This window comes from Thamnophis elegans, chromosome 3 (assembly GCF_009769535.1).
Source record: "Thamnophis elegans isolate rThaEle1 chromosome 3, rThaEle1.pri, whole genome shotgun sequence".
Classification (NCBI taxonomy): domain Eukaryota; kingdom Metazoa; phylum Chordata; class Lepidosauria; order Squamata; family Colubridae; genus Thamnophis; species Thamnophis elegans.
Genome location: NC_045543.1, coordinates 113,356,081 through 113,625,990, shown reverse-complemented (window position 1 = coordinate 113,625,990; position 269,910 = coordinate 113,356,081). Strand labels below are relative to the sequence as shown.

The 269,910-nt window shown below is 39.3% G+C and overlaps 5 protein-coding genes across 7 annotated transcripts; 2 read left to right on the top strand and 3 right to left on the bottom strand.

Annotated features, from left to right (window-relative positions):
- Positions 1 to 26,370: 26,370 nt before the first annotated feature.
- On the bottom strand, positions 26,371 to 171,894 carry ARHGEF28 (Rho guanine nucleotide exchange factor 28). Of its 2 annotated transcripts, XM_032212613.1 has the most exons (36): positions 171,811 to 171,894; positions 159,429 to 159,472; positions 139,298 to 139,439; positions 137,364 to 137,657; positions 119,008 to 119,191; positions 117,215 to 117,395; positions 112,624 to 112,696; positions 102,346 to 102,398; positions 101,083 to 101,143; positions 77,896 to 78,026; positions 75,919 to 76,145; positions 75,169 to 75,364; positions 74,825 to 74,936; positions 70,424 to 70,463; positions 69,993 to 70,116; positions 68,761 to 68,893; positions 66,179 to 66,234; positions 63,879 to 63,930; positions 61,437 to 61,584; positions 61,228 to 61,349; positions 60,331 to 60,471; positions 58,775 to 59,025; positions 57,754 to 57,876; positions 56,129 to 56,246; positions 54,753 to 55,007; positions 53,139 to 53,215; positions 51,625 to 51,803; positions 50,499 to 50,587; positions 49,876 to 50,058; positions 47,833 to 47,961; positions 46,813 to 46,901; positions 46,502 to 46,540; positions 46,353 to 46,400; positions 44,400 to 44,876; positions 42,843 to 43,137; positions 26,371 to 27,804 (listed from the first exon to the last, which is right to left on the bottom strand). In XM_032212613.1, the coding sequence occupies exons 1-36, from the start codon at positions 171,815 to 171,817 to the stop codon at positions 27,638 to 27,640; spliced, it is 5,040 nt and encodes a 1,679-aa protein (XP_032068504.1). In that variant the 5' UTR covers positions 171,818 to 171,894; the 3' UTR covers positions 26,371 to 27,637. The 2 variants fall into 2 exon arrangements, with proteins under 2 accessions (XP_032068504.1, XP_032068503.1); XM_032212612.1 differs by lacking the exons at positions 101,083 to 101,143; positions 102,346 to 102,398; positions 112,624 to 112,696; ... (4 more) ...; positions 159,429 to 159,472; positions 171,811 to 171,894 and adding an exon at positions 88,155 to 88,466.
- A 10,797-nt stretch (positions 171,895 to 182,691) lies between these two features.
- On the bottom strand, positions 182,692 to 198,111 carry UTP15 (UTP15 small subunit processome component). The gene is given in 15 exon segments (XM_032214404.1): positions 182,692 to 182,722; positions 183,014 to 183,015; positions 183,266 to 183,324; positions 184,100 to 184,232; positions 186,623 to 186,724; positions 187,661 to 187,807; positions 188,870 to 188,954; positions 191,929 to 192,064; positions 192,626 to 192,712; positions 192,715 to 192,750; positions 194,044 to 194,222; positions 195,202 to 195,386; positions 195,981 to 196,073; positions 196,667 to 196,840; positions 197,887 to 198,111. Coding segments are annotated over 11 exon segments (1,269 nt in total). The 5' UTR covers positions 196,757 to 196,840; positions 197,887 to 198,111; the 3' UTR covers positions 182,692 to 182,722; positions 183,014 to 183,015; positions 183,266 to 183,324; positions 184,100 to 184,103.
- A 2,041-nt stretch (positions 198,112 to 200,152) lies between these two features.
- ANKRA2 (ankyrin repeat family A member 2) lies at positions 200,153 to 210,162 on the top strand. Of its 2 annotated transcripts, XM_032213256.1 has the most exons (8): positions 200,153 to 200,523; positions 201,791 to 201,949; positions 203,414 to 203,479; positions 204,402 to 204,499; positions 206,691 to 206,816; positions 207,832 to 207,898; positions 208,121 to 208,202; positions 209,033 to 210,162. In XM_032213256.1, exons 1-7 carry the CDS (start codon positions 200,235 to 200,237, stop codon positions 208,198 to 208,200), a joined length of 885 nt encoding a protein of 294 aa, XP_032069147.1. In that variant the 5' UTR covers positions 200,153 to 200,234; the 3' UTR covers positions 208,201 to 208,202; positions 209,033 to 210,162. The 2 variants fall into 2 exon arrangements, with proteins under 2 accessions (XP_032069147.1, XP_032069148.1); XM_032213257.1 differs by having other exon boundaries at positions 208,121 to 210,162.
- Positions 210,163 to 212,942: 2,780 nt separating this feature from the next.
- Positions 212,943 to 219,371, bottom strand: BTF3 (basic transcription factor 3). The gene is given in 8 exon segments (XM_032213258.1): positions 212,943 to 213,219; positions 214,101 to 214,157; positions 215,442 to 215,504; positions 215,507 to 215,566; positions 215,569 to 215,641; positions 215,790 to 215,903; positions 218,780 to 218,848; positions 219,241 to 219,371. Coding segments are annotated over 7 exon segments (483 nt in total). The 5' UTR covers positions 219,241 to 219,371; the 3' UTR covers positions 212,943 to 213,172.
- Positions 219,372 to 233,046: 13,675 nt separating this feature from the next.
- FOXD1 (forkhead box D1) lies at positions 233,047 to 234,309 on the top strand. Its single transcript, XM_032213870.1, has 2 exons — positions 233,047 to 233,214; positions 233,320 to 234,309. The coding sequence occupies exons 1-2, from the start codon at positions 233,047 to 233,049 to the stop codon at positions 234,307 to 234,309; spliced, it is 1,158 nt and encodes a 385-aa protein (XP_032069761.1).
- The last annotated feature ends 35,601 nt before the right edge of the window (positions 234,310 to 269,910 follow it).

The following is a 269,910-nucleotide window of genomic DNA, read 5'->3' as shown; positions in this document are numbered from 1 at the left end:
ACACACATATATATATATATACACTCTGTAGCTCAAATGGTTAACTCCCTGCCTGGGAGGCAATAGAGCACAGGTTCGATTCCCAAACTTGGGTATGGCTAGCTGATGAGAGCTAAATAGCTTGAAATAGATCTATACTAGTCTCCCTTTATTTATTTATCAGCATAAATATAACACACATATATATATATATATATATATATATATATATATATATATATATATATATATATATATATATATATATATATATATATATATATAACATATATACATAAAATATATGCAAATCCCAATGTTTTGCATTTAATAATCCTCCAGGAGACATATAGCAGGATATATTTCCTGAGCCGGTGTAACTTCTATCTTTGCAGAGGCAAAAATAATTTACATTTATATTGGGGAGAATGCTATAAATTTAATATGTACTGAGCCTACGTTTAAAGATGCAAACAAAATAAACTGGGATTTCTTCCTTAGAAGTGACAGCAGCTACAAATATTTTCACATCCCTTCTTCTTTATTTCAACATTGATGAAACAAACTGTCACCATTAATGAAAGAAGAAAATAGGAGAATACAAAACTATGCTTGATCTGTAGAGAGTCTCTAGCAATTCTAATATAACAATGAAGTGTTTGCTGTATTCATTTTCCAAGAACCATTATCAAGAGCTACCATTTTTGCATTGTTTTCAAAACAACAATAATAATCAGCAGTGCTCTTAGAATGAGCCAATAAACACATATTGTTTGAATGCTGAAGCCATTGTCAATATCCATTTACCAGTTTACCTAGACAAATTCTCTTTTAGTTTATCACTGCAGATTCCAAGAGACGAGAAATGAAAGAGAAAAGTTTGGAGGTTTTGGAAATTGTTTCTATATTCAGTAGTATAAAAAAGTTAATATAAAAGTTCATTGGGACTTTTTCCATTCACCCACAATTGTCACACAGGGGAATTATAAACCATTTTTGGTTCAGTTAGTTGTCTCTTCTGTTTTACTAAGTTACAACAATAATAATAATAATAATAATAATAATAATAATAATTATTATGAAACTCTATGGAAAGTCAGAAATAGAAATCCAATCATTGACAAATACAGTCCAAGTATTCAGCACCGATATTTCAATGCAGTTTGGCATGGAAAAATGCGCCACTGTATCCATAAAAAGGGGCAAAATCACTGCATCTGAGGGAATTGAAATGCCCAATGGCCAACTAATTAAATGCAAAGAAAATGAAGCCTACAAATACTTAGGCATTCTGCAGTTGGATAACATCAAGCATGGAGAAGTAAAAACTATTGTCAGACGAGAGTACACCAACAGAGTTAGGAAAATTTTGAAATCTAAATTGAATGGTGGAAATACAATCAAGGCCATAAATACCTGGGCAATACCAGTTATAAGATACACAGCTGGCATAGTTAACTGGACACAAGCTGATTTGGACCTTTTGGACCGAAAAACCAGGAAACTAATGACAATGCACTACAGTTTACACCCACGTGGTGATACTGATAGACTATATCTGCCCCGAAAATCAGGTGGCAGAGGATTATTACAAGTGAAGCAAACAGTTGAAGAAGAAAAACATGCACTGGCTGATTATTTAAAAGACACTCAAGAACATCTATTAATCGAAGTAAAGAACAAAAATCTACTGAAGGCCCAACAGACAAAACAAGAATACAGAAAAGATGTGATAAAATCAAGAATGGAGAGTTGGCAGAACAAAGCACTGCATAGTCAATTTCTGGAAAAAATAAAAGATAAAGTGGACAGTGAACAAACTTGGTTATGGTTAAAAACAGGTACATTAAAGAAAGAAACAGAGTCACTAATCCTGGCTGCGCAAGAACAAGCTATCCGCACAAATGCCATTAAGGCCAAAATCGAAAAATCCTCTGATGATGCCAAATGCAGACTTTGCAAAGAAGCTGATGAAACTGTTGATCACATACTCAGCTGCTGTAAAAAAATCGCGCAGACTGATTATAAATTGCGGCACAATTCAGTAGCACAAATGATCCATTGGAATTTGTGCAAAAATTATAATATTAAAACAGCAACAAACTGGTGGGAACATCAGCCTGAAAAAGTCACCGAAAATCAGATGGTCAAGATCTTGTGGGATTTCCGTATACAAACCGACAAAATACTGGCGCATAATACACCAGACATCACACTGGTTGAGAAAAATAAGGTCACAATCATAGACATCGCAATACCAGGTGATAGCAGGGTCGCCGAGAAGGAACATGAAAAAATCGCAAGATACCAGGACTTAAAAATCGAAATTCAACGACTATGGCACAAACCAGCAGTGGTAATCCCAGTGGTAATTGGCACACTGGGTGCTATTCCAAAAGCACTGGAATTACATTTAAAACAGTTAAAAATTGACAAAATCACCATCAGTCAAATGCAAAAAGCCGCACTGCTTGGATCTGCACGCATATTACGAAAATACGTTACGACGTCCTAGGCCCCTGGGTGGGGCCCGACTAGTAACCAATGCCAAATCCGGCGAAACAACTGGCCGCTGTGATACAATTGTATAATAATAATAATAATAATAATAATAATAATAATAATAATAATAATAATAATAATAATAATGGAGCATTTTCTGCTTAATGAGGAAAGGCAACGTTTACCATCACTAAAAACTGTGCCTAAGAAAATTTTGGCCCCTATCATGAAAATGGTTAATGCAGTGTTTTCAACAATTGAACCGGGATCCATCTTGGAAACAAACCAGTTAATGTACAGCGCAGCTGTAATAGTCACTAATGAACTAGGCATTAAAATTAAAGTACCTAGTCACACAACAGAAAAAGCATCAAAGCCAAAGTGGAAAATCCGTCTAGAACAAAAAATCAAAAAATTAAGGGCAGATGCTAGTAACTTAAAGAACATGCATGAGCAACGGCTTAAAAACAACAAAATCATAGATCGGCTAATCAGAAGATATAGATTGGATACAAGAAACATCAATGAAGCTGTAGAGATTGTAAAACAGCAGATAACAGCAACAGCTAGAAAAATTGAAAGATATGAGGCACGAATCATCCAATATAAACAAAATCAGCAATTTCGATCAGACCAACGGCGTTTTTATCAAAGTCTTAATGTGAATGGTGACACCAAAAGTGAAAAAACCAGAAAAGCAGGCCACAGTTGAATTCTGGAAAGAATTGTGGGAAAATGCAAAGGACTACAACAAGGAAGCAAAGTGGATACATGACTTTGAGAAAAGCATTGGCAACAAACAAATGCAAGTATTAGAAATAACAACTGAGATGATCAAAAATCGAGTTAAAAAGGTAAAGAATTGGACATCACCTGGAAAGGACCAATTACATGGTTTCTGGCTCAAATATCTGACCAGTTTACATGCAATATTAGCCAGGCAACTGAATGAAATTTTACAAAAGGGCCAAATTGATGAATGGTTGACAACTGGAAAAACATACTTGATTCAGAAAGATCCAACTAAAGGAACAACACCTGAAAACTATAGACCAATAACATGCTTACCAACAACCTTCAAATTACTCACAGGCATTATTGCAGATAACATGATGGATTATTTGGAAACAAACAACATCTTGCCAGTAGAGCAAAAAGGCAACAAAAGAAGGAGCAGGGGCACAAAAGATCAGCTTCTAATTGATAAAATGATATTAGAAAATTGTAAGAACAGAAAAACGAACTTGAATATGGTCTGGATTGATTACAAAAAGGCATTTGACTCACTGCCACATAGTTGTATCATAAAATGCTTAGAAACAACTGGCATTAGCAAAAATATTACATCCTTTACTGAAAAGGAAATGAAACAATGGAGAACTGAGTTGGCAGTAGGGAATGAGAGCTACGGAATGGTTAATATCAAGCGAGGAATTTTCCAGGGTGATTCACTTTCACCTCTTCTCTTCATCATCGCAATGATCCCACTATCAGTAATCTTAAAAAAAATGAAATTAGGCTACCAAACAGCCAAAAAAGCTGAAAAAATTTCGCATTTACTATATATGGATGATTTGAAACTCTATGGCAAGTCAGAAATAGAAATCCAATCATTGACAAATACAGTCCGAGTATTCAGCACCGATATTTCAATGCAGTTTGGCATGGAAAAATGCGCCACTGTATCCATAAAAAGGGGCAAAATCACTGCATCTGAGGGAATTGAAATGCCCAATGGCCAACTAATTAAATGCAAAGAAAATGAAGCCTACAAATACTTAGGCATTCTGCAGTTGGATAACATCAAGCATGGAGAAGTAAAAACTATTGTCAGGCGAGAGTACACCAACAGAGTTAGGAAAATTTTGAAATCTAAATTGAATGGTGGAAATACAATCAAGGCCATAAATACCTGGGCAATACCAGTTATAAGATACACAGCTGGCATAGTTAACTGGACACAAGCTGATTTGGACCTTTTGGACCGAAAAACCAGGAAACTAATGACAATGCACTACAGTTTACATCCACGTGGTGATACTGATAGACTATATCTGCCCCGAAAATCAGGTGGCAGAGGATTATTACAAGTGAAGCAAACAGTTGAAGAAGAAAAACATGCACTGACTGATTATTTAAAAGAAAGTCAAGAACATCTATTAATCGAAGTAAAGAACAAAAATCTACTGAAGGCCCAACAGACAAAACAAGAATACAGAAAAGATGTGATAAAATCAAGAATGGAGAGTTGGCAGAACAAAGCACTGCATGGTCAATTTCTGGAAAAAATAAAAGATAAAGTGGACAGTGAACAAACTTGGTTATGGTTAACAACAGGTACATTAAAGAAAGAAACAGAGTCACTACTCCTGGCTGCGCAAGAACAAGCTATCCGCACAAATGCCATTAAGGCCAAAATCGAAAAATCCTCTGATGATGCCAAATGCAGACTTTGCAAAGAAGCTGATGAAACTGTTGATCACATACTCAGCTGCTGTAAAAAAATCGCGCAGACTGATTATAAATTGCGGCACAATTCAGTAGCAAAATGATCCATTGGAATTTGTGCAAAAATTATAATATTAAAACAGCAACAAACTGGTGGGAACATCAGCCTGAAAAAGTCACCGAAAATCAGATGGTCAAGATCTTGTGGGATTTCCGTATACAAACCGACAAAATACTGGCGCATAATACACCAGACATCACACTGGTTGAGAAAAATAAGGTCACAATCATAGACATCGCAATACCAGGTGATAGCAGGGTCGCCGAGAAGGAACATGAAAAAATCACAAGATACCAGGACTTAAAAATCGAAATTCAACGACTATGGCACAAACCAGCAGTGGTAATTCCAGTGGTAATTGGCACACTGGGTGCTATTCCAAAAGCACTGGAATTACATTTAAAACAGTTAAAAATTGACAAAATCACCATCAGTCAAATGCAAAAAGCCGCACTGCTTGGATCTGCACGCATATTACGAAAATACGTTATGACGTCCTAGGCCCCTGGGTGGAGCCCGACTAGTAACCAATGCCAAATCCGGCGAAACAACTGGCCGCTGTGATACAATTGTACAACAACAACAACAATAATAATAATAATAATAATAATAATAATAATAATAATAATAATAATAATAATCAAATGCCATCAAGGCCAAAATCGAAAAATCCTCTGATGATGCCAAATGCAGACTTTGCAAAGAAGCTGATGAAACTGTTGATCACATACTCAGCTGCTGTAAAAAAATCGCGCAGACTGATTATAAATTGTGGCACAATTCAGTAGCACAAATGATCCATTGGAATTTGTGCAAAAATTATAATATTAAAACAGCAACAAACTGGTGGGAACATCAGCCTGAAAAAGTCACCGAAAATCAGATGGTCAAGATCTAGTGGGATTTCCGTATACAAACCGACAAAATACTGGTGCATAATACACCAGACATCACACTGGTTGAGAAAAATAAGGTCACAATCATAGACATCGCAATACCAGGTGATAGCAGGGTCGCCGAGAAGGAACATGAAAAAATCGCAAGATACCAGGACTTAAAAATCGAAATTCAACGACTATGGCACAAACCAGCAGTGATAATTCCAGTGGTAATTGGCACACTGGGTGCTATACCAAAAGCACTGGAATTACATTTAAAACAGTTAAAAATTGACAAAATCACCATCAGTCAAATGCAAAAAGCCGCACTGCTTGGATCTGCACGCATATTACGAAAATACGTTACGACGTCCTAGGCCCCTGGGTGGGGCCCGACTAGTAACCAATGCCAAATCTGGCGAAATAACTGGCCGCTGTGATACAATTGTAGAATAATAATAATAATAGTAACCAATGCCAAATCCGGCGAAACAACTGGCCGCTGTGATACAATTGTATAATAATAATAATAATAATAATAATAATAATAATAATAATAATAATAATAACAACAACAACAACAACAACCCTAAGAAAATTTTGGCCCCTATTGTGAAAATGGTTAAGGCAGTGCTTTCAACAATCAAACCAGGATCCATCTTGGAAACGAATCAGTTAATGTACAGTGCAGCTGTAACTAAAGAACTAGGCATTAAAATCAAAACACCTAGTCACACAATGGAAAAAGCATCAAAGCCAAAGTGGAAAATCCAATTAGAACAAAAAGTCAAAAAATTAAGGGCAGATGCTAGCAACTTAAAGAACATGCATGAGCAACGACTTAAAAACAGCAAAATCATAGATCAGCTAATCAGAAGATATAGATTGGATACAAGAAACATCAATGAAGCTGTAGAGATTGTAAAACAGCAGATAACAGCAACAGCTACAAAAATTGAATGATATGAGGCATGAATCATCCAATATAAACAAAATCAGCAATTTTGATCAGACCAACATCGTTTTTATCAAAGTCTTAATGTGAATGGTGACACCAAAAGTGAAAAACCAGAAAAACAGGCCACAGTTGAATTCTGGAAAGAACTGTGGAAAAATGCAAAGGACTACAATAAGGAAGCAAAGTGGATACATGACTTCGAGAAAAGCATTGGCAACAAACAAATGCAAGTATTAGAAATAACAACTGAGATAGTAAAAAATCGAGTAAAAAAAGTAAAGAATTGGACATCACCTGGAAAGGACCAATTACATAGTTAACTGGACACAAGCTGATTTGGACATTTTGGACGGAAAAACCAGGAAACTAATGACAATGCACTGCAGTTTATATCCACATGGTGATACTGATAGATTGTACCTGCCCCTAAAATCAGGTGGCAGAGGATTATTACAAGTGAAGCAAATAGTTGAAGAAGAAAAACATGCACTGGCTGATTATTTAAAAGAAAGTCAAGAACATCTATTAATCAGATGGTCAAGATCTTGTGGGATTTCCGTATACAAACAGACAAAATACTGGCGCATAATACACCAGACATCACACTGGTTGAGAAAAATAAGGTTACAATCATAGACATCGCAATACCAGGTGATAGCAGGGTCGACGAGAAGGAACATGAAAAAATTGCGAAATACCAGGATTTAAAAATCGAAATTCAACGATTATGGCACAAACCAGCAGTGGTAATTCCAGTGGTAATTGGCACACTGGGTGCTATTCCAAAAGCACTGGAATTACATTTAAAACAGTTAAAAATTGACAAAATCACCATTAGTCAAATGCAAAAAGCCGCACTGCTTGGATCTGCACGCATATTAAGAAAATACGTTACGACGTCCTAGGCCCCTGGGTGGGGCCCGACTAGTAACCAATGCCAAATCCGGCGAAACAACTGGCCGCTGTGATACAATTGTATAATAATAATAATAATAATAACAACAACAACAACAGCAGCAGCAGCAGCAGCAGCAGCAGCAGCAGCAGCAACAACAACAAAAACTCCGCCGTTGCTGGTCCTAAGCCCGGATGAGAAAGGAGGAGGGTTGAGGTCAGGTTGGCAACCTGGCTCCATAAAAACCCGCCAACCCATACAACATGGTGAAAGAAATGAATAAAAATCCTACACTGCATCGGTTTTCACGCAGATTAAAAAGGGCTGGGGTGGATGTTGAGGTCCCTGGGCATCCATCGACAAGTGGACTACAAGTGGACCAGCCAACAAAATGACAAAAATATAGAGCAGATGAAAATTGTGCCATAATGGCCTGTTATTACAACTCAGAGCAAGAAAAAAGAGGTTATTTAAAGTGAATGTATGAATTATGGAAACAACAATATCCAGATTCAAATGTTAGTGAACAACGACTAGCAGATCAAAGGCGATTTATTATTCGGAATAAAGTGTTTAATGAAGTTGAACTTGAGGAAATTCAGACAAATTGCAAAACTAAAAAAACAACATCACAAGTGGAAATAACTGATATTCAAGACACAACTAAAGACATTGTAGTAGAACTCCCAGAAGAAGCTGTTGAGGAGGAAATAACAATACTACCACCAGAACCAGTTATCATTGAACCAACTAATGAACTAACTCAACAACAAAAAGAATTGAACGACAAGATCATGGAACATTTTCTGTCTAATGAGGAAAGGCAACGTTTACCATCATTAAAAACTGTGCCCAATAAAATTTTGGCCCCTATCATGAAAATGGTTAATGCAGTTCTTTCAACAATTGAATCGGGACACAAGCTGATTTGGACATTTTGGACCGAAAAACCAGGAACTAATGACAATGCACTACAGTTTACATCCACGTGGTGACACTGATAGACTATACCTGCCCCGAAAATCGGGGGCAGAGCACTGCGCCGGCGCGATGCTTCGCTGAGCAGCAGGAGCATCATGGAGGTAAGAGTACATGTGTGTGCTGTGCGCATGCATGTGGGGGACGCCTGGCCCCGTTGCACCAGGATCCGGAACCCACCACTATGTTAAACCCATGTTCAAAAGAGACCAAATAACTGGCTGGTGCAGTGAATGTTATGTGATAAAGCAGTAGAAAGAATGCTATCTCTCCTTCTCATTCTTGCTTAATCATGCAGCCTCTCATCAACACCTCATCAACAGTTGCCCAAACCAATCCAAGCTGGAGATCAGTTATGATCTGATAGGTACAGGGAGAGAACCCTATTGGAAATAACAACCCTCTTCTACTGCCCAAAGCAGAAGAGGCCTAGAAGACAGGAACCAGAGATCAGAGCAGATGAAGGTATCATGACCACATCGGATCCCGGTCCAGAGAAGGAGGGGGAGTTTGAACTGGGGCCATCCAGGGGATGGCATATCTCCCCTGGTATATTTGGAGAGGTCAGGGGCTGAGGACAATGCTGTCCCTGACCCCTCAGGCATTGGGTGAGGTGGTTGACTGAATGGGGAGCTGCCTATCCTTACAAACACGGGAGAGGATCAGGTGGAGACAGACAGTGGTGTTGAGAAGCAGCAGATCCCCTCTGATGAGGAATAGCTACCTCCCCCAGTCAATCCAAGGGTACAGAAAGTAGAGTGGAGGCAAGCTCAAAGGAGGTCTGCAAGGCTGCTCATGAGAAGGTCACCCCGCCCCTCCTTACAAGGAACAACTGGCTTGGGTTGACTTAAGCAGAGGCCGCAGGAGAGTGTCTTTCTCAGAAACAATTGTTTTACTTTGGCATGCACTTCCCTGGCATTGGAAAAACTCTGCTCTGAATCGTGTTTCTGCCTGTGGACTTCAAACCTTGCTTGTGGACTCTTGCCCTTGCCTTGTGGGCCTTGAATCTTGTATATAACTTACGGATCTTGCCTTGTGGACTTGCATCTTGTTTTTGGAATTCCTCTCTGGATTTATAATTTGGGTCTCATGATTCTTGGTTTTTGTTTGTGGGACTGTGGGTGGCTGCCTTCAGGGAAATTGGGGGTGCAGCATTACCTGCCATTATAGGGTCATTTGTTGGTGAGTTAATGGAACAATAAAGGGCTCTAGTGAAGGCTGCCTCTGCCTAAGCCATTCGCTGGCTGGGGAATTCTGGGAGTTGAAGTCCGGACATCTTCAAGTTGCCAAGGTTGAAAAACACTGGCCTAAGCGACCTGGGTCATAAAAGAGGATCACTATACCACCTTAAGGGGAAAACAGAAATCCTCAGACTGCCCTACTGACCAAATGGTTGATATAGCTGAAATGAATGTTTTGATTGAGTTAGACACCAGAATTACTTATGCAAAATGTTCATCTAACACCGGTGAATAAAACTAAAAGTTTATACATTGCAAGCCCTGTGAAGTAGTTAAGGGGAAAACAGTACATTAACACTGGTACAGTTCAGAATGACTTCAGGCTGTTTTAGACATGGACTATGGATCAGATGAAGGACAAATCATGGGAACATACCAGTAACAGAGGTTGCTGGGATATGTTAGTGATGTAGTTATCACATGAAAATGAGAAAAGGAACCAAGTGTGACAGAGCTCATCAAAATGTGACGCATTCCCATTTTTATTACAGACCCAGCGGTAATATTAAAGCTCCAGCTACTTCAAGCGAGTACAAACATAGGACAAAGAAGACAATTTCACTTTCAATTGACTCAAAAGCCTGATTGGGAACTCATTTTAAAAAAAAAATTAAGCAATTCAGATGTTTGAAAGTAGATGAAAAATATAAGGTTGTACAATTGTAAGACAATTGTAATACAATTTCCTATTACAGACACACATTTCCATATACATATACTAATTACAAGCAGCAAGCTAAAATAGAATAGCATCATTTGCAACATTGGTTAAGATCTTAATTCAAGTTCCATATTGTTGCCATAGGAACGATTCTTTTTTATAGACTTTGCTGAACCTCTGCTGGTTTTAGTATGAAACTATTATGCTCCATATTCATCCAAATTATAGTTATTATTGAAATATTTCTACATCATTTCCATAATACCAGAGTTTAGCCATAGTAAAACCAACTCCTTCAGAGGGATGAATTTATTATAGATATTGTATCATTATCATGTAGAACAATACTCATACCACAGAATATAACAACAGAAGTTTCTTTTAAATGCCCTTTTTCTTTACAATTAGCTTAACTTTCCTGATAAAATAAATATATCTGTGGAATGCAGCAATAACAACCATTTTAATTACCAATGTAAGTCTGAGATATAAAAAATATTTCATACATTTGTAAGAATTAAAACTTTTCTTACTCATAGTTATTGATTATAATTTGTGTCACTTTGTATCAACTTCATTGTATTGGTCTGTTAGAAATTCCTGCAAGATAGATTTTTCACATCTATGAATTCAACTAGAGAGGAAATTGAAAAAGTAATGTACAAACCATGTCAAATCAAATTTATTTAGCCACATTCAATGACCGGCAAAAGAAAAAGAAAAACTCAAAAACATATGACAGAGTGCAGCTAAAATCAGCATAAGTGTTGTAAAAGCTTTAGATTTAAAACCAGAGCAGAGAAAAGTTAAATACAATTTTAAAAAATGGAATAAAATAAAGTTACCATAGCAAAGACATTTAATATCATTTTTCCAAGATTAGAACATCTTTTGTTGCCTTATGTGAATTGCAGCAGAAAGAAACTTAGCAAATTGATGATAGGTTCCAATCAGCAAGAAAATGGATCATTTCTCCTTCATACAAAACGTAGGTTTTGTTAAACGGCGGTAAAATTATGATTGCACACATACTAGTGTACAAAGGAAATGGAAATATCCATGTGAAAGGGTTCCATTCTGTGCCTCCCTCCTGTACAATTGAGGGTGAACGAGCCTACATGGACCTGAGCAAACAAGCTGAATAAATCATTTACCAGCATAAAAAAATTGTGTTGATCTATAACATAATAAAATTTGATTTGGTTTGGTTTGGATTGGTTGGTGGATTTGATTTGATTGTAAAAGGTTTCTGGTTTGAAACCTGCCAGTGAGAGCACCCAAATCCATTTGCTGGGTGATATCAAAGCCTTTGACAGATTCCGAGTTTAGCCACCTCAGATCCTAAGCAGAAAATAATACGTAAAAAGAATGCAATAGCTATCATCCTAAAAGCCTGCCTCTCCCCCCCCCCTCTCTCTCTATACATACATACATACATACATACATACATACATACATACATACATACGTACATTTGTTTTCTGAGGTTTTCGCGGGTGTTAGTATGTAGGTCTTTGGTTATTTGGGTTTTCTCCCATGTAAAATTGCGACGAAGTCTCATTCGTCATCTTCAGGCTTCGTGCTTCCAGGAGCAATGTGAGATCTCGTCTGTTTCTTCCTTTTAACTGCCAGTGGGGTTTTGAGCTGATTGGGTGGGAGCTTGGCTGTGTATGTATGTATTTATTTAGTGTCACAACCCCTGGTATGCCCAAATATGCTTCCTTTCTCTGTCTATCGGCTCGTCACAAGAGACCATCACGACAGAAACCCAATATTTTTACTGTTGCCTTTGTTACATTTGTGTTGTATTTGTGCTGATAAATAAATAAAGGGAGACTAGTATAGATCTATTTCAAGCTATTTAGCTCTCATCAGCTAGCCATACCCTTACTGGGATTCAAACCTGGGCTGTATTACATATTAGGCTGTATTACATATGTGTCTTAGTGGTTAACACATCTGCCTAATATGTAATACAGCCCAAGTTCGAATCCCAGTAAGGGCATGGCTAGCTGATGAGAGCTAAATAGCTTGAAATAGATCTATTCTAGTCTCCCTTTATTTATTTATAAGCACAAATACAACACACACACACACACACACACACACATATATATATATATATATATTAGATTTTTTACAACCCCTGGTAAGCCCCAATTATGGGAGGAAGCTAACTGCTTCCATCATCTGTCCTTCGGCTCGTCACAAGAGTCCATCACGACAGAAACCCAATATTTTTACTGTTGCCTTTGTTATATTTGTGTTTTTTTATTTGTGCTCTCCCTTTATTTATTTATCAGCACAAATAAACACACACACACACACACACACACACACACACACACACACACACACACACACACACATATATATATATATATATATATATATATATATATATATATATATATATAAGCACTGGAAAGAAAATATTTGTCAAGTACTAATCAAGTAACAGAAATTAGTCAAGTAAGTCATTAACAATACTATTTAGAGTTATGTCACAGAAATAATCCAAAACAAGGTTTAATCTTTCTTCATTATGAGCGAAGCATTGTCTGCAATCATTGCCTAATCTAAAACCATGGCTAGATATGGGCACTTTCCCAGAGACAGGTGACTCCCTTTATGCAAATGATGGAACTTAGTGGTTGATGTCTCGCCAATCTATGTAATATGTTTATAGTCTTTCAGAAATATATCCTTCCTAACTAATGGGGTCAGGAACAGATTTCTATGAGAAACAAAGGTCTCAAAATGCATCTGGGTGGTATAGTTTCCCTGGTAAGCTAGAAGTGTACTATCTGACTGTTTAAAGACCATTTAAGCTTTGCATGGCATGTCAAAAACCACATTCAAAAGTGGCCAGGGTTTAAAGCATGAATTATTGCTTTGGTAATTACTTAGGCACCCATGTATCCTCTAGCACTCTCAAACATTATTAAAGGCTCAAAGTTTAGACTAAATCCCCGTGGCACACTTCGGAAACCATTAAAGATAATCTGCAGATCTATGGTGCCACCAACTTCTGTTCACTAAAACTTTCATCCTCACAAATATTAAGTATTTATTCAGCCTCACTTAGATGCCTGTTTCTTTTGTATCAGTTGTGTCATGGGCGATAGGGCAAAGAAAAGGTTTGCCAATTCAGACTTCTAGGGGAAAAAGTCAGACTTGCTTAGAGGCACTAAATCAATCTTTGTTTAGCAGTAATTCCACATCAGAAGTTGTATTCATGCATACTTTTTAAGTTAAAAGTAACGGTTCCCCTCGTACATATGTGTTAGTCATTCCTGACTCTAGGGGGTGGTGCTCATCTCTGTTTCAAAGCCGAAGAGCCAGTGCTGCCCAAAGACGTCTCCATGGTCATGTTGCCGGCATGACTAAATGCCAAAGATGCACATAACCTTCCCACCAAAGGTGGTTCCTATTTTTTCTACTTGCATTTTTACATGCTTTTGAACTGCTAGGTTGGCAGAAACTGGGACAAGTAACGGGATCTCACTCCATTATGCGGTGCTAAGGATTCGAACTGCCGAATTGCCGACCTTTCTGATTGACAAGCTCAGAGTCACAGCCACTGAGCCACCTGTAAGTTATAATCAGCTAATTTAATGCTAACTTAATATAATGAAGCCAGTGTACACTCCTGTAAAATTAACACCCCTAAATGTTTATTTCTGATCTTCTAATAAGCTACAGTACAACAGCAACAGACGGGTTCAAAGAGATAACTAATATGAAAATGGTGGAATTTAGTAAGAGAAAGAACTTTTATCTCTTTAAAAATTATTAAACAAGTAAAATTGTTCCCTGAAGTTGAAAAGAATGTTCTTCTCTTCTTTAATAATACAAAATTGCTATATGAAAGGTAAGTAGAAATTAATCTGAACTATGGGGTATTTTTTTCCTTGCAAAACAATATTGACTTAATGTATTATAAAACTTTAGGGTAAAGCTTTGAAGATTAAATTAGTCACATGCTGTTAATGTGTTGGGTTTGATTATTGGGACACTTCTGTCTTTATTGAAATTTTATTTTTCATTGCTTTTATACTCTAGCTTAAGTTGTTTTTTAAAAAATGGAGTACTAAGTGCAAATTCTTTGCATGCTTCCTCAGACTGAATTAGCAATAGCACAATTCAGCGGCAAAATATATTTTTCTGTCTACTGGTATGGGAGGTTTTTCTCTCCTTTCCTCCCTCCCTTCCTTCCCAACATTGTTAGATGCATTAATGAAAACTGATCTCCCATGAGACTTATATAGAAATGTGGCAAACTATAATTGTCTTCACAGTTTTTGTAAAAGAATCCCCAGAAGTAAAAATAGTACATTCTCTTATTTGATCGGGAAATGAGATCCATTGTAAACATAAGAGTAGGAGTGGGACAGAATGGCTCTACAGTTAGTTATTCCTTAGGATCACAAATTATTTTTGAATTCTGAGATAAGGTTATTAGTTCATAAAATGCATACCACAGATATCATAAAACATCAGTTTAGCACAAGGCAAGCTGATAATTGCTCCCCCATCATCTCTTCAACCTTCATAGGATGCTCCCTAGTCCCTATCATTTATTTTTCTTTTGTTTTCTGAGAAGTTGAATGCATTCAAAATAATCCCTCAGCTGCAGTCCCTTATCATTTTCATTTTATAAGAATTCATTATTTGCCGAATATATCACAGGTCTGCGACTAAAAAGCTGTTTGATTATTTTCATCTAATTTCCATGTATTTTGGTGTGCTGAAAACAAATAAAATATTGAAAAAACTCCTAGATGTCATGATTTGCCACAACATGCAAAATTGTCTTCAAATTTATAAATTCTTTTTTTAATTTTTGGTATTTTTTTATATTATATTATGGGTTTTTAACCAAATTTAAAGTCCAAATTACTATTAATTAATTCACGTAAGTGCATTTAAGATATAAAATGCAAAAAAAAAACCTTAAAGGGTTTCTCTGAGTTATGTAAAAAAAAATAGCACTATAAATCTGATGGTCAGCAATATAAACATAAGCTAAGCAAGTTTTAAGTCTGTGCTTCTAATGGTAGAAGCGGTTAATCTTTCCTGAAGAATCCAGTGGGAGGGAGACACAGGGCAGATAGCAGCATCTCTGGTCAGTGCAGGGGGTGTGGCCAGCACTGTGATGTCTCGTGTACAGACACAAAGCTGCTCTCTCCTGCATGCCACACTTGTGCACGAATCATCACCAGTTCTTGGTTCTAGGCTGTTCACACTTTTTCATCAAAATTCATGTTAGCTCATCATTCTTCAACCGTTATGTTATGGCTCCGCGAAAGTGCATTAACTCGCCAGACAGTTTCTGTCTCATCTGTGGTGAATATACAGTGTTGAAGCAACAGCAGAATACTACAGACTTTGTGAAAAAAGTATACTTTGCATACTTTGGACTAAAAATGGGAGATCAAGATAAAGTTTGGGTGCCTCATAAAGTGTGCAAACAGTGTGTTGAGGACCTCTGAAACTGGTTGAAGGGTAAGAAAAAAATCTTTCCGTTATAGGATTCCTATGGTATGGCGAGAACAAAAGAACCATAGTGATGACTGTTACTTTTGTTCATGCGATATGAAAGGGTTTAATACCAAATGGAAGCTATTCCATTTCATACTCCAATCTTCACTCAGCAATTTGTCCCATCCCCCATGGCACAGATATACCAGTACCCAAGCCCCCTGCTACCTTGGAAGAGATACCTAGCTCCGATGAAGGTGAAGTCATACCTGAACCAGATGACGAATCAAGTTCGGACTTTGAAGATGATACAAGACCAAAATTGTTTTCTCAGGAGGAGATGAAAGATTTTGTAAGAGACTTGAATCTTCCCAAAGATGCTGCTGAGTTACTTGGATCAAGGCTGAAAAGCAGGAATTTATTGTTGCCAGGAATGTCATCTTCATGGTTCAGACATCATGAAAAGGAGTTCGTTCCTTACTTCACCCAGAAAGACAAGTTGGTTTATTGCATCGATGTCGAAGGTCTGATGGGTCAATTTAAAATCCAATATGATTCAGAACAATGGCATCTTTTTATAGATTTTTCAAAAAGAAGTCTCAAAGCAGTTTTACTCCACAATGGTTTTTACGCTTCCATACCTGCAGGTCATTCCGTACACTTGAAGGAAACCTACGAGAACTTGGAATTGGTTCTTCGTAAACTTAAATATAAATACCATGGTTGGCAAGTGTGTGGGGACTTGAAGGTCTTGTGCATGCTGCTCAGGCAACAAGCTGGGTATACCAAATACCCTTGTTTTCTGTGTCTATGGGACAATCGAGACCAACAAAATCACTGGACCAAGAAGAGTTGGCAGCTGAAGGTGCTAACAGTCGGTGAAAAAAATGTCCTCCAAAAAACTTTGGTACCTTCCCATAAAGTTCTTCTACCACCTCTCCACATAAAATTGGGATTGATGAAGCAATTCGTAAAATCACTTCCAAGAGATGGAGATGCTTCAAATACTTGGTCACGAAGTTTCCATGCCTGTCGGAGGCAAAAATGGAAGCAAGGTGTGTTCATTGGACCAGACATTAGAAGGCTTATAGTTGATCAAGAGTTTGTCAATACCATGACGGATCCTCAAAAAGAAGGGTGGATTGAATTTAAAGAAGTCAAACAGAAATTTTTAGGCAATAACAAAGATCCTCACTACAAAAAGATTGTCGGAAGAATGCTGAAAGCATTTAAAGCTTTAGGTTGCCTGATGAGTTTGAAAGTGCATTTCCTCCAGTACCACCTTGACTACTTTCCTGAAAATTTGGGAGCTCTGAGTGAGGAACAAGGTGAACAATTCCACCAAGACATTAAAGAGATGGAAAGGAGATACCAGGGAAAATGGAGCCTTACAATGATGGCAGACTACTGTTGGATGCTTTAGACATTCCAGATGCTACTCACAAGTGTAAATGAACCAAGAGGAGCCTCACAAGGAAGAAGAATCGAGTTTAGTGTGTGTAGGTGAGCTCATTTCGGTTTAAAAAAGGATTTTCATGAAAATATTGTAATAAAACTTTAATTTTATGTCTATTTCCATTTATTTTGAGGTATTGCCTTATTTAACATAGTTACCTAAATTGTCAGGAAACGTGATGTCCTATGACAAAATGGAGGTCATTTTCGGATTAAAAACATAAAGAGTATGTGAAATAACCAAAACAGCTCTCAGAAAAAATTTTTTGCAGACCTGTGAATTGTTTGCAAAGCTTGCCATTTATTTATGGAAAGGAAAGAAGGAAAGGAGAGGAGACAGTAAAGGAAAGGAAAGGAAAGGAAAGGAAAAGGAAAGAGTATCCAAAGATGTTGATGGTACACTGAATCCTACATTGGCCTCATTTAGAATCTAGACTTTTCCACTCTTACCCCTTCAGCGTGCCTTTGAAGGGAAACCAGGTTATTGTTGGTGCTAAGGTGACATTGTTCACATTTCTGATTGCCAGGCAACCCCCTGCCCTTTGGTCCCCCAGTTCCCTCCCACCAACCTCCACCAACAATGTGTTTTCTTTCTTTCAATTGCCGCACTGGAATAAACCATGAAAGGACTTGATGCTCTTATCTGATAGCTCTAATGGATATTTTTTTTTATTGCAAAATTATCACTTCTGAGAATGTAATAAAAATCACAATGGAAGAGGATTTGCTGGAATCTTATGACGATGACACTGCGAAGCACTTTTTTATATATATCATGCCTTGCGAATATGTTGAAATACAAATCCCATAATTCCCTGATCAAAATCTGACTAAGAAATTCTAATACTTCTAGATTGAGACATCTGGAACATACCAGAGTGAGGGATGTTGTTATTGTTAATTCAGATGGGACTAAGAAATCATCACGCTTCCTTCCCAGTAAGGAGACATCAACACCACATATCACTTCCCTTCTCCCTTGGGTCCATTCACAGACTTCAGTCTAGACCACATATGGTGCCAGAAGCTGAAAGGAGAGGCAAGCCAGAAGCATTGCCAGAAGATGACTCCACCTCCATAACTCCTTCAAGCCATACCATGTACTAAAGAATTAAAAGAGGAGTAGAGAAGTGGGTTATTTCTATTTTCCAAAGAGAAACTGAAGTATAATCTTCTCTTCCCATCTTTGAAGTGAAAATTGCAGAGAAATAAGACATGTTTTTACCTTTCTTTTGATCACATTCTTTTGTTGCTGGGGCAAATAACAACCCTGTCTTTTTGTTTACTATCTTAGGCCTCCTTGTAGGGTTTAATAAAATAGGTCTGTGTAATAGGCCTGTTAGACTGTTAGTAATAACATTCCATATTCAAATGTTCTTCCTCAGACAGGCTGAGTGTTTTGTTTTGATTTTTTAAAAATATGTAGAATAATGAATCCAGTGTTTTAAACTGACAGTTTTGATTGTTTATGTAAGTTTTAGATTATGTGAATTGGTCCAAATCAGTTCCAGTCATCATATTTGGGATCTGGATATTTTAATAATGTTGAGAGTTGTAGGATCATATATTTTAGCTACTTGTTTTTTTATTTCATTTCATTTTCTTTTGTTTTTCTGACTTCTAATTCTTTAAGAATCAGATAAAGGAATCATTGAAAAATGTAAATAAGAAGAACTATAATGGAGGTTTTGAAATTGTTAGTTCCATATTGCTATTCCTGTGGCCCTGAATAACAGGATATTCAGAACTTTACTTTTTACAATATACTTTTTAAAGATTACTTCCTATCTCAATTTGGAAGGAATTTTCAGTGACCAGGTGGGGAAACATTGAAGGATGTTATTTGGATATCTGTAGGTAGGAAAACAGATGTATAGGAAACAAAAACAACTGTTCCCATAATTTCAGGCCAAAACATACTTTGAACTAGAGGAACATGATAGGGGGGGAAATGCCACTGTCAAAATAACAATGTTTATAATCTAGACTTAAAAGAACTTGATACAACTTGTGAAACAATTTAGCCCAGTGCACGATTAAGGGCATAGAAATGAAAAAAACGTAATAGTTCTGCCTGTGTTCCTTCCTACACACACACACACACACACACACACACACACACACAGAGGGAAGAAGGGAGGGGGAGGGAGGGGAGGAGAGAGAGAGAGAGAGAGAGAGAGAGAGAGAGAGAGAGAGAGAGAGAGAGAGAGAGAGAGAGAGAGTGTTTAGTAAGCAATTCCCTTCACCAAAAATCCAGAACTGGTCCAATTAAGTGCAGCCACAAGCAGAAATGCTAGTCCACAGAGCAATGACCAATGAGTCCACAGGGCACTTGAAAGTTTTCCAATCAAAATAAACCCACTAGGTAAATTTAAATCCACAATACAAGAGGATTCACGAGACAAGAAAAGTCCGGAATTCACAAGGCACAATCCAGTATCTTAACATTTGACACGTGTGTGTGTGTGTGTGTGTGTGTGTGTGTGTGTGCGCGCACCCCCCACACACACACACAGTTTGTCAACTTTGGCAGTTTTAATTCCCAGGCTAGGAAATTCTAGAAATTGAGGTCCAAAAGTTGCCAAAGTTGAGAAGTATTAAAAATAATAATAAATCAAAAATGTATCTTCTCCCTTATGCTTTAGTTTCTAAGATGATTGCAAGTTGCTTAAGACATATTCAGCTCCTTAATCATCTCTCCTGGAGTGTGTCTACGCTGACTGGCAGTAGCTTTTCTATAACTCTGAAATTGTATTCTCTTTCATTGTGTTGAAATTGCTTTGCATTTGCTTTGCCATTTAACCAACAATTCTTTCTAAATAATATAAGCGGTTGACATTTGCGTTTGCTTATAGTAGACATTATCTGATCTGCATGCCTGCCTTTGTTTTTTTCCTAGTCCTGGCAAAGTTTTCACAAATGCCTTACAAAGTTGGAGAGGAGAATTTCCTAAATTTCAGCCTGATAGATTACCTTGTTAATTTTTAAACCTATTTACAGCATGGCTTAAGTCTCTGGAATTTTCTACTCCAAGATGTCTTGTGATAATTATGAAAGCATTTTACATTGGCACAAGGCCATAAGTTTGTTTTCTGGAAGACAAAATCTGGAAGGTTCCACTCCATATTAACCGGGTTTCATTGGTTTTTCTGAATCATCTCCAAAGTATGTAGCAGGCAAGTGCCTCTAACCAACCCAACAGTTGAATTTCATGAGGTGCCTAAAAATTATATATAATGATTGTAGATATGGCAATAAAGTTTCAGTTTTTCATTATCTATGATGAGGATGGTAATACTTGTACTTTAAAAGAAGTTTTTTTTAAAAAAAATCACTTTCCAACTCAGGGTAGCATCATTGATTCTTGACATATATAATCTAAAAAGGTTCAAAGTTACTTAGGTTGTGTCTAACATTGATCTATCCCATTCTAATATTCTTCAAGATTTATAATATCTGATGTTGCTTATATCAATCAAGCAGTAATCCTAATCAGAGTGCAAGCATATGCACAACAACCACTAGTCATGTAGACTTCTTTCTTGTCCTGAAATCAAAAGAAAATCATAACTGCCACTGTGATGAATACTCATAGCACACTCTGCCCAGGTGGAAGATAGTAGAACAGCCCTTAATCTGGATGAAAAGAATTGATAGATTTAGACTGTCCTGTATGTTAGCCTCAAGAATCTTACATTACGTGGCTGTAGGGAGGGAAACCAAAGCTAAAACAAAGGCTGCTTATCTGGATCTAAAATCCCTTTGGAAGCTGGCACCAGAGTTGCTAGGATAACTTCCTTTTCAAACTCAACTCTGTGCTCCTTTATATCAGTATTTCTCCATTTACCTGTTCCTGAAGTATTGGGATGCTACTTGGTGAATTAGATCAGTGTTTTTCAACCTTTTTTGTGCAAAGGCACACTTTTTTCATGAAAAAAATCACGAGGCACACCACCATTAGAAAATGTTAAAAAAAATTAACTCTGTGCCTATATTGACTATATATAAAGTAATTTTCCCACGGCACACCTTACACTATGTCACGGCACACTAGTGTGCCGCAGCACAGTGGTTGAAAAACACTGAATTAGATGACCCTGCTATACTGGGAAATCTCCAGTTTAAAGAAACTGAATAGGACAATGTCACTGAAGTGTCATAAATACCGATAGTAGCTGCGATATGTATATGCTCTGCAAGTGGTTTGCTTTCATGAGCACTTAAGAAGTCAACCTTCACCTATGTAGACTGTGCTGGGGTGTCCAGGAGAAAAGTAGTGATAAAAAAAAGTCAAGATAATGGCTGCAATCAAGCAAAGTCACAATCTTGATTTTTTGACATATATAACCCAGATATTCCTGAGATTACGTTGGAATTTTCTTCTATAGCAGTTCTTGAGTGTTGAAAGGAATTAAGTCTCTAATACTGAGCTAATGAATTCTTAATGTTTCTAAAAGCTCATGTTTAATTCAAATAAACATTAAAAATGTCTAAATGATGGATACTTATAGAATGCAGACTGCTTAAAAGACCACCTAGATTCAGCACATTGCTTTACATTTTAAATCTTTCTTTTCCCTATAAGTACAGAGGCAAGCTATAAACTGATGAAATTTACTTTTATTGTGAATATGGGTAAACAAAATAGACAATACTTAATGTTAAAGGTCTGAAGATCACTGAATGTATTGTAAATAAAGATGTGCCATAATTTCTCTTTCACGGGCACAGTGCAATGCAGGAAATATGTTTGTAGGCAATCGTTCTTTTCCAAGAAAGTATGTGGTATACTTTGTAGTATACACTGAGTGAGTACTAATAGTGAATGGACTCCAATATATTGGGTTGGTTGTGCACATTTTACCTTTACCTGCAAGTTACTGCTGTTTCCACTATATTTCATTGTTGCCTGGGCAGCAATATGAAATTCTGTCTGACCATTATCCATTTTAATATACTTCAAAATATTTTTACCCAATTTGCAATAAAATGGCTCCATTTTATCTTCTTCCCCTCTGTTGAACTTGACTAAGCATAGCCCTTGAATTTACAGAGAGCAAATTCAGCTAATCACTGCTCAAATCTAGAACACCAATAGCTAGCTCTGAGAAATCAGCCTATCTGCAAATTTTGTCTACCCTAAACCCATTAGTCAATAAGTTTACTCCCCCCCCCACTCCATTTTAGTTCTGCGTGAATCAACTAACAGCCCCTCCCTTTCCCTTTGCAGCAAGCCTTCAATTCACTATGGTGCTATTTGAGCCTGCACTGTGAAATGTCCTGTTTCAGTAAATTATGAAAATTCAGCAAGCTAACTAAGCCACATCCAAGGGTATATTTCCAGATCTCGACTGTGTCAAATGGATCTAAGATATGGGACACCTGGGAGGCCACTTTCCAGTGAGAAAAACAACTCCTGCAGATACAGAATTAACATTTCATCCATAGCTAAAACAAGGAGAGGGGGACACAAAACATGTAGTTTTCACCAAGTGGCAAGGAAGCATAGTTTTTAGGAGTTTGCAACATACAGTATTGCTACAGGTTTTCTGTTTAAATTAAGTTTAAGTTAAGTGATCAATAAACACATATAGAAGTGGCGGGGTAGCATTCATAGCAACAGAGAGTCCTCTGAAGGAATTATTGAATGGTAGGAGTGAGAAAAAGGAAAACACTAACTAACACTACTGACTGTATCCTAAAGCAGCCTACACAGATCCTCTTTGCTCACAAGAATTATAACTGAGAATCTCACCACTGTAGTAACTGTAAATGGAACCATCTGCAGTTAGTTGATTTATGGCAGATTTTGGCTATTATTGAAAAAGCTAAATGAGGTCTGACCTATCTTTGGATGGACTCATAAACAAGCAATCCCACTATGAAATCGTGCAATTGTTGACTGGACAGTGGAAGGAAGGAAGGAAGGAAGGAAGGAAGGAAGGAAGGAAGGAAGGAAGGAAGGAAGGAAGGAAGGAAGGAGGGAAGGAAGGAGGGAAGGAAGGAAGATCCAGAAGACGTTTTAGGATATCATTTTGTGATTATCATCAATAAAAGTACATTGATGTGTTCATGTGATCATTAGGAATTATATTCAACTCAGCTGGGATTTTTCAATGTCATATTGGGAATTCCATACATACAGTCAGCTGTGTATGTGCATATACATGAGCCGAGGTGGCGCAGTGGTTAAATGCAGCACTGCAGGCTACTTCAGCTGACTGCAGTTCTGCAGTTCGGCTGTTCAAATCTCACCGGCTCAAGGTTGACTCAGCCTTCCATCCTTCCGAGGTGGGTAAAATGAGGACCCAGATTGTTGTTGGGGGCAATATGCTGACTCTGTAAACCGCTTAGAGAGGGCTGAAATCCCTATGAAGCGGTATATAAGTCTAACTGCTATTGCTATTGCTATATACATACACAGAAACACACATTTGGAGATTGAAACTAGAATTTAGAATTTAGAATTTATTAGAATTTGTAGGCCGCCCTTTTCCCTGAGGGGACTCAGGGCGGCTCACACAAAAACTGGGAAGGGGAAATACAGACATTAGGACAAACAAGTAATAAAATAGCAAGCAACATACATTCATCATTCGGGAGGGGTAACTATCCTATCCCCAGGCCTGACGGGCGAGCCAGTTCTTCAAGGCTATGCGGAAGGCTTGGACGGTGGAGAGGGTACGAATCTCCACGGGGAGCTCGTTCCAAAGGGTCGGGGCTACTGCTGAGAAGGCCCTCCTCCTTGTAGTTGCCAGCCGACATTGGCTGGCCGATGGAATACGGAGGAGGCCTAATCTATGGGATCTTATCGGTCGCAGGGATGTAATTGGCAGAAGGCGGTCTCTCAAGTATCCAGATCCACTGCCATGTAGGGCTTTATGGGTGATTAATAGCACCTTGAAGCGCATCCGGAGATCAACAGGTAGCCAGCGCAGCTCGTGGAGGATAGGTGTAATGCGGGTGAATCGGGGTGCACCCGCGATCACTCGCGCGGCTGCATTCTGCACTAGCTGAAGTCGCCGGATGCTCCTCAAGGGCAGCCCCATGTAGAGCACATTGCAGTATTCCAGCCTAGAGCTCACAAGGGCCCGAGTGACTGTTGTGAGAGCCTCCCGATTCAGGTAGGGTCGCAACTGGCGCACCAGGCGAACCTGGGCGAATGCCCCCCTGGTCACAGCCGTCAAGTGGTGGTCAAATGACAGCTGTGGATCCAGGAGGACTCCCAAGTTGCGAACCCTCTCTGAGGGGTATAAAATTTGACCCCCCAGCCTGAGTGGTGGAATAGCAGCCAAATCTTTGGGAGGGAAACACAACAGCCACTCGGTCTTTTCTGGGTTGAGCACAAGCTTGTTAACCCTCATCCAGTCCATAACGGCCTCAAGGCCCCGGCTCATCACGTCTACCGCTTCATTGAGTTGGCACGGGGCGGACAGATACAATTGAGTATCGTCCGCATATTGATGGTATCTAATCCCGTGCCTGCGGATGATCTCTCCCAGCGGTTTCATGTAGATGTTGAATAGTAGGGGGGATAAGACCGAGCCCTGAGGCACCCCATAATTTAGGGGCCTAGGGGACGATCTCTGCCCCCCCACTAACACCGACTGTGACCTGTCCGAGAGGTAGGAGGAGAACCACCGTAGCACGGTGCCTCCCACTCCCACCTCCCGCAGTCGTCGCAGAAGGATACCATGGTCGATGGTATCGAAAGCCGCTGAGAGGTCAAGGAGGACCAGGATGGAGGAACGTCCTTCATCTCTGGCTCTCCAGAGATCATCCATCAATGCGACCAAAGCGGTTTCTGTGCTGTAACCGGGCCTGAAGCCTGACTGGAAGGGGTCTAGGTAGTTTGCTTCCTCCAAGGACCGTTGGAGCTGGAAGGCCACCACCTTCTCAACAACCTTCCCCAGAAAGGGAAGGTTGGAGACTGGATGATAGCTATTAAGAACAGCTGGATCCAAGGATGGTTTCTTCAGGAGGGGTCTCACCACCGCCGCTTTCAGTGTGGCGGGGAAGTTCCCCTCCCGAAGGGAGGCGGTTACAACCGCCTGGATCCAGCCTCGTGTCACCTCACTGCAGTTAGTAACCAGCCATGAGGGACACGGATCCAGGACGCAGGTGGAGGTACTTACAGCTCTCATGGCCTTGTCCACATCCCCGGGGGTAATGTCCTGAAACTCAACCCAGGGCTGTTCTACTTGGTCCCCTTGCGCCTCGGCTGGAACTGCAGGGGTGGAGTCCAAGTCCGACCGAAACCGAGCAATTTTGTCCGCTAAGAATTGGGCATATTCTTCAGCTCTGCCCTGCAAGGGTTCCCCCGCCTCCCTTTTGTTCAATAGGGAGCGGGTTATCCTAAACAGGGCGGCTGGACGGGACTCAGCGGATGCTACCAGGGTGGCTATGTGCGATCTTTTTGCTGCCCTAAGTGCCCTGGTGTATTCCCTGGTGCAGGTGGTTACCATTGCCCGGTTCGATTCGGACTTATCGGACCTCCAACGGTGCTCTAGGCATCTCCTCCGGCGCTTCATCTCCCGGAGTTCCTCGGTAAACCAAGGGGGTCTCCGGGATCCGCCGCCTCGGAGGAGCCGCAGTGGCGCAATCCGGTCGAGGGCCTCCGACGCTGCCGAGTGCCACGCAGCAGCCAGAGTCTCCACCGGACTGTGGGCGAAAGTGTCAGGAATAACCCCAAGCTCTGTCTGGAACCTTGACGGTTCCATAAGACGCCTGGGGCGGAACCACCTGGTCGGTTCCTCCTCCCTACAGTGGGGGTTTGGCCTCCGGAAGTCGAGCCTCCATTCAAAAAAGTATACAATCCATTTTCAAAATGTACAGAAAAGATCCTTATTTATTATAGTGCACCAAAGCTCTACATTCTGAAAGATACATACTTATTCACAGTCCATGCATGTAAAAATAATCAGTGGATCCTGGTTTATTGTTTAAATAGGAAAAATCCAGCATTTTGCTCTTATTCCACTTCCTAGTCTTCTATCAGAAATGTCATGCATTTTGCTACTTTTGATATGAAAGGCCACTCTGAATAGGTAAGGACAAATTCTAAGGCAATATATAAAACTGATCCCTGGAAAGCAAAAGATGTTGTACATGGTTGATGAAAATGACAAAAATATCTACTAAGGAATGATACAGTAAACAAATGTAGCTTGTAGTGACAAATACATGGCCATTAATTATTTACTAAAACTCTTCGCTGTTAAGATATAATATTAGGACCACATTAGACTATAGATCAAAAGGTTCATAACTGAACAAGATAAAAATAACTATAATGTGGCAGAGGTCCTATTGTGGTATTCAATTGAAAAGATATTGTGATTCAAAAGACGTCTTATTTCAAGAGCATAGGTGGGATTCCCCACCTATGGCATGTGACCTGAATTAAACTAGGTTATCAGCACAAAGTTTTCTAGGCTTTCAGGAAACAATCATGTCTATGTACATGTTATGAAACTAATATGAAACACATGCTATGATCATATAACTTGGAAAGTAACTGAGAACAATGCCTTCTTCAATCTGATGCTTGTTGATTACATGAACTGAAGTTCAATGAATCTGAAGGGAAGCAACCTGAGGTAATGATTGGACTGATGCTCATAAAAGTCGGTAGTAAATCCATCATGGTACATTCAGAAAGTACAACAGCAACAGACCAAGGTTCTGATTTCTGTTTTTCCATTACATCATTTGTTATCACTTGGTGCTTTTTTTTTTGTAATTGAAGTTGCATTCTTAAATTTTAGCTGCTCAAATTATAGTGTACATAATCTAAAGCAAACAAATCTTTCCACTTAACCTAGACCAATGTTGATAATCTTACTTCAGACATACAAATACATATGTATATATACATATATACACCAGGAGTAGTTTTAGATCTCATCAATGTTTCAAATGTCACAATTTAAATATTACAGGTACATTTTAAAAAATAACTTAATTTGTATCCTATGGATAGGGAAAATTTGTATTTTGAAATAAATAATATACTGGCAAAGCAATTTGAATACAGAATAACTACAATTAGAAAAGCTACCTCAAAGTGCTACTGTATTAATATTACAAATGAGGAATTAGAGATAAACAATCTTTTCTTCCATGCCACCATTTCCTGAATCTTGTCCCATGTCACAAGGCAAATTATGAAGCAGAACATCTGAAGGGTGAAGTAACTGAAAGTTGCCATGAGTTGAATCAAAATCTTGTAATCTTGGGTACTGGCTCTGCAATGCATTCATATCTAGAATATAAAAGCATAGGTGGGTTAAAATTATTTCTTGGCTTGTACTATGCACATAGCACTGGTAAAGATAATATTCAAGGATTTTCTTAATGGCTATTTTGTGGGACAGCTCAAGATATTTTACTGTTGTGGTCTGCCTGTGGTCTGCAGAGCTGGCAGCAGAGTCGGACAGTGAGGAGGTTGTGGAGAAACATGGGCCAATCCTGGAGCCTGGGGAAGGTTGGGACGAGGGCTCTGCGTCAGAGGCAGAGAAGGGGCCAAGGTCATCTGGTAGTGATGTGCTGCCTCTGGAGCCTGACATCAATGAGGCAGAAGAACAGTGTGAGCCTGTTCCAGTGTGCACATGTGCAGAGCTGCCAGAAGACAAGAACAGTTAAGACAAAAGGGGCAACTTGGGAGTAAGGCTTGGAGATGATTGGCCCCTCCCATAAGACATAAAAGAGGAGCAGATGGATGTGAGCCTTTGCAGGAAGCAATTTGTTCATTCTGGTTGGTTCATGAAGCTCTGTTTGACTCTGTGCTCCATTTGGCCTTGCAAAACTAATTGTCAATTAGGTCTCTGGCAGCATTTCAAGGGAGATAAAGATGGGTGCTTATCAGTATTACCTTGAAAGACTGTGGCAGACATCTGTCGGACTCTTCACAGACTGTTTGTGAATCATTAGGGGCTGTGAATGACCATAATTCACAGCCGTTTAAATAAAAGAGGGTTTTGGGGACTAAGCGTGTGATTTATGCTTTATCAGGAAGCTTAGGTCAGAATATTCACTACCTAAAACAAGGCAACCAAATACAACCATCACCAACCAAGTCACAGTGCGAAGTATCCAATGTTAATATATTTTGGCATGTGAAAATATCTTACATATGTCTATTTCCCACTTTGGGAATAATTATACAATAACAAATCAAATCACTAGCAGTTTTAGACTTGTGTATTTATTTTCCTAGGGCAACTGTCTCTTGAATTGATTTCCTTGTAACAAATTTGCAGAAACATATAGTGTGACCATTTCATATTTTTCTCACAGTAAGATGAATAGAAAATAGTAACATTAATTAAATACTAAATAAACTTTTTTAAAAATAAAAAAAAATAATCCAGCAAGTGCCCAGGTGAGTGAAATGCAAGAGCTGACTTGCAACAGAAACTCTTGTGCTGCTTATTGCTTAATTTGTTTTACATGTGCCTTTAGCAAGAATTTACCCAGACTGGCTCCATTTTAAATAGAACACTGAAAACTCTGTCCATGGCCTGAATGTGCTGCAATTATTAAACTTCTCGAAGTATCTGTTATGACTGCAGGTGTTTCTCACAATCCTGATTCATGGGGTTCCATTTATTCTTAGAATGGGAACAACCTACATTTCTATTTATTAACATGTGCAGGGAGTAATCTGGAAACATTTCTGGAAGACAAAGAGACTACAAATGCCAATTTCTGGATCCAATCCAATCAGACCCTACTATTCACCCACTGAAGATGAGAATCTCCTTAAAAGCCAATTAACAGGGGAAAAAACTACAAATATTGTAAAATTTGGAGGGGGAAACCATTCACCTCCCATCACCTTCCCATTGCCATCCTTAAAGTTCATCAAGCTGAGAGCAAGTGCTTGTATACAAAGAAGTGTCTTCCCAAGGACTGAATGCCTTCATTACAAGCACAGCATGATTGTATTTATGTTCAAAAACAAGCACAGCATGATTGTGTTTATGTTCAAAACTAACTTTTTGAAACGAGGGCAAATTTCAGCCCCATTTAAATGCTTTGGATTCAAACAAACACACACAAAACAAGAGAAACGTTTTCTTAACACTTTCTCTGTCACTGTAAGCTATTTAGGTGACTATTAAATTCAAGGGGATTTGTTAAAAAAAACCTCTGAAATTAAGCAGGCTTTCAAATATTCAATACTACATATTACAAATGGAAGTATTATTCTTCAATCAATATTCAATATTCTTCAATATTATTCTACTATCAGTGTAAATCAGCACATATATTGCAGCCTTATGTAGCCTGGGTCCCCAACAACTATGAGATTCATCTCCCACAATCTTCAGAGAATATGGCTATTCAGTGGAGGTCCCTACCTCAGGGCTGACTGATAAATTACGCTTTCTAAATATTTTTGGGTGAATCTGATAAGATTCCATGGAAGAAGATCTTCCGGGGATGAAATGGCAGACTGAAGACCGCTCCATGAAAAGTGGAGCTGATGACTGCGGGGCAATGAACATCTGGCAAGAAGACCAGTTCCTCAATAATTCCTTTCTGGACAAGGAGAGGACTTGAGAGCACCACAAGTGCTCCAAACAGTTACTTATGAGGAGACCTTAAGGTAGCAGTCTCTGCCAGGTTTAAAGATCTGGGAAATAAGGGAATAACCATTTTGAGCAGTTGGTACCTTTCTAAGGACACTAGCCTCAGTCTAACAACTGCTTTTAGTACAAACAGTTCAAAATTTATGGAGCAATTACATGACTAAGCATAAGCAACTTTTTACAATGGCCAAGCAGAAAAGATGCTAAGTTTCTAAATGCTGCCTATGCAGCATAAACCTGAAGGGTAATAATTTTTAGTAAAGGCTGAATTTGCATTTAGAGCACCATCTTCAAATGCCTAAGAACTTTTTCAGATATATGTCTGATCCACAGAGATGTCACTTTATAGCACTTTATTGCTAGCCACTAAACGTATCTTCACTTCTGGTTACAAAATCTTCTTGAGAACAAGCCAGCAGCATCAGAAAAGCCTCTTAAATGCAATGTCATCTTTAGGTCCCAATACAAGAAGTCTGAGAAATATGAATGCCTCAATACAATTTATATTGTACTCAAGAGAATTTAGAAACCATAATTTATATTTTTCAAAGTATATTTGAATATGTTATACTGTATATTCAAAGTATTCAAAATATTTACTTTATAAAAAATACATCACTGCCTTTTAAAGCACAGTAACATCCAACAAGATTATGTTTTCGGAGAAATTTAAAATGAATTGTTAATATAATGTATTTACCTTCTATGCAACTCAATGGGGTATATACACATCAGAAAAACTGATCCAATAAAACATGTACTGTATCTTTTCCAGGGTTGCCATGACAGCACTATTTGAATAATGGATGATTTAAAGGCAGTTCCGGCACTGTTTCAATTTTTTATGCTCCTAGATTGTTTTAAAGATATAGATTTCAATATCAGGGTCATCAACCACTGACCCTACAAGAAAAGATTAAGAGAACTAGGAATGTACAGTCTTGCAGTGTGGAGTGAGGGAAGCGGTTAAGCAAGCATCTTACAAAGAAAGCAATGACACATTCTCATTCTATATGTCAGAATATGGAATAATGGAAGTTTAGGAATACAGATTCTAATGGAAGAGTCATTAAGTGTGGTACCACTGAGCAATGATTAGTATCAGTCTTTCTGATAAGAGCAAGACGCAGAAGGAATAACTTGTATAAGAAAGTTCCAGAAATGAGAAAGAATTTAGAAGAAAGTAGAAGGAAATGATGAGGAAAAAGCTTTAGTTTAATCAAGAAAGAACCGGCCTTGGCTGCTATTTAAGTAAGTAGGCACAATTTCATAGTCTCCCTTACAAAAAGCATGATTATTTCCTACGTGTGACACCATAATTCTGAAAGTAGAACAGGGAATCCTGCTGTTGCATGTTTTCAAAGTTCATCTTGAAAGTGGCCCAGTTCTGAGACAAATCCAGATGGCACAACTGATTGCTAAAATACCACAGTGGAAGTAAATCCATTGCACTTTTTACATGTCATGAGAAATGTCATACCATTCTATTATAACTTGAGAATGAAGACAGAGGCTCTTTATTCAGTAACACTGTAACCAATTTTAATGTAGCAGTAACTTGAGTGAAAGTAACAGTAACTTGCAACAAAGTAACTCTAGTAGACCGGGCTGTGTGCGCGGCTAAATGAATGTAACAAGAAGGCAACAAAGTAACTCTAGTAGACCGGGCTGTGTGCGCGGCTAAATGAATGTAACAAGAAGTAGACCGGGTAGTCTGTGGAGAAGAGGCAGCGAAGCAGTTCCGAGTAGACCGGGTTGTTCGGCTGCTCTGGTAGACCGGGGTGGTGGTTGGAGAGAGTCTGCCCTTTTATATTCCAGCAGACTCGCGCTTGACAGCTCGGCAACTGACAGGCGCGTCTGATTGGCTAAGACGCACCTGGCTGCTGCCGAGCTGTCATTCGTAACAGCGAGGACTAACTTTTACTATACAACACATTCAATGTACAAAAATAGCTATTTTGAGAGGTTTGTACCTGAACTAAAACATGGATGTTGAAAGTTTTGGTTTGTGTAGTTGGTTTCTTTTTCTAGACATGGACTGACATGTGGATGGCTCTACAAAAATGTGGAGTACTGAGTGCAAGGGCTTGAGGAGAAACGGTAATAAGGGATTTTCTTACTAATGGCATGTGCAGACATCGGTACCTGGAAGCTTGTTCTTTATTATGGAGACCACTGCTCTAATGAATAGGCACACATATCAGTACATTGAAGTTGACTGATAAGATTAGGTAAGGAAAGACCAGGAACAGTCAGCTGATGGGATTTCTTGCTGGGTCATCATTACAGATGGAAGGCAGAGAGCAGAGCGGAAAACACCTTTCCACCAGTATTGGAGAGAAAACAGAGGGTACTTTATACCACCTTTGCCCTCTAAGCTCAGTAAAAACACTCTAGGACCCCTCTAGATCAGTGTTTCTCAACAATGTAAAGTTTAAAATGTGTAGACTTCATCTCCCAGAATTCTCTACAGTGGCTTTATGGGAATTAAAATGGCCACAGTTGAGAAACACAGCTCTAGATGTTGTTTTGTTTAAGACAATATAATCAATACAATGCTTCACCAAAACATATTTTCATTATGTGTAGATCTCCTGTTGTATAGCATCGTAAGTCCTCACACTTACGAATGACGGCTCGGCAGCAGCCAGGCGCGTCTTAGCCAATCAGACGCGCCTGCCAGTTGCCGGGCTGTCATTCGCGAGACAGCCAAATATAAAAGGCAGCACAACTCCGGAGGCTATCCGATCTACCACATAACTACGGAAGCTATCCGGTCTACTGTTAGTTACTGTTGCAATACGTTTTTGTTACAATAAACGGTTACTGTTCCCTCAGACGCCTCTGTTTCTTCGTACAGCAGATCTAACACTCCAATTTCCAGGAACCGGAAATCAGCTCTTCAGTTACAGCCACAATCAAAATTTCATATGCTAACAGCTATGCGTTGTGGGAAAAATTCAAACGCTAACATGAAACCACTTCTGTAATTATCTTCTCTAACAGCCGACAACGATACTGCCATTATGCCCCAAAGGCAAACATCTTTTGGAAAAATGATAGCCAAAAGCCACAGATAAAATCAGAAAGTATGTATGTTTACATCTATTTTTTGATATTGATTCAAGAAAAATTATGCCATATTTATAAATAAATAGAAAGTGTTTATGATCAATGTCTCCAAAATCTGAAGGTATCAAACCCAAATCTTTTTTTTAAAGTGAAAAAATGCTAAAGAATAAAAGGCATATCATTTTATAGTTGTAGTTACAATTCTATGCAGTAATCTAACACAATTATTATTCAAGTATATAAATATTTCTAATACATTCTAATAAATTCTAACTATCATTGTCTATCTATAATATATATGTAAATGTTTAAAAATTAAAAATAATATTAAGACCACAAAAGAACAGAACTTTCTGTAAATATATTTATATTCTGCAAATAAATTTATATTCACTAAATGTGATCCATAGTATGAAACTGCAGATCAACCAGTTATAGTTTTGAATGAAAAACTTTGTGATAGTCTTTTTTTTAAAAAAGTAAACAGTTTTAGACTCCAATGTTCAAATGTATAGCAGGGAATAATTCAACTAAATTGATATTGTTCTGAATATGTATCTTCAGGATAGGCTTTAATTCATCATCTTAAATAAACTATTGGTATACAAATCAACTTTTGTATTCTTCTGACATCTTATGAAATAGTTTTGAAATTTAAAGATTTTTAATTTTTTAATTTGCTATAGCACATCTTATAGGGACACATTGTGTTACAATGCAGAAAGTTCTTTAGGTTTCATTTAGCTCAACAGTGCACCCAACAGGTAAACAAAAATATCTATGGAGCTGCAACACTTTTTATTATGTTGAATTTTAATAATGTAACTTAACAAATTGTAAAACTCTATAAAATTATCCTTGCCATGTTATGTTCCTAATTTAGCTATTGGTTACCAATGTAATACTAATGCAATTGGTTAGTAATATAACATTGAGTAGTACTGCATAGAAAAGTGTCGTCATTATTATGACATTTGTTTTATAATTTAAGCAGATTTTCCATAAGCCTATTTGTATTAGTCAAAGGCATCACAAAGCTGTGTTATTCAAAATACAGTACTTTTATTCTGAAGATATTGAGACCCAAGAAAATACAAACTATAGGTAGTCCTCAACTTATAACAGTTCATTTAGTGACTGTTCAAAGTTACAACGGCACTGAAAAAAGTGACATATGACCATTGTTCATACATGACCTTTGCAGCATCCCCATAGTCATGTGATCAAAGTTCATATGCTTGGCAACTGAATCATATTTATGATGGTTGCTGCGTCCTGGGGTCATGTGATCACCTTTTGCAATCTTCTGACAAACTAAATCAATGGGAAAGCTTAACAAGTGTATTACTAACTTAATAATTGATTCACTTAACAACCGTAGCAAGAAAGGTTGTAACATGGGGCAAAACTCACTGAACAAATGTATCACTTAGCAACAGAAATTTTGGGCTCAATTGTGTCATAAGAAGAAGACTACCTGTATAATCAACATAATCTGCACTATAATCTTCTTCAAACCAAGTGAAGCAACTTAGGACTTTATATTAAAAATATGAAAGCAGGGAAAATTCATTTTATGGCTCAAGTTTTTGTGGCTGAACGTTTTCCATTAAAGCGCAAACTATCATTTCAGCTATCAACAGAATTTGTAAGGTAAAATGCAGTGTAGAATTAGACTGGAGGTCCAGAGCGATGTTTCTCAACCTCAGCAATTTTAACATATGTGGACTTCAATTCCCAAAGTTCCTCAGCCAGTATGAATTCCAGGAGTTAAAGTCCACACATCTTAAAGATGTTCAGTTTGATAAATTCTGGTCTAAGGAAACCAAAACCTGAGCCTTGGAGTCAGGTGAAAATAATATATATCCAAAATGTTACTGTACTATGGGAAACCAAGAGAGAGCTAGTTTACTTTGTTTCAATCTATTATGTAGAAATAAAGTTCATTTATTTCTAACAAAATCTAAATCCACTCCATCTCTACCACATATACAAGGATTACTATAGATCCGTGATGGCGAACATATGGCACACATGTCACAGTGGCACACAGAGCCCTCTCTGTGGGCAAACGAGCCGTCACCCTAGCTCACCTCCATTGCGCATGCACTTCCTGCCAGACAACTGGTTTTTGGGTCTCTGCCACGCATGCGTGGGGGAGGGGCACATGCGGGAAATGCATGTGCCCGCATGTGGGTGATGCATGCATGCACGGGTGTGGGGCGCATGTGGTGGAGTAACACATGCATTGGGCTGGCTTGCCGCCGGCTTGCTTTGCGCAAGCTTTGTGTATGTTCACTCGCTTTGTCTGCAGTTAATTATAAATTGTTCTGCACATGCGCAGAACATGAAAAACATATAGAAAAAACACCAGGGAACCAATTTGGGGGCATGGCCAGCCTGGGTTGCTGCCGGTTCTGCGACCCAGGCCAAAATACCCCTAGTGGTTCAGCTGAACTGGGCCAAACTGGTAGCAACCCACCTCTGATGCACCTGCATGGGGCAGGGCACATGTGGGGGATCGTGTGCATGCAAAGGGTGGGGGAGTGGGAGGGTCACATGCCTGGGGGAATACACACATTGCACTATGGATGCACACATGTGCACGCACTTTCGGCATACAACAACAAAAAGGTTAGCCATCACTGGTATAGACCTATTACATTTACAGATTATTTAATGCAAAATAATCTGCATTATACTTATTTGTATGCTTTTAAAGAGTTAAAAGAATTGTATTCATATTTCTATGTTTCTAAATCTATGTTTGGCAAAATCAAAATGGTACCACAGCTGAAAATATGGCAATGCTTATTTGTTTTTAATCTTCATAATGAAACAGAGAAAAGAGTTTTGGAAATCATTACAATATCACATTGTATAAAGCTATGATGTTGATTCAAAACATATATGTTGTGATACTCTCCTGAAATGCTGCAGGAGATTTCTATTATTTGGTTTCTTCAAAATTTGGGATGGAGGAGAAACACATACTCTTCATTGTACTACAAGTTCCGATCTCTCTTTTCCTTGCCTCATTTGGCCTTCGGATCCAAGGATGTGGATTCATGGCATATGTGCAGCAAATGGTTGGACCAGGAAAATAGTTTTGCATCCCCCTAGTTTCTATTTCTGCAGGAAGGTGTGGTTTATGAAATTAGTCTGTTTCAAATGTTGCCGTTTTTCCCTTGGACCTGATCACTAGTCAACCGAACCCTCACAGTCAGTACCTGGTACGGGCAAGAGATGAGGGCCTTGTCCTGGATTGCTCCTATGTGGCCTCTCATAGTGTGTGCCCCTTGGTTCTTCTATGAACTAAGAGAAATCAAATGCCAGAAGAGACATCTGGAATATCTATTACAGATATCCCTTGGTCAGATCAATATGAAGTGCAGTTTTTAGGGCAATGCATTTCATTCCTCTTCAGTATTAATCCTCTACTTATTCTTTTCCCATCTACTTAGTTGTTTGTAATCTGGCCATTCTCTCAAGCCTTGTGGTAGGGAGTCTGTTGTTTTATTAACAAATGTTTATTTGTGCTGTTGGCTGGATTTGCCATCTTGTCTTTGTTTTTGCCAACTTTGGCCTTTTAAATTCCTTTTTTTTTTTTAATATTGTGAACGGCCCAGAGTCAGTTGTTGGGAATCAGGTGTCACATACATTTATAATTATTACTACATTATTCTGGAATTTGGCAGCATCTAAACTGAATAAATTAGGATCTCCATAAGAATACATGGCTTTATTCCACCATTTACTACTTACCTTTCCATCTTTTGGTGCTTGCACGCTCACTTCTATTGTTCTCTCAAATTCATACTATTAAAGCTGCCTTTTCTTTCAGCTTTTGAAGTTTTGCAGTATAATTATGCACATACACATGATCCATTCAGTATTCTTCTAACCATGAACATACCTTTTATTGGCTTGCTTCTTTCCCAATTCATTAAACACAGCTGGGCTCTAAATAAGGAATAATGAAAAGGGAACCTAGAGCTTTTAAATGTATCTCTGTGAATTTACCAAGAGAGGGAAGAAACTGCCAAGAGAATATTCTGGCAATCACCCTTGATCAGTGTTTTATCTTTTTGTGAGCCGTTCAGAAAACACCTTTTTAAAAAAACATTTGAACTGTGCTTAATTTTGCAGCCACTAGCCCAGTTAATTAAGTGCTCTCATCTTCTGAAATGGGGCAATTGAAAAAAAATATTTCTCAGTGGAGGAAAATCCAATCCACTACAGAACAGTTGTTTCTTTTAAAAAAAAAAGGAACTTTGCAATCTTGCCAATTGCTTTTCCATGAATCTGGGCAGAAGACAAAGTGTTAGAATATTTAGTAGATTGTTGGAAGCAATAAGCTGACATTGAAAACCACCCAGAATGTGTTTAAAGCACTATAGAGCAATATATAAGTCTAAGTGCTATTGCTATTAAAAATAGGGAGAAAAAGTAATTTATACTTCAGCTCTGAACCAGAATGGGGAGGGGGGGGGCTAGAAATATTGGTAATAAAAACATAAATAATACAATAAAGCTAGCTTTTGTACTTTTCAAACTGTTCAAAGTACATTTTTTTTCTTTGCTTATTTACTCATTTAAAATTTGTTTTCAAAAGTTTAATATAATAGGGTGATTCTGCAGCTTAATATTAATCTTTCTTCTGTGGTGCGATACAGATTATTATTATTATTATCAATTATGTTGCATACTATTTTCAACATACAATAAAACATTGGAAACACAAAGCATCGTAATTTATATTATGTATATAAATTCTACTGCAGAATTATATCATGCACTTTATTTCTATGCAAACATACTTAACCATTTCTTTACAATTTCATTTTATATAAATACTTAGTTTTAGTATTGCTTTGTTATACAACTCTTCCAAATATACATTGACATAGTCAAGAGTAACCAAGTGGACTCTTATCACAGATGTTGTCCATTGGTGATATGGTATGCTTTAGTGTTGATTTTCTCAATTTTGGCCCCTTTAAGATGCCTGGACTTCAACTCCCAGAATTCCTTAGCCAGCATTAAGTCAACACATGTTCGTGCCACCAAGTTTGAGAAACACCACTTTAGTGAATCACTTCATTTTAATACAACTATAGAAAAAATAATCAATTAATGATTATGTTTTGTTCAGAGACAAAATATACTTCAGGCTGTCATTCTATTGCTGCACAGAAAATATAATGGATTCAATGCATATTGTTTATTTATTTATCATCATCATTTATTCCATGATGAAAAATAAAGCAGGTAGCAGCTAGTTTTCTGTTTTCCCCATATACTTTCATAAAATTCTTAACTCAGTCAGGTCTTAGAGCAGTGTTAGCAAACCTTTTCGGCACTGAGTGCTGAAACAGGAGTGCGCATCAGAGGTGGGTTGTTACCTGTTCGCACAAACCAGTAGTAGAAATTGCAACTGGGTCGCCAAACTGGTAGGGATGGCAGGCTTGCCATGCCCCCAAATTGATTTCCCGGTCACGGTGCCATTTTTTTGACATTTTTTATGTTCTGCGCATGTGCAGACCTATTTACAGGCAACTGTGCACATGCATGGAACATGTGTCAGGCACGCATGAAAATTGCACATGCACCAAACCAGCAGTAATGCCGGCAGAAATCCACCTCTGGTGCGCACACATGGGAACGCCAGAAACCAGAAGAGCAGTTCCCCAGTGCTCATGCACGTGCTGAGAAGCTCCATTTCTGGTTTCCAGCATGTGCATGCCCACCAGTCACGTGGTCTTCTGGTTTTTGATGCACATGCACATATAAAGATCAGCTGGCCAGTGTGCGCATGTGCACCAGGGATCTGTTCTTCTGGTTTCCGGCACTCCCATGCACGCAAACACTAGCTACAGAACGTGCTCAAGAGCTACAGTGACCAAAAAGAAATATAAAAGTTTCTCCTGTGCCAACTTCTAGTTGAAGTCTTTCAACTGTTGCCCATTTCTGAAATAAAGTTTTGTGGTGCCACCAATTTCCTCCTATCCTATTCTGAAGTTGAACACATTTCAATATGAGCACATTCAAGCATTTTTATGAATCATGTAAGGGATTCTTTGTCAATTATTTTTTGAATTATCTATAACCAAAAGTATTCCCAGTCCAAAGTGTGGAAGATGGGAATTTTAGGATTTCGGTTTGATTTCAAGTGCTAGATTTTTCTCTATTCATAATTGCTTGCTAACATGAATAAAAACTTCTGTTACCTCACCACTTACTTGGGTGCATGTATAAGAAAAAGGAAAAAGTGAGAGACTACTACTCAGACATTCAAATTTAGGATCCTATTAAAAATATTCCTAGGAGACTAAATTTAGCTCTGCATTCATGAACTTATTTATTTATAAAAGACGAATGTGCCATTTATAATAAATAGCGATTATACTTATTGTACTTTAAGAGCTATTCCTTTAACAATTTAAAAATATCAGTTTCCACTTTGCTTAACTATACATAACCTATACAATTTCCTGTAACTGTCTTTATTAAATATCCAGGCACCCTATTGAACATTTAACTGGACTTGATTGAATAGAACGTTTTAAACCCAGTGATGTAAACTTTAATTTCCTTCCTATTCTAATTAATCAAACAATTGGATATTACATAAAATAAGGCAATGATTAGCTTAGCATGAATATAATGTCTTTCAATCATTTTCTTCCTGCTATTAAGTTAAGTGACTGGCCGGTTGTTACAAAGCCTTTAATATCTAGTATTGAGTTTTGCCATTTGTGGGAACTTGCCTCAAGGCCATTTGTAAAGCATATGCACTGGACCTAACAATTACCAATTATGCGAAAAGCAACCTTTAGATTCTCAATTAAACACCTTGTAGTCCAAATCTATATATGCATATAAATGAGCAAATAAACTTCCCCCACCTGTAAATATTTTCATTTTCTTATAGGTTTTTCTGGACTAATATATCTGGGGAAGACAGAATATTTATGAGATGAGGAGGAGCCAAAGTCGCGATGATACGGACATGTGGTCTTGATGCTCTGAGACCGCAGCCGATACTTTTGCCGCTGGGTGGTCCAATTAAAATTTAAAATTAATTTAAATTGGAGAACAGAAGAATCAAGTGGCAGAATTAAATTTGGAATGGTTTTGGACAGTAGTTATCTTACTTTTAAAATGCTATTTTCATGGATGGAGTTTATGCAAGCTTTTTAAAAATGAATGGATTAAGTTTTCTTCTTCTATTTTTTCTTTTATTATTCTCTGTAACCTATGGTCTAAAATTTTCCTCTTTCATGGGTGTTCTTCTAAGCCATTTAAAAATTGGACTCTTTTTTGCAACTTGAAATACAAAAAAGATACAAAAAGAAATAAGGAAATTTGCAGCAATAACACTGCTACTCGGAGGCTGGAAGGTTTGTGTATTGGAAATGGAACACTTTTTTTTCCTTCACTGATTGTTTTGGCTTGGCGCTACAAGGTCTCACTGCTTGGTTATAGAGAGTGATAAGAAGGGAAGCATACAGATGTCCCTTTGAAGTATATCTTTAACCAGAGAAAAGTGAAAACAAAACATCTTTGTGAATCTATGCTTAATTTTATTAACCTTCCAAGCTAGAGCAGCTGTGTTTGTTAGCTGGATAGAATGGCACAATTTCAAAAGCAAAGAGAAACCATAAACTTGCAAAAGACGTTTTCAGAAATACAGAAATTATCAAATACATATGAGAAGATAGAGAAGAAGTGAAGACTTAGAACATATAACAGCAAAATATGATGAAGTTGAGGATGCTTATTAAATGGAAAACGTGGTGGTTAAAACCCCAAAAATCGAAGTGGAAAATGAATATAAAGAGATTAAATTTGCTGATATTTATGGTGATTGTTTGTCCCTGAAAATGGAAAGAGTGGAATACTGAAAGAGGAATTAAAGGGAGGGGAAATTTATCCCAGAGGGCAAGATACAGAAGAAGGAAAAAACGTCCATACAAAGTTGATCAAGGAGATGATTAGAGGACTGGCACCACAAATGGCAGAAAAATATATGAGACTGTTTTGCTATTGGAAAGATACAGGTTGATAGATGGGAGAATATAATTTAAAACTAGTTAAACTTAGTGAAATTTATTGACAATAGATATAGTTTAAATAAATAATTGATAATGTTACTAATGTATACAATGTATAGTATTATGATGAGTATAATTGGATATGAATATTGAATGGTACCCATGTAAGGAAGATTGGAAATCCCTTTGGATTATATATAAAGGTTAATTTAAAAAAAGAACCAAGTTAGATATAGTTAAAGTTTTGATTATTAGGGGGGAAATGTTATGATACAGGATATAGTCAAATAAAGGAGGGATAAGAATAACAACGTATATATAGATATGAGTATAAGGAACTGGATGTAAATTTTAAACAATGATTTGGAAAGGAGGATTAGAAAACTTTGTTATTAAATATTATGGATGTTTAGCTAGAATAGGACATAAGGATTTAGTGTTAGTGGAAGATTTTAGAAACAGTAATTGAAAGGACAGTATGTGGTTATGTATTAAATTTTGGTATATTTTATGATGAAGGATGCTCAAACAATTATAGTCAAATGAAAATGGAGATATGATGATGGTGACACGTATTAATATTTGAGTTAAAATGCTTGAGTTAATATGAATTATGTTTGTTGACTGTGGAAGAGATGCATGAAAGTCTTTTTGTAACCAACTGATACACTTTCTACAGCATGTAAAGAAGGATGTTGTGTTTGTTTTGAATAAAAAATAAAAAAATATTAAGAAAAGAATATTTATGAGACTACACAATAGAACATATTCTGTACGCTGTAAAATCTGAAAAGCATTACACATTTTAAATTTATCTAATCTCATTATTTTATTTTGCTTGCTGAATCGTTTGATACTGTGTATACATATGACACGTTTAGATTTGATGTCCTTATAAACATCAGATCTAAATAAAAGTCTGTAAGATATCTTAAATTATTTTAATCTGTTTTGATAATACATTCACTGTAACTTTTGAGAAACTAATCAGGAATCCAGTGGAATATATAATTACTAGCTGGATACCCGTGCTTCGCGATGAAACTATGTGATCGGGCTATGCAGGAGAAATTCAGTTCACAATCCATTGGTGGTTACATGTGCAACTTTGCATTTGATTTCAGAATTTATCATCTTGAACCAAGTTGCCAAAGTTGTTTTGTGACTGGAAAGCTATAGCAAACACAGATTTGCAATATCTCATTTACACTATACATGCAAAAATATCTAAGGCCACCCCCTCACAGCCTATGGTTTGCTACTATATATACACAGCTAAGATACGTAGTATGGGTTTACAAGAACCCTACTAAGGGAAATTGGGTGAGCAGATATTCCAAACCTTAAAAATAGGTTACTTTCATATTTGCTTCTCTTTTGTCTCTGGATTTGGTTGGATGGGGGGAGATGCATCAAAATTTCATATCTTAAAAAATGTGGTATTTTTCATATCTTCCCCTATCTTAATAGCAGAAAATTCAAAGATTTATTTCAATAAATAAGAATACTTAGAAGAAAACAGATGTTACTTTTTCACTATGTTATTTACTAGACATATGTATTGAAGCACAACTTACGATTGTTACAAGCATCGGATTGATTTGCGTTGGAAGAAGGATGATGCCGGGATCCTGTTGATTTTGACAGATCAGCAGTGAATGTTTGCTGACAAGAAATATCCATGTTGAAGTTGGCCTGATTTTCAGTTCTCCTTGGTAACTCTGAATCTGTTAAATTTACACTATTCCCACAGTCTTGGCATGCTAGAGAATTTGATCTGTTGAGGTGGTTTAATGACATCTGTACTAGGGTTTCTTTTATGATGGCTGAATTCTCACCACAAAAACTGTCCAAATGAAGAGGTCCCATTATCTGTACATAAGAATACAAAAGGAAGTCTAAGCAGGCCAAATTTTTATCATTTCCTGCCACCATAAATCTCCGTTCTATATCTTGAAGTAATTAACCAGCTTTGAACAAAAAAGAAAAAAAAAGAAAGCTTCATTTTATTCATCTGTTGCCAAGATGAGAATCAAGATCAGGGTAGCAAGTTCATGCAAGGCACAATTTGTGGAAAAAATAATAATTTAACACTTAAACAACTTCACCTGATGGAGGGAGTGAGAGAGGGAGGGAGGGAAAGAAGGAAGGGGAGACGGTATGTTTTAGAATAGTTCTTTTTTTCTTTCCTCTTAAAAAAGTATGTGCTATAATTTTCTCCAAGTAAGCACTAGATTAGACTGTTGCTACATTTTTATGTTTTGTCTGCTGTTTAAAAAGAAGCTAATTTTGAGATTATCCTGTTTCTCACATTATGTAAGTAGAATTATCACCTGTAAATGAAAAAGCATGATACTTAAATTATAGTCCATCAACTACAAAAACTCTTAAACAACAAATTTTGCTATCTTCATTCCACTGGATGACACTTCCTGTGGATAGAGAAATCCTAATAATCATAAGTGGCATGTCTCACTTCCCACTGCATATTATAGAGAAGACCCCAAAGGCACATTCAGGGGTGAGGATTTCATGCATTTCTCTATTGTATGAGTACTGTACTCTAACTATAATACCCTTGTTTTCCCTCTGTGATGCTCCACTGCCAACAGCTTCCTTCCCACCTTTTCAATTCCAAGAACATCCTGATTACCCTGACTTGCCCATCAGAATGATACAATGGCTTTTCAGTGGTAATGCCTGGAGTTTGGTAATTCTAGTAAACAGTAGTATGACTACTGGAAGCTTAAAGAAATCAGCATAAGCGATTACGGTCATTGCAAGTTATTAATCTCCCTGTCAATCTTTATCTCTTCTTTGTCTGAGTTACATAAATAAGATAGTGCAGTGTTTCTCAACCTTGGCAACTTGAAGATGTCTGGACTTCAACTCCCAGAATTCCCCAGCCAGCATTCGCTGGCTGGGGAATTCTGGGAGTTGAAGTCCAGACATCTTCAAGTAGCCAAGGTTGAGAAACACTGAGATAGTGACTCAGATCTTATCTCGGCCATAAACTCAGTGGGTTCTTTACTCGTTCTTGGTCTCATGTGTTAGCTCATCAAACTGGGCTATCTCAGGTGGGGCTTGAGGAAGATCCATCACCAAGTTCAATAAGGTTTGGAAATGCTGCATACCTCGTTGTTTCCCGATGAGATGATTGCTGGCAGATTGCTTGGATGGTTGTGTTTCCAGTGGTGTAGAAGGCTTTGCTGCAACCTGACAGTTTCCCGTTCCTTCTCCACCATCCTCTGACTCTCTTGGAGTCTCTCGAGGTTCTGTTGGTAATCTTGAAACTGGCCATCGAGCTCTTCACGGTTTTTGCAAAGCAACTCTTCTTGGCTACAGCACTCTTTCTCCTTCTCCAGCAACTGGCTATCTCTTGTCTCGTGCGCCTGTTGCTGCTGCTCACACTCACGGTGCCATCGTTGCTGCTCTTGCTGAAATTGCTGCTTGAGTTTAGGAATATTTGCGAATTCTTCTTTTAAGTTTCTCTGTTTTTCTTGTTCGGGAAAGAAAGTGCTCCGTGGGCTGTGGCTCAAGCTGGATCTTTCATGTTCCTGCAGAAGCAGCTTATTGATCTCAATGTGAGTGTCCTGGATAGTCAAGGCTGCCTTTTCATCAAAACAAAATGGAGTAACAATTTCTACCAGTTGTTCTATTCATTTTATAAAATGCCAACATTTAATGCATAATAGCCTTAAAAAGAAAATCCCACGTGCAAGTCTAAGACGATGTTTGTTGTTTTATTCATATAACACACTGTTTCCATTTTCAGATAATAACATGTGTTCATTTTCTGCACTAATCCTATGATTAACGTTGTAGTTTTTGGCTCACTATACCTTACAATTTACAAATTCTGGCTTTGGAAATAAATATATTCTTAACCAAGATAGGAAGTGCTTTGAACAGAGATCTCAAATATGACTTGATGCCTGAGACTCAAACTTCCAACAACAGCTTTGAAAAATCCTGGAAGTTTGTTCATTATCCCACCATTTTAGCCAGCAAAGATGATCTATAATTTTATCTTTTATCTTTTATCATTCTTTCTGTCCACATGAGATAGAATTTAAGTATGCTTAATTTTATAACTCTGAATTACATTTTATAGAATGGTTTGACAGCAAAAAGCACTCCTTAGTGGCACTGATGATGTTACCTAGTTAGGGTAAGGAAACTTCTGCAAGAAAAGAAGCAGAAAGCACCAAGGACACCTCCTTTCAACCCTGCACTACAAATATTCTCATTTATTGGTTTTCTCTCTAATTACATATTTTTATTTTCATATGGGCAATAAATACATGAATGATGTTGAATATCTATTCAGAATGTTCTCTGAACATTTTTCAAGGAAAACCACTAACTTCAGGCTTGTGCTCAGGGCTGAGCTTCAAAAATTTCAGCAACAGGTTCTCTGCCCGGTTGCTGAGTGGTTGTGGTCTAGTCAGCCTCCTACATCACCGGGGGGGTGTTTTCATCCTCCCCAGCCTCCGGAGGCTTTCCTCGATCCCCTGGGAGTGCGAAAACTGCCTCCCCTAGGCTCCGGAGGCCGGAAACGGAACTTCCAGGAGGCCCCGTTTTTCCCCCTCGCTGAGCCACCGCGTGGGCCCTGCACTTATCTTGTATCCAAAATGGGCTGCACGGAGATTCCTGCAGGGGGGGGCCAGCCAGGGGTGGGATTTGGAGGTTCTCCGAACTGGCCATAACATTAACTACGGTTCTCCCGAATCTAGGCGAACCTGTAGCAGCCCAACCCTGTTTGTGCTAGAGACAATTCAGGGGCCTATCACCTCAGTCAGGTTCAACCAATCAAGTACTTTAGGAGAAAACGAATGCTACATTGGCATTTAAATTATATTAATCCCCCCCTCAAATGTGATTCAAAGACAACAGAAAAAGACAAACTCATAACTAATCCACTAGTTTCCAACTCTTTGTAATTAATGAACACTTTTTTTCAAAGAATAGGATAATGTTCAGGTAAGATTTTTGTCAAGAGACTGCTAAACTGTTAAACAAGAAAACAAGAAAAGCTGTGAGCTGTTTGAATGTACAATTTTTAAAATTCACTAAGCAATAATCACCTGAATGCTGTATAAGAGCCGTGTTAAATTCTGGATAGTCTGCACAACCTAAGGAAGAAAGGAAACACTGAGGATGAGATAGGAATTAAAAACAGAATAAACTTAAGAGTAGGGAATATTAATAGATCGCTGTAAGAGAACCATCTTACCTCAGTTTGTGCAGAAGCAGAAAAGCTGGCATTTTCTTCCTACAAACATATAATTGCATTAGATTATTTGTGGAACTGTACTGCCATCTTCTGGTCTGTTTAGGAAATTATCTAAAACATTTGCTATTTACAAAAATAGTGTAAGTTCATGCACAAATATTTTATTAAGCAGCTATTTAATGGCAGCTTTGAGGGGGGGAAAGGCATAAAGACTAGATAAAGTGAAAGTACAGACAAAAAAGGAGTATAGGAAAAGGGCTAAATTCAATGCCTAGATTATGCCATTCAAGGCGCATATGAAAGTACAGTACCTGGTCTAGAATATCCATTTCTGCTACATTATTTTCATCGTGCAGGTCAGAGTTACAAGTTTCATTCTCTACCTTGTGTAGTTCTGTACCTAGAGATTAACGCCAAGAGGAAAAATATGACTTAGAATTTAAAAATTAAATGTATCTCTCTAATTATGGTGGATTTAACATATTATTTCTAGCATTCCACTCACTTAGCTTTCTTTGTTTTATTTTCCCTTTGCTTACTTAGATTTCTTCCTCTCTCTTGTTCTTTTTTTCTTGTTCTTTTTCAACCCTTTCTTTCCTGAGATTTTCTCCATGTCTAAGGGATACTGCTATTCAGTTTTTCATAGATTTCTTTGTATCATTAAGAATGTTTAATAAAATGTTGAGTTTAATCACTAATAATTATATATGCAGTTGGTATTGGTGCAACTCCTTTCTAACAGAACTTTTATTTTAACTGGTACCGGAGAACCATCAATCATCATTGTAGATATGTGGAAGGTCTAAGTTTTGAAGACCTACTTCACTTTGTTTTCAAAAATTTTAAAGTTAGTGCTTCAATTCTAATGTTAAAAATCAAAAAGTATACCTTTGTTCTACTTTTTTCCCAATGGAGTATTGCTATAATACAGAAATGCAAGGGCCCTTTTGCAACAGAAAAATAAATGCAATATCACACTATCAATACAGAAAATATGTGTAAGACTTCAAGGCCAGATTAATTTTTTTCAAGTAATCTCCAAGCATACGAATAAACATGGCATACAAGTCATTCAATCATTGTTACAGATTAATAGTTCTCAATAGTTTTTGCAATAATAAGCATTGAATTGACTAAATCCATTCACAGTTTACAGGACTTCATATTAGCACATACCTGATTGAAACATTTAAACATTGTCAGGAAGCAAGTACCAGTGACATATCTAATTCTACTAGGAAGCATTAGACTTTTTATATTTTTGTATTTTGAAACAATCATGGTAAATATATCTAAGCAGTGGGTGATTAAAAATATTAGCTCTTACTAACAATCAGTGAAAGGTTCACAGACTTCAGTTTCACTAAGATTTGTCAAACATGAGTCACCAACACTCTCTTCTTTTGAGTGGTTTGCGTCTTTCGTTTTCAATAATGCTACTGTTGCATGAAGGTTTTCAGCTGCAACAAAAGCAAACATTTAGGTGTTTATTGTGTCTATAAGGTAAACAGTAATTCTTATATCATTTATAAGAAAGGAGGAGAAGGAAAGAGAAGGAGATTTTTGTGGTCATGATCAGCCCATAAGAATTAGTGATTTCTATATCATTCATATATATATACGACTGATAGTGATTAACCAATTAGATATAATAGATTACATATGACACATCAAAATGTAGCTACACTTAATAGTGTATTTTAGTCTTGCAAGCTTTCGGACTCATGCTGGAGGGCATCCTCAGGGAGCTTTTCTCGCTCCAGAATGTGGACATTCAGCTGTTCTATGCATATGTGATACCTGGCTGTGATTTTTAGTTGTTAACTGGGGTGTTGATGGCTGGCTAGTAAGTCATGATTGTTGTTTCCTTGTGCTGCCATGCCCTTGGCTTCTAAGTTTCTAGTAAGCTAGTGGTAAATCAGCACTCGTGTTGACTGACGAGGGGCCCATTTCCCAGGCTTCAATCATTTCCCTGGCTATTTTTGTCCCTACTTGGCCAACAATCTTAGTAGCTGCAAAATTGAATATATGTCCTTGTTCATTGCAATGTGAGGCTACCAATGAGTTTGGGTCTCTTCGTCGAACCGCTCACTTGTGTTCTCTCAATCTGATGCTTAGTTTCCTCTCCATAGTCACAGGGCAATCCATGCAGGGAATCCGGTAAATTACATGAGAGGTTTCTCCCACTTTCAAGCTGTCTTTGCAATGCATGATTTATAGGGGATACAAAATCTATTAAAAATGTCTGACGTGGATGGTAGGAATCTTCCTTCGTGACAGTGGATGATTGGACCACGTGATGGACATGTGGGTGCTGGGACAGGGTTTTGAACTTTCAACTAGGTGGGGAAAACCTGGAAGCTTTCAGATTCGGATTTTCCCAGATGTGCAAACATGGCTTATTTAATAAATTTGAATCTTGAGGAATCTCTAGCCTCAGATTCTTATTTTATGGAGGATACTATTTGGAACCCTGAGAACCTTCCACATTGGCAGGCCTCCTGTGCAATAACTGGAAGGCAAAGTGTACGTTGCAGTAGGAACAGCAAGATACTTTCTGAGAAAGAAAGTTAACTTTAGCCACCTCATATAAGGAAAACGTATACAAGATGTTCTATAGATTCAGACAGTGAGGTGGTTGGGGAGGAACATGGGCCAGTCGTGGAGTCTGGGGAAGGCTCTGATGTGGGCTCTGTGTCAGAGGCAGAGAGGGGGCCAGAGCTATATAATAGTTATCAGTTGCCTTCAGAGGCAGTCATCAGTGAGGCAGATGAACAGCTGGAGCCTATTCCCAGTGTGTAGATGCTCAGAGTAGCTAGACAAAGAGAACAGGTAAAGAACAGGGGTTGACTTGGGAGTAAGGCCACAGATGGACAATGAATGGCCTCTTCCTAGAGGAAATAAAAGAGGAGCAAAAGGGGAGTGGAGTTTGCAGGAGACAATTAGTTCGCTTAATTGGTTCGTGAATTCCCAAGACTCCTTGCCAGGTTTTGCAGATATTGGCCTGTCAGGACTCCAAGCCAGATAAAGTCTGTAACTGTAAATCCTCCCTTGAAAGACTTTGCTGAATGAGCAGAATTCACAGTCAATTAATAAAAGGGTTTTTTGTTGGGACAAGGAGTTTGCTTCATGCTCTCAGGAAGCTTCGGTCAAAACAACAGATTTCTCAGTGACTTTGGAAGTCCACACTCAAAAAGTTAGTGAAGTTAGAAGTACCTTGGAGCTATTATGATCACCTGTAGGAGAATTCTGAGTGCCTGCTTTCAAACTTTTTAAACCTGAAATTAATTAAAATATTAAGAGGTGTGACAAGGAGCAGAGGGGGAGGAGATGTCCTTGGGGAAATAATACTTTATATGTAGACAGAGACTTGCCTTCTTTGAGAGCTGCCGCCAGAAGGGAGGCCACTTGAGGAGTTTCTCCAGAGTCGGGTTTAATAAGTAGATGCGGTTCTGCATGAACTTCTTCAAAACCACTCATATTTCCAAGCTTTGCATAGATATTAAGCTTCTCTTCTAAGTAGTTACAGATCTGCTGATCTTGATTATTCAAGAGTACTGTACCCAAAAAAAAGCATGCACTATTAAGATTAAAAGGTATGGCGATTGTAATTATTACTTATTTATGCTGGAACCATAATTATACACATTATTATTATCATTTAAAAATTTGGTATTTATGCTAGAACCATAATTATACACATTATTATTATCATTTAAAAATTTGGTATTTATGCTAGAACCATAATTATACACATTATTATTATCATTTAAAAATTTGGTATTTCTATTGTGAATTGCATGCAATCCCATCCCTGGTGAAGCAACCACATACACATGATAGTTACTTCACAATGAGGAAACAGGGTAGGAAATCCTAATGCACAGACATGCTTATATAATGTATAATGGAGGAAGGGACATCCTTTCTTAAGACTATTTCCACTCTAATGGATGAATGTATTGGCTTTAAAGTGCCAGAAAACATTACAATATACCTTGACATTTTTGAATTTTGGCTGCTCTGGCTTCAGTTATTTTTCGGTCCTCATCAGAATCGCCTATTTTGCCTTCTTCTTCCGGACAACTTCAGTGATGCCATATAAGCAAAACAGATTAAAGCAATCTTATTTTTTTTTCATTATATACAGGAATCCTTTTGGAAAAGTCAGCATCACTCATACTAATTTAATAGGGTTAATTTAAAAGGGTTGTTGCAGAGAAATTTATAATTTGATGCGGTTGGCAGATATATTTTCTTTCCACATTTTGTCCACTGAGTAAGAAATATTGAAGAGAAATAAAGATTGCATTTAAGCAGTTGTCTACTATCTACTTTAAAAATCAGGCTGGACATGACATCATAAATGACATGCTTACCAATGACATTAAACTGCAACAAAGATGGTGTCTTACTATTCCTGTCCTAACTAGCAGAACAGTTTCTTTGGAAGTCAGATCCCAAGTCATACTGCCATTTAACTATCCCAAACAGCCTGACCTGGAAAGACACATGACTTCTTTTTATAACAGACACTGCTGAGAGCAAGAAGCAATACAAGTGCTGTGGCCCACCAGTGGCTAGCAGAGCTGTCAGCAGATTCAGACAGTGAGGAAGTTGGGGAGGAACATTGGACAGTCCTGGAGTTTGGGGAAGGTTCTGACGAGTGCTCCGCGTCTGAGACAGAGATCGGGCCAGGGCCATCTGACAATTATCAGCTGCCTTCAGAGTCAGACATCAGTGAGGCAGACGAACAGCTGGAGCCTGTTCCTAGTGTACACATGCAGTTGCCAGACAAAGGGAAAAGCTAAGGAACAAGGGTAAACTTCGGAGTAAGGCCTCCCATAGGTAATAAAAGAGGGTCAAAGGGGGAGGGCTATTTGCAGGAGACAATTAGTTCATTCTTGCCAAGCATTGTGACGTCTGAAAAATATCAGCCTGGCCACTCTCCAAGTCTGATAAAGGTTGGTAATTGTGAACTATTTTGAAAGACTACGGGCTGGAGAGGAATTCAGTATAAATAAAATAAAAGGGGTTTATCGGGACGAGGACTTGGCTTCGTGCTGCTGGGGAAGCCTAGGTCAGAACAGTTAGCAAGCGGCAACCAATGTTCCAGTATGTACCTTTCTACTGCTTCTTGAATTTGCCTCATCCATTGACTGCGTTCCTCTTTGGAACTAGTATGAATTTCATACATCTCAGGTCCTGTGGAGGATGCACTGATCAAGAACATCCCTCTCTCTTCATTGGCTACCTCTCTGACAATAAGTTTCTGTAGAGCTATAACAGCAGGCTTCTGGTCCTATAGGGGGAAAAAATGCAAATCAGAGTATATTCTGAGTAAAAGGATCTGACTGACCATCTAAATCAGGAGTCTCCAACCTTGGCAACTTGTGGACTTCAACTCCCAGAATTCCTCAGCCAGCTTTGCTTGAAGTCCACAAGTCTTAAAGTTGCCAAGGCTGGAGACCCCTGATCATTTCAATGTAACACTATGTCAGCTATTTCTGGAAACATTATTTTGTTTTTGTACCTTTTTTTGTGAACAAAGCTAAATTATGTGAGAAAGAGCACGTTTGTCCTTTCACTACAACATCATTCAAAATATATACAAAGCATTATCCTTCATGTTAGGATAAATCAGGCCTGATCTGGATGTATCAATACAGTTACAAATTTATTAGTCTTTTTTGCAAATATTGCTGTTGAAAAGCTTGTTATGTGCATTGTAACAAAACAGGTCTGTATGACTCTGAACAGCCTGCAATAGTCCTCACTAAATAACACAGAAATTAAAACAGGACAATGAAAATGCTTGACACTGTTGAATTTCATTCATTATCTAAGTTAATGGCTTAATCGGAATTTCAGTAAATGTCTTGTAGTTTATAAAAAGCCCACCTAGTTCAGGTTATTGAATTTTAACATCTGCGTTGCTCTTTTTGTTTCCACTTCAATAATTAGTTTATTGGGAACTTTCTTTTGTTCTTCTACACACTTTCTAAGATGCATTGGGTCTAAATATTCCTCAATCTGTCCTGCATTTAATATCCATTCATTATATTATCTGGAATAATGTTTAACATGTATGGGTTTGTTACCTTCTACACACAGCAATATATAAGCTGCAATTTGAGCAAAGTTACAGGTTAACCTCAACTTATGACTAGTCACCTATCAATTGTTCAAAGTCACAAAAGATCTCCCCAAAAGCTTCTTATGACCTGGTTTCAAAGTTATGGTCATGAAGCACTGTGTGGTCATATGAACAAAATTCAGGAGCTTGGCAATCTGCCCACACATACAACCAACCTCAGGAATGCTACAGCGCCCCTCACCACTTAGTAAAGAGTGTAATTATATTTTGCCTAACCTGCTATGAAATCAGTAGTATGAATCATTAAGGGAATCTCCAAATTCATTTATCATTTTAGAGATTTGATAAAACATGCTACTAAATATCTATTTTCTTTCAATGACTTGAACAGAAATTTATCCAAATTTACACAGACTCAAGATTGCCAACTAAAATGCTTAATTTTGATTGAATAAATCCCCAACATTTATTATTCTTTTTATAAAAGACACAATTTCCCAGTTAAGACCATTTAAAGTGTTTTTAAACATGCATACTTACAACAGCTGCAAATACATATTTCTGATCTTTTTCTTGTAAAAACAACATCACATCATTTAGAAGCAGAGCTAAAATATCTTTAAAAAGAAAAGAAAATCACTGTTATAGACCAATCATTTATATCATATGAAACAAATCGGATGAAAATAATTTCAATTCTTTAAAAACATTCACATCACAGTACAATATTCATAGATTCACCAGGTGCACTGATTAGGATGGAACATCCTATGAAAACACGTAATAAATTGATGAGGAGGGCACACTTCCCTTTGAGGCTTCAGCTCTGGAGCTCAGTGGTTTGTATTCAATGAAGTGACATGCACAGATTTATCGCCAGCATTATTTTGAAAGAATACCAACTAATGAGCCATGGTGGCACAGTGGTTAGAGTGCAGTACTGCAGGCTACTTCTGCTGATCACCGGCTGCCAGCAATTTGGCAGTTCAAATCTCACCAGGCTCAAGGTTGACTCAGCCTTCCATTCTTCCAAGGAGGGTAAAATGAGGAACCAAATTGTTGGGGATGATATGCTGACTCTGTAAATTACTTAGAGAGGGCTGTAAAGCACTATGAAGCAGTATATAAGTCTAAGTGCTATTGCTAATATAGCTATTAATATATTTCTTCACTTTAAGAATTTTTGGTTTACGTATTATATTTTAACACAGGTAATCCTCATTTAATAGAGGTAATTCTCATTTTGTAAGAATTTGCAGATACAATAATGAAAAACTTTATACCGTTCATGGTTGATCGATGATTACTAATTATCGTAATTACAAGCTACATAGGCTGGTAAAGCAAAGGAAAGCTGAAGTAAAATCATATGTTGATGTGGGTCTGCTTAGCGACCACTTCCCTTAATGACTAACTTAGCAGTCCCAATTATGGTTGCTAAATGAGGATTATTTGTACTAGAGTCAGGGTAATACAATCAGTTCATCTAGTTGCTTCAGTCTTCATTTCACTTGCTTCAGTCTGCCTATCTGTTAAAATTTGTACTTGGACCCTTTTCCAGGTGTCAATATTCAAGGTGTGCACTAAGTGGTGATGGGATAAATTTTCAGAAGGGGACACTTCCCTCTGCAACAGGCTCATCAGGGAGAGCTGCCTGTAATCTTTTTAAGTGATTTTGATCACATAATCTGAGCATAAGATTGCTATTTCAGAGTCAACATATGTACGTGATTTTATTATTTTCTTAATTTTGTGCTTCTTTTTTTCTTACTACGGTGTACTGGTTAGGCTAATGAAATAAATTTACCTTGATGATATAATTTTACACCTAACATTTGAACAGGTGTAATGTGATTTTGTACTATATTGGAAAACAGATTGCTAGTGTTGGATAGGTTACAATCAGATCAACTGATTTCTTACTTTTATGACAGGAAATAAAGGATTCAGACAAGCTTAACTCTGGGGAAAATTAGTGAGAGAAAATGCCAAGGTTATAAACGTAATCAACATATTACTATCCTAGCTATACTCTAAGACATTTTTCATACCTTTAGCAACTTAACACATTTGTAACAAAAACTAACTTTCTTTAGAAAAATACAGAAGATGATGCACCACTGAACATATACAAGGAATTGGAATTTCAATAACCTTTGAAGCGTCCTGTAGCTGTCTTCCAATAAACTAAGCCTTCGTACAAAAGCGTCCTCTCTTTCTTGATCAAATCTTGTTTCCTGAAAACATGTCCATTTTTCAGTTTGGTATATGTTTTGTTCTCAACTTTACTGAGAATCTCCAGTAACTTCTGTTTCTTTTCATATTCACTGACTTGCAAATCAACTGCTACGATCATATCCTTGATAAGGTTAAGGGCTCTACACAAATCTTGGTGTTCTTCTGTTCCTTCTGTATAAAAACAAAAAGGCGCATCTTGTTAGCAAACCCTTCCCCCTTAAATTATTTAGGGTGGATTTTCATAGAAAGAAAGAGCCGGAATATTATTTTCAAATCTGTTTTGTGGATGGTTTATGACTCACAGAATTCTAAAATCAACATTTTGCTGCTTAAAAAGCAGAAACCTGAAAATTCATTCATTGTTTAGAACAGAGGGGTCAAATTGGAGGTCCATGGGCCAGATGTGTCACATGCAGGCCACGGCCACCCCAGCTCCTCGAATGGTAAAAAGGTCATGAAACGTCGTGACGGCAACATAACGCAGCAAGTTTGACACCTGTGGTTTAGAAGAACCATCCATGGTGTTGCCACCTTAATCTCCCAGTATGACCACGTGGAAGTAATGCTAGATTTGCTGCATTGTTCTGATAGGACCATGAGCTCAGAATCCTGGGATCAAAATCAGACTTGCTTCCACTTCTTTTTCTTCCACCATCTCCTCCTCTACTTACACCTTTGTTTACTGGACTTGGGAGTTCCAAAGGCACATCATTGGACCACTGATTAGCTACAACATCCTTTCCCAACCTGAATGTGGACTTCAATTCCTTCCTAGAATCTTTATCATATTTCAGGTAATTTTTTTCAAGATTAAGAGTCTACTCTTGGAGCCCTGACATTTTACTGATGGATTGATGGCAGACTTCCACCTTCCCTTCCTTGTTCTCTAATCTCTACCTGTCCATCTTTTTGTTACCATATTGGTGTATTCTTGTTACGTTCCACTTCATTGTTTATTTTATTATTATTTTACTTCTGTTTACACTCTTTTCATTTCTTCTTTTTTTACTTTTGTAAACTGCCCAGAGAAAGCCCACAGCGAGATAGGAGGGAAATACATTTAACAAATAAATAAATAACGAATATAGGAAACAGATCCCCTGTTCATTTATAGCAAAAAAAAAAAGTTATTTGCAAAATAAGCAAAATCCAAAAATATAAAGAATATTACAAATTTGTAAAAGGAAATATTTTTATAGGAAATTTTAAAAATAATGTTGATGCTTTCGATGTTACTTAGCTAAGCACATCATAAGATTTATTCATAAAGCAGGTAGATAATTATTGCTTACCTTTGGTATACTGTAATATTCTTTCTACCAAAACTGGGTACTTTGTGATTCTTTGAGTGACTAGCAAAATGCATTCTGGGATTCCTCGACGCCGGGCCAAAAGATTACTGTTCCGCAGCTTTAAGAAGAGATTTCACTTTTAATATACAGCCTTCAAGTTTGCTAGATCTTCTAAAATGTCACTTAGATTTTAAAGTCTCTCTGCTTGGGTGAAGGAAGAGAATCTTTTATGTCTTTTATTTCTTGCTTGAATCCATCTGATATTAAGCTATTATTCACTTCATATTGCCATGTTATAAGGCTGATGCAGGAAAAAGACTAAGGAATTTTATAATAATTTTGAATACGTTATCTATAGTGCCAAAGGAAATGGCCTAGAATGGTTAAAAAAAGAGTAAAGATGGCTCTAATAGCAAGACTATCAAAACCAATCTCTTTTGTATGTTTATCAATGCTGCATACCAACACAAAGGATAGGGCTTCAACTGCTGTGATTGACACTTTGACTTTTTTGCATCTCCTCATAGAAGTTGCTAGTCCTGCATTCTAAAGAATCATTCCTTAGAATAACGGAGTCGGAAGAGACTTTGAAGGTCTTCTAGTCCAACCTCCTGCTTAGGCAGAAAACCCTACACCACTTCAGACAAATGGCTATCCAACATCTTCTTAAAGACTTCCAGTGTTGGGGCATTCACAACGTCTGGGGCAAGTTGTTCCACTGATTAATTGTTCTAACTGTCAGGAAATTCTCCTTAGTTCTAAGTTGCTTCCCTCCTTGATTAGTTTCCACCCATTGCTTCTTGTCCTACCCAAAAAAGCCTATAGGTGGTCTAAACAATCAGAGGAAATAATAAAAGAAATAAAATACTAACAAAGTTATATGTATATACATTTTTTTAAAAGTTTTATTTCTACTGTGGATTCCTCCCATTGGAATGGGATAGGTAATTTATTATCTTATTTGTAACTAGGTACAAATAAGCCAATAGCAAATAATCCAATGCATGTAATTATTATTTTTTAATTATTCAAATAATAAAAGACACTAAAGATGGTTCATTTTGTTTTTTTAATAATGATAAGCCCTGTTTTGGAATGAAAATAATTGTGTCTATAATTACTTTAATAAAAATAGAAGACAACTTCTATAAAAGAGCTATGCGTTTATTTATTTGTTCATTTTATTCTATTAATTCCTCTGCCTTAAAACATTCAATGCCTTTTTTTTTTATATTGGCTGAAGTTTAATGAATTTTATCCACAACAAAATAAAATATAGAACAGGAATGGATGCAGAACATAGAATTGGATTTTCCCTTTCCTTAAAAACTCACTCCCCACTTTGAAAATCTTAACAAAAAGTAAGAAAACTGTTTTGTATAAATGGAAGCCTCTTATGTGACACAGGATATATATCCATTGGCTGCAGTTCTTAGAAATTCTGAAAGTCAGCATTATCTGCCATACTGCACTAAAATAGAGCCACCTTGTGGTATACTTAGGAAAAACTATTTTTGAACTATTTATTAGAATTCTAAGCTAATGTGCTGTACCATCTCTCACATTAACAGTTCTCGTAAAGTAAATAAACTTTTGTCCAACTGAGATAGATATTATCAACTTACTTTGATGAAGTTCTGGAATTTTTTGTTTTGCTGCAATTCTTTAAAAAGGCTAACTGCTTCTTTCTGGTGACTGCAAAACTCCCCGTAGGTTGCCTTCATTTTTCTTGCATTCTCTTCAGAAAACTGAAAAATAGAAGTGACTCAATAGAGTACTGGTAGAACTAGCACGATGATTCATGCTGGATATGTAGCAAATTAGTTTTCCCACTCAACAAATAGATTTGTTTCCCTTCACCATCAATCTATTTGAAGCACTGGAAAAGCATTTTGGAACTGGGAGATCTCACACAATTGCTTGAGAAAGGAGAGCATTCTCTAGGTGATCTCAAACACCTTGAAAATGTTGGTGAAGGAAGGTTAAGGCCTTCCTCTTTCAGGATTATCATCTGTTTAGGGGAGATGTGGTTGGATCCGGATCATAACAAATGGATATATACATAACCATTTGGCTTATTAAAGCAACTGTGGCCGCAATTTCCATCACTAAGCAATTCAATCATAAAGTGTAATATCACGGGATCACATCTCTTAGCAAGGGCAATCCTTACAGTTCCAGTTGTTGTCCTAAGTCCAGGACTGTCATTAAATAGGAAAATATGAGAGTCCCAGTCAAACAGGTTCTAGGTGTGGGTGAGTATTGATACAGACAGACACGGGGGTGGGGGTGCTTCAGGCTGGAGCTCTGGAGTGCACAAGAGTACATGGATGCTGCAGGAGTGTCACAAGCAGGCATTCTGGACAATGGGCATGTGCATGAGTGCTGAGAGGGAGAGGGTGCTGTGGACAGGCACTCCAGAGTGTAGTATGGGAGCAATTTCTGACTTCCTGCCCACTTCCCTTTGACTTTGCTTGTGGAATGTCAGCAGGAAATGTTGATCATGTGACCATGCTGGACATCAAGTGCCTGCCTCATGATCACATGACTACTGATCCACCACAATGGTGAGAACAGTGAAGACTGGACATAAAACCCTCTTATTCAGCCATTATTTAACTTTATTGAAAGTATTCAGTGCTCTACCTGCTGCACAAGGACATCTCCAATTTTGCTGATAACAAAATTTCTGTCACTTCCCTCCTGACTTGAGAGCTGTCGCCTTTCCTTCATCCTACAGAAGAACTGCTGGTGAAGTTCCAGCAGCTCATCTAAACAAGGGAATATTTTGTCCACTGTGCTGTGGTCCAGTTGTAGTTCTTCTTTCATCCCTTTTCTGAATATTTTGGACATGATGAACAAAGTATGGATGTGGTGCACTTCTGTCTGCATTAGTTCTACATTAAAAAAAACATAAAATTAAATAAGCCATGGTAAATATATTTTACAGTAGATTCTCTTCTACGTTTATTTTTATATATTGAAGATCCATTTTGAAATGAGGGATGCTATTGGGACATTAGGGAACACCGAAGGTCTGCAGAAATATAAATGCATCTTTAGCAAGAAAACAAATTGAAAAGAGGAGATGGGGATTAAAGCCCACAGAATCTAAGAATACACTCAAAACCATGACAAACTGTTTGGAACAAAATAAGATGGAAAGAAAGAACAGAATGCAGCACTGGGGGGAAAGAGTCATGGCTGTAATCCTAAATAAAAGTGCTCTGCACTGTATCATTATTCAGCATGCCCTACCATTCTATCCAAAGACTCTATTAGATGAGAGCCAGTTTGGTCTAGTGGTTAAGGCACTTTGATGTTTGATTAATTTGATTGCCTTTGATGTAGTGATTAAAGCACTAGGCTAGAAAAATCTGTGAGTTCTAGTCCTGCTGCCTTTGTCATGAAAGCCATTTAAATAACTTTGGTTCAGTCACTCTCTCTCAGCCCAACCACCTCAGATTTTGTTTTGGAGAAAATAAGAATAGCAAGGATTAAATATGTTCACTGCTTTGAGTTATTTATAAGAAATGATAACAGTGGGCTAAAAACATCTTTATTTTTTTTTAAAAAAGATCCATTAAGAGTATTAAATAACAGTTTACCAGATTACTGCACAACTGAGATAGTATTGACTACAAATGGAGTATAGCTTCTCTCACTTTCTCAGAATGTTACAAATACAAAAAATAAAATATAAGTTCTGAAACCAGTGTGCATTTTTTAAATTTTTATTTCACTACTGATTCCAGCATATATTTTAGATTACAATTCCTATTATCAAATCCTGCTGGTAGAACACAACACATATAAAGGTAAAGGTAAAGTTTCCCCTCGCACATATGTGCTAGTTGTTCCCAACTCTCGGGGGCGGTGCTCATCTCAGTTTCAAAGCTGAAGAGCCAGCGCTGTCCAAAGGCGTCTCTGTGGTCATGTGGCCAGCATGACTAAACGCACGGAACGCTGCTACCTTCTCACCAAAGATGGTCCCTATTTTTCTACTTGCATTTTTTACGTGCTTTTGAACTGCTAGGTTGGCAGAAGCTGTGACAAGTAACAGGAGCTCACTCCATTACGCAACACTAGGGATTTGAATTGACATTTACACATCTAGTGAACACCAAATTAGAGAAGGCTGTTTTATATTTTCACTTCCAACCATCTATATAGAAACATGGAGAATACTATAGTAAACTAACCAAAGATTACATCTTGTCGCTTGATAACATCCTTTTCTTGTTGGTTACAAAACCAAGGCTCCACAACCAGACTCCAAGATTCTGCCTCAAATTCCAATGTATCAGTGCTGAGGTCATTCCATAAAGAGGCATCAACATCATCTAAAGCAAAACAAAAGCCATTCTTAAACATAAAAAATAGGCAAGTTACACTCAGATTCCAATTAAACAATTAAAATGTATTCCACGATTGGTTTGTATGCTGATTTTTAATACTCCCACTACCGGCACTAATGAATCTATGAATCTGGAGATATAGTTATGAATTTTTAATTATTTTTCCTCTGTGTATCTTTAGTATAAAATCCATGTTTTTTAAAAAATGGTAGCATTTAATGGGATGCACTTTACTTTAAAAATGGAGATCCCAAAAGGAATAAGAATGTTATTTTCTGTTAAGAAAAAACGTAAGTGTCACTGAGTTTGCAAAAGGTTAATCTTGTTAAGAGGGAAAGAATATGATGAACCATATCCAGTTTCACTACTCTTTATCTGAAAATCTCTTTGGCATTGCTTGGAAACTTTTGCTGAGCACTTATGAAGGAACTAACAGTTCATTCATTTGCTTTACTCAAGAAACACAATAATCCTGTAGTACTGGCAAATGTACATTCAGTTTTAAAAAGACACTTTAAAGGAATACAATGATGGCACCTCTTAAAAATTTCCAACATTTTAAAGTATCTGAAAAAGAGTTTTGATCAGCTGTACAATGCTCATCTCTAAATTTTGAGCCATGTTTCTCATCATAACATGAACACCAATCCCTTTTATTTTTTTTAATGTAGGGTAATTCAATGTTTTTAATAATGTCACATTTTTTCATGTGAATGGCATCACACTGAGTTCCCAGTTTACCTTCAATTATGAAAGAGTCAACAGACGAAGTAGACCCTAATGTTTGCAGCAGCTCTTCAGAGTGTGACCTAGATCTCCAACTGCTGCTATTAGTATCTGGCTCCATTGAGGACATACTCTTTCTATGGACAAAAAAAAATCATAGAAATATAGTGTTTGACTTGGAAAGATTTTTTTAAAACTGAGAGACTTCAGAGACTGATGTCTACCTTTCAGAAGTGGTACTCGGAACGCTTCTGGATAAGGAGTGTTGCTGCTGTAATGCTTCCTTTTTCATTAGGGAGACTCCAATGGGAATTGTGGTAGAAGGGAGAGTTGCCAAGAATGCTGGCTGTGGACTATCTCTGAATGACAGATCTGGAAAATCAAAAATAGAGTGTTAGATTTTAGCAATGTATTCCATCCATGTATAAGAGACAGACTTATCTTGTATGCCGAAAATTCTCCAAATCAGGAGGAGTCTAGTAGCACCTAACAAATTATATTAAAAGCCATAATCTTTTGTAAACTAAAGCTCACTTCATGAGATGCATGAAATATCCCAGGATCGGATTCATCTCAGAAATATTGGAGAATAATCTATTTAAACAATATTGTCTTTGACAGTCAAATGTATGACTGTACAGCTGCTTCCTATATTCCTCCAGTAAATAGCTAAGATAATGTCATAATATTCATGACTGGCAGAGACATTATCACAAGATCAGCCATTGAATAGGCATAGCAACTAAATCAGCCAATGAGGGCTGTTTAGAAACTGAATCAGTATTTGCTGGAGACAGTTAGGCACCTGGACATGGCTTAGTCCAACTGGTCTGTATTAGGCTCTGAACTCTGAACTAAAACCAATCTCTCCTCTCTACCACGTTGGAAGAATCTGCTGTTGGTATTGTACATTTATTCATGTGTGATTATGTATCTAAAGAAGTTAACGAATCCTGCTGAATCAGTTATCTGTGTGTGCTTCCTGGATGTGATGTCTGCAACAAACTCTGACAGATAATAAAAAATGTTTTTACTCACCCATTGTATCCTTTGACTGATATACATTCATAACATAAAATAAACTGCCCTTTACAGCCACATTTTAAGTCTAATATACTAATAACTGTTCCACTGACTTTAATATGATTTATATATAAGTAGATATATATCAAATTGAAATATAATTGAAAAGTCTTTTGATACAGAGCATGGATAATTATTTCTCAAAATGAAATATTATTTGCAAATATCTTAGGGTAACAGTGGAATATCTTAGATTTATGAAAAGAACATTGTTCCTACCTCTATCTGTGATTACTAAAACATATTTCATAGTTCCAATTTCAGCATTCAATTTCACATTTTTTTAAAATCACTTTAATACTTCTACCAACTTCCAGATATGTCAGAATATCCGGAGTTTACTTTTCTTTATTGTCATTGTACATATATAGATGGTATACACATACAACAAAATTCACATAACACCCAGAGACCAGGCCCAACACACATAACAATCCCCAAACATACTCTCACCCACCCAAAAAAGTTCCTGTAGTTGTTCAAAAAGATTAAACAGTATTTTAAATTTCAAAGTTGGATTGTAATTTAGAGATAAGATACATAATGAGCTGAGAGCCATCACTAGTCTCTTGATTGCATATTACAAACATACCTTAGAAATGAAGGAAGTCAAGGCCAAAACTAAATCTGATTAAAAATAAGTTAAACTTAAATATCATTAAAAGTCTTAATATGATTATTTTAAGTATATTTAATAATTTCATCTTTTTGCCACATTAAAAATAACAAGAACTTTTGAGATGATTTAGAATGAATGAACTGGAAGGGAGCTTTGAGGTCTTCTAGTGCAGCCCCCTGCTCATGTAGCAGAACCTATACTATATCAGATAAGTGACTGCCTAGAATCTTTTTAGAAACATCCAGTGATGGAGTGCCCATGATTTCTGGAGGCAAGCTGTTTCACTGGTTAACTGTCCTCACTGTTAGGAAGTTTCTCCTTAATTCCAGGTTGCTTCTTTCTTTGATTAGTTTCCAACCATTATTTCTTGTCCCACCCTCTGGTGCTTTGGATAGTAATTTTATCCCCTCTTCCCTGTGGCAGCCACTCAAGTACTTTAGATTACAAGGATCACACCAAATAGTTTGAAAGTTACATGTAAATAGGGTCACAGATTGGGTATTTCTGTTTTTAATGTTTGTTTAATTTAACTAATTTAACTATTGAATGTATGCTGTCAGAAGTTATGGTAGAATTATTGTATGAAGAAAAATCTTGGAGGTGATAGTGAAGCAAGTTAAAAATATTGGATTAGAGTGAATGTGTTCAGTTCATTCTGAGAAGTGTACTATGTACTACTCATGGAAAGACCAAGAGATAGTGGAGACCCATACAGAAGATGGAAAGATGGAGGGAATCTGTCAATGTTTGTTTGCAGCTCTCCAAACTATCTCTTTCTCTAAAATAAAGGAGTTCAATATTCAAAGGCAGCTTTGTTTATGAGCGAAGAAAGGCAGTAATGGAAAGTGGGAAAATCAACAAAAGCTGTCCATTCTCTCAAAGACAGCACTAATAATAACAAAACATGCAACATAACAGAAGAAAAACAATTTATGTTTCTTATCTTTTTTACTCTTTAACTTACTTGTCTGGACAGTTTGTATCTTGTTCTTAACATAACTTCTATCTTGCAATTTCTAGTAAAGAAGAATGTTTTCATTATATATGAATTTTATTAAATGCATTAAATATAAAATTTATTTAATTGGTTAAATAAATAGATGATTTAATGTTTCTGCGCATATGTGATCATATTTTATTGAAAGATTTTATAGGGACCTAGGATGCTCCATTTTTCACATAACCCTAATAGTGAGGTTGCAAATTGTTAGAATTTTGCTAATGTACCAGGCACAATAATTAGTAGAAATTGTTATTTTAGAATTTTTGACAGGCATTTTTAAAAGCTAATACTGTTGGAAAAGCCAATAATATTCAACTGATGCTATTCGTTATGTCATTCTAACTGGTGTACACTAAGGGGCGCTATTCCTCTTTGTTCTACCTGATAATATAAACAGCCTCTGGATTTAACAAAACAGGAAGAGATGCTATTCATACCTTTGTTCCACTACAATTTGAATTCTCAGTTTATTATGCTCTTGCAATGATTTTGAAGCAGCTATTTCACTAGTCTAATGTACAGTCACCTGAAAAGCCAATTCCAAATCCCCAAAGGCAGTCAAATCATCCGCCCAAACACACACACCCTTTTCAAGAATTAATCGGGATATGAAGGGAGACAGAGACAAAGAAAGATCGGGCAAGTTTAAGTCATGGACAAGGCAAAATTGTGGACAAATTCCTGTGACTGTTTATTTATCATGACATATGAACCAAAATCCCATGTTCATTTCTTCTGAAGAAAATCAAAATTCTTGATAAAAAGAATGGATTCCAAGTTGGTAATAAGCCAGCATTCCTCTTTTCCACTTCACGCAAAAAAAAACACCATGGGTCTATTTTTTTTAGTTGGTCCCACATGGCAAAATGTAGTGACAACTAATTACCGTATTTTTCGGAGTATAAGATGCACCAGAGTATAAGACGCACCAAGATTTTGAAGAGGCAAATTAAAAAAAAAGTTCTGCAGACCTCCCAAAAATGACCTGTTTTTCGCAAAAAACGGGACTGTTGTTTTGTCAAAAAAAGGGCACGCATAGCCTTTAGGAAGCTTATAGAGTGCTCCTGGGGGCTGGTGGGAACAAAAACAAGCAAAAAAACAGGCCCATTTTCACTGCCCCCAGCCCACAAGAGCACTCTACAAGCCTCCTAAAGGCTATGCATGGCCATTGTTGCAAAGGGAGACCACAAATGCTGTATTCAGTGTATAAGACACACCCAGATTTTTACCCTCTTTTTTTAGGGAAAAAGGTGCATCTTATAGTCCCAAAAATACGGTAGTAGTGTACATACTAGTCACATCACTAACAAATCATAGTAAGCAAACATAAAAAGGACATGTTATTTTAATAAGGAAGCCTAAACAAAAAGATTGAAACAAAATGGCAATCAGTGTATAAAAAAGCAACAAATCTACTAAGCAAGGGAGTTTAGGAAAATATAAACAAGTTACTCTTACTATATCTATTTGTAACAATTTTATTACCACAACTAGTGCCTTTTTGTCTGTAGATCAACAATAGTTACTCACTTGAAATGCTTAGCTTAAATTATTACTCTAGCATAAAACTACAGGTACTCCTTGCTTAACGTCTACTCATTCTGTGATTGTTCAAAGTTCAACAATTATTTGAAGCTACGACGGTGCTGAACAAGTGGGACTAACAAGTCCTCGTGGTTGCAGCAATTGTTGTGTACACATAATCATGTAGCTGCAATTCGGGCACTTGGCAATCAGCTCACCATTATGATCTTGCAACATTGTGCAATCATATGGCTGCCCTTTGTGACCTTCACTGGTGGCTTCTGATAAGCAAAGTCAATGAGGAAATCAGCAGGAAGTCACCAATGGTGATCACATAATCATGGAATGCTGTGATGGACCATGATTTGCTTAATGACGGTAGTTGAGATAGCCAGAACTTCTGCCATAAGTTGGCATGGTGGCAATTGCTTAATGGTGGAGTTTAGTCCAACAATTACCATTGTTAAGTGAGGACTACCTGTACACCCAATAAAATATAAATTTCTTGATATGTTACTCTCTAAAACAGGGATGTTCAACCTTGGCAAATTTAAAACCTGCAGACTTCAATTCCCAGAATCCCCCAGTCAACCATGCTTTTCTGGGATTCTGGGAGTTGAAGTCCACAGGTTTTAAACTTGCCAAGGTTGAACATCCCTGCTCTAAAACAACAAAATAGAAATAAAACAGTGTAACAGTGAGCAATGATATCCCCAAGTATTCACTTTAAAACTTACTTTTGTACAAGCAGGAGCACAGTCCTTACAACTTTTATGCACAATTGCATTGCAATCTGCAAGGAAGCAAGAAAAGGTTCTCTCAATTGCAATCTCAGTTTTAAAATGTTCAACTTTCATCTAGAAGTAATATTTGCCTTAATGTTTTCCAGCTGTGATGACTGGTTCCTTCAAAAAAGTTGGAAAAGTTATATAAATCGGCAAAGACCCAGTTAAATTTCACTGAAAGGATAAATTAGTACAGTGTGTCTTGGATCTTAGGCCAAAACCACACATCATACAGAACAGGAGTTGTCACTAAGGAAACAACCCCATCTATGTTTATATTATGAGAATCAATTATTCTCAGCATTACCCTGAGAATCAAACTAGATGAAATTTACTGATTGATTGTTTTCAATTTGTTATAGCTGTCCAGCTCAACAGTCTGGGCAAAATTTTTTAAAAAAACTGTTGAAAATATAAACTCTGACAGCTCAGACTAAAACAACCATAACAGTACCAGCCTGATAAGGACCATGCAAATAAATTAATCCCAGCCAGGGACCAAAGCCAAGTCTTAAGGGCTTTCCAAAACCCCTGGCAAGATGCCACCAACCATATCTCAGGTGGGAATGGGACAACTTGCCACAGCCAACTTGCTTTGGCCAACTCACCATGGCCAACTCACTGTGGCCGACTCATCGCAACCAACTTATCACAGCCGACTTGCTGCATGACAATTCACAATGGGGCAATGTAACAATTCTAATTAAATATTTAAAATAAATTTTAAAAAATTATTTTTTGCCGTTCGCATTTTATTCTGTTCCTTCTTTTGCATCATTTCTTTAATGATTCTATTCCACCATTTCTTTGGTATTAGTGTAACTTGTGGTCCTGTGGTGATATGGCCATGGCAAGTTGTCCTGCAGTAAGTTGGTCGTGGCAAGTTGTCTGTGGCAAGTTGTCTGTGGTGAGTTGGTCATGGTGAGTTGGCCGTGCTGAAGTGTCATAGACCCTATCAAGGGTAGGGGCTATGACAGGGAAAACATGCTTCCCTTAGTCCCACAGAATTTGATAAAGGGCAGCTGGAATGTATCCACTCTGCCCGAACATACCAGGTGGGCAGAAACAATTGGAAAAAGGTGATCCCTCACATATGCCATGATTTGGAAACAGGTCTGTCTGTCTACATTCACATCAGCCCCAACTGCGTTCAGACTGAGTGATCCATGTTTGAGAAGGCAGAGAAGCATGAATGAACAATACTAAATCTCCTCAACCTATTTTTCTTTCAATCTCTGGGCTCATTTCATCTATTGGAACTAATCAGGAGGAATACAAACCAAATGCAGGCTTAGGGCAGAAGAAGGGTTGGGGATGGGACTGGTTTTTTGTTTTGTTTTTTAGAATCTCTCACCAGTGTTCATCTTATAATTTCTAAACAGATCTGTCTGGCTTCATTTTGTGGAACAGCTAAAAGGCAATATTTACAACTCTTAAGCTTACTTTGGAGATATATAAAAATGAAATTGATTTAAGAGAGCATCTAATACAAAACTCTGTAAACCCAACTGTTCAAGGCAGAGGTAACATTAGATGTTTAATATGCTAATTTGTTAATATGGCTTTATCGTGTTGGTCACACCTAATTAAGAGATCACTATAGCTTCTGGGGTAATAATTTCCAAGAGTCACGGTGGCACAGTGGTCAGAATGCAGTACTGCAGGATACTTCTACTGCCAGCTGCCTGCAATTTGGCAGATCAAATCTCACCAGGGTCAAGGTTGACTCAGCATTCCATCCTTCCGAGGTGGGTAACATGAGGACCCAGATTATTGGGGGCAACATGCTGATGTTGCAAAATGCTCAGAAAATGCTTAGAGAGGGCTGTAAAAGCACTATGAAGCGGTATATAAGTCTAAGTACTACTGCTAATCTTATGGGTTTGTGGGAGGAGTTCTAAATTCAGGCTCCAACAGCTCAAAACTAGTCGTGTTCTTCCTAAAGGCACAACAAACCGTTGCTGGCCAATATAAAGATAATAAAGTCTCCAATTCATGCTTATGGATGAATCCGGAGATTTAGTCCCTCTGATGCAAACACTGTATCTTGAACTAAGCACATTATTCTCAAATTAAGAAATAGAATTGAATCTATGTTTAGTCTTGTTTCGAGTAATCCCACCAAAATCTTACTTAGTTGAGAAACTAGTACGCTAGTTAAGGGAATTAAGTAAGTTGTGGTTCTGGTTATCTATCATCTGTTCTACATATGACTAAGTTTGGAACCAATCTACAAATACAACAGAGGTGATACCAGCCAGTTCGGACCGGTTCACCCAAACAGGTAGCGGAAATCACAGGTGGGCCAACCCACTCGCCCACCCACCCTGGCTCTATACCATCCTATTTAAACATATTTTTGAGGCCAAGTGCATGTGCTGAAAGCGCGCGCATGAGCAAAGCGCATGTGCAGAAGGCCTGGTGCCCTTGGAGCAACCAGTGGAAAATGTGAAACCCACCGCTGAAATACAAGCAATTTTCTACAACAGAGTTGGGGAAAGCAAGTTCTATGAACACAAAGTATAGTTACTTACAAGAACACTGTAATGCTTCTTTCCCCAAAAGTGGTTTCTCACATGTGAAACACGGCATTACTCCAGCATACGATCCAGAAACAAAGTGATGTCTGTTAGCTTTCTCTTTTTCTTTGGCATCTTTGTTTTTTGCCTTAATAACCAAAATGGAAAATACAAGTAAATAGAAATTTAGTTCGCAGAGTGAAACCGCATCAGTATGTCCAGAAGCAGTCAACTACCACACTCAAAAGAAGCAATGAATAATCTTTTCATTCCTCTCCATTTTGTAGAACAATATTCCATAGAAATCATATTCTTACATGTTTATATAAACCATAGTAGAATAATCTCATTCAAATAACATTTGGTCTAAAGCACCAGATTAGAAACAAGGAGATTCTGAATTGCAGTTCCTGTCTTAGGTATGAAAGCCAGTCTTACTCTCTCAGCCCAACTCACAAGATTGTAGTGGAAAAAGAGGAAGACAAGGAAGAAGTATGGTTGCTACCAGGGGTTATTTTTAAAAATAATAAAGGCAGGATAAAAAAAAATCTAAAGATAAATCTAAAATAAAATAAATAATAAACTTTACTTTTGGAAATGTTGAATATTGTAACAAAAGGGAAACAAAAGTGGATAACCACTGAAAATGAGGTCAGCACATTCTGAAAGCTATGTCATTAAAGGATATAGGGATCATCTTAAGATAATTCTGGGTCTCTTCATATCCATATGATTACACAGAACTATGTATGACGCTTTTTTCAAAGTAAGAGTTTGTAAAAATCACAATGGAACCAAAACAGCAACAAATTGAAAAAATATTGACATGAACCAATTTTAAAAAATGTTCCCAAACTGTCCCAAAATCAGAAGGGAAATATTTAGCACAATTTTTTTTAAAAAAAACCTCTGACTTTGCTCCTTTTATCAAATTCTGTCCCTTTTCCCCTTTATTATATTTATTCAGCCTAGCATTTTCAGACAATGGAATGATAAATGCCAAATTAACATATTGAATATTATCATTTCACTGTAAAAAAAAAAAGAAAACCCTCTTGCAACTGGAAAATGTTTTCTATTCAGTATGTCCAAAGAAATACAGTATTTCTCATTTCCAAATTATAAAATCTTTATAAGAATTGTACAAGGACAATTCAGCACCCATAATATTTAAGATTTTTTTTTTATTTTGTTTTGGTGGGGCTTTGTTGTTGTTGTTTTTCCATAGTGCATCGATCCCAAATTACCTTAGATTTATTTCGTGTACTGGCCATTCTGTTCATTAGAAAACTGAACGTTCGGCTAACTTTATATTTTTCAGATTCTGATTTTGTTGGTATTATGTACTTATCCCATTCTTCTTCTTGAATCCTAAAAATATACCAGAAAATATCTTAACATGTTATAAAGTAAAAATGTATAATTAATAAAATATGTGACTATATTATAAAAAATAAATATATACCTGCATTCTTATATTTTATTCAAATGTGGAACAATTTCAGTATATATGCATTTCTGTATTTTATCCAGCCATCGCAAGTTAATTTCAAGTAGCATACCTGATTGATGCTGAAATTCTTACATTTTTCAAGTAAATAGCATCAAGTAAAGAAAATAATTGGGCAATTATTACCAATAACCAAATTATATACATATATAAACTCTAAAAACATACCTTTTATCTGACTGTTCATGCAAGCTGAATGCGTGTGATTCTATAAAAAAAATAATGTTTAAAATAATTACATTTCAGCAATCAAGAATTGTTGACAATGTAAGATTTCCATTTAAAAATTCCTTTGTATTCACTCCATTTAAATATTACTATTGTATACTAACATCCCTGAAGTAGTAGTAGTAATAATAATAATAAAAGCTGAAAGATTATGGCATAAACTCATTGTTTATGTGTTCCCAATAATTTTTAGCCATACCAAAAAACTTGGACAGACTTAGAATATGTACTTATTGATAGAATTTCCCTCTTTCAATTACAAAAGGCCACACAGTTTGAATGCACGCACATATATACTACATCGAGACATCACAACATCCTACAACTGGCAGCTGTAATTTCACACGTTATATATAATAATAAATTGCAGAAGATGGCTTACATCCAACAACACCTTTAATATTAGTAAACAACATCTATCTACCCCATGTTCTCAAGGACTCAATAGGTGGGCAAAATGCCAAATCCTGGATGTATTTGTGACCAATCATAATGATATCAATATCCATCTTTAGCCACATAAATTAGTTTTCTCTTCCCAGGCTAACCTACCACATTATTATTGTGGGGAAAATTGGGACCATCTATGCTGTCTTTGCTCCTGAACAAAAGTAATAATATATATTTAATAAGCAAATATTCTTCCTTTTCCAAAACCTCAGTAGGAGACTATAACTAAACTGTACACAAATGCAAGGTGCACATTATAGGGACAAAATTTAATGCATCCGTTCATCCTGCCTATCTTTGTAGATCTATAGTTAGTTAGATATAAATTAGATTTAGAAAAAAGTGGGATATGTGTGAGTAATTTGAATCTTGCAACTTAGAAAAAACATTTCCTGGACTTCCGGGGCGGGACCTTGCTGATGGCGGTGGCTTAACGAGCTGCCCCCGGGTTCCTGGCTGCGTTATCTGCCTAAATACCTGGTAGATAAACTCATTCTTCAGGCAAAGAAGATGAGAGAGAGATCCAGCTGGCAAGAGTTTTTCTTTGAAGTTTGCAGCTTTTTTCTTTGCTGCGAACGGAAGGGGGGGCCTACCGAAGGCTGAATCACACCTCCGAGCCAGGAACTTCTGCCGTAACCACTACGGCGCAAAGTAAGGAACCCCCGCTTAGGACAATTTTTGATATATCTATTTGAGATTAATACAAGCAGAGTCCGTACCCGAGAACTTTATCTGTCCCCTTTTTTTTATTTTTTTTTAAAAAGAAAGAGCTTTCTTTGTGCATCGGGTTTCTAAAAAAATAAGCTCCTAAAATGGCGGATGCCACATTCTTAACTGTCCGACAGATAGAAAGATCAAAGGAACAGCCAGATGGCATTCTCTGACTAATTAGTTTTGTTTCTCTGAAGACCTACCAAGATATTTTTTTCTTATCAACTTTTAAAAGCTGTAAAAGCCTCCTTGTTAATATAGAGACATTCTAAACAGAGATGAATATGAATTGTTTCATTACAATGCTAATCTTTTGAAACTTCCTTTGTTACAATGCTCTTTTCTGAAACCTTTTGAAAAACTTCTAAGAACAAATAAAGGGGGGACCTAATACTTTCTTCTCTCGCAAGCTACACAACAGGCCAGCAGAGTTTGAATAATTGTTGAATAATTGTTTGAAGAAAAGAAATAATGGCATCAAAATCAAAGTCGGGGAGACGTCCTTTTAGGAATACACCTCACGCACTTGGCACAAAGTTGCAGCTTTCACCCTCTACGCCCCCTACTGGAGATTTATTAACGAAAGAATTTTTTTTGAGACTCTTAGAGAATTTAGAGAGGAGATAAATAAACTTAATGCAGACTTATGTGATAAGCTTGATACTAGGATTGCCAAAACAAAGGACGATATGGTGGGACTTGTAACTGTATTGACAGAATATGTTGCTGGAATGGAAGATAAGCTAGAGGTTCTTGAGGAAGCCAACACTAACTTGACATCCAAAATTGAAGTGATGCAACAAAAAGTTGAAAACGCAGAAAAACAAATTGTTATGATACACTACAAACAGATGGAGCTTGCATTAAGAGTCAGGGGGCTGCGTGAAAACGAACAGGAGAACTTGAAGCAGATTTTCTCAGAGGCCTTTAATCGTCTGGTGGGAAGACCGGGGATCAACTTTGACTGGCAGATCGAAAAAATTTATCGCATTAACTCTTGGGCGGCAATACAGCGACAACTTCCTCGAGATGTAATTATATATTTTACTACAAGAGAGTCTAGAAACGTGATACTACAAGAGTCTTATAATACCAGGCTACAAATTGGCGGACAGGACTTGATTGTCTTGAAAGAAATACCACCCCAAATGCTAAGAGCCAGGAGAGATTATGCTTTTCTAGTGGAAGAACTCAGAAACCGTCAGATACAGTATAGATGGGATGTGCCATTTGGTATTATAATTACATTTGATAAGCAAAAATATCGTTTCAACTCTGTATGGGAAGCCCGAGATTTCTATCACAAGACCCTGAAGGTGGGACACCCTGAATCATCTGGATCTGGAGAAAGATTACGAGAAGGACAAGATAAACAGCAAATCACACAACTACCAGACAGAAAGCACCATTTCCTCCTTCCGGAAGGGCAAGGGACCAGAGAACAAGGACCTAGCCATACGACTACCAGACGAATGGGAAAACAAGGCAGATTGCAACAACCTCAATAATCATCGGCCATTGATCAAGGAGTTATGTCTGAACTCTTTACAGAAGAGAAAGAAAATATTTTACTATTTCAAACAGTTCAAGAACGATATAACTTGTCTGCAAGAAATTCACATTAAATTAACTGATCCAAAATATCTGTTCAACCTCGAACTTGGTCAATATTTTGTGACTTCTGCTACGCAAAAGAAAAATGGTATAGTTGCATACTTAAGAAAAGACATTAAGGCTGAGTGAACTGAAGCAGATCCCTTTGGAAGATATATCGCATTAGATCTAATTCTAGAAGGGAAAAAGACTTGATGGACAACTTTGAATTTTATACAAATCACTAATGATTTATCTTCTAGGGTGAAGAAGACAAAGATTGCGGTGAGGGTTCTCTTGGATCATAACCCAGTCTGGACGGAATTGGGAAGGGTAGTGCAGGCAAGAAGGTCTTGGAGGTCGAATGGGAGTTTATTTTGATATGAAAAGTATATTAATGATTGTAAAAAATTGCTATCTGAATACTTTGTTCTGAATATGAATAAGGGTATATTCAGGGAATTTGTAGGAGATGTAAGTAAAGCATATATGAGAGGAGTACTGATGAATACAAAAAAAAAATATAGACAGAAACAAGGGTAAAAACGAAAAGAGTTGGAAGAGGATACCAAAAGAAAAATTTGAAATGTATCTAAATTGTGTTATAGAGGAAGGAGGCACAAAGGGGACAAAATTAAGGGTTTAGAAACAGACAGATACTTAGATAAAGAGATAAGGCCCCTAGCTAGAGAAGAGTACAGGCAAAAGCTGAATCAACAAATAACTTCTGGGGAAATCCTGCAGGTAATCAAACAATTAAGATTAGGAACAATGTAAACTGCTTAAAGTTTGTGTAATGGTAAGAAGCTGAGTTCAACGCAGAGATTTTACTGACTTTTTTTCTTCTCTTTCTTTTTTCTTTCCCCCTTTTTTTTTCTTTATTATTTTTTTCCCCCAACTTTCTTGGTTTTAATACATCTTAGATTGTGTTTGATAAAAAGCTATACTGTGTACGGGCTCTGGGAAGTCGGGAGGGGGGAAGGGAAGTGGGGTCATAGGGGGGAGGGGGGAGGGGGAAATATAGTATGTGCCAGATTTTAAAGTAACATGATTGCACTTGTATACTGTTGCTTTTTTTAATTTTAGTATAAAAATAAGAAGCTGAATATATCGATAGATAGTAGAAATACACCAAAGCGAGGAGCAGAGGGAAAGAAGAGGGAGGGGTAGAGAGGGTGGGAGAGAGGATCGGAAGGAGGGTGAGATGGAAGGGAGGGGGAGAAAGGAGTGACGGAGGGGGAGGGGAAGTAGGAGAGGGGAATGTTGGAGGGGAGAAAGGAAAGTTGGAGGGGGGAGTAAGAAAGGGTGTATGGAGGGTTGAAGTGGTATATTGGTTTTGTATTTTGGGGAGTACAAGGATGGCTGTGTTTATTGCCCAATGTTATATGGCCCCAATCATGCACAGTATATATGTGACCGTATGAAATGAAAATGAAAAAATGAAAATAAAACATTTGAATGCAAAAGTGAACATTTCCTCTTATATGAAAAGTATATTTAATACCCTACTCTAAAGTTAATTTGAGGCTGAATAAACCATGCCAACTTGCTCTAAAAATATAAGAATATTAAAATATCAATGCTCACCATCATTTGAATCACATCGAATAAATTCCTGGGCACATTGTGGTTTGCCTAATAAGACTTTGGGTGAAGTGTAAGAATATGAACGAGAACGAATTCCCGAAAGTAGAGATTCCTAAACATATAAAACAAACAGCACATTTTGAAATCTCTTTCTTAGTTTTTACAAAAGTTTTAATTGCAAAACTCGATGGCGATTGTCTCTAATAGAAAATTTCTTTTGCTAAAATTTATTGGTAAATTCAAAATGTTTTTTAAAAAATAATACTATGGCATTTTGGGGGAAATGTAAGTTCCCCCATCAATTAAAAATTGTCATTAATTTTATGGGAAAATAACAATGATACCTTCGACTGTAAACTGCTGGATAAAGGAAGAGATTCAGCTCTGTTCATGTTGCCATCCAATCTAGTGGTGGGATCTGAAGCATTTAACCTTTCCCTATCACTAGGCAAAATCACAGAAGAATTGTAGGATACTGAAGAATAGCAGTTATGGGATCTTTCATCTCCATTGTCAACATCCAAGTCATCAAGACTGGAACTGGGAGCAAAGGAACACAAGCATACAATAACTTAGTAAAGTGTATTGTCCTTTCATCCACTCTACCAAACCTTAACCATAGTTAAAATGGCTGAATAAATCTAAGAAATTAGAGGCATGTCTTAAGAAAAAGGGAAGCATTTCCTTGAATGTCAAAATATAACCTTTTTGGTCAAAAATCAACTATATATCAGCAAACACACCACAAAGCTCACACTTACTGTGGCAGCATGAATTCAGAAACAGAAAAACAGTGATGGGAAATTTTAAATATGTTTCTCTGAGTAGGGAAGAGGGGAATGTAGGGAGAACATTCTGTGAATGATCAAGTCATTCTTGATCACTTCTGCTTAGTTATGCTTTCAGAAAGCAGATAAAAGAATGTCAGAACCAACATGATGCATTTTTGCAAAACAGATGCATGAAAAGTTTTGGAACCCTATCTAACACATTCCTTTCCAAACCCATGCAACCCATATTTATTTTATAGGATAAACATACATATGAAAAGATTTACTGTTTTTATTACAGTGCAATCCAAAGCTAACACACACCTTCGTTTTTTAATAAAGGGATAACGATGATTCCGTAGATTACTAAGACCATGTGTCTTCTTTAATGGCATGTAAGGACCTGAGGTGTCCAAGCTAGGTATCATAAGTGATGATAGATTTTTGTGGCTTGGGATATTTTCCAACACTTCTGGATCTTTACTTGAATCTGTGTTAGTTTCAGAAGTACTCTGGCTGTTATTAATGTACTTGACACCAGCATCTTCCAACTAAAGCATGGAAATAAAATGATTAATGTTAAATACAAAATGATGCAAAATGGTGTAAAACTAAATTCAGCTGTTAGAACCATCAAGAGATATTAATATCCCAACAGAAAAAGTGCAGTGGGATCAGTAACCCAGTGATGGCAGAATATATTCTCAGTGCTATGCTCCAAGAATTCATTCAATATCTACAATGATATCAGGTATCAAAATGAAATAAAAATATCTGCAAGAAGGAAGCATAGCAATTCCTCAGAAATCAAACACCAGATAGCATAGGTAAGTAAAAACTACAATTTTATATTATTATTGTTATACGAAACCTAACATTTTAAATAAAATGTATAGATTTGGTATAACAATAATAATATAAAAAAATAGTTTAGTGTAAACTAATTAAATTTTAAATAAAATGTATACTGTCTATTTAACATTTACATTTATTTAGTGTAAAGGGGACATGATGGCTCAGTGGCTAAGATGCTGAGCTTGTTGATCAGAAAGGTCAGCAGTTCAGCGGTTCGAATCCCCAGCGCCGCATAATGTAGTGAGCTCCCGTTACTTGCCCCAGCATATAAAAACGCAAGCAAAAAGCATGTAAAGATGCAAGTAGAAAAATAGGGACCACCTTGGTGGGAAGGTAACAGCGTTCTGTGTGCCTTCAGCATTTAGTCATGCCAGCTACATGACCACGGAGACGTCTTCGGACAGTGCTGGCTCTTCAGCTTAGAAACGGAGATGAGCACCGCCCCCTAGAGTCAGGAATGACTAGCATGTATGTACCAGGGGAACCTTTACCTTTTACCTTTTCATGTAGTCTCCCACACTAATTGTAAGATGACACTAAACTCCATGGACAAGGATTCCTATTAGTCTATGATAGGGAAGAAGAAATACGGTCTTGTGGAGGATGCTGAACAGCAACTCCAGCCTCATCACTAGCTTTCCCGATAGCACTACTGAGAATTGTCATCCAGCAATATCTGGAGCGACAAATCTGGCCTAGGAGAGGGAGGGGCATACGTACATGAGACACACGTAAAAGAGAGAAGAGCATAAATCAGATCAATTTGGATGGGTGCATGAAATAGACAAAAACAAAAGAAGTGAAAGGGATATATTGTACAGGAAAGACATGGGAAGTATGTAGGCGATGAAATAGGGACATAGAAGACATTTTTGTACAATTCACTCAGTAGTTAAGGGGAGTGAATGAAGGAGGCTGAGATTTGCAAACCAAAACCATTGCTTGTAGGTCTTCCGTGTTTTTTTAAAAACTTTTAATTCAATTTTCATTGAATTTATAACTGATAAAAATTAACATCAATCAGTCCCAAAATGAAATGTCATGGCTAAGTACAGATTAAGAGCCGTTTCAGAAGAACTAAGTGCAAGGTTCTTGGTATCCTGTTTAAACAGAAGTTTTTAATTTTACTCTTCATCTTTTAAAAAAGGGAGCTCAAGAAAAAGCACAGTTCACAAACTGTTGTAGAATTATGAAAAACTCATCTAAAATTAGTAGGACTTCAGCAGGTAATATTTGACCAACACATTGTGTGTGTGTGTGTGTGTGTGTGTGTGTGTGTGTGTGTGTGTGAGACCATGCTTAGGTTATAAATGATAAACATTTCCCTTATTCCTTCCCCTTGAAATAAAATAAACAAATACTAATTGTGCAATTCATTACTTGATATAATCATATACTTTCAATAGCCATACGTAACTAATCTCAATATACACCTGTCAGTCTTACCTGATCTACTACCATGCGGTTTGCATACACTTCATCATTTCCATTTAGCATAGCAGAAAGTTTGGCTGCAGCAAAGAAGGTGGAAGGATTTGGTCTTCTCCTGTAAGCTTCAAATGGGGAATATTGCTGAGCTGGAATAAAATAATAGGAAAAATTATTATTATTATTTGCATGATAATTCAGAAGAAAAATATAATTTTGATGAAATTATTCATGTTTTTGTTTCATGAGTACAACAATTGAGGTAAGAAGAGTTATCTGTCCATTTTTTCTTCCTTCTCTTCTCGTTGTCACACTCAGCCTTCTACAGCAGGGTCATTCTAGTACTCATGGAACATCATGGCCTCCAGATATATTATTGGTCATTGCTGGTTTAGAATTCTAAATTCTAATTCTAAGAATTCTAAATTCTTAGAATTCTAATTCTAAGAATTCTAAGAGTTGTAATCCCATTGTATTTGAAGATAGGGAAATTATACAAAGGAGGAGGAATGAATTATTCCTAGAATTAGCTATGTATGGGGTTTATAACAGTGATGGGAAACTTACAGCCCTTCTTGTCTATAGTTTGTACTTAACTAGTGTTGGAGAATAGACAACTACTGTATATGTTTATTGATTAACTGATTGAGTGAGTGAATTTATTTGCCACATATTTCATATAGAAAAGACTCTGAGCGGCTATATGTCTTGAAAGAGTGAAACCATAGTTTAAAAGTAAACTGGGCCTATCTACTTTGTAGCTCTTAGCTAGCCAATGATGACCAAAATACTGCTCATTTGTCCTATCCAATTTTTCTAATAAGAATTAAATATTATAAATAACAGCATGAAAGGTTCCTTATCATTTCAATCACATAAGAGGAAGGCTGTCATATTATTACTGTCACAAATGAATCTATCAATATGGGTATAATTCAGATTAACAGAAGTGCTTAGAGCAGTGTTTCCCACGTAACCCCATATCTGGGTCTATTGGTTCTGGGATGGAGGGACGAGTACATGATTTTGCTATTTTTTTTAAAAAGATCTAATGAGGAATCTGACCAGCAGTTTTTTTCCAAACTAAAGGAGTTTCACAAGAGCTACAAGTTCTGATTCTGGTGGACCTACCCAGCTTCCTTTATTCCCTTATCAGTGCAACACAATGTTTTTCCTGGACTGATTTTTCCAGGATATGCTTTGAATTTTGGTTAGTTGTTTCTCCTTGAACTTGGCTCTTCCACATTCTCTGCATGACCCATTGAAAGTATGCCAAGTTGTGAAGGAGATTCAATAATGCAACAGGTGTCTCAGCTGCTTATTATTTTTTAATGTTTCTATTATAACAAATTTCAAAATGGGCTTAAAGACAGCAGGTAGAATCATTTGAGAAAGAAAGAAAAGGAAGTAAAATGTTAAGTAGTAAGTACTGAAATCTCAGTGTATCCTACAATGCCTGCCAACACATTTGTTTCCTCATAGTTTATTCATTCAGGATATAATCTGTCCAAATAAACAAGGAGCTAACCGAACTGAATAATGAAAACATTGTTTCATTGTACCAGAAATTAGAGGTTATCAATTAGTCAATATTACTAAATAAATGAAATCAACCCTGGGACTGGAAGACAGAAGGATTAACTCTTTCCTACAATGTTCTTTCCTGAAAGAGTGTTAATACTACTAATAGTTCTAGGAGGAGGAACATACATAGCTCTATCCATCTCTCTCATCTCTTTCAATCCCACTGAATGGCATAGGCCCAGGATGGCGAACCTATGGCACGTGTGCCATAGGGGACACACGGAGCCATTTGTCAGGACACATGAGGCGTTGCTGAGTTCAGCCTTTTTTAAAGACATTTTTTGCCCTCCCCAGGCTCCAGAGGCTTTATAGGAGCCTGGGGAAGGCGAAGAGCCTCTTCCCGCCCCCCCCCCCCCGGAGGCCCTCTGGAGGCCCCAGGAGCTTCCCTGAAGCCTCCGGAGCGCAAAATCTGGCCCTATAGGCAAACTGGAAGTTCAGGAACGGACTTCCGGTTTGCTCGTAGGGTCGGTTTAAGCCCTCCAGAGGCTTCCCTGCACGACCCCCTTGCACTCCCCCCCACGTATGGCACGTGAGCCAAAAAAGGTTCACCATCGCTGGCATAGGCCCTTATTAACGCTGATTTATTGAGAAGTTTGTAAATAATTTTATGAAATTGTTTAGGATTCTATGTATAATATATGCACACATGCACACAAATATTTTAAAATAACGAAGAACACAATGATAAACTTTAATACCAAGATTAACGCATACAAATAATGGAATTTAGTATCTTTGTAGTGGTATATCTTGCATTTAAAAAAATTAAAGAAGAGTCCATTCGAATTCATGATCAGAATGTTCACCTGACATTTTTATCCGTTTTCAAATAGCAAAATGTTTTGACACATAAAAAAATAAACAGAATTCGTTACTATCTTTTTACTTTTTTAATTTTAGCATGGCCGATCTGGTAACCTAAAATGATAAACTAGTCAACAGAAACAACTTTTATTCATTTATTTTAGAAAATATGTACTGTATGGTTGTTCATCTCACATGCCATAACTTTGAGCAATCACAGCAACAACAAAAATACATAAAATAAGTAAAAATACAACAATCCAAAACAGAAACAGCCTCTTCCAGCAAAAACACTAACAAGAACCACAGAGTTTCAGATTCACCCTATTCTAGTCCCCTGGGGAAAGAACCAGCTTAAAAAAAAAAACTTGAAGCACTTTATTCACTTCATGCTTCAATTTGTAATTCAAAATGGCTTTTTAGTGACCGTAATTATGTAGCACATTTTACATAGTTACTCAATTTATCGATTTTGGGAGATTCATTCGTTACTGTAATGCTTTCGGTATTCAAAACTATGCATACCACTGTATTTGGGTTCAGCTGTAATTTCTCAAATTATTTGATTTCCATAGCCACCTATCTCAATAAGTGACTCTAGCAGCGTAATTTCTAGATGGTCTTCTAGAGCAACAGTATGAACAACACATTGCAGTAATCCAATCATGAAGTAATGAAGTCCAGGAACTGGCACAAGCAATGCACAAAATGGCTCTGTGCAAAGTGTCCCGCCTGGCCATGACTGTCACCTGCTGAGAACCGGTTCTGTCTGGGAATTGCTACCATGTCAAGAATCAGAACTGACACCATTCTGGATCTGTGCTGGGGGTGGGGGGGGAACCATTTTTTTCTTGCTAACATTGAGCCAGAGCTGGTTTTTGTTATCCAGACCATCACAAACTCTAGACACAGGGTCAGCAATTAAGCAGCAGCCCCCACTGGTTATCATCAACATGCTGATATCACAATGCAATGAATTACCTCCTCCAGTGATTTTTTGTAAATATTGCACTACCTGAATTTTTTTTTAAAGAATTTCAGTAGAACGTTAGCAGAAATGTCCTAATGGTTAGCATTGTAGACAATAGAGCATTGATGGCTAACCTGGTGTGCCAAAACTGTGTGTTTGCATGCTATTGTGCGTGCATGCCCACCCACCTACGCATGTGCAAGCGACCCACCTACTGTGCATGCACGAGCGACCCAAGCGGGGGGGGATTTTCACCCTCCACAGGCTCCAGAGGCTTTCCTGAAGCTTGGGGAGCGCGAAAATGGCCTCCCCATATAATTAAGCAGCCCCCCGCCCTGCTTAATTATCAGCAATCCCTCTGCGGAAGGCCGTTTTCGCCCTCCCTAGGCTTCAGGAAAGCCTCCAGAGGGTGGCTTGGGGAGGGTGAAAAATATGACCAACAGCCAACTGGAAGTTTGGAAATAAACTTCTGGTTGGGCCATTGGGCCTGTTTTTTGCCCTCTCTAGGCTCTGGAGGCTTTCCTGAAGCCTGGGGAGGGAGAAAATGGCCTCCCCCAGCCATCCACAAGACCGAAAACCAGCTGGCTGGCACAGGCATGTATATGAAGGCAAACACCAGCTAGAGATCCGGTGGCTGTGGATAAAGATTTTTGTGCAAATAATAATAATAATAATACTGAACTGTTATGTTTCAATAGAATTGAAGTATGTTGCTTAATTATCAGGAACTTTGGCAAATTACAAATTGTTTAAAACATTAAAACAAGAAAAACACCAAGAAACAAAAAGAAGGATAAAAGATGGCGGGATATCAGAAAGAGTTGGGAGTAAAGGAAAACAGCTTACGTTGCTTAAAATAAGCTTTGGTCCCCCTTGCCAAAAGCATGGAAGAAGAGCCAGGTAAAACATCAGCAGGGTGTGGCCCATACAGAGAATTTTTTTATGTATATGCTCTGTTATGCTTTTCATTAAGTCCTAAAAAATTGAAAATTCCAATGGATTCAGCAATCAAATATCTATAGCAGGCTCTTAGACTTTGTAACACCTTAACAGGGTGTTATAAAAGAATAGCTCATCAGTTTTCTATTTTCATCCATACTTTAGACTACTGTAATAGGAAAGGTATTTCAGGATTTCTAATTCACTAGACAGGAAAATTAATTACACATTGATTCCATTAGTTATTTATTTTTACTGGAAGAAACAATCCAGTTTAAAAAATGACAAAGAAATATCTATTGTGCAGATGATAAATCACATTCCTGAAGTTCCACGCATTTTTTACAGCACAAGTATGGCAAAGTGTTAACTCATTGATTGGGGTTTATGTAGATGCTTATAAAATCAAGGAAGAGATCAAGATTTCAGTTTCCTAACCCAAAATCCAATTTCACACATGTAAAAAATGGTACTTTAAAGCATTTTTAAAAGGTGTTTCAATGCTTGTATTAATTCTTGGGACAGCTGGTTGTTTGCTTTTAAAATTCTAGGCCGGATGTACTTTGGTCTTCTCTAACAAGACAGCTATGTTTTTCAGACAACTTAGCAACTTGCAACTGAGCAAGAAATATCTGCTTCCTCTAGTTTTTGTTGCACACATAGTTGTGTTCAAAAGCTAGAACTCTACAAATTCACCAACAGTAAGTACCCCCTATGAATCTATGCTTCTATGAGTCTACCACATACATATGCACATCTGTCATTATTATTTTCCAAAATACAATTTGGTACATTACGTGTACCAAATATAACTATAAGTATGCATTGTTCAAAAAGAGTAAACACATTACCTAAAGAAAGAGGATATAGATTTGCATTTGTTAGTGTGTAGTTTAAATAGAAATGTGACACTTCTCACTGAAATGTGATCCTATGCTTGTGTGCCTGCCCACTAGGATGTCTAGGAGTTAACTCTTGATGGACAGCTATAGGATCCTGTTTCTCTTTCTTGTGCTTAAGATTAAACTAAATTTGGCCTGAAGTGCTTAAAACAAATGTCTTTTTCTTTAAGATAAGATGTATTCCCACCCTAGAAACAGAATATTCTACAGAATATATTACTTATAAACATAGACACAGAACAATCACTCTATTTCCTTACAAGCAAACATTAAACAATACATAGAAAAAGTTGGGAGTACTAAGAAAAAGACCAAAGTAAGAAAAAGGAATCATAACCTGCTTAGAATCTATAGAGTAGGTTGCATGCAAATCCTTGCAATAAATAAATATAAAGGCAGCTATCACATTAAATAAATCACACAGGCTAATAATTCTGATCTGTTTACTGGGTTTAGAATGTAATGCCCATATGAACTTTCAAAGGACAATTTAAAATGCTTAACAACCATTTAGTAACATTCCAGTACATTTCATAAATTTTAGATATATGTCAAAGAAGAAAATGAATAACGATCACCTAGGAAAAAATAGCAAACAGTATTCAAATAGCTCCCCAGAATTTCCTCCAGCAAAGTTAACGTAAGTTAATCTATAACTTAGAAGAATGAAAGCTATGAAACCAAAAAGGGAAAATATCTGCAGTATAAATTATGTTGGATAAAGTGTACAACCTCATACGATGTAAAAATTTATGTTTGAATTTCAGGATTAAAAGGACAGATCTTCAAAATTGTGTTCCACATTTTTTCTTTCTATTAGGCTTAATGAGAGAAGCCAAAACTTTCTTCTGGCAATACTCATGCTTCTAAGTTCCAGAGATTACTGTATGTAAAAATGTTTTGAACATTTCACCAAGCTTATGAAAATGAAAGAGGGTCAGCACCAATTTGGATGTAGTAAATTAAATTTGATCCACATAGATGATTGGCAATTTTATTCAGCCTATATTTTTATAAACATTACCAGAAAATTTGCATCATTAATATCATAGCAAATACTTAAGTTATATGATGAACAGAAATATAGCTCCTCAGATAAAATAGCCAACACCTCACCTGCAGGTCTCTTTAGCCAGGATAGGAGGAAGTCTAAAGCAGCGGTCACCAACCAGTGATAGTTGATGGCCCACAGAAAAATTATTTGCATTTTTTATCTTGCACTAAATACTATTTATCTTTTTTAAAAAATCATATTAGTAGTCTGCGGGATTTAAAACTCTGAATTTAGTGGTCCTTGAGGTCCGAAAGGTTGGTGACTCCTGGTCTAAAGGATATGTGACTGGTTTAAGTAACATGTTCACATCGTCAATTTAAAAAGTGGACAGTAACTATATCAACCATCGCACCAGAATAGATAGCAATGTTTTTATCAGCAGAGTATGTAAGTAATCAACTAGCACTAGCACTTAGACTTATATACTGCTTCATAGTGTTTTTACAGCCCTCTCTAAGAGGTTTACAGAGTCAACATATGGCCCCCAACAATCTGGGTCCTCATTTTACCCACTTAGGAAGGGTGGAAGGCTGAGTCAATCTTGAGTTTGGTGATATTTGAACTGCCGAACTGCAGCTAGCAGTCAGCTGAAGTAGCCTGCTACTAGCCTGCTAAAGTCTTTGGGAAGGCCTTTTCAGTTACAACTCTACTACCTAAAGCTGAGAAGGGTTTCTTTGTTTTTGTTTCCAACATAGATCAAGTTCTACACGTGTTTAATATGAATCAGCCAGATTTCTCTCTATCATTACTCGAGTCTTCCTAAGCTCTTCAATAAATCTTATGGAAAGTGTTGAAGAACAACTGTTCTTCAACTCTGAGTCATAAATACCAATTTGGGGAAAGAAATCCCTTAGCAACCACTAGGGATAACTTTAAGTAAATAAACTATCTAACTCATATCTATTGAAAGCCCTATCTCCCACAAATGTATTTAACCCATTTTGTATAGTACTTACAATACCAACATTGGAAATGCAAAAACATATTGAATCTGTTTGCTAGGAGACATGTTTTCTTCATCAGTTTTTGATCTCCCACCAATTATGCAAGATTCGAGTATTTTTAAAATAGGAAAAATAATAAAAAATTTGTACCCATGCATAATTTTACAACCTTTATCATGTTCACTCTGTACTTATGTTTTCAAAATAAAACCCCCAAATCCAAGGAATTACAAAGCTGCTACCCCCAAAGCAGGGTGTAGAATGTGAGTGCAAAGAGCTAGAATTTCTGGAATAGAATTTCTGGGGTCTCTCATTTCACATGCTCTGAGCCTCAGAAACCCATATGAAAACCAAATAAATTTAAAATAATAGCGATGATGATGATGATGAGCACAGGGACTTGTAACTGGAAGAATATTATGCTTATAAAACAGTGGTTCTCAACCTTCCCAATGCCACGACCCTTTAATACAGTTCCTCGTGTTGTGGTGACCCTCAAACATAAAATTGGTGTCTTGGTTCCTAAGACCATCGAAAATACGTGTTTTCCAATGGACTTAGGCAACCCCTGTGAAAGGGTTATTCGACCCCCAAAGGGATCCCGACCCACAGGTTGAGAACCACTGTTATGGTGCATATCTAATATTTTATATATGCAGCTTATACCCTTCTTCTACATTTTTCTGCTTTTATCACTTTCCACACTATTAGAGTTTCTAAAATCTCCTCCTTTCTTCAGCTTTGACTTCAGATAAAGGTGAAAGGCTACCACTACCAATTAAAAGCACTATCTGATTATTCTGTGCATCCCTATTACCGTAATCTGTTTCCTGTAAAGAAATATAATAGAAGAATATACATGAAAATCAAGAATAGACTACAGTGATACCTGAAACCCTAGTTAACAAATGGCACAATACACATAAAAACCTGAATTGGAAATATCCTTAGGAACACTGATGTATAGACCATCTGTGGTAGGATTTCCAGATGGCAGATAATTTGTGCTAGGATTTCCAGATGGTTTTGTTTTGTTTTGTTTTATAGTAACTTGAGTCATGGTAGACAATAAGAATGGGAGTACATTTGAGTTAAAATCAGTGATAACGGGGTCTTTTTCAATACTTTCTCAGATCCTATTCAGATGTTGATTTCTGCCTAGATCTTTATCTCACAATAGATACTGAAAAGAGTGAAGGACAATTTTTATGGGAAAATTGCATTGGGAAAAATAATGGGACAGTCCCAGTTCTGTCTATAGGAGATATATGGGAAATATTGCTTCAGCAATCGAGTCTTGATCTCTCATGATCCCAAGAACTATCACACTACTTCTAAAAGCAAAAACCGGAATATCTGAGTCAATTTTTCTCAATCATTTATTTCTACGTCTATTATAGCAACACATGACAAATGGACAAATGTGCATGTGTATATGCTCCATTCCAAGCGTCCCATAGATGCCCAAACACTTTTTGCCCAGATGGAGAAATGACGGAGATTGGAAGCTTTGTCTGCTTGCAAATGGGGCACTTTGAAACGGAGTTAATCACTCCATTTTAAAGCACCCCATTTGCAAACAAAGCTTCCAGTCTCACTCTGAGCAAAAAATGCATGGTGGAGCCAGATGGAGGCACAGCGGGAGGGGGGCGCAGGCTATCCCAACGTGCCACCCACTCCATTTTACCATCTCTCGGCTTCCCTGCAGCTGTGCCAGGGCAGGTGCCCATGGTGGGCATTCAGATCACCTGCCTCCCCCCCATGTCTCTGCCTCTGCCTGCTGCACCATGCAAACATCCCATGAGCCTCCAGTGAGCCAGGCAGCACATCCAGATTGCCTGTTTCCCTCCGCCTCTGCCTCAGTGCTCAGAGTTATCTTTGCTGTACCATGGGGCCTGCAAGCTATGGCTACTGTCAGATACCATCAGCCCCTGCACACTCGTCACCTCTTGCACTGGCCATGCCCATCCCCCCCAGCTTATTTTTGGGGTGGGTCTTATTTTCAAGAAAACATGGTACATATCAGTCAATTAAAGCTGGTCTACAAACAAATGAAGTCAAGGCAGAAACAGCAAAAAATAAAAGTAAGGCAAGGATTAAAAAACAAAACAAGTTATTAAACTGGAAAACTAGCAAACCTAAGTAAGGAAAAAAATGTACGTTTGGTGTTGAAAAAATAATTTGGTTACAAGACAAACCTCACACTGGGAGTAGCATTGTAATTGCTAGTACTTAATTTTATTACACTGAAGAAATATCCCTCCTCTTTTCAACTCAGATTAAAAGAAACTCCCCCTCCCCAAGGAAAGACCACAGAAGATGGCCTTCAGTAACCTTGAACAAAACCATTCAGGTCATTAAAGCTGAAAACAGGCTTAAAGCCAGGTCTGATTAAAGAAGCGTGACCATAATTCTGGTACAATATCTAACCTGCATTAACAGTCTTGACTGCCTTACTAAATCAATGCTTTTTAAACATATCTTCCTATAAAATATCCTTGTTTCTGTCTGAAACTACTAGAATAACCATGAAAGACCAAGTTTCATATCAAAAGGAAAGTTTTTTCTTCCTTTTGTTTAAATCTCATACATCTGATTCTCTGATCCAATAGGCTTTCATTGTAACAACCTCTGGGGATATAATTAAAGTCACTCATGGGTAAACAAAGCAAAATAAAAACAGAGCTATTTACAGATCACATCTGATAGGTCATTCATTTCTATTATCTTTCAAAATACATATCTGGCATAAGCTTTTGATGTATTTGCTCAACACTGCTTAAAGTAAGCTGTACTGAAATCATAAATAGTTTCTGTTAAATAAAATGATTTAGAACTTGAATGCATGCATATTTTTTTTAAAAAAATACCAAATTAAAAGAGACAAAGATCACCCACACATTGTCAAAAGAAAGGGATATCTGGTTTTCAAATTTTTTGGTATCTGTGAGACAATATTTTAAATATTTTGAAATGACCAAAAAAAACCACCAGAACTATCAACTTTCTTCTGTATGCACATATCAAACAAAATAAACAAATGAAAGGAATAATTTAAAGGGGGAAAAAACTTTATCTACCTTTTGGTTTGGATGTCCTTTTTCGGATCTTCATTTTAGGTAAGGATGGCCAAGAATAATGAAAAGGTGCATCGGAATCCGAATCCATTGTTCTTGCTAATCAAACACCCCTTTCAACTATAGTAGCTGTTGTATGGAGCAGCAAGGTAAGCAATAGGAAATGAAAAAGTTGAACCATACAGAAAGAAATTGCTCTCTAAACCCAGGAGAGGCAATAGGATTCTGTTCTCTGCATTAAGGCGCATGGGCTAACATGAAAGCAGACAGAGTCAAGTTAAAATAAGATGTGCACCCAGGAGTGAGGCTGCTGTATCCTAGTCTACAGTCACTGGAAAGGTCATGGTGTGCCAATTAATCATTAACTTGCCTTTTCATTTTCCAAACTTCGGTAAAGAATAATCAGGGTTGTTTGAGAAGGAAAAGAAACTTTGCATTGTCTCAGAATGATATAGAAAACTAGGGCCATTATTTCCTTTATTGTGTTTTACAAAGTTAAAATATTTAATCTTGTATTATTTTAAAGCATGAGCCATCTAAAAGATGAAACTCTGAAGACAATATTCAAACCAATAATTGGTGAGCCTAATCACATACCTGATTTCCTTTGTTTCAGGATTTCCCTCATAATTTAAAACTTTGGCAGACAAGAATACTTTGTCCATTAATTTTTAAAAGGAAGCATGCCCTTCCCACCACAACCACCATCTTATTATGATCCTTTTGGACATAACTTCTAAAAACACTTCTTTTCCTAGTCATTATGTCTGAATTTCATAAGCTATCATAAAGATATTTGTAAGGTTGGCAGGCACCTTTACAGAGCTATCTTGCCATCCTTTTGATGTACAATAGAACTAGTGACTAATTTACAAGTCTTTCATTCTTATACAATCTCCCTGAACAACCCGATGGCGATTAGTATTCAACAAAAACTCATTATCCTTTCTCCCTTATTACACTACATAAACTACAGTTAGTTTTCTTGTTTAAATGTTTCATTTGTAAACATAAAACTCACCTATTTGTGATTACTAGTTTTTAACCAAAATTCACTACAAAACATCTCACATACATTATTTTTGTACTTTACTCAATGGGCAAAGTATGTACAAAATGATCAATTTAAGAAACAGCAGATTCTTTCCTCAGTCATATTTCCAACCAGTGAGATACACAGATCCATTTCAGATAAAATGATTTCCTGGACTTCTTGATAAATTAGATGGTTAGCCAACACACACACTCAGTTACAGATTAATAACAGCCTTGCCAAGAAACAAAAATGCAGATTAAATTCTTCAAAATAATGTGTGTAAAAACAGGGCCAATTAAAATTATTTAAAATTCATGTTTAGAAGAATAGATATGTGCAAAACTATTTTTCCTGTTAGTTCTTTTCATTTTACACATAAAGATTGTATTGAGGTCATGTTGATGTATTAAGTCTAATTCTAAACTTTCTAAAATAAATACCTATTTTAGGTATTTTTCGGAATATAAGACGCACCAAGGTTTTGAAGAGGCAAATTTTTACAAAAGTAGGTAGGTAGATAGAGGGATAGAGAGAGAGAGAAATGCAGTAGGTAAGTAGGGCGAGAGAGAGTAGTTAGTTAGTTAGTTAGTTAGTTAGGTAGGTAGGTAGGTAGGTAGGTAGGTAGGTAGGTAGGTAGGTAGGTAGATAGATAGATAGATAGATAGATAGATAGATAGATAGATAGATAGATAGATAGATAGATAGATAAAGGAAGGGAGGGAGAGAGTGAGAGAGTGAGTGTGTCAGTAGGGAGGGAGGGAGGTAGATGAATAGAGAGAGAGAAATAGAGAGAGATAGATAAATACAGTAGATAGGGAGACAGAGAGTAGGTAGGTTGGTAGGTAGAGGGATAGAGAGAAAGAGAAATACAGTAGGTAGGGAGAGAGAGAGGGTAGGTAGGTAGATGTTTCCGTGTATTTATCAATTTGCTGGAGAAGGAAATCACTGACAATCTTCAGCACCTAAGACTTTGTTTCTGCTGGCATAGCACTTCGTACCCTCACCACCGTCCAGGCCTTCCGCACAGCCCTCAAGAACTGGCTAGCCCATCAGGCCTGGGGATAAGTCTATTTTCGCCCCTCCCGAATGTTGAGTGAATGTTGAGTTTTATTGTTTAATTTATTTTTGTTCACATTTCTTTTTGTACTGTCCTACACTCCCTTTCCTTTTTGATTGTAAGCCGCCCTGAGTCCCCTCAGGGAAAAGGGCGGCCTATAAATGTCCAATAAATACAAATACAAATAGCACTTGATCAATGTAATTCTCATCCATCAGTTAAAGAGCTTTCCAAAAGGAAAAAAAAAGTTTTTGCACTCTGAAAACCTCCCAAAAACGGCCCATTTTTTGCGAAAACTGGCCCTTTTTTTAAAAAAAAGGGCATGAATAGCCTTGGGGGGGGCTTGCAGAATGCTCCTGGGGGGCAGGGGGGAAATGAGCAAAAAACTCCCCAATTTTCATTAAAACAGGCTCGTTTTTTGTCAAAAAAAATTGCATGCATATCCCTATGTAGGCTTATAGAGTGCTGCTGGGGGCTGGGAGGGGGCGGCCTGTTTTTTGCTTATTCCTGCCCTCCCCAGCCCCAGGTGCTCTCTGAAAGCCTCCATAAGGGTATGCATGGCCATTTTGGTGAAGGGGCAGGGCTTTGGGAGGCAAGAAATGCTGTATTCTATGTATAAGATGCACCCAGATTTTCAGCCTCTTTTTTCGAAGAAAAAAGCTGTGTCTTATATTCCACAAAATACGGTACATATGCTTAATAAGTCCTATCTGATTCTGATCCTAAATAACCATAGAAACTAAAAAAAATGTGACAAATATAGAAGCCACACATATAGTTGATGAAGTGTTCCATCCATAATGTCCAGCAACTGTGCTAGAAAAGCATATTATCCATCTACCAAGTCAATATGTAATTATCATAACTAATACATGAATAAGCTGATCATTCCCTTGAGATTGTTGAAATGTATGCTGACACCAATGGGAGTTTCCCTCTCTCTTAGGTTTAATAAGTGTAATGGGAATTTTGTAGGGTTCACAAAAGAATGGCAATCTAGTCCCACCTGGCATTGCTATAGTAACGACTGTGTCCATCTTTGTGCCTGTAACTACAGAGTTCATTAAGCTGGAATTTATGTATTTAGCAAATTATATAAACTCAAACTTAGCAAATTATATAAACTCAACAATGTCTCTTATTTTGCCCAACATAGCTTTAATTCTAATCTAGCAAGTGTCACCACACATTCCTTATTGATTATCACTAATGTCCAATCCTGGTCAATTTAATATATATCTGTAGGCTGCAAGTCTTCAAAATACTTATTATTTATTTATTGAACGTATATGCTGTCCATCTTCCTGATAAGGTGATTGTAATAAATAATGTCTCAAGCATAAGTGTATGAAATAGCATGATAATTTAGGTTTCTGCATGACTCTAGGACTTAAAGCTCTTCATCATTTTAATCATAGCTGTTGATGAACATGACAGAGGTCAGCATACAATATATATTTGCCTGCTTTTCCCAAGTAAATGAAAATAAGTTTAACACTTCTGAAAAGCAAGCAAGGTGATTCTATGATTTGAATTTAAATATGAAATTGCAAATGATAAGACCAGTAAACATAGGGGAGTGGGGAGAGAGAATCAATTTATAGAGCATGAAAACATAATGAGAATATAACTTGTTGTTCAACTTATGAAATGCACAGGTACAGTATAGTACCTTGCTCAATAGTAGTAACTGTGAGAGAGATCTTGGAGTCCTAGTGGACAACCATTTAAATATGAGCCAGCAGTGTGCAGCAGCTATCAAAAAAGCCAACACAGTTCTAGGCTACATAAACAGAGGGATAGAATCAAGATCACATGACGTGTTAATACCGCTGTGTCGGCAGGCCTGGGGTTGATGAGTTTCCTTCCCCTCTCGAATCATGTGGCAGTTGGTTGTTTTAAATGCCCGGTATTTTTTGTTGTAGTTTTTGTGTTTCCCTTCCCTTCCCTGGGTTTGTGCGCTGCCCTGAGTCCCGCTGGGAATAGGGCGGCATATAAATAAAATGAACCTGAACCTGAACCTGAACTTTATAATGCCTTGGTAAGGCCACACTTGGAATATTGCATTCAGTTTTGGTCGCCACGATGTAGAAAAGATGTGGAGACTCTGGAAAGAGTGCAGAGAAGAGCAACAAAGATGATTAGGGGACTGGAGACTAAAACATATGAAGAACTGTTGCAGGAACTGGGTATGTCTAGTTTAATGAAAAGAAGGACTAGAGGAGACATGATATCAGTGTTCCAATATCTCAGGGGTTGCCACAAAGAAGAGGGAGTCAAACTATTCTCCAAGGCACCTGAGGGTAGAACACGAAGCAATGGATGGAAACTAATCAAGGAGAGAAGCAACTTAGAACTGAGGAGAAATTTCCTGACAGTTAGAACAATTAATCAGTGGAACAGCTTGCCTCCAGAAGTTGTGAATGCCCCAACACTGGAAGTCTTTAAGAAGATGTTGGATAGCCATCTGTCTGAAACGGTATAGGGTTTCCTGCCTAGGCAGGAGGTTGGACTAGAAGATCTCCAAGGTCCCTTCCAACTCTGCTTTTGTATTAATGAAATAAAAATGTAATACTCAACTTATAACTGTTCATTTAGTGACTGTTCACTAAATGTTGTAACTGTAAATGTTGCTATTGTAACTGTCACTTCAAAGTTACATCAGCACTGAAAAAGTGACATGACCATTTTTCACACTTATGACGCTGCAGCGTTCCCATGGTCTCATGATCAAAATTTAGATGCTTAACAACTGACTCGTATTTATGACAGTTGCAGGGTCCCAGGGTAATGTGATCACCTTCTGACAAACAAAATAAATGGGGAATCCAGATTCACTTAACAACTGTGTTACTAACTTAATAACTGCAGTGGTTCACTTAACAATTGAGGCAAAAAAAGGCTGTAAAATGGGACAAACCTCACTTAACGGTCTTGCTTAGCAACAGAAATGTTGGACTCAATTTGAAGACTTCCTGTACACTAAAAAGACCATTTATAGCAATAAACAATGTTGAGGTTAAAATGTCATTAACTCAGCACCCACCCCATACCAGCTCCATAAACATCCTGGTCCTAGAGCCTGGGTGAAACTCCTGGTCTTCACTGAAATAAAATAAATGAACAACAAGTATAATCTTTTTGTTTAACTGGATTCCTTTTATATAGTTCAGTACCTGCGTGAAGAAGAAATGGGCTTTACTTTTATGCAAAAAATATTGAAAATTCAAAAGGTTTCTCAAATTTTTAAGCATGACTGTAAATAGGTGGGTAGCTGGCCAATTTCAGTGCCATGTGGAAGCTTCCAAGGCTCCAAAAAAAGGGCTCAAGGGCTGAAGTTGCTTGGACTTACTGCTGCATTTTACAAGGTGATAAAAAAATAACAAAAAACACTCTTTAGTCAACTATAGTATCATACATGTAGATGATGTTACCCGAAAAGAAAGCTTTGTCAGATTATTTTCCAGCCTTTACTAGTGTTTGTCAGCCTCTTTCTATGAAACAAATTCAAGTTTAAGAATCCCCATTTACCTAGTCAGCATTTTTAAACAAGCATTTACACATTCCATTCAGATTATGCAATATTTTCATTAAGCGCACAGTTGCATAAGGGATCTAAGTCACGTTCATAACATTTACCTATTTATTTTTTTCCCATAAGGTAAGAGCTATCTGAATTTTGCTTGCTTTTTGAGAACACTGGCTACTTACTACTGCCTTCTACTGGCATGGTTTTGAAAAGTGTTCAGAAAGCACAGCGAATGCAGATTGAGACACCTAAACTTCTCCCTGATACATGCTCTTATAACCAGGCTGCTGCACTGATATAATTTGTTCCTGGGCACTAGTATTTATAAAGGCTTAATCCAGGATATATGAAATATTTCTTTTCTCCATGGGCTGATCTAACTTTCAAGAAGCCACATAATCCCAAATTTCCAAATCAAACTTGATTTATACCATTTAAAGACAGATTCTTCAGCCACATAAGATTCACTCCAGCCACGGAAGGGAGAGAAAGAGAAGGAGAGAGGGTAGGAAGGGGAAGAGGAAGAGTAGGAGTAGGGATGAGGTAAGGGAATAAGGAAGGGGAAGGAGAGGAAGAAGGAAGGAAGTAGAGAAGAGAAGGAGGAAGAAAAGAAAGGGAAAATAAGGTGGTGTTAAAACAGGCAGATGGGATGGTAAATAAAGCAACTCAAACTGTATATTATAACCTTTTAAATGGAATAACAAATGCATAAGAATGACAAATGTAAAGAAGAAGAATAACTATGTGAATGTATGCCTATAATTGTATGTAAGAGAATAAAAAATAAAAAAAAAAATTTTAAAAAGGATTTACTCCAGCCACATAAAAATCCTCTGCTTGTGATTTTAAGGTCTTGATTTCAATTTGGTTATTTGATACTTTGTTTTGTAATTTTCTTTGGGTATATTTATTAAAGGTAAAAGTGGCATTATTTTTTAATTAAATAAATTAAAAATCTTAGCAAACTTGTAGAATTATTTAAAGGAAATATGGGGTCCCGGGTCTAAGTTTAAGATAGTGGGAAAATTCAAATTTATTTAATTTTTTTTTAAAAAAACAACTGTCTGACATAATATATTGGGGGGATTCTATTTTATTTTCACTATTTCTTATTTTTATTATGGCTAGGAATCTAGTCTCTGGAATAATGTATGCATCATAGCATCATTGACAGGATAAAAAAGGGAACTGCTAAAAACCCTCGAACTGTTGAAACATTGTGCTTCTTGGATGTGCTAGTAAGATTATGGATAAGATTTTGTAATCCAGATTTCAACAACATGGATTGAGAACAAGCAGACATACAAGTTGGATTCAAAAGAGGTAGGAGTGTCCCAGGTCACTTGGTGGATAATGGAAAAAGCAAGAATTTAAAAATGCCCATTTTAAGCCTTATAAAAAGACTTTTACTGCTTATAAAAAAAAGACTATGACCTACAGTTTGCCCTTAAAAACTTCATTTAGATCAGAAGCTGTTGACTGCCCATAAAAAAATGGATTGTACCAGGTCACCTCACCTCTCTGTGGAAGAAGGTGTGCAGTGACCAGGCAGTAACAATCATAACAGCGATCAAATAGTTCAAAATAGGATATAGAATGGGCCATGTTATACACGATTACAAAGAGTTTATTATGGAAAATGTTAGACTAGCAGAAGTAGACATTGGAATTAAAACTGCCAGGAGAAAAATTAACAGCCTTGATGTCTGATGGCTGGAAGCAAAGGAGACTTAAAGGATGCCTTGTTGAAAGTAAAAGACAAGAGTGCAGAGCTGGCCTGCTGCTTAGTGTTTGGGTCTACAAGCAATGCCAACCATGTGCAGAAAAATGTGATGTATGGAGCATGAAGGAGCATCTTTATCTTCATGGTTCAGTGTTCACAGCATTGGAAACTGTAGCTGTGAGCTAAAGAGACATTTGCTTCTTGGGAAAAAGAGCATGACAAGCCTAGTAGGGTGCAGAGAGCAAACACTGCCAACAAAGTTATGTATTGTCAGGACTACAGCTTTCTCAACTGAAATATATGGCTGTGAAAGCTCAAAGGGTGAATGAAGAAAAAAGCTAGCGCCTTGGAATTGTGGCACTGGATAAATGTTGAGAATCCTTTGGACTGAATAACCTGAATTATTTAATACTGGACGAAGTAAAAGCAGGGTGCTCAATGGCAGTGCTAATAATGAATACAAGACATATATTTTGGAGACATAACACGAAGGCAAGAGTCATTAGAAAAATCCTTTGAAATGCTTGGGGGGGGGGAATCAAAGGCAATCAGAAAAGTTGCCAATGAAAGGCTATATAGCTAAACAGTGTCACTGGTAATAGAAACAGGCATTATGGGGAAAAGGAACAGCTACAGACAATTCTAGCAAAATGGTATCTATCAAGACAGAAGAAACAGAACAATTTCAAAACACAGCACATCTCTACCTGGAAGAGAAAGGACCAATTGTTTTGTTTTTAATTCAGGTCAATGGTATTCTACAAACTTTGCAGATCAAAAAGAAGCATGGGAAGATAGGGAAGATTTGTTGAATAACTAAGCAACCAAAACATTCTTCCAACTAGCAACTCTTGCTTCATTTCTCACACCAAGTCAAATGAGAAAAAGAAGCATCCAAGTTGCCTAGAAACTGATCATAGGGAATGGCTATATCATGGGATAGATTGGTCAGTTCAAAGAATTAACCCTCGCCTCTTGAAACATTTGCTGCAATAGAGAAGGTTACAGCTCACAAAAAAAAGAACTTTTGAATATTCAATATGTATGAATTCCTAAATTTTGAAGAGTCGTATCTTGCCTGCAAAGGTTACTTCTAGGAAATACTTGCTATTGTTTAAAATGGCACAAGAGCTTTCTTGTTAAACTAATATCAAGAGTCACTTTTCTAGAAAAGGCAAAAAAAATATCTTACCATTTCTCTGTCTACCAGTAAGCTCAATTTGAACCAAATTCCAAACTCTAGAAATTAATAATTAATCACAATCTCACCAAACTTTAATCTTTCCTCACCAACTATGTTTGAATAACATATCTTATGGTAGCTAAAATTATGCCCACAGGTAGGTTGCACATGAACTGCAGTAAATCACTCATTTGTCTTGAGATTGCCACATTGTCCACTGGAACAAATCCAAAAGAGCTTGGGAAAAAAATCAGAGGTTCCTTCTCCGATTTATACATTTGGACAGAGTGAAGATGGGTGAGGGAATCTCCAGATGGATTTGTGATAAGCTGTGTGATCTTGTCCAAACATGTCTATAATATGGTTTCACTTTTTGACTGTAGCTTAGTTCTTAACTTGCTGTGATGTCTAGTTCAGCAAATTTTGATTAATATTACCACTACAAGGAAGAGCCCACTTCAATGCAATTGTTTCCAATTATGATTTGAAGGGCAAGCAGTAATCCACAAATCAAAGCAAACAGTGCTACCCTGAAAATGCAAGGAAGTCCGAGAAAGAAGAAGCTGTGTTTCCATTAGTTGCAAGATCATCCGAATTCATATTCCTGGAATATGCAAGAATTTATTTTGCACACAGTCTCAAGCAAAATATTTTCATATGCTCACATGACATAACAAACTTTTGAAAGCTCAGCATATTGAAAAAAGAAGCCAAATAAATATTTGCTAAAAGAGATGTTTTAATGTTAAATGGAAGCAAGCATACAGTTATGGAATCCATACTATATAAACTGTATCTACAGTTTTATCTATGTTTTCTCTCCTTTCCTTTTAAAAGGAAGTTAGAAAAGTAGACCTAAAAAACTGCCTTCCTTATCATTTTTCTTGAAATATAGTTCAGACAGTTAAACACTCTTTCTATCACTCTTTCTCATCTAAAACATAATGAAATTTCCTGTATTTGATTATCTATAAATCTTGTCTTATTATATTAGAAATAAAAAATCATATTTTAAAAGACAAAGCCTTTATTGCTTTGAAAACATTAGCATGTCATGACTTGATTCTCAAAGGTCGTAGTGCTCCAGAGTTTGGTAAGTAATAATTCTTTATTTAACAGTCTCTGTTAGTTCCACCTGACATTCAAAGCACGCACTATTTATATTACTGTAGCTCAGGAACTTATGTAACAAATACATAAATCTTATTTAAAATGTTAATATATGTAAAAAGGGAATTGGAATAATAGAAAAGATACAGCATAGATACCAAAGATACATCTATTTTAAGGAAGTATAAACAGATGTTGCAGAAATACTCTGAAGCTATACAGCCTATAGCCCTTTAACTGGTTATGAGGCCACTGGGAATTTTCACTGTCAAAATCACTTTAATACAAAAGGTTTTGTATCAGAAGCCTAACCATGCTTGCTTTTCATCATGATTAATTAAAATAAACCACATTCTAAAACTATGATTTGGGAGTTCTCTTGTTTCAAGTAACCTTTCTTAAGACCAAGCATAATTAATCTGAATGCAAAGGTAATGTTGAACCATGGCTAATAAAAATGGAAGCTAAATGTTGAAACGCAAACTCTGACCTATGGCTTAAAGTAGTAAGAAAAGGACATTCTGTAGTTTATTACCATAATGATAAACTATAGTTCTTTCATTTGGAAATTGATATAATATAGCATTGGATTATCTAATTTTATTGGGCATTTATTTCTTGAAATACATTTTTCAATACTCACAAAATCCCATTAATAAGATTGAGATGTAGAATTTAATTTAATTTTTCTAGCTTGGCTTATATCCAAAAACTGGCTCATTCAAAATCATACAAGTATGTTGGACTTCAATTCCCATCCTCCTCCTTTGTTATGATGGGATTGTAGACCAATATATCTGGAAGATACCTGATTGGAGAAGGCACCCTAAAGGATAGCATGCAAATGTTTATTCCAAATCCCTTTTCTATTGTCATACCTCCTTTCTGGGGAGAGGGGGGATTAACTAAAATCCTTTATAATCCTACTAAGAAACTGACTTTAAAGAATGGGGATATTGAAAGCAAAGTTTGCAGACTCCAGTATAACCCAAGTGGTTTTCACAATACAGCAGATCACTCTGTTCAATGGCTGAAAGTGATGAGCAATTAAATGGGAATTACTGAAGAATTTAAAACCTACCTAAAAAGCAGACTCCTTAAAATCTTTTGCTACCCTGGTCACACTGAGAGTGATGCCAACAATCTGGCTTCTGTGCTTTTTATCTCTTGAAGAGCAAGCTGTGGCCGATAGAATGTCTCACCTCCTCAGAAATATAAGCCAAGGAACTCAGCAAAATAAAAACATTGGCTGCCAAATCACATGAACATTTAAAGTGTTTTATCCAGACTCTTATTGTTTAAAATTGCAGCCCTTTATCATTCCATATCTTTTTCTATTAGAATACCGGGCATTATAAATCTTGAGTTTTAGAAATGGAATTTATTTCTATTAGAAGATAGCTATACAATGTTATAAAAGAACATAAATATTCAGGGTTTAGGAATATTTCAAAATAGGAATAAGCATTTAGCTTTTTAAAGTATTGCTGCTATTTTAATGTGAAGTGTATTAACAATAATATCATCCCAACACCGGCAGAGCGGCAAGAGGTAAGATTTCTTTTCTTTTGTGAGCTTTTTCTCATTGTTTGCAGGGAAACATAAGCTCACAAAAGAAACACCAGGGAGATGATGGCATGCGTACCAGTATCTTCAAATTTAATATGAATAGATAGGATAATATGATCTAGAATAGAACCTTATTCCTTTATACAGAGTCTGATCGATTTAACCCAAGACTACCTACATTGGCTAGCAGATGCTCCAAGGAGTAGCGCCCTAACTAGAAATGACAGAGATAATATCTGAACCTTTTTGATGCAAAGCAATGATTTACATTTAGCAAAACTATTTAGCTATAGCTCTTCCCTTCCTCACAAAAATATGGATAATCATTCTATAAAGAGACAACTGAAGCTAGAAGCAAGGTTTTTTAACAGAGAGGCTAAGGAGAAATAGAAGCATTTGGCTACAGTTTGGAATTTAATTTACTTTCTTAACAGTGCTTTTTAACCAGCTAACATGAAGATAAAACCCAACACAGCCTAGGAAACTGACACAATGCAATAACCTAAGCTATTGCAGTGACAGAGAAGCTCACTTTTGTCCATTTTATTTGTCTCATCAGGCCCTTACTTTATTTGGGTCATCTCCACTGTGTGTGTCTTGCTTAATTAATAACGTTCAGAGTTTGTTCTTCTTTCTTATTTATTTTCACATCACATGTAAAAAGCATTGCAATACTCAATTCTGCATCTAATATCAACTTTCAGGTACTCCATCTCTTGGAATTCTACATCAACACAGAAAGTAATAAAAAGGTAAAGGTTTCCCTCGCATGTATGTTCTAGTCGTTCCTGACTCTAGGGGTCAGTGCTCATCTCTGTTTCAAAGCTGAAGAGCCAGCGCTGTCCAAAGACGCCTTCGTTGTCATGTGGCCTGCATGACTAAACACCCAAGGTGCAGGGAACACTGTTATCTTCTCACCAAAGGTGGTCCCTATTTTTCTACTTGCATTATTACATGATTTCCAACTGCAAGGTTGGCAGAAGCTGGGACAAGTAATGGGAGCTCATTCCATTATGTGTCGCTAGGTATTCAAACCGCCGAACTGCCAACCTTTCTGATCAACAAGCTAAGCATCTAAGCCACTGAGCCACCATGTCGCTCACAGAAAGTAATACTGCCTAGAAATTCTAACAGTGTTGGTTTCCCCATTCACTTTGCTTGTGGGAAATCAGCAAGACTGGTTGGAAATCACAATCAAGTGACCATGGGTCTTTATGAAGTCAATAATTAAACAACAAACAACAACAACAAATCAACTGCTCTTTCTTCAGGGAAATGTCAGCCCCCCTCTTCAAAGCAATGAAGAGGAAAGTAACATGGTGCCATGGTATCTTGACTTTAAGATGGAGAGGTATACTTCTGAAGAATGAAAAGGCAGGGCAAAATGGCTATGCCCATCCATATGCAACTACACAGCATAGCTTCAGAGGATATGCAAAAACATTATTTGCATGGTTTCTCCTGGACTTATCAGCAAATGAATAGTGAATTTCTTCAACTTGTGAAGACTTAACCAACATCTGTGACACTGTGTGACAAAGCGGCACAGCATTAATCTTGAATTGGTGCATCCTTGTGCACAGAAGAGGTGGCAGAGGGAAGACAAATTTCAGCACTATTATTTGCAACCCATCACTTCAGGCCATCAGAGACTAATTTCCACTCAACAAGGGATAATAAATGGGATTTAAAAATACAAGCAGACAGCTGAAAAAAATTCTTACCTAAATCCAATACATTCTCATCTTCATTTTCCTGTGGATGAATTATACGTTCTTGGTGAAACTACAACAAAATGGAAATAATACTATGTTCTAGTGTAATCTATAATAAATTGCGTTGAAAAATTTCAGAATGCAATATATTTTTTCAAAAGCATTTGCTGTTCTGGTTCATTTCAGAATGTAACATTAATTTTTCTAAACTGTAGAGCAAAATTAGCCACTCAGAATAGAATATCTGTTTTAACAATAAGCTCTCATCCAATACTCTCAAATAACAAACCCGAGCTTTTATAAAAAAAATTTGCAAGTTCGGCAACAACAAGGATAGTTCATTATAAAAGGAGGAGGAAACCACTTTGACTGTCGCAACTTTTAAAGGCACCATATAAAGAAACAACACTTCCAACAACTTTGAAATATCAAGAAGCCGACAATGCAGATCATAAAATATCAAAAACATCTGCTTACCTTCTATTTCCTGTATAATTCAAAGACTTGGGAGCGTGCCTACAAATCATTTAGTCATTTCCATACCAGAAAATAGGTGGAGACATGAATTATGATTGCCTAAGCTCTCTGATACTTGGAGTCACAGTTAAATCCTTATAAGCCACAAGTCCATCCAAGGCGAGGATTTCCAGGGCTCAAGGGGGGGAAAGCATGCTTTGCTATGCTGAAGATTTTAAATGTAAGTCTTGCTATTGCCAATAAAAAGAGGTTTTATAAGGAAATATCTCCGGGTAAAACCCCACAATGGGTTATACTAAAACCAGTGAACCAATTAAATATAAGAGAGGTCACATGCCCAGGTATCCCAAAACAATTTTGTTTCTTTTGGTCTTCCAGAAGAATCTAAAACTTATTAGCAAAGCATCATTAGTTTTATGCAATAACATGAAAATTGAATGCCCACAGAAAACAGCTGCACCCATGCAAACCATCTATTCCTAGAGCCTGATCCAGATGAATGTTGTACAGATTTCTAACTGTAAATGACTGGTCACAATTATCATGGTTGAAGCATGAAGTAAAGCTGTTTTTCTTTAAATATATTATTAGCAGACAGCAAGACTATGCTTTTGTAAAATCTCAGACACTTTTTAATTGGCCTTGAAACCTAATTCAGAAGGAAGCATTACTTAGCTGTCATTCGCCCAGCTGGGATTTTGTGAAATGTTGTGCTCTCAAAGCAAAGTGTGCAATATAGGCAAGATAATATAGGTGTCTCATTAGATTTTGGATAAAAAGGTGATTGGATTATACCGTTAAATCTTCATTTTTAAGAGGTGGCTCCTCAGATGCAACATCTATAAGATCTGTTTAAAGAAAGGCAGTTTCTCATTAGTTCCCTTTTGCCAAACAGAGGGAAGTAATTCTTTTTATTTCCCCTTCCCATACACCCACTGAAAGAGGAAAACAGAAGGATATACGAAGACCAAACAATGTTTCTTTACTATATTCACCACTTCCAAGTCACATGACTATAGCTGAAATGCAGGCGGCTCTACAGTAACTTCTTGTGTTATTTTAATTTAAACAAGATTTCCACCTTAAAGGGGTATGCAGTACAGTGAAAACTTAATCTCAAATTATCCTTATTTATTAATACTTCTTGAGCAGTATAATCATTTATAGTGAACTTGAGATTTTGACTTTGTAAACAACAGTAGCAATTTCATTATTTATTTTTTTTAAAAAACTGCCCTTCCTTTTCTTTTGACTACAGGAAACAACTGCATTTGTGTTATTATTTTATTTCCTGGCTCTTTTTCAAAAGTCTGGAATAAGGACTTGCTGCATCAAAACCATTTTTAATTTATTTTCCCCTGATCATAAACAGTGCCAATATTATGCAAGAGAAGCATGAATATTCTGTGCCTGAGCACATTTTGCAGAACTCCAACTTTGTCTATAACCTACATGGTTAAACTAAAGTAATATTTTTGCCAAAAAGAAATGAATAGCCTGTGAGCATAGTTTTTCCATTTACAGTAGTTCTATTTCATTATCCGATTTTTATATTAAGTTTCTATCACTGGATGCAGATCTGTTTTTCGAGTATACACTGCAAAGTTGGGTTTCAAATATTACATAAAGCAGGGAGGAAGGAGGAAGCATAAGTGAATCATGCATTCTTTTGCAAATCACAGACCCCACCTGAAGGGGAAAGTTTCTCCTTTACAAATTACACTGAAAGCAAATCCACCTTTCAACAAAGATCTTGCACAAAGATTTACAAAACATTACAGAATGTGCACATCTACAACTTGAATTTATTTTAAAAAACGAATTAAATGTTTGCTGGGTGGATCAAGGACTGTATCTGGTTTTTTTTAAATCCTTCTTGAAAAACAATGCTTACAGTATAAAATATTTTCTACAATGTAGAAGCCATCACTTTCTTTCAAAATATTGCCTACATAGTAAAGTCATTCTTGTGCAGTAATTCCCTAGCCTGTTTAATTTATAGCAAATTAAACATTTACTGTGGCAATTTGTTTTACTTCTACATTAACTTCTCTCCAGTAGGAAGCGATCACTGCTGTTAACCAGTCAACAGCCATTTCTGAAATCGGTATTAAAGACTAGACATTTGTTTATTAAGAACTCAAACATAAAACAGCACAATTCTGTTTAATGAGATTTATATCTGTTTGCAATTCTCTATAACCTAGAAATATCATGATGGCCCAGCATGAATACAGTCAAAGTCAAATATTCAGAACTAGCAGCAAGGAATTATCCTTCTGTGAGACCAAAGGGAGCATCTGCTTTGAGGAGATGATTTTGGAAGTCACAAACAGTAGAAATTAGGTTTTTTATTTGTTCTTTTTGTATTTTCACTGCCAGAGAGAGATCTGCCTGATTTTCTCCCTTGGGTGTCAAAACAATTACAGATATCATTCTATGGGTACTCTACTAAGTAGATCTAGGTAGAAGGAGGCAACTTCCTCAGACAGCAAACAATTTAGGCTACCATGATTTTGGGTTGGGACATCCACAATTTTCCTACCTGTTTAAACAATTTTTTTAGTTCCTGAATATTTATACTTGCAGCAGGTGCTTCAAGGTAAGATGATAACTCAATCAAGAGCAATAAAATGTTTCTAAGCATTACTACTTCCTTTTATGCCTTTGATTGGTTCAAATTTCCTTCCCTACTTGTTAGATCATTCCTTTGAACAAAAGACATATTCTTTGTACTGACATGTCCAGACCAAACATACTTGAACCTATATTCAAATTCTTATGACTCAATATAATAAACCTCTAGCTTTGCTGTGGAAAAACAATGCCCCCTAAAAATGACCCCAGGCTGAAACACCAGGATAAATGAAATTCAATCCATGTTTCCCCAACAATATCTTATAAAATGGCACACCTGAAAGAAGCTAAATTGTTTTGTTATCATCCCACTATGGATTTTAGGCAGATGCATTTAGATATTAGATCATTTCTGATTTAGTGGCCAGACCTGGGATTAAGCATTTTACTTGAATGGATAAAGCAAATCTCTTCAAAAAAGCTAGCTTACATGTCCTCTGTATTCCATAAAACTAAGCAGTGCTGAGAAGAGAAGTAACAGCCACAAGGAAATTCTTTGTCTAACAGTATCCCCAGCAGCTGAAGTAATAATTCATTTCAACTATCCTCTCTGCAAAGTATTTTGAACTTGTTCTGAAATTTATTTCCTTAGATAAGTAAGTCATAAGTAAGTACTTTAGCTAGGCTGCTACAATGATTTTATTTGGAATTCTACATGTTGGAAATTATTATCTTTTCATATTTTTATTATTTCTCTTTATCCTTTGAGTACCTTTTATAATTCACCATTTTGGTTTTATTGCTTTAATAAGGATATATTAAAATCATATCTATTTGGGACCTGGTACAGTTGCACAGCTTTTCATTGTTTTTCAGATTTGACACAAGCTTATTTTTCCCCAGTTTTGTATTTCAGGACTTTGGGCAGGTAAATCCAAAGCATTTTTTTTTTCATATGAAGTTCTTAGTAGAATTAAAACAGAGTAAGATCAAGACAGAACGTTGAGCCTGACTAATGACAGCCTATCATAATTCATAGAGAACTCATTGAAGAAAAATCTGCTCTTGATTTTTTAAATTAATACCTTCCTAGTTTGCAAAATTCAGATTTATGTTAAACAATGTTTAACAACATTGTTTTGCAAGAATCAGCTGATAAAATCATCTAAAGCACTGCTTGGAAAGTTTGATTTTTTCCTCCTTGGAAAAATTTCGTCCCCTAGGAAAATCCTCTTCCCATTGAGTAAATTATCATCACCTTTTTTGCCAGAGGCTGGTAGAGAGGCTCCATCTGTTGTGGAGTCCTAAATAAACACCTTGTTGATAGATGGCAGACAAACTTTGTTAATAAGTTTTGGTTAACTCAGATAAATAATTTAGTAAAGTCAATGTTCTGATTTAAACTGCAACCGATTGTGTTTACTCTTTGCTGAAGGACTTCCTATACCCTGCAGACTCTTATGGTCCCTTTCAATTCCCCATTCTGTGACTCTAGGTGTCAGAGTACTCCATGTACACATTCATTTAGTTCTTAAAGGAAAAGGTTTAGTAGAGGAGCCCATCCTTCTCTAGCAGTTCACTTTTGAAAGTCTAGATTTTCCTATGTTCAAACTGAGTTTAGTACCCTGTTTCCCCAAAAATAAGACCTCCCTGGATAATAAGCCCAATCAGGCTTTTGAGCGCATGTGCTAAAATAAGTCTTTCCCTAAAAATAAGCCCTCCCTGAAAATATTGCAACACAGCAGCAGCCATGAGGGGACCACACTTGCCACCTCCTGCACCTCAAAAATAATAAGAACTCCCCAAAAATAAGGCCAAGTGCTTATTTTGAGGGTCAAAAGAAACACAGCAATTGTCAAACATCACATGAACCTTTCTACCCTGGAAATATATAAGAATGTAAATCAGACAGGCATTCCCACCTCACAGATTAAAAGGCAGAATTGCGCCTCTTGGTTGTTACAATGCCATATTGATCAAGACAGATTTTTTTAAGTACAATAAAAGGCAGACAAACAATGCAGTGATTTATAAAGATTGTAAGTAGCAAAAAAAATTATACAGAATATAGAATAACGGTGAACACAATGGACATTTTAAAACAATATCCAGAAAATGGTTTCATGTGTCTTCTCCTAACCTAGTGTTTTTCAGATGAACTGAACTTCAACTTTATAATTTCCAGACAAATTAGCTCTTGACATCTGGAAGTTTCCAAAATGGTCTAATCTCTTCTCTGAAATGTCTTTCCAAATTTTAAATTCTGAAATGAGATCATTATTGACTAAGGATTTGTTGATAATTTTCTCTCTTAAAATGCTCACCTAACAAACAAGATACTTACTTAACTTTGAATTTAACTAATGAACATTAGTTAAATTAAGAGAGATTCATAGAAACACCATAACTAATATGCCTGATGTAATATATGCAAATCATAAAAAATGAATTATTATGTTTTACAGTTCCACAAATCAAACCATAATGCTCACTTAGAATATCAATGCTACATCTATAGTTTTAATTATTTTCTTATGAGAACATTTCAGTTTATGTATATAGTGAGCCCAGTGACATTTGCTTCTAAGTAAATATGAGTTGTGAAACACAACTGTTTCATGATAAAATATTTCAGATTACATTTCTGTGCCTTGTTTGTTTTATAATTTCCATCTGATGCTCTAGTCTAGAAAAAATATGCAAACTTTTATTTTCTGTAATCAAAAGCCAGTTCTAACAGCCTTTGAGAAGGACGAATGATGTCATTTATTGGGGAAGCAGGTGTTGTTGGTTTTTTTTGGCGTTTTGACTTTTGCTTTGTTTTTGCTTTTTAATTTAAATCCAACACTCCGGAGCTTCTCTTGGTGCTTATACATTCCAATCGGGAAAAAGCCAAGTTGGAAGAAATCCTCTGGATTTAACTGCAGTGTAGGCAGTCATAGAGACTAGATCACTGGGTAGAGAATTGTGCAATGAAAGCCTTCTCATACAACCGTCTACTCTGTTTCCCCAAAAAGAAGACTTGCCCAGATAATAAGCCCACTCTAGCTTTTCAGTGCATGCGCCAAAATAAGACCTCCCCTGAAAATAAGCCCTCTCCAAAAATATTGCAACACAGCAGCAGCCATGAGGTGCCCATGGTCACTGTCTTCTGCACCTCAAATATAATAAGACCTCCCCGAAAATAAGTAAGCAAGGGCGGCAGCGGCGGCGACACGCGGACGATCGGCGTCCTTTAACATCCTGGATACCTGGGTGCCTTAGATGCCCCTGGTGGTCGCCTGCCTGCCCGATCGGGTGAGCCCTGGTCTTGGAAGGTGCCCTAGAGCAGCGGAATGGTGGCAGCGGGAATTGGACGGAAAACGGCTGCCTGAGCTTTTCGCTCTCACGATTGGGTTCCCCCCCCACTGTTCTTCCTAGATCTAAACAGCGTGGGGCTTGGAGAGGAACCCTGGTCTTTTCACCTACAGCCAGAAAAAAAAAGGAACGGTGAGCTTGGGGGATTTGAAATTGGCTACTACCACCTTCATTATTACCACCACCATTGCGGTAAAGAGGAGGAAATTATCGTGGCTTGAGCGAGCGAATTAAGTGGCGATTTAGCCACTACCATCATAGCTCGCCTGAACGCCCGCCCCTCCCCTATCCTGTATTTTTGTGCCTACCTCTCTCATCGTTGGAGCCTCTCCTTTTACCCCTCTCGTGTCTTGGACAATCTCTTTCCCTGTCTGCCCCCTGCTGCTGTGGAGCCATGCTTGCCTGCCTATCTGTTCTTATCTAACACGAGCTTTACTGCCTGGCCTGCGACCATCGGCATTGGCCCGGAACAACTGCCCTTCTCCACCACTTGCTACCACTGCTACTTTGGAACACCTAATATGAACAACGACCATCTGTTTAATATTTGACATCTTGTGGTATATATACTTATGGTGCATTTGGTTTGGGGAAAGGAGCGATAGAGGATGGCAGCTTCAGGGACAGGAACTTGGCATTTTAAAAACTGGGCACTAAGCTGGCACCCCCCCCTTCCCCCTTCTAACTGGTTCCAGTCATCTGTAGACTTTGGACATTTAGACTCTGGCCGTTCCAGGACTTCAGGAGAGGGGGAGGATAAGATACCCCCCTGTATACTACCGTTTTATCTCCTATGGACCGGTATTGTTTATTATTCCACGCTTTATCTGGACTTGGAGGGTGTGAGATTGCAAAGCTGGAGCTGGCTGATACCTGGGGCCTGTGCTTTGCCCCCCCTCCATCTACAACTATTTTACAGAATACGGATCTTGGACTTTGGCCTCGGATTTCTCTGGAACTGGAGGAAGGGAGGCTGGCTCTTCTGGAACTTATAATTTTTAAATTCTGTGTTGCGCAATTTTAAGCGGGTATGTTGGGTGCGTGGGATTGAATGTGTTAGTATGAAAGACCCACTTTTAATATTATTATTGCTGTATTCTTTTCGTGTTTTAACTATATTGTGGGGACTGTTAGTGTGAGTGTTTGAGTATGTTTGATTCGGAGGACCTGGCGGGGCAAGCGGGGGCCATTGGGGTGGTTGGGGGAATTATGCCCACGGGAGAGAGTCGGAGCATTGCGGTCATAACAGGGAGAGGCAGATATGGCGGGGACTTTAGGGCTGGCCATTACCGGGGAAGGAGGGTTCGCTATATCGCAGAGATCCCTCCTTCCGGCCCTATGAGTCCCACTCCAAGGTCAGATGGCGTGAGCAATCAGGACCCTGGTCTCAGGCTGCTGTCGCTAAATGCCAGGTCTGTTATTCATAAGGCTCCCCTCGTCCGGGACTTGATTGTAGACGAGGGGGCAGACCTGGCATGTATTACTGAGACATGGCTGGGCACGGAGGGAGGAGTCCCCCTCGTAGAGCTGTGCCCAGACGGGTTTCAGGTGCTTCATCAGCCGGGAAGGGGTGGCGGTGTGGCTATTGTAGTCCGGGAGTCTTTAGCTCCTCGTAGGATCCCTGCTCCGGAGCTTGCCGGGTGTGAGTCCCTACTAGTGAAGTTGGACCTCAAGGGTCAAGCGGGTTTGCTGCTAACGTACCTGCCTCCCAACTGCGTTGCAGCGGCCCTCCCTGCGCTCCTCGAGTCAGTAGCCGAGCTAGCAATTGAGTTCCCTAGACTAATGGTTCTGGGGGACTTCAATCTGCCTTCGCTCGGTGAACACTCTGACGGAGCGCAGGAGTTCATGGCTTCCATGACAGCCATGGGCCTGACCCAGGTAATTCGAGGCCCTACCCACTCAGCGGGGCACACACTCGACCTCGTATTCCTCTCGGAGCAGTGGAGTTATGATCTTGGTCTGAGGGGAAATGAGATCATTCCCCTGTCGTGGTCAGACCACTACCTACTGAGGCTAGACTTCCGGAGGCCAAACCCCCACCGTGGGGAGGAGGAACCGACCAGGTGGTTCCGCCCCAGGCGACTGATGGACCCTGTTAGGTTCCAGACGGAGCTTGGGGTCATTCCAGATGCTCTCGCCCACAGTTCGGCGGAGACTATTGCTGCGGCCTGGCACTCGGCGGCATCGGAGTCTCTGGACCGAATTGCACCACTACGGCCCCTCCGGGTCAGCGGCTCGCGGAGGCCCCCTTGGTTCACCGAGGAGCTCCGCGAGATAAAGCGCCGGAGGAGACGCCTAGAGCACCTGTGGAGGTCCGACAGGTCCGTATCGAACCGGGCACTGTTGACAGCTTGCACCAAGGAGTATATTTGGGCATTGAGAACCGCCAAAAGATCACACATTGCCTCCTTGGTAGCGTCCGCCGAGTCTCGCCCGGCCGCCCTGTTCAGGATAACCCGCTCCCTCCTAAATAGGAGGGAGACGGGGAACCCCCTGCAGGGTAAGGCTGAGGAGTATAGTCAGTTCTTGGCGGACAAAGTTGCTCGGTTTCGAGCGGAACTGGACTCCACCCCCGCAGATCCAGCCGAGACACAGGGGAATAACTTGGTAGACCATCTCTGGGTTGAGTTCCAGGATGTTGCCTCCGGGGATGTGGACAAGGCTATGCGAGCTGTGAGTTCCTCCACCTGCATACTGGACCCGTGTCCCTCTTGGCTGACTGCCAACAGCAGAGAGGTGACACGAGGCTGGATCCAGGCGGTTGTTACCGCCTCTCTTCGGGAGGGACACCTCCCCACCGCGCTTAAGGCGGTGGTGGTGAGGCCCCTCCTGAAGAAACCGTCTTTGGATCCAGCAGTTCTTAATAACTATCGTCCAGTCTCCAACCTCCCCTTTGCGGGGAAGGTTGTTGAGAAGGTGGTGGCCTTACAGCTTCAGCGTACCTTGGAGGAAGCTAACTATCTTGACCCCTTCCAGTCTGGCTTCAGGCCCGGTTACAGCACTGAAACCGCTTTGGTCGCATTGACCGATGATCTCTGGAGAGCCAGAGATGGAGGCCACGCGTCCATCCTGGTTCTCCTTGACCTCTCAGCGGCTTTCGATACCATCGACCATGGTATCCTTCTGCGACGACTGCGGGAGGTGGGGGTGGGCGGCACTGTTTTACAGTGGTTCTCCTCCTACCTCTCGGACAGGTCGCAGTCGGTGTTGGTGGGGAGGGAGAGATCGTCCCCGAGGCCCCTAACCTATGGGGTGCCGCAGGGTTCGGTTGTGTCCCCCCTGCTATTTAACATATACATGAAACCGCTGGGCAAGATCATTCGGAGGCACGGGATTAAGTACCACCAATATGCGGACGATACGCAGTTGTATCTGTCCGCCCCGTGCCAACTCAATGAAGCGGTGGACGTGATGAACCGGGGTCTTGAGGCTGTTAAAGACTGGATGAGAGCTAACAAACTGGTGCTCAACCCGGAAAAGACCGAGTGGCTGTTGTGTTTTCCTCCCAAAAATTCGGCCAGCGTTCCATCAATCAGGCTGGGGGGACAAAATTTATACCCCTCAGACAGGGTCCGCAACTTGGGAGTCCTCCTGGATCCACAGCTGAGTTTTGACCACCATTTGTCGGCTGTGACCAGGGGGGCATTTGCCCAGGTTCGCCTGGTGCGCCAGTTGCGGCCCTACCTGAACCAGGAGGCTCTCACAACAGTCACTCGAGCCCTTGTGATCTCTAGGCTGGAATACTGCAATGTGCTCTACATGGGGCTGCCCTTGAAGAGCATCCGACGACTTCAGCTAGTTCAGAACGCGGCCGCGCGAGTGATCATGGGCGCACCACGGTTCGCCCATATAACACCGATCCTCCGTGAGCTGCGCTGGCTACCTGTCGATCGTCGGGTGCACTTCAAGGTTTTACTTACCACCTATAAAGCGCTCCATGGTAGTGGATCTGGCTATCTGAGAGACCGCCTCCTGCCAATTACCTCCCTGCGTCCCATCAGATCGCACAGAGTAGGCCTCCTCCGAATTCCATCCGCCAGTCAGTGCCGACTGGCGACTACGCGGAGGAGAGCCTTCTCAGTTGCAGCTCCGACACTATGGAACAACCTCCCCGTGGAGATCCGTACCCTCACCACAGTCCAGGCCTTCTGCACAGCCCTCAAGATCTGGCTATCCCGTCAGGCCTGGGGATAGGATTACTCTCACCCCGCCCGAATGTTGAGTGAATGTTGTGTTTTTATGGTTAATTTCTTTTATTCACGTTTCTTTTTCTTTTTAAGTCTTGTCTTGCACTCCCTTCCCTTCATTGTTGTAAGCCGCCCTGAGTCCCCTCAGGGAAAAGGGCGGCATATAAATGTTTAATAAAATCCAAATCCAAAAAAAACTGTCTTCTGCACCTCAAATATAATAAGACCTCCCTGAAAATAAGGCCAAGCACTTATTTTGGGGGTCAAAAGAAAATAAGACACTGTCTTATTTTTGGTATAAATGGTAGCAACTTCGTAACTCAAGTAAGTATAAGACACCACATTTTATCTATGAAAAAAATTCAACAAAATCCTCTTCTTTAATAAGATCATTTTGAAAGCAAATTCAAGCTGAAATATGAAATGATGAAATAAATGAAAGATAATTTTTATGCAAGCACTGCTGTGAGCACTGAGTTGTTGAGAGGAAGGGGACGTGACAGTGAGATAATCTGTCCAACATCCACAAGCATCCGTGTTCATCACTGGTTTGTGTCTACCATATTGAGCACATACCCATTTTGGTCCTTGTAGGGAACAGAAAAGACCTGCACTATACCCCATCAAATTCATAATCAGACATATTTTGAACACTGCTACTGGGGTTAAAGCCATTGTTGCATTTTTCTGACTACAGCCTCTAAAAATTCAGAAACCTTTCTTCTAATGGTATTATTTTTAATTAAATACTTTGGAATTACATATTAACATTGCTGTATTTAAAACAGATTACAATATTTAGGTTCTCTTTGTTTGTTTCATAATTCTGCAGGTGTTGGTTAAAAGAAATTGTGCCTTAGCATACAAGTGAAAGGTGAAAGCCTTTTGACGTATTTTACACACACAATAGAATGAATTGTAAATAATGTCATACAATAGAGAATGAAAATACCTTCTTTAGATGTTATAGAGTTGCAAGGCATCTGCATTCCTTCCAATGTCTCAGCTTGGTTTGGAGTAAGATTCTTTAAAAAAAATAAAAAGAATAAATTGGTTTAATTATTACGTTCATTATGTTATTATTATTTATACTCTTCATGTAGGATGCACAAAGCAAATTCACAAATTCATAACCTGCCCCAATTTGTTACTGCCCAGATGTCTTCAGGCTGCAGCAGTCAGCACAGCCAGCAAAGCCAATCAATAGAAACAGAGTGCTGGGAATTGATGTCCAAATACATTTGGGATATATCTGGAAGGAATACTATTCCAACATGCTACATATCTTCAGAGTTAAATTAGATTATAGCCTGAAGCTAAGTAAACCTAAGTTGAATCAGTGCCTAATTATTGACCTGGAAAAAATAGTTCCTTTATTATTATTTATTCATTTACTAATCAAATTTATATAACCGCCCATCTCACCGAAGGTGATTGGATAGGGCACAACAAATGGGAACACTATATATATTAAAAAAACGTATCGTGTTTCCCCCCAAATAAGCACTTGGCCTTATTTTCAGGGAGATCTTAGTATTTTTGAGGTACAGGAGGTGGCGAGAGTGGTCACTTCATGGCTGCTGCTGTGCTGCAATATTTTCAGGGAGGGCTTATTTTCAGGGAAGGGTTTATTTTAGAGCATGTGCTCAAAAGCCTGATTGGGCTTATTATCCAGGGAGGTCTTATTTTCAGGGAAACAGGGTATATTAAAAAAAACCATTAAAACCATATTAATAATAAACATTATAAAAACAGAGATACATATTCTAGCTTGAGAGGGCAGATAAATAAGCAACTCAGCAATGGAGCCACCTAAGCGTTGTCTCTGTTTCATTTGGGCCTGATAAGACAACCAGGTTTTTGAGGATTTTCTTCAGGATCTACCCTATCCAGATATAAATAGATATAACAAAGGACAATATGAGTTGGTGATTTGTGGCCTTATCACCCCTTAGTCAGATTTCTGCAATGAATTCTATCAGAAGCAGAAGTGAAGATCACTTACAGACTACAGTTGGTCTACCTATCTTGCGGACTTTGTACCCAGTTTACCAGAAAAGTTGTAGTTTTGATTTATAAATGGATAAGAGGATGGGCAAAAATTTCAGGACTCATCTGAAGAGATCCTCCCAGGAGAAACTGCTCAAGGTGCTTCATTTTCACACAGTGAGAGTTATGAAGCCAGAAAACTATCAAATACTCTGGGACAGCCTCCTTCCAAAAGCTAGGTTGACATCCTCAGTGAAGGCTTTCCAGAGATTGTGAAGACTAAAACTGTACAAATTTGGTATGCATTTTAGGTACATTCTGTGTATTGGTTATATCTGTTAACATATTGGTATTGTGAATTATGGCAATTTTGTTTTATTGAACATTGTAGTAACTGTGGCTGACAGCATAGCAAGTTTGATTAATAAATAAAAATAAAGTTTCGAGTTCACTGTTGTAGAGGAATGACACTGTCAAATAAAAAAGGAATCAACACTTGCACTAACAATAAATAAATAGCCCATGTCAGTGTTGTTTATTTCTAGTGAACAAAGGCTGACATAGTGAACAAGGTCTAATTTCCAATACTGATATTCTGTAGCTTGGTCTCCTCCAAGAAGGTCTGACAGGTAGAAAGAGCAGGTGCTGAGGATTAGCAATGTGGGTCAGCCCTCTTCTCAGGCTCCAAGTTGCTTTGGCTGCTGGTGTGGATCTTGCTGCTAGGAGGGTGATGTTGGGCTGGTTATTCTTGGCATCATGAAAAGCCTCTGGTCATATAAGATTCTCCTTGCCAAGCCAACATCAGCACCAGAAACTAGTTTATGCCAGTATGAAGAAAAGCCACAGAGCAAGTTCTTCTCACATAATTATGAGCTTCTTGGGTTAATCCAGCAGCAAAGAATTAATTCAGCTTCTCTGTAAAGTCCTCAGCTTTCCTACTGGCACAACTGTAACTTCCTTCTCTGTACAGCCCAACTGCCTCCCTAGCCGATTTCCTGCTTCTGAAGTATTTAAAGCTTTTAATTGTTATTCTTGGTCTTGAAGATTTTAGCAATACAATCCTCAGATTTATTTCTGGCATCCCTCATTGTCTATACTTCTAAAATTTCCTTCACTCACTCATGGGCATGTTCTTGGATTTGTTGATACTTTTCTGATTAGTAGGACAGTAGACATTTTGGCTGGACTTTCATTATTGTGCTTGTCATATTCTGCTGGTAAATTATAGATTTGTTCATAATAACAGCATGCTCATCTGCAATCTGGTAGTGAATGAGGAGATAGACTTGGCAGGTTTTATTGAGTCTCAACTGAGCAAAGCAGTGATATTGCTCACTTTGTCCAGTTTTCAGGCCTTCAAGGTAGGCCAGGTTAGGAAACAAAGGTTTTTTTTAAAATGCCACTTTATTCTTGCAGGTATAACAAAATATTGAAAGCCTGCTAGTTTTCCTCTGATCTCTCATATACCAAACAGAATCAGGATTAAAATATTTTGATTTTTGTTTTCTCCTGTCTTCTTTCCCAGGACTGAGTTGTTGTTTATTTTCTCTTAATGATTCCTGTATTCCTTCATCAAGGTAATCACCATACTTCCCTTCACTGGCTGGATTTCAGCTCCCCAAACTCAAGGACAGGAGATGGCATTGATCTTACTGCAAGGGACTCCTTTTGTCCTATGGATTTCAAGGATAGCCTTCTGCTCTGAAACCCATCATTTGTGAGCTAGGCACATGACTATTATGGAATTACAGGGATTCCATATCTTGGCTATTATATGGGATGGTAGGGATGCAACAACAAGAGTTGGGATACCAGCAACACCCTACTTCAGGAAGGAGATGATGTTAATAGTCTTAAGAAAGCTGTGCTGCACATTTTTCTTAAAAAGGTCTTCCCTGGATCCAGCAGTGTATTGTCCAACTTTTATGATGAGGATTCAGCTGCAGAGAATTCTAGAGAAAGTAGATTATCTGACACTTTTCAGTCAGGTTGCTACCTTCAAATTCAGGATAGGTATGAATTATACCTTTTTGTGTAAAATGTAGGACATGCATTTATTCAGTTTATGAGAATCACTGGAAATCAAGTATTTCTAAAAGATATTGTTCCTGGATGCCTTATTGATTTAACTCTCCATTTCAAGGCAACCATGCACATTCTGGGCAAAATCTTCAGTTTCTTTTTACAATTTCTAATTAGTTTTATTCAGTGCCTTTGTCATATATAACAGCATTATCATGAATATCATTATAGCAATTTGTGTTCAAAGTTGATTACATTTCTATAGTTCTCATTGTTAAGTGATCATCCATCTTGAATTTTCTTGCATATACCATGTTTCCCCAAAAATAATACAGGGTCTTATTTTCTTTTGACCCCCAAAATAAGTACTTGGACTTATTTTTGGGGAGGTGTTATTATTTTTGAGGTGCAGAAGGCGGTGAGTGTGGTCACCTCATGGCTGCTGCTGCATTGCAATATTTTGGGGAGGGCTTATTTTCAGGGGAGGGCTTATTTTAGTACATGCGCTCAAAGGCCCAATAAGGCTTATTATCAGTGGAGGTCTTATTTTCAGGGAAACGTGGTATTAGCTTTCCCCCAAGAACAATTTAAGTTTCAGCAGATTACACCAATCTTTTGCAGCTATACTAAGATTTGTTTATAATCTGTCTTCCAAATTCTGTTCAACCTCTGTACTATTTGTCTGCCCAGGACGTCCTGTTTATTCTATGGACTATGCACTCCTTCAGACATTTCCTTCTAATTTTCTATGGCAAAGGCCTTATTGCTGAATCATACGTTTCAATCATGCGTTGCTTTACTTGAACACATATACAACTTATATGTATGTACAATATAAAATACATGCAGCATTTAATTAGAATGTGGCTTTTCACAATTTCCACATCCCTTTTCAATTTAAATAAAAACTAGCTTCATAAAAAACAACTGGATTTGTATGTATGTTTGTTAATATAGCATGTTTATAATCATGCACTTTTGCAAATGGCTTCTACTAATATGATGCATTTTTCCCATTATTTTCAACATTTTTCTATACATTGAGCACATTTATTGTTTAAGCTTAACAATTGTATGATAACTTTTAAAACATAAAAATATGAAGGGGTAATTACATTTCCATCAGATTCTGCTTTTGAAATTGCAATTTAATAGCCTTGAATTTAAATGTGAAATGTTACAATTCTTGGTTTAGTAACCAAGGTGATTTGCCTGGTTTCATCATATTTTCTAGACATTTCAGGGTAATTAAATTTAGATATCAGACTTCACATAAAGTTTTGACTAGATTACGCTTTTGGCTAAACCGTGTAAGATTTAATTAAATTCTAGATCACAATTCTGATTTTAAAATAAAATTGTTTGTATTTAAGGCAGGATGGGATTCTTTTTTCCCTATCCTTTTTCCTATTAGCAAGAGTTGTTGACAATTTAAAAATGATCAATAACTCTATCAAATGTGAATAAACAGCATTTTTTCTTAAACTGTGAAAACAAAATAACGTTTTATTGTATTACAACTTGGCACTTACCTTTTGTGTAAAAATTCTGTCCCAGAAGTATTTTCTAAAGAGCTGTACATCAGATTCTAACGAATGGTCTGTTGTGTTATTAAACGTCAGCAATAAAGTCCTTGACAAATAAGAAAACTGAAGGACAGCATTTTCACCAACCTCCACTTTAGAAATCTCAAAAGGATGGATGGTCTGGTTCCTGAAACAACAGATGCATGAGATTAGATTTAGAGTGCCAGGACAAGTGAAACATGGAACACAAACCTATGCAAAGCCCTTCTCTCACTGCATCCCATAATTTCTAATCTGACTAATTCCAAAGATTTCACGGAAAAATACTATGGAATGCTCAGGCTAAACAAAGTTTTTCCTGAAGAACTTTCCCCATGAATCAACAATTCCAACTTGGAACAATTCTGATGGAAAAAAAATAAGAACATACAGATGATTATTTTTTTCTGTGACTTTTTAAAAAAATGTAGACTATTTAATCACAAACCCGATTCAGTAGACAAACCAGCAGCATACCAGCTCATAAGCATACCACAATAAAAAAATAGTCTCTAGAGAGTGCTGTATTGTTTAAATGTTCCTTAAAAAGTGAGACATTCATAATAAGAGTGATAACAAAGAATGCATAAATTCATACAAACCAAATATTGTGTAAAGCTAGAAACAAAACAGCAGTATAAATTTGAAGGAGGGGGAATAACTAAGCTGGGGAAGGGGGGTTTCCTTGCTCGTTTTGTCTCCTATTTAGTACTATCATGACTGGATAATGAGAACTGGACAAGAAAACTGTCAGAAACCTCACTTCAAACTACCTTCTTTGTTCATTTTAAGATTATGTTGCCCATATGTAGTACAGCGGCCTTGTATGTATACAACAAACCAAAAACCCCAATAAATATCCCAAAAAGGGATTTATTTAAAAATAAATCACAAGTCTCCTTGCTTACTTGTTTCAGTTTGCATACAACTTTCACTGGCAACTTTATTTTAAAGTTCAGGCAACTGGGCTGTTGCTAAGTCAATTGTGGGGAGGATCTCCAGGGCAGGTCTGTGGTACAATAGATGGTGCCAGCCAAGTTGTCTAATCAGCAACAACATATTGCTTCAGAACTTCACCAGGAAATGAACTCTTGAACAGCTTAAAATCTGTTCTATTTCACTACAGCTTTGTGAGTGGGGTGTGTGATTGTATGTTCATGGCAGAGAGAAATCTATATGTGGTTGAAAAGCAAGTCAGGTAAGAAGAAGGAACAAATAATGGTAATAACTAAGTTGTTGAGGAAACAGAAGTGGCAGAAGACTGCTGTTTTGCTGTAAGAATGCATTCTAACCTCTTACAAACTGCTTTTCAGAAGCTAAATTCACTAAAAGAGCAAAAGATACAATTAACAAATCCAGTGAATACATGTCCAGATTAGAGTGAAAAATATTTTGGATACTTCTTTAAATAGTTTGGATATTCTCTAAGAACATATAAACAGAGGTCCCAAGCAAACAGTTTTAGCTGAAGTTGTTTTATTGTTTATATCTCACCTAGACTGTTTTTAGTTGTCCATCCTTCTAATCAGTTTTTAGATGCAGCTGGATTTTTCTTCTATTCTATTTACTTATTATTTACAGAATTATTATCTACCCATGCTAGTAAATTTTTGGTACTAAAGGCCAAGGAGCAATTGCAAAGAGTATTTGTATTTAAGCATCTGCAATGGAATAATTCATTGAATTTAAGAGATGTACAAACAAAAGTAGTCATTGAATTTCTTTCTTCCCATTCTTTCATATTAAACCATACTACTTACTTGGAAAACATTTCAACAAGACTGAAATGTCCATTCTGTAAAGCCAAGTCCAATGGTGTCAATCCTTCTTCATTAAGTAAAGTGATTGCAACTTTTCCACCCGGTTGGCATAACAGGAACTGTGAAAGTTGAACTAGACCCAATCTCATTGCAAGATGGAGAAGTGTTTCTTTGCATTTAGATTCTAAAATAAAACATACATAGATTTTTCATTAAAAATCAGCAATCCTATTCTTCTGGACTACAAGCATCTTTTACTATAACAATGCAGACTATTATTAACACAGATTTGTAAAAAGAAAGATTATTTCAATAGAATCCCTGTAGCAATCCCTGCTACATATTTTAATTATGTATTGTTAGTTGTAACTGTTTTTAATTTATTTTTGTTTGTCACTCAGTCACTTATTGAAATGGGTGAAACGGACAGACAGAAGAAAGGAAGGAGGGAGGGAGAGAAGGCTTGAGGATGGCATATTTGGGAGAATTATTTAATTTATTTCTCCAGTTTTTAAATGGATACAAGCATGTTTCAATTTCTGTTAAATTATAACAATGCAATCTTAAAGCTAATTGACCCAGCACAAATTTCATTAGCAGAATAGAGCACAAGTCTCATGTTCCTCAGCATGCACAAATCTGCTTGAGGATTTGGGAATACTTCAGAACAATGTGGATTTGCGGTTTTCTCTGCAGGATCCTTCCACTGTATCAAACAAACAGTTCTGACCCTGATAACTGATTTAGTTGGCAAAGTGGTTTCCCCTGCCTTTTTGAAGATTTGTTTTAAACTCACCATCTAGCCTATGATTTCCTAGTGATCTCTTTTCCAAACATTAACCAAGTCTAACTCTGCTAAGCTTTTAAAATTAGCCAAAGCAAGCTACACTTTGCCAATGAACAGAAAACTCAGTGAACCTCCCCACCCCTCATTCAATGAGAAGATAGAACCACGGAGTGCTTTTCATTCTGCCAGGTACTCAAATCCTCCTGCTGCAAGATAGACATTTGGGCAAATGGAAATTTTTATTTGTGCCTTATCAGCATAGATGAAAACAAAAGCTATGGACTGAGTAGCAGGTTCAGTATGTTTCCCACACAAATCAGTGGTGGGATTCAAAACATTTTGCTACCTGTTCTGTGGGCATGGCTTGGTGAGTGTGGAATGGCTTCATGGGCATGGCAGGGGAAGGATACAGTAAAATCTCTATTCCCACCTCACTCCAGGGGAAGGTTACTGCAAAATCCCCATTTCCTCTTGATCAGCTGGGACTCAAAAGGCAGAGAATAGATGGGGGAAAGGCCAGACAGAGGTGGTATTTACTTGTTCTCCAAACTACTCAAAATTTCCGCTACCGGTTCTCCAGAACTGGTCAGAACCTGCTGAAATCCACCTCTGACACAAATATGTCTAGACATATGCAAGAATGAATCTGGTGATGTATTCTCCCTTGTAGGATTACTGTAATCCATATTCTACATCCATATCCCATATCCCTATTTTGTAGCCCCTCCCTATACACCCTCCAATCACATTACCATAATGTAGAATTAAACAATAGAATAGACATAACAGTGTTCTTTTTGACAAACTAGGAGTAGAAAATGATGGATTAGATTCTACAAATCAAAACGCATCTCTTTTCCATTTCAAAGAGCAAAGTTGCAAAACCACAAACATGAGCTGAAAAACATTTGGATCCAATGACTATTTTGTTGCTCTGTTACTAGACATGCTTCCTACAACCCTTGGAAGCCAAAATAATCTTCAGCCTAAAAACAAATTGTCTGACCCTGCTTTCATTTACTCTCTATTCAGTCTTATATTTTTGCACATACTAAGCGAACAATTGGAAACTTACAACTTTCTTGAGAGAAATTTCTTTCTCACACAAACATTAATGAAAATTACAAAACATCTGCTCCTGCTACTTCTTTGCCAATTACTGATATTCTTCTACACTCCTCCTCTAGACCTTTCAGCCCTGCTCAATATGGTAAACCTGTGCCTGCTCCTAAAACATTTTCTTTTACGTTAGCCTCCTAATATAATGAATTCAGCTTCTTTTTCTTAAAAACTTGCTTTTTCTCATTTTGTGATTTCCTCCCTCCCTTCTTTCCAGGGTTTCTGTGATGTCTTCCTGGTGGTCTCTTCAGGAAAGTCTATTCACCTTTCTCGGTTTTGTCTTCTTTTATTCTATTCCTCCATCACCACTACAACAGAAGCTCTCAACTAATTAGCAGCTCAACCTTGGGATCAAGCCATTTAATTGCATTTAAAATAGCCCAACCACTTTAAAGGTATGAGAAGATGAAAAATATTCACACCACTGAATCCTCACACAAGAGTGAGTATAGAATGAAACTGGCTTCCACAGCACAATCTTCACAGTCTATCCTCAAGATTGACAACAGAATCAAATATTATAGCACATATCACGGACATTATTTCAGCTCGTGAAAGTAAATGAGAGTGAATTGGGAATTAAGCCAACGGGCATACTTTAAGCAAAGCATCCCCGTATGAGACCATCCTATAATAAAGATGCCCAGAATCAATCAATATGAGAAAAGACCAATAAGAACTCCCTCAATATTTATTTGGCTGTTTCCTACAGGGGTATCCTGCATCTTTTTTTCAGCAGTGCAAAATGATCTACTCTCCGTTGCCATTTGCCTCCCCAAACAGCAATCCTGTGAAGTAGGTTACATTGAAAAAAGGGAGCCGTCTAAAGTCATTCAATGAATCTTTCCTATTTTTACCCATGGGACATAACTGTCTATTGTATTCAGAAGAGTCTCAAAATCTAGGCTTACAGGTCTAACACGATAAATATGTTTTATGGCTAACATAAAAGCAAATGAAAAATAAAAATGAAAGTACAGAATAACATTTATGTTTGTTCTCCCGTGACTTCAAGTAACAATCTGGGCTTCCCTAAAGGCAAAGACAGCAACACATTTTATATTACAACCAGGCATTTCCTCAGCCAATGTAAACAAATGCAGATGACAGGCAGTGAGACTGTACATATGTTCCCTTCTGATGATGTAGTTGGAAAATCAGAAGTCAACTTCCAAAACAGGAGGAGATTTTTGTACACTGACCTCGGGAATAACATTTGCTCACATGAATAGCATATGCTAAGACTACCGTATTTTTCGGAGTATAATTGTCTCAAAAGAGGCTGAAAATCTGGGTGCATCTTATACATCAAATACAGCATTTTTTGCCTCGGGAAGCCCCGCCCCTTCACCAAAATGGCCATGCATATCCTTAGGGAGGCTTTTAGAGAGCTCTATAAGGCTCCTTATGGAGCCTTATAGAGCAACACTCTATAAGCCTCCATAAGGTTATGCATGCTATTTTTTTGACAAAAAATGGACCCGTTTTTTGCTCATTTTCGCCCCCCTCCCTCCTCGGAGCACTCTGCAAGCCCTCCAAAGGCTACTCATGCCTTTTTTTTTTAAACGGGCCCATTTTCATGAAAAATGGGCCATTTTTGGGAGGTTTGCAGAGTGCAAAAACTTTTTCCCCCCCTTTTGGAAAGCTCTTTAACTGATTGATGAGAATTACATTGATCAAGTGCTGCAGATTGTCAGTGATTTCCTTCTCCAGCACATGGATAAATACACCTGGAAACATCTTCCTACCTCGCTATTCTCTCTCTTTCCCTATCTCTCCCCCCCTCTCTACCTATGTACCTACCTACTCTCTCTGTCCCTATCTACTGTATTCCTCTCTCTCCTCCTCCCTCTATCTACCTACATACCTACCTACTCTCTCTCTCTCTCCCTACCTACTGCATTTCTCTCTCTATTTCTCTCTCTATCCCTCTACCTACCTACCAACCTACCTACTCTTGCTTTCGCTCTCCCTATCTACTGTATTTCTCTCTCTATCTCTATTTCTTTCTTTCTATCCCTCTACCTACCTACCTACCTACCTACCTACCTACCTACACCCTCTCTCTATCCCTACCTACCTACTATATTTCTCTATCTCTCTATATTTTCTCTCTCTCTATCCCTTTATCTACCTATCTAACTACTCTCACTGCCTACTTACTGTATTTCTCTCTCTTTCTCTCCCTCTTTATCCCTCTATCTACCTACCTACTTTTTTTTAATTTGCCTCTTCAAAACCTTGGTGTGTTTTATAATCCACTGCGTCTTATACTCCGAAAAATACGGTAGTTCTAAAGTTTATATCAAAAATGTAGTCTTGGAAAAAACAAAGAGCAAAATTAATTGTGATCCATACTGATTTTTCTAAATGTCTACCGTACCATTGATTGAGAGTACGCTAAGAGAGACAGAGCCTCTTGAAAGTGTGTGAATGAATAGGCAAGCTAAGATTCTATTGACATTTTATATTAATGTGAACCTCTCTTCAGATTAACAGATTAAGAGTTGGAAGGAACCTTGTAGGTCATCTAGTCCAAACCCCCCCCATATCCAAGCAGGAGACTCTACACCATTTCTGACAAATGGCAGTCCAGTCTCTTCTCAAAAGCTTCCAGTGATGAAGCTCCACAACTTCTGAAGGCAGAACTTCTGTTCCACTGGTTGACTGTTCTCAATGTCAAAAATGTTCTCCTTATTTCCAGGTTGAATCTCTCATCGATCTTTGGGTGCCCTGGAAAATAGCCTGACTTCATTCTCCGTGCAGCCCCTCAAATATTGGAAGGCTGCTAACATGTCCCCCCTGGTCTTTCTCTTCACTAGATTAGTCATGCCCAGTTCCTGCAACCGTTCATTGTATGTTTCAACCTCCAGTCCCCTCATTATCTTGGTTGCTCTTCCCTGCACCTTTTTTAGAGTCTCAACATCTTTTTATAGTGTGGTGACCAAAACTGGATGCAGGATTCTAGGTGTGGTCTTACCAAGGCTTTATACAGTGGTATTAGTACCTCACTTGATTTTGATTGTATCCCTCTGTTAATGCAATTTAGGATTGCATGATGCATATGAGAACAATGAATATCTGTTATGGAGGACCTTCCCGATCGATAAAGGCTCTTCATGCAGATCAAAAAAACCCAGGGGACTTGAATCTCATGGAGAGGTTCATGGTTTAGAAACTCTCCACTGCAGAGATTTACATCCTGCTCCTCTAGGAAAGGAGGAAAGAAGGCAACTAGTACTAGGACTGAATATGACCAGAAGTCTTGACACATTTACTTTGGAATAAAATGAACTAAACTGAAAGCCTGAATACTTTTTCTTTTCCTTCCAGCCCTGGAACCACTATTTCATGTTGCAAAGTAAAGGGCAAAAAAACCCACCTCAACACCGCCAAAAGTCCCTTCCCTATTTTTCATGCCAACTTTCAAGGAATAAGCTGGAATAAACACGAGCAGTAGTTTTATGTTTACCTAAGAAGGGTCATGGACTTCAGTTGGACTTCTTACAAGAAAAAGTATGCATTGGTTTCTGTTCTCTAAACTCAGACAGTTACTCTGTCTCTAGTCAAATGTGTGGTTTTGTGCATTTGTGCGAATGTAGGACAGGAGTTTATGTGAGAGAAAATAGCTATATCCAAACAGATCAACTAATACCAACAATTTTAAATCAATGAACATTAATTCAAATAACATTCATTTAATGTCTTTGCTTGGGCTCTAAACTTTGTTTCAGTCATGGGTCCTGGCCACTGCATATATCCACAACCTATGTAGGTTGTCCACATGCACATATTAATTGGAAAACCTTCATGTTTCAGTGGAAGTTGGTAACTATAACTGACAAGGTAAGAAATCTGGAAAACATGTTGTGTGCATTTTTTACTCCTTTTGTTATTATCTTCTTTATAAAGGATCTGCTTTAAATCCAGATTTATTTTTCTTTTAGTTTACTACTAATATATGCCATGTAAATGAGTGCAGCCAATAAGATTCCTATATACTAACCTCTTCCAATGTACTTCAACTCCATAACATAAATAGCTGAATAAGCCTGCTGTTTCAGCATAATATAACCCATTCTCAAATTTACACCATCAGGACAAAGAACATTTGTTCTAATTCAATGAATGATTAAAACAAAATGAGACATGAGTAGAAAGCTCACATTAAGGAGCGAGCAAATTCATTTGAGAACTGAAAGATTCCCAGTTTTAAAGAACTAGTTTCCATCAAACTGCCTCTTGGAAAATCAGCAGTCGAGTTATTTAAAAGGGCTAGAAATGTTGCAAACAAGTTACAGCCAGTATACTAGACCTTGATTTACATCAGTTCTCTAGTTTATAGTCAAAATATAATGTTTGAAGGATAATAGCAGAGCTAAAACCAGTCTGTTTAATCTATTACACAAATATTCCTATTCTTTCTTGCAGCTGAATCCCTTTTCTTGCTCAAAACTATTTAAAATAAAAAATATATTTCTCCTAACAGAAGTGACTAAGTTGTCCCTGGATGATACAGCCCATTTATTTTCAGGAAGGAAGCAGAAATATTAGCTGTGTCTTGAAGGGAAGACCTGGCATCAGAACAGGATTACTGCTTTCAGTTGTTTCAGGCTTAATCGTCTTTTAAACCTGCAATGTGTTGACAAGCTTTCAAACCCAATATCTTTTTTCCCTCTGAAAATCAGCTGAAGATTCTAAGACTGCAGATAATTTCCTACCTTGAGCAATGCTGCAAAGCCAAGGTTGTGCTTGAAAACTGATCACACCCTGCTAACTTGCCACCAACTTTCTTTTTTGTTCTTAGCAAACAAGCTCTATATATGCTTTTACTATGAATCAAACCACAATTGTGCATGCTGGCACACACAACCCATGTTTTGAAAAGCTTGTGATAAGATTCAAGTACCATTTATCTTTTGCTGATTTATTTAAAACAAACTGAAGTGCAAGGGGAGAAAACATCTAAGAACAAGTACACGTACAATGGAAGTTTGTTCATGTTGACAGAAGAAAACATAAAACTGATGACTCACGCACCATAATAGAGTGTCCACTTCTTTCAATAAATGCATGTTTTTTGCTACTAAGTGTCTCAAAGTAATTTAAGCTAAAGGAAACTCATCAATAGCCTTAAATTGTAGCACCAATTGAAGCCTAGTCCTTAATGAAGCTATCATCTAGTACTGAGATGTAATGAATGACTACATCAGTTAAGATTCAGATGTCTTAGTTTTGAACACAGGCAGGTTACTTATTCTCTAAACCTGCATTTAAAGTTTAAAAAATATTTTTTTAAAAAATATAAGGCCACATATAACAATCAACCACAAATATTAAACAGTGGCAGAAAACAATACATAGCTGCAATATCATACATAGTCAAGAGTACAAGAGATGCCTTTCAAGCAAAGCACTTTCCTCTGAAAAGAGAAAAAAAATGCCACTTGAAATGCCTGGGAGTTATTGCAGACCCTTTGACAATACTGGGTTTGATACAGTAAGATCAGTCATTACAAGGAAAATTTCTCTTTTGCTAACTGACAATATTCACAATATTTGCTTATCAGACACCAATACTGTAGACTAGGGTTCCCACCCACCCCCACTGGGTCGTGGCCTATTAGGAATTGGACCACATGAGTGGATGGCTGGAGTGTGTGCATGTGTGTGTGCTGGCCTGCCTCTCCCTTCTCCCCACCCCTAGCCGGGCTGCCAAGCCGCAAAGGTTGGGGACCACTGCTGTAGACTTTCTTGTGCCCCGTGAGTGCCTTTTTATTCTCCTATAAGCATTTTAAAATAATTTTAATATGTCTCAAATTTGCCCTCTTTTCCCCATTTTACTGTTACTGTGTGTGACTTTATGTTTTCACTTGTTTGCTTGTGAGATTTAATTGTCATCTTTCCTCCAGGAATTCAAAGCAACATACCAAAACAGACAGACACACACACACACAGACACAGACACACACACACAGACACACACACAGAGACACCAGTTTTCTCCCCACTGACCACTACTAGGTTATTTAGGCTGAGAGGTTAGGTGCCTAAGTCACCCAGTGAGCTTCATTGGTTTAGGAGATATTAGACCTCCTAGTCCAAGACCACAACCACTAGACCAGTGGGCTTTGCTGCCTCTGTTTGTTGTTATTGTTTCTTTTGTTTTGTTTTTAGTGATAGTGCTATTTATAGTTGGACTGTATTATTGTACTGATTAACACATCACCCAGACAACTGTTCTTATCAAAGTGTTTAAGAACACAACACAATGTGCTAAATGCAGCCGAATGGTAGTCTTGTTTGTGTTTCGTTTGATAAGCAATGCAGTGCTATGGGAAAACGGGACTCAAGGTTTTGTTAACATTAAAACAACAGAGAGCTAATATAAGGTTCAGTGTGGAAAAATAGAATCCTAGGACAAATATATTGGGCAATAAGTCACTATTAATTCACTTAGAGGAAATCTTTACTCTGCATTAATAAAAACAGGAAATAATTCCAATTTCTGAAAGAAAGTTAAATAAGTTTCCTTCTTGCAGTTTTAATTAGAGTCTAGAATTAATGTTAATAAACGTTAAAGCTTGGTAAAAATCAAATTTGATAATATAATAATTCCTACAAAGCATTATTCAACATCTGAAATTGAAGGGTTAATTGAACTTAATTGAATTGCATTTCTAAGTAGTTGCAGTCAGCCAAATAAGCTGAACATAGAGCCATCCGTTCCTAGCAGGGTCAACATGAGGGATCTGCCAAAGGCACAGGGGCTCAAAAAGGCCCATCATGAATTGTGCCAACCCTTCTGCCATTAGGACCTTTCACCAGGGCCAGATAGAATGCCATGGTCTCAGCTGCTCTTTGTTCTCATTCCTGGCAATCATTCATTTCCTCTCTACCATTAGCAAGCTTATCTCACAAGAATGGGGGGAAGTACCTCTGCTGGAAGCAAGTCTTTAAACTCATTCTTTGGTGGATACACATTTTGTTTTTCATTGGTTCTTGAATTTTGGGGAATCTAGCACCATGGTGGGCCACAGAACGAGAGAACCAAAGATAGCATGATTTTCACAATACTACCAATGGTAACTAACATTACCAATGTTAGGTAAATCACATCTGCAAAAAGCAAGAATAACTTGAATGATTGATAATAGCAGCAATCAGTGTGCCATTGCCTGATGGGTAGGGAAATTTGGCACCAAGGCAAAAAGCCTTTTTTTTTTAGGTCAGGTTTAACATCTGATGATTTAATGGACATGTAGGTTTTTTTGGGAACCAATACAAAGTTAGATTTGCCACTGATTTCTTCCATGATGTTTTGGGAGGGTGTTCTTTCCCCAATAGCTTTAAGTTTTTCAAGGTAAAAAAAAAATGAACTAAAAATGAAGATGAAGAAAGGAAAAAGTAGAGGAAATAATAGGAAAATAAGAAACAGCACTGCGGTAAAATAAAATATATATAAAAAGAACAAAGATTCAGAAAAAAGTACAACTTACGACTCTTTTTTCAACAGATCCAAACAAACAAGTTATTTTTTACCTGCTTGGCATTTTCAATAGGAGCAAGTAAGCAGATTGTGGAGATTTCTTTTGTGATCTGCATATCATAAGGTCTAAATCTGTAGATGGCCTTTATGACTCTATCCAAATCTTATTCTTAATTGGGATAGATATTTTTGATATCACAATTGAAATTTTTAAGTGACCTGCTTACCTGCTGCTATGGCAGATAGCATCCAGCTATAACTAAGCTCCTTTACAGTTCATTTAAAAAATCCTAATCTATCAAGAAACATAAATCCTTCCTATTTATTTATAAAATTTGTTTGCTGCCCATCTCAAAGTATTAGTGAAATTATAACATTCTGCTGTAAAGACTACTTCACATTGATTTCCTAATATTGTTCCTACATTTCAGTTTTAGTGTATGCAGAGTATGTGGCAGCAGCTTTTTCCCACAAGCAAACTAAATTTTGTTTCTCTGAACTACTTGTTTTCTGCCCAAAAGGAATGAAATGAAACATAATTATAGTTTTAGTTTTAGAAAAATAATTAGTTTTGCTCTAAATATTTCTTTATCAAAATAGTATATCAAAATAATATTATCAGCACACTTTCCTAACCAGCCAAATGTCTGACTCATTGTGGCATCAAGGAATCCATCAGTGAGTCCCCATGTTTCATTCTATTCAACTGCTCACATTATTGCTTAGGCTTAGTTACAAGACAGAACAGAATGAAAACTATAGCATGTCTTAACTTTAAGGCAAAACTTGTAAATCACTGAGCTGAGAGAAGCAACCCTAAGAGAAGAAAGCATAAGTAACTTGAGGTTAGCTAAGAATCAAATTACTTAAATTTTACTTTTTAAGACTACCAGAACTCTAGAGCATCTGCAATGATCCTGAGATGCTTGAATTTCAGTGTTCAACAATGCCACAACCTGCACAGATTATGCTAGCTTGGGGGGGGGGTTCGATCAGCTTTACTGCTGGTTCACTCACTCGTACTTGCATGCACAATTCAATTAAAAGTGTTCTGCGCATGCACAGAACTCAAAAACAAGATGGCGGAGGTTACAGCAGTGACCGGGTAACAGGTTCAGGGGTGTGGAAGGTCTGGGTCACTGCCAGTTCCAGCGATCCAGGCTGCCATACCATTACCGGTTCGACCGAACCAGGCTGAATTGGTAGGAACCCACCACTGATGCTAGCTGAAGAACATAAAAGTAACTCTAATATATATAGCAATAGCAATAGCAGTTAGACTTATATACCGCTTCATAGGGCTTTCAGCCCTCTCTAAGTGGTTTACAGAGTCAGCATATTGCCCCCAACAATCCAGGTCCTCATTTTACCCACCTCGGAAGGATAGAAGGCTGAGTCAACCCTGAGCCGGTGAGATTTGAACAGCTGAATTGCTGAACTAGCAGTCAGCTGAAGTAGCCTGCAGTACTGCACTCTAACCACTGCGCCACCTGGGCTCCATAACATATGAAGGGAACCCATTGGGAATGGCAGTTGGTCTTACCTGAACTGCTATTTTCGGAGCTCGGATAGGAGGCTCCAGTAGTGGTATTATCACACCCAATTGGCCACGAATGAAGCTGAGGCCATGCCTCTGTGCTCCACCCTTGACTTTCCAGTTTCATCTAAGCGAGCTCCCCCGAGACCTGAAAACAAGGCAGAAAGGAAAACTCCCTCCATCCCTGCTAGACTAATTCACCAAGGGCCCAGTTGCTGCTCTGCAAATGTCGTCTATTGGAGCCTGGGAGGCCCAAGCTGCCACGGTGGCAGCGCTCCTCGTCAAATGTATCGCACTACCGGCCGGCACAAGCAACCTCTGGGACTCGTACGGCAGGGCAATGGCCAAGCGGATCCACCAACTAATGAAGGTGGAAAGTAGGAATAGTGCCTCTGCCTCCGGAAGGGCCCATCAGACATCCAACTGGTGCCACTGCTGTTCACGTTGCTTAACCGGATCTGGGCAAAAGTCTGGGAGAACAATCTCCTAGGAACGATGGAAAATAGAATTTACCTTTGGCATAAAAACCGGATCTAACCTCAACACAGCCCTGTTGCTGTGAAACAGGCACAAATCCTCCCTGGAGGACAGACCCCCCAACTCTGACACTTGTCTTGCCAACGTGATAGCTACTAAAAACACCACTTTAAGAGTTAGGAGTTTCAGGCTAACTGTCCTCAGTGGCTTAAAGGGTTCAGCCATGAGGGCCCGTAACACAGTAGGGAGATTCCATGTGGGACCACTGGAGGGTGCATGTTGGAGACCTCCTGAAGAAACCTCTTAACAAGGGGTAATTGGGAGAGAGGAACCGAGCCCTCGCCTGGGAGAACTGTAACAAGGGCAGCAAGCTGCCTACGCACAGTGCCCAGGGAAAGCCCCTTATCCAACCCGTCTTGGACAAAGTCCAGGACCTGTGGCACTGAGGCTCTAGTGGGCACTACCTGGGTAGCCTGACACCAGGCCACGAAGGAGACCCAGGTGGATTCATAGATCCTTGTAGTAGATTGTCTGTGTGAGGCCTCTATGGTTCTAATCACTCGTAGCGACAAGTGAGCATCCCTCAGGCGCTCCCACTCAATTTCCACATGGCTAGTTGCAGCCAGTGTGGCTCCAGGTGTACTAGCTTCCCCTGGTGTAATTTTATCTTCCCCTCCAGAATCACCATGGGCGCTGGACTGACAGAGTCATGAGATCCGCAAACCAGGCCCTCCGCGATCAATGTGATGCCACCAGGATCAGCTCTGCTTGCTCCTGACTAATTTCTGAACTACCCTGGCGAAGAGGTCCACCACCGGTCGTCTGAACCTCTGGCAGATGCTCTGAAACAGCTCCAGGGGGAGTCTCCACTCTCCATTGTCCACTGTTTCTCAACTCAACCAGTCTGCCTGATGGTTGTCAACCCCCGTGATGTGCTCCGCCCGGATCGACCGCAAGTGTCTCTCTGCCCAGTGACATCGCCTCGGTGTGCAGTGCCTTGGAACGTGTGCTGCCCTGCTGACTGATGTGGGCCTTGGCCGCCACGTTGTCAGTGAGAACCAGGATGTGACAACCCTCGAGGGAGACTTGAAAGTGTTGACGCGCCAGATGGATTGCCCAGAGCTCCAACCACTTGATATTGTGTCAGAGCTCCTACCATCATCACTGACCCTGCACCAACTGAGACCCCAGAGTCAACCCCCAGCTGAACAGACTGGCGTCCATGGTTAGGACGAGGTGCTCCTGGTCCCTGAAGTCGCACCCTTGGAGCAAGGCTGGGGACAGCCACCACTTGAGAGATGAGTGGCCTCAACCTTGGCCGGTGAGCTGCTGGTGTTGGCCCTCTGGAACAGCAAGAGTCGCCACTGCAAAGTCCTGGCATGCCACCTCACCCACGGTACTACCTCGATGCAAGATATGAGCTTACCCAACAAGCTGGAGACAAGGACTATGGGAACATAACGGTCCCTGAGGACCTGCTTAACCATGTTTACCAAACTGGACCTGCGGTCCGGGGAGAGGAAAACTTCCCCTGAACAGGAATCTATAACCGCCCCCAAGTGGAGGATTCTAGTGGACGGGGAGAGAGAACTCTTGTCAAAGTTAACAGAAAAATCTAACCATTGTAGAGTGTCTATAACTTGCAGAAGGTCCACCCTCATCTGACTCGGGGGACACCCCCTGGACGAGGATGTCATCTAGGTAGCAATGTAATCTAATGGGAAACGCCCTTAGGTACGCCGCCATTGCAGCCAGAACCTTGGTGAAAGACCTGGGTGCAGAGGACAACCCAAATGGCAGGGCCCTATATTGGTAATGACGCCCCAGGTAGGAGAACCGGAGAAAGCGCCTATGATCCGGGAGTATGTGAATATGGAGTTAAGTGTCCGTGAGATCTATAGACGCCATGTAATCCCCCTCCCAGACACCTGCCAAAATGGTCTTAAGGGAGGCCATCTTGAATTTACGGTAAACCAAATGTTGGTTCAACAGTTTCAAGTCGAGAATACTCTCCAGCCCCCCGAAGACTTCAGCACCAGCAACAGGTTCGTATAGAACCCTCCGATCCACTTGGTCCACCGGGACCAGTTCCACTGTCAAGCACATGTTTAATAGCCTGCGTTTCTCTATGTTTTGGGCCAGGGGAAATGTACAGAAGAAATTTGGGGAAATGGAAAGGAACTGTAGGCGAAGCCCATGAGTAACCATGCTGAGCACCCAGGCACCTGAAGAAATTTCTGGCCAGGCCTCAAGGAAGAGAGCCAGGCGACCGCCAATGGGTGGGGTCAGGCCTGACCTATTTGCCCCGGCAGTAGGGACGACAATGTCCCCCTCGAAAGGGACGCTTACTCTGTTGTTGAAAGTGAGACCTGTCCCTGTTGTAACTGTGCTCGGGCTGCTTCTCTGACCTGGGGGAAGAGTATCTGCTCTGCTGAGCTTCCTGTTCCTGAGGTTGGTACGATGGTTTGCAGTAGAACGGAGTTTTGCTCCGCCTTCTTCACCAAGGCGGGCAGGACTTTTTTCTTATTTTTGTCCTCCACGAGGAGCAAGTCAAAGGCGGCCCCGAAGAGGGAGTTCCCTTTGTAGTCGGCCGATGCTAGTTGCCACTTTGACTTGTTGTCCGCTTGCCACCCCTGGAGCCAAAGACGACGACGAGAGGTAACAGACAATGCCATGACCCTGGAAGCGAACTTCATGGCATTCAACGTGGCATCCGCCGAGAACTGCACCACCACCACTAACTTGTTTAGGTCCTGGTGCAGTCGCACCTCTCTGGGGGAATGCGTTCCTGGATCTTCTCCATCCACAAGATAGCTGTGTGATTGAAGAACGAAGCCGATGCTGCTGCCTTGATGTCCCAGGTGGCAGACTAGAACATCTTCCTCAGCGTCATCTCTGCCTTCCTGTCATCAACTTTAAGGTTGTCAGCCACATCCTTGGCCACCAGGGGATGCCAAAGCGACCACAGGTGTGTCCACAGTGGGCAGCTGTAAGGCCTGGGAAAAATCTGGCTCAATGTTGTAAAAACATGTATCATTATTGCCAGGGTTAGGGAAGGCAGCAGGCTTCTCCCATTGCTTTTTCACCACCTCCAGAAGAGGTGAGGAGTCGGGATCTCCTCCTTAACAGCCTTGGGCTCAGAGAAAACCGGGCGCCAAGTTTTCTTCACGGCAGTCCCCTTTGTAGGACCATCCTCAGCCCCATCCTTCACTCCTTCCTTACCCCCTCCCCCTCTTCCACCTGTACAGTAGCACACACTTTCAGAAGAGGGCCCAGCAGGGGCCCTGCACAGAAGAGATCGGAATAAATTTGGAGGGGAAAGGCCAGTAAAGGCCAGAGGATCCGGCTTGGCATCCTCATCCTCAGATAGGTCAGGGCCCCTTTGGGCCTTATCCCCTGCTACCGAACTTTTACTAACCAGGGAAGGGGAGACGGGGTGGCTCACAGGAATGGAGGACGTGTCTGAGGGGAGGTGGTTCTAGGGGACCTGTCTTGATCTAATACCTGGGACCTGGTGGCCTGCTGCTGCATGGCTGTTGCAATGCCAGAGGAGATGGCCCTTTCAATAAGACTCTGCAACACCCTGGAAAGATCATCCATATCCAGGGAATCCCAGCAGGAACTCCCATGATCCTGAACTTGCCCCAGGCAGGGGAACCAGAATAGGCCTAGGCAAGGCCTGATCCCCTGTGGGATCCTCATACATAAAGGAATCCTCCAGATCCATTTCCCGGTCCTCTAGGGAAAGGGGTGGAGATGAGGAAACCTCCCCAAAAAAACTCCCTAGGGGATACGGAGAGCCTGAAGGGGACAGGTGGAGACCCACCCTCCAATGGAGATGTAGAGCGAGGGGGAGAAGCGCTGAGCCTACCCTGCTGGGCCCTCAACTTCTCTGTCTAGAGAAGGTCTTGTTATATGTACCAGAAATTAGATATAATTAGCTTTCAGTTAGAGTGTTGGTTAATCGTGGCTACATTGTAACATTTAAAGGGGATAATTGTTTTATTGAAAAAGGGATTATTAAGGTTACTGCTAAGCTACAAGATGGGTTATATGTAATGTCTTTGTGCCTCCTAAGCTCATCCCTCTGGGTGGCACATGAGGGATAGGAGGTAGCTGTAGCCTTTTAGCCCTGGCAGAGGCAGTGGGGTGCTGCCTGGAAGATGGGCCCTCCCCAGGGGAACATGGGGGTGAGGGGGACCTTCTCGCCTCCTCCGCCATCCTTGCCACATATAATATTCACTGCCTTCCTTGCGAAGCCTCCTACATGTTCCTCTGTTTGGCTGCATCAGAGACAAGGAGAAAAAAAAGAGGAAAAAACCTCTGTTTTCTAAGCTTCCAGGCAGCCTCTACTCCAACACCATGAGCACCATTAGGTTTGGAGGCTGCCGCCAAGGCTTTCCTCGGCTCCCAGCACCCACGCGCCTCTCCGCCACTCCACGGCTTGCCTGCAGTTTTAAAAGACTCTTCGCGCTCTTGCAAGCTCTACTGGTGCCTCCGCAGCTCGATTCCAGCCACCGAAATCCTCAGCCAGCAAATTTTGCCGACGAGAGGCTGTAGGGCAGGAAATCCCAAGCTGCAAGCCTCCCGATTGCCCAGGAGTCAGGCAAAACTGCCCACATTGTCCGTGCGGTCCATAATGGCCGCTGCCAGGGCGACCGAGGCTTTCCCAGCCTCCAGCAAAGAAATGAATCTCCCTGGTGGCCCGTGAAGGAACCACCACAGATCACTTATTGGCACTGCTTTTCCAGGAGGCTGTAGAGGCAAGGAGGGTCCAGTAGAAGAATTATCAGGAGAAAAATTTTATGTGTCTTGTTTCTGGCCGGACTGTGATGAAACTGGAAAGTCAAGGGTGGAGCACGGAGGCATGGCTTCAGCTTCATCCCAGTCTCATGGCTACTGGAGCCTCCTGTCCCTTGCTCTGGAAAAGGGTGTTTTCTGCCTTTAGCCTTTATTAATGTTTGTCACAAAACTAATTAGGAATTTCTCCAGATTTCTGCCAGTTTCATCTCATAACATTCCTGGAGATGATTTTCAAACCAATTGAAAGAAAGCATTGTAACATGGTCTTGCAGTTTGGGAAGATGGGGAGGTGAAGAGCCATATTATTCATCACATCATACTGTGTAATAATAAGTGTTTTATAATCCTAATATAATTATGTCCTGTATGAAACTCTTTAGGAGAAAAAAAAATTAACTGGAACTAAATAAACTGGATTTTACTTTCTTACAAAGGCAGGCACCAGACACAATTATGGACCCTTATCAGAATGGAAGTGCTTTCTTAGCCCAATTTCACTAACAGCAATCACTTTAGAAGAAACCCAGCTTTGAGAAATGTCTTGGCATGAAACTTAAAGTCAAACTTCAGAAAGTCATATATAAGATCTCTTTGTGTAATCTTTCTGATTACGCATAATTACTTTGTGAATTGTATATCTCAAAGTACCCAGAAGAACATATGTAACAGTTAAAGCATAGACTAGAACTGAAAACTGAGACAACTCCACTGTCAATCATGGAAATCACTGACTTACTTTGAACCAGTCACTTTCTCCCAGCTTTACCTGCCTCACAGGGAGACAGAAGTTCTATGTACCAGTATATTGTTTTGAGTGTTTTGAAAGGCAGGATAAAAATTTTAAAAACATACATAAATAAGATAAAATCTACTTTTGCTCAACAATTCCCACAGAAGAGCAAAATCCAGGTTTTCAATTGAATTCAAAATCCAAATATAACCATTTACATTTTTCACCATAATGACAGTGTCATTAAACACAAATCATACCTAATAAAGGTTAAATCAATCAATGACAAAGCATTAGGAGTTGTAATAAATAAGTTGTTGATTACCAAAATTCCTGCACTACAACATTCTTTTCACCACTTCAATGCAAAGGATGTCTCCTTTTGTTTATATAATAAGAACATGTTATTACATAACAGTTTTAAATTAGAAAAAATGTTCATCTGCTAGTAGTCAAAGTGAAAACCTCATATTAGTGCCACATTAATCTTGTTAGCAGGCTTTGAATTATCAGTTGCTGACAAGCATTATTCATGAAATGAATTAGATGTACTAGGGAAACAACTTTAAAAAAAAACTATCAAAAAAATTCTCCTTGCTTTGTAATGTTTCTAGCTCATTGGCTATTTTATATATTAGCCGTAATATGACACAAACCTGTTTAGAATATTCAGTTTAATTTCTGGTGCCTAATCTAATTTTACAATTTAAATTTAATTTCTGTTGTACTAGTTGTCTTTGATGTTTATGCTGGTAATATATACAAAACAATAAAAATCAGAATACATGAGAAAAGAAGAAGCAAAGCTGAAGTAAAAGAGTGATATAGCAGTAAAGATAGAACCAAGGAGGCAAGCTTCAAATCCAACCTCAATCATGGATAATTTTGGTACAGATATTATGCCCAATCTACCTCACGATTTTATTGTGATGGAAAAAAATGGGAGGAAGGAGTATCGCATACTCAACTTCAAGCTGATGGATAAAAGGCAGGCGATAATTCTAATCTAATTCTAATCCTGCAAGTCCCTTCAACTGCAAGGCAATCAAACCAGTCAGTCCTAGAAGAGGTCAACTCTGACTGCTTTTTAGAAGGCCAGATCCTGAAGATGAAACTCAAATACTTTGGCCACCTAATGAGAAGGAAGGAGTCACTGGAGAAGAGCCTAATGCTGGGAAAAATGGAGGGCAAAAAGAAGGGGACGACAGAGAATGAGGTGGCTGGATGGAGTCACTGAAGCAGTTGGCGTGAGATTAAATGGACTCCGGGGGATGGTAGAGGACAGGAAGGCCTGGAGGGACGTTGTCCACAGTGTTGTGATGGGTCAGACATGACTTCACAACAACAACAACAACAACAACAACAATTCTAATCATGCATGCTATAAAAGAAAAAATTAATGAGAATTACTTACCATTTTCTGCACTATTCCCAACAATGTTCCAGGAAGATGGAATCTCTTCACAGGCCATTGCTAGCATAATGTCATGATCCATTGACTGCAAATCTCTCTCGATTAAATCAAACTGACTGAGAAGGGTGTGATGACTGGAGGGAATGAGACAGTTGGCCTGACTCACCAAGAAGCATGCTAATTCACAAGCAATGTCATGTTTGAAGGTAAGAAACGAGGAGCCCAGAATCACAAATTCACTTTCCTTTCCATACATAACCGCAAAGACAGAAACATCTTCTTGTTCTCTATGAGCTGAAAAAGTATAACAATGAAATGTTATGCACTCAATACATGCCCTCTACAAAAATACATTTTATTGCCATTTCTTAAAGTATGAAAAATTGGAATCAAAGTCAGATTCAATTCTCATATACTATATGTGCAGGAAAAAAATAAACAATTGATAGTATTCACCATGTACTATATACACGTATATACACTTGACTGAAAATACATAGGCAATGCATAGTAATATTAGAAGTAACAGAAAGGTTGATACATATATTTTTCAGTTGTCAGTTGCCTTATTTATATTTCTCTTTTTTATTTAGTGCAATTTGCACCGTCCATGTGATATTAGTGTTACTAATATCCAGCCAGAACACCAACTGATTCAGGCAGAAAAACATGCCCTACACACATTATGTTGGCTATAAATTCTGGAATTTATGGTTAAAGCATACATAGAGTTGCCTTATCAGCGAAGATGCTGTTATTAATACAAACAAAAAGGATTGTATTACATGAGCTTTATTTGAACACCAATGTGACATAGCAAGCCAGGTTGCGACTGCCTGCCATGCAAATAATACTATAATTACTTCTGCACTCATCAGTATAGGATACTAGCATGGCAAGGATAGCGGATTCTCCCAATAGCTACTTCATTACAGGTAATCCTCATTTAACAATGGTTCAAAATTACCTCAAAAAGCTAATTATGATCTGCCCTCAAAATAGGACAGCTGCATCCCTCCCCAATATGATCACATGATTACAGTTCAAGTGTTTGGCAATCAGTTCATCTTTATGACCAGTTACAATATTCCTCAGTCATGTGACAACATGCAACTTTTTCGCCAGTTTCCAGCATTTTTACTGGTTTCTTACAAAAAACACCCATTCAGGGGAATGGATTTGCTTAATGACCACATGGTTTTCTTAACAGCCACATGATTCATTTAATGTTGTATAAACAGTAGTAAAATAAAATCAGGTCATGGCAACTCGTTTAGTGACCACAATGTCTTATGACCAAAATTCTGGGTTCAGTTGTAATTGCTAAAAGATAAAAAAATTAGCTTGGATAATGCTAGGGATTGATTATCTGGGAGAAAAATCTATCAGTGAAGTCATTAGGAATCAAGAATGACTTAATAGCACATCAATCAATCAATGTTAATGGAAAAATATTGCCTATGTCTATCTAACCATAGTTAACAAATAGTTATCGAAAAGCTGTAAAAACTAGCAAATTTTATAAGTCATGCTTTTATAGGTCATGCTTTAGATTGGAATATAGACTGTAAGAAAAGGTTTTCATCCCTGATTCTTTAAACTGTATATATTAAGTAGGATTATAAATAATGCTTGGACTTGGAGAAGGAGAAACTAATCAATGTGGAGAATGCAGTGCTCCTAAGAAAAGGTTAGACATTTTGAGGAAGTCACTGCCTCTTATTGCTATGCTTAGTAATTATCTGGAAGCAGACTTTACGTCTTAGCCCAGTAACTGTACACAAGAGACAAAAACTCACTTGCTGTCATTTGGCTTCCAATGTGATAACAATTAAATAATCAAAATTCAATAATTTATAGCTCTTCCAAAATTTAAGATTAAAATGCTGCAATAAGAAGAAAAATGGACAATGTAGCAGAGCTACACCACTCACCTGGAATTATAGATTCAAGAGTGTTTTCAGTAACTTGCTTGGCAAAGACTACATGTTTCTGTATTGATCCTTTGTAAACAAAGTAAAATTCAGCCTCTTCTGGAAGAATGTTGTCAAACTTTCCATATATAATGGTTTGCCCCTAGAAAGTGGACATATTTTAATGCTATATCACATAATAGAAATATTTCTAATTACAGCAGCTGGCAATGTAGATTGGGCATATTCTACAGTATTTAACATGGTTAAAGTTTTCACGCTGTAATCAGTGAGGTGGAAAATGTTTACTTTAGACAGATTGTGATAAAAGTTTTGCAGTTCAAACCAGGATTTACGAAACTATAAACAAATCTCACTTTTTTCTGAGCAAATGAAATTAACAAACCAAAAACAACTCCATTATATAACATTGAAGGGAGTTTTCAAAAGAATGAAATATAAAAGGGAGCAATAACAAAGAATCAGATCCGTTTTGGGGAGGAAATGTAGATGGAGCTGTGTTTCCTTAAAAGAAGAATTGCATAATGGTTGCTACCATTATTTTTAATAATCTAGTTTTAACAATAGTCAATAAAATTGTCCTCATCTGACAGTAGCAACTTGTTAACAAGCAAAAATAACAAAAACAAATACTTCAAAATATCTTTTTAACACAGAGGCCTTCAAATCATTTCCCCCAGATTGAAAGTCTTTACTCATCAGAGAAAAGTAACTGTGAGAGAAATCTTGGAGTCCTAGTGGACAACCATTTAAATATGAGCCAGCAGTGTGCAGCAGCTGCCAAAAAAACCCAACACAGTTCTAGGCTGCGTAAACAGAGGGACAGACTCAAGATCACTTGAAGTGTTAATACCACTTTATAATGCCTTGGTAAGGCCACACTTGGAATACTGCATTCAGTTTTGGTCGCCACAGTGTAAAAAAAGATGAGGAGACTCTAGAAAGAGTGCAGAGAAGAGCAACAAACATGATTAGGGGACTGTCGGCTAAAATATATGAAAAACGGATCTGGGTATGTCTCGTTTAATCAAAAGAAGAATTAAGGGTGACATGATAGTAGTGTTCCAATATCTCAGGGGCTGCCACAAAGAAAAGGGAGTCAAGCTATTCCCCAAAGCACCTAAGGGTAGGACAAGAAGCAATGTGTGGAAACTAATCAAGCAGAGAAGCAATTTAGAACTAAGGAGAAACTTCCTGACAGTTAGACCAATCAATCAGTGGAACAATTTGCCTCCAGAGGTTGTGAACGCTCCAACACTGGAAGTTTTTAAGAAAATGTCGGATAACCATTTGTCTGAAATGGTGTGGGGCTTCCTGTCTAAGCAGGAGGTTGGACTAGAAGACCTCCAAGGTCCCTTCCAACTCTGTTATTCTATTCTTGTTCTATTCTAAAAACTATTTGGAGCAAAATGCCAATAATGGACAGAGCCAGATATTCTCTCCTCTTCACTAAAATCCCCTCCATAACGGTATATATTTTCTTACTCACAATTTAAGAATACTAAGAGAAAATGTATTGAATTCCGGTTCAACTGTGGCTGGATTCATACAATTTACTAAGGCAAAACAAAACAAATAACTTTTGATGGTGTAAACTTTCATGGCTGGCATCAATGAAGCAGTGATGAGTTTTGGGCTGGATGCCTATGTTCCCCTTTTCTATTGTTTTAAAAAAAGAAAACTAGACCACCGCTATCCAGTCTGAAAGCTCATCACTGCTTCAAATAACATTTGGGATTACATGTGAAAACATGCATGCATTAATAGATACAGTATATGTATGTAACCAATGGATGTGTATGACAGTGAGAACAATCAACCAATGGAACAGAAGTTGCCTTTGGAAGTTGTGGGGGCTTCATCACAGAGGTGGGTTCCTGCCAGTTCTAACCTCTTCTATAGAAGAGGTTCCACAAATCTACAGTGCCGTTTAGAACCGGTTCCAGCTCTCTCCCTCAGCCCATCTGCACATCATCAAGATGAAGAGTGAGAGGAGGAATTCTGGGAGTTGAAGTCCACAAGTCTTAAAGCTGTCAAGTTTGAACACCCCTGGGCAGTTTTTTCCTAAAGGGTTAGGGGTGCAAGGGTCTTGTAACTTGACAGCTTTAAGACTTGCGTGCTTCAAATGCCAGAATTTCTGAGCCAACATTTTGGTTGCTAAGTAAGAGTGTTGTTAAGTGAGTTTCACCACATTTTACAAGTTGGTCACATGGCTGGTAAGCCACTCCCACCCAGTCACATAGCCAGCAAGCCACTCCTACCCGGTCACATGACCACTGAGCCATTCCCACAAAGCAGGCCACACCTACAGAAGAGGTTCTAAAAAATTTTGAAACCCACCACTGCTTCATCACTTGAGACTTTCAAAAAGAGATTGGACTGGAATTTGCCAGCAATGGTGTAAGGTCTCCTGCTTGAGCAGGGGGTTGAACTAAATGACCTATAAGGTCCCTTCCAACTCTGTTAATTTGATCTGATCAAATTAAGGGCATGCATTAAGAGATTCCATCACACACATGCATACATACATACGTACGTACGTACGTACGTACGTACGTACGTACGTACGTACGTATGTACATACATACATACATACATACATACATACATACATATCATGGTTTGAAAAGCAGAGCCACCAACAACTCTCTGGAGCACCTTAAATTAGACTGTGTGCCACCTATTCCTACTGTTTTTTTAAATGTTAATTAATTTAAATAGGACTTAAGGATTGTTTGCTGAAGTAAAGAGCAAATCTAGCATTTAAACACTAAGTAAGCACTAAATAGAACATATCTTTTTATGTATGAATTACTAAGTTCAGAGTGTACACAAAACCAATTCTATATCCCCCTTATCTCCAGATAACAATACAAGGGCATCAACATTACACTGTTTTTCTAACTCTGCAAGTGCCAATCAATCAAATGTAGGCAGGACTTCTTGTAGTCATGTCATCCCAGGTATTCTTTAATGAAAACATTATTGAAGAGTATAGCCACAGTTTTTATACCAGGCTGGACAATGGATAATTCTGACAAACCTTTAAAGCTCCATCACACTACAGGCAACGCCCAGGTCTAGCTTTACTTTTGATGCAAAGTTGGTCTTGCTTATTTGCTATCTGGGTGTGATGGGCGAACAGGACACAAAAGAACCAAGTGATAATGAATCAGACGAAACTTAGGAAATGATGACTGACAAATGTTATGAATAGGAGTTATATATCACCAACAGATTAAATATTTCATATATTATGCCTTAGTATGCTCTGGTTCCGTTTTTCTTTGAAAATAGATTATATTATCCTGTTTCCCAAAAAATAAGAACTCCCCAGATAATAAGCCCAATCACGCTTTTGAGCACATGCGCTAAAATAAGTCCTCCCTGAATATATTGCAACACAGCAGCAGCCATAAGGTGACCACTCTTGCCACCTCCTACACCTCAAAAATAATAAGACCTCCCCAAAAATAAGGCCAAGTGCTTATTTTTGGGGTCAAAATAAAATAAAACCCTGTCTTATTTTGGGGGAAACATGGTACTAGTAAAACAGACATATAGCTGACAAAATAATTTCATCAAATGAAACCAAAGTTCATTTACAGAAAAGATATTTCCAAATGTACATTTTCCAGAATTTTTTTCTTCAATGAGGTTTATATTACCCATTTTAGCCAAGTTGAAATTCCAATTATTCCAAAATAAAATTCAGGATAGTAATTTCTATGCAGGGTTCTTTATAACATCCAGAATGATTTTTTTTGCAGTCAACTAGTTACAAATCCACCTGGTGGTGATGCTGTTTATCCCACATTTTTCTAGCTTACCAAGAAATAGGTTGTGATCTACTTTGTCTAATGCCTTGTTAACCTCTAAGACTTAGAGTTAGAGTCTAAGTATACTATGTCCACAGCATTTTGCTGGTCTACTAATTTAGTCACTTTGTCAAAGAATGAAATGAGATTGATTTGGCATGATCTGTTTTTAACAAACTCATGCTGGCTTTTAGTTATATTTATAGTTTATTTGTTTCTAGATGTTCTCAGATCTGTTTTTTGATCATCTTTTCCAGTATCTTCCTAGATACAGGTAATCCTCAACTTACAACAATTCGTTTAGTGACCAATTAAAGTTACAATGGCAGTGAAGAAAGTGGCTTATGACCAGATTCCACAATTATGACTGTTGTAGCATCCTCATAGTCATGTGATTAAAATTCAGGTGCTTGGCAATTGACTATGATGGTTGCAATGCCCTAGGGCAGTGATGGCGAACCTATGACACGCGTGTCAGTGCTGACACGCGTAGCCATTTGGGGTGACACGCACAGGATTTCATGCGATTCATCCTCGGCTCCTGCACGGCCGCCGAGGATGAAAGAATCTGTGCTGGAGGAACGGGGGGGCGGGACGTGTGATCTCCCCCGCACACACTCACTTACTGTATCGCCGCCGCCCCTTTCTGAGTGCAGGGGCTGCTGGTAAGGCGTGCGTGCCGTGCGCACACACGTCATCAGCGCGGTGAGGGAGGACCCGCAGGAGAGGAGCGCGGGAACAGTGCGCGCCTCTCTCCAGTCAGGCCGGCACAGAGAGTCTACTCCTGGGACTGTCGGTTACGACCGCACCACAGCAGGGAACAGCGGAGTGCCAACGGGAACTGTGAGCGCCATTAGCAGCAACTATTGGGGTGCCATGGACTTGTAATTGTCCACAATAACTGAGATAAGTGAGGGGGAGGTTGTGTTAGCTTGTTAGGCTAGTTAACCCCTAATTGGCTATCTATAATTTATATATCTATAAAGTTACCAAGCAGGTATGTTAAATAATTTGTTTTTGGTTTATTAAATACAATTATATATTGCAATTATACATTTTTGTAGTTTAAACTATAAATTGCGCAAAATTATGTTTTTGTCGAAGTGACACACAATGCGAGTTATGCTCGATTTTTTGCCGATTTTTGACACACCATGCCAAAAAGGTTGCCCATCACTGCCCTAGGGTCACACGATTCCCTTTTGCAACCTTCTGATAAACAAAGTCAATGGGGAAGCTAGATTCACTTAACAACAGTTTGACTAATTTAGGAACTATCAGCTCTTTCACATCTACCACATCAGCTCTTTTCCAATCCTTGGGTAATTTCCTGGAGTTCCAGGATTTTTGAAATAAATGGTACAATGGTTCTGAGAGAACATCTGCTGGTGCCTTCAGAACTCTGAGATGTAAACCATTACAACCCATTACATACCAGAGTCCTGGTGATTTATATTTGTCAAGGTCAGATAGGTGTTCTCTAACTATTTTCTTGCTTGTTTTAATTTTTATTAATTCTGCAAGAAGTGTGTAAAGCTTTTGTTCACTATGGTGACAAAATGACTGTAACGTATATCAGGTGGGCTGCTAGTCTAATAAAATAAGTTAAGTAGTGCTCCAATTATTTGGGGCATTTGTCTCTTGCAAAATGAATAAATTCTCAACACTTCAAAATATTTTTGCAATAAAACTAAGGTTAGCCATATTAGAAATCAAGAGACAAAAATTATTTTGGCTTAATTAGTTTCATATTACAGACATTACAGTAGTACGCTCAAATATGTGGGTTTCTTATATCCAAATAATAATCAAGATCTTAGTAATTACAATTGCATGTTTTTCTGTTCCTGCCCGGAAGGTGAAAATTAATTCAATCTGTGTAAATCTGACAGATCCTTGTATCTGGATCTACTTTCTTCCACATCTCTTTGAATTCTTCATACCTATGCTTATACTTAGGTGAAAAGCTTTTGAGGCTTAGGTGTGCATAAGATACTACTATTTTATAAAAATGAAATGCAGGTGTAACTAGAATCCCAGGAACAGAGAATTGTTTCCAATATTCCAAAGATTTTATAGTAAACATTCTTAGTAAACAGTCCCATCTGTTAAACACAAGTTGCATTTAAAACTGGGACAGAGATCATTTAAGAAACTATTGGGAGGAAGGGGGGTGGGTCAGTAACTATTTTGTTTCATAAAACTTTTGACTTAATCAAAAAATACTGTTTCTACATGACTGCCATTTTTGTTCCTGATTTTGCCGCATTTTAAAATGTAAACAATTCTAACTTGCCTTACAATATTTAAATCAATTTCTTAAACCCTGTGATGTTATGATCCTATAAAATAGTAAAGAAAACAGTCTTAACTCCTCTGTTAATATATGAAATTATGTGATATCCTTCCGCCTTGAATAGGTCACAAATTACAAAGAAAAGGAGCCATCTAATCAGCATCACAAGAAGGAGAAGTGCACACTCCTGTCATCATTCCGGCAGTCCTTGACTTAGAACCCATTCACTTAACAATGGTTTGAAATAACAATAGCTTCAGAAAGGATGCTTTATGACCTGTGAAGTATTTCCACCCATTGCAAAACAGTGGACTGCCCCACCTACAGACAGGTGATTGTGATCTTGGTGCTGGGCAACCTGTTTACATTTACAACTGGTTGCCAAATGCCCTGTGATCATGTGGTCACTATTTGCAATATTCTCCGCCAGCTTCCCCAGAAAGTCAATGGGGAAGCAAGAAGGGAATGTTGCAAACTACTACCATCTGCCAAGAGGACTCCCTCTCATATCTGGGGCTGACTGAAAGAGCTGCTTGCCCACAGATTTCAGGTTCCATCTTCTGCATTGTGGAACTGAAAACCTTGGGCAGGAAGCACTTTCAGAGTGAAGTCCTGTACATGATGGGGTGGAGAGACGCCCAAATTTTCCACGCAAGTTTCCACATGCCAGTGGACCCCATAGCTTGTGCCAGGCTCCAGGGCCTCCTTAACCCTTGAGGGACTTCTGCACTTTACTTAACAACCCATGAGATTGCTTAACTACCACAAATGGGAAAGGGATTGCAGTCATTAAGCAAAGCGGCCATTTAACAACTAAATCTTTCAACAACCGTGATTCCAGTCCTAATTGTGTCTTAAATCAAGGACTAATGTAGTCAGAGAAGAACCACCCCAAGTCTTGAACACAGCCATCATGAGAGTCCAATATACAGGGAAAATGCTGCACAAGTATGTGTAGATAGAGTACTTAGGCCTCCCAATCTGCGCCAGCATGCTCCTGTAGTGCTCAGGCTGCCTAGATGGGTTTGCAGACTAATCCTTCTACAATGACCTCTGGATGAAGCCCTAAAAGTCTATAAATGGTTGACCAGGCAAAAGTGACTCACATCTGATCAGGTTGCCTTAGACAATGACTAGGAACAGTAGGGCCTAATTGCAGGAGCCATTTCCACATGCATAAAGGTTGTCAGGGGAAGTCAGGTACTTAGATGTTGTGCTCAGCTGGGTCCAGTGCCACCATTCAAGCAAAAACTGTGTCCATGCAAAAGTGGGCATGACTGACAAGCAACTGAGATTTAGTCACAATCCTATTCTGAATGTCCCTGGTTTAGACTGCAATTATCCCAGGATACCATCTGCTTTTGATAGCAAATTTGGTATAATGGTTAAAGCCATCAGACTAGAAGCCAGCAGATACTGAGTTCTAGTCCTGCCTTGGGTGACCTGGGCCAGTCACTTTCTCTCAGCCCTAGGAACCAGACAATGGCAAACTACTTCCAAAATCTCACAAAAAAAAACCTAAAGCAAAACTGCAGAAAAATGCAGGGACCCCAACCACACACACACCACATACTATCTGCCTTAGGGACCTAGAGGAAATTTTTATTGAAGGAGTGGTTTTTAAAAAGTACTATTTCTAGATTAGACATATTAAAAAATAATTTTAAGCTACTTTTTAAAGTAACTCTAGGATCCCAAGCAAAAGTGCCTGGCAATGTTGCTTACCTAGCTTGTTCAACTGCAACCTGCAAATTGAGAATGCAACTTCACATTGCCTAATTAACTGGGCAATTCAGCAGACACAGGGATTTGCACCTGCTCTTTGATCCTTTTCTTTGTCTAGCCTCCCTTTTCCATCTGTTTGGCACGCCTACAATTCTGCTCACCATAGAATAATATTGAAAAAACATAGAAAGATCCAAGATCTATCTTCTTACTTTAGGTTGTAAAATTGCAACCACTGGCTATCCATTATATTTCTGAATATCCAGAATAATAGTTCTATACCCAATTAAAATAGTTCATGTTTAACTATGGCTTGTAGATTACATTCTATCTATACCTTTCTACACAGCCTTGGAAAGTTTTTTTTTTAATTTAGTATCAAATTAAAGAATACCTACATTTTTGTATATTTAGAATTATAGATAAAAGATAAGTGATTGTAGTCAGTTATCCTTTCTCAGCCAGACTTTCAGTTTTATCATTCTACAATTACTAATAATTACAAGCTACAAGGATGTACTTCAATTCCTATATTTAGCTCACACAATTATCCACATCTTCCCACTTTGATATGATTGGAAAATACAAACTGTGCACATGGGTCTAAATGGATCAAGATGTTTCTATCCAAGTCACAACTACTGCTAGGCTGTTCAGTAGCCAGCAATCCAAAGCTGAGAAAGAGATTTCCACACTGCTCCTTCAATAGCTGCCATATGAATGGCAGAAAACCAAGTCTGACTAAAGCTTCCATCTGCAAGGATCTGCTTACACTGATCCTCATGGATATTATTTATTTCTCCATAACTTCTCTGACTTCCCTTGCTATATCTGAACTAGTTTATTACAACAAAATGAGAACTGTAAGCATTACTTTCCACAAAAACTCTATGCCTTGCGTGCTTACTTTAAAAGGCCATTGTTTTAAAAAGTATTCTCTCTCTAGGCACCAGTAACCTGATCTAGAAAAGGACTGAAAGTAAACATCTATTTCAAGTACTATACACTTTGGAGAAACTCACAAGCATTTTCCGAGTAAAACCAGAAAAACCAAGACCATTTCCAAATTTGTCCCAGATGTTTTGACTAAAATCATTACAAAGGAAGGATAAATTCATACTTTGCAGTAAAAGCTAACTAAAGCTTATGTGAACATACTGGCTGATATTAACCAAAAGCCAACATGAGTTTGTCAAAAACAGATCATGCCAGAGAAATCTTCCTGCATTATTTGACAAAGTGACAAAATTAGTAGACCAGAGGAATGCTGTGGATATAATTTGCTTGGCCTTCAGTAAGGCATTTGATAAAGTAGACCACAACTTACTACAGGTAGTTGACTTACAACAGTTCATTTAGTGACCATTCAAAGTTACAATGGCACTGGAAAAAGTATCTTATGACAGTTACGACCCCTGCAGCATCCCCATGGTCCTGTGATCAAAATTCAGATGCTGGGCAATTTATTTGTATTTATGACCGCTGTAATGTCATGTGATCAGCATTTGCCACCTTCTGACAAGCAAAGTCAATGGGGAGGCCAGATTCACTTAACAACTTTGTTACTAACTGAAATGACTGACTTTTCAACTGTAGCAGCAAAAGTCATAAAATAGGGCAAAACTCATTTAACAAATGTTTCACTTAACAACAGAACATTTGGGCTCAATTGGGGTTGTAAGTCAAATATTACCTGTACTTGATAGAAAAATATGAGTTAGACAGCATCACCACCCAAAGGATTTGTAACTAGCTGACCAACCGCACAGTTCTAGACTGCATTAACAAATCATGACCACGTTAAGTGTTAATATCATTTTATAATGGATTGGAAAGACCACACTTGGAATATTGTCACAATGTAAAAAAGGTGTTGAGACTCTAGAAAGAATGCAGTGAAGAGCAACAAAGATAATCAAGGGACTGAAGGCTAAAAATAAAAGAACAGTTGCTGGGATTGGATATGTCTAGTTAATGAAAGAAAAAACTAGGAGTGACATGACAGCAGTATTCCAATATCTCAGGGGTTGCTATAAAGAAGAGGGAGTCAAGCTATTCTCCAAAGCACCTGAAGGCAAGCAACGGATGGAAAGTAATTAAAGAGAGAAACAATCTAGAACTAAGGAGAAATTTCCTGACAGTTAGAACAATTAATCAGTGGAACAACTTGCCTTCAAAAGTTGTGAATGTTCCAACACTGGAAGTTTTTAAGAAGAGATTGGACAACCATTTGTCTGAAATGGTATAGGGCTTCCTGCCTGAGTAGGGGGTTGGACTAAAAGACCTCCAAGATCTTTCCCAACACTGTTATTCTATTCTATTCTACTTTCTGCCATGGCAGAAAATTTTAGAAACTGTGTCCATTTCATTTCAGTTATGTTACTCACTGTTGGATGTGTATAGGGAAAGAGATCTTATAAATGCATAGTAAAATATAATTGGTAATGTCAGTAATTACAATTTCCTACTTACGATTATTGAAACAATTGTATTGTTCTATTAATTTTTAATTATAATTCATATCATTATGAATTATGTTTGAGATTATCACAGGCAATCTTATATTAGGGAGCCAAGTGACAAATAATTTAAAGAGAACATTACCCAATTCAAATAAAAGGAAATTAAACTAAATTTCTTGATTTATTTATTGTAATTCAACTCTTTCATGCCATACATAATCAGTCTTTAAAAAATCCTTTTTCATCAATTGAAGATCAACAAACTGAAGATCAGTGTTAGAATTTGCTGGGGGGTTGAAATGTTCCCCACTGATTTTTCATAAAGAATTTTGTTTGCTTTATGTTGCCTTTTATTTATGTAGATTATTACTGTAGTGAAGAGCTCAACAAGCCAACTCAGAACAACCAATTAATCAGGATTTTTGCTTAAAAAAAAAAGATATGCAAATCTTTCTTCTACAAAGAGATTTCAACCAAGGCAGATCGTATTATTCCTTCTTGCTTGATACATTCCAAAGACTTTTGCTCTGCTCTCTTCAATTCCATACTTTATTCCAATATATATTTCACAAATTATCAGTTGTGTTTAGCTAGTGCTTAGGAAGTGATTGTTTACTTTTAATGCAATCTGGCTAAATAGGTTAATCTAACACCAAATTATGTATACTAGATTTCAGATCTACATTTGTTTTAGGATCATAATAGAGTCCCAAACCAGTTCCTATAATATCACATTTCTATTCTAATTAAATTATAATTAAATTGGGACACCAGGAAGAATAGTTTCAAATGTTCTCAAAGGGATATTTATAATAAAGCTTATTAATATTTTCATACTTGAAAAATCACTGCTACAGATAATTGTCACAAGGTTATTCTAGGTCTAGAATTAAATGCAACCCTAAACCTAACCCTCACCAAATGTTTACACAGAAACTTTACTAGATAAATGCATTATCTAGAATTTTTGAACAAGCCAAAGATGAAAACAGATTTTCAAGCTCTACTACATATAATATTCAACAATCAAAATATTTTGTCATTTTGTCATATTATCATTCACTGTTTTAACTATCAATATCCAGCCACTGTACTCATCAGAGGCTTCTGTGGTCTGCCGGATCAAAGCTTAATATAAGCTCACTGAAGCTGAATATAGGATTGATCAAAGCAGCCCAGGGTGAAATTAAATACTAGTTTTTAAATATTATATCCTTTTATATTCTGCAATATGAAACTTTTACAGGGAGACTTTAGGGAATACTTCCAAATTTTTTAGTGAAAAACAGATATATTTATGCATTGTTTATACATTCCTATGCCATCTACTCCTCAATGATTCTGGGTGGCTTACTATTACTACAGCTCATGGAATGAGTGTGACTGACTGACCTTGGTGAAAGAAGGGAAGAGATGCTGCGTAGGAAACTATAAGACAAGAGAGACAGGAGCTCCCAGTGGCTTAAAGAAACTTAGGAAAGATCTGCCATAATGGATCAAGCAGTCAAAAGGGCAGCAGGAAGTTGGTACGTTCAGACTTGCAAGATTGTTAATTTGGCTTTACAATAAAGTAGAATTAGTTCATCTAATCCTGTTTCCTGTCTGGTTTCTTGGGAGGGCTAATGAGTAGGGAGGGCTGCCGGGAAGCCTGCCTCACGTCTTATAGCAGACTACCTTTGCATCAGGCTTTACAACTAAGGCTATAAATCTCAATTCTAAAACCACTTGACCTTTTATTCAGAAATTGTCTCGCTTGACTTCAGGTTAAATTTTATCATGAACCAGAAGGAGCATTGCAGTAGGGATCGGCAGCCAGACAGTGAAGTCTATCTGGCAAAGTCTCTGCAGAAAAAGGAGAGGTTATGATTTCGCCCACTTTTATGCTGGGCAGCTGTCATTCTTGTCAGTAGTCTGTGGGAACGGAGGTTTTTGTGGTTGACTTGTGAGTAGAGTAGCTGGGAGGCAAGGGTTTTCAACCAAGCTCATAATGTAGCCTATATGGGCATAACATTCACTGAGCCTTATCTCTTCATCACTTTCAGAAATTTGTTTGTTTGTTTGCTGCCCATCTTACCACAGAGTATACATACAACACATACAAGTAAGTTAATGCCAACTGCTAACGTCCAATTACAGATAGGGAGGGGAGGCCAGGAAAGAGGGGAGGTGGGTTACTGAATCAACCACTTCCACTGTGATGCCCCAAGCTAACAGGCAGAGCCAGATCTTTAGGCTCCTATGAAAGATCAGGAAGGTTGGGACCAACCTCACATCAGGGAATAAGATGTTTTAGACGACAGGTGAAACAGCAGAGAAGGCCCTTCTCCTAGACCCCTCATTAGCTGGAATGATAGGGCTGACAGGGCCCACAGCATGCCTCCTCATAGCACAGGTGAGAGGGGCCAATTCTTAACTATTTAGCTATTAGGAACCTTCCCAATGACATGTTTTAGAGCACTGGATGAGTCTTCTTGATTGAGGAGCCGAAGTGGCGCAGTGGTTAGAGTGCAGTACTGCAGCCACTTCAGCTGACTGTTAGCTGCAGTTCGGCGGTTCAAATCTCACCGGCTAAGGGTTGACTCAGCCTTCCATCCTTCCGAGGTGGGTAAAATGAGGATCCAGACTGTGGGGGCAATATGCTGACTCTGTAAACCGAGAGGGGCTGAAAGTCCTATGAAGCGGTATATAAGTCTAACTGCTATTGCTATTGCTATTCTTTTCAGTCCTTAGAAAAGGATGTTTTAAATCCAAGTTTAAAAACTTTAAAAAATATTTTTGGAATAAACAGTAAAAGGGTCACTAGAGCATTGATTCTGGAAAGTTACAAATGGACTAAAGGTCCAGATGAATTTGAAATAAGATTTCTTTGAAATAAGATTTTGGAATTAATTAGAAGAATCTTTCCTATGGGAAAATGTTGCTTTTCATTCTTTAAAAAAAAATGATAGGATGAAACTTTGAAAGTTGGATGCCACTAGGAACAAGGAGCTACTATATTTTTCGAAGTATAAGATGCGCTTTTTTCCCTCAAAAAAGAGGCTGAAAATCTGGATGCGTCTTATACACTGAATACAGCATTTTTTACTCCTGAAACCCCACTCCCTTCACCAAAATGGCAGTGTATAGCCTTTAGGAGGCTTTCAGTGCTCCTGGAGGTTGGGGAGGGCAGAAATGAGCGAAAATCGGGCCATTTGTTGCTCAATTTTGCCCCCCCCCTCCAGCTTTCAGGAGCATTCTATAAGCCTCCTAAAGGCTATGCATGCCCCTTTTTTGCGAAAAATGGGCCATTTTTTGCTAGTTTGAGGGGGGAAACCTCAAGAGCACTCTACAAGCCTCCTAAAAGCTGTTCATGCCCTTTTTTTGAAGAAAAATGGGCCATTTTTGGGAAGTCTGCAGAGTGCAAAACCTTTTTTTAAAAAAATTGCCTCTTCAAAATTTTGGTGCATCTTATACTCTGGTGCGTCTTATACTCCAAAAAATACAGTAATGATTACAATTAAAGGAGGAAAGCACTTAAATTTGACTTACTAACAGAAAACAGAACAAAATACCTTAATATTGGAATACTGAAGAATATATTAAAAATAGAAGCAAATGTTAATTTTGAAAATGTCTGCCATTATAAACTGATTGTATTGAAAAGAAGAAGAGCAAGTTCTACTGAACAAGAAGACTAGACTGGTTTGAAAGTGGATGTAAAAATAACAGGTTACTGTACAATAATAAAGATGCTACACTGAATATACAAATGAAACTGGTTCATGTCCTAATAATTAAAAGAGATATAAATAACAAAAGTGTGACCTGGATAATTGGCATGTAAAAGACGTTTTGTTTCAAGTTTTGAAGGATTTTGTGAGAAGAGACAAAACAAAATGATAAGAAATCATGTTTTAGCACAGTATTTGAAAGAATTAAAGTCATATTGTTAAAAGTAAAAAGAAGAAATACAAAATTAGCTAATTTCATTAAGATTAAAATAAATATTGTTATCTGTAGTAATCTCAATCGGCTTTTGCTGACCAAGACTGAATGACAAAGTTTTCAACATTTCATAAACATGAGATCGTTTTCATACTCAGGAAGCAAATAGCCAATCAGGACCTGGCTACTATGCACTCAGTGACTCAATACAGATAGTCCTCGACTTACAACCACAATGGAGACCCAAATTGCTAATCAAGACAGTTGTTAAGTGAATTTTACCCCATTTTATAACTTTTCTTGGTTAATTGAATCGCTGCAATTGTTAAATTAGTAACATGGCTATTAAGCGAATCTAGCTTCCCCATTGGCTTTGCTTGTCAGAAAGGCACAAAGGTGATCACATGACCCTGGGACACAATGCAATCATCATAACTATGAACCAGTTGCCAAGTTTCTGAAATTTGATCATGTGATCACCGGGACGCTGTAATGGTCAAGTCACTTTTTTCAATGCTGTTATAACTTTGAAGAGTCACCAAATGAATGATTATAAGTTGAGGACTACCTGTAATATCAAGTATATTTCACAAACAACTCTTCAATATGATAGTTATCCAGGTTTATGCTCCAATTCCTAATGCAAAAGAAAAAGAATTTGACAAATTTTATGGTCAAGTTCAATTTGAATTTAACAAAACCTGTTAGCAAAGTTTGGAATGCCAAACTTGTAAATAGTATAGAAAAAAATGCAGTTGGACAACATCATTTGGAAATCAAAACCAAACAAGAGAATTTAATCCATTTCTGTCAATCCAATATTTTTTTCCTGGTAACAGCATTTTCAAATAATCAAAGCAATGCCTTTTTACATGGACATCATCAGGCAGAACACATAGAAATGAAATTCACATTATAGTGCTACAAGAAGGTAGAGGAATTCAGCTATAACAAAATAGACATAACCAGATGACTACAAAACAGATCATAACATGATTATGTACAATTTTAAATTAAGATAAAGCACAAAAAGAAAGACAACAATGATATGATCTTGAACATATGCCAACAATTTACTCTTTTATGAAAGTTTATTGTTATATAAATTACAAATGGAAATAAAGATTAGAAAAAATGGTAAAAGAAGATGTAAGAGGAAAAGAGAAAAATTATGGCAACTCCACATCTTTAATCTGAACGTACTTTTATTTCTCTTGAATCTATAAAAGAGCATTATTACAATAATTTGATTACAAAAACATATGCATAAGGCTATATATTGTCAAAGATTAATATTTGTATATAGAAACTATAAATACTGTTTGCATTAAACATTTTTATTTTTACATAGTACTATTATCACATTTATTATTTAAATTGTAGATATATATCAATAAAATATATTATGCTTGAACCAGAACAGAGAAATTACAAGAAAGATCTTGGTGAAATTTGCTCATTCATAACTAAACAATAACAATATTTTAGCCTTCTCCAATCTGGGTGTAGCATAAAATTATACTGTAATTTCCAAAGTTTACAAACCAAGATGTGCTCCCTGGGACTATGTGAATTAAAGGGATCCATTTAGGAACCGATTCTATTTTATTTTGCTTAGCCTTAAGTCAACAAAAGCCAACAGAGGAAAGATTGGAAAGAAAAGATTATCCACAGAGTACAAAAAAGATCAAAAGAACTTTTCAATTTATAGAAGGAACATAAAGCGATTGTACATATCACCTAATAGCTAACTATGAAGTTTTGTCATTTAGTCTAGAAGTATGTTGACATTTGACAAAAGAGCTTTTTTTAATTGGTTCACACATTTCCCATTAGCTAGACACTATTTGCTATGCTAGGAGTGCAACATCAACGTTTTTTTCTGAATTTATGCAAGTTTACATTCATTTCAACAAGGCATAAGCATTGACCAGATCTTCCAAGTTAAAATGGCTTTAATTTAAAGGTCATTCACATTCTCAGAATATGCTGCTTTTGTCAAATGAATGTGAGAATTTAACATGCTATCATCGTTTAAAACATCAAACACAGTAAAGATGCCTCAATATATAGAGTTTCTTAACTTTAAGCTGTAAATAGATTGATTTGTCTCTAATTATTTTCTTGCCCCAAATTGTCTGGTACAGCATAATATACCATAGTTTACTATTACTATAGTGTAGTAAAACAAAACTCTGAAAAAGACAGATCACTACATTATTTCCTGTTAAATGTCTAACTTTTATACTATAAATGTGAAGTTAAAAAACTGAAAAGCTAAAGTTAAAATCACAAATTACGACACAATGCTCTTCTACTTCCAAATCTCAAATTTGAGAATATTTGTGTGATTTAAATTCCATGCATTGTCTCAGTTAATATCACAAAAGTTATTTTTAAGAAGCCACATCAACAGGAATTTATTTAAATAATATTTGTCTTTGGGATATAAATGGTTTGTTTGCAGAAAAAATGGAAATGTACAATATTTGATCATTTTCAATAAGATCATAGTCTATACATTAAAAAGCAAGTGTATTTATTTCCAACAAATGTGTTACTGTCCCACCCCCACCTCCATTTTTACGTCCCCAAACAATTTACTAATACTACAATGTAGCTGGTATATTACAGGCATCACATAATTTCAAACAAGACAATTTGTTAAAACCCTGTTGATTTCAAACCTATATGCATGTCACATTCCTGACATTCTTATGTACAACAATGAAATTTGAATTTCATATGTTCATCCTTCAATGACACTCTTGCTAGCTTTTAAGTTGAGATTTTCACTAATTCATACTTTGAGCAAGTAAAAACTGAAATGGTATTTTGTTCCATTTCTGCTGGGTGCCTTATTGACAAATGAAATCATCACCCTTACTATCTTTCTCTCCTTCTATATTCTCCCAAATAAAACAGAAGTCACACGTGTATCATCTTTTTATGCTTTGGTGAGTTCTATGCCACGCTTTAAAAAGATTGAAACTCAAGTAGATTGTTTTCACCATCTCCTTCTTACACAAATATTGTGATTCATTGAAATCTTCAAACTCCAAATGTACTGTATAAGATTTCAACCAAACACAGCAAGTCAGTAATCTATTCAAGGAAAACAGACAAAAGAACTACTTTCTACGTCTGATTTAATACCAACGATTGTGTTTCCCATGAAGATATACTAATAAGGCAGGAGTTTCTCTAATGGAAGGAATCCCAAGAGGTTTGAATATATGCATTAGAAGGCAATTACTGGGGCATTTCTGGCATAGGCTATTGCTGTTCCATCAATAGAGCACAATTGTGACTGATTTCCATCTGTATGCCTGTTTATACAAGGTCAGGTTGACCACATTTATTTGTCAAGTGATTATATTGTTATAGTCTTCCCCAGCACAGTTCCTTCAAAATTTGATATTGTCCACTGGTTGTGCTTAATAGGAATGATTGATTTTGTGATCCAAGATTTTCAAAGGATAGTCATCATTCGAATATGTTGTTCTAAATCATTTTTTACCGGACATTCTATTTATTTGTAAAAAAAAATTATTGGTTGTCCAGCTTACCACAGGATTTATTTTGTTATTCATATAACGTTGAACAGAAATGTAATGATTTAAGAATATAGTCAACAATCTAAGGGATGGCAGTGTAGTCAAGCTACAGATTTAAAAAAACAATTGTGGCATCAACAATATTACACTCTATATATTAAGAAAAATAATTCCCCAGTCATTTAACGTAGATATTAATTCCATTATTTTATTAAAACAAGGTTTCCACATTTCATTCTACCTAGTGGAGATGGTTCCCTCCCCTAGCTCCATATTTCTGCTACCAGTCTATTGCCATCTAGATGGTTTGGGGCTATTACTTATGCAATCTAAGCCACCATGGACGATTGGGATCTGCTGCAGGTGGTTTCAGAAGGATATGATTCAAAAATGATTCAAACCCTGATTTAACATCTATATGAATTGAGCCATTATGCTTGGTGTTCTTGCTAGTATAATCCATTTAGAATTGATACTTTGGTCAAGCCTAATTGATTAGCCTTTTCCCAATCTGCCATTACTTTCACACAATATACTATTAACCAAACACAGTGATGGCTAACCTTTTTCCAATCGCATGCCAAAAGCGGATGGAGCGCTGGGGGTCGTGGGCAGGCGTGCCACACCCATAATTCTATGTGCGCAACCCCCCACGCATGCGCACGCAACCCCCCACGCCTTCTGCCTACTTTTGGCCTGTGATGGACCTGTTTTTCGCCCTCCCCAGGCTCTAAAGGCTTTCTAGGAGCCTAGGGAGGGTGAAAATGGCCTCCCCCGCCCACCCCCGGAGGCCTTCCGGAGGCTCGGAGGGCAAAAAATGGACCTATGGGCAACCCGGAAGTCCATTCCTGAACTTCCAGGTTACCCGTAGGGCCGTTTTTCTTCAGAGGCCTTCCAGGAGCCTGAGGAGGGTGAAAAACGGTTGAAAATGAAGACAAAAGTCAGCTAGCCAGAGCACACATGCACACTGGAGCTGACAGGGCAACATCTCCCATGCCGTAACAAATGGTTCTGCATGCCACCTGTAGCATGCGTGCCATAGTTTCGCCATTACAGACCTAACACATCTGGAATGCATCTTCATGTTAAGGTACATCAATTAAGTAAAATACTCAAGTCAAATTTAAATGATTTACTTCTCTCAACACAGACACACAACAAATCTTTAGAGATTAAAAATAAGTTAATTAATCTATTGTTTTTAAATAGGTTTTTTATAAAATACAAAGAAATATATACATGCATTCATTTTTTTAAATTAAATTTGCTTTTTAATCACCAGAAATATTAAAACTGTTCCAAAGCAGGTGCTATTCAGGCTAGTGGAGAATGAAGATAATAGATGGTCATTCAACATACTCTCAGGAGTCCTATCAGAATTTGGCATCTTGTTACTTTTGCCTACATTTCCCTATTTGAACTACAGGTACTAATTTATTCATATAAAAATTGCATCTTGCCATTCAAGTATACATAGACCATTAAAGCTCAGAGCTGTTAGAATTAGCCTAATTCAACATCAATCACAAAAACAGAAAATAGGCAGATTCAGCAAGAAAAAATAATGCACTAAATATTAAATTACATTTCTGGAGAAACATACCTTTCTAAACCATATTTTCACTATGGTGAGAAATATTATTTAAAAATTGTTAAAGCAGCCTCTCAAATAAAATTACATGTCTTAAAAATACTCGTAATTCTACCATCACTTAAACTCCAAAGAGTGCTCTTTTCTCATCCATTCCATGAATAGTTCATTCTTTTAAATTCCTAACTTAATGGTTATATGGGGCCTCATGTAATGCATGTTACTTTACTCAATTCACCACACTATAAATTAGTCCAATTGCATTGAGTGTTTACGGCTCGTTGTGCTGGGAGAAAGTAAGGTGAGTAATAATTCTGCTCTAATGGTGCCAATTACATCATGGACTATCCAGCAGTAGTCTTTCACTATGAAGTAGTGGTTTGAAGTTCTTCATTTGAGTGGAGCTATTAAGATAATGGGTATCTATTTGCAATAATGTCTATATCTCGTAGTTTAAATATTTTCTGTTCTAATACATTTTAAGTTTAAAATGGTTTAAATTATCTTTAAGTAAAAACTGGGCTACATTATCTTTAAGTACAAATATCTGGATACCGCAATGTGAAAATTACTTCAAGAACAATGAGAAACAGTGTACATAAAAGGCATGGCCCAGTTAGAATGAGACAGCAGCATTCAATAGCTTGCAGATTCTGTCAAGCAAGACACAATATTTTGCTTCATTCATGCTTCCTTTCAATAAGCCTCTCTGTTCAAAACAAAAGAAAAGGGCATAAGTCTAAAGTTGTGGAACTTACATAAAGAGGTGCTTCAGTGCAGCTCAATTCCATCATTGCAGCATCTGCAAACAGAGCAAACCAAGAATTATCACACACTTAATTGCAAAGCATTGATACTATACTGTGTGGATAGTCAAAGATACTAAGACCATCACCATGGTATCTGAAGAGTTCCACGAGCAATTCTTGTCCCATACATTTGTAAAAGCAGACACTTTTTTCATTACCCTCCATAAGAAAGAAAACACAACAGGTGCAATGTTTGGAAAGTTTACAACCTTTCAAAAACTACTTAAAATTAACTGAATTTGCACTATGTAAGGTCAACCAGGTGCCGACAAGTTTAATAAGCTCTCCATTTGGAGACTCACTAAATAATGCTTGCCATTTAAATGAATGTAACATTATATAACCCACAGTTTATATAACAGAAACAAGACAAATAATTCCCAATTAGTGAAAAATTACCTAGAGAATTCAAATTGTGTAACCATATTTGCCATCATTTTAAAAAAACAAAGAGTTTATTTCCATAATGCCATCCTATACCGTGTACATTAGACAACCTAAATCCTCTGTGAGCAAAATAATAAACTGACACAAATGTGACATCTGAAATGCTAATATCCAAAGAAAACCAAAGCAGTTTGGATTCCATAGGATACTCTGCCTCTCCTCACATGTTCCTTAAAAATATTGATTTCACTAGGAAATAGCTTATTGAGTATTCTTACAAAATAATTAATATTCAAACTTTCTTAAATGTAAATACAGTCTCCACTCATTTTCAAACCTTCAATATTTCATCTGAACTCATTAACAATATAACTAGCTATAGATACTTTTCTCCCAGGTCTCCTTTCTCCATCCTTAGGACTATAAGCCTCTGACATAGGAACTGTGATTCAAGTCAGTTTATGCAACAGTAAATTTGTTACTGGTAGTCCTTTGTTTAGCAATTGCCTCATTTAGCAACTATTCACAGTTACAACAGTGATGAAAAAGTAACTTTACAAACTATCTTCACATTTATGATCTTTGCAGGTCTGTAAAGCAAAGAAAGGAAAGTTGAAATAAGATCATAAGCACAGGAAAGGTTTCATCGTTAACATCCCAAAGGAAGATTTTCAGTCTTAGTCCTTGCTATATCCATAGCATCCCTCATAATGGCAATCAGACTGTCCATCTGCCCCTTTACATTTAAAAAAATAATAAAGGGATCTTAATTTTTAAAGAATGAAGATTTCACAAGTTGCAAAACGCAATAATCATTTTTATTTCCAAGAATCCCTGTAAGCTCAAGCATTCTAGAGGCAAGGGGCTTAATGGGGGGGGGGGCGTAGTATTCCAATATATATAACTGGCTGTGTCTCCTGAACGCCATCACTCTGCTAAACAAATAATTCCCTCAACACTTTAAAACTATTTACTAAGTCTACATTGCTATTACTATTCCTATCACCCATCTCCTCCCACTTCTGATTGTATGACTGTAACTTTGTTGCTTGTATCCTTACAATTTATATTGATTGTTCCCTATGACTATTATTAAGTGTTGTACCTTATCATTCGTGATGACTGCATCTTTTCTTTTATGTACACTGAGAACATATGCATCAAAGACAAATTCCTTGTGTGTCCAATCATACTTGGCCAACAAAGAATTCAATTCTATTCTATCCATCCAGGGGTGGATTCCGGCTTCTTCTACTACCGCTTTGCTCAGGGAGGTGCTTCACGCGTGCGGGCACATGCGTAGTCGTAAAAAAATGCTTCTGCGCAGAAGCATGAAACAAGATGGCAGCGCCTTCAGCGCCACCGATAGAACCAGTTCGGGGGCATGGCAAGCCAAGTTACTACCTACTTGGCCGAACGGGGCAAACCGGTAGGAATCCACATCTGTATCTATCTATCCTTAGGAGTCATTTTGAAGAAGAAGCCTATCCAGAAGTTATTTCCTAAGAGTAACCTCAACGTGTTCTGAAAATTCTGAATGAGGCTACTACTTTAGAAAAGTTAGCTTCCTGTTTCATTAGAAAAGGTGCTGACTTTGAATTCATTATATAGCTGTACTCGGGAAGCAAGTTCTATTTAATAGGAATTGCTTTTCTACATGATTGAGCATGTTGAAAAAAGTACTCACGTGTAATTTCTAATCCATCACATAGGAAGCTACTATAAGAAAGAATAGGCAGTGTCAACCCTGAAGCTGACCTGACAGAAGCCATCTGGGAGTTTCAGTGTTGCCACAGTGGAGCTGAGGGATAGGGAGGGGGGATTTGAGATAGTTGGACTTTGTAGCCAAAATAAAATGCTTTCTCTTGGGAACCAAGGACATTCTCACACCTGGTCATAAGAAGGAGGAGTGATATTACCAGGCTAAGGCTCTGGTGAGACAGAGCCATGTGACTTTTGAGAAAGTGAAAAACGTTTACTTTTAATTTGGTGAAAACTGCGGGAACCTTCAGAATCGGTGCCAATGTGATATATCTCATAAAGCTATTCTTTGAGGAAGCTACCTGCCTCGGAGTTTCGCTTGTTATGGGTCTATTACTTGGAACACTGACACATAGAATTGGTTACCGGACAGTTGAAATTGGGTTTACATGGAAATTAAATCAATTCAGTGTTATAGGAAACAAAGATGTATTTTCTACATTAGGACAACCTGGGCAGCAATCATTTCCCTTGTTCTTATCACTTTGTGTGTGCCCAAGAGAAGCTGATGCATATGTAGGAGTTAGGCATTGAACAGAGAGAGATAAAGTACACAGATGCTGACTTTGTTCTCCTTTTAAAAGCATAAGGTAAAGCAGGGTTAGTCAAGGTTAATAGAAGAAGAATTGCTGTGGGCAGGATTTTACAAAACAACTGATTCATTCATGTAAGTAGAGTCTGGATTTGGGAGGGTGGGGGAACCTAATCATTTTCCCCAGTTGGATGTTGTTGCTTTATCCAACTCTGTAAAGCCTTTATCGCTGTCCATTGATTAGACACTGAAATTTAATGATATAGGTGGAGTGGGTTCCGATGAACATATTTTCATGCTTTTAGAATTAAGAAATAGATTTTGGAGACAGAAAAGAATCTGAGGTATAAAACCAAAGAGCAAGATGTTTGTTTTCAAACGGTGTGGATTGTAATACTGTACTGAGTAACTGGGTAATTAGTTTATTAAAGCTATATAAATAAACAGTTAAACATTTTGTAATGTCCTTCTATCAACAAATCCACAATGAACATCTCCAGAACCTCTGGTGAAATTACTCAGAAAATATTAGAATGTAATGAATTGCAAAACTTTCTCAGCACAACAAAAATCGTATTGGGAATATAAATAAGGAAGTCATTCTTGTTAAAAAAAATTATTCAAGATGAATATTTTGCAAACTCATTACACCTCTATTTGGCACAGTCTGTAATTTGTACCATGCAGTGTACAATGAGTCAGGAATTACTTAAACATTTTTTCTTCCAGATAACAAAATGAACTACTTTGGTTAAAAGGTATTACTACTACTGAATTTGTTTCAAGTGTTACTTTAATTACCTACAAATATTCTCTTCTTTCCATGTACTTTCCTCTTTCTAAATAATTTATTTTACCATAAAGATTTTGATCTGACAGTAGATCAAAGTTGAGGTTATCTAGTTTATTCTCCACAAACACATGTTCCTTCTACCCAACATGTCAAACAAGAAAGTATGTATTTTTTCCCTTGGTTTACATTCAGAAAAAAATATATTGGCTTCACTATACTCTTACTCATCATTTTTAAGATACAAGATAAAAAAAAGTAGAAAAAGTTGATTAAAGGGTACTTAATCCCTTTGGTCCATAATTATTCTCAAATCAGATCAGATTCAGCTGTTAGTCTCTCTTCTCCATAGTTTAATCTCAGCTATGAAAATGGCAATGCCAGCTGCCTACAATAATTATCTGCAATCTGTATCCTACAGAAACAGATTATAAACATTAGGCCCTAGGAAGAAAGCAAGTACTACTTATGTACCAAACATCTAAGTACAAAAGAGTTCAAATTACTGTCTAGCTGCCTTTAAATTCTAGAAGATCTAGTCTCAATCCAGGGAGTGCCAGTTTGGAAAGGCTGCTATAATATCACTTTCTAGTTTGTTCTTTATTAAAACACTTTGCTCAAGATATGCCTCTACCCTTATGATGCTTTTTGTTTATACTTGGTGAAAGGCTCCAGCAAAAGTCCATAAAAGTAAAATAATTTTTAAGGCTGCTTGCTCTTGGCATTCAGGTTTAAATAGCAATTCTTCTTGTCAAAAGGCAATTGTATCAGACTGCAGAAAATATGAAGGCAAGAGGTTATCTCAGAACACTTCCAGTAATTACAAAATGATGCTCAGCACACTAGATTTCAATGGATCTTATTCTTATGTCCCAAAATTTTCTTTATAGTATTTCAGTCTGCTTCTTTGAACTGTTTACAGCAGATTCTGTACAAGAATTAGACATTCCAAGGGTTCTGAACTACAGCTTCCAACATTTCCCAAAACATGGTTGATTATGTAAGATGCTGGGAATTTGAATTTAGAATTTGTTGTTGTTAGTTGCAAAGTTGTGTCCGACCCATCATGACCCCATGGACAATGTTCCTCCAAGCCTTCCTGTCCTCTACCATCCCCCAGAGTCCATTTAAGCTCATGGTGACTACTTCAGTGACTCCACCCAGCCACCTCATTCTTTGTCATCCTTCTTCTTTTGCCCTCTGTCACCCTTCTTCTTTTGCATCTTTCCCAGCATTAGGCTCTTCTCCAGTGAGTCTTTCCTTCTCATTAGGTGGCCAAAGTAATTGAGTTTCATCTTCAGGATCTGGCCTTCTAAAGAGCAGTCAGGGTTGATCTCCTTAGGACTGACTGGTTTGATTGCCTTGCAGTCCAAATGACTCGCAGGAGTCTTCTCAAGTACCATGGTTCAAAGGCCTCAATACTTTGGCGCTCAGCCTTCCTTATGGTCCAACTTTCAGGTACCAAAGTCATTTAAATATGCTTTTTCAATGATGGCACTGGTTATCCAAATGTGAAGTAGAGTGTTTTTTCCAGTCTACCTGAGCATTTTGAAAGGTCTCCACATTAGAAATATGCTGCTGGTGCTCAACCACAAACTAACAATCCTTAACCAAAGCAGATATGTTTAATCGGTAACTCATTCAATACCACCAGAAACTTGTCAACATGATTAGATGCTTGTCTGTCCAAACATATTCTAAACACATCCTGGAGTGAAAAGATATGTGACAGCTATCCTTATATCGCCCCTAACGGGTATTATGCTAAGCAATATCTCAAGCACCAAATATCCTAGAGAACATCCTCAGTCTTCCATGCAGAAGGATAGCCACAGCCATTGTTTTAGAAAACGTTCATTATTTCCTTTCAATAAGCCCTGGTAGAATCCCATGTTAATGGTATTTCCTGAAACGGACGTGCAACAGGACACATAATTGATCCTCTTTGACTTCCTGCTCTTGTACAAGATCTTGTTAATATCATAAGCAGTAATGTTAGCCCAATTTGAGTACTGTAGATTGTGAACATGAACAGAAGAAACATCTTAAAATGGCAAATTGTCTCAAAGATGAAGCAAAACTCAAGATTTTTTCTTCTTTTTTTTCTTCCTGGAGGAAGAAGGAGGCACTGGATTATATTCATTGTGATGCAAACTCTTTAGTGTACATCAGAACCTGCATATTAAAAAAAATCCCCACAGCAAAAGCCTTCATTGAATTATGTCTACTAGCCTGAAAGTAAAAAACAAAGACATTGTGTAAACATGGTAAATTGTTTTAATAGAAAAAGGGATTTTGTTAACAATTGTTTTAGCTTGCATGCCTTTAAAATGAATCAGATTAAGCAGATAACATAACATAAAATAATGCTGGCAAAGTGATGGTTGGGCACACAAATTAACTTCTTCTCTCTATCAGAAAGATTCGTGCTGCTATTGTTTGAACACACAGCAGCATCGAGCACCTGCCAACTGCTTTGTAAATCCAAAAATAGAAAAACAAATATTTTAATACCACACAACACAAATAGCTCAATGAACTCAATATACAGTATTAAAGAATCCATGCAGTCAGAGAAAAATCTGAAATCTGTATATGGACAGAATTCAATATGCATAATTGAATAAGTAAAATGAATAAGTAAAACTATTGCTTGTGACAAACAGGACACAAAAGAATGTACAATTAAGGCTAAAGAACCACTTCTATGGGATCTTTCACCTTTTAAAGTAGAACAATACATTCTGTGTCACAGCCTGCTTTTTACACTAGGTTTGATTTCATGTGTTGGTTTTTCATGTGATATGACCAGAATTTTTTTTGTTTTGCAAGCATGTCTCTGAGCATTACAAAAATGAAAACTGGGGACAATATAATCCAGTGCTTATGCCTACTTTTCAATGGGAAAAAATATTAAAATAAATTAGAAAGGTAAGGGGAATTGAGCAGGGCAGGGGAGTGAGAGAACAACTTTACCAACTTGCCTTCTTGGACTGGACGTGCTTCCATTGGAAACTCTTCTGTGAAAAAATCCAGAACATGCTTTCAAAATTCCTAATATATTCTTCAGTTTCATACATATCCCAATCCACTTGCCTATCCCAGATAGATGTATATTTGCATCATTTTTTTACATTATGTGGAACAATCATGCTTTCCTATTGACTTGTCAAGCAGACAGCTTAACCCAAAGACAGGAACTCTTCAAAACAATTTTGCTAAATTTTCAAAAGAAGTTCTTCTAACCCAGTCAAACTGGCTCTCATCTACTTCCTGTTTGACACCTCTGTTAAGTAACTAATACAATGCAACTTGCATAAACAGATGTAGTGCTGACAAATGCAGGGTTCTTCAATCTTTTCCGAACCTATACTCCAGTCTAAAGCATAAGACCAATTTTATTCTTTAGCTTAATGTTTAATTCATTTCTTCTTCCTCAATAAATTAAATTTGAATCATAATCATAATCTTATTCCAACCCAATCCACTTGCCTATCATAAACAGCACCCAAAACATGACTGAAGATTAAATATTGAACGAATGAAAGTTTCAGAACCAAACACAGCACACCAAAGCATGATGCCCACAAACATGTGAATCCAGATGTAAAAGAATACAGGAACAATAAATGGTAGTTTACCAATTCCATGATTCTAATCATGGTCTAATGAAGTATGAGCATGTCAAAATTACAGGTAAGGGAAGAAGCAAAGTAAACCTTATTTATTTCTCTACTCTGTACACAACAATATGTCTAAAATATATCAATATGGGAGGGAACCAGCACTATCACAGAAGGGAAATCATTCCATACAGTAATATTGTCTCATAAAGGATATCTTTCCCTTGATACCAACCAGCATTCTGCCAGTCACAGGATGGAGAGTTGGACCTCCCTTGAAGATTAAGGCAGCTGCAAAGCTGATGAAGTTAAGGCACTTTTGCGGGTTTGTTCATTTATATCTCACCTTTCATCCTGGAGCTGATGGAATCATATACTGTTCTACCTTCTATTTTCTTCACAACAAGTCTGTGGATAAGTTGGGCTTAGAGAAAATCCCCTAGAGAGTTTCACAGCTGAGGGTAGAGCAGAACCTGAGCTTCCCAACTCTTCATCCAACATTTAACCACTACACCACATTGGATCTTTCACCTTGGTCTCACTTCCTTTTACATTAATTTGGCTTTGGCCTGCCAGGTTGTATGATTCCAAGCACACATTATTTACATGTATACATTTACAGATTTAACACACATTTAGAGATAATTCTTCTCTCAAAACATTTATTTACTCATTCACTTAATTCAATTTTGGCACTGTTCAACTCTACTACAGCAACTGATACTCGTGCTACCATGGGGAAGACTGACTGATCTATGTGCTAACTCAAATTGCTGGCCAAATGCTAATTCTGGAAGAGCAAAGTTCCTATACACACATGCATAGCATGCTCTCTCTATATATATTTGCATTTACACATACACATACACATACACTTTAAATTGGACTTCAGCTTCAGCTAAAGGATGCCTTAAAGCAAGGAAGTAGAAGGCCTTTTCTTTTATGGACATCCTCCCAAAATGACAAAACATGAGTCAATCTTATTTCATTTTAGGCATGTGTTGGATGCATTCTTCTTTACCTTAGTATTCAGCATTTTATGGATACATTGCTTTATTACTCATCACAAGTATCCACAAATATTAATATTTTAATATATATTAATGTTTTGTTCCTTTATATCTTTACAATTATTTTAACATCATAGAATAGATTATAGACACTCGCAGGTATACTTTTTCCCCCTATATATTCTTATACTAAAGAATTTTTATTATTTCGCTAAATGTATTGGAGATGCACAGAATAACTAGAAGTATCAAAATGTTTCAAGCAAAGCAAACATATGGAGGACTATTCTCTGAAATTTAATTAATTCATGGCTGCCTCTCAGTGATGGAGGAATTAAGTGTCCATGTGGAATGGCAGTCCAAGTCCAACACTTGCCTCCACAACTACTATGTCCAAAATTGTCAATATTTTTATTTTTTTAATGAAATTTATATGCCACTCATCTCACTATTGAAACGATAATATGATATAGCAGTCAAAGCAAGACTGGAGAGAACTAGGCCCAATCCACAATCAGCCATAGATGCTGAGTGATTTCAGAACTCTTTGTGAAACTTTTATGATGTGAAAAAAGCAGAGAAGTATACTTTTATTAAACATAGCCATCTTCTCCCCAAGTCATATTTTCCTCACTATTGTCCAGGTTTATCAACTTTAATCATTATTTTCATTGTCCACGTCTATAACTTTTTCGAACCTTAAGGCATTCTTTTTGGAACAGGGTAACCTAACCAATATATAATATTCTATCTATATATCATTGCATATGCATAGATATGTACACAAAGAAACATATTTACTTATAGCATTATGATACTATTATTTTAATTTCTAGTCTTTTTTTCTAATATTTTTCCATATTGCTGGATCATTTTTCATCGCAGAGATGATTGCTTTTAGTTAGTTTAGAACACAATCCTAAAATCTCTTTTATAGTAGTTACAGCCACTTTGTGTAACTACCAGCAATTCTCACAGGATTGTTGTGGTGAAAATGTGAAGAAGAAAGAGTAAGAAGTAAATGTGCCATCTTGAGTTATTTATTAAAAAGGTAGAATAAAAATTAAATAAAACCTCTCACTGGTTACTTTGTGACATTGTCCCTATTTCCTACCACTATATTTATTTCCATTTCCAATTTTATCTTTATTTTTTTCAACATTTCTTCTAGGGTTAAATTATGCTTCTCAGGGTCAGCACACTAGGCCTCACTTCATGCAAGCAGACTCTCTGGGGAATCCTATAGCCACATTTTATCATAATTACAACAGAAGATTACATTAAGCATCTCCAATTATTCTTGTTTCTGTCTTCTAAAACTAAGTATTTGAGGGAGATATTTTTACTTCCAAAACTTTCACTAATCCGTATAGAAACTCAAGTTTTATCAAACAAACAGGACTCAAATTTAAATAGCATTTACAAGCCAACAAAGAACAGCACTCTTGGTCCACTTTGGGAGAAAAGGGAAAGACTTGATGAGCAGGTTATGCATTTAAAAGATCTTTTTACTGAGAGAATTCGGTTTGATGTTTTCCTCCATCACCTTCACTGCCAAGTACAGTGGCAGTAATTCCCATTTACACGTTAATATACTGTAACATCATCTTACCCTTAAAATGGCAAGGCTGAGTGAACAGATGCCAAGAGAATTTACATAGCATTTAAGTAATGAAGCTCTAAAGCTATAGACTATATGCAATAGTTTTATGCAGCTAATTCCTTTAAAAAGCATGCAACCTTATTCTATCACTTGCTTTGTTCCATCCATGGACAATCTGGTTCAGATATTTCTATTTTGGTTACAAAATATCTCAAATCACTGAGCAAATCCCAGTCTGTCTAGGAGGTTCTCCCAAATGTTCAACTATATGCATTATTTTTTTATTTGATGTTTATTTGGTTAAAACTTATTTTATTGCATTTAATTGTTGTAAATCTTCCTGAAATCAGTTTATAGCAGAGACAAGAAAAGGAAGATTTATTTTCTTCAACAAGCACATAGACTTGCTAATAAAGGTTCATTGCTGCCCCTCTTCTAGGTATTTTTAAAACAAAGCCATTATTTTATTAATACAGCTTGCATATAATCTGAAGCAATGAACACATTTTGCATTCCCTACTTCTTTAGAAAGGCAGAGCACAAAATGCACCATAACTCATATCTCCACCATGAGTGCAAAAGTCCAGCTAATGATACAATTTCTTCCCTTCCAATTAAATGTGGAAGGACACTTATTCACTCACATACCATTAATTTCAGCAGATGTAAAAAAAAAAAAAAGGAGCCACAGTCCTTCCAAAAGATCTACATGATGGACCTCACTATGAGAATACTCTGGAGCAAATCTTAAGTGGAAAAAAACAAGACCACTTGGACACTCACACAGAGCTGTTATCAGCAATCGTCCACTCTACTGAATTTCTATATTGATTGCTTACCGTAATTCTTATACATGTGGGAATGAAATTGCCAATATTCTCCAAACTGGAGAAGAGCAAATCCAAATGCAATATGAGGCTTCCTGAAAACAGGTGATTTTTCTGTGCTTCTTCATCAGGGCAATTAAATGATGCAACCACACATACATGAAACAAAGCAGATGCTAATCAGCAAGGTGCAAGCCCATAGCAGTGACTCATATGGGGTTATAGTAAGCCTTCTTCTGGGGAGCTGAAACACCTCTATGTTTTTGCATTGAGATAATGGATCACTCACTGACACCTGACACAAAGAAATAGCAGGAGCAATCACCCTACCAGACAAGATAAGAGAACTAAGTATAACAAGCAGTAAAATATACAACTTCTTTTATGTTACTGGAGTCTTTATTTTCCCTACAACAAATAACAAAGCAATTTGAAGAATTATAAGCTTCTACTGAAGGTCAGCCATGAGGATATGACAAAAATGCTGCAGTTTAGAACTGATTCATTTTGTTCATTTGTTTGTTGCATTTTTATACTGGCACGCTATGCAAAATCGTTTACGTTAATACCGTATGTCACGGTAACAAGAAAAGATAGTAAATTATGCTAAGAAAACTTTATAAAATGTATTTAACAAACTTAAACATTTGGTTTCCCCCACAGTCCAGGTTGACAAATGAAAACTGCATCCCACAGGGCTGACAATAAATGTCTTTAGAAATCAAGGAGGATGTGGCAAAAGGGATCAGTTCTGATTTTCTAACAAATATGACACAATGCAGCAGGGAGATAGGGAATTGGTTTACAATGTATAGTTTCCTTTTGTCCTCTTAAAAGTTTGTTGTATTTCAACTGATTGCACTATAAAAATAATGAAACCTACCTTGGTCCTCTTTTTTTTAAGTCAGCGGTTTCCAACATGAACTGATTTTCAGCTATGCCTAAGGCAGATAGCATAGGTGAAACAGGCATGAATTTCATTGTGAAATCAAGTTTAACATGTTTTAGGGCACCAGTGCAGACAAGTCCTAAATCAGACCTATTCTACTACATTTCAATTAAGGACTTGCTCTTGTGCTAAAGGTAGAAAATGGCTGCTGTAACACAAGCCTCTGAGTCACACAGAGCTCCTTACTGGGAAATACGGAAAAGTAAACATTGTTACCCGGTGTGGTTTAAATAATAACAATACCGCTTCTGCTTGAGATGGGTAACATTATGAGATCTGCCTCTTAAAGAAATTCATAGAAATGTATGTAAGACTTGCACAAAACTTTTCTCTGTGGCCAAAATGGAAAAGTAATGTTTTTCAGGCCACACAGAAAACCTTGTTTGCAAATGCAAATCCCGCTAGCCTACAACAATACGGTTGGTCTAAACTTGATAAAAGAGCTTTGTTCCCTTTGCCGCGGGTTTCCAGGTTCAATATGGTACCCAATCTTAAGACCGCACGAAGTCAAAGCAGGCAAGTAAGCCCCTCGTCTAATTGTGGGAAGAGTCTCCCCCTCCCTCAAAGACGCCAGGTGAGCCTTTTTCAGAAGCGCTTTCTCACAATAGCCAGACCTGCACCTGCTGGATCAGTGTTATTCGAAGCAAAGTTATTCTTTCACCAAAGAAAAGTTGGAAGAAGGTTTCAAGGCGGAATCTGGATAAATCGCCCATCGGTTAAAAGGAAAGGCAGGAGCCTTCCTGCATCCCAACGAACCTCTCCTTCGCTCCACTCTCCCCCCCCCCTCCAAGCAGGATTCCCGGTTCTATGAGAAAACGGAGCCACATTTCGCCGCACCGACGACGTTACCTGTCATTTCGAAGCGCTCCCCCCGCCCGGTGCGGAGCCGGGGCCGCAGCGCTTCGCCAGCCCCGCAAAAGCAAGTAGCGCGCGCCCTCGGAGTCCACGGCTGCCTGGCTCCGTCGCCGGCTGCTGCTCTCGGGGGCTCCCGGTTGCCTGGCGGGGCGGAGCTTCCCACTCAGAGACTTGTTGCTACTGAGAGCAAGCAGAGCCGCCCCAAGCGGTGAAAAGGAGTGGCCGCTCCTTTGACGACTCGCCCATTTGGTCTCTGGCGTGTGAAAGAGCCCTCGCTTCTCCACGGGGAGCCGGCGTTCCGTGGAGGCTTCGTCGGAGAGGGAGGAAGCGAGCGACCTCCAGCGGATCCCGGCGGATAGAGAGGGGGACCAGATGCGGATCTACTCCGCCGGGAACCGCCAAAAATCGAGGTCGCGCTTGTCTAAAGATTGCGGTCGAAAAAGATGGGGAAACCGGAATGGAGACGTTTTTCCTAGGCCCTATTCTGACGATGGAACCAGCATACAGAGCCCGATGCAGAAGGACTAATTTAATTAGTTGAGACTATTTGTCCATTATGTTAATCTAAAATGTAGCTAGTTTATGACTTGGGAGTTGTATGGATTCAGTTTGTTGGACTGATAGGATAGGATAGGATTCTTTATTAGACACGCAAGGAATTTGGTGCATATGCTCTCACTGTACATAAAAGGGAAAATACATTCATCAAGAATCATAAGATACAACACTTAGTGATAGTCACAGGTTACTAATAAGCAATCAAATCATACTAGGAAACAAACAGAATTCTGGGCCTGAATGCTAGTGTTGTATATACTAAGAGCCAATTTATAATGGTCATATTTCTTGTTGAAAAAAAATTAAAATGAATCAGTTAAAATGTAGAAAAGAATTTAAGTTTTAAGTCCCCACTATACCATGGAGCTACATTTGCTTTTCCCCCCTGATTTAGTGAACAAAAAAGAACAAAATTAAAGAGTTTCCTAGATGTAACAAGAAAAAATGGGAAGTTGATTACTTTTATGTATCTGAGCATTCAATCTTAAAGTTGTGTTCCTTCCTCTCACTCCCTACATATTGGTTCTACATATAGAAATTAGTTGTGTTGATTAGGGCAATGAACAGTGCCTTCTTTTTTAGCGTTTATTTTTTTTTAAGTGCACACATTTTGATAGATTATTTAATCAAAATTGCACAAGAATAAAGATACAAAAAGCAATGTAGAGATGAAACAACTAAAAAAATGAGTAGACGATGCAAGACTCTGGGACAAGGTTCTGAGTAAATTAGTCTTTTAATAGTAGTAAAGAGCTTTAAAGTTTCTTGCCACCAGGTAGAATTTGCTACATACCTACTGTAGTTAATCTTTTGTATAAAACTGCCCTGGACCTATTACACAAAATGGGGGGAAAGGAGATGCCAGGAAAGAATCAGAAAAAAAAACTAATTTGGCTCCATATCTCCTAAATACTCCATAACATCCTTTGGACAGAAAGAGGTTTATATTTTAGGAATGGTGGGAGAGAAAATCACATTGAATATCATTATGCAGATAATAAATTTAATACATAAATTCCCAAATTGAAGTTAAATTTTCAGTAATATTAGAATATTATCCTTGGTGCTTTCTGAGCTTGTTTGTTTTTTGCATCTTAGTGCTCAAGAATAAGTGTTCAAAACAACTAACACCTAAATAGTTTCTGGGTTGTTCTGTTGACTGAGGCAGATACTGCTGTTAAATAATTCCAATGCCACATAACAGGCAAAAATTGTTCGTTCTCGGGATTGCAAGAACTAACACAGATTGTATAACATGCAAAATTTTCATGGTAAAGCTTTGCTACCACTCTGGTGTAATAATAACACAGATGAAACTTCTGTAACAAATCACATATTTTGGACACTTTGAACCTCCTCCCCAATTTGGCTTTCAGAATAATTTATGAATTAAACTTATTAGCCTTTTTACTATTAAAGCAAATAAGTCACAAGAGGATGTTTAAATATCTTCCTCATTATGAAAATGACTGCCTTGGGTGCTTACTATTGATTTAGCAATTCTAATCAGAGATACTAATGAAATAATATAAATTATACTTGGAAGGAGATTCAAATTAGGCAAACCTAGTACTGTATATACTCGAGTATAAGCCTAGTTTTTCAGCCCACTTTTTGGGCTGAAAAAAGCCGCCTCGGCTTATACTCGAGTCAGTGAAAAATTTGCCCGAAATGGAGGAGAAAAAGGGGCGGGGCCATGCCGCTGGGTGACACTCGTGAATGGCCCAGTGCCCCTGTGAGTTTCCCCTCCCTCTGTGTCAGTTTGCCACGCAGCGCGCACCGCACCATCCCCCCTCCTCACGTTCTAATGTAATGCAGGGCTGTCTTACGATTCCCCTTCCTCCCCCTCCTGCCGCTCTGCAACAATGTCCCACCTCCTCCTTGTTATGGCAAGCAGCCACATAGCGATGTCCCACCTCCTCTGGTACAGTGATCCAATGATAGGAATCACTGTGCCGTGTGTCATAGGAGGCGGGACATCGCTCCCGCGGCTGCACGGGACATCATCATCACAGCGGGACATCAGCATCATGAGGTGAGTGAAGTATTTCATTGAATACACCGCTAGTTTACTGTTTTTCTTTGAAATAAATATTCAAAAACATTATTGGTATCTATTTTTATTTTTGAAATTTACCGGTAGCTGCTGCATTTCCCACCCTAGGCTTATACTCGAGTCAATAACTTTTCCAGTTTTTTGTGGTAAAATTAGGTGCCTCGGCTTATATTCGGGTCGGCCTATACTCGAGTATATACGGTAGATGTTTTGTGACACCCTAAACAATTCATTGCATATATATTTCATACATAGACAGAATAACAGAGTTGGGAAGGCACCTTGGAGATCTTCTAGTCCATTCCCCTACTCAAGAAGGAAACCCTATATACTATTTCAGACAAATGGTTGTCCACTGTCTTCTTAAAAATCTCCAGTGTTGGAACATTCACAACTTCTAGAGGGAAGTCGTTCCACTGGTGAATTATTCTCACTGTAAGAAAATTTCTTCTTAGTTCTAGAATGGCTCTGTCCTTGATTAATTTCCATTCATTAATTTTTCTTCTGCCTTCAGATGCTTTGGATAATAAGTTGACCATGTCTTCTTTGTGGCAACACCCTAGATATTGGAACATTGTTATGATGTCAGTCCTAATTCTTCTTTTCATTAAACTAGACATAGTTAATTCCTGCAACCTTTTCATTTGTTTAGCCACCAGTCCATAAGAGATTTGGGCAACAACCTCACTTATATGAAATGATATCGTAAACTGGCAGCTAAATATACTCTTGGCTGTAGTAAGAAAAAGACATTTCTTTTTAGTTTAAGTAAATAGTTTTATAATTTGATTTACTGCTGAGATGAACACTGAAGGTATTAATAAGTTGGAACCATACTTTTGGAAAGAGCAATTTAGACCATAAGATCCAAATGTTTATTCAGTGCAAAAGTTAAAATGAAAGCATCTCAAAAATATGGTTGCTTGGCCTCTGTTTAAGCAGATTCTGTGAAGGAAAGTTTAGCATCTCTCTCTGAGTATACTGTTGAACTGATAGGATTTTTTTCTGAAATTAAAAATTATCTGAATAGATTAATTGGCTGAAGGTAACAAAATGAAATGTAGCAGAAACATGGGCCGTGATCACTTATTAGGAAACAAAAATTAAATCAGACACACAGGATGAGGGATGGAATAAGAATGGAATGGAATATCTGGAAGAGTCCTTGGAGGTCTTCTAGTCCAACCCCCTGCTCAGGCAGGAAACCATATACCAGGCCTGTCAAACTGGCCTGCAGGCCGGATGTGTCACATGCAGGTGTACAGGTGTATGTCACATGTAGGACATGTGTTTATCAGAAGCATGTTTGTAAAATCACCCTTCTAAAAAGCTGTATCACCATCTATAATGTGTGCTATTTGCAAATTTAATGTGAGTCCTTCTACTTATTGGCTAAGGCGTCACCAAACATGAATATAATAAACCTGATTTGAGCTTTGGGAGTCAAAATCTCTCCCCAGTTTGATGAGAATGCATAGTACAACTGTAAGCATAGATATCTCTTTATTTGTCATGCCACTCAGTACAAAATAGAATATATAATGTAAAATATTGACAAGTGTATGCTGCTACTAAAATCAATTAATAATTTAAAACTTGGCCAAAGAGGTATGTAAAAGAAATACACTGCAATATTTGTGTGAAGGTTAGTTTCATGTAAAACAATTACTGACCATAGCTAAATCATTGATAACAAAAACATTCTGAATACTGTACATTGTTAGCTCAGTTGGAATACTGTACACTGTTGGGCTGCAGTCAGATGGTGCCAAAATCAAATAATATATTAAATAAATAATAATAAATACTGAGATTAAAAATGTTGCCAAAGGGTTTTTTTTTAGTACAGAACAACTGAATTTTCAGAGCAATGAAGAAGTTAATCACCTGTGTCCTTGAAACAAGATTACAGGGGGGGATTTTTTTTCCCCAGTAGGGATGTTAATTAATGTCCTATTCCAGTGATGGCGAATCTATGGCACGTGTGCTACAGATGGTACACGGAACCCTATTTGCAGGCATGCAAGCCATCAGCTCCAGGGCGAATGCATGCACCAGCCAGCTGATTTTCGGCCTTTTGGAGCCTGGGGAGGGCAAAAATTCCCCCCCTGCATGGGGTGGCTGGGTGTTGTGTGCAAATGGAGGGGTGCATGCATGCGCATAAGTCACATGCGAATGCGCAGATGGGCAGGGTGCATTGCCTTGCGGGTGTGAGCACGCACACGTGCGCTATCGCACATGCACACACAATTTTGGCACACCTTTACAAAAAGGTTCGCCATCAATATCCTAGTCTCAGGAAAAAAGTTCACAATATCATGTTCAGATTTCCCAAAAATTTTATTTCTTTCCTTGAATTAAATGGCATTGAGCATGCAACTTGTTAGACCCTTGAGCAGTTGAAATGTCTGCTCAAGCTTTCATCTGTATGGAAGGGTGAGATATTAAAACTTTCCTGGATAAAAAGGCTACATGCAACAAGAATCACAACCACAATATCCTCATTTGCTCCCCAAAGAAACAATAAGATAATTTGACCTTTATTTCCATGAACTTAAAGTCATGTAGATTATTTCCTTTCTCCTCTACCACCTAAGACCTCTTACATGTGGCTACAAGCATCGCCATCTTCAACCATAAGTGGCACTTTCACAGAACTCAAAAGTGTCCTATCTCTCTCTCTCCTTTTTGCCTTATCCTTTGGTCCGTAAATGGGGGACTACTAAAAATGTTCAACTTGTGTATGTTATTGTACTTTTATTGTTATTTTTAGCCCTAAAATATTTCAATTTCTTTTTCAATTGAACTGTACAGTTCATGTTTATATTATTGGTGGGAAAATTCCGAAGTGTTTTTATCTTAGTCTGATTTTTTTTACATCTCAAAAACCTGGCATTTTAATAGGAGTGTGTAGACTTTTTATATCCACTGTATATGAAGATTGGTTTCAAGAAGATAACAGGGTGGGGGAGCAGGTCTTAAATTATATACCTTTTTGGATTAGTTGAGCCATTACTTATATAACTTTAGCTTGTTAAAGGTATCATGAATAGCATAGCATAGCATAGCATAGCATAGAATAGAATAGAATAGAAATCTTTATTGGCCATGTTTGATTGGACACACAAGGAATTTATCTTTGGTGCATAAGCTCTCAGTGTACATAAAAGAAAAGATACATTTGTCACGAATCATAAGGTACAACACTTAATGATAGTCATAGGGTACAAATAAGCAATCAAATCATATTAGGAAATGATCAATATAAATCATAAGGATACAAGCAATAAGTTACGGTCATACAGTTGTAAGTGGGTGGAGATGGGTGATAGGATCGATGAGAAAATTAATAGTAATAGTAATGCAGACTTAGTAAATAGTTTGACAGTGTTGAGGAAATTATTTATTTAGCAATGATGGCATTTGGAGAAAAACTGTCCTTGTGTCTAGTTGTTCTCGTGTGTAGTGCTCTATAGCCTCGTTTGAGGGTAGGAGTTGAAACAATTTATGTCCAGGATGTGAGGGGTCAGTGGATATTTTCACAGCCCTCTTTTTGACTCGTGCAATATACAGGTCCTCAATGGAAGGCAGGTTGGTAGTAATTGTTTTTTCTGCAGGGTGAAAGAAGGGTGAAAGAATAGATCTCACTTAGAATTGGTTACTAGTCCTTGGACTATTAAAACACATTAATCAATTGCACTTAAATAAACCAGTCGGAATGCCACCAAAGTCAAACAATAGATGTCTGTTTAAGATACTGGAAGTAGTGGGCGGGACTAGTTAAGAAATAGACTATTGTAACATATTTTTTTGGTCAGTTTCTGGTTTCAGGGCATTCAATGTCCTGTTTTTGTCATGGCGACTCTCTCCCCATCAACAATATGGTCTCATGCTGAAAGCAATAACCTTGTGAGTCATAACATTTGTTCAACAAGTAAAAATATTTCAGCGAAATATACATAACTTCTCTGAACAGCTACTCAGAGTGAGGAAGCTTACAGGTAAATTACTAAACTTTGTTTGCTTATTTCATTCCTAAGCTGCAGCACTGGACCAGCCAGCATTCCCAGTGACCCTGGAGGGATCTTGTGTTTCTTATCTTTCACTGAAACTGTGTGGGTTGTGTTCATGACCATGTCTGTGTCACTATGCAATGTAGCGGGGGAGAAGGGGGGAGAGAAAAAGTCTAACCAATCTCCTGACATTTCTTTTCATACCTTCCTGTAAGGGAACATTTTGTGAGTTAATATTGAATAAATTCAACATTCAATAAATTCAAAGAAAATAAGTACATATCATAAGGTCTCTGTTGAGGTTGTAACAGGATAGCATCAAACACGAACTCATCTTAAAATGGAATTTATCACTGCAGTAGCTGTCATCAGGTTACTGGCAGCCGAAAGCAACACTGCATACTTAGCTGTAAATATTCTATTACAGCAGAAAAACTTAACTGCAAGGATGTAAACTTCATTTTTTCCCATTTACAAGGATGGTAGAAAATAAGCGAATTCCCTCAGACTTGATTGTTCATTGAACTGTATAAGATTTGGCCCTTTATCATCTGAAATTATGGACTGACTGCTGCATCTATATAAATATACCTCTGAATTATCTCTGAGGATTGCGGGTTTTTGTCAATTTAAAGCGGATCCGGCCCTCAGGGTGCTTAGATCTGGCCTGCCCTGGAAACAGAAAAAGGATCAGCCTGTGGTGCCTCTGTCAGCAAAAATGGGCTCCGAGCTCCATTTTCGGCTGCAATTTTCTCCTGCAACCCTCTGCCAGCAGAAACAGAGCTGGGGAGCACATTTTCGCCAGCAGAGCGCTCAGGACACCACAGGCACCCCCGATACAAGTGATGTCTAGCTGGCCAAGCTCACCCTGGCCCCCCAAGGTCAAACACAACCCTGATGTGGCTCTCAATGACATTGAGTTTGACACCCCTTATTTAAAGTTTAAAACATCTTAAAGTGTTTTGAGTAGAATTACTAGGTCACAGCATACAGAATAGCTTAATCTGGATAACAAACTTGTACTTACTAATTATTTTGGACAACAGTTCCCATTAGTCAGATGCATTATGACCAACACCTCTGGAAATGACCAGGTTGATGGAAGGTCTGCAATTTTAGAATTTTAGAAATTCAACTAACAGATATACAGCATTCTGACCTAGTAAGTTTTCTTATTTACTAAACAGAGATCTCCAGCCCTACAATTCTGAAGTTACTAATTTGAAGTGCAGTGTAAGAGTGGGTCCCTTCAAATCCTGCTGGCTGTCTCATTATGGTGGTGATATGTTCCGGAAAGAATGAGCAAAGGATGCTGAGTTTATATAATCCCTACTGTGTTACCTTAGGCATGAGGGTCACCTGGGCAGGCACCAATATTGGACAATGAAATAAAAAAGAACTTTGACGCAGATGATTACTTTAATGACAATGGCAAAAGCATAATTTCATATTGCATGGGAGACGTCGATTGTAAACCATTCTGGTATTCTACCAAGAGTAATAAGTAGTTAATATAAAGTAACTGATGATATAATGCTGAACGTATCAGCTCAGTAAGTACTCAACATGCTATTGAGGAATTGCTGATGATTACCAATGATGATTTGAGGACATGACTAAAGTGTACAAGATAACTACTGTTGCCTTAACAGACAATCCAAAGATAGTAGATAGAGTAGATAGATGGACTGTAATAAGTGAAATGAACCTTAAGTATTAGAAGGTAAAGTTAAATAATCTCTCAGTCATTACGACATGAAAAGGCTACAATAATTGATGGAATATGTCCAGAAATCTATCAAGCAGCAAATAAAAAATTTGTAAAAGTTCTAACCAAACTCCTAGTGAATCTGGAGAATGATGCAGTAATCAGTCATTGACAGACATTAATACCAATAAAAAAGACTTAAAAGAATATGCAAACTGTTGTGCAATATCCTAAATTACAATGCTAGCAAATAAGGTTTAGGATCATCTAACACGATTAGAGCCCAACATAGAAAAGGAGATGCTAAATCTTCAAGATGGCTTTACAAAGCTGAGGAATAAGAAACATTATACTGACATATACTGGATAACTTAAAAAGACAAAGAATGCTAATAAATCAGTATGTGTTTCATTAATTACAGAAAGCTCTTCCACAGTTCAACTGTAAAATGGGAAATCCCAGGATATCTTGTTGTCATGGAAACCTATACACAGGTTAAAAAAAACCATATAGATGAAAATATAGTGAAATGAATTGCTATGTCAGCAAAGGAGTGAGAGTAAAGGAACTAGGTTCATTTAGGTTAACAAAGAGTGAAGGGTCAAATGATGCAGTCTGCCAATACTTGAAGGTCTGCCACAGAGAAGCAAGTGTTGATTATTTTTCACAGCATTTGATGGTAGGAATAAAAAGTAATGGATGGAAGCTTGTCAGAGGGAGATCCAACTTGGAAATATAAATTTCCTGATAGAACTATTAAGCAAGGGAAGAATTTGCCTCCCAGACTTGTGGGTCCTCCATTGCTGAAGGTTTTCAGGAAAAGGTTACATAGGGCGTTGGACTACAAGACCTCCAAGATTCCTTTCAGTCCTGTGATTCTATGAGACAAAGCTTTCCCCTTAAGTTATTTATCATATATGATGGATCTATATTGAAGGAAACTGGATTGAAAGATGAGTGTGGTTTTAAAACAGGAAAGAACATCTATGTCGTGCTGGTAAGTCTTCTCTGATAATTGAAAATGTAAATGACTTACAAATTGTAGCATTAAAGTCAAGAAACATGGTGAAAAAAAATGGGATTAACACTAAAAAGGCCATGTTAATGATAGCAAGAACATAACGTTGATAGCTTCTGTTTTTAAGAATTATCAACAGGAAAAGAACCAGCAGTCAAGTAGTACGCTACAGACTAGCATTTGGTTGAGTAGCAGTGGACGCCTTGGAAGATATTCAGTGCTATGATATTTCTGTTGTCTAACAAGATCGTAATCATGCAGACAATGGTTTTCTCTTGACAATTTATGGAAGGAAAAAGTTGTACTTTTAAGAAGCAAGATGGAAATCATATTGATGATTTTGAACTTTGACATCAGAGAAGACTCATGAAAATACCACGCATAGCCAAGACTACAAACAAATGGATTATCCAACAAATCCAACCCAGTTTTCACTTGAAGCATAAATGTCCCAGCTCGAATTACCACAAGTTTAGCTTTCTGAGAAGTATGTAAAGCTGGGAAAGGTGGAAGGAAAGAAGAAGAAAAAACCAGGATGACCAGCAGCAAAATGAATGGACTTAATTATAGTAGCAGTGAGTGCACCATTGGAAGACTTGAAGGACTAGGCTGGAAACATATGGATTACTAAGCGACTGCTTGATGACACAGTCTATCAGTAGTAGTTTACGATTAAACGTGCATTCTTTGCAATTAGAAATAATAAATCAGACAATCCCACATTGTCCAATAATAATTTGCTACTTGGATTAGATTCCTAAACCATCTAGTTGTTGGCTGACAACATGCTCTTATTTAGATGCGAAGGAGGGAAAAATACTATTTAGCCAACGGTTATTATTTTCATCTTCTGAGATATCAACAGAAATACATGTTTATGATAAATTCTTAGAATTAAATTTTTAAATATTCAGCATAAGCATCCTTAGATACTATACATATTACAGAATATTTTTATAGAAATAATTTTGTTGAAAGTTGGCACAGAAACATCTCCAAAGGCTTGGTTTTCCCAAATGAAAGCAGACCTGATTAAATACAAATGGTCCCATGAGAGAGCTTGCAAATAAGATATGATACCGTTTTCTTCAAGTTCTGGTATTTATTTCCCCTTTAGCAGCTGACAATTTTAATGAGTAGAAAAATATTTGAATAATCTAAAACGGAAAGCCTGATGAATTTGCATAAATAAAAGGGTAAAATAAAATAGCATTTGAATTTATAAATCCACCCTGGCTGCATTAAAATATTTCAGAAGATGCGTCACTCTCCAGTCAAAACTAATGTTTACTTTTGGTTGCAAATAAGAGCTAAATGCAGATTCCACTGGTGAAATTTCTCAGCCCAGTTCCAGTGTTTTTTATAGCTCAACTTTTTTGTTCACATCCATGGAACTGGATTGTTTTCTTGTCATGGTAGCAAACAGTGCATCCATCATTCCCAAAACTTCTAGCAATTCCTCTTGATAATCAATCTCTTTCTCTACAAGATTTTGAAGTTTTAGAAACTGCTTATCAATAATTGAGGATTGTCCAATCACAGGCATATATATCTGGAAAGAAAGATACAAGTTAACAGCATTTATGTAGTTCACGAGGATAAGAATTCCCAACTGCCTTTTCTAGAACAATTTTAAGAAAGATATAAATAAGAAAATAATATGGTAGCCAGAGTCTTTCATTATAGAAATGGATGGAGCAAGTGATGTTTTTTCTATCTGTAATCCCTTGCTTTCTTGCCACTTCACTAACTGAAAATAGCTGACAAGCACCAATGTCAATTTGAGAGACAGGGTAACAAAGAGATACAAAATTATCCATGAGCTGCCTTGAGCCACCACCACATCTTGGATCCTAAAAGGTCAAAATGCCCTAAAATTCAGGGGTGTCAAATTCAAGGTTGTGGGTCGTATCTGGCCCACGGATTGCTTAGATCTGAAACCTCCTTATATGCAAGCATTCAATTTCCCATTGAATATAGCTACCTCTATGCTTATTTGTGGATTGTATTCCTTCATGAGCAACAAAATGCATGCAGTTTTGAAATATCTGGGTAAATGTCAACTTTATTCATGTTATTTGATATATGAACGTACCTATAATGAGTTCTGCAACATTTATCAGTACAGGAGCATATCTTGCATCAGTCACATTTCTGCAAATGTAATTAATAGCCAGATGTTAAACTTCCTATCATACCCATTTTTTTCACTTTTAATGACCTACTGAAAAAAGAAAGGAAACTCGGCTCTTCCTTATCAGGAAAAAATTTCCAAATTACATGGGTAGGAGCTTTTTTTCCACCTGCCCCTGGAACCAACCTCCCTCAAAATTATAGCCTGGGATCAAGATGCTAACCATGAAGGTGGTTTAAGTATTACCATGTTTCCCCTAAAATAAGACCTCCCTGGATAATAAGCCCAATCAGGCTTTTGAGCACGAGCTAAAATAAGCACTCCCCCGAAAATAAGCCCTCCCTGAAAATATTGCAACACAACAGCAGCCATGAGACCACCCTCGCTGCCTCCTGCACCTCAAAAATAATACGATCTCCCTGAAAGTTAGGCTATTTCGGGGGTTTGGAGAAACAGGGTAATACTTCATGCAGAATAGTGCTTAGCTGATTTATAATAATTGTTTATAGTTAGGGTTAGGGTTTATAGTTATGGTAATTGTTTATTATTACTATTATATCCAAGGCCACTTGGAATTCTGTATTTAACATGGTTTTAAATCAAACTGTAGTGCGTATTGTATTAAGTTCTTTCACATTCTGATATTTCTCCATCCCCTTTGATGCAATAAAACTCATCCAAACTTTAAAAAAAAGAATGTGAAAACTCCGTCATTCTAAAATTAGGATATCCCATGCAATTTATTCCAATTTGGATTACTATGTAGTTGCCTCTGACAACTAACCTGGCAATTACCTTATTAAGAAAGAAGGAGGACACTGAGCTGCTTTTCATCCCGCCCAGCAAGTGCATTTTTCAGGGTTCCTCTGCGGTTTAATTCTTGCATGACAGCAACTGTAACTTCAGGCGGATTCTTTTTTGCAGGGCCCTAGAATTAGAAAGTATTCAACCGCACATTTTTACAATAAAATGTTCTCAGGCATTTCAACAACTCAAATTATTATTAAATTTATTCTAATACATAAAGAAAAATGAGTTAATTCGGACTGTAACAGTTTACATTTAAAAGCTATTCACAGAGCAGCTTGTTGCAATCTTGTCTAATTGCTGTGCCAAGGACACATCTGTTAAGAGCCTTGATTGCAAGGAGCTGTTCAAGGATCATTAATGAAACTTTTTTTTTTCCAAACCAACATAATTTAATTTAGTTATTTCTAGGTCAAGGTAATTTATATGTTGCTTTCTCATATGAATGAATTAATTTTAAAAATGGCTCATTCCATGTTCACATTTAATGATGAAAAACAGGTAACTACATATAAAAATCTTTTACTTTCACTTTTCCTTAAAAAAAATACTTATGCTAGTATAAGAACCTGAAGTGGGGAGATTCCAGGTCAGTGGCACAGTATATATGATTTTCACACAAATGGCACTGCACACCAAGGCAATTAGACACAAGAACATTTTTCCCCAATGCCACCACTCTGCTAAACAAATAATTCTCTCACCACTGTCAAATCATTCACCAAGGCTGCATTAGTATTACTATTAGTCTTCTCATCATTCCTATCACCCCTCTTCCCACTTATTACTGCAGGACTGTAACTTTGTTGGTTGTATCCTTACAATTTATATTTATATTGTTTGTTCTTATTTGTAACCTATGACTATCATTAAGTGTTGTATCTTATGATTCTTGATTAATGTATATTGTCTTTTATGTACACTGAGAGCATATGCACCAAAGACAAATGTCTTGTGTGTACACTTGGCCAATAAAGAATTCTACTCTACTCTATGGTACTTAATTCAAAATCTGGCTTCTCCATGAAGGAAAGGCACCAATATGAAATCCTACAGAGCACTTGCCAACCTGAGTGGGGAAACCACTTAACTGCCTGGCTCCAACCAAATCTAATCTGGCCCACAGGGCCTCCAGTAAGTCTCAGTACTTTCCTCAAACAACTCTGACATTATTGTGTGATTTGCCTTCAAGCACAGCTCTCTTTTAGCTTTGTTCTCAGGAAGAAAACACATGAGGTGAGAACCATGCCCACCTTTCACCACTTTGTCTCCTCCTGCAAACAAAAGCTTTCCGTGCAGTGAAAGATAGAAAAAGATACTCTCTACCAATGCTCGTAGTCCATGTAAGAGATGGAAAGCAATGGCCCTCACTTCCTTTCATTGGCAGAAGAGATACTGTCTATAAAGGTCCCTAAGGGGGGGGGGGGGGGGCTGGGGGGAGGATACTTAACCTGTTATCTTTCCATTTGCTAGAGCAGTGGAGAACTCAATCAAGTCCCCAGGCCGACTCAGTTCCCCACCCACAATTTGGATTAAAGGTTGCTTTGTCTGAAGATGGAAATTTTCAGGAAATATTAATGGCAGAGGGAAGAGCTTTTATTTTCCTTTGGAGAATATAAATCAAATGTGAAAACCTGAAATGCGTTTAGCAGCATATTTTACCAATCTAAAACCACTTTGCTACTTTAGGAATTAAAAGTGTAAAACAGTTATAAGAGAATAAGGTCGCCACGATGTAAAAAAGATGTTGAGACTAGAAATAGTGCAGAGAAGAGCAACAAAGATGATAAGGGGACTGGAGGTTAAAACATATGAACGGTTGCAGGAATTAGGAATGGCTAGTCTAGTGAAGAAGTGCTCCAATATCTTCTTTGTTGCCACAAAGAGGGAATCAAACTATTCTCCAAAGCACTTGAAGGTAGGATAAGAAGCAATGGGTGGAAACTAATCAAGGAGAGAAACAACTTAGAACTAAGGAGAAATTTCCTGACAGAACAATTAATCAGTGGAACAACTTGCCTCCAAAAGTTGTGAATGCTCCAACACTGGAAGTTTTTGAGAAAATGTTGGATAACCATTTGGCTGAAGTGGTGTAGGGTTTCCTGCCCAGGCAGTGGGTTGGACTAGAAGACCTCCAAAGTCCCTTCCAACTCTGTTATTCTATTCTATTCTATTCTATATTGTTTGTGAACTTTGGGACTACCTATCTGTTCTGTAAACCTGAAATACTGCAATTTACAATGTGATCAGAACTTTATAAAATTCTATTAAAATAAAAGATTCTAGCAATACTCAAAACAATGTCCTGTCATTGTTTTCCTAATCCTTCATATCTCTTCATATAAAATCTACAGAGGATTTCCTCATTACCCTTTAACATTACATCTGGTATTCCCCATTATTAACAACAGTACCAATGTTATTGCATATATAGCAGAAGGCTTATATTTATGAAAATATTGACCAGATCCACTGCAGTGTATTTAAAAGCAGATGGTAACATTATCTTACTTGAAGTACTGCATCCAGAGCCTTGGAAACCTGGAAAGTTCGCAGGAACTTGTCATATTTCTTCAAATAGTTCTTCACAGGCTTGCTGACAAATAAATCATCCTAATGACAGGAAAAGAGTCAGAGACTGGTCAGCAACATAAGTGGTAAAAAAAATTCCTGTTTTAGCTTCATTTTCTTCTTGTCTTAATTAATTAATCTCCTCTGGCAAATGGAATCTATAGCAGATATAGATTGTTCTTGCAAGGTTGTTTACTCAATGTACTGCTTCATACTCGCATCATGGAAAAAAGAGGGTACTGATTTCTGGTTTCTCACCTGACTAGGTAATTTTAGGCAATGATCTTAAACAATATCACTGCAATCCAGAATAGCGTCTGGACTATTTCTCCAAACTCCCTGCACAGACCATACAAAAAAGTGGAAATATTTTTCTGTATCTCAGCAATGACAGAGATCATCTGAGGAAACCAAGAGAAAAAGGATCTTCAGTGACCATAAGTAAACTTTGAAAATTCCTGGTGTGAGTCCCATCACAAGTGTTTCAATATTTCAAATAATCATGCTTTTGTGTCATTCTATATTTTAATTCTTCACTCATTTAAACAGTACAAGACCAGGCAAGATAATTATTACATAAATAAAATAGATCCTTTTACATGTTAAAAAAGATCCAATTAACTCAGTGAGACATGGACTCAGTAGACAACAGACTGTTCTAAGGCCTTCCAAACTTTGTTCACTTTGCTTTGAACCAATATGGTTACAACTTGATTACTTCTATCCCCATTTGCCACCTGTCCACATCTGTATTTTAAATGCATAATATTTTAATGCTTAACATTTTAAATGTTTAGTGTCCAGCATCTTTGCTTATTTTTGTTTTTAATTGGCTACCCCATATCAGCTTTTTCAACCTGGTGCCCTTTGCATTAAGAGTTAATATCCAGTAAAATGTAGCCTAATTTTACCCTTTACTTCTTCATGCTATTCACTAAAAAAAAATAGGGCTTTCTCTGAGCACCTTTTTCTGCATACCTGCTTTGGTAGGTAATTTTTTCCTTTCACAAAGGTTCGGTAGGCAGGCCTTCTCCGATGCAAAACCTTTTTTACTCCTTCAGGCTTCCTATGTTTAACATTCAATATGCCATTTGTCATGCCTACAACCAAAGCTTCATCCTCAGGCTATAAACGAAAACAAAGTTGGTTTAATCAATATATTAAGTTCAATGATATTAATTTTATGAAAATAGTGCCTCACAGAGAAATGAACTCCTAATATTAAACATGAACAGGTGTTCTGCAATGTCAAACTGATTTTAATCAAATAAAACTATATTAAATTACCTTATGCTTATGGTATGCCCAATCAGGTTTTTTAGGCCAACGGTTCTATCCACATATTAAGTATTCCATTGTGTTCAAGGCATATACCTCAGTAAATCTCTTTTTATTTCCTTGTTCAGTTATTCATGCCATACTTAAATTGAAGACAATTTAAGGTAGCTAATTTCTTAAACTATCTCAAAAATGCAATGAATCCTTATCTTTGGCCCTAAAGTTTAATTAATAAACAATAAGGCAACCCTCCCAATACAGCTCTTTTCTAAAATATTCATGTCTTTCTGTATCTGTGCTGCAACAAACTAATGTAGTTAAATACTTTACATTTATGTTATCTTCCCTGATATCCTCCGATTATGCTAGACTACATTACCAATATTCCAGCAGCTAGGATATTGATTATATTATCCAGAAATCAAGAGTTATAGTCCAATACATTCGGAGGCATCAGGTTGAGCAAGATTAGTAGGGGTCAAGGTATCAGTGGAATCCCGATTGTAGATTTTGTGTTGAAATGACTGGGGAGTTCAGTATTTTTAATTGGTGTCTTTTATTGTTATCCTATATGCATGTTTTTGCTTCTACTTCCTTTATTAGCCAGCCAGGTATATTATTTATATGGGCAGCTATGTAAATTTGAAGAATATAGTTGAAAAGCATGGCACATGCATAACTGCCTTCTTTAACGAGATCTATTTTTATCAACGTCTTTGTATCTTATATTCAAAAATTTAAGACTGATAAGCATTTTTACTGACAAAATCTGAAGGTCTACAAAATAAAAGAATAGTAGAGTTCACAGCATTAGGTTAAACCAAAAGCAAGTCAAAACATTTTTGGCCTAGAACAATACACAGATACAAATGACTATTTTCTGTATACCCACCAGATTATACTACTTACTGCTAATGCAAGACTGAGAATTGATGCTTCATAGTTAAAACTGTGCACTACTTTGTAGGAAGTTGTACTGTAAATCTTCACATGCCTAAAAGAAGAAAATGTCCATACCTAGTCAGCCCTCTGCTGTAATTTTGTTAATACAGGTAGTCCTCAACTTACAACCATTTGTTTAGTGAACATTCAAAGTTACATGGCATTGATAAAAGTGACTTATGTCTGTTTTTCACATTCACAGCCATTGGAGCTTCCCTGTGGCACATGATCAAAATTTGGCTGCTTGGCAACTGGCATGTATTCATCGCAGTTGCTGTGTCCTGGGGTCATGTGATCACCATTTCTCAACTGCTGACAACCAAAGTCAATGGGGAAGCCAGATTCACTTAACAACCATATTACCAACTTTGCATTGATTCACTTAACAACTGTGGCAAGAAAGGTTGTAAAATGGGGCAAAACTCACTTAATCGTTGTTTAGCAACAGAAATTTTGGGCTCAATTGTAGTTGTAAGTCGAGGACCACCTGTTTTAATTAAATAAAGTACACAATGTAGCTGATAGCATTGTTGTGGTCCGCCGGCGGCCGGGGCTGCCAGCAGAGTCGGACAGTGACGAGGTTGGGAACATGGGCCAATCCCGGAGTCTGGGGAAGACTCAGACGAGGGCTCTGAGTCGGAGGCAGAGAGGGGGCCAAGGCCATCTGGTAGTGATGTGCTGTCTCTGGAGCCTCCAGAGTTGGATATTAGCGAGGCAGAGGAACAGTGGGAGCCTGTTCCCAGTGCGCGCATGTGCAGAGCTGCCAGAAGGCAAGAACAGTTAAGATAAAAGGGATGACTTGGGAGTAAGGCTTGGAGGTGATTGGCCCCTCCCATAGGACATAAAGGAGGAGCAAAAGCACGTGAGCCTTTGCAAAACGCAACTTTGTTCGTTCTGGTTGGTTTAAATTCTGAAGCTTCATTTTGACTCTTTGCTCCGTGTGGCCTTGCAAGCTAATTGCCAATTAGGTCTTTGGCAGCGTTTCAAGGAAGATAAAGGTGGGTGCTTATCAGCCTTATCCCGAAGGACTGGAAGAATATTGCCAGACTCTTTACAAATTCTATTTGTGACTCATTACAGGCTGTGAATGAACATAATTCACAGCCTTTGAAATAAAAAGAGGGTTTGGGGGACAAAACGTGTGCTTTTCATTGTATCATGAAGCCTAGGTCAGAACAAGCTATCATTTGATATCCTTATCTGAGGGGTTACTTTTCCTACTGCTTGAGCAGGCAAGACCAACTTTTTTTCTTTGAAAGATTGACTATACCTGAAATAACAAGCCCTAAAGTTCCCACTCTTCCCAGCCAAACACTGAAGAATATTCTCAGGCTTTTTACACATCATGCCATGACAACATCAGCCCATCAGGAATTAGGATAAAAAATAATTTCAAAAATTACCTCAAATTGTAAAAGAGATCCCTGTATTACTGATTTATGCAATTGCCAGACAAAGATCTCTGTATATGGCTGTAAACTTTATGTACCCTTTCCTGAGAATGGTTTTTTTTGTTTATAATATAATAAAATGGTCACATTTCCTCTCAGCTAATGGAAAGACAGCAATCTATTGATGGCACCAAAACCACATCATTAGACCTCTCTAGCCCTGATTCTGAGATTCAGTAAGCTTGCAAGTTTCACCTTTGTCTTCAGAAAATGGAAGAAATGCACTTGCAATATTTTGGGAATGTTACTAAGGTTGACGCAGTCTTCCATCCTTCTGAGGTGGGTAAAATGAAGAGCCAAATTGTTGGGGACAATATGCTGACTTTGTAAACCACTTAGAGAGGGCTATAAATCACTGTAAAGCAGTATATAAAAGTGCTATTGCTATGCATGTCATTTTCATTTTTTTAATTGAATAGTTTATAGTTTAGTTTAGTTTATAGTTTATTTGGATTTATAGGCCGCCCTTTTCCCTGAGGGGACTCAGGGCGGCTTACAATCATTAGGGAGGGGGTGCAATTCAAAACAAACAATATGTGAACAAAATAAATAACGTAATAAAAACACAACTTGCATTCAACATTCAACACTCGGGTGGGGCAAATTAGAGACTTATCCCCAGGCCTGTTGGGATAGCCAGGTCTTAAGGGCTACGGAAGGCCTGGACGGTGGTGAGGGTGCGTATCTCAACGGGGAGATCGTTCCACAGGGTTGGAGCTGCAACAGAAAAGGCTCTCCTCCGTGTAGTCGCCAGTTGGCATTGACTGGCAGATGGGATTCGGAGGAGGCCCAGTCTGTGCGATCTTATCGGTCGGAGGGAGATAATCGGCAGAAGGCGGTCTCTCAAGTACTCAGATCCACTACCATGAAGGGCTTTAAAGGTGGTCAACAGGACCCTGAAGCGCACCCGGAGATCAACAGGTAGCCAGTGCAGCTCGCGGAGGATGGGTGTTATGTGGGCGAACCGTGGTGCGCCCACTATCACTCGCGCGGCCGCATTCTGAACTAACTGCAGCCGCCGGATGCACTTCAAGGGCAGCCCCATGTAGCACATTGCAGTATTCCAGCCTAGAGATCACAAGGGCTCGAGTGACTGTTGTGAGAACCTCCCGATTCAGGTAGGGTTGTAACTGGCGGACCAGGCGAACCTGGGCAAATGCCCCCCTGGTCACAGCCGACAGATGATGGTCGAGAGTCAGCTGTGGATCCAGGAGGACTCCTAAGTTACGAACCCTATCTGAGGGGTATAAAATTTGACCCCCCAGCCTGATAGATGGAACATTAGCCAAATTGTTGGGAGGGAAACACAACAGCCACTCGGTCTTGTCCGGGTTGAGTACCAGTTTGTTAGCGCTCATCCAGTTCTTAACGGCCTCGAGACCCTGGCTCATCACGTCCACCGCTTCATTGAGTCGGCACGGGACGGACAGATACAATTGCTATCGTCCGCGTATTGATGGTATTTTATCCCGTGCCTCCGAATGATCTCGCCCAGCGGTTTCATGTATATGTTAAATATGTATTCATTGCACAGAACTATTAGAAGCTTTATAGAAAATGCTGAAAAATACAAACCGATCTAGGGAGCCTGAGAGCAGCCTTTGACCAGAACTACTCAAACACAAACAGGTTACAGTTTTATGGTGATTTCTCAAGGACACTAATAGCTGGCCTCCTTTAAGGATATCCCAGATTTTAATGTAGCGACCACCTGCAAAGTTTTAAAAAATAATATTTTATACATACATTTTTGGAAGGCAATTTCTATAGTTTACTTCTTTTCTCAGTCTATTAATCACCCCCTTTTTCTTACTAACAAGATAGTTTGTAATGGATTCAGCACTTTCACTTGGAGTGGGGCAAAATAAACTAGACTATAACCTAGAAAAGGCTTGCAAATCCCAACTTGCATTAAGCAACTGCAGGTCACTAATCACAGCTTACAGGACTTGAATATCCTGTCCCAGCCCATGCTTGTGCAAGAAAGAAAGAAAGAGAGAGAGGAGAGAGAGGGGGAGAGAAAGAGAAAAGAGAAAAGAGAGAGGAGGGAGAGAAAGAGGGAAAGACTGAGAGAGAAAGAGAGAAAAGAGGAGAGAGGAGAGAAAGAGAGAAAGAGAAGAAAGAAAGAAAGAAAGAAGAAAGAAAGAAGAAAGAAAGAGGGAGGGAGAATGAATGAATGAATGAATTTGCATATGGAAATAAAACCAGGATGTTTTGCTTAAAATAAAGATGGCAAAGAGATGGGAAAAAAACTTCTGATTGAAAGAAATACCTGCTGTCACAAGAAGACCTTCAGAAGGAAACAGATTAACACTCTCAACTGGCTGCCCATGTTCTATCCTCATAATGCTTTTGTCTGTCGAGTATCGTATACTTTCACTGTATGGTCGTAGGAACCTAGAATGTATCCAAGAAGAAAAGATTTAGTGCTTCACAACAGAATAGAATAGAATTCTTTATTGGCCAAGTGTGATTGGACACACAAGGAATTTGTCTTTGGTACATATGCTCTCTGTGTACATAAAAAGACAAGGTACATTCGTCAAGAATCATAAGGTACAGCACTTAATGATAGTCATAGAGTACAAGTAAGCAATCAAATCATACTAGGAAACAATCAATATAAATCGTAAGGATACAAGCACAAATATACAGTCATACAGTGGTAAGTGGAAGGAGATGGGTGATAGGAACAATGAGAAGATTAATAGTAATAGTAATGCAGACTTAGTAAATAATTTGACAGTGTTGAGGGAATTATTTGAAGGAACACATGAAGGAACAGCACAGTTCTTTTCTTCACAATCTAACACAATCTAACTTTGTTAATGCTTTAAAACAAAGGAGTTGGCTTTTTATGTAGCAGCTTGTCCCCACTTGTCTTGATCACGGTTGATGTAGTTTAGGTGCCTGTTTCTAACTGCCCAATTTGGAAAACTGAGAAACCGAATTCAAGTAGTCCTTGACTTACAACAATTCAGCCCAAAATTTCTGTTGCTAAACAAGGCAGTAGTTAATTGAGTTACTCTTCATTTTGATGCTTTGCCAGTTGTTAAGTGAATCACTGCAGTTGTTAAGTGAATCATGTAGTCATTAAGGGAATCTGGCTTCCCTCATTGACTTTGCTTGTTGGAAGCTAGCTTGGAAGATTACAAATGGCGATCACATGATCCTGGGACAATACAACCATCACAAATAATCCAAGTTGCCAAGCACCTAAATTTTGATCAGGTGACCATTGGGATGCTGCAACAGTAGTGTGAAAACCACTCATTAGTTACTTTTTTCAGTGCTGTTATAACCAGTCACTAAACGAATGGTTGTAAATCAAGAACTACCTGTATTGGCTGCCTTACAATGTCTAATGTCTTACATATGTAATGTCTTATCATCTGTAAGAATAAAACAAACTCAACAATAACCAAATTTTTAACATAAAGTATTTTATAATCTGAGGTCAAATGTGCCATCTAAGGATTTCATCTTCTGATTCCAAAATGTCTGCAGAATTTTTGAATTACCAACCTACCATTATAATTAAGTAATTCTTACCAAAATCAGGAAAATCAATATATTTGAACATAAATAACTAAGAAATTTATAATTAGGAAAATATTCTAATGGTAGAGAAATGAAAACATAATTCAGAAAGTCATTTTGTCACCAGTAAATGTAATGTTAAATACAAACCTGTTACAAAAAGATCTGCATTCAGTTTACTAGTACAGCCACATCTTACATAATCTGCATGCTCTTTGTAGCATGCTATTTCAGATGAGGTTGAAACATCCCAGACCCGTGTTGTGTAATCATCTGCTGCAGACATTATTCGGTACTTATCCGACAGAAATCCTACAACGTGTACTGCTCTATAAATCACAACAATAAACAATAAATATAAAGCTATCTCAATTTTTGTTAGAGTCAATACATACCCTTCAAAGCATAAAACACTGTGTATTCTACTATTTCAGAGTACTGTGATTAGCACGGTTTTCTGAATTACTTGAAGATTATCTGAGATACTTAAAGTCTGAATCTGTAATCATCTCTATCATTTAAAAAAATTAACACAAAATTTGAGAACAATATATTAAAGATCTAAAAATAATAAGGGAAAGCTGTCCACTTAATTCACATAGTGAATACAAATAAAATGGCTGGGTTCACTCATCAAGGCAAAAATAATGATCCAGTTATTCTGGGTTAAGCATGATGTACTAAACAGGATATTATGCAGCTTATAGGCCAATCAGAGCTAGTTTGGATTTGAGCATCCTATATGATCTGCACATAAACAACTAAACCAATTAAACTTTAATTAGCAAATTAAATATATTCAACAATTCATATTTTAAAATTCTGTACTATTCATAAAAAGTGACAAACTCTAACCACATTTTAAAAACATACAATTATGAAAACACTGCTTGGATCAATAGTCAAACATTTCCCGGTTGTTAATATTTTCAGTAGCATTAAAACCAAAATTAATAATCAGGTTTTGTCACAAATAAACGAAGTCTGATCTGATGCAGCAAAAGTGAACAATTACGTGCAAATGTATGCCAAAGGACTACACTTTACACCACAATTATACACAAAGCATTTTTAAATCAATGCACTGTGACAAATGACATTACTAGAGATACAACAATTGATAAAACAATGACAACTTATTGCTTGTAATATTATATCTGCAACATAATTAAAGCATATGTTAATTAGCTGAGAAAACAGATGCTTCTAATTGTTTTCTCACATCTGAAATTGCAATTACTCCAAAGTACAATTGTAGATTGAAACAATTAGGCAATGAATCAAGTACAGTCATGTTCCCATACTTACTTGGAGTGGCCTTCAAATTGCCTTAATGGTGCTCTCCCACCAATGTCAAAGATCCGAATACTGCCCTCTTCACTGCCAGCAACAAGCAACTGCCCATCCTCTCGATAGGTAGCACAATAAGCTACATCTTTGAAGCGAGAAAATGTTTTGATTGGCTCTTGTGAATATCGCCCATATATGTGAATCTAAAACAACATATAATGCATGTTGAAAATAGTCCCAGGGAAGGAAAGATATGCAGTGAGGCATGGGATGGCAACCATGCTTCTAATAAAGCTGCTTGAAAGATTAAGTTCTGAAAATGGTGATTACAACTTTCTAACAACTACTGTGAAGCAGCCAAGAAGAACCAGGGATGGGAAGGTTTCCTATGTCTTCGGAGGACTCGTCAATCAATGGAAAATGTTCAATGAAAAATAAAGATAAAAAGAGACGAAATCAGGATGAGCTGGGAGCTGGTGTATAAACCTGTGTATCGAGGAGGGAAGAATTTAACAACTAGTAGGCAGTTCTCTGTGGCAACCTAGAGGCTACAAAAGAAAATTCTTTGCTCTTGCTGCTAAAGTAAGTGAAAGGAGCAATCTAAGTGAAAATATGCACCAAAGGAAAAATTAAATGATTATAAAATCCTTTTCCATACAACAGAACACATTTATTCTACTGCAGTAAATAAAAATAGGATGGTACAGCAAATGAATTTGCAGAAATTCACTATAATATAAAGTAGAATTAGAAAAAATGTAGATATTTTAAAGCAAAAATTTAACTTAAAATCTTACCCTTGATGAGGCTGTCACAGCATAATTATATGGAGGAACTGGAGAAAAGTGTATATTATTCACTGCACCAAATTCCTTTATCTGGATAGGAGTCTGAACAAAGGTGGCACAATGTTAAACATTACTATCCTTTTTAAGACAACGTTATTAGAAAACTATTTACAAAAGACTGAAAGAGAAATGTGCTAAAATAAGCTCTCCCCAAAAATAAGGCCTCCCTGAAAATATTGCAACACAGCAGCAGACATGAGGTGACCACACTCGCCACCTCCTGCACCTCAAAAATAATAAGACTTCCCTGAAAATAAGGCCAAGTGCTTATTTGGGGGGTCAAAAGAAAATAAGACCCTGTCTTATTTTCAGGGAAACACAGTATTTTGCATGATTGCTGTAGTTTTGTAAAATGTAGGTTAAATTATCATAACTTCAACCATCTCACCCAGACTACTCTGTAATGCCATCAACTTATGGGATGTTTGAATGGAATCTGATCCAGTGACTCTAAAGGTAGCTAAATTGAGGATTCATTAAATCAAGGTTCACTCATGAATGAGAGAGTGCAGAAATGATCTACAAATTTTGCATTTTTTTCTTTTTTACTTAAAAAAATCAAATCAGGTAATATTTACAAAGAATTGACTACATCAGTTTCCATTCCTATAATTAATTACAGTATGTGTTATTACCTTATAATTCTTCCAATACAAAGTATCCTTTGTAATTTTTTCTCCAAGCTTTGGAAATGTCTGAACTATTACAGGCTTGTAATTCGCCATTGTTTCTTAAATGAAATTTCTCCAGGAGCAGAAAGCAATCTTCCACCTATAAACTTCATAAGGAGAGAATTTTCTAGATGCAACCTTTTAAAATAAAAGCAAACAGGTTGTTTAAAATAGCAAAACAAGTAAGGGTACGATTCTCTCATCTTCTTTTATTTAAAATATGAATGCGCAAAATAAATCTTTGAATTCAAATAACTGTTGAAGACTAGCCAATTTCATTCATTTTGAAATGGGAGATGATAACATTCTACAATAATCTACAATATTTGTTACACCATCTAAATAAGTATTCTATTTCTAAAGAGATTGAAAAAGAGATTTATCTGAAATGAGATAGGATTTCCTGCTTGAACAGGGGAAGATTTATATTTTTCCTTGAAGTCAATAGTTACAAGCTCTGAAGAGAGACATGAGCAAATGTTCCAATGTCAACTATCACACACCTAGTAAATTGCAAATGATAATTTATAGCTGATATATTCAAACTTCACCATACAGGTTTTATGCTCAATATCGGCCACCCGCTTTTCCATTTTGAAAGAAATCAGATTCATAACAAATAAAACGAGGCACTTTTTTCTGGTTGCAATGACTTTTAGAATTCATTGTTAGCAGGAATGCCAGTGGACAACTGCCCCAAGGAACTTTATTCAGAAGCAACATTGCCCAATAATCAATGATTGCAAACTTGGAAGAGCGCTGTTTTCAGAATTCATTTGAAGGCTTTCCAGGACAACCTGCACGACAATGCAGGCAAACGAAGAAGCGTTAATCTAATCCAGAGGTCTTCAAATTTGGCAACTTTAAGACTTGTGGACTTCAACTCCCAGAATTCTCCAGCCAGCTGGCTGGAAAATTCTGGGAGTTGAAGTCCACAAGTCTTAAAGTTGCTAAATTAGGGGACCCCTAATTTACTACTCCTGCGGCATTTTCTGCAAAGGAGACGGCAAGATGGGGAAAGTAGCGGCTGTTCCGGGTCTGCCTTCCTTGCCACTAAAACGCTAAAGTCTACCTAATAAGAGAGAAGAAGAGGGATTGGGGCTAAAAATGCAAGGCTGAAGGCCTTCCGCATCTCTGGAAGTCCCGTCCCCGTCCGTCCTCCCCTACAATCAGCCCGCGGTTACCTGGACCTCCGGTTCTTCACGCTCACGCTGCCTGTAAGGGAGCAGCCATCGCAGCCCAGTGAACTACGTCATCACATCGCGCCTCCTCTCTAACCTCTGCGCCGGCCTGACAGCGGGCGAGTGCTTTCCTCATTGGGAACCGCTCTCGCGCTCTTTTCCGCTCCCCCCCAATTCTTCTGCCAGAATGGGGCAGAATAAGCCGGAGGGGAACCGCTTTCCTGTCCTCGCCCTTTTTTTTTGTAGGCGGTTGTGTTGCTCTATTCCCCCCCCCCATTCTTAGCTCATATACAAGGGAAGGGGGGAGGAGAGGTAGAAGAATTGGTGGTGCAGACTAAACAGAGCATCTTCCTTGTCTGGGGCTGAGCTTTTCCTGAGCTGCAAACCTCCAGGACACCACGAGAGGGCAGCAAGGAAACAGCTACGTCTAGTACCCGCCGCCACGTATTGCCCCCTCGTGGCCTTCTGGAGGCTTGCAGCCCAGATGGCGGGTAACCGTGGACCCCGTTCCCGAGTCTGCTGGTGTGCTTCGGCGGAAGTGACGTCATGGAACGGAATCATAACAGCCGCGGCTTGGCGTTGCAGCGCGAGGAGCGGAGCGAGACAATGGAGTTGAAGGATGCCGATGGGGGAGAGGGGGATTCGGCGACCTGTGGAAGTGAAGTCGGAGAAGTAGCGAACTCCCTGCGCCGTAGAGCGGTCTCGAGTGCCGGAGTTTAGATCGGAGAGACCCGGGTCGGCTTAAGTCTGGGGGTCGGCGGAAGGTGAGGTTGGTCCTTCTGCTGGACGCTGGTTGCGCAAGTGAGGTCTCCTCGCGGAGGCGTCGCTTTAGGTCCTTATTTTTTAAAAAAATATTTCGTCAAGCATTTATTAGATAACATGATTTTGAATACATGAAATGGATACGAATAAAAAGGGAACATCAGGACAGGGATGGTAGGCACCTTGGTAGGCACGCCCCTTACAGACCTCTTAGGAATGGGGTGAGGTCGATAGTAGACACTGTAAAGTTAAAGTTTTGGGGGTTTAAGGATGTAACAACGGAGTCAGGTAGAGCATTCCAGGCATTGACCACTGGGTTGCTGAAGTTATATTTTCTGCAATCGAGTTTGGAGCGGTTTACCTTTAGTTTGTATCTATTGTGTGCTCGTGTATTGTTGTGGTTGAAGCTGAAGTAGTCATTGACAGGTAGGACATTAGATCAGACCGAAGGCGGCGTAGTTCTAAGTTATCTATTCTGTGATTCTATTCTATAATCATATTCTATGATTATAATATAATATAATAGGCATCCTTCAATCTCAAAAGATTATGGTGTCGTGCACTGGAAAGAGGTCCTAATACAGCATCTGGTGTGGCTAAAAAGTCCAATTTGGGAGTGGCAATCCCTTCCACATTGAGGGCAGATATATACTGACCTCTGCCCAGCCCCCAGTTTTGCTGGTTCCGGGACTGCCTCTTTGCCTCAGCCTGCCGAACAAGTGTCTCCTTTGAATTGGAGAATCCCATGCTGCGTCTTTAGCCTCCAAACTAAAAGATCAGAGGTCAAGGTTTCCGAGCTGGGAATATAATATATTTGTATATTACAAGTTAAGTGAAATATTATATTAATTATATTAAATATCATATTAAATATTACATTATATTATATTTATTATGTTATATTATATTATTATATATTATATTATATTATATTATATTATATAAAATATAATCATATTTTATGATATTCTATGATTCTATTCTATGGACTGGTATCCCATTTAGGGCGTTTAAATTGGTTGTCATTGTTGCATTCATGCGGCAACAGACAATAAGTTAGTGGTGTCCGATGGAAAGAAATACAGGTAGCCTTTAACTGAAGGACAACAATTTATGTTGCTAAGTGAGAAATGTGTTAATTTGCTCTGTTTTGCAACTTTTCTTGCCACATTTGTTAAGTGAATCACTGCAGTTCTTCAATTAATAACATGGTTGTTAAGTGAATCTGGTTTCCCCATTGGCTTTGCTTGTCAGAAGGTCACAAAAGGGGATCACTTGATTCCGGGACACTGCAACCGTCTTAACATGAGTCAGTTGTCAAGCATCCAAATGTAAATCCTCTGACCATAGGGATGCTACAAGGGTCATAAGGAGATCATAAGGAGAATATTCTGCACTATTCAGAATTAATTAGTTATTTATAGTGGTGACTGCTGTTTTTGCACAGTACACTGAATCAGTGTCCAATGTTCTAATGTACTGATTTTTTGTTTCCAACTATAGATTATTAGAAATCTCAAACAGTAATACTGAAAAAGAGAATACATCAAATACCTTGAGAAACAGATTACATAATTGAAATTCAGATCATGGAGTCTTCAACCAATCTAGATGCTGATACTCAGCTAATTGTGGAAGATTGTGCTGGCACCTTTAGTTTGTCTCATATGCCAGATATTAAAGTTGAACATCACCTTGAGTCCGGTGTGGAGGAAGGAGCACCTCAGAGTGTTGCTATGGGGATGAAATTCATTTTGCCCAATAGGTTTGATATGAATGTGTGTTCTCGATTTGTCAAATCCTTGAATGAAGAAGAGAGCAAAAATATTCAAGATCAAGTGAACTCTGACCTTGAAGTGGCTTCAGTATTATTTAAAGGTCAGTTTTTCAAAAAAAAGTTCGATAATGCTATCAAAGGAAATGAATATATGGGTGCAGTTGAACACTATATTTTCTTACGAAGAATGGACTTAAATTTGGTTTGAAATTCCATTATATCTGACCCATTTTTTTCTGTTTTCACTGCCTTTATTTATTTATTTATATTTTATTATTTATTTGTTGTACATTAGTTTTATAAAAGACTCAAGGCAGAAAGTATATCTAATATTTTTCTTTCTATTTTCCACTTTTATGGAAAATTTGTCATTTTTTGCCATTCTTATATGTAAATTGACCTAAACTTTCCACGATTATGGATTGACTTAATATTTGGTTTCAGATATAAACAATAATTTGGGAAAAAATAAAAGGTCCTTCTATTTTCTATTATGATTGGATCAGTCCAATCCAAGCGACTAAAGAGAGTAATATTTATTTCATATGGCTGTCCATCTCATTCTGGGCAGGGAAACAATATTTAAATAATAACAATTAAAATAATGCAAACATTAAAATATGTGGCAGCTGAGATAAATCACCTATTATAAGGGCTACATTAACCAAAGCCACTTGTGGCCCAAATCATATTGATCATGCCTCATACCAAGCTGTCAGATGGCCTCATCCAGCAGTTCCATGTAGATTATAAACAAGCCCTGAAGCATCACACAAGTAGGAACTAAGGATTGGACTTCTCCCACCTTATTAAAACCAGCTGAAACCAATCTCTGAGGAAGGAAGGGAACCAACCCACACAATGCCACACATCCCCAATTTCCAGAGCAGGTCCAGAAGAACACTATGACTGGTATTGAAGACCACTGAGAGATTAAGAAGAGCTAGGATGACTCTACCCCACTGCAACTACAGGCCATCCAAGAGTTTGATCAGTGCCATCTTTGTCCCATACCATAACCAGAAATCTGATTAAATATTTCTTCCAGTCAGATAATTAGAATATCATGGAAAGCTAGCATCCAAAAATTTTAGCGGGTTATGTTCAGTCAGGCATATTATGAAGGTTGCCTACATAATATTCTCAATTGCCTTCAGTTGCCTGAGTCTATGATTTATTTAGCATTTTACATGTTGTCTTCCTAACTATGCAAATGTTGAACTGAGGATAAGCTGTGTCTTTTGGTGCTGTTTTTTAAGAAAAGAACTGGTGTTATCTGAATAAAGCATGAAACAACCATATTGTTTTGTACAATAAAATACTATTATACCATACGTCATTCTGACAGTAGCTTTTTTTTTTACCTAGCTGAGTGCAATATCCACACTTCTCCTTCTCCTGGGATACAAGTGAGACACGTCTATACTCCATCAACTACTAAGCATTTCTCACCTATCAAGCAGTCAACTACCTTAACTAACAAGCACAGAGGAAATGAAGTTTCTACAACACCTTTGCTTGTAAACTGTACGTGTTTCTCTGTAGAAAGAATAAGTTTGGGAACAGAAGTCCTCAGGACCCTTCAAGCTGCTTTGGCTGCTTTGTACCACAGACCCAGACAAGTGCTTTACCAATTGAAGAAAACACATATACGCCTTTAAATTAAAACATTTTAAGTAAGACCAAATAGCCCAAGGAATAAAAACAGAAGTCCTACAACATACAATGTAAGGACTGTAATAACCATTATATACGACAAGTAAGCAAAAAACTGGCAAAGGGTATTCATTGCTACCATCTAGCAATAAAAACTTAATCTTACAATGCATGAACAGTCTCAATCATAATTTCAATTGACAAACTGCATCCTAAACCAAAATAAATCCAAAATTACTAGAGAATACCTTTAAGTTGGCACTCAGTCAAATTAGCCTTCAATACACACATATAGGTAGTTCTCAATTTACAACCAGTTGCTTAGTGACTTTGAAGTTATGATGGATCTACCTTTATGACCTACATTCAAAGTTCCAACTGTCTCTCTGTGCGTGTCTGTCTGTCTGTCTCTCTCTCTCTCTCTCTCTCTCTCTCACACACACACACACACACACAGCAGTCATGTGATGGATTTTCAGACACTTGGCAACATGGCTGCATTTATGGCCATTTCCATCTCCCCACAGTCCCATGATCACATTTTATGACAGTTTTGCCAAAAACCATCACTTCTGATTTTTGGAAAACCATACCACCATTAGTTTACTTAACAGCAAAAAGGCTGTAAAATCTGCTTGTCATGTGACTGACTCGTTTTATGATGGTTATGAATTTACTATGATGGGCAGGCTCCACTACAGCTTAAGTTGAGGACTATCTGTAAAAATAAATCACATTTATATCCCATCCAAAAGAGAAAATTTCAAAGCTAGGAAGGAAACAAAAAGACCAGAACATATCGTGTTCAGTAGCCCCACCCAGATAAGTAGGGATTAATTACAGACAATACCATAATTAATAAACCACCAAGAAGAAGACCATATCTCCATCAACAGTGGCAGAGCAAGCTAATGTATATAAATGAAACATTGATGCTAACTAGTTGAATAATAAAACTTCTGCAATCAAACAACCAAACTCAGAGAACCTCTTTCATTACTCATGAAAAATATATTGAAAGAATTGTACAGCCATGTTGTTTTATAACAATGAAAGTTACATCCAACTTGGTTTACAACTGAAACATTGAAGTGAAGCTCTTGCTTCCTTAACACATGTCCTACCAGTATCCAACCCCTATGGCTAGCCCTGTGTGTGGATTGGTGGGGCTTGGTTATATTTCAGTGTGATTTGTATAATTAATGTAGCTAATGACAAACCATATTTTATACAGTGTGTAATATAATCCTAACATATGGCTGTGGATTCCTGGTTGTGCATAGAATTTGGTTATTTACTGAACCATTATATGGTTTTCTGCTGTTGCCTTTGCAGCTCTGTCTGTTCACCAGCTGGCAGCTCAGGGAGAAATGTTGTATTTAGCTACACGCATAGAACAAGGTAAGAATTGGTCTCTGGATTTTTATGGAGTTTTTGGCAGAGATAATATGTGCTAATTGGGGTCTCTACCGGGGCTCTTTCTTTAAAGGAAATTTCCATTTCTTCCTTGCATCCTTTTTTTTCTCCAGTTACTTTGAAATAAATTCAAAATCATTTTAGTTCAATTAATCAATGTCAAATCATTTTATATCGGCATTCATACAAATGCTGATATACTTACAACTATGTACCAGTATTGCAGAAACAACAGATTTAAAAGCAGTAGATAGACTTGCTTTATGGGACTTCTATTTTTTTTCTTGGGAAAATATATTTATTAGCAAACCTTTTCTTATAATACTATGAAATTATTATCCAAGGTATCCTGTAATTTTGATGAATCGTATGACATGAGCAAAAGAACATTTTCTTGAATAAAAGAGTTTTGCTTGTATAAGCTGCTTCTTACATCATTATTGTGCAGTTCTGACAGGATTTCCTATAACATTTCTTAAATTGCAGTGTTGTCAAAGATAATTTTGTTTCTTACCTCTCAGGTCAATCTGTGCACCTATTTGATGACTATTTGATGAATGTAAACAACTAATAATGTTTTAGAGTGGTGTTTTTTTTAAATGTCAACAAGAAATTCTTAGGATTTTTTTGTAGTATGGAATTTGTGTAGGAATATATAAGAAAAAATTTTATCTGATCAAACATAATTGATTTAAACTAAAAAGAAAGAAAAACAGAAAAAGCTGTTTTAACATCTCAGACTGATTAGTAGTTGAGATATGGTTGAACCTTGAGCCAAATGTAGATGGAGAGCGTATTTTGCAACCCCCAAAGTACTATGAATGGGATGCAGGGCTTAACAGTAGTTTAGGTAATTTGGGGGCAGAATAAATGGAAAGCAAGTTCATCTGTATGTTTTGTTGAACAGAAAATGTTATTAATCATATGGATGAAGAAGGCTTTACTCCTCTAATGTGGGCTGCAGCTCATGGGCAAATCGCAGTAGTAGAATTTCTACTCCAAAATGTAAGTGAAATTGTATTGTATTTTATATATGCCTAGTGATGCTACAAACAGATGTTTCTTTCCATCTGAACGTCAATTGTTAAAGAAGTTGAATCAGTACCAGTATAAAATATACAAACTGACAAATGAGTATGCAAGTGTTGTGAATGCAGCCTGCATGTCGTACTTCAGATTCATAAGCCATATCCCTATGAGTGAAAATGGTTTCCTTGTCTAATACAGAGCAAGATTTTCTAACTTTTCGTGTTGAGTATAGTAAATGTTTGGTTTTTTCTGAAGCCAGAAAGTAATGTATAGAGATAGGCTGGATGTAAAATAGCATTTCAATCTTCCTCAGCAGCCTATGATTAACTTTTGGATCTTCAAACAACTGGAGAAGTGCAGGAAATTGAATGAGAGGACTATTCAGAAATCATTTGGTTGCTATAGAAATTTGTAAAACATATAACTAGGAATTTGAATTATGGTTTTTAAAATTATTTTTGTATTCTATATTTTTGGTACAAATTGGTGTTTAATTCACTGTTCATCCACATTTCAGGATGAAGATGAATTTTTTCCTTAGAATTTCTGTGATCTGTAATATTTTGAACCTTCTCCTTGTGGTCTATAATAATTTGGGCAGAGGATTTTAATTTGAAGAAATCCATTACTATCCTGTTACCTGTCCAGAATGGCATATTTTCTTTGGATTTCTAACTATTTTGCAAGCTGCTTGTTATCATGACCAGACCTGTTCTTACCACAGTAGATGGTGGCAGCAGAAACTATCAAGCTGCTGCCCCAAAACAGATGGGGCATAAAGACTCAGAGCGCATTTGGGAAACAAGGTTTAGGACCATCAGCCTTTTGTGGGCATGGGCCTATTTAAGGCAAGTAGGTAACATCAGTAGAACTTAAATGTTTTGATATGCAGTTATAAGTGCAGTACCATCTATAAGTGGTACTGCATTAGTCACCTATTAAGTATGTTTCCATTTATAGAAATAATTTCATGACCAGTTTGTTAATCGCCCATTTCTCTATTTCTGTATGTCCTATCTCTAATATTTCATTGGAGCAATAAAAACTTTCCCCAGACTCATACTAATGATAGATTCATCAGTACTTAAAATATTGTTTTGTGTTCCTGTTCTACAAGAGGGATAGTGGGAAATATACTGTATTTTTTGGAGTATGATGCACCGGAGTATAAGATGCACCAAGATATTGAAGAGGCAATTTTTTTAAAGGGGTTTTGCCTGCTGCAGACCTCCCAAAACCGGCTGTTTTTTCACGAAAATGGCCCGTTTTTTGTCAAAAAAGGGGCATGCATAGGCTTTAGGAAGCTATTGTAGAGTGCTCCTGGGGGCTGCCCCCCAAAAAACAGCCTGTTTTTCACTCATTTTGTGCCCTCCCCAGCCCCCAGGAGCACTCTGGAAGCCTCCTAAAGGCTATGCACGGCCATTTTTGCAAAGGGACAGGGTTTTGGGAGGCCAAAATGCTGTAGCAATAGCAATAGCAGTTAGACTTATATACCCGCTTCATAGGGCTTTCAGCCCTCTCTAAGCGGTTTACAGAGTCAGCATATTGCCCCCAACAACAATCCGGGTCCTCATTTTACCCACCTCGTAAGGATGGAAGGCTGAGTCAACCCTGAGCCGGTGAGATTTGAACAGCCGAACTGCAGAACTGCAGTAGCTGAAGTAGCCTGCAGTGCTGCATTTAACCACTGCGCCACCTCGGCTCACTGCGCGCCACCTCGGCTCTGTATTCAGTGTATAGACGCACCCAGGTTTTCAGCCTCTTTTTGAGGTAAAAAGGGCATCTTATACTCCGAAAAATACGGTAATTAGTGAAGATATGCGATTCTTTAGAAATATAAAGGTTAGGGTTTCAATTAACCAATTTGTTGTATACATGATGTACAATGACAATAAGGTTATTATGTTATTATAAAGAAAAGCTGTCTGAAGGGCCAGATTTAAGAAGCAATTACTTTAAACTGCAACAAGGAAGAGTTATGCAGAAAGAGTGGCTCATTCAAGCAAATTATTCCTTGACTGTTTGGAGATGTACTTACTTTAAAGAAGCAAATGGCTGTATGTTATAGTGGGGGTTTGACTCTTGGACGTAGGAGACCATTTGATTGATCTATGGTTACACACATAAAGGATCTTGTTAATGAAACCAATGCTGTTTTTCCTGATAGGGTGCAGACCCTCAAATCTTGGGAAAAGGACGAGAGAGTGCACTGTCATTAGCATGTAGTAAAGGATATACAGACATTGTCAAGATGCTACTGGATTGTGGAGTTGACGTAAATGAATATGACTGGGTAAGTTTGTCAGTGGACACACTCTTGTGCCATAATATGTAACATTGAACTTATTTTGTCTGTCTGTCCTATCTATCTATCTATCTATCTATCTATCTATCTATCTATCTATCTATCTATCATCTCTACAGTATCATCACATTTTAAAACTGCCTATCTCTCACAGAAGGAGGCTTGGTAACATATTGATATGCCTCTAGCAGAGCATAAAGGGTGAACATCCTTATTAGAAATTTTAATTCAGTTTCTGTTCTTTATATGATACTCTTTGTTTTGTGAATATGGCAAATTGGATTGTATAAACATATCTGACTTTATTTTCTTTGACTGTATAATTCAGGGTTTTGGCTCTTCATAACAATTAAATGACTAAGATAATTTTCAAGGCAGTTATGTTAGTTGGGTTGTCATCAAATTAAGCTTGACACAGTAACTTGATGGTCATTTTAACATAATGGTGCAATTCTTCTACAATATTCCTACAATGTATTTGATCCATCTATTCCTCTTTTCTGCTTCTTTCTCTTTTTTTCTGTAGCCTTCCCAATTAACTTTTGGAAGGACTACTTACTGAGTCTTATTTTTTGCAATTTCTGCTCTTTGTCTTTTATAAAACCATTAGGAAACCAGAATGGCAACCCTCTGATTTGTTTTAATTCCCAAGCACTTTCTTTCTTGTTTTTGTCCCAGGATCTGAGGGCAACCTGTGGCTTGTAGTTCCTTCCCACATTCCATGTGTTCATGACACCCAAACTACTTTCTGCAGTATTCTGGTCATCAGGCTGAGTTGTAGCCCAGCCATAGGAAAGCCACCTAATATGCGGGTACAAGCTAAAATCTAGTCCACAAAAGAAAATCCAGCTTTCTATTGCTTGTAGACATGATATGATAAAAAAAGATGAATTGGAACCATATAATACACTTTGCTGATAAATAAATTAAAAATGTTGGGACTAATGGTTTTATCCTTGAGCTGTGCAAAGGCAATTTTAAATTTTATTTTATTTCTCCTCAGAATGGTGGTACACCCTTGCTCTATGCTGTTCATGGGAATCATGTGAAATGTGTCAAGATCCTCTTAGGTAATTATTATTAAAACAATTAAACTTATAGTGCCCAACTGTGTATGTGGTAGTGAACTCACAGAGATACTGTGGGATATTTTGCTAAATAAAGGGAACTGTTAAGTGTGTTCACTGGAGAAGCCTAAGGACATTGTGAAGTAGAAAGTTTGGGAACTTCTGGATTAAACAATGAGATTTAACATTCATTTACATATTCATAAATGTCATTTGCTTTTAAAGAACATGGTGCTGATCCAACTGTAGAAACTGATTCTGGATATAATTCTATGGATTCTCGCTGTAGCCTTGGGCCATCGTAGTGGTGAGTATTCAAGCACTTTTTAATACGGTATTGCTGTCCTTTTACTATCAGTTGATAGTTTAACCACTTAATAGGTTTTGTTATGCATATATGAATGGGCATTTTAGAACATGGCCTGTTAAATCAGAAGTCCCCTAAAGCGTTTGTTGCTGCTTCTTTAAAGAACAGCATTTTTACTCTTTACATAGCAAACCAAAGATAAATAGTATGTGTATCAATTCCCTTTTAATGTCAGGATAAAAATATTTGTGTTTCCTAACCTGTTATAAATTGCTGTTTGTTAAAACTCTCTCTCTCCCTCCCTCCCATGACAATGTACAATGAGAACTAAGCTTTTCACCAGTGCTTGGTTGTAGAGATAACACAATAAACTTGCTTTAATAATCTAAAAAACCATCAGATGTATGGCTACATAAGGCGCACACATGTATTGCAGTGAGACATTGTACCTATTTATACATATGTATATAGGACGGTAAGCTATGCTGTATCAATGCCAAGGCTTGGGAACAGCCATTATTCCTAACAATGCACCCAAACAGCAAACCTTATTTTTTCCATTCAAAGTGAAGGGTAGAAAATCCAGTATCTTGGGTCTAAACTTTCCCTCCCCAACATTGCTAACAACAGCCACTCAAATTAAGTGTTGGGCATAACTTGGTTCTTTCTTCACAAGTGTAGTCAATTGTGTATTGGAAATGAAGAGCTGTGTGCCTAATGCTATCAACTGTTACAAAATCTCACTCTAGTCCTCATATTTTTCAGTGCTTTTAGAAGATTTTCCAATTTAAAGAATTGAATACTAACCATGTTTTCCTCTCTATTTCAGGTCCAACAGGTTATTGAGACTCATTTATTAACACTCCTTCAAATATCAAGGAATAATATTATAGCTATGGAATAAAAGAAATGCACTTCATTTGAATACTGATCAGTATAAAAGCATTTTTTAACTGGTAACTTAGTCCATTCTTAAATCTTATTACTTACCAAATGTGCTTGAAATGGTAGGTTAGTGGCATGCATACTACTTGATTATAAGTAGAAGAGGCTGCCTTTTTCCCCAGCAAACCTTCCTGTACCATAGTGCTAGTTTATTGTTCCAATATTTCATAGTATTGTCTATGACTTTAGAATTTCTGTTTCACTGTTTACATAAAAGAATGGTTAATAATAACAAAGCACTTGAAAGCTGAATTCAAAAAAAATTATGGGATTTATTCAAGCGACTTTTTTTTTCCTTTTGAGTTATATTTTAGGTGAACCATCTTCATTTGAGTGATGTTCATAGATGTTTAAAATTCAAACTCATCTTATTTCTATTTCATGTATGCACTTGAAAAGGAATTGTAAAATACTATGACAATATACAAATTATATCCCATACTGATGTATGATTTATACATTTCAAATTGATAGCAAGATGGTTTTTCAGACTGTATTAATCCAATACTTTGATTCAGTTGGTACCAATAGGCGTTATGATGTATAGTTCTTGTGTCTATTTATTTTCATGTATAAACAATCTGTTCTTTGCTGTTTTTAGAAAGGATTTTTTAAAGTTTACAACTAAGTTCTAAAATCTTAGAACAGCCTTTTTTTATGCAAATAGCTTGTTTATTTCAGCGCCACTACTGAAATATATAGGTTTAACATGATTTTCTACTATAGATTTAAGTATTTGAATTGAATTATATATATAATGTGTGTGTCTATGTGTGTGTGTGTGTCTGTGTGTTTTATAGATATATTAACACACACAAACACGGACACACAAATATAGCTGGCTGAAGCTGTAACCTGGAACGACTGAAAAAATTAACACTATTACAATTAAAATATTGGTGTTTAAATAAGACCCACCTAAAATAAATGTACCTTATTGTAATGTTTGTCCAAAGCCTTCTGTTTTAGGAATGTTACAAAAAATATCATTAAATGAAATTACTCTGGATTGTAACACATTTGCAATCCATGCATTGATATTATACTGAAAATTATCTTTATTGCATGTTATATGGATTGTTAATTCTCACACAAAAAGCATAAGGTAAACATGTTTCATTGAAATACAGACATATGCCTCTAAACTGCTGTGGGGAAGTTGTGCAATACTTAATATATGGTAGATTCGCCTATGAGAATCTTACTAGCCAAAGAGAATCCTTTAGCTTCTACTTATTTTTTAGGTGGCTGAAAACGTGTGTATCTCTCAATGTGTATTTAATATGCTATGTTATTATATTCTCAAGCCCTTGAGGTAAAACGCTGTTTTGTTTCTATAGAATGCGACTTGAAAGCAACCCTACATTTTAAAACTGTTTTCCGAGTATTGTTTTATATAAGTACTGTATATACTCGAGTATAAGCCTAGTTTTTCAGCCCACTTTTTGGGCTGAAAAAAGCCGCCTCGGCTTATACTCGAGTCAGTGAAAATTTGCCCGAAATGGAGGAGAAAAAGGGGCGGGGCCATGCCGCTGGGTGACACTCGTGAATGGCCCAGTGCCCCTGTGAGTTTCCCCTCCGTGTCAGTTTGCCGCGCAGCGTGCACCGCACCATCCCCCTCCTCACGTTCTAATGTAATGCAGGGCTGTCTTACGATTCCCCTTCCTCCCCTCCTGCCGCTCTGCAACGATGTCCCACCTCCTCGTTATGGCAAGCAGCCACATAGCGATGTCCCACCTCCTCTGGTACAGTGATCCAATGATAGGAATCACTGTGCCGTGTGTCATAGGAGGCAGGACATCGCTCCCGCGGCTGCACGGGACATCATCATCACAGCGGGACATCAGCATCATGAGGTGAGTGAAGTATTTCATTGAATACACCGCTAGTTTACTGTTTTTCTTTGAAATAAATATTCAAAAACATTATTGGTATCTATTTTTATTTTTGAAATTTACCGGTAGCTGCTGCATTTCCCACCCTAGGCTTATACTCGAGTCAATAACTTTTCCAGTTTTTTGTGGTAAAATTAGGTGCCTCGGCTTATATTCGGGTCGGCCTATACTCGAGTATATACGGTACAAATTGTGTTTTTGAGCTACTGTCTATCGTGATCTTTTCAAATCTGTTTTCATATTGTATTTTTAAGGAAGTGTTTCCTCAGTATTTATAGCAGCAAGCTACATGTTGCTCTTATTCCATACTTCCAATTCACCATTAAATAGTATAGTTTTCCATTTTTTTCCTGTAGTTCACTGAAATTGTAAAAGATGTTAACAAACCATTTACACAGTATTCATTACCATATAAATAAAAATACGCAAGTCATGTTGATAATTTGTCTTCTGCAATAGCATGCTGAAGACTGCAGTTTTGTTCCAGGAGTTTTATTGAAAGCAGCTAGACTGCACCAACACAATTATAGCTATTTGGTAAAATTGAAACAATTCCTGTCACAACCCAGTAATAACTATTTGTAGTACTTGGGTAAATGGCACTGTTGGATACTTTCCTACTGTATAACTTTCCCAGACTGGCCAAAATCTTAAGAACTTATCTACAGTAGTCAACTTTTAAGGAGCATATCGTTAAAAATGGGAGGGGGTATGCTGTATACTTTGTGTATCTTAATTGCTTTTCTCATCATTATTGAGGCAAAGACAAGGATTTGCCATTCATTTCTTCATTAGTGGCAATATGAAAATGATTTGCCATGACCTTCCAGGAAATTGTTTCAACATTTCTGTGCAGCCTACAAGTTCTGGGTTTTCCGGTGGTCTTTCATCCAAATAGTACCCAAGGTAGATTACTTAGCCATGGCTAGATTAATTACTATCTCTAAGAGTCAGCATCCGCTGTCATGAACTGTTCACTTGTGAATATTACCGTGTTGATATCTAGTGTACTTTTAAGTTATTCCTGTGAGATACCAATGCCTAAATAATTGTTTCAAATTCTATATTCTTTGCATCTAGACATAGTGAAAACAATTCTGCTGCTAATGATTCAGTTATTCAAGGCAACATAGTCATTTAGTGTTTTGTAAATAAACTGCTGTCTTAAAAGTAAAAGCAAAGAAACCAGAACAGCTTCTGATGCATTGATGTGTAGTGATTTTAACAATTCTTTATATTAACTTCCACAAGGAAAGGAGAATGGCAACAATTGCTGTAAAGAATAAACTACATTTTAAAAAATTGCCCTATCGCTAAAATCTCAGCAAATCAAAGATTATTCCTGATTATTTGAAAGTCTATTGTAGATGCCTTTAGGCTCACCTAAAGCCTGTAATCTTATTCTTCTGCATTGTCCAAACTTTATAGATGTATTAGTAAAGATCATACATACATATTCGTTTAAATAAACAGAGAAGGGAAAAATATATTAAATAACATCCTTTTAAGTTTGCCTTCTCCATTTTAGGCTCCTCAACATCAGATTTTTTCTCCTATAATTCTCAGCTAATATAGAAGCCTAACTGTTTGGAGAGATGAAGTCCAGCATATGTTAAACCATGAAATCTTCAACTAAAAGGTTAGTGCCAGCCTATCTATAATTTAGTAATCTAACCTGTTTTTATTCAGATAAAAGCTAAACCACCATCAATAATCTAGTTGTGAAATCCATTTCAATGTTGGCATAAATCATTGTAATAGGTAATGCAAAAGAGGCGGCTCTGGAAGATTTTAAAGTTATTATCAAAGTAAAATCTAAAGCCAAGAACCTTCATTTCCCACAACTTCCCACTACTATCACAAGTAATTATTTTAATTATCTACAAAAATACTAATGAAGTATTTGACTAAACATTTGACTTTATTAGCTTTTAGACTTAGTACTTTTCCATTTTGTGCACTTCCAGCCCGTTCGCACTGTGCATTAACAATAACTGAAGAGCTGCATTGAACCGACTTTTCCAAATATTACAGATCTTAAGACTAAGATCAGTACAAAATATTACAATAAAAGTCACAATATAAAATAGCAGCTCCACATAATTGTCAAGTTTTACTGAATGTGACAATTCAATTTGCTTCATTTTTGGAAGCCTCATCAAAGTTCTCCACGAGATCTGCAAAGAAAAAAAATGGAATGATGTTTTTTAAGTGGAAAAAAGTCCTGCAATATTCAATGCTTATGCTAACATCTAAAGCATTTAGAATTGTATTTTGTCAGAGAGCATTAAATATTAAGTTTCCTGCATAACTATACAACTATCTCTACCTCATATACTTATGCAACTGATCGGAGAGAAGCAATGTATTGTAATGCAACTATTTTTTTATTAATTGCAGTTACATCCATTCATTCAGTGACTGTTCAAAGTTATAATAGCACTGAATAAGGAGGGCCTGTCCTTGAGTTTCAGCTGGAATGTTGGAATGTACCCATGGTTATTCAACTGCAAGCAAGCATTCAGTGCCTGTTCACAATTGTGTCACATAATCCATGATCATATGGTTGCCATCTGTGACCTTTGCCAGCTTCCAGCAAGCAAATATTCACTTGTGAACATTACTTTGTGGATGTCTGCTGTACTTATAAGTTACTCCTGTGAGGTACCAATGTCTAAATAACTGCCTCAAATTCAGTATTAGAAGCTGACAGGAAGTCACAAAAGTAACCATAGGATGTCCTCGCTTGACAACCCAGGGCATTACACTTAACAGCTGCAACCAGGAATGCCTGAACTGTTGTGCCTTAGTATCTATCACAGGCAGATGACTTTGCACTTTACAATTGGATTGTTTGGCAATGGAAATTTCTGTTTAAACAAACTTCTGTTTAAGATGGGGGTTAGCTGTATACACCAGAGGTCTAATCGATATTCCACTCATCTGGACATAACAAAAACTGGGCCAAAAATACTTCCAGATAAAGTGGTAGAAACACAAAATATTCAAATCTTTTCAAATCCTGTCCTGAAAAATAAATAAGGCTAACAATTCTTACCTGGAACTTCATCATCATCATCTTCTCCAGTAGCAAGAGGTGCTTTTCCATCCACAGCTGAAATCACATATTAAAACATGGATGAAGCATCTCTTGTCTAACATTTTCTGTCCACCACAATGTCTCTTATTCACTTGCTTCAGAATGAATCCTACTGAATTCAATGGCATTTCCAGACACATAAGAATTTGCAAATGTGGTATATTTAATACAGGAATAGGCCACCCAAAGTATGTCTACAATTTTGTTGTTTACTGTTTTCCAAAAAGGTTTGCACACATATAGTTTTCTTTTAGGCAAGAATGAGTCCAAAACTGCATGTAATAAAATAAGGAAGAATCAGTCCAACATTATTCAAGCTAGAAAAAATATTCAGACTGCTCTCAAGGTAAAAACAAAAGCACTTCTGATTTCAATGTTGTATTGAGAACATAACTTGTAATATTTTTCAACCAATTTATATCTTGTTCTAGCCTTGGAAAAGAACAGATATATTTATTCAACCAGTTTCTTTGTATGCAGAAAATCTGGCTGTTCATACTAATTTGTCAAGGGAAGACGTTAAGTTCCTCTTCAGGAACTAAGAAAAAGTGTACTTGCAATTTTCTCAATTCATTCTTGTCAATAGAGGAACAGAGCTATCCTCCTTCCTGATTCCACTCTTTGGAAGAGGTCATGAAAGAAACCCGAATTATCTGAAATTCCAGGTAATACTTTTTTGCACGACACACTGAATCATTTTTCTAATTACTAAGCCATTATAAAACATTTTTTGCCTATTTTCTATTACAAGCATGAAATATGCAGTTTACACTTGAGGGCAAAATACGAACCTCCAGCTGCTTATTTGTGCCCTGCTGCTTTGATTTACATCCAGGTTACACAATAAAGGGTATTTTTAGTGGATTAAGAAAATAATCCTATTGTTTACTAAGATTGATGCACTTTTATTTTTAAAAGCCCAATTCCTCCAAACAAAGATCTGATTTTTATCAGTTCTTTTAACTAACTCTACACCTATTGTGAAGTCTTTGTGGCCCCCGTCTGATCTATTCTAATTATATAAAAATTTATTCTCAAATCTTCTCTACACAACTCAGCTTCCGGAATATATTTTCTTTATCCATTTGTCGAAAAGAACTTCTGTTTATCACATCTTCTTCGTCAATCTGGGTATCAGTGAAAATGACGAACCATATATTAAGTTCTAATTAAGACTGTATTCCCACGGAAACCCAAATTTAGCACCTTTTTCAAGAAGACTGCAAGCCTAGGTACTTAATAGAAGCCTTAAACCCTTTCCAGAATATTCATTCTTAATTATAGTGGGTCTTTACTTACATTGTTTTGGTAGAGCTTCTGCCAGTCTCCTCAAGCTTGTCAGACTATCAGCGCCAAGCTGGTTAAGATGCTAGGCAACATTTCAGTCAGCTGCTTTGTCTCAGCATGGCCTGTGATTGTAAAGTGTTAGCAGCTAGTGAGGCTTGAACTTTAGGATTGTTGAAGTGAATTACAGTGCCTTGGTTGGTGAACATGTTGACCTATAATATAAGAAATATATATATTAATTGTACCGATACATTTTTTATATGAGTGTGCTCCATTTCACCCATTTCCTATTAACTCCATTTTCTTAAAAGCAGCATTTTGTCAAGTCTTTATAAGCAATGTGAAAGAAAAAACTGTTACCTCTTCGATCCCAGATATGTTATTTACTCCCAATTTCTTTAAGGAAAACTGAAGTTTCTTGTCATCTGCTGTAGCTGTTCTGTGAACCACCTTCTTCTTTCTACGAGCACTACCCTACAGAGAAAGAGTACATTTTAACTCTTTTTAAAATGATCTTTTAAGCGTGTAAATGTCAGGCAGCCTAATTCTATCTCTGGATGCATTAAACACTATTTTCTTTTTGCAAAATTGCTAAGCAATTCCACTAATAAACAGGAATGAAGCAAGTTCAACAATATTAGCTGAAAACAGACATACATATTAGCCAAATAAATATTCCAAATGCTGAATGTTTTTTCCAGAGAATTAACAGGAACATTAGTAGCACAGATATATTTATCTAAGGAGCTCAATAACTTCTGATAGAAGAAACAATAAGATGTAAAACATTGTTAAATGCTTCTGGGGGCTTTCTACTGTTTTCTTTAAGTACCGTAATTCAATTTTCATGTGCAAACATACATGGCACCTGTGAAGAAAATGAAAGCAGATATTGCTTCACCCATCAGTCTTTCATTACCAGCAGGTGACATATATTATAATACAATAAAGCAAACAAACAAACAAACACCCCATTTCCACAAAACATCCTCCAAAGTCCAGATTCTCTTTCTTGGGAGGAAAGAATTGTGAGTGAAATTCTGTCAGAAGGCGAAGGTGTTATAGAAATCATGGTAAGAGCCACAAGGAATGAGGACTAAACAAAAAAAGGAAAAATATAAAACATACTAGATTGGAATTGTATTTTAAGTCAGTGGGCTTAAATTACTGCAGAATGACAAGTCAATATTTTAAGACGGTCCTTTTTTTGGAATCACATTAGTTATTCTTCATGGAAATGGATTTGCACATTTGTTTTTGTGCACAGCTCTTGTATATGCAGTAAAATTCTAGTTAAGCAATTCTGAAGTGTTTTACAAATGATGGGTGCCAATTAATCTACCAGGATAAAGTGACAAATATACAGTAGCAATCTCTCTTCTAATTTTATGAACAGTAATAACCCATGAGGAATAGATTGGACTGAAAGATAATGAATGGAATGCTGCTCAGTAAGTTTCATGGCTAAGAGTATAAATCCAATACCTTCAGTACTATACCATACTTTGAAAACATGGAACAGTTTAATTGAATTAAATCAACTAAATTCATAGGCTAAGACATCTTAGTCATTATTTTCAGTCTAAAAACTATACTGCTTTACACTGCTTAATAACCATTTAGTGTATATGATGAAAATTATATGTTCGAGCTGTAAACATGCTGGGACCTGAAATTCCAGACTCCACCCTTAATTAATGATAGGTTTCTTATGTAAACTGAATCTAATACTGTTCATATCAGAAAGGTACAATATACACCATTTTGTACACAGATCATGTTTAATCTTTGAACAGAATCCCGTGCATATCTATGCAAGAGGGCCATATTAATTTATATGTTTTCTTCCAAGTAAGTGGCCACAGGACTATATTCTACAGTATTATAGCAATCAGTCTGATAGAAAAATTAAGTCTTACTGATTTGTTGAATCTTTCATTTAGGACTATGTAGCATAAAAAGATAAAATCTCTGTTAACTAAACCCAACTGCTGAAGTCCTCAAAAAATGTCCAAACAGTTTTCTTGGTAACAATATGTGATTCACTACTCCCTTCTTCCAAGATCTTTCTAGACTTTTCAGCCTACAGTCCTGGTATATCAGGGAACTCCCACTGGACCACTAACTACACTTAACTTTGCTTAATTTACCAGCTTTCACTATATATGTTTAGTACATGATGTATTGCTCGCAAATAATCTTTATCAGATTATTTTCACAAATTGCCTAAAATAAAAGCATATTTATCAGATACTAATAATCGTGGTTATTATTGTTTTCAATAATGAAAACATATCTGGCCAACCATTCCTTTTCATTAACAGCACTACCATCAACTTAAATATTGTCACATGTAAAGTTTAAATACAGTATGGTAAATGTAATGCTTTTCTTTAGAAGTGTTTTCAAATCAATTAGCAAATCTTATGTCTGATTAAACCAATGAAGACCTAAGTACATTACATTTGTTTCTAACTGTACAAAGCTTTTCTCTAAAACAGAAATGGCCTTAGTTCCTTTTTTGGTTTTATTGCCTAATGAATTTAATGGCTATGTAAGTTAAGGAACAGTCTCCTCAAACACAGAGACAGTTCCTCACTCAAAAATGGCTCCTTATAATTACACTTTTAGTGGCAACCATGTGAAAATGATGGACACTGCTGTTCTTCCTGGAATGTCTTCCTCTCCCCTCCCCCACTTTGTAAGCCAAGCCTAAAACTTTTGCTATTTTTCTGGTGGTCTTTCAGTCAAGTATTAACCAGATCTGTCCTCACTTAGCGAAACCTGACATGATTTTAGAAATCTACCCCTTCGAACACTCGATGATTTACTTGGTTCACGTATTTAACAATGTAATCCCATTGTAGGCACCTTCTGTGAATAAACTCTCACGAAATGCTTTTTTATCAAAGACCTACAGAACACACTAGAGGCTACCGTAGGCGAGGTCCAACTCGCAGCTCGCCCCTCCAAAACCATTTACAAAGTCACACCTCGCACGAACAATTCATGAAAAAAAAAGATTTGAACCAAGACGAGGCCTCTTTGCGGGTAAAACACCGTAAGCCCCCCCATCGTAATGACTGGAGAAGAGCCTAATGCTGGAACGATGGAGGGCAAGAGAAGAAGGGGACGACAGAGAATGGGGTGGATGGATGGATGGATGGATGGAGTCGCCGAAGCAGTCGGCGTGAGCTTCAATGGACTCCAGAGGATGGTAGAGGGCAGGAAGGCCTGAAGAAACATTGTCCAGGGGGTCGCGATGGGTCGGACACAACTTCGCAACTAAGATCCTGATTTCGTGCGAGGCTAAAGAGGGAGAAGAAATGGGAAGCAGCCGCCCGTCTTACCTTCCCACCGATGCGCACTTGGGCCTGGAGCTTGGCTAATTTTTCTTGATTCATGATCGTTTCTTTCATCTAAGGCACAAAAATAGGAGGCAAAAGGGAGGGTTAGGCGGGTGGAGGTGCACCGCTTCGGGGCCGCCGAGATTAAAGAGGACCCTCAAACGATCCCCTCCTCCTCCTTCCCACCCCGGCCCTGCTCGGCTCAGCCTACGAGCAACTGCCGCTTCCTTAAGCGGGAAGGCAACGTCCGCTCCCCAAGTGCCGGCGGCTGCGGAGCGACCGAAAATCAGGCGGCCACTTCCGGAGGCTGCACCGGGATTCACTCCTCGCTCAAGGCCACCCAGCCGCCTCTTCCCGACTCAAAGGGAGGCCCAGAAAAGGATCTCGACACCCCCCTCCCACCGCCGACTCTCCTTTTTTTTGGCTCCTTCCCGCTTTTCCTCCGGGATGAAACCTTGTCGTACCTTTGCGGGACGAACCGGGCGGATCCCGATAGGAAAACCGGCAGGAGGGAAGCGCCGACCCCGAGAGTCGCACGCGGAAGGAACCAAGATGGCCGCCGGAAAGGAAAAAAAAACAGGCAGCAGCGACGCTCTGAGGCAACCCGGACGCTGCGCATGCGTACTAACTCAATCCCCCCCCCCCTATCCTTTTTCTCAGCTCCGCTGCATCCTGGCGGAGTTGGGAGACTGCAGCCCGATCTTCTCTCCCATTACGTTTCCGCCAGTGGGCTGGGAATTATCGGGTGCTTGCAGGTGGAACGAGAATTCCAGTTGCTGATCCTGTTAGGCGGGTCTCGTTTTGATCCGAGGTATAAGCGTCGTGCAACGCAAGAGCCAGTATTCACCATTAAGCAGACTAAGCACGTGCTCAGGGCACTACAAAGTTGAGAAATAAAGAAAAAAACCAATGTACACTATGTACAAAGGAGGGGGACACCAAGATTGTCAATGCTTGGGGCACCAGTGAGCCTTAGTCCGTCACTGAGTGTGGTTAAACCACCAGGCTAGAAACTAGAAGACTGGTCCTTCCTTGAAGACTAATCTTCTGATTTTTTTGATCCGGGGTTAAAAAAAGTAGATCCTGCACTGGCTGAAAAACTAGGAAAGAAATAAAAAGCTTTGTGTGGAGTGAGATTTGAGTGCAATCAGCTATTGCTCTACTAGACTGGTGTTTTTCCAACTTGGTAACTTGAAGATGGGTGGACTTCAACTCCCAAGATCCCCCAGCCAACATGCTATGTGTCAGTTCACAATCTTAAAATTGCCAAGTTGAAGAAAACATTGTTCTGCATGCTGATCTAAAGTCCGACTGGTATAACAGATGGAGTCCCTTTTGCTCCAGTCTGGCTATATAATACTTTAGGCCAGTCAAGTTATTTGTACATCTGAGTTAAAACCCTATCGCATGATGACTGGTTTCTTTTTATACAGTAAGTAATGGAACGCTTATGATTTACTTTTATTATTGTTGTTATTATTGCCATGAAAGTGAAGATACAAAAATCCACTGACAATCCAAACTACCAAACTTTGCAATGACAACGTTGAAACTGTCACTTTTAATGTGTGAGTGCAGCAAAATCGCACCAACTGATTACAAAGATAGATATGACCGAGTTGCTAAATTAACCCACTGGTCATTATGAAAAAAATACGATTTTCTTGTATCTGAAAAGTCATGGGAATATAAGTGGGAAAAGTTGTTGAAAATGAGGTGAAGATCTTTCAAATACAGACATATCATCATTTGGAACACAACACGGCAGATATCACAGTTATCAAAAACCGAAGCATACAATTTATTGATATTGCTGTACCAGGAGACGCCAGTGAAAGAAAAAGAACTAGAAAAAATCGTGAAATATTGGCCATCGAAACTATGTGATTATGGATGAAGCATGTAAAAGTGATACCCCTTGTCATCGAGACACTTTGTACCATGTCCAAGAATTTTATAAAATACATCAAGAAATTGCAGCTTCCTACAATAACATCAGCAGAGCTACAAAAAAAACACTACTTGGAACATCGTACATTTGATTAATACCTAGGATGCTGGCAGTAACCCGTATCAACCATCAACTAGCAGTAAACATTTGTGATACATTTTTAAATGTTCTGTTGACTGAGTTTCATGTTTAATGAATAAAAGATAATAATAATAAAATGTATTAACTGCCCATCTTACCATAAGATAACTGCACGACTTGAGAGACCGCCTCCTGCCAATTACCTCCCTACGACCAATTAGATCCCACAGATTAGGCCTCCTCCGAATACCATCAGCTAGCCAATGTCGACTGTCGACCACTCGGGGGAGGGCATTCTCTGTGGCTGCTCCGGCCCTCTGGAATGATCTCCCCGTGGAGATTCGGACCCTCATCACCCTTCAGGCTTTCCGCAAAGCCGTCAAGACCTGGCTGTTCCGGCAGGCCTGGGGCTGATGAGTTCCCAGCCCCACTTGAATTGTTGTGATTGTTGCATTGCTTTTAATCTGTTTTTTGTATCTTGTCTTTGTCTTGTTTGTTTTTTGGTATCTCCCCCTTCCCCACTTGTTTGTTAGGGCGGCATACAAGTATAATAAACATACAACATACAACATAGTCATCAAAAATACATCGACATTAAAACAAAAATAAAACCAAAGATTAAAATCTAAGAATTTTAGGTATGGGGAGGGCAGGGCAGCATACAGAGAGGTGGAATCTATTGTTACTGGATCAACCAGCTCCATCCACTGCTAATCCCCCAGTGGGGCCCCAACCAACATAAACATTTTATTTCTCATGACAACTGCCTATATCTGCAGACATATTTTACTTTGGGGGAAAATCAGTGGGAATTGATATTTTACTTTTAGGGGGGGAATCAGAAGTACATGGTAATTTACAATAAGAACCCAAACAGAAAAGTAAACAAAAAAGTAAACAAAACAAACAAAAGTAAACAAAAAAATCAAAGCTGCAATAACATTTAATCCCCAAAAGTTATCTATAAGGGTAGAAAGTGACAAAATGTATGTTGCAATGCATAGTCTGTTCTTTCCATATTTAAGTATGACATAATTAATACAAGTATGGCAGAGCAGACTTTGCAACTTGATCAGTGGTGGGATTCAACCAGAGTAACAACCAGTTTGCTTCATGCGTGCTTCGTGGAAAAATCTAATTTGTGTATCACAAATTTCTCAGACTTCAGTTGCCAATTGTGGGTTTATGGAGGCAAGCTGAGTTACAAAGCCCTTAGCAAATTTTGACAGTGCCCCCCTTTTGCAAGCCTGATTACAGAATTTGTGAGCCCCCTTTAAGTTATTTGCAATGCTAAGGATTCAAAATAATTGGGGAACATTCTGAATAAAACCAATGAAAGAAGGCAGTTGAATTGTTGCCTTTCAATATGGAGTGCAATTTCAATCTGTGAAGGAAAAGCAAAAAAGTGCAATTTAAGGCCAAAAGGTAGAGGGAAAAGATCTGTACTTTTAGAATCTATTGTGAAGCTATCTGCACCTTACTGGGGCATCCTATGACTAAGCTGCGAAACTAAACCACCACAGGATGGCAGCAGAATATTAGAATTTTCCATCTTTCTTTGCTAACATCTAGTGGCTGTTTGGATTTTTACAATCCAGATCCTGTAGCCCTGGCAATGTAGTTGGCCAGTCAATGCTATTTCTATAGCTTAGAAATACTCCCCTGATATGACCACTCTCAAGTTATTTCCACCAGCAGGATTTCAATTTCTTCCATTCTGAAATGGATGCCCAAAGGCTAAAATCACTGTCATTCCTTCCAGCTGACCTACACTAAGCACATTGTCTGTCCAGCGTTTAAATGACATGGCGTCACAGCCTTGCTGGGCCTGAGCCTTGCTTTTCCAAGCCCAATGAAATACCAACTGAGATGGAAGGAATGCAATTTAAATAGGGATGAGTACTTAAAGCTAAACTGAAGTGGCAAATAGAAGGAACATTTTTTTTATCTGATGCACTGAGAGAGGAGAAATTAATACAATCTGGAACTATGCATGCCCATACTGGGCGTACATTGTATTTGTGTGTGAGAGACCAACAGAGAAAGATAATAAACATGGCTGATTGAACAAATGCATTATGTTAACCCATGATTTGCTGAACAAGTCATGGTAGCTGGCCTAACACAAGTATACATTCTAAGTCCAGATGTTCCAGTGGATGAGGTAGTTAAGTGTAACACTCTGGTTTTCTTTTCATTTTTTTTTTGTCCAGAAGAGGAGTAACAGCTAGAGAACTGAAGACTGAGAATTATTTTGCTCCGATGTTACAGATGAGGCTTTTGCAAAGAGCCACACTGGATGCTGGAAAAGGGTGGGTTGTTTTGGTGGTGATGGTGACATTGCTGTCCCATCATTCAGCACTACCCAACTGAAGAAGTTTGCAACCATTCTATACTATCAGTTACTGAAAAATCAGAATCACACTAATTTCAGGCCAACATAGTGAATGCACAAAAGTCCAGCAAGAGTACACAATTAATTTAAATAAATATAGGGCTGGCACCAAAATGCTGCAAGCTGCTGACAGCTAGGTGAATTAACTAGGATTAACCAAAGTGGATTTCTATAGGCGGGGTGAGACTGGGACAGTATAGAAATAGAGTGAATGTTAGGGTTAAGCCTCAATGCTATATAAAAGTCATTCTTAGTTATAAAATACTTTTAATAATTAATTTGCCCACCATAGAAGTCTTGATATATAAGAGAAAGTAATAAGGAATTGACCTTCTGAAATAGACTGCCCTATTCACTCCCCCACAGGAAAAGAGATAAAATCCAGAAGATGGAAGGAGTATCATTTCAATGGGAATGAACATTGCAGGACCCCTATATCAGAAAACATTAGCAACCATAACCAAAGCCATATTTAAGGTGCTCAATTAAATAAGCTAGAAGCAATTGTCAAGCAGAAAAGGTACCCAAAGGACAGCACTTCCTGGAAAGAAGAAAAGTGATGCAAAGTATAGGTTATATACAAATTGAAAACAAGTCTCTTAGTTTTTAAAATAAGCCTGCTATGTTTCTAGAGATAGAAGCAAATATATACAAATAATTTATGTGTAGTTCTTAATAAAGTAAGCGGAAAGATGATGTATGTAAATAGTTTGATAAAAATGCTTGTTTACATATACATTTTGTCTTAAGAACACACTAGGATTACAAATCAATAACACTTCAAAGCATTGTTTACTGTTTGACTATTGGTTTAAACTGGGATTTGGGTAAAAAAAAGTTGCAACACAGTAAATAGCTTCCCATTTGCACAATGTCTTTTGATTTTGTACAGCTAAGGCAGAGAACTCTATCTGGAGAACCCCTTCAAAATGGTTCTGAAATTGAGGCAGAATATTTATTTCAGGTCAATTTATTTCTAGACACCCCCCCCCCCCTTATAGCCAGTGAGGGTATAGATTTATGGTAAACTACTAGAATCCTAAAGGTGATTCTTTTTGTAAGGAGCTGCCTGGAGTTCACATTTAAGGATAAATAATAAAAAATCTGTTTCCAAACTTGCGAATAACCTGGAAAATATTTTGCATTATTATCATAAATCATTATCATCAGCCATCATTACAATTCTTTTTTAAAATATTACTTTTATTGCAGCCTTTAAAAAAGAAGATGAAAACTAATACAAACTAATATAAATTTAGGGGGGGGGGGAGGAAACAGCAAGAAGAAAGCAAGAAGTGGAAGAAAAAAGTTTTTTAAAAAACAGAAAAGTAAGAAAAAATACAAAGAAATAGCTTCTGATATTCTTCATAGCAATAGAGGCACAGTGGCTCAATGGCTTAATGATGCTCAAGATGGTTGCTGCTCCATCAATTTGGGTCCTAGCACTGTGTCAGGGTGAACGCCCATCAGCTTCTGTCCACCTAACAGTTCAAAAGCATGTATTATGTAAGTAGATGAATAGGTACCACTTAGTTGGGAGACAAGTTGTTCTGTGCAGGTAGGCAGATTCCTGTCCTCTGAACCTTCCCAGATATTGTGCTTGTTTATAAGGCTACTCCGGGGAGGGAGGGGAGGGGGGAAGGAGAGCCACGTCTTTCTGGTGTGAAACCAGCTTGCCGCCTTGTGGTGCACCATTGGAAGCATACAAATGTGCAGCTGACATAGCTGGAAAACAGGCAGCTAAACTATTATTGTACGATTGTATTGTAGTCTCCTGACCAATGTAACAATGCCATACACTAATAATAATCCAACCAGGAATCTTCCAAGGCAATTCATTGTCACCTCTGTTATTTGTATTTTTGATGGCATCACTAATAGCATTTTAATCAAAACAAATTGTTGCTATGAATTGGCTAAAAAGGGTTGAAAATTTCCCATTTGCTCTACATAGATGATTTTAAACTGTTTAGAAAAACAAAAGCTGAATTGAGCTCTTAGAAACTGAAGGCTTCATTTTGGCTGCCCAAAAACAAGACCAATTCCATGAGAGCAAAAATTCAACATGTCAGTAACAACAGTAAATGCTGCTTATGTAATGAGAAAAATGAAACAGTAGATCACCTTATTAGTAGTTGTAGTAAAATCTCACAGACTGATTATCTACAACATCATGATTAAGTTACCAAAACCATACATCGGAAGCTTTGCCAGAAGTTTGGTTTGAATGCAGCAAAAATTACTGGGAATACTAAATTGATCAAATTCTTGAAAATGAACAGGCCAAGATCTTGTGGGACTTTTGGATCCAAACAGACAGACATCTGGCCCAAACATGCCTGACCTCACTATAGTGGAAAAGAAAAAAGTCTGGTTATTGATATTGCAATACCAGGTGATGCACAAATTGAGGAGAAATATCCAGAAAAAATAGCAAAATACCTGCAAATTGAAGTTGAGCAATTATGGAGGAAGAAACCAATGATTATACTAGTAGTAATAGAAGCCCGTGGACTGCCTAGATACATGGAAATTTTGAACCACATCGGAACTGCCTATATCCTCGAAACTGCCTATATACTCAGATGCTACCTTTATGGCTCTTAGGTCCTTAGTTAACACTTCAACTGTTAAATTTTTACCAGTTCCAGACTGAACTGAATTTAAGATTAACCATAATAATAATTAACGACAATTGTAGGTATAATTATCTTTTAACCTCTCTCTTTAAAGTTCCTTCATTATACTGTTCTTAATATAATTTGTCCGGTCTAGCCATAAATCACAAGTTCATTATTCCATTAATCTATTAGAAGTTTCCAATCACCAATAAATATAATCAATTTATCTATTTCAGCAGAATCTGTTAATTTCACAATTCCTCTGTAGTACTTAGTGTTGAATCTTTCTATCTTTGTAATATAGTAATTTTGCCATGGTAATCATACATTGAAATAATATTCTGTGGCTTTTTTCTAACTGTTTATCCATTACTACAGTTCTAAAAGGAAAATTTTTCACTTCAAATGAATATTATTAAAAAAAACAATTTAAAGCTTTTTTTACATGTTCACCAAACATAATAAATTGTCCCTTCTTTTTGTTCACATTTCTAACATACTTTAAAGTATCTTTATACATTCTAAATAACTTCTCTGGCATCATGTACCAACAATACGTCATTTTATAAAAAAATCTGTTTGGGATCATAACCCATAACATTCCATCCTTTTAATCACATATTTTCACATTGATTATTTGCATATTATAATCAAAATTCTTAGTTCACTTTTTCATACATTATTTAACTTGTTTTTCCTTGGTTTCAAATGTCAACGAAAGTGTATACATTTTAACAATTACACGTTCATTATCAATACACTTGTACTTCACACTCTGTCTTACTTTGCTCCGTGCCATAGTCATTTTTGTCCATTTTGAATATTTCTGATAACTAAATGGAAAAACCAATGAAAATTATATTCTTCTGCTGTTAATTGCTCTTTTGATTTGATTTTAAATTCTCCTTGATGGTTTTCCAATCATTACCAGTACTTCAACCATTTGTCCTTGTCTGTTTATTGAGTTGAGATCCATAAACATGTTTTTGAGCATGATTCAGGTTTGTATCCACTCCATATTCTCAATGTGGCACATGTAAAACTGATTTTAAAGTCTACATTAATTCTAACCTTATTGTACCATAAATATCCATGCCACTCGTGATCTTCTAATGTTACAAAATTTCTTGCTTCTCAGCAACATTCATCCTTTCATCCAGACCAAACAACAAGCACCAGAATACAATTTCAAATCCAGTAAATCAAATTCTTCTCTTTCCTTTGAATCTCTTAACGCTTTATATTTATCTCATAGTTTTTTCGTTGCCTTATAAATTGAAATACGTCTTTTTGCCATAATTTGAATGGAATATCAGTTGTCAAAATAGGTACTATCTGAAACAAAACATCATTCTTGGCAAAACATTCATTTTTACAACCAAGATTTTCCCCAACACTTATAATTTTAATTCCTCCCATCTCCATATGTCCTCCTTAATTTTATTTCATATATTAATATAATTATTTTTAAATAACACACAATTCATATTTATCATAGTAATACCCAAGCATTTTACTTTTTTTCAAAGTTAAAATCACCATTCCCCATTAATTGGATTTAGTCTTCAACTTTCATATTTTTGTTATCATCCTTGTCTTTTGATTATTATTAATCTTAAAACCAAAATCCTTTAATTTTCCCATTAATGTTTCTATTCTCTAAAATGAGCAAAAGTGGAGACAGTGGACATCCTTGTCTTTTTAAATCATACAAGCTTTTGTTAGTTCTCCATTAACAGTCATTTGTTTTTTCCCCTGAGAAATATAAATTGAACTTACCCCTTTAATAAATTTATAGCTTGTATATTTTAGAACTGTAAACAAAAAAAAAATCAAATTATCAAAGGCTTTCTCTACATCTGAAAACAACAGTGCAGCAACTCTTTTCCTGGGATGAACTTGCCATAATCTTGTCTCCAGACATGAGTGAGACAGACTGAATGTCCTTGTATTCCAGAGTTAACACAGTCCTCTTTTATTCCATTGTATCCAAAGCAACTTTATTTTTTTTAAATCTTTTCATATCAGATATGTTGAAGGCAGATCAGGTGATGATGATGACCTGAAACAGAGGAGAATAGAGAATAGCACTGAGGAGAAAATTTTCAGGCCAATAACGTTTTGTGCTGACTCAAGGATGGGAGACCATAAAGCCATCTTATTAGAGCTTTAAAGTTAATGTCCCCAAACCCTTGTTTGCAATACCTGTATACAGATCCTTTCCAAGGATCCCAATGCAGCATCTCTAGTGGATAGCACTTCAACAGCAATGAAGAACAGCTCTTGCTTGTGAATCTACATAACGATGACTCAACAAATTATATCTCCTTGCAGAAAAGACAATTACAATTAATCTTGAGTTGCTTGTGGCAACCTCTTTCATAAGACAAAGTCCCCAGCAAGGAAGGCTAGTTCAACGTTTGAATAATACCACCATCTCCAACAGAAGAACAAAATACATTACTAAAACTATGCCTGTGGTTAAAACTACCTTTCCAACCATCTCACCAGTCATAAAGCTCTACTCTTCTGAAACGAGCTTCCTCTGAGCTTTTCCGTTTTAAAAATGCACCTAGTAGGACAGTCCCGATCATGCTTCAAGGCTAACTCATAACAATGATGCGGGATGACAAGAGTTGGGATCCAAAGCGGGAGCAGAATGAGTCTGCGAATACACCCCTCCCCCCAACTTGATGGGGCAAGTGACCGGGAAGCCTAGGCTACCTTGAAGAGGAAACATTCCTTACAAACCCCACCAGCTAGAGAAAAGGGGTCCCCAAACTTGGCAACTTTAAGAGTTGTGGACTTCAATTCCCAGAATTCTCCAGCCAGCTATGCTGAAAGTTGAAGTCCACAAGTCTTAAAATTGCCAAGTTTGAAGACCTCTGAGCTAGAGACTAAAAGGGGGCAATGGCTTTCCGTCAGCGCGGGGATCTACCGGAGAATATGCAGCCAGCTTTAAATAGAGCCTTTGAGGTGCTTACCATATCGGTTGGCCGGTAGGTGGCATCATTCATCTACGAAGTCACTCTGGCCATTCCCCGGGCACAGAGGAGGAGGAGACTTAGGCGGCAGCTACTTTGACGGCCTTCTGCAACCTGGCGCCCTCCAGAAAGCTGGACTGCAGCCCGCACAATGCCCAGCTAGCACGGCCATTCCACCGGTTTGGTTTTGAAGAAGTTTGCTGGCCGAAGATTACACCAGAACATTGCTCCACACACCTGCCTTTCCCTCGCCAGCCTGTCGGTGTGAAGGTGGCCCCCTTTCTTTCTTCCCGGTGAGCTTCTGAAGAGCGCGGCCGTCGTTCCCTGGGTAAGGGGGGACCCTTCCTCCCCTTTGCCTCGCGGGGGACGCAACTTGCGAGCTTCTGTCCGTCCCGCAGGGTGATTCACAGCTTTCCCGAGGAAGGGGCTGTTAAACCTTCTTAGATCTGGAGATAGCCGTCTTGGGCAACTATTTCAGGTCTGACCTAAGCAGTCCCTTTCTGCCTCCGGGGTAGTTTCCAGTCGTAGTTCTCCTGCAACGCTTCTTCTCTCTTACGTCCCGGCTCGGTGAAAGGCGGTGACCGGGTCAGAGATTATCTGCCGTTCTAACACGCGAGTCACTCCAATTCACTCAATCAAAATCGGTCGCTTCTCTCGCGGGGTTAACAGCCCCTTCCTTTCCCCACGGGTTTGGAGGAGCTTAAAAGATGGGAGCTTTGTTTTATGATCAGGCATAATCTCCCCCAACCGTCGAAGAGAGGAATGGAAACGGACTGAAACGGGAATGTTGGACGGGTGTATATAAACTGTAACGAATCCAGCTTTCGGGCGTGTCACAGGATCTCCGTTTTTCTCGTTAATGAATAAAGTTCGGTGGTTATTTACATTTCTGGTCCTTTTCCGGGTGACCTCATCCTAGGAGCAGCGTTTGCCACTCGGAATTAACAGGTCTGATGCCTCCAGTTTGTTGTGCATCTGATGGAAGTGATCCACCTGAGCCACGTAGATTTAATAAATGTTGTATTCTTTATCTATCTGTGCTCTCTCATCCCCAAAGCCGACTAAATACCTCATCTCTATGGAAATTTTCCCCCATTTAGGCTTACTCCTCAATAATAATAATAATTCATGCAATTCCTTAGAAAGTAAGTCTTATTTCTGGGGAAATATGCCCAGATGCAAACATTTCCCATGTAACTCAACTCCAACTGAAATATTCTGAAATAGAAGAAAACTGAAATAAAAATAAAATAAAACAGTACACATGATAGTACAATCTGGTATTACCAGAAACTTCAAAAATTGTAAATAGCCAATAAATCAACATAGTTTTCAGACTTCTAACAAATCGTTCCAAATCCTTATTCATTTTTGGTCATAGCTGTGCTTCCTGGGAGGATAGGTTCCTTGTTCAAATATTTAATGATACAACTTGCTATCTATGGAGAAACTGTGGAGGGAATTTGTGTGACCACTGATTTTTAACAAGATTGCTTGTTTTTTGTTATTTAGCCCAATCTTTAAGTCATGGCTACATTAAAAAAAAAGTTTACTAGAGCAATGTAGAAATACATTACACTAAATGGAATTTCCTTTAGCCTTCCATTTCTGATACATTTATTTGGAAGTAAATCCCAAGAAAATACATTTGTTTGACTTCTAAACCAACAAGGAAAAGAAACATGATTAATGTACAAGTTGCCTTATTTTTAGGCATATTAATAGGTATGGTTAATTAATATAATTACTATATGTCTATAAACCAGATTTATTTTTATCTACCAGTTGGACTAAATTGAGTTAAATAAAGTATTAAATATATTATTAAAATATATTATTAGAAAGAATGAGAATTTTCTTTCTAATATATTTAAGAACAAAGCGTAAGAGTTGCATGTCCCTTAATTTCAAAATCCTTGGTTATACTTTAAGAAGCAGGGCAATTACACTGGAAGAGATCATTGGTATAATTTCATCAAGGACATTCTTTATTTAGAAAACTATTAGAGAAAATGGGATTTATTTTTCTTTTTAAAATGGCAGAGAGATTTCTCCAAACAGTTACCCAATCTGAAATGCTTCTTGCTTTTATTTAATGACCGGTATATTTTAAACGATTTCATAGATGTATAAATACATATACAGAAGAAATGGGAAAGAGAAGTTTTTAAAGCATGAAATAATTTCCAATTTTTTTCCCTCTGGATCTGATTGAGTGTACTTAATCACACACCGACCCAGACTCTACACCCATACACCCACAAACACACATACTGTAATAAGGAAGAAATAAATATTTTGGCCTTCTTTGGCCTTTATTAGCTCTCTTTCCCACCCACCCACCCACATATAAGAGTACACACGCACAGAATATGCACACACTTCTTCTACGCGTTTCGCACATTTTCAATTTAACTTTAACAATCAGAGTGCTTTTGAAGTTAATGCCCACTTGATAAAACTACCCATTGACTAAGGGAGCAAGAAGCAAACCAGCCTCTTTGCCCCCAGTCCCAGCGAAAGGGCGTTATCACAATGCGGGTCAGGGAAGAGGCAGCGGAGAACGGCAAGTAGGTCGCTCCGCCTGGCGGCGCGTTGGCGACAGCAGCACACAGAAGCTCCGGCCCTCTCTTGCCTTTCAGACATCCCGGCGACCCACCTTCAGCTGCAGAGCGACAAACGGCCGAACGACCGCGCTCTCTTGCCCGGAGACCGTGAGCCTCTCTAGAGCCCTTCCTCCCGAGGAGCAGCGAACTGCGCTGATTGGAAGTGCATAAAAGTCCTTTCATTCTTTTATCAAAATTAATTTATGCCCAGTGAAGGATTTTTTTGGGCGGGGGGAGGGAGGAATAAAAGAGAAACAAAGGTCGGGACAGTTTAGAAGTTATCCTTATCCAACCACGTTTAAAGAGGGGAGGAAATATCCCACCGGCTTCAAACATGTTGTATTTTTCAGTAAACAGTTTCTTGTTTTTAATCTCGGCGGAGCAGGAAAGGTTCGGTGGGTATTTACTCCGCTGCCAACGACCGAGCAGGGGTTCACGGTCAGCCCGCCTGTTCCCAGTGTCCTGGGTGTTTATGTGTGTCAGAGCAGAGATACTCCCGGAAAAAGGTCTCGGCTGGAGAGAAGAGCCAAACCTTAAGAGACCCTCGACCGAAACACGCCCCCGTTGAGCACAAGGGGACGAGCGACCGATTGACAAACCTCTGCATTACAGATCCCCAAATTCTGGGAAGGTCTCCAACCAACCAACCCGCCTTTTTGCAGACCTTTTGCAGGGCGAAACCCCGACAAGGGAGTTTCATTTCTCTGCTTCCCAGCGCAAAAATAAAAAGGGCTTGGCGAGAATTTCTTCGGGTTCCAACTCCCCAAAATCGCGCGACCCTCCCACTCTCCGTCCCTCCTAGACTCGATCCCGTGAAGCGCTTGGGGAGTTTTCCTCAGAGTTTGGGACATGCCTGGAGTTCGGATCTCTCTCTTTTTTTTTTTTAAATCCAGAAGCACTTTCTCTCCGCTCCCTCCAGTTGAAGGAGAAAACAAATGACAACTGCCCGCCATTCCGAGGGGGGAGGGGAAAGGCGAAGGAAAGTCTGAGGGGGGGAAGCTGGCCGGCCGCAGTCCGGTTGGCGGGGGGGAGGAGGAGGGGCTGAGGAAGATGAGTTCCCGAGGGCGCCCCTCCCCCATCCCAAGATACCCAGCGGGGCTTTTGATGCCCGGAATGAGGCGCCGGTTTTGCCGCCTGGTCGTCTTCTCCCTCGCTCGGATCGCGTCCCCCCCCCCCCCCCGCCGCCCCCATCCCGCCGCTCTTTTTCAGGGATCTTTTCCCGGTTGTGGCGCTGACGTTGGGAGCCATGTGACTCCCCGCTCCGCTCCCCGCCCCGCCCGCCCGCGGGAGGAGAAAAGGCCATCCCCTTTGGGCACGGCCTCAGCCTGGCCAAGCTGCTCCGCGGGCTCCGCTGCTTTGGCCAGCCTCCCCGAGAAAGGGTGGCGGTGGCTTTCCCCCCGCAGGGTTCATTCTTAACCGAGGGGGAACGGCGGAAGGGAGCAAGGTCCCGGCTCGCCCACCCGCCGGAGAAGCCAGCCCACCGGTCCGGCCAGCCAACTCCGGCTGGTTGGAGGAGCGCCGGGCCCTCTCACAGGCGCGCGGCTGACCGAGGACCGACACTTCGACACCTCCCGCGGGCAGCTGCCCCGCCGCCTCCCCGCCCGCTGCGCCCATGCCCAGCTCCGCCAAGCGATGACTCTGAGCGCGGAGATGTCCGCCGCCGCCTCCGCCTTGGCCGAAGAGACAGACATCGACGTGGTCGGGGAGGGAGAGGACGAGGGGGGCGGCGACGAGGACGAGGACGACGAGGAGGAGCCCCCTCCCCGGCGGCCCTACGACGACGAGGACGACGACGACGAGGCCAGCTCCCTGCCCAGGTCCCCCGGGGGGCGCGCGCCGGCAGGCTCCCCCGGCTCCGGCTCGCCCTCCTCGCCCTCCTCCTCGTCCTCCGGCTCCCCCTCGCAGCCGGGACCCTTCAGGGCGGCGGGCGGCGGCAAGAGCAGCCTGGTGAAGCCGCCCTACTCCTACATCGCCCTCATCACCATGGCCATCCTGCAGAGCCCCAAGAAGCGGCTGACGCTGAGCGAGATCTGCGAGTTCATCAGCGGCCGCTTCCCTTACTACCGCGAGAAGTTCCCGGCCTGGCAGAACTCCATCCGCCACAACCTGTCGCTCAACGACTGCTTCGTCAAGATCCCCCGCGAGCCGGGCAACCCGGGCAAGGGCAACTACTGGACGCTGGACCCGGAGTCCGCCGACATGTTCGACAACGGCAGCTTCCTGCGGCGCAGGAAGCGCTTCAAGCGGCAGCCGCTGCCGGCGTCCGACCTGCTCCTCCGCGGGCTCGAACCCTCCGCCGCAGCAGCCGCCTTCCTTCACCCGCCGCCGCCCGCCGCCCAGCCGCCGCCCGGGCACCCTGGCCAGCCCCCTGCCTACGCCTATGGGCCTTACAGCTGCGGCTACGGCCTCCACCTCCAGCCCTACCCCGCGCCCTCCACCCTCTTCGCTTTCCCACCCCAGGAGAGGCGGCCGTCGGCGTCGGGCCCCGTCCTGCCGCCTGCCCCGCCTTCTCTCCTGGGCCCGGCAGCAGCGGCGGCGGCGGGACCGGACCTGGCCCGGACTACCAGTTTCAGCTACGCGGCCCAGTTGGGCCCGTCGCTGGCCGCTTCTTTGCACGCGGCCGCCACCAAGACCCCTTCGGCCTTGGCGCGCTCCCCGTTCTCCATCGAGAGCATCATCGGGGGCAGCGTGAACCCCGGACCGGGGAACCGTTGCGGCTCTCAAGCCGCGGGGCTGCCGGTCCTGGCACGAACCTTGATGGCCTCGCCGTCGCCTTCGCCCTCGCTGATCTCTCCCGCCGCCGCCGCCGCCGCCGCCTCCTCTCTGGGAACTCTGCCCCACGGGGCGGCCTTGGGCAGCGCGGAAAGCTGCGCGGCCCGGATTTCCAATTGCTAGCCGCCTGGCCCAGCCTCGTCTTCCTTCGGCTCCTTTGGAGAGCAGCGACGCGGAGAGACCTTTCCGGACAGATCGACTCGCTGGTTGGTTTCTCTGCGCCTTTTCCCTCGCTTGTCTCTGGCCTTCCGGTTTGCTTCTTCTTCCGTACCTCTATTTATGCAAAGCCATTTCTAGATGCTGCAGAGACAGATGGCAGAGAAACGGTCCTCGGGTCTCTGCTTTGGAAACAGACGCCGTCCTTTCCCCCTCCTTTAAAATACCTTCTTTTTAAAAAGTTTTATTTGCTTTCTGTTGCAGAGTTCGCTGGGTTCCCCCAGGAAGAAAGAAGGGGGGGGGCATGGGAATCCAGCAAAAATGTTGAGGGTCGTCGTCATTTGCAGCTCATTTCCCCTTTTTATGCACGGAAAATTCAAAATGTTTACATAGAAGAGGTTGTCATTGTTTTAACCTGGGGTATGTATGAATGGAAGGCGCTCTGTCTTTTCAATTTGTATTTTATGTATATTCTTTATCAGGATTATTGTTAAGAGGACTGACAAGTTTTATTGTACCTTCCTTTTTTAAAAAAAAAACAACAACTTTTTTTTACATATTTCCGGAAATAAAGCAAATGGTTTTTCAAGAAAATAAATCCTGCTATTGGCTTTTAGGGCTTCAGGTCTTTAGTGTTCTGCCCTATGAAAATGTATTTGCAGTTCTAATTTTATCAGTATTTAGGCAGATGAATAAAAAGAACAATAACTAATAATAATAATAATGATAATAATAATAATAATAGCAGCAAATGTTTTCTCAGAGGAGGTATGGTTCTCAAGATTTAGCTATAACTTAATCCAGATGAAAAGTCACTAAATCTTATAATATTTCCATGAGATTAACAACTCTGATATGAAACTGTACATTCCCCCTTTCCTGCAGTTGGTCTTCAATAATCCCACAGGCTCATAGTTGAAATCAGTGGGACTTCCTTTGTACTTCACTGTAAAACCAATAAGCTTATGGTGAAGGCCGAATTTAACTACCTCGTTCCTTGATCTACCCTGGTAGAAACCATTATAGCACAGCAGACATCGTATAATATTTTTGATTATTTTTCCTAAATGAATAACTCAAATGAGAGTAAGGAATAGCCAAAGAAAACAAGGAGCTCTTTTAGTGATGGATAAAGTCTGGTAGCTGTAAGCTATAATCTTCTTTAAGGACAATGTTGTGTATTTGAAGCCAATGAATGTAAATTCTTTCAAGGATTTCAGAGTATAATGAACTTGGCAAGCTGATCACATTTGTCTGTGTCCCCCACCAATCTATGTGATAGATTATAGATGAGGGGCACCCATTTATGGGTTTAGCATTTTAAAAACACAAGTAATGCAAAATATACCTACAAAATATGCCTACCTTCCCAGCATTCATATTTGAATAGAAGCATGCATGCATAACCAAATAAGAAAAAAAAAATCCAGTTAAACAGAGTTGCCTTAATGTGCAGACAAATATTCAACACTTACTATATTGCTTTTAAATATATATATTTAAGTATAGAAAATACTTTCAGCCGATGTGGCATTTTGAAAGCCGATGAGCAATTAAAAGAACAGGTTGTTTTAAAAAAGAAAACATAGTGTTGCTAATTGTAAGGCAAATATAGTAACTGGTTTGATGTATTCATTTTGAAATAATGTTGAGTTTGGACAAAAAGGAACCTAAAGACTCTGCATATACTTAAATACACGCTACCTCTAATATATATAATAATTACTCTTCCTTAAGGCGGACATAATTGGGAATATGGTTTTAGCATTCATATATATAAGGAATGCTAAAACCATATTCCCAATTATGTCCGCCTTAAGGAAGAGTAATCATTATTAATTTGTAAGGCATATTTGAATACTGTTCCATTCCACAGTATACTGTAAAGGAGCAGCACATTCTTTTGGAAAAAAATTTATAAATAAATGCTACATGTATTCTTTTCCAGAAAAAAATATATATACAGAGTTGCAATGACTGTTCAGAGTTTTAATAGCCAGGTATGTGGGAACTCTGCTGAAAATTTTGTATTATCTCACTAAAAACTTGATTGCACTGTAGAAAGCAGGTGGTTAGCAGAAAAACAGGAAGCTAACACCTCTCCTGAAACTCACTAGGACAAAACACTCCTGTAGAACCCTGGATCTGGCTGCCTAACTTGGATCTAAACTGTTACAATCAATCATTTTCTCAGTCCCTAAAACTCTTACCTAGATTTTTTTGTTATGTGTTAATTTATTGCTCTTGGTTAATGTTTCAATTTGAAGGCAATGCCATTTATTTGTCAAAAAGTCTCCGTGGGTAATTTTAAAGTGTTGGCAACTCTGTCTGCATTAATATTGGTTTTCCTAAGGATTCAGAATGCTGCCATCCGATTTCTTGTCTTGGCAGCAAATAACCAATGTCTATATATTTTTTAAAAAGCCAGACTCTCTCCTCAAAGATATAAACAAAGGAATTTCTAAAGGAATTTCCTAAAAAAAAAAAAACTCCGGAAACTATTCTGATCTTTCATCTAGTAACTAATCTCCACATTCTCATTTGTTCAAAGTTCTCCCAAAAATGAATGTGAGTTGGGGAGGCTTTGGAAGACGTGTGCTTGTTTGGAGAGGTGAGAGACCAAGGGCTGAATGTGAGTTTAGGAGTCTTTCTCTCTTAGATGCACCTTCTTCCCGGACAGCAAAGGGGTCAGCGGTGTTCTTCACCCTTTACCGTTCCGTATCGGCGGTGAGTGGCACAGGCCGCAGTTGAGTCTTGGTCTGAAGGTGAGCTGCTCCAGCACCTCCGCGTTTGTTATAGCCGGACTTCTCTGGGGGAATTCTCCGCTTTGCGGCGGCGGCGGCGGCGACCCCTGCCCTTCCCTTCGAGTCTGTGCTCTTACTGGCCTGCCCGAGGCCGCCCGCTCGAGGCCCCGGCCCTGGGAAGCAAAGCACAAAGCAAAGCGAAATAGGCAATTCAGTTCGGCGGGGCAGATGCTGAGGACAAATCCGTACTGTTTTTGAGGGGGACTCCGAAGCTGAAGAGCGACCCTGATTCCGGGCCGATGGAGCTCCAAGTCCCCTTTTGGGGGCTCTGAACGCGCAGCCACAGGATAGCTGCTGCGTTGCGGAGATCAAGCCGAAACCCTGGTCTGAGAAACAAACTGGGCGGAGGAATGGGGGGGGGGCTGTCTCCCCACCCTTCCTCCTCCTAATCTTTTTCTCCCCCAAACTACAAAGTGTGGTTTTATTAAGAAGCTCCCTCCCTCTCCCTCCTCCCCAGGCTTCGGGGAAGAATTAGGAGAGAATGACTTGGCGAAGGGAGAGCTAAGGTTTCAGCTCATGGCCCGCAGAAGGGACCACACAAAACGCCCCCTCTTCGTTGATGGCCTATTATGTCGCGTTGTAATCTAGGGACCGAGTTAACCAAATGTTATCTATTGGAAACGTAATGAAGCCCTGATGTACGCGGCCGGGTCCCCCCCCCCCCAATGCCACACACGGTGTCGCTTAGCCAGCCGCAGAGCCGCTATCTTGCCGATGCATCTCTCTCCGCTTCCCCCCCCCCCCCCCAAGGAAGGGAAGGGAATGGGTGCGATTCTTTTCGATTCGGCTGGGAGTCTTTTTCTCCTTTGTCTCCAAAGAAGTATATTCGTCGTAAGTTTTTTTTTTTACCTTTAATCCTAGCTAGCTCGTCCCTGACCCCAGGCAAAGCATTTTCTTTATTTCATCGCAAAATAAACCAAAGAAATCAAGGGGCAGGCCCACTTTCTTGTCAGTTTTAAATGCTTCAGGATCATGATGGGCGCCTGGGTTTGCTGTGAGCAAAAATAGACTTCTCCGGAAGGATAGGAAGAAGTCACAGGCCCTCCTGATCTGCGACGCCTGAAAAAGCTGCCTGAAGAGGTTTTTGGAATATAATATATATAGTCGCCTTTCCTTTCTTGCGATCCAACTTGCCACTTTGCTGGGAGTCAACTTCCCAACGCGGAAAATGTTCTTATGGAACATGGATTATTATTTATTCTAGGCGGGGATGATGGAGCAAAAGGCGGTTTATCTTATTTGCATTATTATTTTGAATAATAATATGAATCCCCTTAATATGAATAAGGGGATTATAGTCCGTCCCCCCCGTTCTAACTCCAAAATCTTTCTTTCGGAGAGAGAGAACCTGGTTATTTTCCTCATAGTTGTTTTCTAGAATTTCTAATTAATATGGTGGCAAGTGGGTGCTTTTTTCTTAGTCCTCCACCAGCCCATCTTTCTCCCTCCCTTGGTGGTTTATAACTCTACCGCTACTTTTGAGGGTCGGGTTTTCTTGCTCTGGAAGTGATTGAACGTGGAAATGAATTTCGATACCTCGGTGCCTTGCCTTAAATCTTGCCTGCTCTCTTGAAAACTTAACCCACCCAGTTTGGGTAAAGCGGGGCGTCACATTGGGCCGGGAAGGAACCGATACCATGGCCTTAACTCTCGCACCCATCCCCATCCCTACCGGCGGATCAATTAAAACAGGATTGCTTCTCCGGAGAAGCAATAGGCCGCGGACCGGAGCCTGTCGGGGTTTCTCAACCTTTGATGCCTAGATCCCATCAGTTATAGTAAACGCTGCAAGCACCGGGGTGGGTGAGTGGGAGGGACAGAGAGCGAAATAAAGCTCATGGCGACCACCTCTCTGGATTTATGTGCCCATAACTCAGTCCTGCTTCCCTTAAGTGAGTTTCCAGCAGCTTTCCGAGATGCACTTACTTCACTTTTATTGGCCTCCACATTTTTTATGCTTTCAGCAGGTAAATCCAGGTTGTGCCAAACGCAGTTATGATTACACTATTATTATTACACTACATGCATTTTCTAGCTTCAGATTAAAACTCCAGTAATTTGCAACTACGTGACTGCGCTGGTTATCACTTTAGCACAGACTCAGGGCTGATCTCTTTCTCTTGATGTACAGTAAATTAATCATCATCCTAGGTGGTCAGTCTACACAACTTATACCAGTTTACTCGGAAGTAAATTCTGTTTCGTTGAATTGCAATTAAGCAGAAGATAGAAGGGTGCTTTGGAGAAGGACTTTGGAAGTTAGGATTCTTTCGACACGAGTCATTTATAGCCTCATCCAGTCATAGCGCAGTGTCCTAAAGCCGGTCAGTGACTGGGAAATGGGCTCAGCGACGGCTGGGTGGTGCTACCAAACACTCGGGTGAAAATGAGGGAGGGGACCTCTTCCCCAGCTTAAACCAGTGGATTCCGCAACAGAGCCAGATCACTGTGGGCTGCGTTGAGAGTGTATCTGCACGGGGCATATCTTTGGGTTGACCTGCATCCCCCTTGCATGGGAAAAAAGACAAGTTCTCAGCCCGATAGAGACACCCAGATAAAGCGCCCTGGTAGTCCAAAATGGAAAGTTGCACTCCTTCACGCAGAAATAGGATTTACTGCAGGCCTAGCTGCCCTTTTGTACCCTCCAATCCTACTGCTTACTGAAGCTGCTTCTTTCTGGCCTCGGTCTTCTCTTCTGTTCTGTTCCACGGAGACCAGCTGCTTGACCAGAGGCCCTGGTCACACGGAGGAAAGCTAGGGCCGAATCCGCTGCGTTCACGACCTCCCTCGCTTTGTTTTCCTTTAAACCGAGCCCGGCCAGAGGGTTGCCTTTCGCGTAGCTCAGCAAAAGAAGCCGAAGGCCGGGTACCGAAAGGGAGATCCGAGGACCTGCGGAAGCCAGCTTGCAAACCAACAGGTCGCAGAGCGCGAGCTCTGTGTTCTTGCTCATTTCGCAGGGTCGCCTGCTCTTCCCGCGAACTCGGTGTTCTTTTTTGGAGGGGGTCTCCATCCCCTTCCAGGGGAAAGTGGCCGATTGCGTTGAGAAAAACCCTCCGGGTAAACGATTTTTACTGATTTTTACTCTTGAAGGTGGGAAGCGGCCGGAGCAGGGGCAAAGCAGGGCCCAAACCCAGCTAGCAGTGGTGGGCGAGTAAAAGTCGAAAGCCCGGCTAAAACTGCAAAGGCGGGAAGAAGTGGGGCCTTGCGGGAAGATGACCGGGACTCTCTTCCGGGAGGGTCGCCTTCCCTCTGCTGCTCTGCCCGGGGCTGCTGCGCCCTTTGTGGGCTTGCGCGTACATGGTGGTCGGAAGCGCTTGTGCTTCCGCTGGGCTGCATGGGGGAATCTATGGGCTAATATATATACAATGATCAATGCCACAGGCCTGAGATGGAGACAGACAGCTTCCAGGCCTAGTGAATCTGTGAAGAAAGGCCGAGGGTTAGGGTTAGGGTGTTCCCTGGCTTGACAACACCATGGGCCTTGTGTGCCTCTTGGGAAAGGCCAGCTAGGGTGGTTTGCTTAGGCCTCTTCCAATTAATTGCCAGGCAGGAGGGGCATTATCTATGTTTGAAAAATCTAAGAAACTGTTTTCTGAGTATGTGGGCCAATTCAGAGCCACGATGGCTGCCTTCACAGAACAGGTCTAACTCAGGGGTGCCCAAACTTGGCAACTTTAAGACTTGTGGACTTCAACTCCCAGAATAGCTGGCTGGAGAATTCTGGAAGTTGAAGTCCACAAGTCTTAAAGTTGCCAAGGTTGAAGACCTCTGGTCTAATTTGTTGACTAAAGTAACCCATTTTGTATGTTCACTTCATCATAAGCGCTAACCAATTCTGCTGGATATGCCCAACGTGTTAAACCATAAACAAGCAAACTCTTGTTTATGGCTAAAACAAGGCTAAAAACTAGTTCAAGTTGACTACATTGAAACCAACTATAGACAGCATCATCTCTCTAAGATTGCAGGCAAAATTTTCACTACTTAAAATGACCTGGATTGACTCAAATCCACGTGCAAGAAAGCCAGTGTCTGGGTTTAGAATAGAATAACATTCTTTATTGGCCAAGTGTAATTGGACTTGGAATTTGTCTTTGGTGCATATGCTCTCAGTGTACTTAAAAAGACACATTTGTCAAGAATCATAAAGTACAACACTTAATGATAGTCGGTCGTAGGGTACAAATAAGCAATCTGGAAACAATGAATATCAATATAAATCGTAAGGATACAAGTTTGGTCAAAGAGTCAAAAAGGAAGGTGTGATGGAAGCTCTACCTGATTTGTATGCATGGCACATAAATCCTGCTGATCCCTGGCTCCTGTACTGTACAGAATTGATGTCCGCATCCTGAAGACTATGGATCTGGGGAGAAGGACCTTAGTGGTACTCAGTGGGGCAATTCTGAAGCCACAAATACAGGACTCCCCTGTTGGCAAGAGAGTGTTGCCTTGCCTCCTTCTGTTCTGTAAAAGCAGCAGAACCTGGAACTGCCAGGGCTTGGGGGAAGGAGAAGACGTGGGAAAGAGCCTCCCAAACAGGATGAAGCCCTAAGCAACTCCCATTCTTGGCACAGAGATAGGACTGAAAATAATAAAAAGGAGAGAAGCTGCAGAAAGTAAGGCGAGTTTTACCTTAAAGCCTTTTGAAAAAATAATACTCATAAATTCTGGGTGCATTTTGTTTTGCTCTTTAATAATGCATGGTGAGTTAGGGTAGGTGCAATGGTTTCAAAGTGAAGCAAAGAAGACACAGCCACATTCCCTGGAGTTCCACAAGGCAGCCTATGCTGCAGCCAATGGTTCCTGGGAATGGGGGGGGGGCACCAAAAAGATATGATGACAGAATAACTGGCTTTGAAGGACCTTTAAGGTCTTCTAGTCCAACCTCCTATGATATTAGGTGGGTGATATTAGACCTGGGGTAGCAAGGAGAATGAAGTTGAGGTTCCTTCCTTTCATTGGATCTCCTACTCACAAGGGCCTCAATTGAGCACTGCCCAATTTCCGGTTCCACCACAAAACCGCAGTAGACTAAAGCGCATGTGACTAAAGCGCGGTGACAAAACCACACCGTCAAAACCGCGCGACAACAGCGCGCCGACAACAGCGCGCCAACAGAAGCACGCTGTAACATAACCCTAAAAATAACCCTATACCTAACCCTAATCCTAACGCTAAACCTACCCTAAACCTACCCTAAACCTAACCCTAAACCTAACCCTAAACCTAACCCTAAACCTTACCTTAAGTTAAATCGCGCTTCTGTCGGCGCGCTGTTGTCGGCGCGCTTTTGACATCGCGGTTTTAGTGCCGCGGTGTTGTCGGCGCGCTTTTGACGTTCACGGTTATGTCGTGCCACGAAATTTCCAAATCAATGGGTGTTGATTTGGGTTGAGCTTCCCTGCCATTCTGATAGGAGACAGGCCTTCTCTCTGAATATAGGCATGCATGGTGGCTTTATATACTTATTATTTCCTCCCCGACACTTTTGTCAATTCCATAACTGCTAAAAGAAAGAACCTGCACCTCTACAGCCTGGCTCAATCCAAACAGGCCAGGTACTGCCGTGTGTTTGCTGGAGAAGATGAGCTACAAACCACCCAACATGCTCCCTTTAGGCTCAGATGCTGTGCAAAGCCATTCCCTATAATTAATTCAGGGTTTAGTGTGTTTTACCAAGCCTGAACATTGCATTAATTGAATAAAACATGGTTAAGTGGAAACGTGTAATGTAGGAACAACAACAAAAAGATGAGCCATGCATCTAAGCATTAACATACACAATGGGTGGGAGCCAAGAAGTGTTGAAGGATGTATTGTGAAAAGTGGCATCTCAAGCTGCCCTTTGGGCTGGATATTTTTTTTCTTTCTGATTTGGTATAATCCGGTTCTCCCCCCCCCCCCAAAAAAAAGAATGGCAATCTGCAGGCAGGGGGAGAGGGAACTTTGATTCCCCCACGTGTTCTCATACCACGAGATTCAACTGATGTTCATGACCATCCTGCGAAAGCCCCTGGAGATTTACCATGGACACAGTTTCTTTTCTGAAAGTAAATCCCATTCAAGTGGATGGCACTTTAATAGATGATCATCCTGCAAGGCACTAACTGCATCCCTCCACAAAGGCCAGGCATACCTAGAAACTGGGAAATGAGTGGGAAATCAGATTTGTAAGGTTCAACACAGGTACCATTGGAGTTTGAGGGAAGTTGCTTGTTTAAGGATTGGTGAAGAGGCAAAGGTTTATATCCTAGAAAAGAGGTGTAGGAGGCTGTGGTTGATAGGTGGGATCAGCCAGGAACTGTCCTGAAAAGTCCAAATGGACATTTATTTGGAATTACTATATTTCTTTCCCATGATTGATGATGTTGGAAATATACTAGAATTAAAAACCCTTCTGATAAATGCCAAAGGACCACTCAGGAATTTCAATAATTCTGAAATTATAAATATCAGAAAAATAATTTAAAAGATAGAAATGAGTGTGTAACAAAATCTGAAAAGAAACAGGCAATAATTAGTATCTCACACTAATAATTTACTTTAATGATAAGTATCCATCTACTGGTGCAACCAAAATGCTTTTAAATAGATACATGGAACAAAAAGATAATTTCAATTCAGTCTAGTGCAAATTGGTTAAGGCCTCAAACTCAGATGTTCTTTCTATTCAATTCATTAGGGCCAAGGTTACAGACCTGTTTTATTGTGAAGCTGCTACTAGTGGTTATTTAAAAGGAAATGTATTGAAGCAGTGGACTTAAGCAAGATCGTATGGTGAATCAAAATTGCCACTGTCCACTATTTCAGGTTTCTGAATCAATCTATCTATCATCTATCTATCTATCTATCTATCTATCTATCTATCTATCTATCTATCTATCTATCTATCTATCTATCTATCTATCTATCTACCTACCTACCTACCTACCTACCTACCTACCTACCTACCTACCTACCTACCTACCTACCTACCTACCTATCTATCCCGTCTAGCTGAGGCTGCAACTTTGCTTTTGGGAGCAAATCTGAACAAAATGAACTAGAACTGCACTGTTGAGGAAGCATTTTCTAAAAATAGAATCAGCTCAATCAGTTCAACTATTTCCACCCCCTCTCTTCTGTTTTCATTCCGAAGTTGGACTTGTTGGCTCACAGGAGCATTGGGTGGGATTATAAGTAAATATAACCAACCCAGCATGGCTCTGGATTTTTCTTCCACTCGGGGGAGTCACATTCGAAGTACTTTCTCTGCTCCGCTTCAAGTTCCAAGGCGAGGCTTAAGTAAGTGTTAGATCCCTCGAATTGAACCGGCAACAGTCACTTAGGCGATCTAAGCACCGATTTGTACAATGGGAAGAAAGGAATGGAGGGAGGGGGGGCACACATACACAAAAACAGATTCAGCTCTGGCTGAATTGCAGTAATCGGGGGACCGTCGCCAGTCTCTTGCCAAGCAAGAATGGAACGTCCCAGTTTTCGGGATGGGACTTGGGGGAGCGCATGAAGGAGGGATTCGCTCTTGACCCCGGGCTCCTGGGTGCGCTCCGAGTTAGAAGCTGACTGCGGACGTTCATTGCTGCCGGCCGGACAGAAGCCTCGTAAACCCGGCTGGGTCTGCCCGGGGCTTTTGGGCCAATCCGATGCCGTCGGTACTCTGCCTGGGAAGCCTATCCTGGCAGGTAATATATAGTCCAAACATCCTGAGCGCCCCAAGCTGGAGAAGACGAGATGAGTCGAGCCGGCGACTTCTTCGAAACCGTGAAATCGACTGTGGGTTGAGTGGCACCGAAAGAAATGGAACTGGACGAAACCTAAATTTGATTGAGCTGAGATAAATTGAACTAAACTTAAAAGTAAAGGTAAAGTTTCCCCTCGCACATATACGCTAGTCGTTCCCGACTCTAGGGGGCGGTGCTCATCTCCGTTTCTAAGCAAAAAAGCCAGCGCTGTCCCAAAACGTCTCCGTTGTAACCGGCATGACTAAACGCACAGAACGTTACCTTCTGTTACCTTCCCACCAAAGGTGGTTCCTATTTTTCTACTTGCATTTTTACATGCTTTTGAACTGCTAGGTTGGAAGAAGCTGGGACAAGTTACGCTAAGCAGCGCCACCGACCTTTCTGATCGATAAGATCAGCTTATCTTAAGTTAAGCTTGTCTAAATGTAAGTTAAGGGAATTTTGCGCAGGCTGGGATAGCTTCTATTACAGTAAATGTTCTCCATTCCAAGTTTCCAAGTTACATTGGTGGGGGAAGGCAACGTTTGAAACCGTTCGGTGGGAAGAGGTGTTCGCTCTTCGGAAGCTCTTCCAGCTCGTCTTTCTGAACGAAGAGTGCCCGTGGGTCATCTTTCCCTTGAGTAACCCCAATGAAATCAGGGAGTAATGGGTGGTTTTTCTTCCTAGCTGACGGACGGAATGCCAATTCACACGCATCCGGTCCAGGAACGTAGGAAGGCTTGAGGAAGGAGCTGGGGGAACAAGCAAAGGTCCAGATTCTCTTATCCTGAGTAGGTAACCTGTGAGACTTTGTTGCCTTGGGTTTCAACACCAGCGTGGGCAGTATTCCAACTTTCAGAAAATTGCTCTGAATTAGGATAGAGGATAGGGGGGATTTAATGTTGAATATCAGAGACTCTTAATTCCACATGAACGATAATTCGACTGCGGTACAGTCTAAGATCTGATTGCTTAGAAGTAAATCCTATTGGTTTTCATTTTTGCTGTGGTATGTCGGACTTGAATAATATTTATAGAGTTGAGCCCTCCACTTAGAAAGCAAAAAATAGGCTGAATTTCCATTATGTATTTAACGAACTGGTGACTCAACAGCCTGTATCATAGATTAACCAGAGACAAGTAGTTCACAAACCACCCTAGGCTTAAACATAGTCAGATAATTTGTCCGTCCATATATTGAGGATTAACCTTTACAGAGAAAGCCTGTTATAGTACCTATCAAAATAACTGGGTGTTTCAATAGGAAAGTACCTGAATACATACCTTGGTGGGTAGATACAGGGTAGGCTAGAAATGAACAACGTTTTTTCTTGCTCTATTTGAACAATGTCAAAGGACAACATTTAGAAGTGCTTGAGGGGATATATCCTGGATGAATGGAAAATTAAGCAGGATGATAAATCAAAATATACTGGAGGTCAGTTAAAATCCTCAACCCTAAAATAAATCTTGATATTCTCTAGACAAGAGAACTTTAATTCCTCAGTATTCTCAGCAGTGACCATTACTAGCTGGGAAATTTGGCAATTGAGGGTTACCTATTGGAAGAGCTAGGTTAAGGAAGGCTGTTCTTATGGAACATCAATAGATTCCCCTTCTGACAGTGCCTAGGAATGGCAGCCATAGAAGTTATCCTGCACGGAGTTAGATGCCCAACTTGAAGATTGAAAATTATGGAGCTTAACATTCATCATACCCAGAGTACTGGGGAAATTAGTCATATTGACTTTGGGTCAAATGCTCTGGAGTGAATGGATTTTGGATTGCTAGTAAACTTCAGCTTGGCATGCAGCTCCTTTATAGCTCTACTATTTGTTGGGGAAGGGATAGAGAGAAAGAGAGAAGCAACAGCTACAGGTTCTGTTGGTTGGAACGTGTGGGCATAAGAAATATATGACTTCAAGCACTCGCATAAGTCCTTTGCCAAACAAACTCTCAGTCGTTGGATTGAAAAGTACAGCAATCTTTTGGCTCCTGTTCCTTTTTTGCCCACTAAGAAGCTTTTTGCTTGCCAGTGAGTTGCATGATCACAATAAGAATAACTTCAAATACATTCTACATGATTTATCTGTGTAACATTCCTGTAACTGAATTTTTGAATAAAAATTCACAGAATCTGCCTGTGCAAATTTATCTGCAATCAGGAAAAAAACTTTGGAAACTTGAGATATTTATAATTTGTAGTGAGCAAAAAAAGGAACAAGAGCCCATCTTTCCTCTCTGGTAAAAGCTGAAAGGGTTATTCACCTTCCATTCCAGATCATTTTCTCCCCTTTCTTCCTCTGGTAACATTTCAAAACCATTGCTCCTTCCCCAAAGCCATAAACAGTATCCTGAGAAAATGACCTAGTGGGCTTTCCATAGTTTGCTTTGTCAGACTGCAATCCCCCTGGAGAATAGATATGGACCCTTGACAGGAAGTTTTGCTCTTTCATAAAACATCTCTTCGCTAAATCAGTCACTTTTCTCTTTGTCTCCTTGCTTTTTTCTTTTGCAAATTAACTGTGAAAGATTGAGGTTTAAGCCCAAATAGAAAGTTATCCTTCAGGCTTCAGGATCTAATGGAATTCATTATGCTGAATATATTTGCAACAAGTTTTATCCTGTTTTTTATTTGTAATAACAACAAAACAGTAATACCCTGTCCCTATACCTATATCAGATTTGTCTATCCCAGGCCCTTGAGCAGGTGGATAAAAATGCCAAATCCAGTCTAAACATCTGAGTAACTGTGCAACAAACAAACAACAACAACAATAATAGCAATAATAAGGCTGACAGCAGTCTTACAAACTAAAAATCAAGGGCATAAACAGAAAAAGGATGAAAAGGAAAGAGGAGGGACCTTGAATTCTCACTGCTGCTCATCAAGCCAAGACAGCAATTTTTCTATAATGAAAGAGGAAGCGAGCAATGAAAATCAGACAATAACTGAAGACTAAACAGGATTTGAAACTTTTACCTGGTAATTGTCATAAATAATGGCTAGTACTGATATGCTACATATATTTTTAACTTTAACATATTAGCTTTCCCATAGAATCTTGAGGTGTTTGACAGCACAGTTCTAACTAATGCACATTATTTTAAAAGCATAGGTTTTTATGAGCTGCACCTCATGTTCTTTATTAACATTTTATTTTATTTATTTATTAACATTTTACTAGAAAAAGAGGCTACCAAATGCTTGGTTTTTTTGCACCATAGTTTAACATCGTAATATCCTCCTGTATAGCTAGCCCATGGTCATGGTTTGTCTTTCTTTTTTTTTCTTTCTTACTAAGTTCTCCCACTTTGGAGTGTTTTTAATGTAGTTTTGAAAAATCACTTCTGCAAATTTGTTTTAGCACAGTGCTGTTTTCTGCTTGCATGAAAATATGAATTTGCTATTATATAAAGGGTATTATCAAGGCCAGAGTGAAAAAATTAAATATAGTGGTAGAAAAATATAGGGGCTTTGCTAATCATAAATAACCGTAGATTAATTAATTGGTTTAATTAATTTGCCTAATGTCATGGTCACATGACTCCCTAAACTAAAAATAGGCTGGATTTGTGAAAATTCATTTGGGCTAGCTTTTAATTACAAAGAAGAGCAACTACGTTATTTAAAACCTGGAGACTAAAAACATATTGCAAGATTTGGCTTTGGCTAGTCTAGAGAAGAGAAGGCTAGTGGTGACATGATAGCAGTATCCCAGTGGTTGAGAAGTTGTCACAAAGAGGAAGGGGTCAACTTATTTACTAAAGCACCTGTAGGCTGGACAAGAAACAATGGATGGAAACTAATCAAGGAGAGAAGCAAGAAACTAAGGAGAAACTTCTTAACAGTGAGAACAATTAACAGTTTGCCTTCAGAAATTGTAGGTGCCTCATCACTGGAGGTTTTTAAGAAGAGACTGGAGAGCCACTTGTCTGAAATGGTATAAGGTATCTTGCTTGAGAAGGGGGCTGGATTATAAAACATCCAAGGTACCTTCCAGCTCTATTCTGATTGACTGTAGTTCAGTGTCTCATATGAACACAGTCTGAAAATCCCAGATTGGCACCCACCAGGTCAGCAGTGTCCATAACAAACTAAGATGATATCAATATGAATTTTTGATGATGCCATGACAGTGCAATTATATATTTGTATCACGTCTTATGCAAGTGGTGACATTCACATGGTTAACATGTGCCATTATTTCATCACTGCCATTGTCCCCCCCCCATGAACATTCATGAAGTAGCTTCAATGAGGAAGGTCTTCTATCTGAACCTCTATGTATTTTAATCCTTTAATTGAGTCCACTCATTGCTGCCTTATATTAACCATCTACCAATGTTTTTAAATTCCAGATTGACGAGAACGAGGAACCATGATGAAGAAGTGCTATTATCCTCCTGGTTTAATGGTGGATAACTTTAAAGTGTGTAGCTAACAATTTTGAAAAATCCAGTTCTACCCACAGTTGTAGGGAAATAGCATTTTCATTGGTCCAGATATGCCAAAAAGATTGCATAAATGTATGTGCCATATGACAAAGACTGCATTCACAAGACTACAAGCTAGCAGTAATGATTGTAACCTAATGTGTTGCATGAATCCAGTCTATATGGTTATGTATGGTGATTAGGTTGAGTGAACCAAGTTGAGCTGTACCTCTGTATTTCATAGACATCCATATTATGATATCATTATTTTCATGATGACATGGGAGTGATTTGCCATTGCCTCCCCCCCCAAAAAAAATGTTTCATTGATTTCCTAGTTCAGTTGGGATTTCTATAACCCTTCCTTCTAGAAGGCTTCCATCTTGTTGCCCAAGGCAAAGATTAGGATATCATCTCATTATACTGTACTTGGCAGTGGAATCTTATTTCAACAACAGGGGTAGAATTCTTCATTGTATCAGAGCAACAAGCCAATTTGGGAGGGTAGGATTAATTTAGGAGCCCTCTTCAAGCAAACAGTATGGCCAAGGGGTTCAAGAAAACCAAAAGAGTTTGTATTCTTTTGAGCTGTTTTTTAAGTAGCAAATGTTGGTTGGACAGAAATTGAAGGAGAATTAATTGTGAATACTCTGAGTCATTTTAATATAATAAGGAATCTTCTGGGATTTGTTAAATAGAATCCTGGAATTCCGAGAGGGATAAAGACTTGCTCCCAGATCTTAGTGTAAATTAGTGTAGTACTTATAAGTACTATACTATACTTACTACACATCCATCTATTATATTCACACTCAATTATATTCACTCAGATATTAAGGCCTAGGATTTAAGAAGCCTGAGGCCTAAGGCACTGCCTGGTTCCCAAGGCCTGAGCCAGGGAACCAGGCTGGCAAAGCTTTTACCCCTGTCATGTCAGGCTCCCTCACAACAGCTGCCAGAGTAACTCCCACTATTTCATCATTGCTACATGCAGAACAAACCAGGGACTGAAAGTTGTGACTCTGGTTTATGTAATCTCCTGCTGTGTTCTGCCTTTTCATTTTTGATACAGTTCAACCAGAATGAAGACACTGATTTAAATGGGGTTGCAACTTTCAAATCACATGACACCTTGCCATTTACACACCGAGTAGGATTTCACACAACACCAAGGTTTAATGGATCAGAAATCATTTTTATTTAGAATCTTTAGAGTCTTTCATGGTAGAAGGGTAGTAGTTTCAGAGATAAAGCTCATTTCATTCATTTCAATAAAGCCTCATTTCCACTTTCTCCATTTTAAGAATCGTTTTCAATGTTGCACCACATTTCAATCCTGAATCAATCAATATACCAAAGGAGCCACTATATACTTTGTGTGCTTGGGAATAGGTGATTTGAAATCACCGTTTGACCGCACCCTTCACAGGAACGGCAGGTCTGAATGGGGAAGGCATTATCTGGGATTTAGCTAGAAATCATTTCCACAGGTATTAATGTAGGTTCAAAAAAAAAAGCCTCTCGGGAGAGGGTAAAGAGCAGAGGTCTTCAACCTTGAAAACTTTAAGACTTGTGGACTTCCAACTCCCAGATTTCTCCAGCCAGCAAAGTTGCCAAGTTTGGGGACCCCTGGTAAAGAAGAACAGAAAGTGGGGACAGCAGGACCGGTTCAAGTTACAGCTCAACCTCCCAGCAGAGGGAGACCCCGAGAAGGTTACCTTCAAGGCAGGGAATCACTGCAAGGAACACATGCAGCCTCCCGTTAACGTAGTAGAGCTTCCCTGCTTTCTTCTCTCCAAAAGAGCAGCTGGCTTGGCATCTGTCCCCCCCCCCGCCCCAGCCGCCGCCACCACCACCGTGCAATTAGGTTGACTTGTGGCCCAGCCTTATTTCCTGAAACAAACCGAGGCTTGGTTTAAACTGAAGCCTCGGGCCCTTAAGCTCCACCCCATTCCCCGCTCCCGAGCAAGCACTTCCCGCTCTCCAGTCCTCCAAGCGAGGGAAAGCCGAGGGTTGCGTGCAAAGCAAGGCAGGGAGAAGAAAAAAAGGGGGGAAAAAACCCAACGACGCGCGTCGCTGGGGCCACGTGCATTCGGCGTCGGCTTGTGCTCGACGCTTGTTTCCTCCCCCGCCTCCCCGCTCGCGCCTCTGATTGGTGCACAATCTCTCCAGAGCGAGAAGCGGGAGCGGCAGAGAAGGCGTGGTTCTTGCATGCAAAGAAGGGGGCGGGGCCTCCGAGCAAAGCCAGGCGTCCGCTCCGGGTTTGCCGCAGCAGTGCCGGCTGTTTAGAGGCGGCGGTCCATCCAACAGCCCCGCCCCCCCGTCCCCAACGTCTTCCACGCAGCTGTTGCTTTTCCTTCTGCTCTGCTTTTGGCTTTTTCTTCCTCAGAAATGGTGTAGGGTCGCCTGCTAGGGCGGGTGGGAGTTGGACTAGATGATCTACCAGGTGTTATTCTCGATCCCAGACATACAGTGACTTACAAATACATTTTATTTTGCAGCAGCGTCCCCCAAAGCCGGATGGTGGGGGTGTATTTTTCTGGCCTCGAAATCCTGAAAGCAAATTGACACATATGGAATAAGGATAGAATAGAATGGAATGGAATGGAATAATAGAATTTTTTATTGGTCAAGCGTGATAGGAGACAGAAGGAATTTGTCTTTGGCGCAGATGCTCTCAGCGTACCTAAAAAGACAAGGTACATTCGTCAAGAATCATAAGGTACAACACTTAATGATAGTCATGGGATACAAAGAAGCAATCAGGAAACAATCAATATAAAGCGTAAGGATACAAGCAACAAAGTTACAGTCATTTAAGTCAGTGTTTCTCAACCTTGGCAACTTGAAGATGTCTGGACTTCAACTCCCAGAATTCCCCAGCCAGCGAATGCTGGCTGGGGAATTCTGGGAGTTGAAGTCCGGACATCTTCAAGTTGCCAAGGTTGAGAAACACTGATTTAAGTAATATCAGAGGCGTATCGGGAATTGTATCCAGCGAGACCTTTGTAGTTCATAACTTGCACATGGTTTTCGAGCTAATCAAGGGTGTTGAATACTAGCGCGGGAAATACAAGCGCGCGAACAAGGACTCTTCCTGATTGGCTCCCGGGCAGAGCCGGCTCAATCCTCGCCCTGATTGGTCGAGCTACAAAGGACTCTTCCTGATTGGTTCCCGGGCAGAGCCGGTCCATTCCTCGCCCTGATTGGTCGAGCTACTCGACGCCCCATTGGTCCCTCACTCAAACCTGGGGGTATAAATGTAGGGCGCGAAATACGCCTCGTTGAATCGTTTCCACTATGAGCTGAATAAAAGTCACTTTCCTCATACTTCTTGTCGCGTCCTTTCCCTTCGCCCCAAGATGTAAAACTGGCGACGAAGGTGGGATCCCGATTCCCGCGACCACGAAGAAGAACAGCCAGCTGCCACCGCGTCTGAACCAGCCAGAACGCTATCGTCAGACCGAGAACTCCGGCAGCGAACGCGAATTTTTCTTCGTCCTTCCTCTCCCCTCTCCGGCCCCACACCACGATGGCGTCATCGCTTCCTCCTTTCGCGCCATTCGGCGGAGCCACCGGAGAATCATGGGACGGATTCATGGAGCGGTTCGAGTGTTACCTGATCGCTTCGAAAAACCAGGCTCAGACCGATGAGGAGAAATGCAGCTTCTTCCTGTCCTGCTGTGAGCCGTCCATGTTCGCCTCTGCGAGAGCCCTGGCCGCCCCGAGGCCAGCATACAAACTTGGGTGGGCCGAGCTGATGTCCAGGCTGAGGAACCACTACGCTCCCTCACCCTCTTTATTTGCACGCCGTTTCGCTTTCCGCCGCCGAGTACAAAGGGCTAATGAATCCATTAGCCAATTTCTGGAGGCCTTGCGCACTGTGGCCGCCCAGTGCGATTTTGCAGACCTGGAGGAAAACCTTGCGGAGCAATTTGTGTGCGGGGTCCGCGACGCACACTTACGCGGCCGATTGCTCCGGAATCACAAGATTACCCTGATGCAAGCCGTGGAAATAGCGCGAGCCGCCGAACTCTCCGAGCAATCCACGGCCGACATGGAACGCCTCCAGCTAAACCCCCCCGCACAAACCGTCGCGGGGCCGCTCGCCCAGACGAACCTCGTCGACGACCTCTCCCCTGCCGAAAACGAGGAGGAGGAGGAGGAAATCGTCGGCCAGATGAGGCTGCAGCCCAAACGGAGGCCACCCCAGCAACCACCGGCACCCGTTCAGCCGGCCTCAAACGCACCTTGCCGCGGATGCGGCGGCCGCCACAGCCGCACAGCCTGCCCGTACCGTTCTGCCGTCTGCCGCCGTTGCCAAGGAGAAGGACACCTCGCCAGAGTATGCCGGGCTCCCCTGCCAGCCCCGTCGTTTATGCAGCCCAGCGACCAGCGCCCGGCACCACCACGCCGCCAACAGCCACGTCCCGCGAGGCGCACTGAGGACTGCCACTCAACCTACCAGCCCCCCAGCGCCGACTGCGTGGTCTACCAGGCATCCCCCGTTCCCGCCGGCCACCGGAAAATAAGCACCGCCGTCCGTCTCGAAGGTCAGCTTTGCCAAATGGAGGTGGACTCCGGTTCATCCCGTTCTCTCCTATCTTGGGCTTTGTTCTCCCGCCTTTGCCCCGGGGTCCCCCAGAGAAAGCTGCGCCCCGCCAGGGTCTCCCTCCTAGATTACCAGGGAAATGGGATTCCCACAGCTGGGTTATACCACATCCGGGTGGAATATGGAAATTTTAAAGGGAAACTCCCAGTTTTAGTCGTAAGGAACAACCTGCCCGCTCTCCTGGGGTTAGAATGGTTCTCCGCTTTGGGCCTCACCATAGAAGGGGTACACAGGGTAGTTTCCCTCCCCGTAGATAGCGTCCTAGACGAGTTCTCAGATGTGTTCGACGGGAAATTGGGTTGTTACAAGGGTACCCCCATTTCTCTCTGCCTCGATCCTCAGGTCGCCCCGGTTAGGCTAAAGGCACGCAGGGTCCCTTTCGCATTGAGAGCAAAGGTAGATGCAGAACTCGATAAGTTAATAGAACAAGGGGTACTCGAGCCCGTAGATCACGCCCGCTGGGAAACCCCCATAGTCCTCCCGGTCAAACCCGACGGATCGGTGAGAATATGTGCCGACTACAAGTCGACCATCAATTTGGCCCTACAGGCAAACCCGTATCCGGTTCCCGTAGTACAGCACCTACTCCACTCCTTAGGACAGGGCCGCATTTTCGCTAAGCTAGACATGGCACAGGCCTACCAGCAGCTTCCCGTAGACGACGATGCGGCTACAGCCCAGACTATCGTCACCCACCGCGGAGCTTTCCGTTGCCGCCGTCTGCAATTCGGCGTCTCGGTCGCCCCTGGGATTTTCCAGAGCCTCATGGAGCGGTTGCTCCACGGGCTCCCAGGCGTCGTTCCCTACTTCGACGACGTCCTGGTCGCAGCCCCCAGCCACTCGGAGCTCCTGAAAACGCTGCGGGAGGTCCTCACACGTTTCAGGGAGGCGGGACTGAAATTAAAGCGCAGCAAATGCGAAATTGCAGTTCCCAAAGTTGAATTCCTGGGGTTCCTCATTGATGCCCAAGGCATCCACCCCACTCCTTCCAAAGTTGCCGCCATCAAAAATGCACCCGCACCCACCTCTAGGGCGGAGTTACAAGCATTCCTGGGGCTCTTAAATTTCTACGCCCCTTTTATCCCCCACAAGGCGTCACTAGCTGAGCCGCTACACCGTCTACTTGACCGGTCAGCAGCCTGGAAATGGGGTAGCCGTGAAGCGCACGCGTTCGCGGCTATAAAGGATATTTTAACTTCATCGGCAGTCCTAATCCAGTACAGCGATAGGATGCCTCTAATTCTGACTTGCGATGCCTCCCCCTATGGCGTAGGGGCGGTGCTGAGCCACGTCCTCCCAAACGGCTCAGAAGCCCCCATAGCCTTCTATTCCCGGACACTCTCCTCCACGGAGCGGAACTACAGCCAAATCGATAAAGAAGCCCTGGCTGCAGTATCCGGCATTAAGCGGTTCCATGACTACCTTTATGGTAGAAAGTTCACCCTAGTCACGGATCACAAGCCCCTCCTGGGGCTACTGGCGGGTGACAAGCCGACTCCCCCCATCTTGTCCCCCCGCATGACACGCTGGACAGAGTTCCTAACGGCGTACTCGTATACGCTGTTATACCGTCCGGGCAAACAGCTAGGACACGCAGACGCCCTGAGCCGCTGCCCCCTGCCAGAGACGGACACAGCCCACGTGCCCGCGCTCTCTGTTCTGTCCATTGCCGAATCCGACCTCCCCGTTTCTGCCACGGACGTGGCAGCCTGCACAAAGGCTGACCCCGTCCTATCTCAGGTCGCTTCATGGGTTTTGAGGGGGTGGCCCACGGAAAAGGTAGTGGAACACTTCCGCCCATTCAAAGTGCGACAGGCCGAACTCGCCCTTCACGGGGGTTGCCTTGTCTGGGGGGATAGGGTAGTGATCCCTACAGCCCTACGAGCACGAATCCTGCCCGCACTCCACAAAAACCACCCAGGCATAGCACGAATGAAAGCCTTAGCCCGTAGCTACGTATGGTGGCCCTTGTTAGACACAGAAATCGCAGACTACGTAGGCCGATGCAGGATCTGCCAAAACTCTAGGCCGAATCCCCCCATAGCCGCCCCTCGAGAGTGGGAGATCCCTAGAGGCCCATGGTCCCGTTTACACATCGACTTTGCCGGCCCCTTCCACGGCCGGAACTTCATGATAGTGGTCGATGCTTACTCCAAGTGGGTGGAGCTAGTAATCATGACCTCCACCACAGCAGAGAGTACAGTAAGGGCCCTCCGTAAGATGTTCGCTACCCACGGGTTACCGGATGTGATAGTCTCCGATAACGGGCCCCAGTTTACCTCCACCACGTTCCAAGAATTCCTGGCCGAACAGGGGATCAGACACGCGGCCACAGCCCCCTATCACCCAGCTAGCAACGGCCGGGCGGAGCGCGCAGTTCGCTCAGCAAAAGAAGCCTTGGGCCGCATGGACCAGGGCGACTGGCAAGAAAGAGTAGCGGCCTATCTCTTGAGCCAGCACTCCATACCCTGCCCAACGACCAACAAAAGTCCCGCGGAGCTCTTGATGGGTAGGAGATTGCGAACCCCCCTAGACAGGCTCCATCCACTTTACGCAGGAGATCCGCCAAGCAACCTGGGGGCCCTTCCGTCCCACGCGTTTAAGTTAGGGAATCCTGTATGGGCCCGTTCCTTTTCCGGGGATCCACGGTGGGTTCCCGCAACCATCACAGCTCTGACCGGCCCCTGTTCCTTCAGGGTCGGCCTGGCCGACGGGACACAATGGAGGCGACACGTGGACCAGTTAAGGCGTCGCCTTCCTGCGGAAAGAGACGGCCCCAGCTTCCCAGAAATCTGCTCTCAACAGGAGCCACCCCCATTGACTCCTTTCCCCACGGACCGTTTCCACCCGGCGAACGGGGGTCAAGCCGTCGCGAACCTTCCGGGCAGGCGCACCCCAGCTGGTTACTCCTTTCCGCGGAGCCCTTCTCGAGACTCTGAACCTACACCCCAACCGGACTGCACGGGGCCCCTACCAGACACCCCGTTGGCCACAGAGACGCCACCCCAGGCGGACGGACATCGGGCACGGGACCCGGAGCCAGTGCCCTCTCGCGGGGCCGCGCCGTCGGCTCAAGCCCCCACCACGGACACGCCTCCGCCAGCGGTTCCCCCCCCGTCGACGACCGCCGGGGAACCACGGAGATCGGGACGAGAACGCCACCGTCCCGCCTACCTACAAGACTATGTTTGCCCCTCCTAAAGGAACTCTATGACTGGGGGGGGAGGGGTGTTGAATACTAGCGCGGGAAATACAAGCGCGCGAACAAGGACTCTTCCTGATTGGCTCCCGGGCAGAGCCGGCTCAATCCTCGCCCTGATTGGTCGAGCTACAAAGGACTCTTCCTGATTGGTTCCCGGGCAGAGCCGGTCCATTCCTCGCCCTGATTGGTCGAGCTACTCGACGCCCCATTGGTCCCTCACTCAAACCTGGGGGTATAAATGTAGGGCGCGAAATACGCCTCGTTGAATCGTTTCCACTATGAGCTGAATAAAAGTCACTTTCCTCATACTTCTTGTCGCGTCCTTTCCCTTCGCCCCAAGATGTAAAAAAGGTGTTACTCTAAAAACAACAAAATTGGAAGGGACCATGTAGGTCACCTAGTCCATCCCCCTTCCCCTTCCCAAGCAGGCGACCCTACACCATTTCTGACTGATCATGGCAGTCCAGTCTCCAGTACGCGACGTTGCTCCGGAGTCGCGAGGTTGCTGCTTCCCGTCTAGATGACCTCGCCGGCTGGGCACCAGAGACTTCACACACACACCCTTCTCCTTTTCTGGCAAAAGCGGGGTCAGAGCTTGCACGTCTGGATGGTTTCAGCTCAGCGGAGCCGACTTTCGCCTGCTCCTCTGAGTCTCGACGCGAAGCCAAAGGAGGAGAATCTCCCGGTTGGAAGGGGAGTCTGCACTTTTAACATTCGGGGCCGGCCAACGCTCCTTCGGGGCGAAGTTTTCATTGTTCTTAGGGAGGCATAGGGAGAGTACCGCTTGCTTCGTTCTACGGACGGAACGCCTTTCCTGCCTCAAAGGGAGAGGAATTGTAGCACCGATTTTCAACCGCGCCAGTCGGTCAGAGGAGGCTTGGAAACGGCAAAGAAGGGACACAGAAGCAGGTTGGTGTTGTTAGTTGCGAAGACGTGCCTGACCCATGGACAACGTTCCTCCAGGCTTTCCTGTCCTCTACCATCCTCTGGAATCCTCCTCTGGAAGCTCACGCCTAGGTGGCGCAGTGGTTAAATGCAGCACTGCAGGCTACTGCTAGATCAGCAGTTCAGCGGTTCAAATCTCACCGGCTCAGGGTTGACTCAGCCTTCCATCCTTCCGAGGTGGGTAAAATGAGGACCCAGATTGTTGGGGGCAATATGCTGACTCTCTGTAAACCGCTTAGAGAGGCCTGAAAGGCCTATGAAGCGGTATATAAGTCCACTGCTATTGTTTCGGTGACTCCATCCAGCCACCTCATTCTCTTGTTGTCCCCTTCTTCTTTTGCCCTCAATCTTTCCCAGCATTAGTCTCTTCTCCAGTGAGTCCTTCCTTCTCATTAGGTGGCCAAAATATTTGAGTTTCATCTTCAGGATCTGGCCTTCTAGAAAGCAGTCAGGGTTGATCTCCTCTAGGACTGACCGGTTTGATGGCCTTGCAGTCCAAGGGACTCACAGGAGTCTTCTCCAGCACCATAGTTCAAAGGCCTCAATTCTTTGACGCTCAGCCTTTCTTATGGTCCAGCTTTCACAGCCATACATTGCAACTGGAAAACCCATAGCATTGACTATACACACTTTTGTTGGCAGGGTGATGCCTCTCCTTTTTAGTATGCTGTCTAGATTTGCCCTAGCTTTCCTCTCCAGGAGCAAGTGTTTTTTAATTTCTTGGCTGCAGTCCCCATTTGCCCAGGAAAATAAAATCTGTCACTACACATAGTGCAGATAGGTTCCGAAATACGGACCGACTTCATTGAACCTTGGAGAGGAGGAAAAAGAGGAAAAAGCATTACAAAGCAGCTCGAAAGCTCTTTTCAAGTAATGTAAGAGGATGTGGGATGGAAGGAAGGAAAAGAGAAAGAGATTAGAATGGAAAAAAAAATACTGAAAAAAACTACTTTATAGTTGTTTTGTATTGCCAGGGACTATATTTCATTGAATTCAATGGGGTTATTAGGAGGAGACTCTGGAAGATTTTGCTGTGGATAAACATTAGGACACATCCTTTCATTCAGATGTACTCGCTGGCTGGGTCCCCAAAGACCATCCTTCCCCATGTCCTTAGCTTCCTTACTCTAGCAGTGCTTCTGATGTACTGGATTTCAGAACCCATAGTCCTCAGCTCGCATGACAATTAGGAATAGATATATGGGAGGAAGTACATCTAGACCACTTGAATTGTCAAGAGTTGGGCTAATGCATCATGCTGCTGCATATAAAAGACACTTAGTCCATGTTAAAGTTATGTTAAAATACATAACTTAAAGACATGGAATACAATATCAATGGACATTCAGTTCATATTTGGAAATTGAGCACCTATTGATGTCCTGGGCACGAATTATATCTCCCTTTTGTTTTTGTGTGTTGTTTTCTTTGGATTAAAAACATCTTTTTATGTCTATTAAAGCATAAAATCAATAATAAAGTTGTTTATTTAAAATAATGTTAAGCCGTTATAACGGACTGATTTATTGAAATTCCTGTAGTAAGGATCTGGATTGTATCTGAATTTACTTCATAAGAGGACCAAACCATTTTTCTCATTTAATATGAAGTCTTCATTCTTCAAAATTATAATTATAATTCATATAGTGTAAATGCCTTTCACCAAAACATGGCTAGCCATAAATTGTTGGAATTAAAATTCAACATATTTCTCCATGGGGAAGGTTGGACCACACATTTTATTTTATTTTTATATCCCAGTTTTACTATTTAAAAAATAAATAAATCAAAGGCACAAACATCCTAACACCCCTTCCTTCTCCTATTTTCCCCATAACAACAACCCTGTGAAATGGGTTAGCCTGAGAGAGAGTGACTGGCCAAAAGTAACCCACCTGGCTTTTAGGCCTAAACTGGGACTAGAACTTACAGTCTCTTTTGAGTTCCAGGTCAGCATTTTAACCATTAGACCAAACTGGCTTTTAGCTAAAAATAATAATAATCTGTGGGCCTTATCTGAATTAGCATGATAGGATTGCACACTGTCATTGCCTTATATTAATCTTTACCTTAAACACACCAATTTTAAGGTTGTAGCAATTCTTATTTCCACTTGCCACACAAGAAACTGATATGCTGTGATTATGGCTATTGATCTATTAAGGTTTCAAGGGATTCCCAGTCTGAATGATTCTCCTGTCCTCTTTCTGCAGTAAAGGATCACATCCACAGGATATCTCAGACCCCGAAAAAGGGCTTACCAAAGTAACCAAAGTATCAAAAAGTAAATTTTCATTTCTTGGGGGGGGGGTTGCTCCCAAAAGGTTCTAAGTTGCTTTTCACCCTAAGTTGTCCCACTGTTGTTTTGTACCATTGTCCACAACTTGAATCTATTTTCCACCATTTCAGGATCGATAACTTTTAAAATAGTAATATCAAAAAAAATGTAGAAAATATGGTACTCAGAAAATCTATGCAAAGTAGTCACATTGCTTGAATCTGCACATACACTACATTGAAACATCCTAAGTTTGCCATTCTAGGTTCTTGGAAGAACTTGATGCATATGAAGGCCAACACCAACTAAAGAACTGTCAGCTGTGACTTCCTATTCTGGGCATTAGATGTAAAATAATAATTTGTTACTGTTATTTTATCATGATAAATCTATTCTGAAATGCAGGTTGGCAGAGCTGAGCATCTCCCTCACTCCTTTCCCTCTGTCTTGCCATCTATCAATCCTCCTCTCTAATTAGACTAATTAGAAACTCGGTGGGCTGTGCAGACTGCCCCCCCTTGCTTCGAGTTTGTGAAAAGAGTCCTGAATACCCACCATGGGAGAGCAGCTTTTCAGTGGGGCGGTAACAGTCGCCACCATTTATCCCTCTCCATTGAAAAGAGCTCGATTAAAATGTTTGGGGACTCTTGTTGCCCCGATCCAGCCCTAATTAGGGGACCAAAGAGATCACATAAAGGGGAGGGGGAGACAGAGACTTTCCTTCTGCCATCTTGCCTTTGCTGGACAGATCTGAGGGCAAAAGGAGAAGGGAGGCCCTGGGGGCAAGCAGAGAAAGAGACGCTCAGCCTTTATCTTGGCCGCCCACAACGGCAGCGCCCTCCTCCTCCTCCTCCGAATGTTCAGTGCTCCTGTCACTTCTTGAAATATTAAAAAGGATCCTCCCAGCGTGTGCAAAGTGCCTATAAATAAATAGCGACGCAGTTCCGTCCCACAGAGATTTAGGGGTTGAGGATATCTCGTTTGGTTGTTGCGGATTTGTTAATGGCTCGCCCACTACATCCACACTTTTATTTTGGTAGTTGGTTTGTTAACCAGCCGCAAACAAAGGTCTCGCTTCCAGCGCACACGATAGCCCATCTAGTGGTGTTTCAGTTTCATCTCTCGCCTGCCAGAGGGAATAAATGCCCCGCTTCTTAAATTCCCTTGGAAATAGCCCATTGTCACATTCTAAGCGAGAATGTGGAATGGGGGGGGGGGAGGCTCAATGGCTAAGACACTGAGCTTGTCGATCAGAAAAGTTCCGGTGGTTGGAATCCCTGGCGGGAGTGAGCTCCCATTACTTGTCCCAGCTTCTGCCAACCTAGCAGTTCAAAAGCATGTAAAAATGCAAGTAGAAAAATAGGGACCACTTTGGTGGGAAAGTAACAGGGATGTCTTCCGACAGCGCTGGCTCTTCAGCTTTGAAACGGAGATGAGCACCGCCCTCTAGAGTCAGGAGCGAATACCACATACGTGGGAAGGGAACCTTTACCTTTAAGCGAGATGGGCGGGGCAGGTGGTGGTGGGGAGAATTATGGAAACCAATTGGAGTATTTCAGACTTTCTGAGCTTATGCCCTACAGAGACAGGTGGACGTGGAAAAGCCAACAACCCAACATTATTGTTATTGCTAACATCATCGTTGTCATTATCAACATCATCGTTAACCGAATGACGTGAATTTGTCAAGGAGATGGTCGCAGTTGCTTTTGGCCTGGATTTGTTTCCTGGGTTCTGCTGGCCACAGTATATCTTTTATTTGAACGTTGATTAAAAAAAATCAGGCTCTCACCTGTTCAGGATTAAAAAGGGGGGAGGGGATGAAATACAGGACTGTTAATAAATCCTGCGCTTTCTTTGGAAAGGAAAACATTAAGCAGACGGAGGCCTGGAAAATCTCTACAAGAGCGCCCCAACTTGGAAGAGAACGCCCCAATCTCTACGAGAGCGCCCCACTCTGCAAGAAGCTGCATTCCCTTCTGCTTAAGTTTCTCTGCCACAATTCTAAAGGTGGAAGTCGATTTTTCCATTTGTCTAAGGTAGAATTTTAGTGCGGGTTCTTCAATAATCGCCCTGAATGGAAAAAGAGCCAAGTGCGCAAAGCAACTTCATTCGGCTAGTCTTCTTTCAATAACCAAAGTAACTAGTCCACACCGTTTTCAAATTTTTTCAAATCTTTAGATTTACGCTGACGCACACACACACACACACACAAACACACACACACACACACACACACACAGGTCAAAGTACTCTCTCGCTCTAGCCAGGTTGTTTATAGCGGCTGTTTTTCTTTTTTCTTTTTTTGCTAGTTGTTGTAAAGGCAAGGTATGGTCGGCTGCTTGGTGGTGGTGAGTCAAGCGAAAGACGTCCCTGTAATGTCCTCGGAAGATTGTGCCGCGGGTTCAAAGCGACTGCCGGTCAAGCCGGCGGGCTACAAAGAAGTGGCGGTGGGGCGGTGGTGATAGAAGGGTTGGAAAATCAAATGTCTTGTTTCTGATGCAGAAGTAAGCTCAGTCTTCAACGACTGGCGTTTGGGTCAATCCGACATGTAAGGTAAGCGTGATGCAGGAACCCAGATCTTGTGGCTGGCAAGTCATCAGGGTTTGTTTGTTTTTAATAATACGGTTTGTCTACAGCTTCAATCCTCTCTGGATGGTTCAGGAATCCAAAGGAAGCCTTGAGCCACGTGTGAACTCGACTAATAATCTAGCCACCATCCATCCATCCATCCAAATTCTACAACCGTTCTGATGCTCCGGATTTTGCTGGGCCTGTGGTGAAAAAAGATGGCAAGATGGCATTCAGAAAGGGCCGCACTTTGATCACACGGTTGTGGCTGCCATCACCATCCGAGTACAGCAAGAGGAGCTGTTGTACGAGGGACATATAATTAAACCAGTCACTGACAATAATAGTAAATTGACACACTCCTCTTTTTCAATACATTTTTAAAAAGAATTATAAAACAAAGAAGCCAAAAATAGGAATGATATTTTTAGCCCGGCGTGGGAAAGCTCTCGAGTGGGGCACACTCAACTCTCCTTGAACAGTGTAGTTGTTGACACAGCCTCTGAAGAAAGGAGAATGCTTTGAAATTTACAGGTCATCTCATCTGTGATTGTACTGTATTGCGTCAATGAAATCCACTGGATTTAATCCGTGGCTCTTACTCTGCACTCGAGAATGCTTTAGTTAGCATTGTCATGGCGGGTTGAATTTATTTGCCCCTGACCACCCCAGTAAACAGGTGCCAATTTGTATGCCAAGGAAACCACAATTTCTCGCCACTCCGGGACCCATTATCTGAATTTCAAGGGTCATTACTTAAAGTGCAAATACAAACAGGAAAAGCTTTGCACTACAGTAATCTTGTCTTCAATTGGGAGCAGCACACTCATTGAGTAGCAGTCTGTGGGTTGGTTGTAATTTAGGTGTATTTCGGTGCAAGTCAATGCCCTTGCCTTGATTTTTTTTTTAAAAACTCTGAGCATCAATCTCACAGTAACTGTGTAAAGGCGGGAGTGAGGGATGGCGACGCAGATTGGGCTGCTTGTACCCGGTGCCAAGTCCCAGCGCTCTGGCTCTGGCTTGGATAAAATCTTGCTTGGTTGTTGACGCCTGGAATCTACTGGTATTTCTAGGAGGAGCTCCGTTCACCTGGAGTCAATCCCAGAGAACCCAAACGAGAAAGGAAATAGAAAAGCGTCATCAGGTTGCTGGAAGACCTGGCTTTGAAATTCGTTACAATTCTTCTGCCGTCCAAACACATCTATGAGCACCTGTTGTAAACAGCCAGGTGTTATTCTTGATCCCAGACATACAGTGAATTACAAATACATTTTATTTTGCAGTAGCATTCCTAAAAGCAAGGGGGAAATATTTTTCTGGCCTCGAAATCCTGACAGGAAATTGACACAGAGTAGAGTAGAGTAGAGTAGAGTAGAGTAGAGTAGAGTAGAACAGAACAGAACAGAACAGAACAGAACAGAATTCTTTATTGGCCAAGTGTGATTGGACACACAAGGAATTTGTCTTTGGTGCATGTGCTCTCAGTGTACATAAAAGATAACATACATTCGTCAAGAATTATAAGGTACAATGCTTAAAGATAGTCATAGGGTACAAATAAGCAATCAGGAAATAATCAATGTTAATATAAAGTGTAAGGATACAAGCAACAAAGTTACAGTCATTTAAGTAATATCAGAGACATATGGGGAATTCTCTCCGGTGAGACCTTTGTAGTGTATAACTTGCACATGGTTTTTGAGATAATCAAGGTGTTATTCTAAAAATATAACAGAATGACAGAATTGGAAGGGACCTTGTAGGTCATCTAATCCAACCCCTCCCCCTTCCCAAGCAGGCGACCCTACAAACCCTACTGTTTGTATTTCCCCTCCCTTTTGAGTTGTGAGCCGCCCTGAGTCCCTTCTGGGAAAAGGGCGGCATACAAATAAATTAAACCTAAACCTAAACCATTTTTGACAGATAGCAATCCAGTCTCTTCTTGAAAGCCTTTAGTAATCCTCGAGTAGGATTTCATGCAGAGTTGATCAAATTGTTATCCTCACCCGATTACATTATAAAGAATTTGCTAAAAACATCCTCTGTAAAAAGCAAAAGCTTCCCTTTTGTTTGCTTTCGTTCAAAACACACCTTAGCTCTGAGTAGGGCCGAGGGACCGTATAGGTGAGTTGGATTCTCCTACCGCTGTTCCCAATCGCATTCGGGTTTGATATGGTGTATGAATCAGGCCAATTCTACTCCTGGTCAGTGCCCACAATTGTTGAGGGAGAAGGCTATAGGGAGCTATGAATTTGCTTTTTTTCTGCAGGCATGTTGTAATCTTGCTTTTAGTTGAAAATAAATGCTCTACAGGTGCGCTTTTCATAAGTTCAGAAAACTTTATTTGGTTTACTTGCACTTTTCATGGTAATTTACAGTAAAACAAGTTGAAACAGTGAACGCCATGAAAAAAATCTAGACGGCTGGGTAGGCAAAGTCTAACCCAACTTTCCCAAGAACTTCTTGTGAGGGGCATCGCTGTTCTTCCGAACTCTCTTCTCGTGGACTTTTCCTCCCGAATATCCAGCAAGTAGTTGAAGCAAAGAGCGAACTGAAGAAGCTTCTTGGATGAGAAGTGAAACGTCTTCAAAGGAAACAAGAAAGTCCAGTTGTCTCTTGAAAAAGCACCTCTGAGAAGCAAAGTAGAAATGATTCTAAAAAGGAGAAGGCCACCATAATTAATGGTCCTATTAGCTGTGGATAATGGGGTGATAGTCCAACACATCTGGATGTTTCCCATTACGGGGATGCTGGCGAAGCATCTTCTTCTAGTTCTTAGTGCGGACTTTAATCTGTTACTCCTCATTGCTAGGCACACAGGGGGGAAAGTCCAATGTAAGGGAAAGAGTTCAAGGACCAAGGAGAAACTTTGCTCTTGGTTGACAAACCCAACTGATCATTGGCGTAGTATTAAGCCGGCTGGTATCTTCCTGGTGTAGTGGATTTCAGTCCTCATTCTCCTACAGCAGACCCAGCCATTGGTCGTGGAGGTGACTATGTTGGCTGAGAATTAGCACATATGGAGGGACACAGAATAGAAGAAGGCGGCGATGGGCAAGACTGCTGCGCTGGCCGGAAGAGCAAAAATGGGGACAGGACACACCACCACCTCTGGCTGAGGAATCTCATCGGAAGTCAGAGTTTTGGGGCGGCGCCCTCCAGATGCGGATCCCACAAGGAGTGTGTGTGTGTGTGTTTCAGAAGGAGCGCTTCTCTGGAAGGTTGGGGGGGGGGAGTTTCAGGATACAGCCCGCAAAGTGAAATGCGTTTGGTTTCTAGCATGGCGGGAGGAGGGAAGCAGCGGCAGGACCAGGAACTGGGCATGGCTAGTCTAGTGAAGAGCATGATAGCAGTGTTACATGATAGCAGGCGCTGCCACAGAGAGGAGGGGGTCAAGCTGTTTTCCAAAGCAGCTGAAGGCCAGACAAGGAATAATGGATGGAAACTGACCAACGAGAGATTCAACCTAAAAATAAGGAGGAACTTCCTGACAATGAATGGAGCAGAAGTTGCCTCCAGAAGTTATGGGGGCTTCATCACTTGAGACGTTCAAGAAGAGATTGAACTGCCATTTGTTAGAAGTGGTGTAGGGTCTCCTGCTTGAGCGGGGGTGGGGGTGGAGGGTTGGGGTTGGACTAGATGACCTCCAAGGTCCCTTCCAACTCTCTTAATCTGTTAATCTGACCCCGTGGCTGTAAACTCTGGATCCCGTAGCGCTTGCCACTCTTCAGGAGCGGGGCAGAGAGGGCCAGTTCAACCGAGGCCCAGGCAAGCAGCAAATTGCGCGAGATGGGGGAAAGATCCCTCCGCTTTGTTTTAGGGCATTTTGCGTTGAGCTGCAATGAAAAAGGCAGGATCCGCGCAAGGCCTCTGCCCTCTCCGAGCCGTCAATTCTGGCGACTTCGGAAAGAGGAGATGGGGAAATGCGGGCAGTTAGCTGCTTGACGCTGGGCGATCCGAGTGCGATGTCGGCTTGCTTGGGAGAAAGTCCAGCAGAGCGGGCGACTCTCTTCTCCCCTTCGCAGAAACGAACCGCAGTCCTGGGACCACTTTCTCAGTTGAAGCCTCGTCTCTTTCTTGAAAGGCGGTGACTGCCCTGGATCTCGCGGGCCAGAAAGGCGCACAGCTGCGTGCCTCCCCGAAGCACTTTACCAGGTCCCTCTGCCCGGCTTCCCAAGCAAGGGGCGCGACTTGGGGGCCGAAGACTTCCGAAGGGGAGCTTTCCAGTAGCCCAGTCCGGTGACCACAAGGAAAACCCCTTGAAGCGAGTGGATTTAGTTTAGAAGGGTTCACATGAAATTCTGAAAGCTAAATTTATCATGCGTCCTGCCATGGGCAAATAGGCTAAAAAAACCCACCGGAGAATAATTAGTGGCTGATCCCCAGACAACATGAGCATTGAAAATGATGTAGTCCAACACTCCCGGAGGGTACCTGGCAAAGCGTCAACAAAGATATTTTGCTCAAAGTGGTAAAAATAAGCTTCTCAGCAAAGATGGACATTACATCTTCCCAGATTGGTTGGAAGCAGGCTGGGCTCCAGTGAAACTGAGGAGATGAGAGGACTTCTCTAGGCTTTGCATCCCCCCAGGATCCAGGAGGCCTTTTCTCCAGAGAAACAATCCCATAGATTTAAATCCCCATTGACAAAGACACTCTGCCTGGGCTCTTCATCCATAACTTTCCTAGCTAATATTCATCCATAACTTTCCCAGCTAATATTCATTGAAGGATGGGCATGATGGGATGGGTTATCCACCACCTTGGAGGATACCAGTTCAGAAAGCCTGAAAATAACTGGATGTCCCTGTCCAGAACCTTTTCCCCTCCGCAAATGGGAAACCAAGAGAGCCACTTGCTGAAAGCTCCTTCTGACTTCGCTTAGCCTCCCTACTCTAGAGAGTGATGTAACCGTCCCTTCCCCTCCCCTCCTTTCCACTCCCCTTCTCTCTGTGCAAAATCTGGCCAGGCAAATTTGGCAGTAAGTAAATGAAAGACGTGATAGCTCAGTGGCTAAGACGCTGAGTTGTTGATCAGAAAGGTCAGCAGTTCAGTGGTTCTCGCATAAGGGAGTGAGCTCCCATTACTTGTCCCAGCTTCTGCCAACCTAGCAGTTCGAAAGCATGTAAAAATGCAAGTAGAAAAATAGGGATCACCTTTGGGGGGGAAGGTAACAGCGTTCTGTGTGCCTTTGGCATTTAGTCATGCCAGCCACATGACCACGGAGACGTCTTGAAACGGAGATGAGCACTGCTGCCTAGAGTCGGGAACAGCTAGCACATATGTGCGAGGGGAACCTTTATCTTTAAATGAAAGACAAGGCAATGTTACCCACTGTGAAGGGAGGAATGAACTTGGAAGAGGTTTTTAGACTGCAGTTTGGAAATCATTTTCTTTCTGCTCTCTTCCCACAAGCAGGTCACTGAACTCCAGGCAATTCCTGAGTTTTGCATTGCTTCAGCCTACCAAGGCCTCCTGTTCCAGGCAAAGCTCAGCAATTGGCCAGGTCTGATTGAGGACATGGAGTGGCTGGATGGCTGGGAGATTGGAGCTTTTCAACCTGTGAAGACTCTGACTCCTCCTCATCCACCTCTGGATTTGCAGAGGACGTGGGATATTGGTTTCCCCTCTTGAGGCAGTCTTGCTTTATGACTTTTGGCTGCTGGTTATCAGCCTCCCTAGTAGGCTACTCAAGAGGAAAGGACATTTGGAGTCTTCGTAGGGCTGGTTATCACCTTTAAAGCCCTACATGGCCTAGGACCTGGATATCTCCGTGACCGCCTCCTGTAATATACCTCCCAGCGCCCAATAAGATCGCACAGGGCGGGCCTTCTCCGGGTACCAGTCGGCTATGCAGTGCCGTCTGGCGGCTCGGGGGGGGGGAGAGCCTTCTCTGTTGCTGCCCTGGCCCTTTGGAATGACCTACCCCCTGAGATCCAGACCCTCCCCACTCTCTTGGCCTTCCGTAAGTCTGTTAAGACCTGGCTGTTCCGCTAGGCCTGGGGCTGTTGATCTTGATTGAACTTCAGCCCCATTAAAACTGAGTGCATGTTGTATTTTGTTTTTTTAAATCGTCCTGTCTTGTGTTTTTAAATCTTTTTCTAATATTTTTAAACTGCTTTTATGTAAGCCGCCCAGAGTCCTTCGGCATTGAGCGGCATACAAATCTATTAAAATTGAAATTGAAATTGAATTCATAGCTCCCGAGCACAGGAATTGCCTTGAACTTTTTGTATAGGACTGGAGAAATGCACGGAAAAAGGTGATGTGTGCAAGACACTTTTTACCCTTCTCCTTCTTCCTTTCTTATTTTGGGGATCTGCTCAGCTTAAATGTGCTTAAATAATCTTTATTATGGTCACATCTAAAGTTGCCACCAGACTGTTCTCATTATATGGTCAAAAAAGTCAAGTAGGCAGCCATACTTGACTTTGTGATTATTTTTTTTTATAAAAATCCCCCTCTTTTTATCTGCATTGTGTGTGCCAGTGTGTGGCAACCATAAAACCAGGTGGAACTTCAATCATCACATCACAATCCCTATGTTGACACCACATGATGGAAACATCCCTGGATTGGGAAGCATGAGTATGATCTGGATTGCCTTCAAGCTGCTTTTGAAGGAGAGGAAAGATTGGCGCTCTATAAAATCAGGTAGTGGCTGCCTCAGTGGAGGCGGAGATGCTTGTTCAGAGGATAGGAATTTGGGAGAATTTTATAGATGGAAAACAGACCCTGATTATGGGTGCTGGCACGTGTGGGCGCTATTGTGTGCGCACACTCACGTTTTTGGCACCCAACAACAAAAAGGTTGGCCATCACTGGTATAGGGTCTCCTGCTCAATCAGGGGGTTGGACACTAGAAGACCTCCAAAATCCCATCCAGCCCTATTATTCTATGTTCTGCACACAAGGAGATCACGTTTTGGAGCATGCAATTTCACTTCCCGATGCTTAAAATGGAACCATTTCACATAGTTGAACTATCCCCCCCC

Bases quoted from the DNA above. Each gene is read 5' to 3' on its own strand.
- ANKRA2 (XM_032213256.1), top strand. From the start codon at position 200,235: ATGGAGTCTTCAACCAATCTAGATGCTGATACTCAGCTAATTGTGGAA. The intron at 204,500-206,690 runs GTAAGTGAAATT...TTTTCCTGATAG, and splicing joins TAGAATTTCTACTCCAAAAT to GGTGCAGACCCTCAAATCTT. The intron at 206,817-207,831 runs GTAAGTTTGTCA...ATTTCTCCTCAG, and splicing joins ACGTAAATGAATATGACTGG to AATGGTGGTACACCCTTGCT.
- ARHGEF28 (XM_032212613.1), bottom strand. The intron at 137,658-139,297 runs GTGAGTGGTGTA...ATACTTTTTCAG, and splicing joins TCTTGAATCTATAATTCCAG to CTCATAGAGAACAAGAAGAT. The intron at 61,350-61,436 runs GTAGACATCAGT...TTTTGTCCATAG, and splicing joins CCGAGTACCACTTCTGAAAG to AAAGAGTATGTCCTCAATGG.
- FOXD1 (XM_032213870.1), top strand. From the start codon at position 233,047: ATGACTCTGAGCGCGGAGATGTCCGCCGCCGCCTCCGCCTTGGCCGAA. The intron at 233,215-233,319 runs GCCAGCTCCCTG...TCCCCCTCGCAG, and splicing joins ACGAGGACGACGACGACGAG to CCGGGACCCTTCAGGGCGGC.